Source organism: Equus quagga, chromosome 11, assembly GCF_021613505.1.
Source record: "Equus quagga isolate Etosha38 chromosome 11, UCLA_HA_Equagga_1.0, whole genome shotgun sequence".
Lineage (NCBI taxonomy): Eukaryota > Metazoa > Chordata > Mammalia > Perissodactyla > Equidae > Equus > Equus quagga.
The window spans coordinates 89958084-90217837 of NC_060277.1; the positions used below are offsets into that span (position 1 = coordinate 89958084).

A 259754-nucleotide genomic window follows, 5' to 3' on the forward strand; every position below is an offset into this window, starting at 1 on the left:
AGTCTGCTCCCTTATTTACAGAAGTATATCCTAGGTTCTCCTTTTCTATAGCTTCTTGTCCAGAGGGTCATCTTGAGTCTGCTCCCTTATTTACAGAAGTATATCCTAAGTTAGAGGAACAACGTTTATTTAAGTTACCTCTTGCTCAAAGCTAGTCCAGCACAGAATTGTCGGGAAGCCAAGTTTATCTTCGGTTTCCTGTGTTTCCTTTTTGTGCCTTTTTCTTTCTTTTGGTGACGCTTCATTCTTTTCTCTTTTTCCTCTCTTCTAAAACTGCTTTTCTGAGAAGATCTAGAAGAGTGGTTCTCATTTCTCAGCAGGCAACAAAATCCCCTGGAGAACTTAAAAAAATGCTGGTGACCAGGCTTCTTACCCCGGTATTCTGATTCAGTCCATCTGGGTTGGGGCCCTAGTGTTGACATTCTTTTGTGTCTCCAGGTGGTTCTGATCACTAGTTAGGTACAGAGGAAGACAAGAATTTGAGTCAGTCATATCTAACTGTGAGACCTTGAATGTAGGTGCCTGGGACATGGCAGCCTTCATAACTGTTTTAAATTCTTTGGGCTTAAGATTTTAAACTGTGTTGAAATGCGCATCACAATTTAAGTTACAGCTTTACGTAAGTAGATTCTGGATCAGTGGTTCTTAACCATCGAAGTACTTGAGAATCACCTGGAGACTCAAAAGAATGTCTCTTGTGTGCGATGAAGATGAAGTACCCAGTGAGTAGGTCATACTTCGTTCAGGAAGTTCTTAGTTGATGCTTGCCATGCTAGGTTTGTTTGGACTCTAAAAAGCTTACAGTCTCGTAGAGCAAGGTGAGATGTATAAAAATAAGTTTAATGCAAGATTCACTGGGACTTAAGAAGGGTGCAAAGTACTGTTGGATTGCAGATAAAGGAGAGAGCACATCTCTCAGAGGAGGCCGGGAAGGCTCTATAGTGGACAGAATATTTGAAAACATCTTGAAGGATGGGAAGAATGAGGCCCAGCAGAGATGCAGGAGGAAACTGTGCCATGGGAAGAGAATGTGCACAAAAGCATCAAGATAGGAAAGTACAGGCCACGTTTAGGATGACAGGTAGTTCACATGCAGTACACATCACACCCGTTGGATTGGCTATTCTAGGCAAGGCTTTCTGTTTATAAGGAACAGAAACACACTAAAGTTAGCTCTAGGATGGTTCCACAGTGGGCAGTCTCACAGACATGCGAGGACACAGATGAGAACTGGAAAGACATAAACCCAGTGTTAGTCTCTCCACCTCTCAGGGGCCTCTTTGTCCCATCTCATCTCTACTCTGAGTCTGTGCCACTTTTCCTTTACTCTTTCTCAATTGTGTCTTGCTCACTCACTCAGTCTGCACATGGTGGGCCCTAGCCCTATTCTGTATCACAGCCTTTCAGTTCCAGGTCCAACCCATGGCTTGACAACAGTCTCTGTGTCTGTTCATTCTAATTACTGAGAGAGAATCTAAATAGCTGACCCTAGTCTTTAGCTTGGTCCCCTGAAGGTTAGCTACCTTGGTCCAGTCAGTTCTTTTTAGAAAGGGAGAAAGGACTGCCACGTGAGTGGGTGCAGTCCTTTCCAGAGGTCTTAGGCAAAGCTGTTAAGCTTGAAGAGAAAGTTACTGTACATATCCAATAGAGTAGAAATAAGTAGGAGAAAGGAACTTGCGGGCAGATACTGAAAGATAATGTGGAACAGGTAGTGCAGGTTTTGAATGCTTGGTCAGGCCCTCTGAGCTTTCTTGGTTAAACAAGGTAAGTTGGTAAAGGTTTCTGGCATGAACAGAGGTCCTACCCAGGGAAGGTTAAACTGTGTAAGAGAGAGATGTCCATAGAGGAAGGCCAAAAGGAATGGTATCAAACAAGATAGTGGGGACAGAGTTAATGGCAAGGACCAAGGGACTGGATGTTTAGGAGAAGTTGTAGGACCTGGTGATTCATTACCTTTGAAGGAATAAGAGAAGCAGTTGTTGGTTTGACGCCCTGTACTATAATATGTTCAGCCTGCAGGTAGAATGCAGGCTCGGGACACTGGAAGGGAGACAAACTCCTGATAAAACTTGAAAAATTGTTGGCATAGGATTGATTATTGAAGCCCTGGATGGATGACATCACCAGACAGAAAGAAAAGGCCAAAATCAGAAACTTAAGGTTGGCAGTGAAAGGGCAGCCACCAAAATAAATGTGTAAGCAATGATCAGAGAGGTGAGCAGATTGATCACTAGGCTGTAATGTAATGAGAATCAGGAGAAGATGTTTCCAGAAGTTAAGAATAGTCAACAGATACCGGATACTGCAGGGAAGCTGGAGTTTGAAGAGGGGAAATGTTGGGAAAAAGACACCAGATGTGACAAACTGGGAGATCATTGGCAAATTTAGCAGTTCAATGGTAAGGACAGAAATCCGACTGCAAGGAGTTACATAGTATACAACTTGAATTGCGTCTCCGGGTGAGCTGTATGTAGGAGTTCATTGTACTGTTCTTGTACCTTTCCTGTAAGTGTGAACTGTTTCAAATAGAATACTTTTAAGTATTGTTGATATAATAGAAATTGGGAGACATTGGAGTACAAGAGATGGTGTTTTTGAAGCAAGGTACCAGTGGTAATAGGACGACAGAGAAGTTTGTCGTGGGTGTGGGGGAGGCACAGGAAAAGGACTACTTTTTACAGCAATCTAAGGTGTGAAGGAAGGAATGTGAGGACCCTAACATAGCTTCTGTCGTGGAGGAGCATGGTTATCTCTATAATGAGACAGGTAAAGTTGAAGCTTGAAGAAGGTGGAAAAGGTTTGGGAAAAATACTCTATGTGATAAATGAGAAGGAAAGAAGTGAAGTTACTACTGAGCAGGATTTAGAGCCTCGCTAAGGCTAGATAGTGAAATTATAAAAGAGCAGAGCACTCAGCCCAATTTCCTGAAGCCACAGCAGCAGGCAGCCGGCAGCCTTAGCTGTGGGCACAGGCACTCGTTCCTAGACCTCTGCAGTGGCTTCTCTGTAACCCTGCTTTTGTTTCTTGTACACACTAGAATTTACTAATTTAATAGATTTTTTGTTTTAATTTCCATTATTTAAAATAATTCGATAAAGAAGCATTTTTCACTTTTAAGAGACCTTTATGTAATAGATTTTCCTTTCTTTTAGAACGTCAACTTAAAGGATCATTTTTATAATAGCGATGTCTAATTTCAAATACTTGGAATTCTCTTAATTTAAAAGGTGCTGGCTGATGGATTCCTGATGATTGGGATCGATGGCTCAGAAGCAGCAGATGGATCTGACTGGTTCTGTTATCATGCAACCTCTCCTTCTATTTTCCCTGTTGGTTTCTGTGAAATTAACATGATTGAACTTACTCCACCCAGAGGTACTTCATCCTAATGTATATATATACTGGGTTTTCATCCTTGTTTTCTTTTTACATGGTATCTGTTTACAACATTTAACAAAGCCCTAGATTTCTTGTTGGTGTGGATATATATGTGTCTATATGTATATATAAACATACCCATTTATGTGTATATAAACATATGTTCTAAAAACATAGAGCACTGTATTTCAGCTAGCCTTAATAAACTACATTTGTATAGAATTTTTCCTAAGCATCTGTGCATTTTATAATATGAATTGGTATTTTTAAGCTCTTTCGAAATGATGGCGTAGGCTTAATGAGCTGTTGCATACATAAACTTTTTGTAAAAACAGATATTTTAGCCTTTGAGGGGAAAGCAAGTTTACATCTTCAGATTACCATGTGGCTTTTTAAAAGAAGGCATACCCTTAAATAGCTCTCATGGCTTAACCTGTGACTTTCCTAATTTCAATATCTCAGCCTTGAGTTTTTCTCTTAAGAAAAGAATGGGGAGAAGCTAAAAGGTCTATAAAAATAGTATTTGCCCAGCCAGTTTTCTTTCATGCAAAGAAGAAAAATATCACTGCAAAATGTAAAATACTAGACTATTCTAAACCAGGGGTTGGAAAAAGAAAGTCTATCATTCTTGTGGTAGACAGAGGAGAGGAGAGTCGCTTATGCATTAGGACTAGTTGGTACACCTGTGTCTGTCTAAAAATGGGAAATCCTTATAACATCGAGAAGTTATTGCACTCAACGGTACTAGAGCTTGAGTTAAAAGTTTATCATATAACCTAAAATCTGAGATTTCGTCTGTACTCACTTTTTTTAACCTACATTTTAATTTTATGCTAATTTTAAGTGAACTGCTACTTAAACCAGTTGTGTGTTCCAGGTTATACAAAACTTCCTTTTAAATGGTTTGACTACCTCAGGGAAACTGGCTCCATTGCAGCACCAGTAAAACTATTTAATAAGGTAAATTTAAATTATATCATAATAATCATATGGAATTTTTTTTGATGCCTCACAAAGGCAAATTGTTGATCAAAATGTCTTTGTCTTATATTAGAATTTCTTAATGGACATTAATATAAGCAAATATATAGTAATAAAGCAATGTAAGTATTTACCTAGGAATTGAAGCTTGTTTTCACACTTTGTTTCCTTTTTAATCTGAGTAAAATAGAAATGAATACATTTCCTAACTAGTTTTTAAGTGCTTCACCTTATATGTTTCAGTTATTAAAGAATTATTTGGTATTTTTTGGTTTGTTACATAATTTAGTTACATTGCTTATTTTTTTCTTTCTTAGTGATAGTGGAGATATGCATTCTTCTTTTCACCGTTGCTAATGTTTTGCTTCTCCATGTCAGGATGTTCCAAATCACGGATTTCGTGTAGGAATGAAACTAGAAGCAGTAGATCTCATGGAGCCACGATTAATATGTGTAGCCACAGTAACTCGAATTATTCACCGTCTCTTGAGGATACATTTTGATGGATGGGAAGAAGAGTATGATCAGTGGGTAGACTGTGAGTCCCCTGACCTCTATCCTGTAGGGTGGTGTCAATTAACTGGATATCAGCTACAGCCTCCAGCATCACAGTGTAAGTTGGTATACAGAAAAGGTGTCCTTTTGTAAAAATCAGCAATTCTCCAGAGGACTGTCTCACATAAATCATCTTGTGAGCTCACAGGACAAGAATATACCTATGTCTGATTGGTTGCCAGGTAAGATCTTAAGACTCAACAACAATATCACAGAATGAGACCCTGTGTACCATGGCAGTGTGAACTCAATAGTCAGTTACATAATGACTATAGAAACACAACAGTAAGAGCACTCACCAAATTAGACTTATTTTAATGAGCTTAAAATTAAAGGCTAAAAATGTATTGGTATATAAGTACTTATGAATCAATAGTGCATTCTGTCTGGTACTGAGGTGTATGGTTTTGCAGGAGCAAGTACCCTTGTTTTCACAGTATCATGTACTTCTGTAAGCATAGTGGTCTTGGTAAAAATAGCTCATCTAAGTTGTGTCTAGAGTTGTAAGCAGTTATCTGGTACCAATTTTCCCTTTTATTTTTCAGCATCAAGAGAAAGCCAGTCAGGTTCATCAAAACAGAAGAAAAAGGCTAAGTCCCAGCAGTACAAAGGACATAAGAAAAGTGGGTCACCACGTGGTGTTTAATACATTTCCTAAGTTGCTAACCGATTGGGGTCACGGTATTCTCGCACAGAAAATGATATCCCTTGTGAGAGCTGATGACTGTGCGTTAGGTATTATGCTTAAAGGTGCAGTATGCCATAAAAGGCAAACCTTTTCAGTAATGAGAAATGCTTATATTCTGATTGACAGGAAAAATGATCACCATAATATTTAACACATACGGTAAAGAACAGTCTATAAATGATTCTCAAGGTAATATGTAAAAGAATATGTAAATTCTTTTTTTAAAACCTTTTTTATTAAACAAATTTAAAAAGCAGATGCTTGATGCTTACAGTAGACTCAGAGCCTAATAACCCTATCCTTCTTATATATAAAAACTCTCTAGAATGTTACTTCTAAGAAATTCAAGTTGATGGCTAACAAAGTCAGGCTCAGAAAACTTTTCTAAATATGCTTTCTATATTATATTTTACCTTACAATGAATGATTATTGGCATTAATAGCTAAAATAACATTAAATATATTGACAGCTCTATTTGATTCTTTAAAATCTTTTTTCCTTACCATCAAAAGCCACAGTTTTTTCTCTTAGGAAACTTAGGGAATATTTCCTTCTGAGATAAGATTATTTTTATATGAAGATTTTTTCAAAGTAAACAGTGCATTTGAGAACTAAAACAGATTTTTCCGGCTGATTTGCCATATGTTCAAATAAGTGCTAATCTCTCATTAACAACCAAGAGATGGAAGCAGCACACAGAATTAAATATCCCCTTGCCTTTCTGAATATAGTTATCTGTTGATCATTTTCTCACTGGGGAACTGAAAACCTCTCCCAGCCCCTGTGCTGGTGCTTTAGTTTCCTCCGAGTGGGAAACCCAAGTCAGCCTCACAACAGTGATACCCTTCGGGCCGGTCTCGCACCCCCTTTCATGTTATGGGCCTAAGCCTCTCATAGGCTCAGAATGATTTTTCCTACTAGCTGCTTGCCAGGTTTGATAGTCACCTAAAAGAACTGTGGAGAGCATTGCCAGACCAGGCAGATCAAAGCGAGTTCCCATTTATCTGAAATGATTAGGAGAATTCACATGGGAACTTGGTCACTGACTAATCTTAGCAGACATGATGACTAAGCTTTCTGTAAGGTTGACTAGCATAGGCTGCTTTAGCCTGTCTTCTCACTTTCTGTTGGACAAGACTTTGAGATTTCAGGGTTTTCTTTCCAAGATAGTGAATTATGAATGTATTTTATTAGTGGCTATATGATGTATACATTTTGGAACTAATTTCTGAGTATTGAATATTCACATGCTTCCCTTAGTGTGACTCTTGCAGGGTTTGTTTCTGGCTTATGGGGTCTAATGATTCTAAATTAATGTGCTAGGGACAAGGGAAGAAATATGAAATTAATGAAGTGATAATATCAGTACCCTTAGTTTTTAGTGATGTTTAACATTACCAGATTTCTGGATTACCTGGAAAAATGAATTTAGCTATAAATGTAATGTGTTCTTTAATAGTACCATTGTAATAGCTCTTAATATAATGACATCATCTCTTTAAATTGTCCTTTGGACATAGAAAGGAAGAGAACTATGGACCCACAGTCCCTTATTAAAAACCACTGGGGCCAGATGTGTTCAGAATTAGAATTTTTCAGATTTCAGAAAAGAAGTACAATCCGTGTAGCATATATTATGGAACACCCCTCGAAGACTCTGGAGCATTTTCTGAAGCGAACTATATATAAATATTTACATTGAATGGGTCAAATAAAGATTATAAATAGTATCACCAAGTGAGGTCTGGTTTTGCTGAAGTTTCCCAAAAGTCTTTGAATTTTGGAATTGAGAATAAGGAATTATAGTGGTTGAAGAAGAAGCAGTCTTCATTGTAGGGGTACTGTCTACTCCGTTTATTTTTTTATATATTACTCAGCTGATGGTTTATTAGGTAGACATTTTTCCCACAAAACTTACCCAAATATGAAAGAATTTGGGGTCCAGAAACCTAAGTCATTGCTTGCAGATTTATATCAATGGCAGATAGGCCACCAAACCTTTATCTGTTTTTAAGTTTGCCTACAGGGGATTACATGCTGGCCCTGTTGTTTCATCTTATAGCTCTTTGGTCTTTTTGTGCCGAAAGTCATCCGTCAGTGTGTTCTTTGGTATACTCCTTTCTTACAGACGTAGACGGTTGATTGGCTTCATTGTTTTAGCTTGTTTTCCGCTGAGCTGTGTTCATGCTGTAAAGGCATAGTGAGTGCTTTTGAAAAGTAAAAGGAATGTTCTGCCAAGAGGATGATATAGACTGTTGTGTGCATGTGATCTGTCCAATTTCGAAAGCCTTTTTTCTCAAGGATTAGTCATTTTAGAGCAGAAATTTCTAGAACAGGAAAGCCAGCACTAATTTCCGTACCATCTTCAGGGGCTATTTTAGTGAGTACTAGAGAAGTCGAGATTCTCCTTGCATTTTTACTTCTCAGTGTATAGTACATTAGAAAAAGTCTCAGTGATTGCTACACATGATTTTGGTCTCGCAGTTGAGAGTTGAATATGTACTCACTAGTAGCTTGGTTTCCAGATTGTTTTACATAGGAATACTGTCTGACTTAGATTTATCTTTTAGTCCTGTTTTTGCAAAGCATAATTTCTGATTGCTCTTGCCTGGGTCATTTGTCTACTCTGGAAGAAAAGAGATGTAATTTATAGTCCAAGGATATGTAAGTATCCTTCAGCTTTCAACCTGATTCATGCAGTATGCTTGGTGGTTCATATTTGCAAAGTTTGGAGTATTCTTTTTCTTGGTGCTGAAAGCATTGTATTTCTTCAAAGGCTTCTGTTTGCTTATGAACTATAACAAGAGGGTGTTTCAAAAGACGTTAGATTAAGAACTTGCAGGCAACAAGCTTTAAATTTTAAAAATGCTTTTCAGAATAAGAATTATAAGTGCTTTCTAAAGGAGTGGATTATAAAACTAAAGTTAGGGGAGCACATTTCCTATCAGTACCTGTCACCCAGGTAATACATTTATTAAACTGATTTCTCCCTGAAGGCCAGTGTTTGGCTTTATATGGGCAATGAAATGCTACCTACAAGTAGGGTTTTAAAACCCTCTCTCTCTTCCATTGGATTTTCAACCTTCCTGAAGCTAAAATTTTCTTGAAGGAAATTAGCCAGCTATTCTATTCTCCGCACTAAATGCTCTCTGTAGTTCATTTTGCTTTGTTTTGTTTTAAATTTATTTGAGAGTCAGGACCTAGGATTACCAGACTCGGGGACTAGAAATAATCTTCCCCATCATCCACTCCTGCACACACACCCAAACACACAGTCACTCACCCCTGTCTTTCAGAAATACAAACCTTGCATAGTTGGTTCTCTTCTCAGAGTATCCTATGCAACACAACCTCTCCTACTTTAGATAATGCACTTTTCTTACCACGCATGTAAGTAAAAGCTTACTTTAGTTTGACTTGATATTTAGAGAGGAAGATGCCAATTGGGAAGAAGCCTGTCAGTTTGTCAAGCCTGCCCATGACAGGTGGGGTGCGGAGGAGCTTCTCTGGTGACGAAGAGTTGACTCCTCCTCCATATCGAACCCTTCCAGCACAGACAGCCCCGGAGGCCTTCCCACCTCCCAGCACTAGCCGAGAGTTCAGTCCCAGCCTCAAAACAGGTAATTAGTCCCATCAGCACCTCAGGTACCACAGAGGGTGAAGGTCTGGACAGGGTGGTGGGAGACAAAGCATGGTCTGTCATGACAGACGCTGACTCATTAAATTTTCTTTTTCTTTCAACTAAAAAATTCATTTTCACTAGTCCTTGGTAATCACTTCACTAGGATGAATCATGAGGGAAGGATTTTATATTGTTAGAAACCAATTGTGAGCTTCAAAATATGGTAAAGCTATAATTTCAGTTGATAGAGTTGTGAAACAACTTGTATTATTTCATGGTTTCATTAAAATAGTTGAACATTTTTCATTGCAGAATTCTTTGTAACTTGACTGGGGGAGAAACGCGCCATTAGGGATCAACTTGATTAATCAGATCCAAAGATGAAGCTTTGTTCATAGCATTCCAGAGTGTCTCATTCATTAAAAAGGATGTGTTTTGTGTTCCAGTGTAATTTTGGTTCTGGTAGTAACATTTACCACAATCTTAGTTGAGTAATATCAACTTGAATAATAGGAGTTGGAAATAAAATACCTGTATAATTCTGTTGTTGAATTTGAATGAAATTTCCATAATTTCATGTTTATGTGTGTACAGTGATTAATTAGGTTAATGACATTTAATTTGAGTTTGATTGGTTAGGCCAAGCTAGTAGATTGTAAGGAAGACTGCAAATGGTTTTGCCCTTTGTAATTGTTAAGAAGAAACGTATTAGTATAGGACGTCAGAAAGTTTCACTTGCGCATGATGAACTATAGACGTGAGTGCAGATCGGATAGCTTCAAAGTCAAAGTTGTACCTTCCTTAACATATATTTTGCCGTATCCTAACTATTGCTTTTAAACTAAATTGTTTTTATCTAAGCAGCATTCTTTAAAATGTCTTCTGTTTGTTGAAAACCCTGATGGGACTTAGTGCCTACCTAGCTCTGTTTCTTCTCATTTGACTGTTTGCTAATATTTTTGCACCTGAAGTTATCATCGGCCCTTTTTGGTTTTTTGGGGTTTTGTGCCATTTTTGGATGTGTTCTTTAACTTTGCCTCCCTAATAGTGTATTGGTCATCTTGACCCTTCCCAGTCGCTTTCTCTGAAGATCACTCTGATATCCTTATATCCAGAGGAAATCACAGTACTTCTTTTGTGTAAAAGATTAGGACTGCAAATCCAAGTTTCTCTGCTCTTTAATGGAAAAACCTTCAAATCTATCTAAAGAGCATATCGGTTTCTTTTCTGGTTTGTCTCTTTTTTTCCCTTTTGTACTTGTTATTTATGAAATAGTCTGTGTCTTCTTGAACCTAAGTAATTAATTATGGCTATTGTGAGCTCTGAATCTATTTGAATTTTTATCAGATTTTAGATGTATTTTGTTTAAGCATTAGACTGATTTTGAAGGCATGTCCTGTTTTGTGAGAGGTTACTGATTGATGTAAAACAGAACTTGACTTCGAGGATGGAAACCACAGGCCGCCTAAGTGACTTCCTTCTCCCACCAGTATCTGGAGAGTTGTCTGAGCTGGGGGCACTGTTGTGAGACTTGGTGTGGTTTTACTCTGGTGAGACTCTGTAGGGACCACGTTGCTGTCTTAACTATCTGAAAGGTACAGTTTGATTAGCTATTGAGAGAGTTTCTTATTGATGGGCTTCTAGCTAGGAACCTGATTTCCGTTAGTTTATCTCCTGAAATGTTAGTGATTCGAGTCAGCAAAGTGACTTCCTTAAGTGGAGCCAAGAAAATACATTTGCGTAGAAAGTGACATTCAGGCACAGGATCAATTTTATTTCATCCATCATTCATTGAGAATAAGGCCTGGTAAGGAGAGATGACTAGTGTGACGATATCATCTAGGTTTTATTTTAGGTTCCATGAAAACAGTGAAACTTTGCATTAAAACATTACGCATCTGAGTGAATGTTTCACCTTTTCTTGAGTTACTTTTTTTAATCACATTGTTTCCATATTTTAACACAAGTAGAAGCATAATCCAGAAATTGGTTGTTAACAGTAAATGCGAACGGCTTCAGGATGTGCTGTAGAATCTCAGCTTACCTTTCAAAAACGGAAAACAGGCATCCGTTTGAATGGAACATGTTTGGTCTTGAAGTAATTCTTTTCTCATTCGTTTAGCCATCTGGTCATCATATAACAAGATGTTGTTTTAATCAACCTTTTATTGTGGGTACTGCACCTTTAATGAAACTTGGGGTTTTTTTCTTTTCCATGGGTTTATTTTCATGGTATTGTTCAAATGTCCTTAACTATTAATGCATGTTGGTTGGATTTGAAGGATAACCATTCTATACTAGATGTCGTTCCCCATAAAAGCATTTTCCTTATACTCAGTGATTATTACAGGAAAGGAAGAACCGCACGGTCTTGTTGGCTTTACCTTTCAACCACCCGATTGGTTTGTTTTCTATTATTATAGGCGTAGTGTATTCGCCTTTCTGTCTTTGGGCTATTAAAGTTTTTTACCACCATTTACCAAAACAAGTACCAAGGTAAAATAAAATGAATTGGCATCTCTCAAAAGATTATTCTGTAAATTACTAAATAAGATGTCAAAGACCATTATTTTTGAAACTAATCTTTTATAACTAAAATCAAGACATGAAGCATTTCTCTGTGATTGCACTATTTGACTTTAAAGCTGTACCCATTTTAATATTGTTGCACTTGGTGACACTGTCGAGTTACTGCTTCAATGAAAACTTAATTGGTTTACCACTCATCTAAATACTTTGAGTCCTAATTCTCCTTGTAAATTGACATTTTTTTCTGTATGAGCAGTTCCCAATTTACATTCCACATATAATCATCCCTTGATATCCATGGGGGCTTGGTTCCAGGACCCCCCTTGGATACTAAAATTCAAGGATGCTCAAATCCCATAGTCAGCCCTTCTTATCTGCAGATGTGGAACCCGCGGATATGGAGGGCCAACTGTGTGCATCCTCTCACTAATTATAATGAAAAGATCCATCATGGAAGAAAAAACTCTTACCTTTTATTTGGAGCCAGTGTCTTCAGGAAGCAAGAGGGTTACCTCAGTGAGCGACACAACCAGCAAGAGTGTGAGTCACACCTTGTATGCACGTCCGTACCTACCTGTGGCCAGCACTGGCGGAAGGAGGCCTCAGGCTGCCCAGATAAAACATGTAGCAGCCAGTCCATTCCCACTGGTCACAGCCCTTCAAGAATGCTAGTCTCATGTGGCCAAGTCTCCCTACTTTTCAGTTTTTTATCTGAAATCTCTTGTTTCAAAATATCCCATCAAATTTTAAAAGAACCATAGGGCACAGGTGAGGGGGGAAGCAGAGTTTGTGACCTCTGCTTTAGCAGACCTGTGTGGGCTGAAAAGTTGGAGAAGAACGTCAGCACTTCTCACCGTGGGATTAGATTCCAGTGAGTGTGTTAGCATTCCAGATCACCCATTCTTTACATTATTTGAAACTTCACCAACTCAATTTTGGTTAAACAGTAACCAAACACATCTCTGAGAGGGTGGTAGTTAGTAAGCCCAGTTTTAAACACCTAGCTGAGATCATTTTCCTTAGAAGAGTAGTGATGAATTTTTTGGAGGAGCTCTGTAGGAGGTGGAGGGTAGGCTTCAGGGAAAGGATTTAGGGCCCTCTGAAGTTCCTGGGTAGTTGTGTTGAGGGGCAATAACAAGAGGGGTTTGTAAAAAGAGACAGAAAATCTCAGAATTAAACTAGGCCTAAAATTTTTGTCTAAGACCAGTGTTGAGCCTAGCAAAGAAAAAATTCTTCTTTCTCTTCATCTTTGCCCAGGTGTTAGAAAGGGCCCTCTGGTCACTAGGAATTCTGGCTTCTGTGACTTTAGTGGCTACACAGAAACCAAAACCCAACTGAAAATATTGGAAACTGAAAAACAGTTGTGTGTAGAAATAAAGACATTTGGGAACGTGACCTATTCATACATTGAGGACTGCTTATACTGTTGGTTTGTTTTCATTAAAAAGAAGTCATCAGGGCCAGCCCCAGTGGCCTAGTGGTTAAGTTCAGTGCACTCCACTTTGGTTCCTGGGCCCAAACCTACACCACTCATCAGAGGCCATACTGAGGTGGCAACCCACGTAAAAATAGAGGAAGATTGGCACAGATGTTAGCTCAGGGCGAATCTTCCTCAAGCAAAAAAGAGGAAGATTGGCAACAGATGTTAGCCCAAGGTGAATCTTCCTCAGCAAAATAAAAAATAAAAAGAAGTCATCAGATAAGAACTCAGGCAGTACCTCTGTTATGTGATCCCATTGGTAATATTAGCCATTTTGCACCAATGATTTCATGTTGATGATGTCAATAAATTTTTATTTTGCCTAAAGTGATTACTGAAGTTTTCCATGATTTTACTTTTAATATAGGTATTTATCTAATCTCAGATTTGTTATTTTTATAACTATATTAATTTATGTAAGTAATATTCATATTATAGATAACCTTTTATACTGTTTATAATATTTTAATATTATTTAATATCAGATTTATACCTTTTTCCTGCAGGGAGTCTTTTTAATAAAGGTACTCCTTGGAGATGATAATAGCATTATATTAAAGTCATATTTATGGCATTGTTACTTATTAAATATTATAATGCAGAACCATGCAAGAAATATGTCATTGTTTGTATAGACATTGACATAAAAGTGAATACTTGATCATAAGAACAATTCGAATTAGTCAGATTAGTGAGCACTGTTGCCTTGAGCATTTCATTGAAGATGTTCATCGTGCAGTGTCCAGGATGCAGTATTATTCCTTTTTGGGTCTTTCTTTGACTGCTGATATACTTTGAAAATTAAAATTAATTAAATGCTCATACTTCAGGGGGGTAATTTTAAGAGTTATTAAAGAAAAGAAGTCGTCTTATTAACTGTGAGGCTGGACGAATGTGAAGATTAAGAGCAATGTGAATATGCCAGCGAGGCTTATCAACTCTTTCTCTCTTCCACGCAGTGACCACATTGCAGCTGAAGGAGGAGTTGATAGACGGAGAGGATTATAATTTCCTGCAAGGAGCCTCTGATCAGGAAAGCAATGGCTCTGCCAACTTCTACATCAAGCAAGAGCCATGAGATGGCTCAGAACCTGCGGGCGGGAGGGGACGCCTTTTACACAGGACTGATTTCTAATCGATCCAGCTGTGCAGCGCGGCTACTCCACTGGGACATTTTGCTAAACATAGAAAATTTCAGTTCCAGATTTTTCAGGTGGGTGGGGAAACTATTTTAGTCGTGGGGGGAAATTTTTCAATTTATAAAGATGGACAATTTTTGTGTTGTATTTGAAGCTTTTGAAAGAATTTTGTAATATTTTCCAAGTTTGGATTTATGTGCATTGTTAACAAGAACTGAAATTCTAACTTTTTTGGTAAGATTAAAGTTTAGGTAGCAGGATTGAAGGAAATGATTTAAGAAGGATATAGTTGTAAATGCAAATGAACTGTCATTACAAATGAACCTTCTTGGTACCTGTTGGGAGATTTTGGGATTTTCAAAGTTAGGCCAGTCACATCTCCAGCTTCCTTTGCTGCAGAAATATGCAATGAACCCTCCTGCAGGGTTCTTCACCACAGAGGTCACGAAGGGGTAGTCACTTCTGCTTGTTCGCCTTTCTTGCAGCCCATTTTAAATGTTTGTACAGAAATGTTTTTCATTCTGTGAAAATGTATTTGGAGTTCTATATGAAACTGGAAGAACTCTGGATACTTTTATATGTTCTCTTTTAATTAAAAAAATGATTAAAATTATCCTAACACTAAAGTGTTAAACTGGAATGGTTGACAAGATACATAGGATCTCAGTCTACATAGTGAGGGGTTGGGGCAAAATGCAATATTGTCCTAAGTTTATTTTATTTTCCTTACCAAAAAATACCCCACAAACGGGATTCTGATCAGTTCTCTGCCATTTCCCTCAGACTGTGAGATAATACTTGATAGAACCACACCCCGAAACAGATGTTCTGTATTACCACAAGAATCAAATGAACAGTTGTTTAAAGGCAAAATAAGTTTCAATTTCAAAATCATTCCAGCTTTGCTTTTAACTATCCTGGATTTGTTAGAAAACTAATTTCAAAGAGAATTTAATTTTCTTAAAATTCCATATATATATATATATATGGAATACTATATATATATAGTATGAATTGTCTTTGATTGTATTCAGAATTAATTTTAACAGTAATAACCAATTTGGACCATTTTGAACATTCCCTATTTTGAAATTCACATGGCTTCCTTTAAAAACAAAGATAGAAGGATAAATTGGTGAAAGGTTTGTTCTCTGCATTTTCTAACTTTCTGAGTTGTGACTGAATGAGAGCTCTAGCGTTTACCAGTGAGGTTCATAAACTAAACTCTCAGGAATTAATTGCATCTGTTCTCGAAGTGCTTCTGGGTCTTAGCCTGGCCTCTTCAGAGTGGTAATATTGACCATCTCCTCTGGAATATAGGGAGGGCTAATTAGAAATTAATCAAAATGATTAACCTCTACAGTCCTTCAGCCTATGGAATGCTTTAAAAAATGTTCATGGAAAGCCCCAGGAGACCATTTTAGGTAAGATTTTTGTTTGAATTTTAAAATGCATAGAACGTTAAAAACCAGCAATTTATTTTCTAAAATATTGCTCTACTTTTGGGAATAATAGCATTGGTAATACGCACAGGTTTACCTCATTCTATGCAAGAGGGGTTAATAACATAAGGTTTTGTAGTTGCTACTGGAAGTAAAATTTGTTACTTTATAGTGTAAGAATGTATGGAATCGCATGTCAACATTTCTTAATACTGACTCTTTAGGGGCATAAATGCAGATTATATCAACGCCAAGTTGATTCTCATGTGTCAAATATATGTGAACTCAGCTGTTAAATTACTGGATATTTATCTTAAACAATATTACTGAGAGGGACCTACTGTAAATGTGACATCCTCACACTTCCCAAATCTTTAACTTGTAAGAATCTTCCCATAAACTTCAAGCCTAGAAGACTTCCAAAGCAAAGGTTACAACAATCTTTATTCTCAGGCTCATTGAACTAAACCCAGGACTCTGATTTCATGACATGGGCACAAGAAGCCAGTTGTATGGCGTGCCTACCAATGCTTTGGGCCGAAAGGCTCTCTGGGGAACTGAATAAACCAGGAGGGATTTGACTTGGAGCCTGGTAATTAGTTCTGTGAAATGCTCATTTGTAGCCAGGTTTTATAAGCTTCCAGTTCTGTAGCAAAACCAGGCTCTGAGAGTTTCCAGATTTCCCATCTGTTCATAGAGTGTTTCCTGTCTCGATCCCATGACCACCAGTTAAAGGTTGGTAAGGACTTCCTCCAGTCTAAACACAATCTGAAGCCCTCTTCATTGTTCAGACTCCAGCTCCTCCTGCTGCTGAACAGAACAGAAGTTACTGCAGAGGAGATGTACGTCTTAGCCATAACTCCAATTGTACAACTCAATAGCCCCCTGCTCTTCTCCGGTTCTAAGTGTACTGCTGACCTTGGGTTTGTTTTGATTTTTTTCCCGTTAGGATTATTTGGAGATTTTTCGTAGTTTAAACTCTTTAACCTTTTCCTTGCTGTGTATGAGGAAAGCTAAAGCTGTTATCAACAACTTCTTCTACGGATACTAACACGGGTTTTCAGTGTTTGTTTGTTTTTATTATTATTAATTTTGCGTGATGTGAATACCCTCTCCCATCAATATTTGTATTATGGTGCTATATATTTGGTAATGATCCTTTACTATTGGGAAGGGATTTTAAAAATACTGTGATTAAACTGGGTTTCTTCCTTTGATTTTCATATTTTAAATAAAGCCACAATCATTTGTACAAAAGAAAAGCATCTGTCCCTGGGCAAATCTTTTGAGGACAGAGGTCAAAGTAAACTGCATAAGGTTTTTACATCATTTCTGTATGTATTTGATATATAGATCAATATCTGTACAAATTTAATCTTTTATTTTCTTGGTAACTTGTGATCATTGAGAAAGTATTTGAAACTTTCTCATGAAGTGTATATAATGGCGTGAAAAATTCCTTCAGAGAACTTTATGTTCCTTTCATTTTTACCAAATGGCAAATTTTCAGCATGGATGTGAAAAGCATTAAAATTATAACTTTGTGTACAAGATGAAAATAATTCACTAAATTTGCCCTTTTTTACACAAAATAAAATGTTAAAGTTAAGTTGTATTTGAGCAATTCTTTAATATGCTTTGGTCTTTGAGGGGTTTCCTCTTTTATTCAAAATACTGAGTGCCTTTGATGAGCAATCAAAGGCCCCTGCGAAGGTCAGATCAGTTCCTTCCTCGAAGAGCATGTAATCAGGCAAAGGAGAGCAAGCATGTGAGCGAGGAAGAATTTACTAGCTGACAAGGGAGGAAGAGACTTTGGGTGGGTAGATGGACATGGTTGCATCTGAGGTAGGATTTCATGGACAGAGAGGGGAAAGGCACAACCCACAGCAGGGACAGAGGTGAGTGTGGACCACGTGTGGGGAAATTAAGTCCCTTTAGCTAGAACATGGTGTTTCAGGATTGGCACACTTGCTTGGGACTTTTTTTTTTTTTTAGCTCTGTTAACCTTAGCAGCAAAGTCCGTAGGATGTAAATAAATTATCCTAGCTAGCTCTTCCTGTTTAAGAGGGAATGCAAAGACACCCTTCTTTACCAACAGCTGATTCTTTGGAAACTTACTCAACTTTTACTGTAAAAGCAGTTTGTAGAGAATTTTACAGATATAAGATAGTAATGAGATAGATCGGGTTTCTTCAAGGGTTAATTTCATCACACTTTGGAAAAATGTAATGCATTCCAAGAGAAACAAAAATAAAACCTGGGGCTGGCCCCGTGGCCGAGTGGTTAAGTTCGCACGCTCCGCTGCAGGCGGCCCAGTGTTTCGTCGGTTCGAATCCTGGGCGCGGACATGGTACTGCTTGTCAGACCACGCTGAGGCAGCGTCCCACATGCCACAACTAGAGGAACCCACAACGAAGAATACACAACTATGTACCGGGGGGCTACACAACTATGTACCGGGGGGCTTTGGGGAGAAAAAGGAAAAAATAAAATCTTTAAAAAAAAATAAAAAAATAAAAAAATAAAGAATAGGCTTATAACAAAAAAAAAAAAAATAAAACCTAATTTCTGCCCTTTAAAAGGAAGATTGGCACAGATATTTGCTCAGTGACAATCTTCCTCACAAAAACAAAAACAAAAAACCTCCTTCCTTTTTACAAACTGAGAATTCCCAGCCTTACAAACAGGCCAAAATAGGACTTGCCTATCAACAACAAACAGTTATGTCAGAAGTAATGCATTTTAAATATTGAATTTACTATGTGTTCAAAGTCTTACTGAAAGCATAAAAGGTTCTGAATGAGTGAGTTGTGCACTTCCACACACCTCACTGGTGGAAAGGATTAGGTCCAAGACCCGACCTTCCTCCAGAGGGAGTAGTTTCACTCTCACCATCGTCTGCCCTTTCACGTTCATGTCTCCCTGAGGAAGTGATAACACTCGCATCCTTCTCAGCTCTCACGGCTCCAAATTTGACTTCTCTTAACCCTCCAAACTCAGGATTTTCTCATGTCATTTGGAAAACTGTATAAAGGCAGTAAAGCATCGTGGCTAAGAGCGTAGAGTCACGCGAACTGCTTGCATTGGAACGTGACTCCTTCCCTCGTTAGCTCTGTAACCTGGCTGTATGTAACCTGTTGTGAAATGGGAGTACTAATACCAACCTCCTAAGAGTTGTGAAGATGACGTGCATTCGTGAGGGTAATGTTCTTAGAACAGCCCTGGCACAGAGCGAGCCCATACTTAACTGCTGCTGCTAATCCAGTGTGCACAGGATCACCCCGGGGCACATTAAAATGCAAATCCCCAGGCCTGCTCCACAACCTGTCATTCTGATAATCAAACTTACTTCTACTTAATCTAGTGAAAGCATGTAGCATAAACCTGAGATTAAATGTGAAACTGAAAAACTTAGAAAATGTTAAATTTCTTGTCAATTGCTGACTTGAAACTAAATTCCTGACACATTTTTCTACCAGGCTGTCAGTCTGTTTATGTAATCTCCGATTTTTAAGTAATCTCCGATTTTTAAGCCAGACTCTGGGTGATAGTGACAGATTATTCATATTGATAGGTGCTCTTTGGCATCATTTTACAACTGCCAACCCAGCAAAATTAACCGTAAAAGGAGGCAATATGAATTCTGTAACCACGCACTGCCTCTAGCCCAGGAAACAGGTGGGAGCACACTCTCATCCCAGGGAAGAGAGTAGGAAGCGGGGGCAGGGTTGTGGGGAGTGCCTGTACCAGCTGTGGACCAGGGTTAAGTGTTTTATATCCGTTATCTCATTGAACCCTGCCTTGCAGTGGTAGTACCCTCATTTTACAGATGTCTGCAGGCTTGTTTCCTCATACGTAACTTGCCCAACAAAAATGTAAATCCAGACCCCTTCACTAATCTGTTTCACTCCGTCAAGTTTCAAAACTCTTTGTACAGAAACGCACATTTCTACATCAGCTAAAGCAGTTGGGATATTTATGATGTTCATTATTTTTAGTTTCCTTTGATGCACAACCAACGCCACACTTGTCCTCTTCAGCCTCACTGCTTCCCCTCCTAGAGTCTGGAAGTAGACTCAGGCGCTGAGAAGGATCAGATCGTTCTTCCATAGTAAGTAGGATTAATTAGTTCTGGATAATGCTACGATAGCCAGGGAACCAAGTCACTTCTTCCAGCTTAGTAGCAAGTAAGCACAGGAGGCTGCACCCAGTTTCCAAAGGCTTTATTGGTAAATACGCTTTAGAAAAGAAAGATGAATCCTATTGCTTCCAAGTGAGTGGAATGAAGAGCTGTGTCCAGGGACACATCAAGTGGTGCCAGAGGGCACTGATGCCCTCCCCATCTCATTCATAGATCCAGTCAAAAGCACAAGACTTGTAGTCAACCAATTCTTCAGGCTTAAACCAGAGGCTGATTTCTTTCTCAGCACTTTTTACTGAATCACTGCCATGAATGATGTTCCTAAGAAAGAGAACAATTACTAGTTACATTTTAAAGTGCAAAAGTCTGTTTAATGGATAAAACAAAGGACAGCCACTGCAGACCTTTTGAGCCAAAATGCCACTTGAAGCAGAAGACTACCCCCAGGGTATTTCCTCTTAAAAGCAGGTATAAAACTCTGCAGTACTTGCTCAAAAGTATTCCTTGGTTGAACTTTATTATGCTTCCAAGTTTTCAAAATAGTGCTTGTACCCCAAGATTTGTGCCACAAAACATTCCTTCTCAAATTTGAAAAAAATACAGGAACAGCCAGACCAAACCCAGAACTAGATGAGATCTATCCATTATCAAGGGCCATTTCTGCTGCATTTTCTTAGAATAATTTGCAAAGCCCAACCAAGACATGCTTATTGACAATGCCTTTATTCCATTTGAATCTCAAAGCTCTGTAAAGTTCTTGTACAGGTGAAGGAACCAGAGGGTTAAGTGACACACTCGTGGACGTAGCGCCACCAAGGGCAGAGCTGAGGCTAGAACTCCTATTTTCCCCACATTCTGCGCTTGCTGTTGTGTCACAGAACCTACCACATGCAGCTCCCTTGTGCAACGCGTTAGTTAAAATTTGCAACAGCCTAGGGAAGTAACTATTTAAGAAAGCTTTCATCCAATGATAATTACCACCTAATTTAAAAGTTCAAATTTTTTCTAAAATTGGGATATGCCAAAAATGTCTGTTTTAATACCCCATTTGAGTGGCTCTGAGGAAGAGTCATCGGCACCGCTCAGGACTTACCTGCCAACTTGAATGCAGAAGTCCCCGCGAATGGTGCCTGGCTTGGAATCTGCTGGATTGGTCTCTCCGAGCATCACTCGCCCTGTCTTCACCACATTCAGCCCCTCCCAGACCTTGACAGTAGGAAAAGGAATTGCATGGGATCTGCCATTCAGGACCGGCAGGAACAAACACTTATCCCTACCTTCAACAAGCACTTACCATGGCCACGATGGGGCCAGAGTGCATGTACTTCACCAGCCCGGGGAAGAATGGGCGGTCTTTCAGGTCAACGTAGTGCTGCTTCAGGAGGTCCTCAGAGGCCTGGCATCGAAGAGGAGGTGCCAGTTAGGAAGTAAACTGGAAAGGCTGGGATATGCCTCCATCCCAACCTCAGAACCCCCATTACCAGGGTAGGTCCTCCGAAAGCCCTGTTCCGTATTTTAGCCCACATCCCTAAGGTGCATATAAAACAAAATGCCATCCAAACCACGAAACTGACGGTATTTTAGCAGAAAGATTGTTCTAATCATGAAGAACCCCTGAGAATGTCAGTGACTTATGGAGGTCATAATCCTGAAACGTAGGTGGTTTGAAGATCTAGATTTAGGGGGGCCGGCCGGTGGCGCAGCGGTTAAGTGTGCCCGTTCTGCTTTCGCATCCTGGGGTCCGCAATTCGGATCCCTGGTGCGGACACGGCACCGCTCATCAAGCCATGCTGTGGCAGGCGTCCCACATATAAAAGTAGAGGCAGATGGGCATGCATGTTAGCTCATGGCCAGTCTTCCTCAGCAAAAAGAGGATTGGCAGATGCTAGCTCAGGGCTGACCTTCCTCAAAAGAAAAATCTAGATTTATGGAGTTAAGTGTTGGCTGCAATTGAAGGAAATAAATATGCCAGACAGAGGTCATATCAAACTCCTCTGGCCCATGCACAATGCCCTTTTAAACACTTCAGATGTTAACCCAGAACGTTCTCCTCTTCACTGACGAGATTGATTAAAATTTCCGTCTGTACTTACTTACTTATCCCTGGGGGTCCAAATCTGTGCCCCAAATTTAATGTGGAAAATACAGTAACTGCCCTTCGCCAGAGAGTCGGCAGAGGAAGGGTCACCCCACCGAAATCCTCAGTCATCTCAGAGCTGCAAGCTCACGCACAAAGGACTCCAGGCCTCCATTCGGCACAAGGAGCCCCGCATGGGGCAGGGGAAGGGGGCCGGGGAGCAGGCTCTCCTCACTCCCTGCTGCCCCGCTGCGACGCCGGGGCAGGCGGCAGCCCACGGGCCGCAGCCACGGGAAGGAAGCCAGCCCCGAGCAGGAGTCACGTTACCTCCGCTTAACCTTCCCAAGGGCGTCTGTCCCCCGGGCCTCGGGAGAGGGTCACTGGGCCAGAGGGCTCAGGGGAGAGGGCAAAGGCCAAAGGGATTCTCGCGGGGGCGACATCAGCAAAGTGGGACCCCGACTCGGAAAAGAGACGCGACGAGCCCCTGCCGGGAAGGAAAAACACCCGCGACCCTGCTACTGAGGGGGCCGGGGAGAGGGGGCGCGTCACCTGGAGTAACTTCATTGCCACGAGGCGGAATCCCTTCTGCTCGAAGCGCTTGATGATCTCGCCCACCAGGCTGCGCTGCACACCATCCGGCTTGATGGCGATGAAGGTGCGCTCCACGTTGGCCATGGTCCTGCGGGCGGGGAGTCGAGTCAGGGGCCGCAGCAACCCGGGCTGTGCGGGGTCCGGGACCCCCGGCCGCGAGGCCACGTGGGCCCCTCCCCACCCCCCGCGGCCGCGCCCGCCCCGCCTCCCCCTCCGCCCGCCGCAGGGACACGTGGCTTCCCGAGCGCCTCCGCCCTGCCGGCCTGGGGCCGCCGCCCCTCGGCAGTCCCCGGACGCCCGCGGGGGGACGCGACAGGGCTCCCGGGCCAGCGCAGAGCTCAGGGACCTCGGGGGGCGGGGGGCGGCTGCGGGCGGGGAATCCGCCGACGCGGCGCGGGGTGAGGGCCCCGGGGGGGAGAGGGCAGGGTCCCACCCTACCGAGAGCTGGCGGGGCGGTGCGAGCGCGCTGCAGAGCTGAAGCCGGAGCCGGAGCAGGAGCCGGGAGCCGGGCGACCACCGGAGGCGAGGCCGCGGCGGAGGAGGGGCGCGCGGCGGCCACACCCCGGAGGGCCTGCCGCCCAACCCGCGGGGCCGACGCGGCCGGAGCACGCTGTCCACGCCCCGGCTTTGCACTGAGCGGGCGCGGCTCCGGGGGCAGGAAGTGATTTCTGCTCCTCCTCGCCTGTCTCCTACCGGTCTCGCCAGTAAGACTGCGCACGTCCGAACCCACCTCCTCCCTTCAGTGCCACCCGCCGCACGCGCGCGCGCACGAAAACCTGCTCTTGCTCTTGAGTTCTTCTCCCCGGTCAGTACGACCTGCTTTCCCCAGCCACCCGAGCACCCAGAGTTAAGCTTTCTTCTTCCTGCGCCCAGAAGTCCTGATCCTTCCACCGAGGAAATCGTTTTCCTTTTCCCTCCCCTCTGCCCGAGTCCTGGTTCAACCTCCCTCATTCAAACTGGTAGCCTCCGCAGGAGCCTCCACCTCCCCTCTGCCTGCACGGAGCCCCCTCCCACCCCTATCGGACCCCCGTCCCGCTTTGAGGACTCCCCGCTCCCTGGAGGAGGGCATTCCGGCGTTGCGATGCCTGAGCGAGCTGCCCCAAGCTGTCCGCAGTGCGCCTGCTCCCTCCCTGCCGGCCTCCCCACCCAGCAGGGCTGTGGTCAGGTCAGATTATCCAGTTCGGTCTGAGACACACCCTTGACGAGATTCTAGATCCTCTCAGACAAATCAGGCCTGTCATCCGTTTGCAGACAATTCCCACCTCCACTCCCACGGTTTGGTGGTGTCCAGCTTCCCCAGGGCAGTCAGCGAGCCCCTCCCTCAGCACTTACTGACCCCTGCCCATCAGTGCTTATCTCGGGGAGGGTCAGAGCCCCTGTGTCTGTCTCTCTTCAGGACGGTGAGCCGGCCGCGGGAACCACGTGTCATCAGCCTCCTGGTCCTGACAGCCCAGGCCTCTGTTACACCTCGTTGGCTTTGCAGACTTCTAGTTGCTGAGCATTAAACCACAGCACGTTGGCAGTCCTCGTTCTGGAGCAGGAACACCCGGTGTTGCCTTTGGCCTCAGTCTGAAGCACACTCTTATTTGGGCTTCATTTTCAGTTACCAAGCGTCGAGTGTGGAAAGGAATCTGGGGATTTCACTGGACATTTCTCTGGAGAGCTGTTTGCCTCCTGGCAGTGCCGTCAGTTCCAGCCCTGGGCCCTGCACCTCTCCTTTCCTTCCGGAAAGACTGTCATTGGGGAAGGTATGGCCCGCCCTGCCTCCTGACACACGTATTCATTCCCCAGAAGTCCTGGTACTCTCACCCGCCAAAGCAAACCACCTCTGTGTGAGACAGAAACTCATCGAGCCCTTCACTGCTGAAAACAAGGGAGCCCCCAATGGAGGGAATCCTTTCACCATGTAGTCATCACATCGCACACATTACATAGCTTACAGTTTTGTCAATTAGACCTCAATAAAGCTGGGGAAAAAGACAATAACCCCATCCCAACTGACCTCCTCTGCCTCCTCCTGAGAAATCACTTCCCCTCAGTTGCCTCTACCAAACCCAGGTGAACAGGGAAAGTACCAAGAAAGAAAACCTGCTAGTTTGTGGCAAAAATCAGTAGTTGTCCCACTATCTATCCCCACTTTCTTCCTTCTCATATTAGAACTCCTGAGTTTTATCTGGGTACAAAGTTACCCAAATAAAGATAGCATTTTCCAGTTGTGGTGGTTTCTTTTTTTTGGCTGAGGAAGACTAGCCCTGAGCTAACATCTCTGCCAGTCTTCCTCTCTTTTGTATGTGGGTGCCCACCACAGTGTGGCTGACGAGTCTTGTAGGTCCATGCCCAGGATGGAAGGCATAAACCCAGGCCACCAAAGCAGAGTGCATGGACTTAACCACTACACCCCGAGGCTGGTCCCTGTTGTTTTTCTTGTCACCAGATACAGCCACAGGACTAAGTTCTGGCTGGTGAGATGCAAGGGGAAGTGAAGGTGGTAAATTCAGAGTTGTGCCCTTAAAAGTAAGGGACACTCTTTCCACTTGCCTCCTCAACTTGCTGGAGGGCATAGGGGTGGTAACGGGTTTTGCAGTGGGTAGAGGGAACTGAGTCCCTGGACAACCCCAAGGATGAGCCCTACTATCACCACCCCTACTTACCAGCTTGGACTTTTTTTTTTCAGTTTTATTGGGATATAATTGACAAAATTTGTATGTGTTTAAGGTGTACAACTTGATGTGTTGATATACATATACATCGTGAAATGACCACCACAATCAAGCTAATTAACATATCCATCACTTAACAGTTACCATTTTCTTTCCTGTGTGCGTGTGTGTGCACATGGTGAGAACACCTAAGATCTACCCCCTCAGCAAATTTCAAGTATACAGTACAGGATTGTTAACTGTAATCACGGTGCTGTACCGAAGATCTTTAGCTTGGACTTTCAAATAAAAGACAAGTGGATTTCCATCTTGTACACATGACACTTGAAGCAACCAAATCAAGATCCTAACAAATCAAAGCTACTTACAAGATTTCTGTATCTTCTTTTGAGGTCATCCCAGGGACCCAGGCCCACTCTCGGCATAGCTCTTCTGTTTCGGAGTAGTTACAACTGAGTCCCTGAGAGCTTCTCAAGAGCAGGAAGGATATCTTTTATTTCTAGTGAATTCTCTGCATCCAGTACAGTCTTGGCCACCTAGCAGCTCCTCGACAGATGCCTGGTGACTGGCTGTGCCAAGAGTGGACGGGATGCAGGGGGCAAGAGAGGAACAGGCAAAGAACATGTGTGTGTGTGTGTGTGTGTGTGTGATCTCTCAGGCCAATATAAATAATTTCTATAGTATTTATTCTCTCTATTAGCTCTGGTTAGCCAGAGCACACGAAAAAGTCAAAAAGAATACAAAGCAATACAGCCAGACAAAGTAACTACGGGATGCAACATTTTAATCTGATGGTAGCACGTAACACTGTACAGGGAGCCCTCACAGCTCCAAGAGTTTCCCTCCAGATTACAAGGAAGTTCTCAGAAATAACTAGACTCACTGTAGCTTGGCCCCTGCCCGTGGGAGGGGAGGCGAGGGAGTGGGAAAGCACCGCGGTCTGCGGCCGCGTCACTCGTAGATCCAGCTCTGAGCACAGCTCTTGTAATCGACCAGTTCCTCAGGCTGAAACCACAAGGCGATCTCCTTCTCTGCGCTCTCCACGGAATCACTGCCATGGATGATGTTCCTGGATGGGGAAAGAGATGGCCGTGTGACCAAGACCAGAAGGATTAAACCACCCAGAAGCTCCCCTCACTCCCAGTGCCAGAAAGCCTACAGCGGCCGCAGCAGAAAAAGCCAGAGCTCCACGTACATCAGTCTGGGTCAGAAGAAAGAAACCAGGACTGCAGTTAACATAAGGATGAAGACACCCTCCCCACAGCCAGCCCTCCCAGGAACACTGATGCAAGCAGTGAAAGCCCTCTGGAAGGACGCTGGCCAGGAGAGCGTGTTGTACCAGAGTTTTTTATTGTCCACCCTCTCAAGAGACACAACCACAGCAATGTTGACAACCAAAGGCGAAGAGCCCGTGAAGCCGAACACCAACTTCAGAGGGAGAAATACTATGAACTCTGGTTAAAAATTGATCTGCATATGGTCTCATGTCCATCCTCAGGAACTCGAATTCTAACTTGGATCATGGGAAAGGGTAAAAAGCACCAACTCCCACCTGCCAACTTGGATGCAAAAATCCCCACGGATGGTCCCAGGCTTGGAGTCCGCAGGGTTGGTCTCCCCGAGCATCACTCGGCCTGTCTTCACAACATTCAGCCCCTCCCAGACCTCAAAGGACAAAGGAAGACATGGTCAAGGAAGAAAAGAAGTCTCAGCAGAAAACCCAAAAACTCTTAATTTAAAAAAAGAAAAAGCTCCCTTAAAATGACCTCCATTCATTGGGCAAATACTGACAGAGTATCCACTTGTTCCCACACTGGGAATGTTGGTCTCCCTGATCCCACTCTTGCCTTTCTACAATCCATTCTTTTTGTTTTTTCCCCTTGAGGAAGATTAGCCCTGAGCTAACATCTGCTGCCAATCCTCCTCTTTTTGCTAAGGAAGACTGGCCCTGAGCACAAATCTGTGCCCATTTTCTTCTACTTTATATGTGGGACGCCTACCACAGCATGGCTTGCCAAGCGGTGCCATGTCTGAACCTAGGACCCGAACCGGCAAACCCCAGGCTGCCAAAGCAGAACGTGCTCACTTAACTGCTGTGCCACCCGGCCAGCCCCTACAATGCATTCTTAACACATCAGCCAGAGTAGCCTTTTTAAAATGCCAAGTGTGAAACCTCTCATAACTGCCCAGGACTCATGAAGTCCATGGCCAAAATAGTCCAACATGAACTGGCCCCACCTGTGCCTCTTAACTTATCTCATTCAACCTTCTCTTCCACCCACCAGGCTTCAGACACGTCAACCTTCTTTCTGTACTTCAAAAAGTCCACACCCCGGGGCCTTTGCACATGCTGTTTTCTTAGTTGAGAAGGCTCTTTACTGTGAATTTGTGCAGAGCTGCCTTTCTTCTCATTCAGATCTCAGCTTGAAAATCATGCTCCTTGACCAGCCAATCTAAAGTGATCACTTGCTATCACATCATCCTATTTCATTTCTGTGCCTATCACTAATCAATAGCTGATACATATATTTTTTGGTTTCTTTATTATCTGCCCATCCTCCCCTTTCAAAATGTGTAGGCAAGGAAAGCTACAAAAACAGGTACCTGTTAGTCTCTCATTCACGATTGTATCCCCAGTGCCTGGAAAAGAGCCTGGCACAAAGATGACAACCTATACACACTTGGAGAAGAATTACTGTGGTAACCACGAGACCATCTCCCCCCACTCCGGGAGCTTCCAATAGGGCAAACCCCTCCTGACCTCTCCCAGCCGTGAGTCTTCAGTTCATCCTGTCTTTGGTGTGTCAGCGAGCTGACACATCCTAACTGTCTAACCCTCCCAGCCCCAGCTTGCTCCGCATCCATGAGGACCCGGCATGAGAAGCAGGAATCACAACACCCACCCTTCACTCCCAACTGAGCCATTCACAGTGACTTCCCACACGTGCACACTCACCATGGCAACCACTGGCCCCGAGTACATGTATTTCACCAGCCCGGCAAAGAATGGACGGTCCTTCAGGTCGTTGTAGTGTTCCTTGAGGAGGTCTTCAGAAGCCTACAGCGCAGGAGAGAGAATGAGAACTGGCCCTAAGACTATCTAAGAACCAGCAATCTAGTGACTTCCCACTCCCCCGCCCTGCCGTTTGAAACATGAGCTCTCAGCTCGTGGAGTCCGTTATAGCGATTCCTTCTCAACACTTGCAGAGGGGGCAGTGACGAGGCCAGAACTGTTTCAGCTTTGTGCCAGTTTCCCCCCTTGACTGATCAGAATAAACCACAGACCACTAGACTCGAATCCAGCCCCCTCATCGCAGACAAGAAAACTAACAGCATGATGAATTTCCATTCCCAGAGCAAGCCTCAACTAAAATGTTAGCGGGAGGTGAGGGAAGGGGTCTCAGCATTCGAGGAGAAGCAGACTGAGCCAGGCCATTTCTCAGGGACGCTTCACATCTGCTCGGAGGACAAAGGCCCGGTGTGGCGATCATGCAATCCCCACGGGGATCTGCAAACCACTCAAAAGCACGTGACATCTAGCAGTAAATCATTCTGCCGCAGAATGAATTAGAAGCTCTCACAATGTAAGGCGGGAATGTAGGAACGAATCAAGTTAGCCAGAGCGCGAACCATCTGCTTGGCAGTTCCAACTCGTTGCCACTGCGTCCTCTCTGTGCCACTGCACACACGGTTGTGAAGGGTCTAACGAGGCCCCTTAGTTTTCCAGTTCTGTGGTACCGCATTCTATGAGGCATGTTGCACACGTCAGTGATACCCACAAACGTGGAGATTTGCCGCCAAAAAGCAAATCCAGAATGTCCTACCGTTCAGCCCCCAGATAACCATGTGATCACTCATGTTAACCACCCACCTCCCCGCTTCCATCCACATGGAAGACCCACATTGGTAGACTCCCACACACTGACCTGGCCTTCCCTTACCAGAACACTCTTTTCATTCTTTTTTTTCTTTTAAAGATTGGCCCTGAGCTAACATCTGTTGCCCATCTTTTTTTTCTCCTTCTTCTTCTCCCCAAAGCCCCCCCAGTACATAGTTGTATATTCTAGCTGTAGGTCCTTCTGGTTGTGGCATGTGGGACGCCACCTCAACGTAGCCTGATGAGCAGTGCCATGTCCGCACCCAGGATCCGAACCAGTGAAACCCTGGGCCGCAGAAGCAGAGCGCATGAACTGAACCACTTCGTCACGGAGCCAGTCCCTGTTTTAATTCTATTAGTTGGCTCTGATTGTCTTTACTCTGCAAAACCAATCACAGGCTTTTTTGGGGTGCGGGGGGCCTCCAGTTTTCTCTTGCCTCCCTCCTCCACATCAGATGTAAATAACCCTGTAGACTCATGCCAGCTATCGCTCCTCCCAGTCTTCAGCAAGCCCACATCCTTGATAGGAAACTCAGCATCGAGGAGAAAATGTATGCACTTAGGGGTCAGAGAGACTCGAGTTAAAATCCCAGTTGCAGGCGCCGGCCCCATGGCCTAGTGGTTAAGTTGGGCATGCTCTGCTTTGGCGGCCCCAGTTAGTCCCCAGGTGTGGACCTACACCACTTGGTGGCAGCCATTCTGTGGCAGTGTCCCACATACAAAATAGAGCAAGACTGGCACAGATTTTAGCTCAGGGCAAATCTTCCTCAGCAAAAAAAGAAAATCCCAGTGGCATCAATGACTGTGTGCCTTCAGGCACACTACTTAACCTCTCCAAGCCTCAGGTTCCTCCCCACTGACAACCACGGGAAGAGGATTAAGCACCTCTCTGCACTGTTATGAAGGCTGGATGAGAAAATATGTGTGCCCAGTACATGGTAAATGCCTGATCAATAATACTTTCATTTCACTTTACCTTCAAAACCTAATCTAACATGCAAACACTCTGGACAGCAGTGCTTGTCCAACACTCTGCTCTAATCAATCCATCACTCTCCCCTCAGCGGTAACACCAGTCGACTCTCTCTTATATTAAGGAGGTTTTTCTAAAACATCACACAGGAACTAAATTGTAAATCAAACAATTTAAACTGCACTCGGATTGGGGCCAGCCCGGTGGCACAGTGGTTAAGTTCATACGTTCCACTACAGCGCCCTGGGCTTCACTGGTTTGGATCCAGGTGTGGACATGGCACCGCTTGTCAAGCCATGCTGTGGCGTTGTTCCACCTATAAAGCAGAGGAAGATGGGCATGGATGTGAGCTCAGGGCCAGTCTTCCTCAGCAAAAAGAGGAGGATTGGCAGTAGTTAGCTCAGGGCTAATCTTCCTCAAAAAAAAAAAAAAAGAAGGCTTCTTGGCCAATCAATCCTTTGCAGTTTTTGAAATATTGCTTTACAGATGTCTCCTCTCTGCTCTTTGAGATGGGCCTCCCCCAAGGGCAAAACAAGCTTTCCCCCTGCGCCCCGATGGTGCCTAATATATGCCAGACACTAAACGGGTGATAACTAAGGATGGAAAGAGTTTTCTTGCTAAAAAAATAAGCTGCCTCAAAGAGAAGAAAGGGAGCCAGCCCAGTGGCACAGCGGTTAAGTGCGCACGTTCTGCTTCCACGGCCCAGGGTTCACTGGTTCAGATCCCAGGTGCAGACATGGCAGGGTTGGCAAGCCATGCTGTGGCAGGCGTCCCACATATAGAGTCAGATGGGCACGGATGTTAGCTCAGGGCCAGTCTTCCTCAGCAAAAAGAGGAGGATTGGCAGCAGATGTTAGCTCAGGGCTACTCTTCCTCAAAAAAAAAAAAAAGGAGGAAGTTCTCTAAAATCATCTGCTCCGGAAGTTCAAGAGCAGAAACGCAAACACGCCTGGGGCTGTGAGTCAGAAATCGCAGCGCTGCAGTAACACACGGGCCGGGGTTGCTAAGGGAAAGGCGGGCTGTTCCCAAAAGTCTTAGATAACTTGGTTTGTTCCAAGACTTGGCCACGACGCTAGGCTGCAGAGGAGTTTCCAGGTTTCAGGACATTTGTGTCCACCCTACATGGAGAAGACTAAAAGGAGGGGCGGGAGAAAGAGAGAGGCTGACCCACGACATGCCCCCGACTACAGAAGAGCAGGAAGAGGAGCGGAGCCCACTCACGCGCATGAACTTCATGGCGACGAGCCGGAAGCCCTTCTGCTCGAAGCGCTTGATGATCTCGCCCACCAGGCTGCGCTGGACCCCGTCAGGCTTGATGGCGATGAAGGTGCGCTCGCTGTGGGCCATGGTCCTGCGGGCGGACGGGTGAGGGAAGGAAACAGCACTGAATACCCTGCCTGCACCACGATCCTTCCCAAGCAGATTAGCCCGTAAAGCTGGTTTAAGTCTGTCACGTCAGTGTGAGGTCTCTCTAGGAAAAACCCACTCCGCCCTCAGTCTCTTCATCGATGAGCTAACATCCCAGAGTGGGGAGGGGTCCAAGAGCAGGGGCTATAATTTCTATCCCATTTGATTCAATAAGCTTCTATTAAGCATCTGCTGTATACCCAATACTGTGGCAGAACTAAGGTATGGAATGTTAAAAAAAAAAAAAGAGACACTATTGGGGCCGGCCTGGTGGTGTAGTGATTAAGTCCACACGCTCCGCTTTGGCAGCCCAGGGGGTTGTGGGTTCAGATCCCAGGTGTGGACCCATGCACTGCTCACCAAGCCATGCCGTGGTGGTGTCCCACATACATAATAAAGGAAGACTGCCACCAATGTTAGCTAAGTGACAACCTTCCTCAGGCAAAAAGAGGAAGATTGGCCAGAGATGTTTGCTCAGGGCCAGTCTTCTTCACCAAAAAAAAAAAGAAAGAAAGAAAAAGAAAAAAGACTATCTTTCTCAGTTATCAAGATGAGGAAAACTACGCTGCTAATGTGAAAGTGACATCTGGGACAAGGCAGTATGAAATACAATTTGATCTACTGCCAGTCATGGTATTAGAACTAGAAGGGGTTTTAGAGATGACTTCCCCTTCCTTTCACAAACAAGGAAACAGATCTAGAACACCAGAATGAGGACCAAAATCCCTATTTCCCAGCCGTGTGAAATTTATGCTACATCATAAGGCGTAAGAAATAGTGTGACTAACTAATAAATGGAGGATTGTGGGAGAACTAGAGCCCTTAATAACATCTGATATGGGACATCGTGATGGAAGGAAGCCTAGAGAGCAACTATTCCAGACCTTTCCTTTTACAAAGAAGTCTGGTTCCCAACCTGCTTTGTCTCAAGATGAGAAAGGAGGAGGCCCGCACCTTGAAAGACAATCAATCCCCAGTGTGGACAGCAGCACCGGCGCCTGGCTCCACCTGCCTGGACTGTAGTTGTTAACCTCTTATTACCGCACCTTAAGGGTATATTAGAATTTTCTGTTTGTGTGTCTGTCTCCCCCCTGGTCTGCGGCCTGTATACAGCAGTCTCCCCTTATCTGCATACGTTCCAAGACCCCGCAGTGGATGCCTGAAAGCGAGGACAGCACCAAACACTATACAGGCAGACCTCGGAGACAGTGCAGGTTTGGCTCTAAGCCACTGCAGTAAAGCTAACCTTGCAATAAAGCGAGTCACATGAATTTTTTGGTTTCCCAGTGCAAATAAAAGTTATGTTTACACTACACTGTAGTCTATTAAGTATGCAATAGCATTGTCTAATAAAACAACGTTTTCTTGCCAAAACATGCTAACCACCATCGGAGCCTTCAGTGAGTTGTAATCTTTTTGCTCGTGGAGGGTCTTGTAAAAAAAACATAAATAAAGCGAAGTGCAATAAAACGAGGTATGCCTATATATACTATGCTTTTTCCTATGTATACATAGTTATGATAAAGTTTAACTAATAAATTACACATGGTAAGAGATTAACAACAATAACTAGTAAGAAAATGGAACAATGATAACGATATATTGTAATAAAAGCTACGTGGCTGTGTGTGTCTCTCTCTAAACATTTTATCGTACTGTACTGTACAGAAGAGCCCGGTTTCATCGCAATCCAAGACTTGCTTTGGCTGGTATCCTTTCTCCTTAATCAACTTCTTCAACTCTGCCGGAAATGTGGCAGCAGCTTCTTCGGCGGCAGGCACAGCCTCTCCAGTACTTTTTATATTTCTCAGTCCAAACCTATTCCTGAATCTGTGTAACCATCCCTTACTTGCAGTAAATGTCTTGGTGTCACTCGTTTCACGGGATCCCTTGCTGAAGTCTTCATATAGATTCAGTGCTTTCTGGCGCAACATGTTGCCATCAAGCGGAACGCATTTTCTGTTCATGTCTTCCACCCACAAACTTAATGCCTTTTCCATCTTAACTAAGCACTTATCCCGCACTGTGGCCGTAACTTTTGCAGTTAGAGGTGCGACAGCAAAACTAGCACGAATTTCTTTTTCCTTCTTCACAATTTCACGGATGGAAGATTCATTCTTACCGTAGATCTTAGCCACCTCAGCATACGATTTTTTTTCTTTCCTTATTAAGTCGAGAACTTTCACCTTTTCACTTAAAGGAAGCACTTTACGGCTTCTCTTTGGAATATTCGAACTGCCAGCATCGCTATTCTTGCGCTTTGGGGCCATCATTAAGTAAGATAAGGGTTACTTGAACTCAAGCACCCGATACTGCCTCAGTCGATCTGATAACCCAGAGGGCTACTAAGTGACTAACCGGGTAGCATATTACAGCGTGGATCCGCTGGACAAAAGAATGATCCACATCCCGGGCAGGACAGCGCGAGATTTCACCACGCTACTTAAAACGGCGGGCAATTTAAAACTTATGAATTATCTATTTCTGGAATTTTCCATTTAATATTTCCCGATAGAGGTTCACCGCGAGTAACTGAAACCTCGTAAAGCGAAACCGTGGGTAAGGGGAGACCACTGAACAGGAATGGTTTACTCCTGTGTCTGTCCTCGGTACCAAGCCACAGGGCCCAGAATTCAGTAAGAGCAACACAACAGTGTCTGAAACGGTCATGACCCTGCCCTTCCAAGAGAAAGAGAGAAAGACCCAGGTCTGGCGGAGAACTCCCAATGACAGCTGGAAACTAGCATGGATTCCCCAGGAGACGACGGGGCTAAGGAGCCAGGAACGGTCCCTATAGACGGCCCTCCACACCCACCGCGGCACCACGCCTGTCATTCACTAAGCACGCACTCACTGAGCGCCACCTGCGTGCCCAGCCCTGCACCGGACAGCGACAAACAGGGCACAATCCCCATCCTGGCGGCCTGATGGGAACGGCAGCCGCGGACAAAGTCGAGTCCACGTGGGGGGACGTGCGATGACAGGTGTCCCCCACAGCGGATCCACCTCTCACAGCGCAACCCATCCGCCCTCTTCACCTCCCCCAGCCCCGGCCACGCACTGCTCGCAGTCCTCTTCGAACCCGAACCCCTCTCACCCCTCCAGCTGCTCGAGATCCCACGGCGCCCGCTGCACCCGGCACCGGAAACCTCCCCCGGCCCACGTGGCTGCCGGCGCCCGCACGCGCGGAACGCTCCTGCGCAGCTCGGCTGCCGCCGAGCCCATTTTGCAGAGCACCACTCGCCCACGCTTCCTCCGGTGAGTCGGGCGTCATTCTGCGGAGCAACCTTCCGAGGTTTAACTTCCGGCACTGCGTCCTCGTGCCCTTCCGGCAAGCTCCGTTGATTTTTTTTTGCGATTCTGTGACTCACTTCCTTCGTTCGCGAGCCATTGGCTTCCCGAGAGGTGGCGCTCGCGAGCGCCTGACCCAGAAGGGGACTGTCGCTGTCGCTTTACATTGACTCGTTCCTTCCAGCCTGTCAAGCAGTAAGGTCTTTATTGAGTACCTACTGTGTGCCAGGCACTACTGCAGGGCCTGGGGCTACAGCAGTGGACTCCTTTGCAGCTTCTGATGGGGTTGGGGGAGGGGCAAACAATAAACAGATGAGCAAATTAATAGGCAATAGATTGCATGATGTAGGTCCTGTTAAGAAAACGCAGGGCAAGAAGGAAAGGTGGAAGGAGTAAACTCCTTTAAAAGGGTAGTTGGGGAAATCTCTCTGAGCGAGTGACGATGGAACAAACCTACATGAAGGGAGGGAGCAATCGGCTGACCATCCGGGCGAGGGTTGGAGCGGGCAGGGAGTGGCAGCAAGTGTGGTGGAGGGAAGTCGCTGGAGGGCTTTGAACATCATCTGATACACGTTTTTAAAAACTCGTTCTGACTGCTCTCTGAGGAATGTGTGGAATAAGGTACAAAAGTGGAATCAGAAGCCCTTTCAACAAATGGTGCTGCAGCAACTGGACATCCATAGGCCAAAAAAGTGAACATCTTCCTAAACCTCCTGCCTTAAACAAGAATCGCCCAGAATGGATCATAAATTTAAATGTAAAATGTAAAACTATAGGGGCCGGCCCGGTGGCGCAGCGGTTAAGTTCGCACGTTCCGCTTCTCGGCGGCCCGGGGTTCGCTGGTTCGGATCCCGGGTGCGGACATGGCACTGCTTGGCAGCCATGCTGTGGTAGGCGTCCCACGTATAAACTAGAGGAAGATGGGCACGGATGTTAGCTCAGAGCCAGGCTTCCTCAGCAAAAAGAGGAGGACTGGCAGTAGTTAGCTGAGGGCTAATCTTCCTCCAAAAAAAAAAAAAAAGTAAAACTATAAAACGTTTAGGAAAAAGGTTTAAAAATCTTAAGTACTGTATTGTATATTTGAAAGTTGCTAAAAGAGTAGATCTTAAAAGTTCTCATCACAAGAAAAAAATGTGTAACTATGTGCGGTGACGGATGGTAACTAGACATTGTGGTGATTGTTTAGCAATATGTACAAATATAGAATCATTATGTTGTACAACTGAAACTAATTTAATGTTATATGTCAATTATATCGCAATTAAAAAAAGAAAGAAAATATTTAGAACTGAGAGCTAGGCAAAGAGTTTTTACACTTGCCACCAAAAGCACAATCCATAAAAGGAAAAAGTTGATAAATTGGACCCTATTGAAAATGAAAGCTTTGGTTCTTTGAAAGACCCTGTGAAGAGGATGGAAAAACAAGCTACAGTGGTAGAAAATATTTACAGACCACATATCCAGCAAAAAAGGCTTGTATCTAGAATATATAAAGAACTCTCACAACCCAACAGTAAAAAAAAAAAAAAAAAACCAATTATAAAATAAGCAAAAGATAAGAATAGATATTTAACTGAAAAGGATATACAGATGATAAATAAGCACAAGAAAAGATGTTCCACATCATTAGCCATTAGGAAAATGCAAATTAAAGCCACACTGAGGGGCCAGCCCAGTGGCGCAGCAGTTAAGTTTGCACATTCCGTTTCAGGGCCCAGGGTTCACCGGTTCGGATCCCGGGTGCGGACATGGCACCGCTTGGCAAAAGCCATGCTGTGGTAGCCATCCCACATATAAAGTAGAGGAAGATGGGCATGGATGTTAGCTCAGGGCCAGTCTTCCTCAGCAAAAAGAGGAGGATCGGCAATAGTTAGCTCAGGGCTAATCTTCCTAAAACAAAAGACAAAAAAACATGAGATATCACTACACACCTGTCGTAATGGCTAAAATATAAACATAGTGACAACACCAGATGCTGTCAATGAGGAGGAGAAACTGGATCCAGTCATACATTGCTGGTGGGAACATAAAGTAGTACAGCCCCTCTGGAAAAGTTTGGCAGTTTCTTATAAAACTTAACATGCACTTACCATATGACCCAGCCATTGCACTCTTAGGTGTTTATCCCAGAGAAATTAAGGCTTATGTTCTTTTTTTTTCTTGAGAAAGATTAGCCCTGACTAACATCTACCGCCAATCCTCCTCTTTTTGCTGAGGAAGATTGGCCCTGAGCTAACTTCTGTGCCCATCTTCCTCTACTTTTTATATGTGGGATGCCTGCCACAGCATGGCTTGACAAGCGGTACATGAGTCCGAACCTGGGATCCGAACTAGCGAACCCCAGGCCACCGAAATGGAACATGCGAACTTAACCGCTCTGCAACCGAGCCAGCCCCTTTTTTCCTTTTTTAATTATTCTTCTCCCCAAAGCCTCCCAATACATAGTTTATACTCTAGTTGTAGGTCCTTCTCTGCTATATGGGATGCTACCTCAGCATGGCCTGATGAGCAGTGCCATGTCTGCGCCCAGGATCTGAACCAGCAAAACCCTGGGCCAGGGAAGCGGAGCCTGCCAACTTAGCCACTTGGCCATGGGGCCAGCCCCAAGATTTATGTTCTGTTCACACAAAAACCTGTGCACAAATGTTCAGAGCAGCTTTATTTGCAATGGCCAAAAACTGGAAAAAACCCGAATGTCCGTCAAGTAAATGCTTAAACGAACTATGGTCCATCCATACCATGGAACACTACTCAGCAATACAAAAGAAAAAACTATTGATACAGGCAACAACTTGGATAGATCTCAAGAGAATTATGCTGAGTGAAAAAAGCCAAGTGCAAGAAATTACATACTCGGGGCTGGCCCGTGGCCCAGTGGTTGAGTTCGACACTCCGCTTCGTCGGGCCAGGGTTTCACTGGTTCGAATCCTGGGCCTGGACATGGCACCACTCATCAGGCCATGCTGAGGTGGCGTCCCATATGCCACAACTAGAAGGACCCACAACTAAAATATATACAACTATGTACTGGGAGGCTTTGGGGAGAAAAAGGAAAAATAAAATGTTTAAAAGAAAAAGAAGTTACATACTATTGACATTTATATAAGATTCTTTTTTTTTTGTTGAGGAAGATTAGCCCTGAGCTAACATCTGCTGCCAATTCTCCTCTTTTTGCTGAGGAACACTGGCCCTGAGCTAACATCCATGCCCATCTTCCTCTACTTTATATGTGGGACACCTGCCACAGCATGGGTTGCCAAGCGGTGCCATGTCCACATCTGGGATCCGAACCAATGAACCCTGGGCCACCAAATCGGAACGTGTGCACTTAACTGCTACACCACAAGGCTGGCCCCTACAAAGCTCCTTTTTAGTGGTTGGAGTCCACCATACTAGTGTTTCTAAAACCTCTATGTACGAATGAATCACCTAGGGATTTGGGTTTTTTTGAGGAAGATTAGCTCTGAGCTGATATCTCCTGCCAATCCTCCACTTTTTTTTTTTTTTTTTTTTTTGTTAAGGAAGACTGGCCCTGAGCTGTCATCCATGCCCATCTTCCTTTACTTTAAGTGTGGGATGCCTGCCACAGCATGGCTTGACTAGCAGTGCAAAGGTCCACACCTGGGATCTGAACTGGCAAACCCCAGGCTGCCGAAGCGGAACTTAACCGATGCACCATGGGACTGGCCCCATGGGGATTTGTTAAAGTGCAAATGCTCACTCAGTTGGTCTGGGATGGAGCCTGAGAGTTTAATGATTCCAATGCTTTGATTGATAGGCTCTACAATACCATGTCCTAGAGCCAGGTTCTTTTAACATGATGATTTAAGCCTTATTAGGTGAGGAGCGTCTTGCCCAGGCAGATGCTGGAGAAGGGAGGTGGGCAGTACCAAACAGGAAGATCTCATCTCTTCCTGGAAGCCATCCTAATTACATGACTCACCCTAACCTTCCTTTCCCAAACCTACATACAACCACCAGGCTTCCACAGGTAAATTTTTCTGCAAACCAAATAAGCAAACAGTAAGAATTTAAAGCTAACAATAATGTTAATGAGCATATGGACCAATCTCTTCTCCAGAAATTCTAGCAAGGGGATTCAGTCTCTGCTTGAAGCCTCGAGAATGGGAATTTACTACCTCAGACATCAGGAGCACTGGCCTCCCACCTTCCCCTTGCTAAAAACAAATCCCTGCCAATCAAATATAGTACCCTTCAAAATAATAGGAGTAATGTTTAGTGAACTGCACTGAGAGAGAAAGAGCGGTCATGGGCTGCCCTGATAGAGTAGGGGGAGATTTCACATAGGAGGGAGGATTTGGATACACAAGAAGAAGATGGTAAATAGCTAAGTCCATAGATCCTGGGAGATCAGGAAAATAGCCAAGAGCAAAGGTTGCAAGCAGAAAAAAGTAGAAAATGTCTGAGCAACTGATTAGACACTCCTAATAGAGCTCTATAGAACAGTGAGGGGAGAGACCACCAGATTAGCAACAAGCCTTGAATGCGAGTCTAAGAAGCTGAGACCTTTGGCTGTAGTTAATGGAAAGTCACTGAAGCTTTGGAGATAGAACAGTGACATGAGAAACATCGCAAAATTCTAGAACTCAAAAAAACTGTCGAGGCCATCTTGTTCACTCACTTCACAGAGATACAAACAAACCAAAAGAGATGACTCTATTTACTTAAGATTCACTGGTATGTGGGAGAGCTATGTTTTAGACAGTAAAGAATCTAGCTGTAATCTGGATGGCAGATTGGGCAGGGAGAGGCCAGAAGCAAAGAGACCCATTAGGAAGATGTGACATCATCAGAAATCAAGGTATGAGGATAAAAGTGGTCAAAGGAATGTTTGTGATAGAATTCCTGGGATAAACTGACAAGATTTGGGAATTGATTAGCTATGATTAAAAAGAATAGAGAGGAATTATATCTTAGCAATGATAGCGCTTAAGGCGTGGGTCCATTTTCAAAAGATACAGGAATGATTCTTGACTCAGCCACTTACTGGTCGTGTGACCTTGGACAGGCTATTCAACATCACTAAGCCTCAGTTTCTATATTTGCTAAGTGGGAGTAATAATAGTCACTACCTCATAAGATTGTTGCGAGGCTTATACAAAGTAATCCAATAGAAATTTAACACAGTGTCTGGCACAGAGTAAATAATAAAGGTCAGCTGTTTGGGTTTTTTTTATAGCTACGAGTGACAAAATTTTACACCTAAGAAACTGTGACAATAAAGATATTAACAGAAATAAGGAAGACCAGAGGAAGCTAGCTAGAGGAAGAGGAGTTTGGTGTAACGTATCTGATGGAGGGTGACACAAGAGAGAAAATATGCAATCATCAATTGAGGACTTTTATCTCGGGTTCAGGAGGTGCTAGCCCTAAGGAGAGACTTGTAGGAACTATCTGCATAATAGTGATCTGCAGGTCTAAAAAGTGTTTTAAATGGAGCAATAATTACCATTCACGTGTTACACGGAAATAAATAATAATAGCCAACATTTATTGAAAGCCTGATCTGTACCAGGCACAAAGTGCTTTCCTTACAGTAACTTGTTTGATCCGCATAAACACTTAATGCGATAAATACTGCTATTATCCTCATTTTTTAGGTGAGGAAACTGAAGCTCAGGGAGGGTGAGTAACTTGCCCAAGTTTAAACAGCTAGAAGTGGTAGAACCAGGATTTAAGCCAATCTGTGCAGCGCCAGAGCTGGACCTCAACTACATGTGTGCTGTCTCAATCTGCACAAGGCTTTATCCCAGGTCTCACTTCCACGGGGGATCCTTATGGGGTGCAAAGAAATCATAATTCAACACCAACAAGATGGCTAGCTCCAAGACTGTGCAAAGAGCAGAACTGATTCAGGCTGTGCCTGTCCTGTTATTAATGATTTAAGGACTCAGAGCAACTAATGCATTATGCCCACGTGTGAGGAAGAGAAAGGCATCTTGGGATGCAGGGCAAAGAGAGAACATTCATAACGCTAATTGGGAACGAGCCCCCAGGGGATCTTCACCGCCCATAAGCAAGAATGAAGTATGAACCCTCCCACCTTTGACTCCAGAATCAAACTATAAATCAAACAGCAGGATCATTTGGTGAAGGTAATTGCCTCTGTTTCGCAAAAACTACAGGTCATCTGTCTGCTTCTGGCTCTAGAATATGCATAGGGATATTCAATGTTCTCACTCAATATACTGAGTGAAGCCTTGATCCTTGGGGGCGGGGGGTGAGCTTTTGGGAAACCTGCTTTATTTGCTAAGGGAGGAAGTAAATCCAGAGAGCCTCTTCACATAGTCTGGTGCAACAACCATGGGAGGTGAGCATGATTCTTTTTTTTTTTTTTTGAGGAAGATTAGCCCTAAGCTAACATCTGCTGCCAATCCTCCTGTTTTTGCTGAGGAAGACTGGCCCTGAGCTAACATCGGTGCCCATCTTCCTCTACTTTATATGTGGGATGCCTACCACAGCATGGTTTGACAAGCGGGACCATTTCCACACCCGGGTTCCGAACCAGCGAACCCTGGGCCACCGAAGCAGAACGTGTGAACTTAACTGCTGCACCACTGGGCTGGCCCCACAACTCTAATTCTTATTTACAGATGGGGAAAGTGAGGCATGGGGAGGTTAAGCAACTTACCCAAGGCCACAAGACTTCTAAGAGGCAGAGCCTGGCTGTGAATCTATCTTACTATCGCTCTAGAGCTCACGTGCTTAACTATCGTGCTATGCACCATAGATGATGACGTCCTCAGAAATCATAGACTTCCCTGGCCCACTGAGAACTTAAGGATCACAATCCAACCCAAATTACATCTGTCATCTTTTTTCTTTCTATTCAACTACATTGCCTTCCTTTGACATCTCTGCATTTTCTACTCTTGCCTATGAACGAGGACCCTGATACCACTGATCTTTCTACTTACACTCCTCAATCCCATTTATTTTTACATTCTCTTACAACCCTCCTCTTATCTCCACTTTCTAAACCTAGATATAATAAAGTCTTTAGCAAAAACATGGGCTCTTTGCCTGTAACAGTCTCTCCATTTGCCTTGGCCTGGTTAGTCTTTCAGGCTATGGCTCTCTGCGGGAAGGAGTATGTGGCTTAAGAGGCTCAACATGCAGAGCAGTGACTTAGCATCAATCCCCTCCCTGCTTTCATGTGGTTTGACTCTCCAGGACCCCTACTGGGAGCCTTTGACATGGGTCTGGTCTCTCGTCTTCACTGATGATGATTCTGATACTGGAGTGGTTCAGCGTGTCTTTCCTTCCTTCCTTCAGCCTCTTCAGATTGGGGCTGAATGCCACATAATCTGTGATTTCTTTAATACTATGATTGGAGTGCCTTTTGTATCAGTCAGGATAGGCTGGGTTGTGCTGCAGCAAAAAAAATCAATCCCCAAGTCTCAGTGGCTGAATGTCTTAGTCCATTCAGCTGCTGTAACAAAAATACCATTGGGGCCGGCCCGGTGGCGCAGCAGTTAAGTTTGCACATTCTGCTTCTCAGCAGCCTGGGGTTTGCCTGTTTGGATCCCAGGTGCGGACATGGCACCGCTTGGCAAGCCATGCTGTGGTAGGCGTCCCACATATAAAGTAGAGGAAGATGGGCACCGATGTTAGCTCAGGGCCAGACTTCCACAGCAAAAAGAGGAGGATTGGCGGCAGATGTTAGCTCAGGGCTAATCTTCCTCAAAAAAAAAAAAACCCATAGACTAGGCAGCTTATAAACAAGTCAAAGCGAACAAAATTTACCACCCCAAAATGTGTCTCTTTAACATGAGGATTATTTTTGAGAAACAAAAGACTCAAAAAGTTTTTCTTGTTACCTCCCCCTTAACTGCCTAAAAGAATTCAGATAAATGGCCTGTAATAGGAACAGAGCTATCACCAGAGATGTCTACAAAGAGCTAATTGAGTGGGGGAGACTAGGTGGGAGACCAGGGCCTAGAGACCCCCAGGTCCCATTGTCTCTGCGGGGCATGGCAAACATTTGTTTACCAAACATTTGCTTTTCCATCTCCATGTGAATTGCCTCCTTCCCTTTGAAGTCCCAAACCTCTACACCCAACATCCTTTTTTGTCTTCAGCTGAAGATGGTATTTAAGGTGATGGCTTTGGCCATTTTGGTGAGTTACTCAGTCTTTCTGGGTCTCTCTCATATACATGTTACTAAGTTTTGTTTGATTTTCTCCTGTTCATCTGTTTCCTGTCGATTTAATTCTTAGACCAGCCAGAAGAACCTAGAAGGGGACAGGAAAATTTCTTCCTCTTCTACACAACAAACATTTATTTCTCACAATTCTGGAGACTGGGAAGTGCAAGATCATGGTGCCAACAGATGGCATCTGCTGAGAATCCCCTTCCTCCTCGATAGCAGTCTTCTCATTGTAACCTCACACAGTAGAAGCAGCCAAGGATCTCTCCATGGTCTTGTTTATAAGAACGCTAATCCCGTTCATGAGGACTCCACACTCAAGACCTAATCACCTCCCAAAGGCCCTGCCTCCTAATACCATCACCTAGGGGGTTAAGATTTTCAACAGGGGGCCAGCCTGGTGGTGCAGCGATTAAGTTCGCACATTCCCCTTCGGTGGCCTGGGGCTCGCTGGTTCAGATCCTGGGTGTGGACCTATGCACCACTTGGTACACCATGCTGTGGCAGGCCTCCAACATATAAAGTAGAGGAAGATGGGCACGGATGTTAGCTTAGGGCCAGTCTTCCTCAGCAAAAAGAGCAGGATTGGCAGTAGATGTTAGCTGAGGACTAATCTTCCTCAAAAAATATTAATTAATTAATTAATTAATTAAGATTTTCAACATACGAATTTGGGGGGGACACAACATTCAGTCAATTGCATTGAATGAAACCAAACTTTCTCACTCACCCAAAGTCTGCTCCAAGGTAGCACCTCTGCAATTAGTTCCCCGCTGCCGTGACCCTAGGAGCCTGGCTCTTTTCAATGTGTGGCTCTGCCATCTCAAAACAAAGCCTTCCTGCTCTACAACAGGGCAGAGGGAGCTGGAGGGTCACACAGTAGCCTTTAAATGCTTAGTTTGGCCTGGAGGTGACACCTATCATGGCTCCTTCCAGCCCATTGACTAGAACTGGTCAAATGGCCCCCATAACTCTAAGAGGGCTAGGAAATGAGGACATGTCTTTGCCTTCTTCTCATTAATGCATTGTATGCTGCAATCTTGTCTCTCCTTTCTCAGTGTAGTCACAGTCCAGCCACTGTACCTTGGGCTTTCACCTCCTACCTCTAAATCCACAAATTATAGTTTAATCCAATTCTGGTTCTCTGGAGTGTTTCATCTCCTGCCAGATGACCCTGCCTCTGCCCTTTCCCTGGCATGCCTCACAGTTGGAATGTTTTCTCCTTGTCCCCATGCCTAGTTGTGCATCTAGTCCTTTTCTAGGAGCTACCCAGCTGAGAGTAGTCTGGAAAGACCCCCTAAACTTTCTGCAATTAAAATTGAAGTTATTGGGCAGGCCCAGTGGCATAGTGGTTAAGTTTGCGTGCTCAGCTTCAGTGACCTGGGGTTTGGTTGATGGGTTCGGATCCTGGGCACGGACCTACACACTGCTCATCAAGCCACACTGTGACAGCGTCCCACATACAAAATAGAGAAGGACTGGCACAGATGTTAGCTCAGTGACAATCTTCCTCAAGCAAAAAGAGGAAGATTGGCAACAGACATTAGCTAAGGGACAATCTTCCTCATGGAAAAAAAGAAATTGAAGTTACTAAGAGCAAGAAAAACTCTCTGGAGTTGGGTGAAGAAAGGGAGACAAGAGAAACACTGAAGGGATAAAAGCAGGTTGAACAAATCCTCTGGAAGCCCGGTCTAGGAACCAGACTTGGTCCACTATCTGCCTAGGACGGTTGAAGACAGGTCAGACAGGTCAGACAAAATGACCTCTGGGAAAGGGCTCCAGAGATCCCTGGTAGGAACAGGTCTTCCTTTTCCACAGTTTACTCATGTTCTGATCAGGATGAGCATGAGTGTTATGCTTTTGTTTTTAATGAGACACACTACAAAGGCAGTATTTAAGGAAATGTAAAAGAAAGAAAAATTAATCCTACCAGCCTAAAAATTATTATTTGCATACTTCTTTCCAGTCATATCTTTTCCTCTACCCATTTTGGGTTCTCCAGCTGGGACCCTATAAATTAGACTGGCCAAAGATAGATTAACAAAAGAAAAACAAACAGAAGTTTATTAATACGTGCATGATGCACGTACATATGGGAGCAGCCAGTGATAAGCAGCCTCAAGGAGTGGTTAGAATTTGGGCTCATATACCGTCTTAGACTAAACAAAGAAAAAGGGGTTTTGGGCTTCTGGGCAGAGGAGGCAAGTCTGGGCAGGTAAAGTCTGGTAAACACATGTTGTGTAGTGAGGTTTGTTATGCAGATTTAACTGGGTGACTTCTCTGTTAATCAGAGTTGTCAAGAGTCCTCCTCTTCCTGGTTAGGGGGAAGGAGATGCCTTTTACAAATGGAAATTTTGTTTATAAATGTAAATTTTCTTTACAAAAGGAAAACTTGTGCCCTGTTTTTAGAGCTTTTCTTGAGTCTACTGGTTTTTGTTTCTTTTTTTTGGTGAGGAAGACTGGTCCTGAGCTAACATCCGCTGCCAATCCTCCTCTTTTTGCTTGAGGGAGAGTGTCCCTGAGTGAACATCTGTGCCACTCTTCCTCTATTTTACATGTGGGATGCTGCCACAGCATGGCTTGATGAAAGGGATGTAGATCCAAACCTGTGAACCCTGGGCCACTGAAGTAGAGCACACAGACTTTAACTGCTATGCCACTGGGCTGGCCCCAGTCTGCATGGTCTCAATGGCCTTTAGCTCAAAATAAACCATAGGCCAAAGCAGTGCATTTTAGGGTGGCATATTCCAGTACCCTTCATAGTCTTTGTTTATCTTTATATACTTGTGATTATACCAAACACACGACTAGCAAACAAGTATTTCCTTTTAAAGGGATGTACCACTGAGAAGGGAACACATAAAGTGAATGACTTAGCCATTTACATTTTAGTAAGAATTAGCTTGGGGAGCCTTTTTAAATTTTTTCCTTTAACAGCTGGTTGGGATCAGGACACTAAAGGTTGGGTACAGAAGGAGGAGTAGAGAAGCTGGTGGGCCTGTGTGAGATACCGCAGTATAAGACTTTAGGTGGCCCATGGCAGCAAGTAGCAATGGAGGACCAATGGAGGTAGAATATTAGAATCAGAAAAAGTACCAGAAAAGGGGAGTAGTTGGCTCCAAAGGTAAATTTTGCCAGCCTAATAATTTTAAGATCACAAATCTAGTGAACAGCATCTTAAAACTCACCTATTTCTGGGCCAGCCCCAGTGGCCTAGTGGTTAAGTTCCGAGTGCTCCACTTGGGCGGCCTGCGTTCAGTTCCCGGGTGCAGACCTACACCACTTGTCTGTTAGCAGCCATGCTGTGGTGGTGGCTCACATAAAAATTTTTTTAAAAAAGGAAGATTGGCAAGAGATGTTAGCTCAGGGTGAATCTTCTTCAGCAAAAAAAAAAGTCAAAAAACAAAAATTCACCTATTCCAACTCCCATGTTGTGTTTCCCTGACTACCTCGCTGCCATGTGCTGCCTAAGCTGGGCTTAAACAACTCCACGGCTGGGGACTCCACTATTTCCCAAGATGCCCTCTAACCATTTTCAGACAACTCACACTGATTAAAAAAATTTTTTTAAATTTCAGCTTTATTGAGATAAAAAAAAGTTCTTATATTGAGAAAACATGCACCTCCTGATAGCTTTGCTTATAATCCTCCCTCTAGTCCTCCCCCTACATGACCTGCTCTTTGAAGATGGCTCACTGATCTCCTGGGAGGCTGCTCTTCAATAGCATAATCAGGTCCAGTTACTTCAAGCTTTCTTCTCATGTCAAGACTTTGAGTCCCATCTCCAGTGGGCCCCTTTCCTCAGAACATATCTGGTCTCTGTAGTTTTCAAGGGACAAAAAATCATCCTGCATAAGCATGAAGAAGAAAATGCAGGATCCCTCTGAGAGAAAGGAGACACTGCTAGAGACATGCTGGGTGTGATTTTGGTGAAAAACAGTGCCTTGTAGTAAGAAGAGATGCCCACAGGAAAGGGAGCTGGGCGTGGCTCCTGGCTAATAAATGTGCAGCAATTAATAATCTTAGCTGAGGTTTATTGAAAACTTACGTGCCAGGCACTATTGTGAGTGCTTTATGTGTATTACCTCATTGAACCTTCACAACAACCCTATGTGATGGGTTCTCTTATTCTCAGTCTCATTTTACAGATGAGGAAACTGAGGTACAGGGAGTAACTTGCCAAAGTCGTCACAGCTGGTAAGTGGCAGAAGCTCAATCAGACCCCAGCAGCTAACTCCAGACCCCTTGTACTCTCTCAATCACTGTTGTTTCTTGCTTCGTGTTTGGCTGATTTTAAATTTTAACTTTTTTATAAAGTAGTAAAGAATACATCCCTCTGAGTTTTTATTTCTCCTAATTTGGTAGTGAACAACAGAATGTTATTCCCTTATATGCAACATTTACATTACATTAGAATGGGACATCCGCCCAGGACATAGCTTCTTGTAGACCTATGGTTTTATATCAAATGTATGATATTATTTGGCTTTTGAAGGGAATTTGAAAAACAGGAGGTCGAATGGGGCACTGAGCTGAGAGTCTGGAGCTCTAGGTACTAGTTCCGACACAGCTGTAACTGTACACAGGACTGTGGATGATTCCTCACTGGGAAAATGAGGGAACTGGACTCCACTCCGCTGCCTGCAGGAACTTGTAATGCTGGAATCTCACGTCCAAAGAGTAACTCTCCCACAGGGAGTTTCCAGCACTGTGGCAGAAGGAAAGAGAAAGCACAAATACGTTCTTGAAAGACACAGACTCTCTGGTGCCCCTTGAGTCACACATATCAAATTGAAATGAACAAATGAGTATCTGTTCCCCGCTTCTGATGTGTGAGGCTGTCGACTGGCAGGGGTTACTATGCTTAGGTTTTCAACTGGCTCTGTTGCCTCCACTAAAAATAAGCCACCAGTATTAGGGCTGAGTCATTTTCATACATGAACATGTGGAGGAAAAAAGTGACAAAGGTCATAGAGACTCTGGATTATTTCCCTTCTGACCAGACACCACACCTTGTTCCCAACCAGCCCCTCTTTCTCTGTTTTATTTCAGATAAGCTGATTACCGTAAATAGAAAATATATTCAACAGTATGTTATTGTGTTTCAGTTTGTTCATATCCTGTTCTCTGCTTGAGGATTGGCCTTGTCCTTAGGGCTGGGTTTGTGTACTTTTCTGAGGAATAGCGGTTGGTGTTAACAATACTTGTAACTGCACTTTACAGTTTGCAAAGTGATTACGCGTATATAGTTTCTTTTTGAATAGTCAGCTCTCCTCTTGATGATGTGGCAACCTGAGGATAGGTTCCATACATTGTCTAGAAGTAGCAAAGTCTCATGGGACAGGACCCATCCTGCGCCAAATTGAAAGCAATTTTGCCTTATTTTACAGTGGTCTTTGTAATTAGTTTTTGGGGATTCTTTCCCACCTTCTGGGATCTCCATTCCCCACCCCTCCATCCCTGTGGCCAGTGCCCTCATTCTGCTTTCTACTCACAGCTTCTCACTCTTTATGCCTCAGTCTCCTTAGCTATAAAATGGGAGGAAAGTTGGGGGAAAAAACGCTAATGCTCTTTCTTTTTTTTTTTTCCGAGGAAGATTAGCCCTGAGCTAACATCTGCCAATCCTCCTCTTTTTGCTGAGGAAGACTGGCCCTGAGCTCACATCCATGCCCATCTTCCTCCACTTTATGTGTGGGACACCTGCCACAGCGTGGCTTGCTAAGCGGTGCCATGTCTGCACCCTGGATCTGAACTGGCGAACCCCGGGCCGCCGAAGCAGAACGTGCGCACTTTAACCGCTGCGCCACCGTGCCAGCCCCTAATGCTCTTTCTTAATCTAACTTCTTTTTCCCGTCTCCCTTCCTAAGAAGCAGTGATATAAACTCCAAAATTAGCTCAGGCTTCTTTCCTTTACCCAGTGAAATTGCCATTCCCTCAGGGTTGCTGATTTTAACTAGCTATTTGGTGGGAAACAGCTGACTAAACAAAACGTAAAGGGTGAATATTGGATCACGTGTTTCTTAAAGTAATTCTTCCTAGGTGTATTATCCACAAACAAGGCTTAACTGCGTTCATAAATTAATGAGTTTGAATGGTTTGTCCAACCACCATCTTTCTTTGTGATCTAGTCCAGAAGCACCTCACACCAAAAGTGTCTGAAGTGAACTTATTATTTTCAAAAGCTACTTTCCTTCCTGAATTGGCTCTCTTGATTGGTGGTACCACCATCTACCCATTTGCTCAAGCCAGAAATCTACGAGTCGCTTTCGGTCACCCTCTAAATCTACCAAGTTCTGACCATTGGATCTCTCAGATATTTCTCACACCCATACCATCGCCATCACCTACCCATGGGGGATGGGGAGGCAGGGGGGCAGATTAGACAGATAGAGATGGAATGCAAAGAGAAAGGTCTAAGTAAGATCAGCTTAAGCATATGCACCAAGACATCAGCTTGGCCAACCAAAGTTCCTGGTCCCTACCCACAGTGTTCTACCGCCTCCTGCCTCCCTGCCCCCCGCCCCGTACCCCCCACTTTTGGCAGATCAGTAGCCTAGCCTGCAGGGCTCCCAAGCTGGAGAGAAAATACCTCTGCTCACTGTTAAGATTTCACTGGGAGTTGAAGTTCAGATGCAGAAAGAACGTATGAGAAAAGGCCTCACTTTTCAGATGGGAAGATTGGTAGGATGGAGGCAAGAAGAACAGGAATGAAGAAAATAAAACTATCAGTGTACACTTTTTCGGAAGTCCAGGCTTTGTCCCAGAGAGTAGCAGGTGGATGAATAAATGAAAGTAACCCTGAGAGCCTTACCCTCCTCTCATCTGGGGCTCAGAAAGATGCTGCCCTGAAGACCACCCCATACCAACCTAGGGAACAAGCACAGCAAGCTGGCTGTGCTGTGGGGTTGGGCTGTGGGAGGCTCAGAGGTTCAGCCTTCCCAAGCCTAGCCAGGGAACTTAGGGTGGCAGCAGGTGGCTCTGAAGTGAGGGCTGCAGGGAAGGCTACTATCACAGGCAGACTTCAGAGACATCTCCCTAACATCGGCCAGCTTAGACAGGGAGCGATGCTAAAAGAATGGACCCTGAGTAGCAGCAGCTCAAAACTTCAACTTCGAAGGCCAGCTGGATATCCAGAGGCCAGGCAAGCAAGGAACATCACTTAGAGACCAGAAGACAGCGAGCAAAGGTCACTGCCTGGAGCCAAAGTCCCCATTCACCTTTATCCACTTGATGATGTGGCAGAAGAGGTACTTCTCCCCCATACTCTGAATACTCTTAAGGGGAGGAGCAGGAGGGAGAGAGATTAGCCCAAAGACTCAGCATTCTTATCCAAGAGAGACTGCATGTGACCTCAAGGGACTGTTTCAATAATCTCTTTAGACCAAGCTTCCTTTGAATGAGGTCTGTTCTGTGAGAGAGGTCTCAGGAAGTAGGCCAGATTAGATTTAAACAAAACAAATAAATCATATTTCTCTGTGAGTTAACCTCCAAAGAAGCCTCTGCCTAGATTACCTTCCCCTTTGCAAAATCCCCCAGGAGGTGTTTACCTAAATAACCTCCAGAAAGAGTTAACGATTCTTTCCTCTTTACCATCATTGCACCTTGTACATATTGAGATTGTTGCACTTGAATGTGATTTATGTTTCCCAGGCCTGCCTCCCTTACTAGACTGCTCATCTTGAGGGCAAGTGTTGTGCCTGATTCATCTCGGCCTTGGCCTAGCACCTTCACCTTGAGCCTAGCACAGGACTCGGCACTTAACAGGCAACAAGTGCTGGCTGAATTGCACCAACTTCTTAAAGATGGTAGACTTCAGGAGTGATATTTTGGGTCATTGAGATCTTCCCCCAAAATCATATACATAAACTAATTGGCATTTAGAAAAATTAGACAGTTTCTTCTCATCCTCTTTCCTTTCTCAGCGTAACTGTTAATAAGCATATCAAAATTATCTTCTAAACTACAATGGATTTGAAATGTCATCCTCAGTGAAATCTTTTAAAGACTTTGGGAAATGGGCTCCAGGTTTGTCTGATGTTTCCTAAAATTCTAATCTATACCTTTCTCATCTATTTACTTAGGAGACCCAAGTGAGGGAGTAGGGGGACAAAATTTAGATTGCTTGCTGGCAAGTTTCATGGGATACTTACTTGCTCCAGAGAAAGCAAGGCCTTTGCACTTGACTTCCTTCCCACAAAGGCAATGATGACTTCTTGGATCACCCTAGGATTGTTAAATGTTAACCATTAACCATGTCATATCTGGGAGATGGGATTATCTGAGTGATTTTAATTTTCCTCTCTGTGGTTTTCTGCATTTAGCAAGTTTTCTACAGTGAGTTGTATTTCTTTTTTTTTTTTTGAGGAAGATTAGCCCTGAGCTAACATCTGCTGCCAATCCTCCTCTTTTTGCTGAGGAAGACTGGCCCTGAGCTATCATCCGTCCCATCTTCCTCACTCTTTTTTTATGTGGGATGCCTACCACAGCATGGCTTGCCAAGCAGTGCCATGTCCATACCCGGGATCCGAACCAGCAAACCCTGGGCTGCCAAAGTGGGAATGTGTGCACTTAACCGCTGCACCACCCGGCCAGCCCCTGTATTTCATCTATAATAGGGGGGAAAATCCAACCAACTCACTGTTTTTTTTTGAAGATTGGCACCTGAGCCAACATCTGTTGCCAATCTTCTTTTTTCTTCTCCTTCTTCTTCCCCTTCTCCCCAAAGCTCCCCAGTACATAGTTGTATATTCTAGTTGTAGGTCCTTCCGGTTGTGCCATGTGGGTCACCACCTCAGTATGGCTTGAAGAGCAGTGCTAGGTCCACACCCAGGATCCAAACTGGCGAAACCCTCGGTGGCCACAGCACACCAACTTAAGCACTTGGCCACGGGGCTGCTCCTCAAACTCACTGTTTTCAAGACATATCTTTTACTCCCAGAGTGAACTTCTGCTCTATGTGTAAAAAGTATACTGAGAGTTGAGTGATGGGCTGCATGCTCTTCCACTTAACCCAAGTCAGATGGAAGTAGAGAGAAAATAGACCTGAGCACAAATATGACCAGTATACCCTGGACCCATCAAAAACAGCCCCAGATACTGGGATTCTTGCTTCAGCCATATGTTCAGCCTCCTCGTCTCAGAGGCAATTTCTGGTAGTCCAAAGTTCGGGGTGGGGGGGGAAGGGGGGAGGGGAGGAGGGTGTTACAAGAGAATTGCTTTCATCTAGAGGCCTGCTTGCAACCTGAACCTGGATGCATTTATCCATTGTATCCTGACACCTTAAAAAGGTTTTCAAAGGAAAAACTGAGGGTTCAGAAAAATCCTCTGGCACTTTTCAAGAATCGCGAGTTCCGTAGCTAGACTGCCTCACCAAGCCCGTTCTAGTTTGGATGGGGTGATGAATCACTTATCATTTCACACCACCATAAGTGGGGGGCCTTAGGCACTGGGAGCCTTCTTTTCTCTTCCTCTTTCAGCAACCCTCTCTCCCCATGGGGGGAAACGTAGTCTGTGAAACCAGAGAAATTGATTCACAGAGACATAACTGTAAAAGTTCCAGATGGCTAGACAAATAACAGGACTAGTAATTTCAGAGTTCCAGTGATTATAGTTATTGTGCTTAGGAAAAAACTCCTCCCTTCCTGCCCTCATCAACTCCTCCCCTCGGCTGCCCCATTACCATCCTTACTATTTCTGCAAGGCCAAAGAACCTCTCAAAATGGAATTTCCTTCCTTTTAGGAATCAAGAGTAAACACTTACCCTAAAGTCCACAACATGACCTGCTTTCCTGAATGACTCTTAGTCTTTAACAATAATCTTGGCCCTTGGAGTTAGAGATGGGTGCTGGGGGTTTATCTAGGCAGTTGAGCACAGGGGGTAGTATTACCGCCTACATAATTAGGAGTTGACTTACAGGACTCAGCCTCAAGGCCCTCTCTCCTGTCTTTTACTCCCACCTACAAACGAGAATCATAGGATTTTAGAATTGCAAGCAATCTTTACAGATTCTGTAACACACCTCTTCATTATACAGATGAAGAAGCTGAGGCTCACGGTCCTTATCACAGTGATTGGCATCCAGTAGGTACTCAGTAACTACTGACTTTTTTGTTTCTGGCCCAAGTTGTTCAAAATGTTGTTCATACTAGAATACAAGTTTCTCAATCTAAACAGTGCTTTCTTTCCACTCTATCACTCTGAGTTGGGTGCCTCCATTTGGGTTTACTATCAAGTCATCATAGCCATAAATTTTATTTATTTTTTTAACAGCTTTATTGAGATTCATTTCACATATCATACAATTCACCTATTTACAGTGTACAATTCAATGGCTTTTAGTATATTCAGAGTCTTGTATCTATCACCATAATCAATTTTAGAGCATTTTCATGACCCCCAAAAGAAACCCCATACCCATTAGCAGTCACTCTTATTTTCTCTCATTCCTCCAGCCAGCCCTAGGCAACCAGTGATTTTTCATATGTGGTCCTTTGTGACTGGTTTCTTTTACTTAGCATACTATATTCAAGGTTCATTCATGTTGTGGCATGTACTTCATTTCCTGTGTTGCTGAATAATAAATATTGGATTATATGCATATACCATATTTTATTTATCTTTTCAACAGTTGATGGATATTTGGCTGAATTCTATTTTAAACAATTAAATGTGATCTCTGATAGCTAGCAGAAGCTTAAATCAAGACATAAATATATATCTCACATCTATGTTGAATTTATACCTAAAGAAGCATACTTATTATGAAGACTTTAATATAATCTCATACCTGAAAATTAACAGACATTTTTTTCCATAAATTTTCTGATGTATATGATCATGTTGTGGAAAGACAAAGTAAAACCTTGCCCTAAGTTTTCCTGTTCCTCTGACTCCCAGGAAAATAAAGGCATATACAGAGGTAGGTTGCCTAAGTGACAGCCCTCAAGAAGAGAAAAAGAAAAGAGGAAACAAAGATCCAGAGCAAGACTCTTGTTTTGTGGTTTTCAAATGTGAGGTTTAGGAGAGAAAGGGCATTTGGGGCTCACACCCAACCAGCTGATCGGCATTCCTAACACCCGGACGTATACACAAACAATATGAAGGTGGATGTGGGGTGAGGGTGAGAAAGAGGGACAGTACAGGCTGCAAATACCGTCCCTTCTAACCTCATAAGGCTTAGTATGTTCATTTTCGTCTTTCTGAGTTTATAGGTAGGCCCTCACCCAACCTCCATACTGTTCTTGTGGGTTTCCAGGTGGGTTCAGATCGGGAGACTTTGGAGGACAAGCTAGTGCTTGGTAGGAAGAACATGAACTTGTAAACATCACTTTGAGGGTATTTATGATCCCAGGAGGTGCTCGATTCCCCCACTAAACCCTTGTTTATCCAAGTCCTGCCTTCGCTCCCCCTATTTTTAGAGAAGTCAGGGCCGAAGCACTCCTGAGTCACCTGCGGGGGAGAGAAGGGGCTTTTGGGAGTGTCTTCCGTCCCATTTGCGGAGGCTAGATGAGAACACGGGGAAGCCATGCTTGACTCAGCCCGCTTGAGGCTTGGGTGTTGTGTCATTCCCACACGTGATGCTCTCCCAGGCGGTGGATACCTCACATATCATGGGACTTATTCACCCCAGCGACTCCACCCCTTTCCTCCTCTACTCCCCAACCCCCTACTTCCCCGCTCCGCCCCTTTCAAGACTAGAGGAAAGGAGGGTGGCTGGAGCCAGGAAATGCCACTGTCCCAAGTTGGCCGGGAGAAGCAGAGAAACCCAGTGTATGCGAAAGTGCAAGATGTGGCGTTACAGTTAAACTCTTCTCCAGAATGCTCTGCATCTCCTGTTTTAGGCTATCCTTTCTCTCATTATCCCCAAATAGTTCTATCCTATTTGAGACCACCTTATCACTTAGGTAGACTGTTTTAGTTAAGCTTGCTTTCCCTCTCCCTCTGTTTCCAACTTCCCTCTGAGCCCCGAATTCTCAGTCAGAACTGGTTTGAGTCCCCGATCAGCCTCCTTCCCATTCTAGCTGTGTGACCTTGAGTGAACCACAACTTTTCTGGGCCTACTCTCCTTGTCTGGGAAACGGAGGCCAAACGTCTCCCGCACCACGCCTGTTGCGCGGAACAGATGAGAAAGCCCTTTATGAGCTGGAAAAAGCAACAGAAATGTTAGCTATGTTAATTCTGGACGGCTAGTCACTCTTCCAGAACCCTTCCCTTTCCTTTGGGACCCGCCCTGCAAATCCCGCCCGGCGCTGACAGTTCTCGCCACCCTCCTCTCGTAGTCTTTCTCATTGGCGAAGGCACCGTCCGCGAGGCGCCGGATGTTGACGTCACAGCTCCCTCCGCCGGCGCGCGATGACGCACTGGCTCCGCCCCCGGCCGCGCCTGGCCTCCCGCGGGGCCCCGCCCACCGGGCCGACGCGGCGCGAGTCCCGCCCCGCGGGTGACGTGTGGCGCGCGAGGCCCGGCCACCCCGGCAGTTGGTGCAGCGGCGGTTGGGCTGAGGGCGCTCTCCGCACCCCTCCCCTCCTCCGGCCCGGGCCCCCACCCCGCCGGGCCCAGCCCCAGCCCCAGCCCCAGCCCCAGCTCCAGCCTCAGCCCCAGCCCCAGCGCCAGCCGGGCCCGTCCCGTGCGGGCCCGTGCCGCCCCCTCAGCCGGCGACGCCCCGCGCCGCCCGCCCGCCACCATGGAGCTGGAGGACGGTGTGGTGTACCAGGAGGAGCCCGGCGGCTCCGGGGCTGTGATGTCGGAGCGGGTGTCCGGCCTGGCTGGCTCCATCTACCGCGAGTTCGAGCGGCTCATCGGGCGCTACGACGAGGAGGTCGTCAAGGAGCTGATGCCACTGGTGGTGGCCGTGCTGGAGAACCTGGACTCGGTGTTCGCGCAGGACCAGGAGCACCAGGTGGAGCTGGAGCTGCTGCGGGACGACAACGAGCAGCTCATCACCCAGTACGAGCGGGAGAAGGCGCTGCGCAAGCACGCCGAGGAGGTGAGGGCCGGCGGGGAGGGCGGGGGCCGGGCCCGAGGGCGGGCCGGGGGCTGGGGGTCGCGGCCGGGCGCGGGAGGGGAGGCGCGCCGGGCCTCCTGGGGGCGGGACCGAGTCCGGAGGCCGAGAGGTCCCCGGGACCCCCGGCCCGCGTCGGAAGCCGAGGCAGGCAAGTGAGTGTCCTGGAGAAGGGAGTGAGATGGAGGAGGCAAGGCCCGGGGAGGAAGCCACAGCCTGGCATGAGGGCAGCTGGGGTTGGCTGAGGACAGAGATTTTCGGGTGTCTCGTTGCCTCTTGTAGTTTAGGGAAGTTTCCGACCACCGTGGGATAGTCAGACGGCGGTTCAAACTTTTACCACGGCGGGCTGGAGGGGGGTGGCATTTAAACACTTCTGTCCTGCATATCTGCATATGTAACTTCCGCTGGTTCCAGTACCTTTCCAGGGGGGTGCTGCTTTGGGAAGTTAGAGATCTCCCTCTTTCGGTCAGTTTCTTTTTGATGTTTTAACCCTGTTGAGAAAGAGGTTTTATTTTATGTTTTATATGCCTTGGTTGACACTTTGTCAACACTTAGATGTTGTATGGCAATGCTCTGTAAATATAGGGAGTATACAATTTTATTTTATTGGTATCCCACACCAAAGCATGCCTCTATGTCAGGTGGTAACCTTGGACAGTTCCCTTTAAAAACCCTCTATTCGTAAAGGACGGGGCGGCGGAGGGTGGGGGAGTGGTTTGAGGAAGTTGTAGGTGACTGCTGGCAGCCCTTTTCAGACTGCAGTTTACAGGTGCACTTGGCCGGCTGTTACCTCTGGCACCTCAGCAGTGACCTCGGCGCCCTCACCTCGAGTCTGTGAGCCTTTTGGAGCTCTCGAGTGCAACTGATAGGTCTTTGACTTCTGGAGACAGGCAAGGATTTTAGCTTTCAGGGTGTGGTGGCATTATTTCTGTAGAACTTACCTAATGTGGGCGAGGTGTCCCATTCATCTTTGTTTCCTGAGCATCTAGCACACCTGGTGGCTAAAGACATGGTGATTGAAGGGAGCTAAATAATTAGTGAAGGAACGACATGTTATCTTTCAAAAATACTTGAAAAGTTTTTAGAATGTGAGATTTGTTTCGCAGCTCATTTCCTAACACTAAATGGTACCACCATTTAAACTTTTTGTTTTGTCACATATACCTTTGTACCAGGTCAAGGAGTTCTTTTTCAAGCTTGACTGTAGTGAGGATTTTTACTTCTGGTTTTGTGATTCATTTGACTCAAAGGAATACCATTATGTTTGCCAAACAAAATTGACTGTATTTCAAGACTTTATTTCAAGACTATTTCCAAGGATCTAGGGAAGGAGGGGTTTAAAACATATAAGGATGGGATCACAATTTTCCACCAGTTTGTTAGCACTGTTTATAGGACAGACGTCATGTACTCCTTCTGAGATGGCAGGCAATATCTTCGTGCTCACACAGGCCCTAGCCATTGTGTGGATGGACATGACAGAGACTCCGAAATTATCCACAGGTGCACACAGCTGAGGAGCAGGCCCAGCATGACCTATCACCTGGGATAAAAGAAATGCTCCCTCCGGCCTTAGACTCCTGTCAGTCCATGTAAACATGGGCAAGCTGCCAAGGTCACACGTGCCAAGAAAACCATCTGCCACAGGTTGCAGAATCAGAAAATAAAACTAACTGCTAGGCTCTGGATTATATAATAATTTCTTAAGTAAATGACTTTTTAAAAATAGGTTATCCAGTGACTTCCTTTGTGATTTATACTTTTTCAAACGTGTCTATAAATTCTCTGTAATGAAACCTTTGGGCAAAGGGCCATGACCTGAGAATAGAGAACATTGATGAAATACTAGATGAGCCAGCTCCCAGACCACAAACATAAAACCACCTTGTTATCAGTCTTCATGTGAGATCATAAATCAAGTTTTACCCAGTACCCAGAAGTGCAGTCTCTCCTTGGCCAATATGCAGAAGTGGATTCTGTGTTTAATTTTCTGTGAGTGCTTTGTTTGTGGCCTTTAATAGGAGACTAAGAGTCTGCTATTAGAGCAAAAGCACCTCAGGGTATTTACAGCAAAAGTATTTGAGAGCATGGAAATTGTCCATCACCAGAAAGTGTCAAGTAAATTCTGAGCACCTTTGTGGAAATTTAGGAGGGTATGTGAATGAGGAGAATGTTTTAGGAGGTGTGAAGTGCTATAATCTCTTGCTTGTGGGAATTCTCAGCAAGGAATCAGAAACTTAATCTTTATTATAATGCTCTTACTTAATTTGAATACCTTCTGTCGTTTTCTTTGCTTTTATTTGAATTTTTTGTGTGGAGTTAGCTGCTGTTTTTGTGAGTCTTTAAAAACAACCTAAAGGAAGTCTGATTTTAGCTACGTTGTGACCAGTTTCAAATGCTAATCAGGAAACTTCATCCTATTGCTTACCACTCTTCTTTTTGGGCTCCCTCCAGCCATATGTCTTTCTGTTCCTTAACCAAGTCCTGTCTGATGCCTTCGCCCATGCTGCTCCTTTGGCCTACAGTGCTTTTTCCTCAGAGCTTCACCCTGTCTAGCTTCTCACTTTTGGCTCAGCTTAAATTTCACTTCTTTGGCTAGACCTTGCCTGTCTACTCTATCCAGAGTAAGCCCTGTGAATCTGTAAATAATTTATTTGTAAATCAGTGATTTTTAAAAATGAAAATCTGGATAGAAAGTGACCTGGATAGAGATGTCATTCTTGGGAAGAATATGTTAATGGTTTTTATGTTTTGTTTGTGCAGGGTCTTTTAAAATAGACATGATTTGCTTTGAGTAATTAAAAAAAAAAAGAAAAGAAAACTTCCCTGATAAGTAGGCAAATGAGTTAAGGAATCTTTTTCTTAGGAATTTAGTTCCAGGTGAGTCTTTGGGCTTTCTTTCTTACGACCATTATTCTCAAAGTGAGCGCTTATTTAGTGTGATTCAGTGGAGGGAGATGGCACAGAAAAATGAAGACGTACCTTCTTCATCCTCCCTTCGCTCCCTCCTTGCATGATAGAAGCATATGTGAAGAGAAGGGGCTGAAGAGAGACTATCTTTGCTGGGAAGATGTTAGGATTGTGTGATTTTGTGACTACTTTTCTGTAGCTTTTTGCCTGGAAAAATTGGGGTGATTAAATGCAGAGGTGAGAGACACTACGGAGAATTTTCTAATGAAAATTTGAAAAGACTTTAATCAAATCTTCATATAAAACATACACTTTGGAAGTGTATCAACATGGGCAGGAAATCAGACATTGATAGTCAGTGTTCTTTTTATTGATGTTATAGTTCTCATTCATTTATAAAGAATATTTTAATCAAAACTGTTGAGGAAGTTAATGTTGGTTTGTTTGCAGAATAGTTTACATTGACAGTTAAGTTCATCTCTTTAATAAACACTTAAAAAGGAAAACTTGAAGTCTTTTCATTGAGTTTTGTGACTTTTTATCAAGTGACAGGAGTGAAGAGTAATTTTGCGTAGAGTTTAAATTTGTTGATGATGGCTTTTCTGGGGAACTTGGGAAGTTAAAAAGTGGAAATTCCACTTTTGCTTCACCATTAAGTTTATTTTAGGGGCCAGGCCCATGGCGGAATGGTTAAATTCGTGTGCTCTGCTTCTGTGACCTGTGGTTTCACTGGTTCGGATCCTGGGTGCGGACATGGCACTGTTCATCAGGCCGTGCTGAGGCGGCATCCCACATGCCACAGCCAGAAGGACCCACAACTAAAATATACAGCTATGTACTGGGGGGCTTTGGGGAGAAAAAGCAGAAAAAAAAAGATTGGCAACAGTTGTTAGCTCAGGTGCCAACCTTCAAAAAAATAAATAAATAAAATTTGTTAGGACGCTAGAGTTGCTAGAATGAACTTTGCTATTATGTGGATTTTATTTCCCTGAAGTGGAGCAGCAGGGGAAAGTGATTTGGTTACCTGCACAGATGATGTGTCAGTACAGGAGAACAAGTTGCTGGTCAGTGGGGTGTTAACATTTGACATCTTACATGCTTGAATCTACGTGTTATTTATTAAAGTTTTCAAGCTCCTTTTAAAAGTGAAGGACCTCTGTGGTACCTGTCCAGTAGTTTTTGAAACCAATATCTTGTGGTGTTCTCAGTGAACTAAAGATTTTTGGTCCAAGAATTGGCTCAGGTGTTGACTTAATTTCTCTATTGGTTCAGATGGAGCAAGGGTCAGCAGTCTTTTGGAATGTTATGTTATATCTTAATTTATTCATTAAACCTAGGTTTTAGAATGCTCAAAATACATTTTAGGGGCCGGCCCAGTGGCCCAGCAGTTAAGTTCACATGTTCCACTTTGGTAGCCTGGGGTTCGCCAGTTCGGATTCCAGGTGCAGACCTACGCACCACTTGTCAAGCCATGCTGTGGCAGGCATCCCACGTGGAAAGTAGAGGAAGATGGGCATGGATGTTAGCTCAGGGCTAATCTTCCTCCAAAAAAAAAAAAGAAACATTTTGGTGCCTCAATGATTTCTATATTACCTAAATTATTTTTATTTTTTACAGGGGAAGATTCACCCTAAGCTAACATCTGTTGCTAATCTTTCTCCTTTCCTGCTGCCCCCACCCCCCTGAGCCCCAGTGTGTAGTTGTGTATAATTGTGAGTTCTTCTGCTTCTTCTATGTGAGCCACTGCGACAGCATGGCTGCTGACAGACGAGTGGTGTAGTTCCACGCCCAGGAACTGAACCTGGGCTGCCAAAGCGGAGTGCGTAGAACTTTAGCTGCAAGGCCGTCAGGGCTGGCTATACCTAAATTATTTTATATGTAAAACTAATACGTTTAAAAACACACTTTTTAAAAAACACGTATTTTCATATTTTAAAAGATACCATTGTTTTTTCCTCTGAACCATTTAAATAAACTTCACACTGCCCCTAGTCAGAGTAGATATGTCCTTGTTCCTAGTCAATCCGTACTTCAAGACACTTTCTGAAATGAACAGTCTGTTTGTTCTCTAGAGGAGTGTGTGTCTGTGGTGATGGTGGTGGGGTTGTTGCCTTTTGAAATGGTAATCAGTTGGGTAACCATTGTTTAGCTCTTAAGGCAGATCTTACCCTTTCTTTACCTTCAGAGCTTTCTGATTGTATCTAAAATACCATTATGTGTCCTTGCTATAGTGCCGTTCACATTTTTACCTAGTTAAAATCACAGAAGAGAATATCAAAATGGGTAATGTACCTAACTGGACAGGGTACGTGTAATCCCAGGATGGACTAGTAGAGTAAGGACTGCTCACTAGATTATTGTGGTATGTGCAGTAGGTAGTTGATCCAACTCTGTGCTTAATTTTGCTTCTCATTTCTTGACTCCTTAGCTTGCCTTTAACTACATGCGGCATACTTAAATCATATGGAACCTTTGATTCCCAGGAGGGCTAGTGTTAGAATCTAGCCAAACGTGTGTTCTTTTGTTCCATTGACTAATGGCTGAGTTATTTTAAACACAGCTTTTTTGGGGCCGGCCCGGTGGCACAGCGGTTAAGTGCGCATGTTCGGCTTCGGCGGTGCGGGGTTCACGGGTTTGGATCCTGGGTGCGGACATGGCACTGCTTGGCACACCATGCTGTGGCAGGCGTCCCACATATAAAGTAGAGACAGATGGGCATGGATGTTAGCTCAGGGCCAGTCTTCCTCAGCGAAAAGAGAAGGATTGGCAGCAGTTAGCTCAGGGCTAATCTTCCTCAAGAAAATAAAAACACCTTTTTCACTGAGCTAAGCATTCATAATGAATACAGCTGTTACCTAGATAAATTATTAGGTTGAGATAAAAAAAATCATGATAGACCCAGTTTAATAATATATGTAATGTGTCTATTCAAAAGCTGATATTTAGAAATATATGTGTGTGAACTCTATATATTTTGAAACCTTGGCCCATGATATTTAGTTGTTAGTTTGGATGCAAGATTGTTTCATTCAGTCAGGAATTCTAGTGTCTAGTAGTTTGGCATAATAGGTGCCCCCCAAAATGTTTAAACTGAACCATGGGAATTTACATATTAATCAATACAACAGAGCAGTTTCCAAGTTGAGGATATAGAATTATTAGTAGGAAATTCGAAATACTGTTTTTATTTCTTTTTAGGGTCAGTAAACTTTTTCAATAAATTTTCCCCACAGCTTTTTATTAGGAAAATCTTCAAACATACAGACAAATTAAAAGTACATTGGTCATTTGTATATCCATTGCCTAGATTCAGTAGTTTTATTTATCTACATATGTACATACATGTTTTTAAATTGCTGAACCATTTCAAAGTAAATTGCAGATGCTATGTCACTTCACCCTACAGTACCAAGTACTTATCTCCTAAAAAATGAGAGCATTCTACCATATATCCACAATATTATGTACATTTGAGAGTATTTTCTAATATTATCTTTTTTTTTTTGAGGAAGATTAGCCCTGAGCTAACATCTGCCCATCCTCCTCTTGTTGCTGAGGAAGACTGGCCCTGAGCTAATATCCGTGCCCATCTTCCTCTGCTTTATATATGGGACTCCTACCACAGCATGGCTCACCAAGCCAGTGCCATGACCGCACCGAGATCCGAACCGGTGAACCCTGGGCCACCAAAGTGGAATGTGCACTCTTAACCACTGTGCCACCGGGCTGGCCCCTCTAATATTATCTAATATTCCAATTGAATTAATTTTTAAGTATATGTCAGTTATAGAGATGAGTGAGTTGTTAATATTTTTATAGTATACTAATGTCACTTGTCTGGGAAGAAATGATTGTTTGCAGTTTAGATAGTTTTCTATAAGAAATTTAAATCTGAGATCTATAAAACTGAATTAAATTAGTTAAAATTTTTTATTTAAAATTACAGCATAAAAATATCTTGTATTATTTTTCCCCTTTGAAACATCAAGATACGGAAATTGAGAAACTGATCCTACGTTTAATGTTTTCTCTAGTAACTTTTTCTTTTGTAGTCTTATCATATATTTTCCAGGATATCTTGTTTCCGACTGCTTATCTGCTCCACTATGGTTATAGAGCCTCAGAAGAATTTTTTACTTGTAATTTGATTGGATTCCCTACAGGGAATAGGCCTAGGGTTTTTGTGATTCTGGATTCCATTATTGTCCTTTAAAGTGTATTTTTACTTGTTCTTATGTAGTTATATTTTAAGGGCTAGGAGGAAACTCCGTGGTCTTCTAGTTCTACCCTGTCCCAGTCCCATAGGTAGACAGAAAGATAAACAGACACAGCTGATCAGAAAGAACAGATATTTATTGAGCCAGGAACAGTTCTGGGCCCTGAGAATTAGTCACAAACAAACCAGACAAGGAAGGTAGCCCGTGCCTTCTTGGAGTTTATATTGTAATAAAGAATAAACAGACCAATTAATTACAGATTGTGATAGATGCTACACAGGAAATAAAAAAAGTGTTGTGATAAAGAGTAAAGAAGCAGGCACTTTAGATGGAACAAATAAGTTTCTAAACAGGTAAGCTGCCCATGCAGGAAATAAGTCATCTCGTAAGAGTAATTATTTAGATCTGAAACTTTAGGCATATGTATAAGTCAGAGTTTCTCCTACCCCTTATTCTTGAAAATTCCGAAAAGTAAGTAGCTCTCATAAATGTGTTTCCTTTGCTTTCTGTCTTATTCCTTCTCATGCTTGACTTCTCAGCAATGTTTGACTTTTCTGGTCACTCCTTCTTTAAGAAACATTATATTTTGGTTCTGTGGCTTTGACATCTCTTGGTTTGCACCTTACTTATCTGACCACTCTGTGCATTCCTCTTACATTAGTTTTGTGTTTGGTGTTCTTTCTGAGGTCCTCATTAGTTCTCACTCTGCAGACTGCCTCGCTGATATTATCCATTCCCATGCGTCAGTTACTATTCATTGACTATTCCAAAGTGTATATCTCATTCATTCATGTAACAGATATTTATTGAGTGTCAACCGTATGCCTGGTACTGTGTCCAGAGGATATAGGGTGAGTAAAACAGACAAGATTCTTCCCTCATGGAGCTGACAGCCTATTAGGAACTTTAAGGCCACATCTCTCTCTGGAGTTTCAGATTTGTGTGACTGTTGTTTATTGGACATGAATGTCTCCTGACAAGTCCAAAACTGAACTTATTTCCCAAGCCTGCTCCTCCTGAATCCCCTGTCTTTGTGAGGGATACCACTGTCCACATACCTGGTCACCATCCTTAAACCTTCTCTCTCCTGCATCCCCATTACTACCTTCTTTTGTTTCCAACTTTTAAGTATTTCTGGAATCTCTTTACTTCTTTCCAAATCCATTTCTAAAACTCTGTTACAGGCCACCAACATCTCTTGCCTTGCCTTGAATCCAAACTCCATGGAGCTGGAACTTTGCATCATTCACACTGTATACTAGTGTCTGGTACATAGGAAGTACCCAATGAATATTTCTTTTTTTTAATTTTGTTCTTATTTTTATGATTTTTATTACGGTAACATTGGTTTATATTGTTATATAAATGCCAATGAATATTTCTGAATAAATGAATGATGACTGAAACTGTCCCATAACTGATCTGTCTGCTTCCAGTAGTGCCAACCTATAAACTGTCAATCCCATTGTACCCAGATCTCTCCCAAATGGAGATCTGGTCAGATCATTTCTGTACTTAAAAGCCTTTCGTGACTCTGTCTGAAGTTCTGGAAGTGACTAAAGTTCGTAACATACATACAAAGCCTTGTAATCTGGCTGCTGCTTGTCTTACCAGCCTCTTCTTTTCCTTTTTGAGCCATACTGAACACTTTGAGTTTGTTTTGTGAAAAATGTTCTCTTCAAGCCTTCTTAAAAGCTGCTGCCTTGCTTGGCACTCTCTTTTTCTTCTATTGCCTGGCTAACATTATTCATCTTTCTGGTGTCAATTCTGGGATGTCTTTTATGAACACCCAAGTATGGATTGTGCCCATCTTAAATCTTCCCACAGCATACTGTCCTTCGCCTCCCGTAGCACTTCCAATGTTATATCAGACCTGTTGCTTTAATTCCCCCACTAAACTACTGGGATGCAGGAAGTATTTAATAGATGTTTATTGGTTGGTTGGGTGGATGGATGAATATGCTAAAGGTCAAATTGCTAAGCCTAACTATTTAAAGTTCTCTTTTGTGCATTCAAGTTATTGTCCTTACTGTTGGTGCCAAGTTATGCTAAAATTCAGAAAATTCTTCAATAAGTCCTTTGACTTTGGCATATACAGAGAAACCATGACTTCTCCTGAGTATAGTTACTGCAGATGCTGCCTACATTTCCTATACATAGTCGATACTCTAGAAATATTTATGCATTTTCAAAATTGAAGTATTAAGATCGTTGGAACTACTGTCAAAAGCATTGTAGGGATTACTTCTGCATTTGCAAAGGTTGGGCTGGGTGATCTTAGAAGTCGTGTTAGCACCATGATTCTCTGGTTATTTTAAACTTAATAGTGGCTTTCTGTTGTATTTTTATTCATTTTAGCCACAAATAATTTTTTCTAAGTTACTGGTTGAGAAATAAGTTGGTCTGTCTGAATAAATTTTCTACACAAATGAAGGTTTAAGTGCCAAAACTTAATTTTAACTGTTGCCTTAGAATCTTTTGGTAGACATTTTTAATTAGGATACAGCAGTAGTACCCTACAGTAACAAATAAAGTGGTTAGTAAAACATTTTCTATTTTTGAAGAAAAATTCATTCTGAAGAATAGTAAGCACTTATTTCTTGGGCATTGAAATCTGTATTGGTTAAAAGCATCTGCTAGGCTATTGTGGTATGGATCAGATTTCTAATTTTAATTATCAAATCCTCAATTTGAATTTTCTTTCAGTTACCTGTTGTCCTAGCCTCATTTTTTGTTACTGCTACCTATTCAAAAGCAGATACCTTTTAAAAAGTTAAACAGATTGCACAGAAGTGTGGAATCAAATAAATAGGCTTTTGTAAAACCAGAAAGGTAACTTTTTAAGAAGAGTTTTGTTTGTCTATGGTTCTTTGAAAATAGTCTACTTGAACCTGTTTGATGTGATTTGGGAAACTTTTGATGGAAATTACCCATTAATTTGTGACTTGTTTAGTTTTTACTCTTTAAAGAATATTTTTATGCTGGGATAGAAATGCAGCCAGTAATTTACTCAGTTTTAAACATCTGTAACCTAGCTGAGGGCTAGGAAGTGAAAAAAGAAGATTTCTGAATAGCTAAAATGAATGTCTCAAACTCTGTCTAGTAGAGTTTATATCTTTGGCCTACTGAAGAAACATTTAAAGGCAAAGTGTTTATTTACCCTTATGTTAAATAAAATAGTTTATTAGCCCTCAACAGGTTATAGACAAATTAAGGTTATAAGCAAATTAAGAGGGTATCTATTAGAGAAAAGTACTTATAACAAATGGTAGGTGTCTCTGAAGCAGGACTGAAAATTAAAAGAAGTAATATAGCGCAGTGGCCAAGGACAAGGGCAATAGGTCAGATTGCCTTGGGTCAAATCCTGGCTCTGTTACTTCCTAGCGATGTAATCACAGACAGGTTTCTTAATGCCAAGCCTCAATTACTTAATCTGTGAATAGGGGTAATAATAGTAACAAGCTCCTAGAATTGTTGTGAGGATTATACGAGGAAAATGAGCTTTTCAAAGCTCCAGACATTTGGTTAACATATGCTAAATGTTACCTATATGTCTGATATCTACGTACCTGTCTATCCATCCCATTTATTCACTTATAAAACAGATGTTAATTAAACACTTTGTGCCCAGAGTTAGGGGTGCAAGAATGAAAAATCTAGGATCCTGTCCTTGAGGAGCTCATAGTCTGGTGGGGAGGCTAAAGTAAATGACTAGAGCAGCCTTATGTAAGCATTCTAAACAAGTACAGTATGTGCGAGGTGCTAAAAGCCTAACTCAACCTGAGGCACAGCTTCTCAGAGACAGGGTGGCATTTCACTGGGTTGTGTGTCACACAGCCAAAGTATGAGAGATTTGAAAGTGTGTGATGTGTTCAGAAAACTGCAAAAACATGACTTTTTTTGATATGTTTAAATAGTAAATATTGGATTTCCGTATGTTCTTTAAAAATATATACTAGTACTTCTGCCACATAGGGGAGTGGCAAGAATTGAGGTCGAATAGATAATCAGAGGTAAGAAAGTAAAGGGCTATGTTGTCAATTTTGGATTTTTATCTTGAAGGCATCACACACTATAATGAAGTATGGTTTATAATCATGATTCACAGTGATTTGGAATGACTGTTACCAACAAAAGGTTACATTTTATTTGATATCCTCCATTTTAAGGAGATAGGTGTGTATGAAATTCTAGAAACATTTTTCATTAAAATGGATATGATAAAAATGTTTTGGGGGGCCGGCCCCATGGCCAAATGGTTAAGTTCTCGCACTCTGCTTCGGTGGCCCAGGGTTTCGCTGGTTCGGATCCTGGGCTAGGACATGGCACTGCTTGTCAGGCCGTGCTGAGGCAACATCCCACATGCCACAACTAGAAGGACCCACAACTAAAATATACAACTATGCACTGGGAGGATTTTGGGGAGAAAAAGCAGAAAAAAAAAATAAGAAGATTGGCAACAGTTAGTTCAGGTGCCAGTCTTTAAAAAAAAAAAGATGTTTTGGTGCTTTAGTTTATCTTAAAAATATGATTATGAAGAATACTTCATTTCTTTGTGATACTAGTCAACTGATAGCATTAATATTGTTGACTTAGAAAATTTTCATCCCCCTAGCAGACTGCTTTTTTTTTTTTTAAAGATTTTCTTTTTCCTTTTTCTCCCCAAAGCCCCCCGGTATATAGTTGTATATTTTTAGTTGTGTGTCCTTCTAGTTGTGGCATGTGGGATGCTGCCTCAGCTGGCTTGATGAGCAGTGCCATGTCCATGCCCAGGATCCAAACCAGTGAAACCCTGGGCCGCCAAAGCGGACGCAGAGCGCAAACTTAACCACTCTGCCACAGGGCTGGCCCCTGCATTTTTAAAATATAGACTAACTTGATTTTTTCTTCCTGTGAAAATTTCACTTTATATAGTTACCACCATATTGTTTCTTAAAATTGTTTTTATTGTGGTAAAATATATATAACATGAAATTTACCATTTTAACCATTTTTAAGTGTACAGTTCAGTGGTGTTAAGAACGCTCATGAGCCAATCCTGATGACCTAGTAGTTAAAGTTTGTCGTGCTCTGTTTTCTTGGCCCAGTTCACTTCCTGGATGCTGAACCACACCACTGGTCTGTCAGTGACCATGCTGTGGCCGAGGCTCACACAGAAGAACTAGAAGGACTTGCAACTAGAATATAGAACTATGTACTGGGGCTTTGGGGAAGGGGAAAGAGAAAAAGGGAACACTCACTCTGTTGTGCAGCCATCACCACCCTCCATCTCCAGAGCTTATTCCTCATCCCAAACTGAAACTCCATAGACATGAAACACTAACTCCAGTTTTCCCCTTCTCCTAGCCCCTGGAAACCACCGTCCTACTTTCTTTCCCTATGAATTTGACTGCTCTACATACCCCGTATAAGTGGAATCATACAATATTTTCCCTTTTGTGTCTGACTTACTTCATTTAGCATGTTTTCAGGGCTCTCCGTTTTTGTAGGATGTATGATAATTTCATTCCTTTTTAAGGCTGAATACTATTCCATTATAAGTATATACAAGTCTCTTATCAGATATATGATTTGCTAATATTTTTCCCATTATGTAGGTTGTGTTTTTACTTTGATGATGTCCTTTGAAGCAGAAAAGTTTTTAATTTTGATGAAGTCCAATTTATCTATTTTTTTCTTTGATTACCTGTGCTCTTGGTGTATGTATAAGAAACTATTGCCTAGTCCAAGGTCACAAATATTTTACACCTCTGTTTTCTTCTAAGAGTGTTATAGTTTTAGCTCTTACATATAGGTGTTCGATCCATTTTGAGTTATTTCTGTACATGGAGTCCAAATTAATTCCTTTTCATATTGTCCCAGCAGCATTTGTTGATGAGACTATTCTTTCCCCATTGAATTGTCTTGATATCCTTATGCTAGTATCATCCTGTTGTGATTACTGTAGTTTTGTAATAAGTTTTGAAATTGAGCAGCATCTTCTCCAACTTTGTTCTTCTTTTTCAAGATTGTTTTGGTTATTCTGGGCCCCTGGAATTTCCATATGAATTTTAGGATCTGCTTGTCAATTTTTGCAGAAAAGCTAGCTGGGATTTTCATAGGGATTTTGTTGAATTTGTAGATCCATTTGGGGAGTGTTGCCATCTTAACAATATTAAGTCTCTTGATCCACGAACATGGGACGTCTTTCCATTTATTTGGATTTTTAATTTTTTTCAAAAGTGCTTCGTAGTTGTCAGAGTATAAGTTTTGTACTTCTTTTGTTAGTTTTATTTCTAAGTATTTTGTTCTTTTTGATACTATTGTAAATGGAATTGTTTCCTTAATTTCATTTTCTGCTTGTTCATTGCAAGTGTTTAGAAATACACTTGATTTTTATATATTGATCTCATATCCTGTAACATGGCTGAACTCATTTATTAGTGCTAATAGGTTCTTTTGTGGATTCCTTAAGATTTTTTATATACAACATCATGTCATCTGCAAATAGAGGTAGTTTTACTTCTCTCTTTCCAATCTAGATGCCTTTTATTTCATTTTCTTGTGTAATTGCCCTCACTAGAACTTCCAGTACAATATTGAATAGAACTGGCAAAAGTGAAATTTTTGTCTTGTTTCTGATCTTAGAGGAAAAGCATTCAATCTTTAACCATTAAGGATGATATTGTGGAGTTTTTGTAGATGCTCTTTGTCAGATTGAGGGAGTTTCCTTCTATTCCTAGATTGCAGAATGTTTTTGTTATGAAGGGATGTTGAATTTTGTCAAATGCTTTTTCTGAAACTATTCAGATAAGCCAGTGCTGTTCAGATACATTTTTAGGTGTTTTTTTTTTTTTTAACATCCAGAAATATTTTGCTTTTGACAAGCCGAAAGTTAAATTTTATAACTCAAATTTGAGTAGTATAAAATTAATCCTTAAAAAATATGTATGTGTGCACCTGAAAATTAAATTATACATGAAGAGCTAAAATAATTTCCCCCTTTGATAGGATGGTCAGGGAAGGCCTCTGGGGATGTAGCATTTCAGTTGTGACATGAAGGATGAGGAGGAGACCATTAGGGGACAGTTCTGGACAAAGGAAATGAGGCTCTAAAGTAGGCAACAGTTTAAAATTAGGAGTCAACCCGTCTAGAGGAAAGGGAGGAGACAGGAGATACAAGAGGCATGGAGAGCTGATCACTAAGTGGGCCTTGTGGACCAAGGTAGAGTTTGGGTTGTAGTCTAAGATTGTATTCTAGTAGGAAGCCATTGGTGATCTTCAGTCAAAGCAATAAAATGGTCATGTGTAATATATATAATTTTTTAAGTATGTTTAATACATACTGAAGTATTTATACTGAACTTATATGATATTGAGATTTCTTGGGGGAAAAGACACAGAATACAGGTAAAACAAGATTTGCCATATGCTGATAATTGTTGAAATTGGGTGATGGTACATAGGGATTTATTATACTATTCTCTACACTTTTATGCATGTTTGAAAATTCCCATTAAACATTAAAAAAAAAACAGAAAAACAACTGGACAGAAATGGTTATCTACCATTTTTTTATTTATAGACATTTTCTAAATTTTCTTCAATAATATATTACTTTTTTTCAGGATAACATTTTCAGATTTTGTTTTGGTAATAGAAGAATGTTTACGTAAGAGAGTCAAGTGTTGAAATAAACAGTAGTGTCAAGCTTTAAGATCTGTAAATTAAAGTCAGAGATGTAAAATATTGACCACATACCTATGGAAGCACAAAACTGTGTAACAAAGTCAGTAAAGCATTACTTGGCTGTTGTAGCAAACTTCAGCACCACACTTTTTTAGGCTTTATCAGTGTGGTAATCAATTTCTGCTCGATAGCCTCTGTCATAGGCCAGTGAGTTTTTCTTCCTTCTTGTGTTTTTGGGTAAGACAGTAGAAAATGAATGTTCTCTATTTGCTGCGGTGATTAGTCACAAGGACTATAAGGAATATAAAATATACACATGCAAGAATAGTGAAGCTCATGTTGAATAAATGGTCATGGCTGGTTATATACAATTATGGATGATACTTTGGGCAGTGAGTAAATTCTTTCACACGTGTAGTACTTGTTTGGCTATTATTTCCTTTAGTCATCTTGTTTACCTATTTTTCCTGTTTACAGACAAAATACATGCTCTTTCTAAAAAACAAAACCAAACCAAGACATTACAGAAATACTTCTAGAACCTTGCCTGTTAGAGAGACCTCACTGTTAATAGGTTGATATACATTCTTTCAGATGCCTTTTCATATATGAGTATAGTTTAAATTAATGAGATCATAATGTGTGTAATATGTTGTAACTTTATTTTTTTGATGAGGAAGACTGGCCCGGAGCTATCTGCTGCCAATCTTCCTCTTTTTGCTTGAGGAAGATTGTCTCTGAGCTAATATCTGTACCAGTCTTCCTCTATTTTGTATATGGGACACTGCCACAGCATGGCTTGATGAGTGATGTGTAGCTCTGCAACTGGGCTCCAAACCCACGAACCCCAGGCTGCTGAAACAGAGCGTGTGAACTTAACCCCTATGCCACCGGGCTGGCGCCGTTGATTTTATTAACTCATGTCTTGGACATCTTTCTTTGTTTATACTAAGTGGTTGGATCATAACCACCCACAGGAATTGATTGAGGCCTCAAGGGGAGTTTGAAAGTCAGGACCCATCCTGGGTTCAGCTGCCATTGCTCACTGCTCGTTACAGTAGCAGGTACCTCCAACCACCTGAAGGAAGGTTTTCAAAATACAGGCATACTGCAGAGATATTGTGGATTTGGTTTCAGACCATCACAATAAAGCAACTATTGCAATAAAGAGAATGTTGCAATAAAGCGAATCACATGATTTTTTTGGTTTCCCAGTACATATAAAAGTTATTTTACATTATATTATAGTCTATTAAGTGTGCAGTAGCATTATGTCTAAAAAATGTACATATCTTAATTAAAAATACTTTTTTTGGGGGGAAGATTAGCTCTGAACTAACATCTGTTGCCAATCTTCCTCCTTTCTTCTTTTTTTTTTTTCTCCCCAAAGCCTCAGTACATAGCTGTATGTCCTAGTTGTAAGTCCTTCTGGTTCTTCTATGTGGGACACTGCCACAGCATGGCTTGATGAGGGGTGTGTAGGTGCATGCTCAGGATCTGAACCAGCGAATCCTGGGCTGCCGAAGCAGAGTGCACGAACTTAACTACTATGCCGCCGGGCTGGCCCCCCAAAAGTACTTTATTGCTAAAAAATGCTAACCATCATTCTGAGCCTTCAGTGACTCATAATCTTTTAGTTGGTGGAGGGTCTTGCCTCGATGTTGATGGCTGCTGACTGATGGGGGTGGTCATTGCTGAAGGCTGAGGTGGCTGTGGCAATTTCTTAAAATAAGACACCAGCGAAGTTTGCTGCATTGATTTGTCTGTCCCAAATGATTTGTCTGTAGCTTTTGATACTGTTTGATGGCATTTTACCCACAGTAGAACTTCTTTCAAAATTGGAGTCAGTCCTCTCAAACCTTGTCACTGCTTTATCAACTAAGTTTAAGTAATATTCTAAATCCTTTGATGTCATTTCAACAGTCTTCACAGCATCTTCACCACGAGTAGATTTCATCTCAAGAAACCACTTTCTTTGCTCATCCATCAGAAGCAACTCCTCATCCTTTAAAAGTTTTATCATGAGATGGCAGCAATTCAGTCACATCTTCAGGCTCCACTTCTAATTCTAGTTCTCTTGCTGTTTCTATCACATCTGCAATTACTTCCTCCACTGAAGTCTTGAACCCCTCAAAGTCATCTGTGAAGGCTTGGAATCAACTTCTTCCAAATTCCCATTAATGGTTATATTTTGATCTCTTCCCATGAATCATGAATGTTCTTAGTGGCATCTAAAATGATAAATCCTTCCCAGAAGGTTTTCAATTTATTTTGCCCAGATCCATTAGTGGGATCACTATCTATGGGAGCTATAGCCTTACAAAATGTATTTCTTAAATAATAAGGCTTGAAATTTGAAATTACTCCTTGATCTGTGGGCTGCAGAATGGATATTGTGTTAGTAGAGGTGAAAACAACATTAATCTCATTGTACATCTCCATCAGAGCTTTCAGGTGACCAGGTGCATTGTCAATGAGCAGTAATATTTTGAAAGGAATCGTTTTTTTTTTCCCCGAGTAATAGGTCTCAACAGTGGGCTTAAAATATTCAGTAACCATGTTGTAAACAGATGTGCTGTCATCCAGGCTGTGTTGTTCCATTTATAGAGCACAGGCAGAGTGTATTTAGCATAATTCTTAAGGGCCCTAGGATTTTTGGAATGGTAGATGACCATTGGGTGAAAAGGACTGGGCAATCTCTAGTTTAAAAGAGACCTAAGAGCTACATCATCCAAGTGTAACGTATAGACTTTGTTTGGATCCTGACTGTAAAAGCATTTATAAGACAACCAGGAAAATCTGAATAGTGACTGGATATTCCCTATTATTTCATTAAAGAATGGGGAATGGTGCTATTCTAACTCATTATTCCTTTAGCATTTATTAGCTAAATTTTTTTATAAAGGAGAACTTCCCCCTCATCAACTGTTTGGTTACCCTAAGGTATGGTTTGTACAAGAAAGACAAGATGAGTGCTAGATTCTTCAATTCATACTTTTATAATTTCCCAGAGCTCTTCTTTGTTCTTTCTCTCTCCCTACCCCCACCTCTTTTTAAAAATAGCATACTGTTCTGGTTTCATGGATGCAATGACTTTTCTTTGGTCTCTGAGTGTATTAATTATAGTTTTCATTTGTTCTCTGCTTTGTTTCCTCAGAGTCCCATTTTTTTCCTGATAGTTTTGGTCTCTCTTCTTTCAGATTGGAGTTTCAAGTGCCTAATAACCCTTAATTATCCCTTCATGTTTTAAGGGTGAGGCACTAAAAAAGGAGGGCCAGAAGCTGTGTGTGCCTGGATGCAGTTTACTGCCTATTGGGAACCCAGATTTCAATCTCCCATGGTCTTTTCTCAGAGACATTTGAGTTTTTCCAAAGAAAGATAATCTCTTTGTGGGTGGGGAGAGTGGAGTGGTAAGTAAGCCTAGTTATTATGGGAATTGGGGTGAGGGCAGGAATGGAAAGGGGGCTTGTCAGAATTACTGTTTGGTATATAGATTTTCACTTAATTCTTTTCATTTGACACCTGACTATGCCTGGTGTCCCCGAGTCTAGAATCTCTCTTACTGAGTTTATTCAGAACACAAACTTCCTATCTTCTGAGAGAGTGGGCAAGGAAGCCTCCTGGCCGCTCTGGGATGGTGCTGGGGAGCTACTGAGGATATTACTAACCAGTGCTTTTAGGCTTACCTTCTTACCCCCGGGTTTCAGCCCCACTGCCACCCGAGTTCTCTAATTACATAGTTTCTACAATATGGATCTATTGTAACGTATCCACCATCTATTGATGGACATGTAAGTCATCTTCCAGTTTTGAGCTGTTTCAAATAGCACTTCAATGAATATCCTTCTGCATGCCCATTGTGCATATTTATTTGGTTTTTAACGACAGGAAGCTCTTATTACAGAACGTTGTCATATTAACTTAAATGCCACTAATAATTCTATTCCAAGTTATTTCTTTATTAACTGTTTATTACAGAAATATCCAAATACTAAAGTAGAGAAAATAGTATAATGAACTCCCATGTACCCATCACTCAACTTTTTAACAGTTATCAACATCAAGCCAATATTGTCTCTTCTGTCCCTCCCTACTTCCCCCTCAGCATCTACAGCATAATTTTAAAGCAAATCAAAGATTACATATCAGTGAATCTCTAAAAGATAGAGTTAAAAGAAAATTATCACACCTAAAAGTTATAAACGATTATTCATTAATAATATTTAATACTTAATCAGTGTTCACATTTCCCTAATTATCTCATAAATGTAGTTTCATATTTGGTTATTTCAATCAGAATTGAAACAAGATGGTCCACGTATTTACACTTGGTTTAATATGTCCCTTAAGTTTCTCTTAATCTGTAACAGTCCTCCTTTTCTTCCCCCGGTCCCCTTCCTATTTAGTTTTGAAGAAGGGGGATCATATCCCTTGGGCGTTACTTACTATGGTCTATCTTCTTATTTCTTAAAAGATACTACATTGAATAACAATTAGATTTAACTGAACAATAATTATTTAATAGAATGGAAGTATTTTCCTTCCCCTACTCTGCAAAGTAAATGAGGGGAAGATAATATCTTGTTGGATACTTAGCAATAAGTCAGCTTTTTATTTACTGGTGTTATTTTTTACACAACTACTGTAGTCAAAGTTACTATCGTAAAGGGCTTCTTTTTTTTTTTGTCTCTTGCATCTTTACTCCAACAAGTAACAATCTCTAGGGATTTTTTTTTTTTTTTTTTAACTTCAGGAGCTTGCCTTTTCAAAGTATTCATTTGTTTTTCTCCAGAACAGTGGGGCAAAACAGCCCCTATAAGCCATCTGGACTTGAAAGCCTTTCGGTTTGTCACAAAGCGTATTCTTTTTAGATCCTGACATAAGTCTGTATTGTCTACTGTCTTTCTTTCTTTGAACAGTGTCTAGTTGCTCCCAGGAGAGTTCTGTCTGAAGTTACATCAATGTTATTGCTGACCAATTAGTTATTAAGAGGGGAAAGGGGTATCTGGTGAAGATATGTTTATCAGACATGCTAAAAAAAAGCCCATTCATGGGTTCTTGTCCTACCCCTCAACACTTTCTCTAAACAGTGTGTGTGAGAGAGACATAAAGACAGAGACAGAGAGTGGGAGTGGAGGAGATGTGCACTCTACACCAGCACACCTGTGGGATCTGACACACTATCCTGTGCTGAGGGGTAGTAAGCAGAATTTTCCAGGGATAAGCTGGTTTTAAAGTTTGAAAAACTGCCCCTCTCCCGCCTTGATTTTGATATTGCCTTAACCCCATAATTTGCCAAATGTGGTGGAGGGTGACCAACTTTATAAAGTTATGCCACTGGCAAGAAGTTAAATCACATTAAGTCAATTATGAATGCTCTAGGCTGCTGCTGCTTTTTTTTTTTCCTATTAGGACAAAATGTTTTATTTATTTATTTATTAATTATTGCGGTAACATTGGTTCATAACATCCCATAGGCTTCTTACGAAAATTCATTTACTTTTTTTTCTCCTTCAAAATGTCTCTGGCTAGGGTAAAGCCTCTGAAATCCTGTTTACTATGTTTAAAAATACTGTGTTATATGCAAATTATAGTAATAAAAGGAAACCTAGTAATATTGGGAACTCTTTATTGTAAATACCTTTAAAATATAGGAAAGAATGAAGTCTATAAAATGGATCTATTTTGTGCAGTCTTTCTATAGACTTTTTGGAATGCATCTACACTTCTGTATCCTAGTTCTGAAATACATCACTCTTGTATTTTAGCTTTCGACATCAACAAATCTAATGTACTGTCATGGCATATAGCATGAATTGTATACAGTTGTGCACCACATAACAACATTCCATTCGATGACGGACCACATATACAAAGGTAATCCCGTAAGATTATAATGGAGGTGAAAGACTCCTATTGCCTAATGATGTTGTAGCCGTTGTAATGTTGTAGCACAACGCATTATCACATGTTTGTGATGATGCTGGTGTAAACAAACCTACTGTGCTGTCAGTGGTGTAAAAGTATAGCACATACAATTATGGACAGTACTTAATACTTGGTAATGATAATAAACGACTATGTTACTGGGTTATGTATTTACTATCCTTATTGTTATTTTATAGTGTACTCTTTCTATTTATAAAAAAAACAGTTTACTGTAAAAGAGTATGCTGTGTTGTGCCGGCAGCAGCCTCATACATCTCATGTTTACGTGTCTCTTGATTACATCTTCCCTTGTGCTTGATTTAATCTCATGTTGTTTTGTTTGTTATGGCCCCTAAGTATACAAAATCCACTGATGATGTTGCCAGTATGAGGCCAGTCGAGTGATTGACCTTGAAATGAAATTAAAAGTGATTTAAAGACTGTGAAGGTGGAAAATCAGTGACAGTTATTGCTCGTCAGTCAGGCATGTCCCATTCCACCATATCTCCGATCTTGAAGAACAAGAACAAAGTGACGGAAGCTGTTAAAGGATCTGCTTTATTGAAGGCAGTGAGACTAACAGGAATTTGAGAAGGGCCTGTATCAGACATGGAGAAACTTCTGATGACCTGGATTGAAGACCAGACACAGGAGCAATCCCTCTGAGCACCATGACAGTCACGGCCAAAGCAAAAAGTTTGTTTGCTATGTTGAAAGAAAAGGCTAGGCCTGACTACACTGTTGAATTTACTGCTAGCTCTGGCTGGTTTAAACAGCTCAAGAGTTGTTATTCATGACATAATGTAAAAGTGAGTGGTGAGTCTTCGAGTGCTGATGTGAAGGCAGTTGAAGAATTTTTGGAAACTCAGTAAGCTGATAGTGGAGGAAAATTACTTGCCAGAGCAAATATTCAGTATGGATGAGACCTCCCTATTCTGGAAATGGATGCCTGAAAGGACTTTTATCAAAAGGAGACCAAGGCAATGCCAGGTTTCAAGGCTTTTAAAGGACAGGATAACAGTTGTGCCTGGGGGCAATGTTGTAGGCCGTGAATTGAAACCATTTGTGATCTGGCACAGTGAGAACTCCAGGGCCATTAAGCATATCAGTAAGCACATATTGCCAGTGTACTACATGAGCAATAAGGAGTCATGGATGATCCAATGATGCCCTCCTAAATTGCTCTGCCAATAAAATGGAGAAGTACCGTTTGAAGAATACCATACATTTCAAGATTTTGCTTATTGTTGGTAATGCTCCCAGACATCCTCCTTTTATTGGTAATCTTCTTCCCAATATCAAAGTGGTGTTTCTCCCTCCAGACACCACCTCTTTGATCCAACCAGTGGACTACTACCTGAGAAGGACATTTCCCTGGGCTATTGCTGCAACTGATGAAGACACTGATATAATTCTGGAAATGTAACAGCATCTATGACTGCATCAAGAACCTTGCTTGGGTTTGGGGTGATGTCACCAAGGAGTATATGTATGGCATCTGGAAGAAGACACTCAAGACGTTCGTCCATGATGTCAAAGGATTTGCCAAGGATGAAGAGATTGCAAAAATCAACAAGGCTATCGTTGAGATGGCAAACAACTTTAACCTGTGTGTGCGTGGGGATGACACTGAGGAACTCCTAGAAGTGGTTCTTTTTCTTTTGCTGAGAAAGATTGGCCATGACCTAACATTTGTTGCCATTCTTCCTCTTTTTGCTTGAGGAAGATTGTTGCTGAGCTAACATCTGTGCCAATTCTCTTCAATTTTGTATCCGGGACACTGCCACAGCATGGCTTGATGAGCGGTGCATAGGTCCATGCCTGGAATCCAGGCCTGTGAACCGTGGGCTGTGGAAGTGGAGTGCATGAACTTAACTACTGTACCACCAGGCCGGCCCCTAGAGGTGGTTCTTGAGGAACTGACTAATGAGTAGTTGTTGGGACTGGAACATGAATGCTTAGCTGAAGAAGAGACAGAGAAAAGGAAACTGCAGGAGAAGAAAAAGAAGAACCTCCAAGAAAATTCACAATGAAGTGTTTAGCAGAAACCTTTGCAGACCTCAACAAGCTTGTTAAATAGTTTGAAAACATGAACCCCAACATTGAAAGGTTTTCATTAATAGAGAGGAATGTTCATGGTGTATTATTTACTTACAAGTAAATCTATGATGAGAAAAAGAAACAAACCAAGCAAACCATCATGGACATATTTCTGAAAAGAGTGACACCTCCTCAAGAAGAACCTCAGGCAGGTCCTTCAGGAGGTATTCCAGAAGAAGGCACTGTTATCATAGGAGATGACAGCTCTATGCTTATTACTGTCCCTGAAAACCTTCCAGTGGGACAAGAAGTGGAGGTGGAAGACAGTGATATTGATGATCCTGACCCTGTGTAGGCCTCGGCTAATATGTGTGTTTATGTCTTAGTGTTTAACAAAGAAGTTTAAAAAGTAAAGGAAAAAAAAGGTTTTTTCTTTTAAATAGAGAAAAGCTTATAGAATAAGCATATAAGGAAATAAAATGTTTCTGTACAGCTGCACAATGTGTTTGTGTTTAAGCTGTTATTACAAAAGAGTCAAAAAGTTTAAAAAATTAAAATGCTTATAAAGTAGAAAAGTTACAGTAAACTAAGGTTAATTTGTTATTGAAGACAAAAAAGATTTTTTTAGAAATTTATTGTAGCCTAAGTGTACAGTGTTTCTAAAGTCTACAGTGTGTACAGTAACGCCCTACACCTTCGCACTCACTCTCCACTCACTCACCAGAGCAACTTCCTGTCCTGCAAGCTCCGCTCGTGGTAAGTGCCCTATACAGATGGACCATTTTTTATCTTTTATACCATATTTTACCCTGCCTTTTCTATGTTTAGATACACAAATGCTTACCATTGTGTTACAGTTGCCTACAGTATTCAGTACAGTAACATGCTATACAAGTTTATAGCCTAGGAGCAGTAGGCTATACTGTATAGCCTAGGTGTGTAGTAGGCTATGCCATCTAGGTTTGTGTAAGCGCACTCTGTAATCACACAATGACGAATCGCCTAATGACACATTTCTCGGAACATATCCCTGTCATTAAGCGACACGTGACTGTATCATTAAAATGGAATTATCCCTTCACATTGATTTCCCTCTCCCTCAGTATTCCATTTCAGAGTTTGATTTTGATTAACTACATTTAGAAAAATGCCCATTATCATTTTTGGTCAGATAAACGGTAGTATTAATACTTGATAGGTCAAGCATTTCTAAGCAGAAATGCACATGAATTAAGGTTCATGTTGAGCTTTTCGGCCACCACTGAAGAGGTATAGTCCTATATTTTGCATTTCCCCCTTTTCCTTTATTGTTTTAAAATATGTAAATAATCCATGTTTATTGTTAAAAACCCCCAAAAAACCAAAAACCCCAAAACAGCAACTTTAGACTATGTAAGGATAGGCTATTAAAAAAAGATAAAATCACCCTAAGTCTCACCACTGATAAACAGCGATGGTCAGCATGTTGATATATGGCTGGAAACCTTTTCTTTTGCCTATTTATTCCTCCGGTTTATAAAAGTAGGATCATACTATATGTAACATTTTGTATCAAAGCCCTTCAGAATGTAAGGGCTTTGATCCACATTGCTAACCTCCACGCAGGTTGTACCAGTTACACTCGAAATAATGAGATACCTTATTTACAAATAAATATTCCATATGTGTTCTTGAATACCTCACAGATAGCTCACCTTGATATTAAAAATCAATTTTATTATATTACCCGTACTTCCCCCATCTCTTTACCCTAGATAATCGATACTACCTTCCCCACCAGTGGTCAAACCAGAAATCTAAATTGTTTCCTGACCTTTCCTTCTCTCTTCTCCTTTGCATTCATCCAGTCACCAATCTTGTTTATTTTACCTCCAAAATACCTTAAATTCATCCTCGTCTCTCCATCTTCACTGCCACTCTTGTAATTATCTTTCATCTGGACTACTGTGGTAACCTTTAGTCTCCCTTCAAATACTCCTATTCCCTTCTCAAACTCCCCTTGACCCCCATCGTGTTCCCCATATCTTCGCAGACTGGACTTTTCAGAGTATGAGTGGAGTTCAACATGCTTAATATGATCCAGTATCCTGCAAGGCCCTGTGTGATTTGGTTGTTGTCTGTTTTCCAGCCTCATGTCAGGCCATTCCCTCTCCCATGTCTCTTAAGCTTGGCCATTCTGGATTTCCTTGGTTTCTTTCAGCCCCTCTTTGCTTGATGAACCTTTATTTATCCTTCAGCTCTCAGTTTAAATGTCTCAAGAATGTCTTCCTTGAGTCTCTCATATCCAGTCAGTTCCCCACTGTACACTTTTCTGATTATCTTGTACTTTTGTGTCACATGTGATTATAGTGTGGTTGCATTGCATGCACACTTGAACTCTGTGATTTTTAAGTCTTATTTCATATTCATAGTTTGAAATGTTGATTGTCTTGTAACCCACTACGTTCCAAGCACCTTAGAACACTTAGATTCTGATAGGGACTCAAGTTGTGTGTTGAAAGGATGGATGGATGAATGGAAGCTTATTTTCCCACTAATTCCCTTTGTGAATCAGAGGACAGATTCCAAACTTATTCTTTGGCTAAGAATAAGCCACTCAAATTTCAATCCCGAATTGTATTTCCCTGCGCATGCCATGATCTTTATGCCTTTGCTTGTACTGTTATCTCTGCCTGGAATGTCTTTACCCCACTTCGTCAGGTAAACTGTTCCTTTTAGAGTCAGCTGAAATGGCTTCTCTTTTTTTAAAGAAGATTTAGTCACTTATTTCTTTTGCCCCTTATACTTGCTTTCACTATGGTACTTAGAATGTTATATTCTTCGTTTACTGTTTCTTTGATGCTTTCATGAAGTGAGTGCTTGGATTGGATGGATGGATAAGGAGTTTTAGTTTTATATTTAATATGTTATTTAATTTAAGAGTAAATCTTATGAATGATGTTACTTACTAGTTGGTAGTAAATATCTTTATACTGCCTAACTGCCTTTTCGGTACTTCTGCTGACATCTGGAAAACAGTCATTGTAAATAGGTGTATGGCTTTATTGTGACAAGAATTTTTTTTTTTAGTGAGAAAGATTGTCGCTGAGCTAACATCTGTGCCACTCTTCCTCTACTTTGTATGTGGGATGCCATCACATCATGGCTTGATGAGCAGTGTGCAGGTCCACGCCCGGCATCTGAACCTGTGAACCCTGGGCCACTGAAGCAGAACATGCAAACTTAACCACTATGCCACTGGACCGCCCTGACGACAAATTTTTCTTTGACTAGAAAGTGACAGAATCGGATATGTTCCTATTTTTATGTTATCTCAATTAGTTTGTTATATCAAAGTTAACAGGAGTAGAAAGCAGATATGCTTCTTTGAAGTAAATTAAGAAGACTAGGGCCCGCCCCAGGGCCTACTGGTTAAGTTCGGTGGGCTTTGCTTTGGTGACCTGGGTTTGGTTCCCAGGCACCAACCTATACCACTTGCCGGCAGCCATGCTATGGCGAGGACCGACAGGCAAAACAGAGGAAGATCGGCACAGATATTGGCTTAGGGTGAATCTCTCTCAGCAAAAAAAAAGAGAGAAGACTTTAAAACAAGAATCAGCCAGGTTTGTAGTCTACAAAGCTAGTAAGGAGGTTCAGCAGTACTCACGTGCTACTAGCGCACCTAGGATCTCTCAGTGTAGAAGAGATGTGAAAAGCCTTGTTGGAGGACTTGCTTTTTAGTGTAGCCCATGTCACCTGTTGCGTGAGGATTTTCTCTGTAGTAGAGAAGATTAAGTATAGAAAAAAAGAAACAGTTCTCATTACCTCCCTTATAATCTACCTCCAACCCCAACGCAGGGAAAAGGAGTCCCCTATTAGGGCCGTGCACCAAACCTTTTTCTGCTAAGAGCTTTATTTTGGCATTTGATTGAATTTTATGAAACTTTTCTATTTCTACTCCAATTTTCTTTTTCTTATATTCTTATATCAATATTTCTTACTTTCACATGATTGCTAAGTGCCATATAGAGAGCTTGGCTATCTTCTGAAGTCTTTTGTAGTTATCATCAGTATTCTGTTTCCTGAGCTACTCTACACAATACCAACTTCTGTTCCCAAGGTTATCTGTATTTTCAGGGATATTTCACAAAACAGTGGCCCCAAACTAGTCCATTTGACAGATGTTTTTCTTGGGTAACAATTTAGAAAATTTCAGTCATTTGTTACTTTCTATTTTTACTCTTTAAAGGCTTTTAAGAAGTGTTTATCCTACTAGGCTTTCACTGCCCTGTATGTATTAACATGCCTTATCAGACCTGAGGAGTATTTTTATTTTTGTTGTGTAACAGTGATTAACATTTTAAATGAGGATGGCAGCTTTACATTTCCAAGCCAAGATGTAATACACATTTAAAATTGGGATTTTCAAGAGCAGAGAGAATTTCTTAAAATTATTTTTAAAAAATCAAGATTTACAATTTTCGTAAATGGGGAAAATCATTCTTGATTTCTTGTAGAACTCGAAGATGCACTGAAATTGAACGCACAGTTTTGTGTTTCATATATTTATCTTCCTGGGAGAAAGGATCTATTTTCGTAAGATTCTCGAAGGAGTTCATGATTACAAAATGCTTAAGATCTACTGTTTAGAACAAGAAAGGAAAAAACATATACACTCTTGTGAGAAACGGCAGCTCACTTTTGTAGTCTCTAAATTTATCTGTATTAATTTGCCTGAAAGAAAGGCCTGGGATTGTGTATTTGCTTTGGAATATTTTCATTATCTCCAGTCCTTTCCTGTAAAGGGAAACTGGAGAAACAGGAGATTTCCATTTGGAGATAAATAGCTCTGCCAGGCCAAGAACTGTCACATCATTTTGCAAAAAAACCAAAAAACTTTCTTCCTTTCATCATATTTACTTAAGGTGATATGAAGCCTCAGTGGTCGTAATAAAAGGTGGAAAATTCTGAAGCTTGAATCATCTAGGTAGGTCTAAGTCATGCTTGTAGAATAAGCAGGTAGTAGTGACTGCTAAACAGTTATGGATTATTCATGCCCTTCTGTAGCCAAACTGGGTCGCTAAGAAACGAAGCAGACATGCAGCTCTGTATCCGTGATGATGTTTCTTCTATCAGTCAGAAAGAAGTACTGAAGAGGCTGAATAGGGGTAAAGTTGGGTTTTTTACCAGCTTTATTGAGAAATAATTGACATGTAATGTTATGTAAGTTTAAAGTGTACAATGTAATGATTTGATACATGTATATATTGCAAAATGATTACCACAATAATGTTAGGTAACATATCCATCGCTTCACATAGTTAAAATTTTTTTTTCGGTGAGAACTTTTAAAATCTACTCTCTTAGCAAATTTCAAATATACAATACGGTGGTATTGTTAACTGTGGTTAACCATGCTCTACCTTATACCCCAGAACTTATTCATCTTATAACTGGGAGTTTGTAACCTTCAACCACCTTCACCCATTTCCCCCACCCCCAGCCCTGACCCTGGCAGCCACCAATCTGTTAGTGGTAAAGTTTTTTGTTAGGAGTTTATTAGCACAGCATTTTAAGTGTCACTTGGTAAACATCTGCTGTATGTTCTTTAAAACAGCATTTTATCCATAGCATATAAGAAGCCTCCAATAAGAATTTCTGAACACCTACCCAGATATAGCAGTTCACTTAGCCAAAGGAGCATCATTTTCAAAGCAGGCCAAAAAATAATTACATTTTCTTATTAATTCTTAGTCTTTGCTTATATCCCCAGGCAAAATGCTGAAATAACTCATTCAGACTTCATCAGCAACATCCTGTTACATAGTTGCTGCTTTTCTGTTCAATGTAACCTTTATATCACCTGCCTGCATTTGATCTGTAGCCAGTGACTGCCCTTGGAAGGCACGGATAGTATGGTACTGTCATGTTCCATGTGCCTGGCACATAGTAAGTAGTCAGTAGACATTTCTTGAATGAATGATTTGTCAAGTTTGCCTCTTTTCTTATATTTACTATAACCTTTACTCCTTCTATGTCTAGACATCTTTAGATTAATATTCTGGAAAAATAAACAATGGCTGTTTGAGACTTCCCAGAAGCCTCACAAATATGGAATATCTCCATAGAAAATATAGGGCAGGGGTGCTAAATGTGGGGTTTGTGGAAGGAATTAAGGAGTCTCTGAGCCCTGAGAAAAATAGGCGGAATTTGGGGTAAGGGCATTTTTTCTGGGGAAACATGTTTTATGGATGTATCAAATACCCAGAAGTGTCCGCGGACCCCCAAATGATTAAGAACCAATGTTTCAGAGGTTGTAGCTTTCAAGAGTCAAAGATAAGGAAAACATTGGCTAATAATATAAGGAAGTCAGATGGCTCTTGAGGGGAAAGTAGATGACTATATTAGGATGCTTTCAGTTTCTTGTGATAGAAACCAACTCAAACAAGCTTATGTAATATAGGAATTTATTGGTTTATGTAACTGAAAAAATAAAAAACACTGGGGAATACCAGCTCCAGGAACTACTGAATCTAGAACTCAAATAGTACCTTTAATTAGGGTTTTCTTCCTCCTTGCTCTTTGTCTTCTTTGTATTGGCTTTATTCTCAAGAATACGCTTTCCATGTGTTGGAAAAAGATGCCCGTCTGCAGCTTAAGTCCGCTAGATTCTTAGAGTTTGTGATTCCAGAGGAAGAGAGGTAGTATTCTTCCTAATAACTAGCAGATGTCCTGGAGAGGACCCTGATCAGTCTGGTTCAAGTCATATGCCCATCCCTAGGGAGATGGAGTCTTCACCAATCGAATTACATGGACTGCATAGAATTAGCATGAAACTAGGGAGAAGTTCCTCGAAGGAAGGCAGTGTGTTCAAACGAAAAACAGAGTCCACTACAGTGATTGAAAAGTTTCAGGACAGATAAAGTAGGTAATGGACAAAAAAATTTCATATTAAAGCTATGGTGTATTTAGTGATGTCTAGGTTTTTTGTGAACTATACACTTTTCTGTATGGGTTTCAGTTTTAATTACTTCATAATTCTTCAGTTCTCCGTTTGTTGTACATGTTATGTATAAAATTATGTAAAAAACTCTCTTGAACTCAGATAAATATGCCAGTATGCTGTTAAAGGATTTATATGTTTGGAATATGATACATGTATTTCCTCTGGAATGCCCATTGTATGAAGTGGGAACACTCTCATAAACAAATTATTTTCTCACCTTTTTCCTTCTATACTTGGAGGTTTTAAAAATTAATTTTTATAGAAAACTAAAGTTATAGAGAAACTAAGTTCAGAATTCTGAGATCTTTTTGAGTAGTTAATGTCTAATTACCTAATTGTCTCGTGTCTTGATACCAAGAAACACAGGAGTTGATAATGTTAAAAAAAATTTTCATTTCTCTTGTGAAAATAATATATTTTTCTTCTTTATTAGAAATTCATTGAATTTGAAGACTCTCAAGAACAGGAAAAAAAGGATTTACAGACCCGAGTGGAATCTTTAGAATCTCAAACAAGACAGCTTGAACTCAAAGCAAAAAACTATGCTGACCAGAGTAAGTAAAAATACTTCCCCTCATCAGTACACATGAAAGAGTGGGCTGTAACGGTGCAGTGACTCATCCTGACATTTGACTAGGGTTTCAGCTACGTGCTTGGAATTGTCATCCTAGACTCGAGAGTGGGACCCGGGAACTAGGTTCAGTTCTTTTTTGTTCACATTCTCACGTGGTGCCTATGTCTGGAGAAATGACTAAATCGAAGATACCTATAAGACTCTCTTCTTCAATTTAGCTCTCAGCCTTTGTTTGCAGTTAACAATGTGCTTTATCCATTGTGCTGGATTCTGGGGTGTGTGTATGTGGATCATTCTTTCCGATTTTGACCAGGTACACAAAGTTGCATTGGTTCCTGTATTGCTCTGAAATTTAAAAATGTGAGAAAAACTCTAGCTTTGAAGTATATATAAAAAATTACTGAAATCTCTTTTCCTTTTCTGGTGGAAAACTGGGGGCATTTAGAGGAACAGAATGTCATTTTTCAGGATCATATCATTTTTAATATAATTTCATATATTATTCTTGATGTAAAAATAATTATGGTTTCAGACCCCAAGGATGATTTCCTCTTTTTGGCTAATGAAAGCGGACTTAATTAAGTCAAAATTAGAAACAGAAATGGGGAGAAACTTCATGGCCTGTTTTCATGTTTGACTCAGGCAGGCAGAGAGCGCTCCAGTTCTCCCCCACCCCCCGCATTGTGAACTTTCAGCACCGTGGGGAGCAAGAGATGGCCAACAGTTACTCCTCTCACATCACCCGTTCAGGCTACGCAGTGACGCCTGTTATTAAGGGACTGGCATTCATGGTGTATAGTCTTCACTACCAGGCTTGGAGTGTGTGAGATACCTTACTGCTCCATCCAGGACTCTGGAAGAACCTAATAGAGCTAACCTACTACCACTGGGAATCTGGAGTTCAAGCCTTCTAGAATTCAAGGAGAACTCACAGGGCTATTAAGCAGATGTTGTAGAAGGGAACCAATGGATGTTGGTAACAGAAGCCAACTAGAGTGAGACAAAATGAGCCACGTGGTCGTGTCTTTGTACTTTTTAGGCTTGTAGATACCTACAGTGCTGTACCCTTCCTTTGTTAACGTTGAATACATCTGGTGGCTTCTGTGATTCTATTATAGAAATTTGAGGTCTTAGAGAGCTGTATGATGAAGTCCACAGTGCATATACTAACAAATAAATTACTGGAGTCACATTGCAATGAGTACCACTCATCTAGAGAAACAGTCTTGTGGCAATTGCAAGCTTTTGGTAGATTTCAAGGGTTACCATTCTTGGGGCTGGCCCTGTAGCGTCGTGGTTAAGTTTGGCGTGCTCTGCTTCAATGGCCTGGGTTGTGAGTTCAGATCCCAGGTGTGGACCTACACGACTTGTCAGACAAGCTGTGGTGACTACCCACATATAAAGTGGACGAAGATTGGCACAGATGTTAGCTCAGGGCGAATCTTCCTCAGCAAAAAATTAAAATAAAATAAAAATTAGTATTCTCTATTCAAAAAAGAAGAAAAATTGGCTATTAGAGATAATATTTTAATCCTAACTTGACTTTTTTTTTTTTTTATTTTTGCTGAGGAAGATTCACCATGAGCTAACATCTGTTGCCAATCTTCCTCTTTTTGTATGTGAGCCACTGCCACTATAGCATGGCTGCTAACCATCGAGTGTTGTAGGTCCATGCCCAGGAGCTGAACCTAGGCCACCAAAGTGGAGTGTGTCAAACTTAACCACTAGGGTACTGGGGCTGGCCCTTGACTGTGTTTTTATATCAGGGCTTATATAGTATTTTAGAACCAAATACTAAAGGCACAGTTGACAGAACTGACTTCTCATTGTTTTACCTATTAAATTTTTCTTCTGATTTCTGAAGAGTACCAAGTTTTAGATAAGGAAATTTTCTTTTAACTTAGAAAGGAACTCATTGTCTAGAATCCTTTTATGCATTAAGCAATCTGCTTCTGTGATAAGGGAGATATGAAAGGAAGAATTACCTTGTACTTAAAATTGTGTCTTTGATATCAAAGTACCTTAAAATACCTCTTTCCTTCAGAGGAGATACTGCTGATTTTTTCACAAAAGTAACTAAATGGGATGAATTACTAATTTTTTCATATACACTTTATCCTTTTTATTACTGAAATTCAAAGAACCTGCACCCTGTTCGTTTCTAGTAAATGTAAACAAAATATAGTAGTCTCTTAATTTGTCATCCAGTCCAGTGAGTCATAGCCATCTCTTTTGGAATTGGCATATTCTTTTTTGGAATTGTCATTTTCTGTTTAGTGGTTCTTGGTACATAATAGCGTTTGGTCATTTTTAATGTGAACAGAATTGAAGTAAGAAGTATTATCCATCCTCATATTCCTTTCTCAGAAGTACTGATTACTATGTTTTCCATCTTTTTTTTCTTCTTCTTCTTCTTCTCCCCAAAGCCCCCTAGTACATAGTTGTGTATTCTAGTTGTAGGTCCTTCTGGCTCTGCTGTGTGGGACTCTGCCGCCTCAGCATGACTTGATGAGCGGTGCTAGGTCCATGCCCAGGATCCGAACTTGCAAAACCCTGGGCCACCAAAGCAGAGTGCACAAACTTAACCACTCGGCCACAGGGCCGGCCCCCTATGTTTTCCATCTTAATTCAAAGTAATTTTTAAAAATAAAGTATTATTTAAAAATAATGATAATTCTTTAGGGACAGGATGAGGAAATTCTTCACCAAGTGTTGGATATGATCTTGAGCTAAATTTGACCTGAAAACTTTATTTTTTGTTATTAGTATAATATCCCTCCAAGAACTTCTCCTCCTAGGAGTCTGCTATCCCATTTTGAAGTAAATCTTCATGTCTAAATCTTGTTAAAGAACTTACAGCTGTGATTAATCAAAATCGACTATTCAGATGCACAAAGCTGATAACACTAATTCTCTTGGTCCATGATAAATCTTCTTTTATTAATGCTTTGGAACTTAACTCCTTCTCCTTTGATACTTTGGAGTATTTTTCTCTTTGCCATCTAATTGTTTTCCTCTCTCTTCCTTCTGTTTTTCTCTAAGCCTTAATTGAGTATGATATGAAGTCTATCTTAAAATTTTCTTCCAAGTCTTTATCTTACCACATTTAAACATCTGAAAAAAATTTTGGAGGGAAAAAGAGTTTGACTCTTTTTTCACTTTACTCTCTTAGCTCCCCCCCAACCCCTCAAATCTCCAATATGAATCAAAGTCCTTTATTTTTTAAAAAGGTGGTGGTAGGAAGTAATCCTCAAGTATCATCAATGCCCTATCTTATTGGAAAACCAGGACTGGGAATATGTTTTTTAAAAGATGAAAGCCAATGTAAATGGATGTATGTCAGAGTATATTAATTCTTTCTTGTATAGTAGGAAACAGAATATCTTGACTATTTAATCTTAATTCTACTATTTAAAGAATATGCAGTGATTTTTATTACAGTTACTGTAACCTAACATCTATTTTTATTTTTTAAACTTTTTAAATGTTTTAAATGTATTTTTTAGTGTTATTAACATCTGTTTTAAATAAGCACTTATTTAAGGCCACAGAAATTACCAATGATGGATACCTATTGTAGAGGAGGGATGGGTATAGTTTTTTCTGTTTAGTGCTGTGTTTTTGAATGCCATAATGATAACAGTATCTTGTCCAATTTCCATGTTTATATTTAGTATGTTTAGTATTTAATTTTGAAAGACTGTCAATTCTGATTGACATGTTTTAGAGCACATATCCCTTTTAAAAAGTAGCCACAAAAAAAGTCCAGCTTCTGCTTTAAAGACTACTTCCTATGTTAAAAGGGGAAATTTTGGTTGTAGTTGCTTGCTATTTGAGAAGCAAGAAAATGTCAAGAAATAGGAACTGAATTAAAGGAGACACTTCACAGCTTTTGATAGTATGAATCTCTCAGGTTGTGGTATGATTTTACAATTGAGAAGTTCAGTCTATAAAAATTTTGTTACGGTTTTGTGGTCATGTTTGATTTTAGAAATTTCTGGTTGCTCTCTTTTCAATATTTGAACTATATAAGAAGTATCTTTGGTTTTGCAACATGAATAAAACATTTTTTAACATGCTGTATGTTATTCCTTATTTGGAAGTAACAATAACACTTCTTGGTAGTTAACACCTTGTGAGTCTTAAGGAAGAAGCTGAAATATATGTGGAGAGGAATAAGGAAGTTGTGGATTGAGAAAGGCTGTTGGTGCTTTTCAACTGTGTAAGGAGTCTACAATCAACCTTGCTACTCAAGGTGTGGCAGTAATGGGTTCTTCGTCGGAAAATACTTTATATTCATTAGCTCTGTTGTATATCGAGTATTTCCATCTTGTAAGCCATTAAGCCAAATATTATCTTAAATAAGTCAAGTAACTATGGTCAGCTTTAAATATTAAAAATATTAAACTACTACTGTATGCCTGGCATTCAGCCTAGGTATGGTTGTGGTACAGAAGAGTATGATATGGTCATTGCAGTCAAAGAAATCATAGTTCTGTGGGGGGAAAAGGTTATGTATGACCTTCTAGTCTTTTTTCCATGTGTACCGTGTTCTTATATCACTGCAGTTAGAATGTACATATAATTTTGTTTCTTTTCCTTAACATTATCATACGTATTTTCCTTGTATAATCTTTAATTATTATTTGTTAAATATCTGTCTACACCTGTCATTCAGAAGGTATGCTGTCTACGAACAATTCTTGTTTTCTCTGAGAAACTATGCTTTCCCCTTTGTCTAATGAGAATTATTTAATGGCCACTTTGTTTTTTCACCTTGGTTACTCAGTGTGACCATAATTAGTTTGGACCCTACTTGATTGGCATATTTAAATTGTTTTTTTCCTTGGTCCACATTTTATACATATATAATTAATTGTTAAGATGTATTCTTGTAAGCTATCTCCAATCCTTCGTGGCAAAAATAAATATAGGAAAATTATTTTTTTCAGATTTTATTTATTTATTTTTTTGAGGAAGATTAGCCCTGAGCTAACATCTGGTGCCAGTCCTCCTCTTTTTGCTGAGGAGACTGGCCCTGAGCTCACATCCGTGCCCATCTTCCTCTACTTTATATGTGGGACACCTACCACAGCATGGCTTGTCAAGCGGGCCCGTACCCAGGATCCAAACTGGCAAACCCCAGGCCACCAAATCGGAACGTGTGAACTTAACCGCTGCGCCACTGGGCTGGCCCCATAGATAAATTTTTTAAAAACCAGGGGCTAGCCCCATGGCTCAGTGGTTAAGTTCGAGAACTCTGCTTCGGCAGCCTGGAGTTTTGCCAGTTCAAAGATCCTGGGCGCGGACCTAGTATAGCTCATCAGGCCATGCTGAAGTGGCGTCCCATGTAGCAGAGCCAGAAGGACCTACAACTAGAATATACAACTATGTCCTGGGGGCGGGGGGGGGGGGGGTTGGGAGAGGAAGAAAAGTAAGGATTGGCAACAGATGTTAACCCAGGTGCCAATCAAAAAAAAACAAAAACAAAAACACTTCTCCTGTTGATTGGTTGGACATTTTTTCTAGTATTTTTCACATTACAGTGAATATTTTTTCACACATATAGATTTCCCTCTCTTTGGATAATTTTCTTAGAATATATTTGGGGAAGTAGGTCAAGGAATATGAACATTTTAGTGATTCTTGGTATCTAATAGTGTTTGGTCATTTTTAATGTGAACAGAATTGGAGAAGTAAGATTTAGTATCATATTTCATTTTGTTTATCAAAACTTATGAATTTGAATCATTATTTACAACATAGTAGCATGCAGAGCTGATATAGAACCATTTATTATTTGATTCTCTCGGGAGACTTCTCTGGCCCTCAAATTCCTTGGGTTTATGATGGATGACTTTCCCCTTGAATTGTGGAGATGGCAGGAGATTTAGATGGCGATAATTTTAAGCACTTAAAGACTCTTCTCTGATTCTTCCCTTCATTTCTTTGAATGAAAATCCATTTTTTTAAGTTAAATGGAAAAATGATACTGACAACTGATAACATTTGTGGTAGAGCCATGTTCTCTGACCTTTCTGCCATTTCCATCCCCCATGTAACATTCATTTGCTTTTTAGATTTCTTATCAAGATTTTAGTCTAATAAAATATCTTCAAGCCTTTACCTTAAAACATTTATGGTTAGTGGAAAGAAAATATTCCTTATTTCTTGATCAAAAGAATTAGCACACCACTGTATGGCAAGTATGGGGAAGTAGTATAATCATTAACATATTTTTTATTTTAAAGGAATAAGTGGCTTAAAACAGACTTTAAATTTGGAAATTATTTACAAGCAAAGTCTCTCTGTTAATGATGTGGTTGAGAAATTGAGAATTTTCACAACACAGAAGAAAAACCGTTTTTAAGTAACTAGGTCTAGTTTCATACCAAAGTTAATAGTTGAAAGGGCCTAAATATTTTTGTTCACTATTTTCAAATCACTTAAAAAAAATTTCAGGTGGATAAAAAGTTTTTTTCATTCGCTTCATGGTACTTTGCAATTGGCAATGAATGTTAATATTCTGAAAATTTGAATAATATTGTAATAAGTCACTTTTTCCATTTTAATTTTATCTTGTCAGTAGATAATCCCTCTACATTATTTTCAGAATGATGAAAGTAGATAACTGATGATTTGTATTTTTCTTGAATGCACAGTTTTGTTTTTTTAGTGAGGAAGATTGACCCTGAGGTAAAATCTATTGCCAATTTTCCTCTGTTTTTTTTTTTCCTCCTCAAAGCCCCATTGCATAGTTGTATATCCTAGTTGTAGGTCATTCCAGTTCTTCTATGTGGGATGCCACCACAGTGTGACTTGATGAGCAGTGTGTAAGTCTGTGCGCAGGATTCAAACCAGCAAACCCTGGGCTGCTGAAGTGGAGTGCACAAACTTAACCACTCGGCCACGGGGCTCACCCCCTGAAAGCACATTTTTTAATAAGGCAGCTTTTGGAGTTTCAGATTTATATCTCCTGATTTTAGAAAAAGACAAAATGAAATTCATTATATAGAAAGTTACTTTTTTAGTCCATTTTACTCGAATCTAGTTCTTTGCAATATTAAGGATATCCATATACTTAATAAACTGTACTTAAGGGCTGTTTCTTTTATTTTTTTGAGGAAGATTAGCCCTGAGCTAACTGCTGCCAATCCTCCTCTTTTTGCTGAGGAAGACTGGCCCTGAACTCACATCCATGCCCATCTTCCTCTACTTTATACGTGGGATGCCTACCACAGCATGGCTTGCCAGGTGGTGCCATGTCCGCCCCCGGGGTCTGAACTGGGGAACCCTGGCCCACTGAAGTGGAACGTGCGCACTTAACCTCTGCATCATCAGGCCGGCCCCAAGGCTGTTTCTTTTTTACGGCCTCAATATGAGAGGGAAAAGCAGAAAATTAGGCACAAGATAATTTATGCAAACATTTTACTACTTCTGCTTCAGTAGATAATATACTGTGTGATCTTCAGATCTGTTTTATTATGTTTTATTTTTTATACTTAGACTCTTTCATTTCTGTAGTCTGATGTTGTCTGTTGAGAACCTTAAGGTTGTAGTTTATATTTAATATCTAGAACTAAAGGTTTCATGGAAAATTAATTTTGTAAGAGTTAAAGGATTTGTGGTGATTTAGTTTAGAGAACAGAATAAATGTGAATGATTTGATTACTCCTTCAAGCATATAAAGAGATGGATAAGGAAGATACCAAGTTGTTTTTCTGAGAAAATTAAAGAAAATGAATTTATTGGTTTTGGTTGATCATGAGGAAGTGTCTCTTGACCGTGAAGGTGGACATAGGAATATGTGCTAAGGGAAAGCATGGACTCTCCCTACGCAGAGACGTTAGTGGGAACATAGTGCATTTTCTGCTGTGATGGCTTGGGAGCATCTTCGAGGCAGTGACTAGGTCAGATCTCTAGAAGCCCCTACCACTGGGATTCTTTGTAGTTATCCTACTGTGTTTTAGGGATATGGTCATTGATTCATGGGAATCCTTAAGCATTTCACACTGTGTCACTGATTACTACCATTTATCTGTCTGAAAATCTTTTGAAGTTTTTTGACATAGTGAAGGACTTAGTTGGCAGAGGACGGGTTTTTATTACTGTATTGATGTGGTTGTCTGAGATTCGTTTGCTCCGAAGTCAGCATTTGATTCTTTCTTACCTGTTGAGATTCTTGATACTAAATTGTTCAAAGAAAAGCATCTGAAAGAATAATGTCAATCTTCTGAGGCCAAGCACCAGTCAGATTATCTGCCTTCCGTGAATAGTAAGAACTGATGATTCCTTTTGAGAAGGCAAATAATGAGTTGGATATGGCGTTCTAGCGGGTCTGTTTCTCTTTCTTCCCCCCATAGGCCTATCAGCAGTCTGATGGGGCAGAAGACAACAGAGATGGAAGGTGTTCCAAACTTGGCAAAGGCCATCAATCTAAGGAGGTAAGCTCTGATTTTGAGCAGGCAGAGCAGGTGGCTCTTCCTGCCTTAATCATATCCTCTTGCTCTTTGGAAAGATAGATAGAAAGAAAGAGCATTCAAAATGAGGCTGAACTATATCTCCATTAGCTATTATAAGGGCAAAATTTTGGATTAGTCTTTGATTCTTTTTTCTTGCCCCTGCCCCCCTTTTCCTTTTTAGATGCATTGATTTGTTTGATTTTTTTTCCTCCCCAGAATATTAGTAGTTAATAAGAAAATGGCAGATGAGTTATCTGTTGTTTCAGGATAGGAACGGTGAACAGAATCTTGTTTATTTCCAGTTAATCTCAGGTTGTGGCTAGTTTGCTGAGTAAAATGGTAAGCTTTTTGGATTTTTCCTGAGATCATTTTGAGGTTTGGGTTCACATGGGAACTGTTAAACAAGAAATGATCTTTCACTACACTTCAGCTCTAATGCAACAATATGGGCATAGGTTGTTGACTTTATGGTACTTGGGGCTTTGGGGGATGTATGTCTACCATCCTTGCCCAGTTGGGCCTTTCTTTGCCACTTTCCCCTTCCCTTCTTCTTCTCTTTTCTTTTCCCTTTTCTGATTACTTAGTGGCATTTAGGACTTTAAAGAGATGGCTCTTCCCAGCATTTGAAGGTACTTCTCAGTTAAACACTAAACCAGCTCATGTGACTTAGGCCTTGAGAAAACTGAGTCCGTTGACTATATTGTTGTCTTGAGTGTTGTTAAGTATCTTCAGAAAGAATGAGAGGTTCTGAATTTGTATTTATATGACCTTGGTGGTTAACTCATATACCTGGAAAGATAATACTAATATTTAGAATCACAGTACAGGTAAAGAAAACATGAAATACGGAAAGTCATAGACGGTTTCAGTCAAGGTACTTGCTGGAGGTGTTAGGTTGGAGAAATTAATCTCCAGAATAACCTTCAGAAAATCGTTCAGAATAACAAAGACATTACCTGTTTTTAAATCACCATGGAGTGACATACTTTTGATGATTTAGAATGCCTTTTAAGAAGATTTAATGCATGTTTATAAGCTAATATGAGTTAAAATAAACTTTAGTTGCTGTAGCAAACAAGCCACAAAAAACACATATAATGACTTAAATGTTATATGTTACTTCTTGTTTATGTGAAGTTTAAAATGGATGTTTTTGGTAGGTAGGTCACCGCTTTGATGACGTAGGCCCTCTCCATTTAGAGCTCCAAGTTCGTCATATTCACCTGCATTAAGTTGGAGGAAGGGGAAAGGGAATGGACAACTGATTGTCTGTGGAAGGTTTTTATTGGGCCAGGCCTAGGAGTGGCGCACAGAGCTTTTGCTTCTACCTCATTGCTATAACTCAGTCAGAAACTAAATACAGAGGCTGGCATATGTGGTCTAGCTATATGTCCAAGAGAAAAAGGAATTCTTTCGTTAATATCTGGCCGGTCTTTGCCTCAGCTTAACAGCCTTGGTAGATGGTACAAGATTTTGCTGAAGTGTTGAGGTATGGGAGTGCGTGTTCCTACAGCTTAGCAACCATCTGCCTATTCTTTCTACTGTGAATTATCTGAGGAAGAAAAGATGAGGGAATTTTAATGAAAATGAGTATTTATGATTTGTGCTCTCATATAATCTGATTTTTAAATAACTTCAGGGTTACTTTGGCTTAATGTCTGTTATCACTTTAAAACTCTTCACTGCATATTCATTCATATATTCAACAAGTATTTACTAGATGTTGAGATTTTCTTTTTGTTCTCCTATGATTTTACTTCCCACCTTTTCCTTTAAAAAATAGGTTACTATTAAATTAAGATGTAATTTTCTGATGCTTGTTTTAAGGATAGATTTTGAATGACCCTCCTACCCCCTCTTTAAAAAATATAATTCACTTACCATAAAATCCGCCATTTTATTTTATTTTATTATTTATTTTTTTTGAGGAAGATTAGCCCTGAGCTAACTGTTCCAATCCTCCTCTTTTTGCTGAGGAAGACTGGCCCCGAGCGCACATCTGTGCCCATCTTCCTCTACCTTACACGTGGAATGCCTACCACAGCATGGCTTGCCAAGCAGTGCCATGTCCGCACCTGGGATCTGAACCACTGAACCCTGGGCAGCCGAATTGGAACGTGCACGCTTAACCGCTGCACCACTGGGCCGGCCCCAAAGCCCACCATTTTAGAGTGTACAATTTAGTGGGTTTTAGTATATTCACAAGGTTGTGCAACTACTATGTCTGTCTAATTCCAGAACATTTTCATCACTCCAAAAAGAAACCCCATACCTGTTAGTACTCAGTCCTCGTTCTCTGCATCCCCTCAGCCCCTGACAACCACTAATCTATTTTCTGTCTCTATAGATCTGCCTATTCTGGACATTTCATATAAATGGAATAATACAACATATGATCCTTTGTAACTGGCTTCTTTCACTTAGCATAGGTTCATCCATGTTGTAGAACGTATCAGTACTTCATTCCTTTTTAGGGCTGAATAATATTCCCTCCTATGGATATACTACGTTTTGTGATTCCCCCACCCCCTTGTATTATTTTTACTTTTTGAGATTGGCACTTGAGCTAACGTCTGTTGCCAATCTTTTTTTTTTTCTTTTCCTTCTTCTTCTCCCCAAAGTCCCCCCAGTACATAGTTGTTTACTCTGGTTGCAGGTCCTTCTGGCTCTGCTGTGTGGGATGCTGCCTCAGCATGGCCTGATGAGTGGTGCCGTGTCTGTGTCCAGGATCCAAACAGGCAAAACTTTGGGCCACCAAAGCGGAGCGTGTGAACTTAACCCCTATGCCCTGGAGCCGGCCCTCCAACCCCTTTTAAGTAGCTGTATCCTGCTGGTGTCAGAACTTGAAATAACCTAACTTGGCTATCTGGAAGCCTGTATAGTTTTGCAGAGTTGAATAATAGTAAACAACCACTTTGGGAAGATATCCCTTGGGTTTCTCCTTGCCATCCTGACTTGTTTAGTTCTGAATTCATAAGTGGGGAAGTAGATAACTTAATGTTTGAACCATCTTTGTAATGCTTTGATTGTATACTAGTAATAGGTAATGTATTAGCGTTCTAGTTTTGCTTTGTAGAATTAGTTATCAATGATACATCTGGATATAACTATACAAAATAGCAAACCTTCTGTTTAATCTTAAATAGAGAAATAATCATTTAAGGGCCTCAAGTAAGTAGACTGAGGTGAATAGGCTATAATTTATTCTTTTATGGGAGTGGAGAGGAAGATGGAAGTGGATAATACTTAGGCTAGAGGAGCTGATTATCATTCCTATAGATATAAATCTAATTTATGTAGACATTTTAACCAAGAGATAATTTGTCCACTTTTATTTTAAAATTAGAGGTAGATAGAATGTTTTAGGAGCCATGACTGGTGAATTATGGGGTAACACCCAGGGTTGATTATTTAAAATAGCCCCTAAGATCACATGAACAAAAAATATGAAAAGTTTTAAGAAAGTGATTAATATAAAGATGTTGAAACTTCCTTTTTAGAAGGAACTTTGATTTTCTGATTCAGTGGTTAGGTTTTGCTAACAAAATACATGTTTTATGGGGTACAAATCTTTTCTTGCCCAAGGAAAATTTACAATGTGAATGCGGAATTGAATACATTATAAATTTTGGAGAGAGGTTTTTTGCCACCCAGATCTTATGAGTAAATGAAGTATATTATTCTAGGAAAAACCTCTGGACTTGACTGAATAGTAAAAGCCTATAGCTCTGTAATAAGGATAGAAAATATTCCTTAAATACACTTGTTTCAAATTTCATTTTCTGTATTGATGAGATACATTCTCAAGTTAATTAGTGAATTTTATCATCCCCTATTATACAATAAGGTAAGTTTTAAAATTATCTTCTCTAGAGGGGCTGGCCCAGTGGCACAGCAGTTAAGTTCGCATGTTCCACTTTGGCAGCCCAGGGTTTGCTGGTTCGGATCCCAGGTGTGGACCTATGCACTACTTGACAAGCCATGCAGTGGCAGACGTCCCACATAGAAAGTAGAGGAAGATGGGCACAGATGTTAGCTCAGGGCCAGTCTCCCTCAGCAAAAAGAGGAGGATTGGCAGCAGATGTTAACTCAGGGCTAATCTTCCTCAAAAAAAAAAAATTCTCTAGGGATGTAAAATAGTGAAAATGAATATGAAAAAAGAATAAATAAACTATACATTATTGTGTCTCACTTTTATAAAATAGTATATTGTCCTAGGAGATACCTTATACAAAGTTATATTAGTTGTTTGTTTTGTTAGTTTTCAGATTTTCAGTTTCCCCTTCCTTATTTCTGTCTCTTTCTGCTTTACCAGCCTATTGTAATTATATTTAAAACATTTGGCACTAAAAGGAAATATTTGGAGGCATATAGAATGGAAAATGGTCTAACTCTAGAGACTTTTCTGTTTTGGTTTTAGAGACAAATAGGTGGAAGAAGAGTTTATTTTAGTTTTGTCTTTTTGTGAATTATATCACTTAAGAATGTTTTTCAGTATTGTTAGGGTAGTTGATGTATTTGTGAAATTTGAAAAACCATTATTTATTTTCAAGTAATTGGAGATTTTACTTGGGTCTTAAAAAACGTAGTTATGGATGGGAGATAAAATCAGAATACAGTAATGATGCATCAGGCTAATAAAAATTATAGGCTGTAGTAAATTACAGTTCCATCAGTGTTGTCAATTTGTATTTTGAGATGAATATGTTCTACTTATAGTCTGGATTTTTTGCTGCCTGAAAAAATAAAATTAGTAGTGTTAAGTAGTGTAACAGGTAAAATATATTTATATAACAAACTGAGATAGAGCTTGGTTTAAGCACACTTGTCATTAATTTTGCTTCAAAAACATAGGGAAAAGGTGGAAATCTCTGTCAACATACAAGCCTGTAATATGCAACAATATTAATGAAATATCTTAAAATACCACTGTTTGTGGGTGAAGAAAATTAACTTTAGTGCTTAGAAGAGATCATGAGCATTTAAGGCTTGTATTTTATGACTGTATGTCTTAGGAAAATAACGGATAGGTATAAACTGTGGTACATCCATACCATGTAATATTATTCGTTGCTAAAAAGAAATAAGTGATCAAGACATGGAGGAACCTTAAATGCAAGTACTAAGTGAAAGAATCCAGTCTGAAAAAGTCTACGTATTGTCTGATTCCAACTATTTGGCATTCTGGAAAAGGTAAAACTATGGAGACAGTAAAAAGATGAGTGGTTGCCAGGTTAAGGGGGAGGGGAGGGGGATGACTAGGTGGAGCACAGAAGATTTTTAAGGCGGTGAAACTACTCTGTATGAAACTATAATGGTGGATGCATGTCATTATACGTTTGTCCGAATCTATAGAATATTCAACACCAAGAGTGAATCCTAATGTAAACTGTAGACTTGGGGTGATAATGGTGTGTCAGTGTAGGTTCGTTGATTATTAACAAATGTGCCACTCTGGTGCAGGATGTAGATAGTGGGGGAGGATGTGGGTGTGTGGGGGCAGGGGATATATGGGAACTCTGTACTTTTAGCTCAGTTTTGCTGTGAACCTAAAACTTCTCTAAAAAATAAAGCCTATTAAAAAAATAATAACAGACAGGGTAAGGGACAAGTCATGTGTAACCATATGTAGTTTGCATGTGCTAAGTGCCCTTTCTTGTGTGCTGTATGCTTGCTAAGAAATAATACAGATACAGATCATCTCTATGAGATTAGTAAATATATTTTGAAAGAGGTGGTTAGTGAATGGGTTGATTATCAAATGTTGTTTTTGAGGCAAAAGTAAGAATATGATGCCAAATGGAAATCAATTAAACAGAAAGTCTAATGGGTTGGAAAGCTTAAGGAGTTATAAATAGGGATAAGCCAGAATGCTTAAAGGGAACAAAGTGATTAATAGAACTTCAAGAAATTTTTGCAGATAAAGTTAAGCCAGTTAGAACAATGGTCATGTTCCTTTAGGTAAATATAGGAAATCTCTGGCAGTTAGTGATATATTGAGGCTTTATGTCTCCTTCTCCACAATCTTGCTATTAAGTGATACATTACAACAAAGCTACACAAACCAACAGTGATTAGCAAACTGCCATAGAATCAGTCAGGACCTGTTTCTATAGGTTATAAGCCAGCTCTCTGTCCAAGTCACATGATAAACCCCTTGTATAAAAGCTTGTCTCCAAGGTTAACTTAATGGCATTTAGTTCCTGTATGAGTCTCCTAGGGCTCCCATAACAGAATGCCACAGAGTAGGTGGCTTACATAACAGAAATTTATTTTCTCAGTTATGGAGGCTGGAAGTCCAAGATCAAGATGCTGACAGGTTTGGTTTCTTCTGAGATCTTTCTCCTTGGCCTGTAGGCAGTGGCCTTCTCTCTGGTTCTGATGTGACCTTTTCTCTGTGCATGTGTGGGGAAAAAGAGCCCTGGTGGCCCCCCTCCTTTTTTTTTTTTCCAGCTGAGGAAGATTCTCCCTGAGCTAGCATCTGTGCCAGTCTTCCTCTATTTTGTGTGTGGGTCACTGTGACACAGGGCTGCTGACGAGTGGTATAGGTCCATGCCTGGGGACTGAACCCAGGCTGCCAAAGCGGAGCACATTAACTTAACCACTAGACCACAGGGCTGGCCCCTCTCTTCCTCTTCTTATAAGGACACCAGTCCTGTTGGATTAGAACTCCACTCTTATGACCTCACTTAACCTTAATTACCTCCTTCAAGGCCCTGTCTGCAAATATTGTCACATTGGAGGTTAGGGCTTCATCATATGAATTTGGAGAGGACACAGTTGAGTCCATAACATTTGGGTCAGGAGACAAAAGTTCTCCAGAGGAGCAAAGAGCAGTGGGGCATGACACATCGGATCCTGAAAGATGTTGTAGACCGTTGTAAGTTGTTTTTTTTTTTTTTTAATGTGACAGGAAGCCACTGAAGGATTTTGAGCAGTCAGTCACTATCTGACTCTACCCAGGCTACTATTTTAAGAATACAGGGGAACAAAGGCTAGAGCAGAGACACTAGTCAGGAGATAGTTGTAGTAATCCAGACAAGAGATGATGTCTTACACCAAGGTGGGAGTGACGGAGTTGGTAAAAGTAGTCAGATTCTAGATTTATTTTGAAGGTAAAATGGACAGAATTTGCTTATAGATTGGATATGCACTGTGAGGGAAAGAGGAGAGCGAAAGGATAGGTGAAAGATTTTTGCCTGAGTAAGAAGATTATGGGAAAGAGCAGGTTTTGGGGAGACAGTCAGTTCAGTTTTGGCTTTGTAGGCATCTTAGTGGCATCATATTATACTGGGTTTTGCATTTTTTATTTTCAGATATAGCAGTATGTATTCAGTATCCTTCCATTCACTTCTAGGCACCATCCCATGCTAGTACATATAGATATACTGTGTTTCTTTTAACTGTACCTTTATTTGTTGTATTTGAAAAACACATGTGTGCCAGGTACTGTTCTATACCTTTTACGAATAAATATTAACTCACTTAATTCTAATATCAACTCTGATATACTACCATTATTCCTCAATTATAAATAAGGAAACTGAGGCCCAGAGAAGTTAATATACCCTAGATAACATAACTTGCATGTAGCAAAGCCACTGCATTGTAGTCCATTGTATGACTATCATAATTCACTTCACCTAATGACAAATTTAGGGGTGGTTCCAATTTGGGAGTTATTATAAGATATGTTGCATAGAACATCCATTTTCATGTCCTTGGGTATTGGTATATTTCTGTAGGGTAAATAAACTGAGTAATACTGGGTCAAAGGATCTACACATTGCTTATTTTAATAGATATCACCAACATGACCTTAAAAAGACTGATTCCAATTCATCCTTCTGTGATGCCCATGTTTTTTTCTTTGTTTTTGTAATTCTCCAGTCTGGTAACGTTTTTGCTTCTTACCTTCTAAATTTTAATGGCAGATCAGTATAACTTGTTTGTAATGGTTCTGAACAGTCTGTTTAAATCCCGTGCTAGATGTTGAACTCATAGCAGTTGTTGGAAAACATAAAGAATAATGAGTATTCAAGTCAAGGCAAGTGCCTACGTGTGTAGGTACACATTGTGTTCAGACTAGGGTGGGATGGGCTGCACACACAGGAAATTCGTCAGGTTGCTAACTCCTGCCCCAAGGTAACCATTATTCTGACTTTTAACACTTTAGTTTTAGATTAGTTCCGTATGTCTTTGAACTTTGTATTCTTTTACTTCTGCTTCTTTCCCTCAATATCTTGTTTGTGAGATTTGTCCATGGTGTTGTGTGTAGCAATAATTTGTTCATTCTCATTGTTATTTAGTATTACAGTACATAAATATTTATCCATCCTGCTGTTGATGGACATTTCGGTTGTTTCCAAATGCTGCTTTGAGCATTGTTTTAAATGCATTTTGGTGGACGCGTATACACACTTCCTAGCAATGAACTTGTTTTGTCATAAGGTTGGCAAATATTCAACTTTATTAAACCTTGCCAGTTTTCAAGTTGCATATACCCGTTTTTATATTCCTACCAGCAGTTTATGAGAGTTCCAGTCGCTCCACATTCCTACCAGCACTTGGTGTGTTGTCTTTTTAATTTTAGCTATTCTCACGGGTATGTTGTGGTATTACATTTTGGTTGTAACATGATGATTAATAAGTTGGGTATATATTTTACTTGGCAGTTTGATACCTTTGATTTGAAGTATCTGTGACTAGATTCCTTCCATAAGAAGAGAGTTTTTTGTTTGAAGTAAAAAGGAGTACTCTGCTTTTTTCCCCCAAGTGAAATTTTAAAGTAGATTCCGATATATAAAACAGATTAAAAGGAGTCTTTCTTGAGAAGCAGTATAGCATGATAGTTAAAACAGATTCTGGACCCAGACTCCTCCATTAGGAATCCTACTTTTGCCATTTACTACCTGTGTGACTTTGGGCAAGTTACTTAACCTTCATTTGCTTCAGTTTCTCATCACTAAAGTGAATGTAATCGTACTGTCATCATAAGGTTAATGCTGACACAAGTTAGTTTATATAAAGTATGCAGGACAGTACATGGTGCATAATAAGCACCATATAATGTTAGCTGTTGTTAGTAGTGATGGTGACGGTGATATAAATTTTATTTTATAAATTCATATCAAGTTAGCTGATGAGAATAATGAGGCTCTACTGTTGAGCACAAATTTGAAATTGAGGGTTATGGGTAGTAGTTGCGATTTTATTTTAGCTTCAGCCTCCAATTTTTTGTTTTGGTTGCATAATGCCAAGAAAATCCTGATTTACACAATTGAGAGCAATTAAAAATAGATAAGGTTCACCCAGTAGTCTCAGGATTGATTAAGCTTTTAGATCAGTTTCACAGAAAGTAGTATAAAATGTTTATTTTGAAATTGTTACTAAATATCTATAATTTGCTTGAATTTCCTGTTTTTAAATAAAAATCACAGAAGCAGCACTAAAAATTGTTATGGTTTCAATATCTATTGTGTTATCAAAACACATCTGCATTACAAGTTTGCCTGTTGTTACTTTCAGCCCCAGGATAAGATGAGCAGTACATGTGCTCAACCCTTGCCTAGCATGGTAAAGCGTGCTCCATGGGTACTGTAGTGTGTGTTTACAGTGGTACAAAGTTATTGAGCCAACATATAGACTAGATTAGAAACAAAAGTCAGAGCTACGGTTTTCCTAATTAGTGACATATTTTCAAGATATTCAAACAAAGATGGCAAGTAAAGCTATACAAACCAAAGATGAGTTTACTGGCATCACAAGTGATGTATTGTTTGGTGTCTGGTGTGTTAACAGTAGGCATATGAGAACGTGTGTGTGCTGTTATAGTTCATAGCAGTAGTTACTCCTCAGCCATCTGACACAGTCACAGGCTTTCGCTTACAAGCAGCCTTGCACATTTGCAGCTAGCTGACCCTTATATCAAGAGAACATTTCCAGCTAACCTCAGGCTTTCAAATAGACTTAAATGAGTATCTTGACAATCTCCTCCAGCACCAGCTTTCTGTGTCCCCACCACACTGTCTCCCCCTGCTTCTTAGCCAGTGTGGGCTCCTCTAGGCAGGCCAGTCTCCCCTCTACCTCACCACTAGTCTGGTTGTGTGTTCTCTTCTCTCTGCTAATAGTGCCTAGTATACTCTCACCACCATCTTGAGTACCGTAATTTCTTCATGGTCCTGCTTGAACTCCACCTTCTCTCAGAATCATTCCTCTCTAACATCGTTTTTTCCTATGAAATCCTGTCCTAACATTCTGTATCTCAGCATCTAAAGCCTTTTTTTTTTAATCTCATAAAGTTGTACTCTGTGAGCACTACTACAAATCGGTGCCACTCACAGACTCCATCAGCAGAGGGAGCTAAATAAAAGAAGATGAGTCCCTGAAATTAAGACCTGAAGCAGAAAAAGTACTTACAAACAGTGACATTTTCACATACTGCTCAGTAATGAAAAAGACCTTGAATAATGTTAGAAATCAATGATTTGGGCCCTAATCCTAGGTTAAAACTTCTATGAAGTAATTTGTAAAGTATTTTTGAAAGAGATCATTCTATATCGTATTAAAAGCCTGTTTAGGGGGATAACCTGATAAACATATGCATATTTTTAGGAGAAGCACTCTGATGTTTAGTTTTTTTCTTTTAATCCAGTTTGTTCCCCCCACTGAAAGTTTTATTAATTAAGGATGATGAAATGAAGTCACTAGCTTTGTAAAGAGTTTCATATGGAGCACTGAGTCCTAAAGCTGCTAAGGATTATGGATAATCCAGTCTAAGTTTTAAAGATGGAATTTTCAAGTAAATTTCTTATATTTTGTTTTGATTAAGTATATGTATCTTAATTTCAGTTAGCAGACTCGAAGAGAGAGAAGCAGAACTGAAGAAGGAATATAATGCATTACATCAAAGACACACTGAGGTGGGTTTCTGGGTTCTTACCATGCAAATATTGAAACAAAGACATTAACTTTAGAGATTATGTCTTAATTTTTCTTTGAAAATCAGCTAGTGTAATTCTTGGGGGATCATATCCAGAAAACATTAAATTTCATGTAGCATTTACCTAGTTACCAAATGTTGACTTTCATTGTTTTTTATCTAAAATTAACTTTTCATGTGTTGAATTAGTAGGCTGTAGAATAATGTAATTATTAAGGCAGTGCCAATAATTCTTTCTTTGGCTAGCTAAGTAAAAACTTCTGTGTGCATAATAAAAAGTATACATGATGCTAATATGACAGAATTGATTTAATTTATGTTGTTACCAGTTGGGAAATGATGGATTGGTAAATTATTAGTGAGAGTCTCTGCATTTATAATCCAGTATGAAGGATTTGCATTAAGTTTATAACAAGTAACATAAACACAAATTATAATGTGTTAAATCAAAATGACTCTAAAACAGGTTTTCTGCATGAAATTTCAGTATTTTAAATTAACAGCTTTAGCACATGATGTCCCCAAAGCAAATTAGAAAATGTGCTTGAAGGTTTTCTGTGACTCTCTTCTTTTTATGATTTCTCTGTCGGCCTTTCATATGTTGCCTGTGTTTCTATCTCCTTAATGTGAAAAGTGTTTTTGGGTATCATGGTCAATCTAGGGTTCACATACCTAAATAAATAGAATTTTCATAGACTCATGTACTATTTGTTACATGAAAAAAGTAATTTCTCTCTTTTTCCCTTTCTAGTCCAGTCTCTCCTATGGTACAGATGGTTCCAGTCTTCAGCTTCCATTTTTCTTTCACTAGTTTGTGTGATCTCTTACCCTGCCTCTGGTAGAGACCTCTATTAATTGCTTTTAAGGAAGATAAAACCCCACTGCACTCAGTTTCATTTGGTTTGGAATAATGTGCTTAACAGCATCTTGGGGAGGGGTTGGAATTTCTTCCTGACAAATGATTACTATGTTAGCTTATGTAGACGTACATGAAACATGAAGTGTCACAGAATTGATATTCAGTGGTAGAGGGAAAAGATTGGCCACAGTGGGCTGGAACCGTAGAGCTCTGGAAAGACACAGGAACTGCTTACGCAGCAGCCTTTTAAGTATGTAAAAAAATACCCACATTTTAATAAGATGGCATTTGGTGGATATTAAGACTGTTAAAAAACAATTGATTTTTAAAGACCTATTGTTGGTTCTTTTTACACAATTTATTTCAGGGCCTGAACAATGCCCTGTATTGGGAGTGCTTATCAGTGCTGATAATTTTAAATATGTTTGGGGGAATATATTTATGTGCCATAAATAATTGATAGTGATGAATAATGAATAATTATTTTGTTTTTCATTGAACTTCTAACCTTTGTGATAATTGAGTATTGTTAAAGTATGTATAAAATATATGCATTCTTGAAAAATCACTGTAGAATGCAATTTCTATTTTTCTCATATAATTATTTAATAAAAGTGAATATATGTTCCTAAAGAAAAAGCAAACTGATGTGTTAATTTCAAATGAAAAAATATGATTTTTCTATTTATTTCTGTTCCTTCAGAGAAGGACAGTGCAGAAAGAAAAAGCGATCTCATGAAAATCTTAAATACCATGTCAGAGAGTTGGACCTGTCCAGTAACCAAATCGATTTTGCATGTAGCACCACAGCTCTTTCCATGGGATCCGCTCCCTCAGTCATAAGCGGCTCCTATCCTCTGCCCTGATAAGATCCCTTTATTTTTTGCTCTGCCTCAAGGAAAGCTTATGTAACACAGATATAGCTGCTCTGAAATGTGGGTCTCTTCTACTCTAACCCACATTTTTCTGTGTTTATACATCTGTACTGGAAATGCCATTCAGTTAGCAATTATAAATAGATATCCAATGCTAAAGAACCAGGTGTCCTTTAAAGGTGAATTCTGGAAACCTTCAGGGAAAGGAAGTCTGAAGGATTTAACCTTAGTCTTTTCACTATTACTTCCAACTAAGGTAACCGTTTTTACAGGCATACAAAAAAGTTATTTAAATAGCACTGTTGGGGCCGGCCTCGTGGCGCAGCGGTTAAGTTTGCATGTTCTGCTTCTCGGCGGCCCGGGGTTCGCTGGTTCAGATCCCAGGTGCGGACATGGCACTGCTTGGCAAAAGCCATGCTGTGGTCAGTGTCCCAGGTGTAAAGCAGAGGAAGATGGGCATGGATGTTAGCTCGGGACCAGTCTTCCTCAGCAAAAACAGGAGGATTGGCAGTAGTTAGCTCAGGGCTAATCTTCCTCAAAAAAAAAAAAAGCACTGTCATTAAACACATTGCTTGCTGCTTAAGGGAAATCTGCTATGGCTCTTTTTGTAATGTGAATAACTGTTTTCTAATCAAATCTAAAATTTTGTCCATGTTACTGAATTTGCTTAAAAGAAGACATGCCTTGAAGAGGGCAGTGGAGGAAATAAAAACATCAAGTTAATTGTAAGGCACTTGGGCCAGATGGGTACATACTCTTATATTAATCACCAAAAACTTGACCCCTGGGTGTTACATCAGGGAGTGTTTAAATGTATTCTCACTTCATCCTCTGACCAAACTCTTATCATCCATCCCCATTTTACAGATTGAAATTATGAATTGACTTGTCCTAAATTCCATGCTAGTGTGTGACTAAATTTGAACCTAGGTCTGTCTGATTCTCTTGCCTAAATTTTCAGTAACTTTTAGGTTATGGAACACATGGATGTTAAATGCACTAGAAATTTTCCTGTGCCTCTTTGCTTTATGACATCTCAACAACTTTAAGACTAGCGGCTTGGCAGATATAGCTGGATGGTTCTTGGGCTGCATATGGAAAGATTCAAGGCCAACATGATGAAAGGGATCCATGCCACTTGTCTCCAAAGCCTCACTGTTGGCTTTGCTTTTCAGTTTGAGCCAGAGCTGCCAGTCAGCCTTGCTGTGAAGATTTCTTTAGGCGGAAGAGGAGTTGGCATTTTCCAGACAGTGTGCTTGGGATCCTTCTTCATGGTTCCAGCTCTTTGCTGAATTGGCTCCTGAATATGTGTGAATTAACATGCATACCTGAGAAAATTGAGAATTGTTGTTCTGAGATCAGCAGGGATGGGACTGGCGGACCTGATAGTGGATTATCTAAAGCATGCCCTGTTTTACACTCTTCTGTCCAGCAGCACTGATCCAGCCGTCCCACTCACTTTTTGTGAAAACCAGAGCTACATTGTGAAGACCTGTAATTAAAATTTAAATTTTTATATGCAGTTTATTTTTTCTACTTTTTTGTGCTTTTATAGAGTATAGTGCATATTTTATTTCAGACGTCAGGAAATGCTTTAGGGTGTGGGATTTTCTTGTGGGTGTGAGGAAGAAAGGACAATGAGCTTATTGCCTGCCTAGAAAATTGACTAAAAGGGCAGATACAGCATGAGTCCTATACTGCTGAACTGCTCAGATGATGAAGTCAGGGGGACCTGAGTTCTGGCCCCAAAGCCAACCAGCTAATGGCACGTAGAAGACAGTTGATCATTAACTAACTGGTCAAATTGGGCAAGCTATTTTAACCTCCTTAAGCTGGAGTTTATCTATAAAATCGTAATATTATTGTAAGGATTAAATGAAACAATGACTGTAAATGCACTGGCTGACTTGTATTTGGTGCTCAATAAATGTTAGCTGCCATTTTGTTGTTACTCTTCTCTCCTATTAAGTGCTAGTTTAGTTGGCTTGGAACCAATTTCCTCACAGTCATGCATTGCTTAACGACCGGGATACATTCAAGAAATGCATCATTAGGCAATTTTGTCATTGTGTGAACATCATAGAGTGCACTTACACAAACCTGGATGGTATGGCCTACTACATACCTAGGCTATATGGAATAGCCTACTTCCTGCTCCTAGGCAACAAACGTGTATAGCATCTTACTGTGCTGAATACTGTAGGCAGTTGTAACACAATGGCATAAAAGTATTTGTGTATCTAAACATATCTAAACATAGGAAAGGCAGAGTAAAAATGCAGTATAAAAGATAAAAAATGGTCCACCTGTATAGGGCACTTACCAGGAATGGAGCTTGTAGGACTGGAAGTTGCTCTGGGTAAGTCAGTGAGTGAGTGGTGAGTGAATGTGAAGCCTAGGATGTTACTGGACACTACTGTGGAGTTTATGAACACTGGATACTTAGGCTACACTAAATTTATAAAAAAATATTTTTCTTCAATAATAAATTAACCTTAGCCTACTGTAACTTTTTTACTTTATAAACTTTTAAATTATTTTTAAACTTTTTGACTCTTTTGTAATCACGCTTAGCTTAAAACACAAGCACATTGTACAGCTGTACAAAATATTTTCTTTCTTTAAATCCTTATTCTATAAGCTTTTTTCATATTAGATTTGTTTTTTCTTTTTAAACTTCTTTGTTAAAAACTAAGACACAGGGGTCGGCCCTGTGGCCGAGTGGTTAAGTTCCTGCGCTCCGCTTCAGTGGTCCAGGCTTTCTCCAGTTTGGATCCTGGGCGCAGACATGGCACCACTCATCAGGCCATGCTGAGGCGGCGTCCCACATAGCACAGCCAGAGGCACTCACAACTAGAATCCACAACTATGTACTGGGGAGAAGAATAAAAAAAAGAAGAAGAAGGTTGGCAACTGTTGTCAGCTTAGGCGCCAATCTTTTTTAAAAAAAAAAAACAAACCTCAGGCACACACATTAGCCTAAGCCTACACAGGGTCAGGATCATCAATATCACTGTCTTCCACCTCCACATCTTGTCCCACTGGAAGGTCTTCAAGGACAAATAATATGCATGGAGCTGTCATCTCCTATGATAATACTGCCTTCTTCTGGAATACCTCCTGAAGGACCTGCCTGAGGCTCTTCTTGGGGAGGTGTCACTCTCAGAACTATGTCCATGAGGTTTGTTTCTATGATCAAAAACGTCATAGATTTACTTGTAAGCAGGTAATGCACCATGAACATTCCTCTTTATTAATGAAAACCTACAATGTTACAACATCACTACGCGGTAGGAATTTTTCAGCTACATTATAATCTTATGGGACCACCATCATATGTGCTGTCCATGTTGACCAAAATATCTTTATGTGGCGCATGACTGTATCTAGACCATTTTGGAATGTCAGAATGCTATATCTGCAGTTACTTGGGATCAGTCATTTGAAGAAGTTTGACAATTTTTTTCTAAATTAAAACAATTTTAATTATTTAAGACAAGAATCAATCTATAGAATGGATTATTTTGGGGTAGAAATGATTCTGCCTTTGCATTTATTTAGAGTTCTTTTTATTTTTCTATATTGAATAAATAGATTACTATAAAAGCAATTCAAGGAAGGTTTCTATTTTCTTCATCTGAATGCTTAAAGAAACTTAGATTCTTCCAGTTGAACTAATCAATTTCATATGATTATCCAGTGTATAAGAATTCAACTTAGGTTTTCTAAAACTTTTTGAAAATTTAAATTCATACCATCTGTTTGGCCCAAACATCACTTTGTTCTATAAGTCTCTCTCTCTCTCTCTCTTTTTTTTTTTTGATGAGGAAGATTGGCCCTGAGCTAACATCTGTTGCCAATCCTCCTCTTTTTGCTTAAAGAAGATTGTTGCAAAGCTAACATCTGTGCCAGTCTTCCTCTGTTTTGTGTGTGGGACACTGCCACAGCATGGCTTGATGAGTGGTATGTAGGTCCACGCCCAGGATCCAAACCAGTGAACCCCGAACCGCCAAAGTGGGGTGCACCAACTTAACCACTACAGCACCAGGCTGGTCCCTATTAGTCTCATTTTAATTTTTTCCTTAAAGTTCTTCCTGATACAAGAAGAAAACAGCTCACTATTTATGGTTTGCAGACACAACAAAAATTGTATTTCTGCAAAACTGTTCTTTAATAGGCGATAAAGGGAAAATCTGTAATTTTAAAATAAAAAGTATATAAATTTAAAAGTTTTAAAAATGGTTTCACATGCCATATCCATGTGATTCTGTTTTCATTTTTCTGTGTCTGATACATTTCTTGTTTGGATTAGTCTTAATTGGGGAGCAGTTTGATTCTTTGATAATGTTTGAGTTGATAAAATTACTCATCTTATTCATGCATCAGAGTTCAGCTTTTTGTTTATTTGAAGTAAATACCACTTTCAAATTGATTTACATTTCTTAATTTTTGTACATTCATGCATGTTGTAAAATTTTCATAGAAGCATACTTTAAAAAAAGAAATTTAAAAAATTTGTTTAAAATTTTGTTTCTTTCAATAGTTATCCTTCCAATATGCTACAATGCATATTTTAGGTTATATTGAGATTGAAACCTGTCTTCATAAATTATAGAAACTTCTAAAGCTATTCTATGCTACAGTTTTAAGAATTCAAGGAATAGTCCCAAGAAAGACTTCAACCTTTCTTGCCTACTCTTAATATTTACATTACTTTAAATTGCTAACATACCTTTTCTTATTTTTTAAAATTCACTTTTTTCTTATTCATATCATGTTAGTATCTAGTAAAGGCTTTTTAATTTTATGATTGAACTTTGTTGTATTTTACATTTTTTAATGCCAGATTTAGGCTTCTTAAAAGTGGAAGTGTGGATTATCAGGAATCAAATAGGACTGTAGAATTTCTTGGCAATTTATATACTTGATATTCTTGAAGTTTTCACTTCCATATCCAGCGTGTCTATTATATGATGCCCTATCCAAGACTCAAAATCAAAGTGCTCTGACTTTTCACTTGTTTTAATTTGCTATCGTTATTATAAATGATTGTATTAAGTAATGAGACCAGTAAATTTGCAGTCAAACAAAAGAGAAAGTATTTTAGCATTCTTTCAACTAAATCTGTAGACATAAGAAATAAACATCTTGATATTTAATTTAAATTAAATTTCTTAATTAAATTGAAAGTGATCTTTACTCTGTGAATCCTTTGTAAAATGGAAAAGATCACCACATAAGGGTTTGATTTCTTCTCAAGTTTTATGTTAATTTATTTGTTGTTTCCCATTTTAGTGAATGGATTTCTCAGATGCCCTGTTATTTTTAACTAGTAGCCTCTTATCACCTCTTCCCCAATGTCTGTATTTCGTTTGTATTATTTATGTCAAAATTATATCATTTAATAGCATCACATATTGTAAAAAACAGTTTTTTGCCATGCTGAGCAACATGTTGGCTACTTTTATGAACAACAGCATCCTTAAATGTATATTCCTTTGCCATTAAAAAAATTTCATTCTTAATATTCTTTTATATGCAACTGTAGGTAGTCTGATAAAAAATTTATACAAAAATGTTACCTTTGTTAAAACACTGTGTTTTTATTCCAGGTATTAGTCTTAAAGTTTTGTGTATTTTTTTCTTTCTTCAAAATAGATGATCCATAATTATATGGAACACTTAGAAAGAACAAAACTTCATCAGCTCTCAGGGAGCGATCAACTAGAGTCCACAGCTCACAGTAGAATTAGGTAAGCTTTGTTACACGTTTTGCCTTGAGACAAAGTGAAATAATCTGTCTGTTTCTGTTTCTCTCTGTTCTTTAATCCTGGAACAATAGATAGGCTGATTCAAAAAGCTCTCTACTGTGGTTGGAATGCTATAGGAGAGAACAGCATAGAAAAATACAAACAGCCTTCACTATTGAAGAGGTAAATTGTGAGCCATGCCATAGAAGCAGCATATTTTGATTGTTTTCCAATACTTAATGGAGGTTACACTAGGTTTAAATTTTTCTGATTCGTGGGAATGCTGAATATTTTTCATTTCTCCTGTATAAGTGGTTTAAAGTCCTTTTTGTTACAGAGAAGCATGTTTGAAAGGGTTAGCTAGACTTCTGTTTGATGTAGGAGTGTGAATAAATTATGTAGATCTCCAAGCATTGTAGCCAATGAGCTAAGCCAAGACTCTTAGTGGAGAGGAAAATAGTTAATAGGCTGGCTGTCGCTCTGGATTGCTGCATAAATGCTGGGAGCAGCAGCCCTATGGTTATGAGGTGGGGAGAACGGGATGACGTCATCGCTCCGGAGCTGCTGCAGGATGGAGTGGAAAGCTGCTGCTGATGGCATTGTTTTTGTGGCAGCAGCTGAATGACAGATCCTCACTACAAAGATACCCGTTTGGCCCTCGTATAGGCCTCCTGGTTCGGGTGTTTCACCATGCCAGCACAGCGCCATGAGTCCTGGATGCATGCTGCTGTTTGTGTTTGGCTTTGTTGGCGGGGCGGTGGTCATTAATTCTGCTATCTTAGTCTCTCTCTCTGTTTTGCTGCTTGTGCACTTTTCTATTTCTACCGGTGTGCCAGCTCTGACGCAGAACCTACCAAGGATACTCAGGTACTCTAGTCTCTCTTAGAAGCCCCTGTTTAGTTGGCTTTTCTCAAATTTTTAGCTTCACGGGTCTGCTTTATAACCATTTCTGTTGCAGATTGAAACAATGGAAAATGGCCTGAAGCTAGGATTTCTATTCTTATTTATAGCAATTTATAGGCCATCACTTAGAGACACTGCTTTGTATTCGGAAACCACCGACTTAAGAAAAGGATTTTCATCTTGTACTTATACACAAGTACAAGGTCAGTGTGGTCTTGTTTTAAGCAGAGTGTTCCAGGAGTAAAGGGAGAGCAAGAGTAGAGCACGGGTCCAAGTGTTACAGCCTCTGCTGTCAGCATCTGAACATTTAGGGACAGATATCTTTATGCTGGGACCTGCAGTCGTTTAGACATAGGCCGTAGGTGTTTATTTTCTTCCAATTATCCTTTGACTGAGGGAAGTTCATGCATCATTTTTGCAATTTTTGATAGTAGCTCATGGGAATTGACAATTTAAATATTTTTCTCCTAAAACAAAATATATTTTAAAGGGAAAGGATTTAAACCGTTAGGGCAAGGAATGTATATTTTCTCCATTATTTACACATCAAAGTTGTGAAAGCTTTACAAGGCCCATTCACTATTGTTTGGTCAGATGTTGCCCTTTCTTTGGAGACTTGGGTGACAAATACCCATGCCTGCTCGCGGGGGTAGTCATTAATCTCCATGGCTTTTCTGCTGTTCGCTCTCCTTGCACCCTGTACGAACCAACTTCTACATTAGAGGATTAAGGTTTTGGATTCTTTTGTTTTCTAACTCGTCAAACTAAAACTATCTGACTTGTTCAGATTTCTGCTTTGTGCATGGTTTAAATGAAAGTTCATAGTGTATAGCTTTTATTATTTAAGTGTTTACTTAAAATACTCAACTCCTAATTGTGGATTTAGATAAATTAAGATGAATTAAAGTAGTAAATTCACTCAATGTGTTCTTTTTTATTCATAGATCAGTTCATGTCCAATATTTGTTTAAGGCCCCGAAATTAAATTGCATCTATGGTCTAAAACTAGATATTTGGTCATTTATTTTCTTTCCTGATTTGATAAAAACTGAGAGAAATCTCCTTACTTGTGTATATTTTAGTACATAAAACATGTCTAAATGTATATATAGGCTTTTAGGAGATTAAAAATACGTTAACTCAAGATTATGTAGAATGTTAAACTAAGACTGGTTTTAAAGGGCTGTCAGGTTTCGGTTTGTTGGAGAAAGCAGTGCCGGGCTGTGCTATGCAGCGCTGTGTGGGGGAAGAGGCTTTGGAGGTGGACTGCCTGGGAACACATGCTCTGCACGTGTGAGCTGGAGGACCTTTGGCAAGTTGCTTAATCTCTCTGTGCCTGAGTTTCCTCCTCTGAGTTTCTTACCCCACTGGGTGGTCTTAAAAATCAAGCGAGATGATTATTTTGTATTTAATCAGTTGCAAGATATATAGTAATTTAAACAAGTAAATAATTTTCATAGTTACCTTTATGTACCTTATTTTTAGCAGAGCTTTTTGAGCTCCAGCTATTTTATTGATAAAACAACTTATGATTAATTTCAAAAAGTTCCTTGACACAGAAGTTGCTGTTGATCTGACTGAGTAAAGATATCAGAGTGTTCAATATTAAGATTAAATTGTCAAGAAGTAAGTAGTTCCTTGGAGTCAAACAGGTCTTTGATTCTTGTCTCTGCCAATTACTAGCGCCTAAAGTCTGAGCATCACTTTTCCTAATCTGAGACCTGGGAAAACAATCCCTGTTTCCTTTCGAGGATTAAATGAGATATGCAAATAAGTTATCCATCTCAGTGCTTGCCAGATGGTGAGTGGTGGACAAATGTAACCCTTTTTACTGCCCTTTATATATATAATAGATTGTATTAATGATTATTTATTTTAAATGTGAATATAGCAAAAAACTGTTTCAAAACACTTTTGTGAAATTCTTTATACATGTAAGGCAACCTTTAAATAACCAACTGAAAATGGATATATGAAACTAAGACAGTTTTTAAAATAATATGACAAGGATTCTGATAGTTGATGATACTTTGTTTCTAGACAGTAAAGCGTATTGAAACAACTGAGGTTTAAATTCCCACTTAATGTTTTTCTACATGTACACCCTTCTTTTGTTTCTTCTGTGAGTTTTACTGAAACATTTAATAAATATTGTCCCAGCCATGCACACCAACACAGTAAAGGACTAATGTTTACCTTTTAGGGTTTCTTTTTGAAAGTAGGATTCTAATTGATTTCCATAATTACTTCTCCCTCCCCCAACTCTTATGTAACTTAGTAAAATAAGGAGAGAAGTGATGTATGTAGTAATATTATTTTTCCAGAGTTGGGACAATGTAACCCAGAGCGTAGTTGACCCTCTTGACAGACAGCTATCAGTCTCTGAAGAAAAGTTCCCTCCTGTAGAGCAGTTTCTGAATGATTCATAGAGCGATACAAAGTGGTGTGAATTCTACTTCTATTTTGGAGTGTAGATTTAGTTCACAGGTATAGGAAAGTAAGACTTGGATCCGCGGCAGACTCCTTCCCCCGAATAGTTTTACACTTTTTCAGTATTTGATCTGTGTGAAAATGAATGTGTTGTTATTCATATAGGAAGATAATTCTAGTGACTGACCTGTATTTTGATTTCTCTTAGCAGTGTGATGGATTTGCATGAAGTCTGTATTATCTGCCTGGTTCTCTTTGCATTTTGGGTTAGAGAGCTTTCCACTGAACTCTATCTGATTAAATTCCCAGTCACTTTTTTGCTTGAGTCATTAAGATATGTTAAAAAATAAATAAGTCATCTAGTAGCTCATAGACCCTTAGATTTTCACTTCCCAAAATATGTTCCCCCAAAACTGCGGGGTAAACATCTGTTAACAACTTTATTTTGTCAAGTATGGACATTAAAATAAAGTAACTTTCTAATCATTGTCAGCATCAGTTGGTGAAAGGGCATTTTAAAATCAGAGAAGCAGAAAAGATGTAGAAAAGGGTTAGTCATTCTCCAGAAAGAACAGGTTCTATGGTATGTGGATATGTGGAAATACATATGTGTACAATATGTACTATGTTATCCAATAAGGGTATAAAAAGTGATGCCTCTTTTGGCCGCGGACTTATGGAAACTTTATTGCTGAACCAGCATTTGGGAATAACTGGTATAAACAGAATAGTTGACTAGTTACTTTAATTTTTGTCATTTGGTTCTGGCAGCTTGTAGTCACAAACTTAGATTTGGTATTAAAATCTAGGCTTTTATTGTGCTGCCTACCTGCATTTGATTTTTCCTCCCAAATCAAATAGGAAAAGTACCCCAAGTGTGAAGAAGTGTTGAATAATTTACTCTCGCTGATAGAGAAAGTCCTGTGTTATTTCCTTGTGCATACAACTTTAATAAACTGCAGTCCCTCAACTCTTTTGCTTCACCTCACCTTTAAGAAGGTATTCTGACAGTTTTACGAATCCTTTCTGATTGTTGTTAGGAAAGACAGAGCATACCCTTTGTGTTAAATGAGGACACATTTCAAAAGTGGCTTAAGTTTCTTGGTATAAAAATGAGTTTACAGAACAAAAGACTTATTTAGCAGAACTGAATATTTTCCCACTTTTATTTATAACTTCAGTGTTTCTATTCTAACTTACATTCTTACCAGTAGAGATACGAGTTCCAGGAGCCCCCAAACCTTCAGTGTCTCGTTTCTCACCAGTTTCCCCATTTTGAGTTAATGACCCAGGATGACCTGTTAGTAGGCTTGTTCCACCCTCTAAAAGCCCTTTGATTTGGAATCTTCTATTCGTCAACAAGGGATGTCTTTCTTGTTGAAATTCTTTTATTATTAAAATTGTAACTCGAATTCATTGAAATTTCCCACAAAGCATTGGAAACTCTACAGTCTTTCATAGAATTTTTTGGCCTCCTTGTTTGGAAAAACTGACAATCGTTTTCTCATATGTACTGTGATTGAAACGAACTCATGTATATGGGTTCTATAGAAAAAATACAACTTTTCCTGCTTTTTGAGCAATTTTTAACATTTAATCAGTAGCCCTGATTTAGATCATATGATTTTCCTTTAGGCAGAAAAGGCGTACCTTGAAGAGGCTTGGGTAAACACCTAGGGATTAGTGTGAGGATTTGGGAAGTCTAGAAACAGGGATTGGGGTCACTTCCAGAGGAGGAGGTTGCAAGTTCCCCTAGGGCTAACCTAACCATGAGTGAAAACTTAGCAGCTCTTCTCATTGTGAAAGCCGATCAGAAACTGCTTCCTGGGCAAGGAACTCATCAGTAACTTACAAGATGTCCTAAACCATTACTTACTACTTTTTTCTTTTTTACTTTTTTTTTCGATGAGGATGATTTGCCCTGAGCTAACCTCTGTTGCCAATCTTCCTCTTTTTGCTTGAGGAAGATTGTTACTGAGCTAACATCTGTGGCTGTCTTCCTCTGTTTTGTATGTGGGATGCCACCACAGCGTGGCTTGATGAGCAGTGTGTAGGTCCCCGCCCAGGATCCAAATCTACGAACCCTGGGCTGCTGAATCAGAGTGCATGAACTTAACCACTACATGACTGGGCTGGCCCCTCTTACTACATTTTTTAGTTGATTTCTTGAGGCTAATTTAAACTTCTGAGACTCTGTCCTTTCTCTTTGGTAAGTCTCTTGTTCAGATAGGCAGATGATATTATTTAAGAATGATGTCTCTAAAGCAAAGACAGCACAAACTTTTTTTTTTTAAGATTTTATTTTTTTCCTTTTTCTCCCCAAAGGCCCCCAGTACATAGTTGTATATTTTTCGTTGTGGGTCCTTCTAGTTGTGGCATGTGGGACGCTGCCTCAGCGTAGTTTGATGAGCAATGCCATGTCTGCGCCCAGGATTCGAACCAACGAAACACTGGGCCGCCTGCAGTGGAGGAGCACGCGAACTTAACCGCTCGGCCCTGGGGCCAGCCCCGACAGCACAAACTTATCACTTACAGTCATGATGAATAAAAAATTAAAAATGAATAAATGCTTGGGCTGGTCCCTTGGCATAATGGTTGAGTTCAGTATCTTCCACTTTGGCAGCCTGGGTTCACAGGTTTGGATCCTGGGCGCAGACCTACACCACTCACCAGCCATGGTGTGGTGGCAACCCACATATAAAGTGGAGGAAAATTGGCCCAGATGTTAGCTCAGGACGAATCTTCCTCAGCAAAAAAAAAAGAAAGAAAGAAAGAAAATGAGTGAATGCTTTATTTTTTCTCCCCTCTCCAAATAGAAAAGAGCGCCCTATATCATTAGGGATTTTCCCATTACCTGCTGGAGATGGATTGCTTACACCTGACACTCAGAAAGGTGGAGAGACCCCTGGATCAGAGCAATGGAAATTTCAGGAATTAAGTCAACCACGTTCTCATACCAGCCTGAAGGTAAGCTTTATTCTGCTGAAATCTTTAATTTACATTTTATAAGTTTTCTTATCCAAATTGAAGTCTAGACAACCAAAACATAATGAAATGAAATAGTTTGTATACGTTTTAGTTTGTAAAACTTTTTTTTTAATTGGAAATCAGCTCTTCTCAAGGAGTTTTAGTTTTTTACTATTCTTTTCCACGTTATATCAGAAAAGAAAATGAAGCATTGTTACATCTTGATTAGTATACTGATGACACTAATGACCAAAATTTCTATTTGATTTAGCCTACATTATATGAATTTAGAGTGAGGTGATCGGTGAACTTGATTATATTTTTTAGAATTGAAAATCATTGCTACCTGAAATCGTTGGTTCACTGTTAGAAACGTCACAATTTAGTAAGGCTTCACTTAAGAAAGAAGTTCCTTCCTCAAAACTCTTCATAAAGCAGTAGTTAAAAGTACATTGTGTTTAGCTGAAAGGCCTGGTGTTGATTCATTATAGATTATATTCTTGACCAAGAACTTGTCATTAAATACATTATAAATATGACATATATATATATATATAATAGATATCTAAATAATATACTTGGAGTAGAGATATACTAATAATTAATTTTTAAATAATATTTAAAGTTATATTCTCTATCTTATTTATAAATGGAATATTTATAAATGGAATATTGAAATTCCCTTTATGTAGGAATGCCTTTATAAAAGAATCTTGTTACATTATAAAATCTACTCAATCATAAAACAAACAGGCCATGTACAATGAATACAAGTGAGTTACTTCACGTCTTATCCCCTTTTTCTGCTCTCTTTTTTCTCCAAAGTACTTACCATGGTCCAGTAGTGAAAGATAGCTCTTATGATGCTTCTAAAGTACTAAGTCATTTACTTATTTACTTTGTTTCTCTCCACTGAGAGAACATAAAATCCATGAAATTTATTTACTGCTCTATCCCTAGCACTTAGAAAGGTGCCTAGCACATAGTGGCCACTCAGAACATGTTTGTTGAGTGAATTATTTGTTTTAGATGTTAGAAAGACTCTTTTAGGATAACATAAATGGTCTGTCAGCTCTAGAAGGTGGGGGCATTTAGAATTATTTCACTGACCTTTGAAATGTACTCAAAACAGTAAGTAGTCAATAAATATTTGATAATTTTTCTCCCACTGAAAAGTAATTTTAACAGCAAGACTGACCTCACCTTTCTTCCTTTCTCTTTTTTCTTTTTTTTTTTCCCCACTGAGGAAGATTAGCCCTGGGCTAACATCTTTTGCCTGTCTTCCTCTTTTTTGCCTGTCGAAGATTGGCCCTGAGCTAACATCTGTGCCAGTCTTCCTCCACTTTATATGTGGGTCACCGTCACAGCGTGACTGACAGCGTTGTAGGTCTGCACCTGGGATCCAAACCCACAAACCTGGGCTGCCGAAGCAGAGCACACGAACTTAACCTCTATGCCACAGGGCCAACCTCTCTCTTTTTTTTTTTGTTGCTCAATTTATTAGAAGCTAATCACACAGCTGCTCACTCTCAGTCCACAGCAATGCCACTAGGAAACTCTCTCATTCTTTACTCTTATGGCTACACTGGCTTTTTAAGCCTGCCTGTGGGTTTAATAGATCTTCCAGAACACCCATCCCTCAGTTACCTGTTTGCCATTTCCCTTCCCCAAAACAAAATTAAGTAGGAAGGATACTTTTAGTACATGAAAAATATATACCATATGGTAACAGTATTTTAATTACTATCCAAAAAGATACCTTAAAAAGATTATTATAATTCTCTTATTTAATCCAGTGACACACTGTGACTGAACTTTATTGGCAAGTTATAAACTGATTAACAGGTTTTTAATATGGACTCAGGCATAGGTGTGTTCTGTGTCCTCCCTAGAGATACTGAAGCAAGTACTCCCCACTAGTTTCTAAACTAAAATACGGTCTCTCTTTACTCTGGACGTGGAGCCACTAAATGAGATAAAGTCTCAACAGATAGAGCTTTCCAGGAACAAAGTGGTGCATTACAAAATGGCAGAAGTCCAGTTTGTAAAGTATGCCTAATAATTAGGACATTTTATTATTCACCTAAGGCCTTGTTGTTAACCAGATGTCTGTCTCTAACTTTGCCCAAGGCTGGCAGTCGGGGGTTTGGAGTTCACTGGTGGACCGCATCACATGTACCCACTAGGCTTGGTTTCCATGTGTGATAGGAACTGGACTAGATTATCTCTAATTTAAAGTATTCTACAACTTTAATTTCTCTGAGAACTTTGGGAATGACCTAGCTTTATTTAGGGCATGCTTTGCCTTTGTTGTGAAAAATTGAAGATGAGAATTACAATCAGTATTAATTTTACTAGCACAATTTTTCTCTGAAGTAAGGTTAAGGTGAAAATGTTCTGTGAGAAAATCAGATGATGAGTTATAACCAAGGACATAGAACTATAGGAAGCTTTGTGGCAGAAGAATGACGGTAAAAGAGATTCGCCAGTTGTTGTAAAGTTATGGACCTTCTTTGTTGCTATATTGTGGATTTTTCACTGTGAGAGAGTTGTAGTCAATAAGGTTATATCTTCAGGTATTAGAAAATCTGCCAGGAATGATGCACCTAGAAATATGTACAAGTCCTTAAAAAGAAGTATTTGTACGTGTTATTCCTTTGGTTATTGTATTCTTGTGGGGGAAGTCAACAAACAAGTAAATGAAATAATAGAATAGTTGTTAAGTACTATTAAAAGAAAGTAAGGTAAGGGGAGAGAGAGTAATTAGCAGGGAGGGATGCTTATTTTAGGATGGTGAAGGAAGGCCTCTTAGAGGAGGTGACTTGCACCCTGACTTGAGGGATGTGCAGGTGCATGGAAAGGTCTGGAGGAATAACTGTTTCAGGACGATCAAACAGCATCTGTAAAGGCCCTGAGGTGGGGACAGACTTTGGCGTGCTTGAGGAACGATTGTCTTCTCTTCATCCTACCCCTCTGAGACTTTCAGTCCTACCTGTACACCAACACGCCTTTTCTCTGGGTTACCAAAATCATCCGTCTTTCCAAATCTAATGGAAAATTCTCAGTCTTCACACTACCATGTAGCAGCATTTGACACATTTGAGTACTTTCTGCTTCTTGAAATGCTTTTCTTTACTTTGCTCCCAGGGCACCACTCTTTCTCTCTCTCTCTCTCACTCACTGGTTTTCTTCACTGTTCCTCCATTGCTGGTTTTGGACCTCTAAATGTTGGAGTTCGCCAGGGTTTAAAGCTCAGCCCTCTTCTACTTAATCTGGGTAACTCAAGTTCCACGTCCGTAAATGCCATCCACCCATCGATGTTCACAAATTTGAATCTCCAGCCTTGACCTTTCCCTGCACTCCAGACCTGTGCATCCAGTTGCTTTTGTTGATAGTTGTCTCACGTATATGTTTTTGTCCTGCTTAGGCTACCACCAGTAGAAATGCCCTCTTTCAAGGCCATTCTAAATGCCAGAGCTTACACGAAACCTCACCTGACACACTGTTGGTGGTCTTCAAGCCTAGTTTAGAGATCAGCTCAAGGGAAAAAACAGAGGAGATTTATATTGCATCATTAACAGAAATTTCTTGCTGAGGGGCTTCTAGTGAAATTGGTAAAAAGCAACTTCTTATGGTAAGGTACCAAAGCTGTTTTGTTAAAAATGTGTTATAGAAGTGCTAAGGCTGGGAATGGTCAAAAATGTTAAGGTAGGGTTGTTCATCCAAGTGAATTATATTCATGAACAAGTTGCAAATAAAGAAGGAATTGGAGAACCAAAGGCCAGGAATAATCCAAGACAGTCCTGAAGAAGAACAATAAGAACAAGAATTTGCCCTACTAGATATCATGACTTACTGTAATGCTGTAATTTTTAAGATGATGTACTGTTGCATTATGTGCCTTTCTTGTTTCCTATTTGCAAAATTCAGTCCTAAAGCTACTGGGTAGGGCAGAACGAGGTAAGCAGCCACAGGGTGGGGTGGGGTGGGGGTGGGATAGGTATCACAACTGAGCAAAGTTGGGAGTGTATCCCTGTAGCGATAGTCTGGTGTGGAGAATCAGGGCCCCAGCAGTGTGAAGGACATCCCTACAGAGGGCCAGCCTGTCTTGGAGGTGTCAGATCCTGATCAAGGTGGTCAGGGCCTTCCCACGGAAAGGCCCCAGGCATAGGGTATCACAGCCTGAGCAGGTGAAGAAGGCAACATCCATATGAGGGGTAACCTGGAATGGAGAGGCAGAGATGCACAGGGAAAGAAGGGCATTGGTGGGGGCGAGACGGGGTGTAATGGTAGAGAGGAGTGACCATAAGAGACTATGGCTCTGGAAGTCAGGGGACAAGAGAGCCTTAGAATGGAAGGAGTTGTTAGCAGGGTCAGCTGCTAGGGAGAAAGAAAACAAGTAGGATGAGGACTGAATTTGTAAATTTGTAGGTGTAGGTTTGAACAGTTTGAGTTGCAGGGCCAATAACAGGAGTGAATGTGAATCATGAAAGGCGGAAATAGAAAGTGTAGATTAGATTACTCAAGAAAAGTGGTTGTAGTAGGAGGAGAGAAAAAGGATAACTTGAGTTGGCAGGATGGTGGGAAAAGTACTCTTAGAATGGGAGAAACTGAGTTGTTTGTGTGCTTGGAAGAAGAATCCAATAGAAAGAGAAACTGAAAACAAGAGTCAAGGAAGATAATTGATACATCATAGAGGAAGGGCAGGTAGAAAGGGATCACATAGCCCAACCGCAATTAAAGTCTACTTTATTGATGGTACACCTCAGTTTTTCCTAGTCTTTTGCGTTACAAACAATGCTGCGGTGAATAACCTTGTACATAATTTTGTACTTTTAGTTATACCTCCCGTAAGTGGGATTACTAGATCATAGCATGTATTTAAGATTTTGATAGATGCTGCCAGCTTGCCTGCCAAAGGGATTGTAGTCATTTGTACTCTCCCCAGCAATGCTGTATGAGTTCTTCATTGCTTTACAAGTTTAGAGTTTGAATATCCCTCCCTTATGCCCAAATATGGAAAGAGAGAGAATGTGATGTTTTAAATATCATTTTAAATATCCTGTACATAAAATCCTCATGCTGTTTTCTAGACCTTGGTTGGTATCAATTTGCAGTGATGTCACAGATTCCATCCAGCTTCACAGTTATGCATATGTATGTATGTATGTACACCTACAGATGTATATGCATCTGCACATGCCGAAACGCATGTGTGCCTGTGTAGATTAACTCCAAAAGAGTAGTATTGTTTTCCTTTGAAGGGTCTCCTAGGTCGTTGATTGTTAGTAGAATGTGACTTTTAGAACTGAGAAAAACAATTTTAACCAAAAAGCAATTAGATTGGTACCTCCTTGTGCAAATTTTAAAGAATTCTTTTAAAACCATATGACTTGAAATACTTTAGTAGAAGTGCTGTGAGAAGCTCTTGTTAGCAGGGTTTGGTATGTAAAGCCGGTGGTCAATGTGTGCTGCATTCTTCAGGGGATGTGCTTAGCATACAGAAGAGGAAATGTCTAAACAGAGCCAGCATTCTTGTTTAGAAGAATTTTCCATCCTCCTCCATCTGTGGTTAAGTTCTTAAATTGTTCCTATTCCTTTAATTTTCCCAAATTTGAATCTCTGTAGTAGTGGAATTCCTGTATCGTCTGTAACTAAAGATTCCTAACATAAAACGCATGTATAACTTTAAATTTCAAAACAGTTAAAGGTCTCAGGTTTTTTAATTTTTATTTTTTTAAAGATTGGCACCTGAGCTAACAACTGTTGCCAATCTTCTTTTTTTTTTTTTCCTGCTTTTTCTCCCCAAATCCCCCGAGTACATAGAAGCATATTTTAGTTGTGGATCCTTCTAGTTGTGGCATATGGGACACTGCCTCAGAATGGCCTGATGAGCGGTGCCATGTCCGCGCCCAGGATCTGAACCTGTGAAACCCTGGGCCGCCAAAGTGGAGCGCATGAACTTAACCACTTGGCTACAGGCCGGCCCCTGACTGTTTATTTTGAAATATTTTAGACTCACAGAAAAGTTGCAAAAATAGTACAGAGTTCCTGTATACTCATCTCCCAGCATCCACTAATGTTAACTAGCCATAGTAAAATTATCAAAACTAAGAAATTAACATTGATACAATACTATTAGCTAAATTACAGACTTGTGTTCGGATTTTGCCAGTTTTTCCACCGCTGTCCTTTCTCTGTTCCAGGATCCAATCCAGAATCTCACATTGCATTGAGTTATGTTTCCTCAGTCTCTCCCAGTGTGTGACAGTTCCTCAGTTTTACCCTGTCTTTCATGGCCTCGAGGCTTGAGAGTGCTGGTTAGTTATTTTGTAGAATATCTCAGTTTGGGCTTCTCTGATGATTTCTCATGATTAGATTGAGGTTATATTTTTGGCAAGAATACTGCAGAAGCAGTATGCCTTAGTGGTGAGGTTAACTTTGATCACTTGGTTCAGCTGGTGTGTTGGACTTCTCCACTATAAAGTTACTATTTTTCCCTTTATAATGAATAAACATCTTGGTGGATATACTTTGAGACTGTGCAAATATCCTGTTTTTCCTCAAACTTTCATCCACTGATTTTAGTATCCTTCAGTGAATCTTACCTACAGTTGTTACTGTGGTGTTCCAATGGTTGTTTTCTGTTTTCTTCATCCTACCTTTATTAACTGGAATTCTGGAAGGAAGAGCTACCCTTCCTTTCTTCCTTCTCTCCTTCCTTTCTTGTTTGAACTCATGGATGTTTATTTTATTCTGTACTTTATTCAGTGCTATCATTTGTTTTGTTGCCCAAATTGTTCCAGCTTTGGACATCAGGAGCTCTTTCAGGTTGACTCCCGTAACCTTTTGACATGCCCCATACTCTTTTATGTACTTCCTTCCTTCCTGGCACCATCATATGCTCCAGGGTCTTGTATTTTTCCTGCTCCAGCCCTGCAATCGACTGCTTCTCCATGGAGCCCTGGTTCCTTTTATTGGAGAATGGTATTTAGGAATCAAGATCTGGGCACTGAATGTGCTTATTGCTTGAAATATGATTGCTTCTAGGCCCTTTCTTTGACGCTAGTGTGGGTTTTTCCATTAGTTTATATTATATATTACCTTTTCTTGGATTTTTTTATTCATGTTTACAGGAGGGTAAAATAAAAATAGACTTTTGAGAAAAATGAATTGTACGTTATAATATTTCATGTTGTTTTTGCTTGTGATAGAAGATAAGGAATTTCTTCTATAACTTCATTTTTTTATTTATAAACTTTTCCCCTCACTTATAGCCTCATTTGATAACTTAAGGAACCATTCACAGCTGACTGTCGGGGTTTGAAGGGGAAAAGGGGCAAAGATTTACTCCTTTTAATCTTTTAGTACTTTCTTATTCACTCATTCATTCATCTATCTTTGTTGAGGTATAATTGACAAATAAAATTATAAGATATATACTTTCTCTCCTTTTAAATTCTTGCTTGGAGAAGGAGGAATAGAATTTGTTCTTTCTTAGTGGGTGTTTATAAATGAGATTTTTTTTTTCTTTTTAGTGTAGTTATTGGGTTGTGTGTTGACCAAAATGCTAATATATGTTGAGAATAAAAACTGGTGAAAGTCTAAATAAACAGCACTATTTAAAAATGATTGTTTAAAACTTACATTTCAAATGTGGCTTCTTTTGAAGTAGTTGGCACATAAGCATTTATTACGTACTTACTGAATGTTTAAACAAGCTTTTAGAATAGGAAAAATAGTTTCAAATATTTCCTGTTGAAGAAAATTTTTACCTTTTTGCATTAAAACATATTTATTGATACCCACTGTGTCCAGGCACAGTGCCACATGCTAGAAATATTAAGGTGCTCAGAGTCCACATATTGTATAAAACAGGTTTAATAATTTTTTTTAAAAAGTTATATTAATGCAGTTTCACAATTTTAAATAATATTAAAGAATCTACAGTAAATAGGTAATTTCTCCAACCCTAAATTCCCCTCCTTTTCCACAGTCATTGTGAATAGTTAGTGTATCCTTTAGACCTTTTTCTTTACATATGCACATAGATACTACATATTCATAATGTCTTTGTAAGATAAATGGATTTATGCTGTAAGTATTTTCCTGCAGCTTGCTTTTTGTTTTTCATCTAGAAATGTATGTTCACAATCTTTCCATTTGTATTATATACAGAGAGCCATCCAATTTTTTACCTTTCTTTTGATGAAGTGAATAGTTGAGAAGGGTTAAAGATGATAAGAATTCAGAATCAAAGATTATGTAAACAAACATTAAGGGAGAGGCAGTCTGGTTTTTATAAAGTGAATCATGCCTTGCTAATCTATGGTTTTTTGAAAGAGTTAACAGAGAGTTGCAGCTGTATTTTAGGCTTTCAAAAAGACTTTAATGAGTTTCCAGACCAAAAATATTTAAAATTTGAAGTTGCTTTGTGTTTAAGAGAAACACTTTTGTCTCCCAGAGGGCAAATGTACAAATAGAAATAAAAAAATGTGAGTAAATAGATGTTTTGTGAAAAAGGATTAGAATCTGGGTTTCCTTTTGATTATTAGTGATACTTAACAGTTTCAGAAATGATGTGGAGAAGGGAGAGAAAGGAGAGTGCTGTTAACATTTCCAAGTATGCTAAACTGGAATATTTGGTATGTTAAATATTCAAGATGATTAGAATACATTTCAGAAAGATTTCCTACAGTTGTGTGAGTAGAAAAAAGTTACATGATGAGCTACTTATTGATAAAGTAAGTGATCCAAGGGGTGACTTCTGAACCATGACATCACTTAAGTCAAAACAAAACCATTTTAACGTAGTAGATGATAGAGAGATGGATTTTGTTATCCTGAGAGGTAGTAGAAGCCAAAGATACTTAGAAATATGCTAACACCTAGTAAATGCATGATTTTTTTTCTCTTTTATAATCTCCCTCTTCCCAGGTCAACAGTAGTCCTGAATCTCTGAAGGCTGTAGAACAGGAGGTGAGAATGGTGTTTCAAAACATTTTGCACAAAGTAACCTGAAATGATTAACTATTGGTTCACTTCCTCAACCGCTATTCTCAAGACCTCAGATGCTCAGTTTGGAAGACTGCTGATGTTATTCACTGAAATGCAAAAGAAAATTATTTCCTCCCTCTGCGGTGGTTGCCAGGGCTTTACTGTAATCTGTAATTTACTCCTCCCCCAAAGTCAGCATTTTGAAATAAAGGGGAGAAACTTTAAGTAAATCCTGTGGAAATTCAGCCTATTTCTTTTTATCCAGCTCTAGGTAAGAAAACTAGTATGCTTTGCATAGTGTCCCTTGCTTAGGGCAGAATGTACATAGCTTGCATGTCTCCTGGAGACAGCCATGTGTCATTTTACCATGGGCTGCCTCTCAAGTTGAACAGATTTCTTCAGCCCCAGTCAGGGTACTATTCAGCTTCATTCAGCAAACATCTGTTGAAAGCCTGCTTCATGTCAGGCTTGATATGCTGGGCCCTGGGGATGTAAAGACAAATAAGACTCTCCTGCCACTAGGTCAGGGTTAGCCCAGGTCCATGGAAGCCCTTCAGCAGGTTTGTGACAGTGAAATAGTTGTCCTCTTTCTTCAGAAATATCCTCAGGGTTAGAACATTCATCCCTCTCCTTTAATCATCTGAATTTTCTTGAACCTACAGTATAATTTACATCTAGATTTATTTCATGTGTGTCTAGAGTTATTGTTCTCTGTTACTTTGGGTCACAGACTCCTCTAGGAATCAAATCAAAGTTATGAAACTCTCCAGAAATTACGTGTACACACAAAGTTTTGTGATCCTGCTGTGCCATAGAGTTGTAAATCAAAAGAACTTAAGAACCACTGCTTTAGACATTTAACTTCGTCTTGGGGAGAAAAAAATGTAAACATAAAAGTTAAAATATAAGGTGATAAGTGTTAGAGTAGGGGATACATGGGACTAGTTGCCTTTTGTAATTTTGTCTTTACTTTCATTAGTCTTAAAATCTTTGAATCTGAAAGACAAAGTTATATAGCAGAGTTGCTTGCCCCTTTAGCTTATTTCAGATGAAGTCAGGCAGCCTACTTAGGAAAACACTACATTGGAACATTTCCAAGTTGTCCTTAATGGGATAATTTATTTTCTGTGGTTGTGAACTTAACTTCATAGTATCTCAGAACATAAATAATCATGGGGCAATGCCAGATAACACATGACATATGTACGCTATACAGCCGTGAGCACATGAGGCATTTGATGAATGAAACTACTGAAAATATTTTGTAAAAGTGTATAGACTTATAGCATGATATCTAAAACCAATAGCAAAATGGCACAAAGACCAGATTTTTACCACAGTATCTGAAGTGAAGTTAAAAGTAATGACACCTATTTTCTTTTTTTGTGTGGTAGAAAACATAACATACAATTTACCATCTTGATCATTTTTAAGTGCACAGTTCAGTAGTGTTAAGAATATCCATGGGGCTGGCCTGGTGGCACAGCGGTTAAGTGCACACGTTCTGCTTCAGCAGCCTGTGGTTTGCCGGTTCGGATCCTGGGTGTGGACATGGCACTGCTTGGCATGCCATGCTGTGGTAGGCGTCCCACATATAAAGTAGAGGAAGATGGGCACGGATGTTAGCTCAGGGCCAGTCTTCCTCAGCAAAAAGAGGAGGATTGGCAGCAGTTAGCTCAGGGCTAATCTTCCTAAAAAAAAAATAGAATATTCACATCAGGGGCTGGCCCCATGGCCAAGTGGTTGAGTTTGCGCGCTGCACTTCGGCGACCCAGGGCTTCACCGGTTCAAATCCTGGGCATGAACATGACACCACTTGTCAGGCCACATTGAGGCGGCGTCCCACATGCCACAACTAGAAAGACCCACAACTAAAATATACAACTGTGTACCAGGGGGCTTTGGAGAGAAAAAGAAAAAAAGAAAATCTTTAAAAAATAAAAATAAATTAATTAATTAAAAAGAATATTCACATCGTTGTGAAACAGATTTCTAGAACTTTTTCATCTTGTAATTCTGAAACTATACCCGTTATACAACAACTCTTCCCTCTCCCTCCCCCCTGCCCCAGTAACCACTATTCTACTTTCTGTCCCTATAGTTTTGTCTACCTCATTTAAGTGAAATCATGTAGTATTTGTCTTTCCGTAACTGCCTTATTTCACTTACGTAATGTCCTCAGGGTTCATCCATGTTGTAGCTTGTGACAGCATTTCCTTCCTTTTCAGGGTGGAATACTATTCCATTGTGTGTACACACCACATTTTATTTATCCGTTCATCCCTTGATGGACATTTGGTAGCTTCTGTCTCTTGGCTATTGTGAGTAGTGCTGTTATGAACACGGGTGTGCAAATATCTCTTCAAGACCCTGCTTTCAGTTCTTTTGGCTTACCCAGAAGGGGTATTGCTGGATCATATGGTAGTTTTATTTTTAATTTTATGAGGAAACTCCATACTGTTTTCAAACCATTTTACAGCCACACAAACAGTGTACAAGGGTTCTAATTTCTCCACATCTCACCAACACTTGTTATTTTCTGTGTTTTTTTTTTTATAGTAGCCATCCTAATGGGTGTGAGGTGATATCTCGTTGTGGTTTTGATTTGCATTTCTCTGATATTAGTGATGTTGGGCGTATTTTCATATGCTTGTTGCCTATTTGTATATCACCTTTGAATGACACCTATTCTTTTAAAACTTAAATATGCATAGGAGTGCCGTTCCTTTATGGTTACAGCTCTAGAATCCCAACTTAGGTCCCTGCTTTCTGTGGACATTCTCCAGTGACATGCACAGCCTACAATGTGAGAGTTCCTTAAAGACTGAAGTGGCGACGGGGTTACAAAATGAGGACATTTATCAGACAGCCATGTGAGTCTCCATGTTTAACACACACACGTGCCGATGAAGAGGATATCTTAATGATATCAGGCCACGGGAATTGATAGGCCAGCAGTCTTCAGATAAATAAGCAACATTTGTAGTCAAGATTATTAGCCAAAACAGCATAACCTGGCATATAATGGGCATAAAATAGCAATCGGAAGTCTTCAAAAGTCACAGGTTGAATGTGAAATAATAGCATGCAACTCCCCTGTCACTTTATACTGAATAATTCATATAAATGCTTCCAGTTTCCATTTAGGTCCTAGTAAGAATTTTCCCTCATTTTGCACATTATGTCTTATAAGCTTACTGTTGACCAAAAGTGATATATTTGATCTTTTAGCAGGTTAATATTTAGGCTTATCTTTCTGCATTTTATCTCTAGTTGGAGGCATTGTTAGTGACAGATTTCATAATTTCTTCCATAGGAGATACAGTATAAGAATATTATCCCCCCAGTCAAACACTGTAGCAGAGACTTCCCATCTCAGTGCTTTCCTGCTAATCTTAGGAGCTTTATGTCACCACTGCCTGAGACACCAAGGAGAAATACCTCTTTTGAAAACTGTCCCCTAAAATTCAGAACTTTTTCCTCCAGCTCTCGTGCTCTATCCCTGGGATCCAGTTGTCAGAAGTACAGCCCATACAATGAGCTATTTTAATGAGTGTAAAATATTTTTATGTGGTAAAAGTATAAAAGAGAAGCAAGTTACAGATAAATAAATGCCATCTTATTTAGATAGCCTAGGAAAAATTTAAAAGATCATTTTTCTTCCAAGCAGATCTTAATTTACCACTTCCTTGTAGTACTAAACCTTGAGATCCTCAGGGTGTCACAGTCCTTTTCCTATTTTGGGTTCAGCTCTCTCCTGCTTACTTTATTTTATACTCCCAGATCCACAAAGGAATTTGGAGAAGAGGGCTTTTCCAAACTGTTTATATTGTGAACTCTTTAATTACTAAGTAATTTTTTAAAGGTAGAAATAACTAGACCTTGGGGATAGACTGATAAGGAGGAAGAGGAAATAATTTCTCTCCTTGACTTTTGTTTGAGAGGTAAATGACAAGGACAAGATTGACCTCAAATTATTTATTTTTCAAATAGCTTCAACAGCGTATAGTTGTCTCAACGTAGATGAGCTTGAAATTCTCCAGATCTTTCTGAATCCATAGTCTTGGTGGGTTTAAGTGCTGTCCATCAACACTATTCATCAGGAACCTGGACTGTTTGTTCTTTTATTTTTATTTTTTTGGTGCAGATCAGCCCTAAGCTCTATTGCCAATCTTCCTCTTTTTTGCTTGAGAAAGATTGTTGCTGAGTTAACATCTGTGCCAGTTGTCATCTGTTTTTTATATGTGGGATGCTGCCACAGCATGGCTTGATGAGCAGTGTGTACATTCATGCCTGGGATCCGAACCTGTTAACCCTGGACTGCTGAAGCAGAACGCGTGAACCCAGCCACCATGCCATCAGGCCGGCCCCTGGACTGTTTATTTTGTATGAATTTTTTAAATATATTTTATATTTTAAACCTTTAAAGAGTAGGAATTCATGTATATGGTAACATAAATATGAATTAACTAAGCTGTTAAATTAACCAAAATAATACCTCTTTTATTTTTTTAATAGAGTATACCTCAAAGTACAGACCAAGGGAGTGGTACTCAGGGCAGCTTCTAGTTGTCTTCACTGTAGGCCTCTATGGCTCCAGAAATATTACTATCAGTTTTTCTGACTCAACTCCGAAATCTAATTTCTTTGACTTAGTATATATATATTTTTTCTTCTTCTTCTTCTCGCCAAAGCCCCCCCCAGTACATAGTTGTGTACTCCAGCCGTGAGTGCCTCCAGCTGTGCCATGTGGGACGCTGCCCCAGCATGGCCCAATGAGTGGTGCCATGTCTGCGCCCGGGATCCGAACCGGCGAAACCCTGGGCCACCAAAGCGGAGCGCACCAACTTAATCACTTGGCCATGGGACCAGCCCCCTGACTTAGTAAATTTTTATCAGATATTTCTATATTAGATGCCAGTCACCAGCAAGGAAATAGGCAGTAATTTTGTCTTTTAATGTTAAGAGGGAAGGAAGTGATAGAGAATTGAGCTATGTATTTCTTTGGTTTATTTTCCTTCCCATTGGAAATCAGCCCAGTGTTTGCGTTGCACAGAAGAAAATAGCTACTAAATTCAGCTAATTTTATTAGCATATAGTTAGTATTGCACTTCAGATAACAGATAATCAAAGTTATCTTAAACACAAGGCAATAATGAGTGGATAGCTCCCGATTCATAAATAGTATGAATGGGTTTTCTTTTTCTCAAAACTTTCAGATTGAAAGATAATTTCATCTAGCAATACTAGTTCAAATTTGTTTGGAACTTATTTACTTTTTTTCCTTATAAAAGTAGCACATGCCTATTGTTTAAAAATTTGAAAAAAGGAAAGTAGTATAAGCAAGGAAAAAATTTTTATGTACTATCTCTAGTCACTTTATATACTTAAAAAATAGTTTTTGAGACCATACTTCATATATAGATTTATGTTCTGATTTTTATAATTTTTTCTACTTCAAAAAATATGTATAAATAATGCTAATAAGGGCAAAGAAAAAGCAAAAATCACTCATTATCCAACTACCCAGTGGCAACCACTGTTAAAAATGTCATATATGTCCTAACAGCTTTTGCTAGCCATATTTTTTAATTGATCATGCTGTGCAGAACTGTTTTAATCCCCAATCTCTTTCCATTTTGAATATTTTCCATCTCAGTAAATATTCTTCTATTACATGGTTTTTAATTGCTGCATAATATTCTGTATCATGGATTCTGTATCTGTGCGTGGATATCTGTATCAGATATAATAATCTGTATCATCTGTGTCATTGTTTAATCTCCTATTTTGGAGCATTAAGTTGCTGGCAGTTTTTTGCTGTTATAAATGACATCGTGTATACATCTCTGATTGTTTCTTTAAAAGTATAGTATTTTTTTCAATTTAATATTTAAGCATTTTCCTATGTCACTGAAAATTCATTTTAAGTAAGTATTTTATGCTAACATAGATACACCATTTTATTTTTCTTTTGCTAGATTCAGAATCTCAGAGGATGTTTGTTTTTGGTAAATGGATCATTGTCTGTCTTGGATATATGTGTTTCTTAAAATGGTGATGAGCAATAATATAATCAGCTGACCAGCTATTGTACAAGTCCAAGTACAATATAAATTGTCAGAAATTGAGAATATCAAGGGATTTACTAGAATGAAGGTCTTCAGCAAACAGTTGTGTTTTATCCATGTCTTAGATAGAGCTCAAGCCCACCAGTAGAACTAAGATAGTCAAGACTCTTAGTGAGTAACTCCTTGCTGGGCCACATTCTGTGACTTTGTACGTTTCTCATCACTTAAGGGAGGAAAAAAACCCCTAAAGCCTGGGATAAGGATGAGCGGGGTTGGAGGAGCACTGTTGAAGGAGAAAGTGCTCTCAATTTGCCATAGCAAATATAATTCATTTTGCGTGACATATGTTCTCATCTGGTAATTAATTTTACGTTAGTTCAGCCACTCATGGTAGTGAAATTTGTGCCACATCAAAATGCGTCATAGTAAATTAATATTAAGAGACGATACTGAGGATGAAACATTTTAATGTTGTAAAACTAAGAGTTTTGGTGATGAAGTTAAGTTCTCCAAGTGTGGTTACTTTCATTGTAGTTGGTGTTCATCATAGCATGTACAGTTGACTGTATGTCTAAAAATGCTTTCTTGTACTTGAATAGCATTTTAAATTTGAATTTGAACTCCTTCTTACTTCTCAGCACCTAAAATAACCTAAATCTCTCAGATAGTGTATTGTAAAGCTGTGCAGTGGGTATGTAATTTTGATTGCTATGGTATTAGTTTTGTTTTTTTTTAAATTGCTTGGATTCTGTTCCATTATTTTTATAGCTATAATGTATTTTTAACAATGTTCTTCAAAAGTTCAAAAAGACAAAGTTTTAAAGAGGGAAATAAAAATCAGTAATAATCATCCCCCACCATAGCACAGCTTAATTTTTTTTTTTTTTGAGGAAGATTAGCCCTGAGCTAACTACTGCCAGTCCTCCTCTTTTTTGCTGAGGAAGCCTGGCCCTGAGCTAACATCCGTGCCCATCTTCCTCTACTTTATACATGGGATGCCTACCACAGCATGGCATGCCAAGTGGTGCGATATCCGCACCTGGGATCCAAACTGGTGACCCCTGGGCCGCTGAGAAGGGGAACGTGTGAACTTAACTGCTGCACCACTGGGCTGGCCCATAATATGTTTATATATATATTATTTTTTTGTTTTAGGCCAAAAGCATACATTTAAAAATTTTCAAAGGGGCTTGCCTGATGGTATAGTGGTTAAGTTTGCACACTCTGCTTCAGTGGCCCGGGGTTTGTGGATTCAGATCCTGGGCATGGACCCACAAACCGCTCATCAACTCATGCTGTGGCAGTGTCCCACATACAAAAAAATAGATGTAGATTGGCACAGATGTTAGCTCAGCGACAATCTTCCTCAAGCAGAAAGAGGAAGATTGGCAACAGATGTCAGCTCAGAGCCAATCTTCCTCACAAAAATAAATAAATAATAGAATTACAAAGTTGTGCATAATGCATTATTATAAATTGTAATAATAGCTAACATTTTAAATGCTTAGTATGTGTGAACACATTGCTAAGTCTCTATATAGAATACCCTATAGTAATCCTATGAAGTAGGTACCATTATCTCTATTTTACAGATCAGAAAACATGGGTCTAGAAAGAATACATAACCAACCTAAGGTCATATGTTTAGTGAAAGGTAACCTCACTAAATTTACCATAATCCTTATTATTATTATTATCATCATTGCTAGTAGTAAACTTTTTGTCAAGTTCTCTTTTTCTCAGACCTAGGTACTTTGCTCTAAAAGAACTGCCTCATTATTGGTAGCATTGGACAGTTGTTTTTCATTATTTTGGAATCACAAACCCCTTTGAAAATCTAATAAAATTTGTAGATTCTTTTCCCAGAAAAATGCATTGTACTCAAATTTTTGCATAAAATTTCAATCTGAGCATGTACCTCTTGAAGCCTACCTGTAGACCTAGAATAGTAGTTATGTTAATGAGTATATAAATCACCTGGTTGCTTGTTAAAATGCCTATTACCTGATCTCTAAGTGCTTCAAATGATCAGGATGCAGGATGTTTTAAGGACAGTGTTTACAGAACTATTGGACTCACTGCTGTTTTAGAGTAGCTACTACAGGGAACACACTGTGTTTTGAAGCAGTGTTTATTATCAGATGATTGTACAGTACCACAACTGCTGTTAAAAACTCCAATGATGGGGCCGGCCCGGTGGTGCAGCGGTTAAATTCGCGCTTTCCGTTTCTTGGTGGCCCAGGGTTTGCCCATTTGGATCCCTGGTATGGACATGGCACCGCTTGGCAAGCCATGCTGTGACAGGCATCCCACATATAAAGTTGAGGAAGATGGGCACGGATGTTAGCTCAGGGCCAGGCTTCCTCAGCAAAAAGAGGAGGACTGGCAGTAGTTAGCTCAGAGCTAATCTTCCTCAAAAAAAAAAATAAATAAAAAATTTTTAAAAAACTCCAATGATGATGTTAATTTATAATTTTGTTGTTAATACTGACAATCTACTTTTATCTTCAAAATTTCTATTTAGTAGAATCTCATGTATGGAAAAATATGATTTACTTAAATGTTCCCCAATTGTTTGAAAATAGTCTGCAGAGATTGTTTATTGGTTTCCTTTGGTAATCAGTGACTATTACTATTTTTTAATAGAATTTTCTCTCAGCAAGTTTATTTCTTAACCCATTTTTAAAATGCTTTAAAATAAAGTACTCATTTAAAAATTTTTCTGTAATTATTTTTATTTGTAGGATGAACTTTCTGATGTTAGCCAAGGAGGATCTAAAGCTACCACTCCAGCATCGACAGCTGCTTCAGACGTGGCAGCAATTCCTGCTGATACTCCCTTAAATGAAGATGGTGAAGGATTGGTGAAAGCTGTGGATACACCAGATAAGTCAGAGATAAGCAAACATATTGAAGTACAGGTAGCCCAGGAAACCAGACATGTATCCACAGGTGAGTGACCCTAGTTCTTTACTTACTGGCAAAGTATTCAGTAAATCCAGATGATGTGGGTATGAGAAAATACATCTTTGGGGTGTTACTGCTTGAGATTTATAAAATTGTACTTAATTGTAAATAAGCTTATAAGAGTTGATGATTAAATAAAGTTTTGGAGAGAAAAATTGAGAGGGCTGGGAGATTGGACAGCCTGAAAGTCAGGAGGACAGTCTTTTTCTGTCCCCTGCCTTAGATCATTCATTAGTCTTTGTCTTTAATTTCTCTATATTCCACCTCTTAAATTGGAATGAAAACAGGGAGTTCTGGCCTGGGATGCACTGCACTGTGTCCCAAGAATCACAAATGAAAACTTTCTTTGGTTATTTGTTAGTTTCTGATATTGACTGTTAATTAAATATGTAACATATTGTCTAACCCTGTGTTTCCTAGATTCCACTCTTTTAAATTTTTTTAATGATCAAATGATGTATTTGCAACCATAGAAGCAACAGGATTTTCATATCAGGAGAGTATGTGATATATGCATTATTTATGTCATCTTATCCTTTCCTAAGGCTCTGCTGAAAATGAAGAAAAGTCAGAAGTTCAAGCAATCATTGAATCCACTCCTGAGTTGGACATGGACAAAGATCTCAGTGGATTCAAAGGCTCAAGGTACTGTAAATGTCTATTCCATTCTCCAGTCTGGACTGTTGTCATGTTTGCTCTGGTCCTGGAATTTGCCCTCACTATCTTATCTTTTCACCTCTCTCTGTATCTTCTGTTTCCTGGATCCTATGTCATCTTGCTTCTTGATTTATGCCTTTGTTTTGACAGAACATATTCTTGCTAGCTTTCTGGGCAAAGTCTTCATGGGAGTAAATTTTTTGATAACTTGAATGTGACAAATATCATTTGAAGACATGATTGATAATTTGGCTGAATACAGAATTCTAGCTTGGAAAACCTTCAGAAGTTTTCCTTTAGAATTGTGAAAACATTGCATCATCGTGATGTTGAGTTTGAAGTGTTGCCATTTGGATTCTTGCTTTTTTGTATATTCTCTGCCAAAGCTTTTAGGATCTTCAGTTTATCGCTGTTTGGGTTTTTTTCCTCCTTTTTTTAGAATTCATGATGATGTGTTGATGTATCTTTTCTGTCTTCTTGTATGTAGTAAGTCCTTTCATCTGGAAATTCATATCTCCTAGTACTGAGAAATTTTCTCCTTATTCTTTGTATTGTTGTCTCTTCCTCTCTCTTTCTGGAACACCTATTAGGTGCATATTGAACATCCTGGACTATCCTCATAATTCCTTTTTTCCTTCTTCTCCAAATCTCTCCTATTCTTCGTCTAATTTCTGGATGACTTCTTCAACTTTATCTTTCAGTGCTCCTTGATTTTTTTTGTTTTTCTTGGATGGCTACTTTTTATAACATCTTGCTATTATTCTCTTATGGATGCAACATTTATTTTGGAAAAAATTAGGTTTTTCTTAATAAGTTTCTGCTGCTGCCTGCATTGTCTCCTTTTGCTCTGAGTGCCTCTGTCACAGTCCATTTGTTTGGGGCTTTTTATTTTATAATAGAGGCCTTCTTTAAATGTCTGGTGCTCTGTGCCTGTTTTGCTCATACTTGAGTAAATGACACTGATTCTCCAGTTTCCTGCCTATGACATTTAAACTTGGCTTCCATTATTCAGGGTGCAATACTGGGAGAAGGGAGGTCTCTCTGTTCTGGAGGATTGTATCTAGGTCTCATATTATTTCTTGTGCTGTCTTTCATCCCATCCTTCTGTTTTTATATCCGCCCTTACATGCTTCTCTCTGCTGATTGCTGGTTCCTTCAGTTCCTGGGCCTTTCAGGGCTTCTGGCAGCACACTGACTTCCTCCCTAAACCCCAGTGGCTTAGGTTTCAGTTTTCTTTGGTCTGTTAAATCAATTTCTGTTGTTTCCCTGTCCGTTTTCCATTTTACAGAATTTTGTTGACATTTCACCTGCTCTCGTTTCTTCTTCTATTCCCTATGTCCTTGTGGGTATATATACCTTTTTAGATTCTTTTTACTGTTGTTTTAGTTGAGTTTCTGAATTATTGGGTGATAAATGACTATCTTCAGTCCACTATGTTTAACTGGAAATCCTATGCAGACTTTTTTTTTATTAATACAACATTAATGCACAAACATACACGTTTCCCCTTTCCCCTCCACACCCCTGCAAAAAAGGGCTTATATATATGTTTTGCAACTTGGTTTTTAAAAACACCTTTATATGATGGGTTTCTTTAGTTTATAAAGCTCTATTTTAATGTTTTTAACTCTATAGTTAAAATTTTCAACTTTTATGTATATCCATAATTTATTTCATCTGTGCCCTATTAATGGTCTATTAGATTGCTTCAACTTTTTGACACTATAAAATTGCTGCTCTGACCATGCTTTTACATACATAATTGCCTTGTTGTGACAGGGCTTTTGTAGAACAATTTTGACATCGAATTCTTGGATCTGTGGTTATTTACATTTTAATTAATTAATTAATTTGGTGAGGGAGATTGGCCATGAGCGAACATCTATTGCCAATCTTCCTCTTTTTGCTTGAGAAAGATTCACCCTCAGCTAACATCTTTGCCAGTCTTCCTGTATTTTGTATGTGGGTTGCCACCATAGCATGGCTGCCAATGAGTGGTATAGGTCTGTGCCTGGGAATTGAACCCGGGCCACTGAAGTGGAGTGCACCAAACTTAACCACTGTGACACAGGGCTAGCTCCTCATTTTAAATTTTAATAGATACTGTCAAATTGCCCTTAAATGAAAAAGAAAATGACCATGCCAATTTATGACCAGGCAACATATAACATGGTAGTTAGGACCATGGATTCTGAAGCCTAACAGCCTAGGTTTGAATTCCACCTCTTCGTCTCATTTGCTGGATGATCTTGGCAAATTCCTTAACCTCTTTAGTTTCCTCATCTGTAAAATTGGCATAATGGCAGCACCTCCTTTGTAGTGTAGGTGTGAGGATTCAGTAAGATAGTTTGTGTAAAGCACTTAGACCAAGACCTGGTACAATGCAGAATGGTGCTCTCTGTTAGCTGCCATTTATTGTTCGTGTTTGCTGGGATCTCACCACAGAAACATTATTTTCTTTACCAATTCTCTCTGTGGAGTTTAATGGGAATTTCTTAGGAGACCTTTGAGAAATCTTTCAAAATTACATTTTGTGTTAAATGTAAATTACAGGTAAAAAATTCCTAGGTAACTTAGCTTTTGTATTCAATTTACACTGTTAAGAAAAAGTCTTTGTAATATTGATTTGTTTGGTTTTGTTGTTTTTGTTGCATAGCACTCCCACCAAAGGCATAGAGAACAAAGCTTTTGATCGCAATACAGAATCTCTCTTTGAAGAACTGTCTTCAGCTGGCTCAGGCCTAATTGGAGATGTGGATGAAGGAGCAGATTTACTAGGTATGATAGCTTATCTGAAGAAGTATCATACTGTTTTAAAAAAGATTTTTTAAGTGATTTAATTGAAATTCCTTTAAAATGTCCGTACTGCCCAGTGTTACAGTTATTGCACTTTTAGGTAATTAATAGGAATGTATTCTTTGAAATCATGAAAGTTTTAAATGAAAGCATCTTTGTATATGGATATGCCTACAATTGAATTGCATTTAAATTTGTATTTTGATTCATATAACACAATTTATTGAATTCCTGCTATATATTCCGAGAGCAGTATTACACATAAGGAACACAGTGCTGTATATATGGGTGTGTGGGTGTGGGTGTGTGTGAGTAGATGTGTAGATATATAGATTGATGGGTAGTTAGTTCCTGGCTTAAATAGATTTCATTAAATACTGTTGACCTTAATTAAATAAAAAATTATAACACTTGATTTTTCTGAGATTTCACAGAGTATTCTGTTTTAGCGCTATGGGAAATATAATCATTTTAGAGTTTGTGTTGGAGAACACCTGGTTTGGAAAGAATGCTGCCTTTGGCTCTTCCACTATTGTCTGGTGACCTTTGCTTGACCTCTCTGGGCCTTAGTTTCTTTGTGTATAAAATGAAGGAGCTGGACTCTAGTTCAGGGATTGGGCAAACTGTGGCTCAGGGGCCAAGTCCAGCTCACCTGCTATGTGTGTTAATCAAGTTTTACTGGAACACAGCCACACTCATTTGTTTACTTATTGTCTATAGTTGCTTTTGCACCACAACAGCAGAGTTAAGTCTGCAACAGAGATCATATGGCTTACAAAGCCTAAAACATTCACCATCTGGTCCTTTACAGAAAAAGTTTGCCAACTCCTGCTCTAGGTGATCTCTAAAGTTCTTTTCAACAATAATTACATGCTTCTGACTTGTGTCAATTGGCTTTGGTGTACCTTTCTTATAACTTAAGACTTTATAGAAATTGAAAACCTCACGGTATTAAAAACCATTGCCTTTGCAATAGATACTGGTCTCCAAAAAGTTTTTGTATGTATTAGTGTATTTATAATACAGACTATACTGTTCTCAAAAGGTGCTGTTTGTCAATTCTTCTAAATATAGAGTGGCCTTGCTTGCATTAATTGTATGTTAAGTTTATTGGTTATCAGTTATGTCCTTGATAGTTTAAAGTATTTTTTGAAGGAAACACAAATTCTGTCTAAACAGAGCTCACAGTATATCTAGTAAGAGAGATTGATAGTATGTAAGTAAAAGCGTTCTGAATTAGACATAGATTCCTACTGTTAAAGTCTGAGTAATTGGAAGCAATTGAATGAGCTTGGATTTCTCAAGGAGGGCTAAAAGAGCAATTCTTAAGAAACACTCTATTTTTACATTTGAGTTTACACTTTAACTTTACTTAACATTAAATTTTGCATAAAAAGTTCCTTTTTAGATTTGATTGGTTTAAAAAACTGACTTCCTGGCAAAATTGAGGGGCACATGCAAAAAATATTAGAAAGAAAAATTTGAAATGTTTAAAATTATATTCAAATTTATATACAGTAGAATTCACTCTTTCTGTTGAATTTTTTGAGTTTTGACAAACGCACAGTTGTGTAACTACTATCAGAGTCAAAATATATCACCCCCCTGCAAAATTCCTTGATGCTATCCCTCTGTATGTAACCAGAATGAAGTACTTTTTTTTTTTTTGAGGAAGATTAGCCCTAGCTAACTGCTGCCAATCCTCCTCTTTTTGCTGAGGAAGACTGGCCCTGAGCTAACATTCATGCCCATCTTCCTCTACTTTATATATGGGACGCCTACCACAGCATGGCTTGCCAAGCGGTGCCGTGTCTACACCCGGGATCCAAACTGGTGAACCCTGGGCCACTAAAGTGGAACATGCGCACTTAACTGCTGGGCCACCGGGCCGGCCCCCATGAAGTACTTTTTAATATAGTTTGTACACTCTACTGCCTCATAATCCAATATTGAATAATATAATTTTTGAGGTTAGTGGCCTCAAACTTTCTTTTTTGTAAGCCACATAGTACTTAGAAATAATTGTGGTCTTTTAAATCAAGTATTTTCTAAAAGCTTCCATTCTTTGTCAGAAAATTAAGCATAATAAATAGGGTAAATGTAAATTCCTGGTATTCTGGTTTCCTTTCCACTTTGAAAAGAAGAAATAGACTGTAAACTACTTCCCCCCCCCTTTTGAAGATATCAATATATTTACCTCTAGAATGTTCCACATTAGAAGATTTTAATATGTTATCTTAAGTGTAGTGACTTATGCCTACATAAATACTTTTTGGTCAAAGATGATAAGTGAAATTTCCAAGGCCCGTATTTGTTCTATGGCTTCTCTTCCGTACAATTCAGAATATAGTTAAACTAACAAAATTGTTTCCCCAAGTTCTTTAATTGACCTTGGGTTGATAAATAAGTACAAAGTCCATTTCTATGATTTCATTATTCATTTTTCTAATTACTATATTATTGTAAAACTCTTGTCTTGTTCAAAAATATAAATTTTTGCAGTTATTGTACATGCACTGAGTACTTTTTTCTAATTTCTTTTTTCTGATTTTAATAATTTAAAAGAGATAACCCCCCACATGCAGTTTATTCTGTATCTTGATTGGAGTCTCATCCCTTGACTTTCTTATTTTCATTGATCCCTTTCTCCATTTACTTTAGTCACTTCCCATGGCCACATTCTAGAACTTGGAAATCGCATTCATACACCCTATGAGTGGGATTTTGTTTCTCTTGATTATCTTCTATATTTTCAACTTCACTATCTTCACTAACTTCTTCCTATTATCGTTTAACACGTTCAGGTCTTTTCCATTTAAAAATAAAAATACTGGTCTCCTCTGACTCTATCTTCAGTACCTTTCCACTCTACTGCTCACCCTCCTCCCGTATCTAGTCACACTTTTATGCAGCAGTGTTGATGAGGTGTCTGTTATGTGCCTGGCACTATTCTAGATGCTTGTGATACATCAGTTAACAAAACAGACCCCTTGAAAGTATGGCTACTTTTACTGGCCAGGTTCCCCAGTCCCCCTGCACTTCATCAGACTGCAGTCTGGCATTCTGCCCCACACTCACCTTTCCTGAACAACCTTCTTTTTTGCTGTATCCAGTGGTTTGTTCTCAGTTATTTCACGTGACTTCTCAAATAACATTTGTCTTTCAAACTGTCTTTGCTGGGCTTCTGTGATATCAGACCTTCCTGCATTCTTTTCCTGCCTCTGACTATTCTTTTTCAGTTTTCTTTGCAGGATCCTCTTCCTCTGCCCATCTTTCAGATATCAGTGTTCCTGTCCAAGGCCTACTTCTTTGTTTGGGAAATCTTCTTTGCTCTTGTTTCTTAGCTTTCATGGCTAATTGCTCCAAAGTCTTTATCTCCATCCAAGATTTTTTTGTAGAGCCCTGGACTGTTACTTCCAAGCAGCCCACTAGATACCTCTAAGGTGATTTGGGGGGCTTTATACTTGATACATCTGAAGCTCGGTTCATCGCCATCTTTCTTGTCCTCTCTCCCAAGACTGTTCTTATACCGACATGTACTAACTCAGTAATAAATGTAAATGAATGAGCTCACCATCCACTCAGTTCTCCATCCTAGAGCTCTTTTTCTCCCCTCACAACCAATCATGAAGGCTTATTTGCTCCTTTTCTTAAAAAAAAAAAATCTATATATCTATCTCTATATGTATCTCCTTCTTGCCTCTGCTTAAATAGCACATCCTTCTCCAAGAATTCTGCTTTGATCCCCTCGTTAAAGCTTAGTTGTCCCTGAAATGTATGTTCTCATGGGACTGCGTTTTATTTATTATGCCACTCTTCATACTCTACTGTAATTTTTTATGTACCTGTCTCCCTGGATAGACTATAAGCTCGATGTGGCCAAGACAACTATGTCTTTTGCTCACTGTTGAGTCTGTAGCACACAACATAGCAAGTAAACGAATGGATCGTTAAATAGTTCTAACAGTTGTATTTCACCTCGAAATCTGTGATTCTTTACCTTTTGGAGTTAAAACTCTTTTACAGGAGAATTTGTAAGAGAGCAGTGTACTTTTGGAAAAATGCACATACAGAAATAGGTAAAATTGTGCATACTTTCTCAAGGGATTAACAGGTAATTCAGAAGCCCATTAATGAACTTAGCTTGAGAACCAATGCTAAAATCCGAATGAGACATCATTAATTTTAAAAACTGTCAGGCAGTTTTTTGCTTATTTTAATAGGTAAAGTTTCCAAATATGTTAGACCTAGATTTCTGCTTGGTTGAAGTCTTGAATAGAAACGGGGCCACTTCAAGTTATGTTTTTCTTATACTTATGAGTTAGTTTTTATTGATACATTTCAAAGTGAAAATTTTGGACAATCCTATTAATTATATATTAAATTTATATATTAGATTTTAAGAGAACTCATCATTGGGAATGTCTAAACTTTAAAAACTACATTATAGGATATGATTCCCATATAGTACATATTCCAAAATTTTTCCCTCTTTAGTATTTACACTTTATTGTATTTAGTTAATGGTTTTTCTACATCTTTTCAATTTTATTGTCTCCTCTCTCATTTTGAAATAAATGAGCATAGCTCTTGCTTTCTGAAAACAATCTAATTGAGATTCTCATTCATTTTTCTCTTGGGCTGCTCACCCAGGGGAATATTCTGGTGTGTATGCTTTTAAATACTTTAATGTTACTGCTTTTTAAGCTAGGCGTTTTTGGCTGCTGTTCTCATTTAATGCTTTCTCATCATTTTTTTCTGCTCAACTATTTTTTTTTTTTGCCCTGCATATATTTTCAGCTTTTGTGCTTATCTCCCTATATGTTTGAGAGTTTATAGCAGACATAGTCATTATGTAAGCTTTTTTCAACCAATCTAAACCCGATTTCTTCTGACTCTGTAGCTTTATTGAAAAGTTAACATTAGTATTTAAAGCAAATATTTCAACATATGTTGCCAAAATTCATTTTGGAATTGGAATTTAGAAACTTTTTTAGTTTGTCTTTGTTTGTAGTTTTTAGAGAATGCATGGATGATTCAGTAAGCTACTATTTCTGATATTTAATTCTTCATGGTAGAAGTACCCTGATCTTTGAGAATATTTGAGATAATTATAATACAGACAAAATATGAGTCCATATGTGAGTGTTGAATTTTTAGCATTCCTAGGTTGGTTTTGTTTTGAATTATCTTTAAGTCTTTTGAAATATTATCCTTTTTAAAATAAAGGGGCATATTAACTCTTTTACCTTATGTATTTTTCTTTAGAAATATTTCCTTCCTGTTTAGCTGGGTTATGAATATTACTTCTTCCATTGTATGTGATTTTCCAATATTAACTTAGGATAAGTGAGTGGTGGCTTTGCTTTTTTTGTTTTTGTAACTTTTTGAGATATATTCCTTAGTGTATTTGTATTGTTTTATTTCTTCACTTTCTTAAGAGTAGCAAATTAAATAGCTTTCTTCTCTCTAAAGATCACTACATTGGATCTTGCATTGAATGGTCTACCTGCCTGCCTTACAGTACTCATTAAATTATTAAACACGATTCTGTAAAGTGACAACTGAACATTATCATTTCAGAGATGGCACTTTGAAGGAAACTTAATATTATTGATCTGCGGTTTTCAATCTAATTATATTCGATTTTATTGTGCAAAAGAATTGATAAAGCATTTTTTTAGGTATAACATATTAGAGCATCCTTATGAAGGAAATCATCTTAATTTCTGTCTTTTGCACATCTTTATGCATTAAATCATAGCATTGTGATTCCAGATGTTTTTCATATCATGCATAAAACTTTACAGATTAATGATCTATTTTCATGCTGTTTCTTACGTAAAACATTTCTTGTTCTTTGTTTTTGCTTTACATGGAATGCATGGGCTTTAAGACCATAATTTCTTTGGTAAGGTTTCATCTGCATTGGGGTTCTGTCTTTCTTTGGCCTTGTTTCTGCCTGTTCTTTATTAATAAGGCCTAATCTTTAGGCAAAGGCCACAGTACCAGCTGTGATTTGGAAACAATTTCTGATCCATATATGCTATTCTTTTCTTCCCCCTAAATATTGCTACTTTTTAGAATATTTGGCAGAAAAGTCTTGATCCTTTTGAAATATTATCTATGAGAAACTAAATATAGACTAGCTAAGTTATAAAGAATTGACTAATAAAATCTTTAGCTTTATTTTTTGATGGATAATTATTTATAATTTTATAATCCACTCAAGTAGATACAGCAAATGAAATTATAGACAAAATGAGACTACTACAGGACAGATAAAATTTATGAAATAAAATTTGCAACTACAGCTTATTACAAGTTTATATAATTTTTGATAAATTCATTTTCAAAGTTTTTATCCTTTTTCTTTTGATAGGAATGGGTCGTGAAGTTGAGAATCTTATATTAGAAAATACACAACTGTTGGAAACCAAGTAAGTATGTACAAAATTTTAACAAGGATTAAAAGATTCTGAATTTTCTTCTTGTCCAAGTCAATGACGCTCCTTCAGTTTAACACAGCACTAATGCAGTCTCACTACCCCATCTCATTCCCCTTCTCTGCGTGTGGGTTTGTGCATGCACGCACATGCAAGCAAATAGGTAATGGGACAAATTTCACTGATGGATATGTTTCATGGCTTTGTTTTTTGCAGAAACAGATTTTCATCTCCTTTCTACTCTACACGTATCCATGCATTTCTCGTTATCTTCTGGGTGTGTCCTATGAGTTTTTTTGCTCCCTCGCCTGGGTTGTCTATTTTCTTATCTCTTCTCTTGGGGTTTATTTTATTTCTGCATAAATGTTTTGATCTATACCCAGCCTGCCTCTTCAGAGCTCTCCTCCATAGTTGTAGGTTCTCAGGTACAATTTGTGGGGTCTTAGGCCCTCAAACACATTTGAATCTTGTTTAGTGGGTAAGGTCCTGAGTCGTGTGGAAAAACAGATTGGACTGCTTTGTTAATTTGCTGTATATCCAAACAGAATGCAGCTATAATGAGGTCCTATGCCCACTAGACCCAAGAGGAACTAAGTCGTAGATTTTTTTTCAGTTTTTTTCCAGTTTAGATTTTGTTCTCATTAATTATTAAAGGTAAATTCAAGGATTAATTTTAGGTAATTAGTTAGGTAATATCTTTTTAGAATTTACTAACAACACTACCCTTATGGATGCTGTTTTTTAAAAGTTTAATCTTACTTAATTCTGACATTTTTATTTGTTGGTGGTCTGCCTTGCTTTACCTGTTTATTCTTCATTTGATAAGTGGGAAGAGTAAATACTTAGGCTGTTCCTCTCTATTTTTTTTTTTACCTTTGTCTGCAAACAACATCAGGTAGAATACCTCTAAAGTATTCAATTATTATTCAGCTTTATGATTATGTAGTTACTTTAGTCTACAAGAGAAAAAGCTGAAAGATGGCAAGGATATTTGTTTGTAATGATGCACTTGAAATATGTGTTTCTTAGAAATGCTTTGAATGTAGTGAAGAATGATTTGATAGCAAAAGTAGATGAACTGACCTGTGAGAAAGATGTGCTGCAAGGGGAGCTGGAGGCCGTGAAACAAGCCAAACTGAAGCTGGAGGAGAAGAACAGAGAGCTGGAGGAAGAGCTTAGGAAGTAAGTTTTCGTTATGTTGTTCTGAACCAAACTCTCTTTGCCAGGCTGCCACAAAGGGGTGTAGGGGTACCCTGGGACCCATGCCTTCTGCCCTCTCGAGCCAGGAAGGGCCAGGCGCTGCCTGGCATGGACTGAAGTGCCTGGCTGATTGCCTCTGCTGTGAGCAAGCCCCTCCACTTACTGACTTTTCTCATTTTGTGTATGTCATGATGTGAAAAAAGTTAGGACTGTTCCAATGTTGCTAATAAGGAAATTGGAAACATTCATTTTTTTCCTTCACCCAGCTTTCTGTTATACCTGTTTTTTTTCTGAGAACAGTGCTATGAGAATGTTCTCCTAAAAGAATACAGCTAAATCCTCTGTTTGGAAAAAGAAAAATAGTCATTTAATGGTGGTTAAAATTTTTGACCTACTCTTTCATTCTTTGAAAGGATGAACTCAACGCAAATAACGTGTCTTGGTTTTTTCCCCTCTAGAGCTCGTGCAGAAGCTGAAGATGCAAGGCAAAAGGCAAAAGATGATGATGATGTAGGTTTATAATTTTGGACTTTTTTTCTTACCTTACCACATTTTGGTATTTTGGGGAAATCTTGCTAATTAAGCTTTGAATATAACATTGTAAAGACAAAAAAGGAAGTCAGAAGACATGTTTATGGTCATGAATAGGATAGCTCATGCTTCCACATGGTATCCAGTGCTCAGCTTTCTAGCTACATGTGTTGTGCTCATTTTTCCTCTGTGACTCTGCTCTGACCTGGGTTTGCATGTTCAAGCTGAAGGACCAACTGGGATATTTTGGAGTTTTTTGTTGTTGTCTGCTTTCTTTCAGATTTTGACCTAGGAATTTGAAAGCTTTATTAATAAAAATGTTTAATAGTATTAAACATAAAAAGATGAATTCTAGAAGTTTAATACTAGGCAGTTAGCCCATATTGTTGTCAACATATATAAATATAAAAGAATAAATATGAGCTTCTTGCCAATATTGTTAGCGTACTAGTTATTCGTTCGTAACTAGGTTATCATTCCTGTAACAGATGTTTGCTGATCAAATGTCACACCTGAGAGAGATGGTGTCCTGGACAGAATGATTATTTGGTGCCACTTCAATCTCTTATTTGTATTTTTTTATGTAATATTTGATACATATAAAAAACATGTAACGTGTAAGCTGTGAATAATAACATTACATTACAATAAATGAACATTGTGAACCTACCACCCAACCTAAGAACTATAACATTATCAGACATTGAATTTACTCTGTGCTCTGCCCCTCCCAAGGAAACTACTATCTTATATTTCTCAGTTTCTTACCTTTAAAAAAAAAAATGTTATCATGTCACACACATACAAGGTATGGTTTAGTTTTCTTTTTTTTTGCATTTTATACTGTATTTAGTCTTGGTGTTACTGCACAAAAAGGGGTTTCTCTGCCTGACGCACATAAAAAGCCAATAATTACGCCACTGGCTGTTGAGAAAAGGAAAGGCTTTATTGCCAGGTTGACCAGCAAGGAGACAGGAGGCAAGCCTCTCAAATCTGTCTCCCCCATCCAGGACTTGGGGCACAGTCTAAGAGGTTAGGGGGAGCAGGCTGTTACGCAGAAGCGCTGATGGGGCAGGTTTTGATTGGAGGACTTTAAACATTTATGGTAAGATGTAGAAGGGGCATTAACACTGAATCTTCCTAGACAGCAGACCCCTTGTTTCTGATGAGTCCAGCTTTCAAGTTCCAGTCCTTTGCTTCCGTGGGGGGCAGAATCTTTGGTTGACAGTATTATTTCAGGTCAAGATTTTCTCCTCTGCGCACACTCTGGCTACATGGCTTGCAATTTTTGGCTCTGTACAGCTTTTAACACTCTGTTGATAAGATGGGGTCAGTTTGAACTAGTCCCGTGGTTACATTGGAGACTTGCTTCTTTTACTTAGTGTTATGTTTTTGATATCCACCTGTGTTGTAGTATAGTGCTGTAGTTCATTCATGTTCGCTGCTTTATAATACCCCATTATATGAATATATGACAGTTTTTGTATCTGTTTTCCTATTAATGTTTAGGTTGTTTTCAGCTTTTACAACCATAAACAATGTGATTGTTATGAACGTTATGGTACAGGTCTCCTGGTTTCTCCAGGTTATGTACCTGGTAGTGGGATTGCTATGTTGCAAACACAAAGTCCTTTAATCATTTGTTCTTTAACTTTTGTTTAAAGGAGAGGCCAAGTTCTGTGGCAGGAGGACAAAGGAAGAGACTGCTGAGGGCTAAGCTCAGTCTCTTTCTTACTGTCCCAAGCCTTTCAGCTTTGATCCAAAATGTGCATACTCCACTCAGCAAAATAAAAGCCCTACAGTTAAACCAACCTTCCTCTCAGAAGAGCCTTTAGAAACCAGCAAGAGAAGCAAGTTGACTGGAGCATGGCCTTCTGGGTTTTACCCTATTCACATTCCCTATTCTCCCTAAGAAGAATTCTGGTTAATAGAGTGGTCTCCATCTTAATTGTATTAATTAGAGTTGGGTACCTTGGTAGTAACTTTCCAGTAAGTTTACATTTTGCACTGTCCTTGGGTGTATATATGGATTGGTAGTTTGATAAATGAACCCCTTTTGGAACTAACTTGTAACTAATTTCTGAATAACTAGCATTTGTTATAGAACATGAATTTAAAATAATGTTGTTAGAGCAACATTTCCAGGTGACCGTTTTAAATCTATGTAGATAACAGTTAACTTTCTTCATTTTAGTTCAAAATCTGCACTATTCTTTGTATTTCCTTTATAATACATTCAAATATCTGTATTTATATTCAGAAATTAAATCGTCTACCTCTTTTCAGTCATAAGTAATTATTTAAATCTCTTTATTGATTTTATTTTTATAAAGCCATTTTTATTTAAGTGATTCATTAGTTTATAAATTAAAGAACGTTTAAAAGCTTAAAGATTTTGCTTAAGTCTGAGATAATGCCAAAACAGATAAAGGCTTCCGAGTGATCTATAGTCTTTTTTTCATTATAGAGTGATATTCCCACAGCCCAGAGGAAGCGGTTTACTAGAGTAGAAATGGCCCGAGTTCTAATGGAGAGAAACCAGTATAAAGAGAGATTGATGGAGCTCCAGGAAGCTGTTCGATGGACAGAGATGATTCGGTTCGTATGAGAAGTTCCTCTGATGTTTTCTACTGTTGTTTCCTAGGTTTGAATATTCCTTCATTCACAGCTAGAGTCCTTCTTGGGGATCCAAGGCCCTTGCTCTGTTAATAGGAGAGACTTTCTAAAGTTACACTTGAAATTAGTAACAAAATGCGATCAAAGTGGGTGTCTTTTGGGCCAGTAAGGGCTCTTGAAAAATGTTTAGAAGTCCCAGGACTTCTAAAAGGCAATTGTGATGAACTTAGGGATGATAGTCATTTTTCAAAAGAAAATTTTCATTTTTCAAAATAGAAATTGACACTACTTTTGCAGTAAAGTTAGGAAAAGATATAAATTTCATCCATCACATAGGAAACTAAATCATTTTTACTTAGTATCTTCCTACAAAATACTCTTGCTTGATTTTCCTCCCTTTCTGACTATTCATGCAAAATGCAACTTCTGTTGACACCTATGTCAATTGGATCTTAAGTCTCACCTAGTGCTGCCATCTAACGGTCATATTCTTAGTAACAGTATTCCTTACTTTAATTTAGAAAAAGCTTATGAAAAGTTTGTAAATTAGTTGCCACCTAATTTGCCCAGATTTTTTAGTTTGGATTGTCACATCAGATTTACCAGTAACGGTGCACAACTGACACATTGTTTTAAAGTTTATGAATGTATTTCCTAACCTCCAACTTTTACTTCCTTATGATTTTATCATTTATTTAACAATTTATATATCCTTTACCAGAGTCATATGAGAACAAAGTATTTCATATAGCACATTTACAGTTTTGAAAAATTGTAATTGCTTATAACTGCTAAGAAGGAAGGAGATCAATACTCTAATCTTTATTTATTGGACAAAGAAACTAATGTACTAAGAAGTGTGTTCTTAACTCCAGCATTTAATGGGTACTATAAATAATGAATAAATATTTTAAAAACTGAGGCATATAGGCAGGTTCCACTTCTCATAACTATTTTTAATTCTAGCAGCCAAGTGGTAGTCAGCAAGTGAAAAGAAATGGTAACTTACTTTTAACTTTTTCCATTGAATTACAAAATGTTTTTAAAACATTAAAAAAAAATTTTTTTAAATGGTGGAAAGGGGGCCCTGATAGTGGTGACAAGATTCTTACCCCCTTGCTAAATCAGCTTGGAATGCCTTATTTTCTGAAATTTTGTTGAATTACCTATCAATCCACTTTATCCCTTTCCCTGATCGTCTTTTCAGTGATGGAAGAGTTTTAGTCCTGTGAAAAATGACCCATCAGAACAGTCAAGTTACAAGCTGTTTTGTGAGAGCTGGGAGTTAAAGCGATAGAGACCTTTATGTGAAGACAGGGATTTACAAGGCAATATTTTGCTAAAAGGGAGAGTTGGAGGATATCGCTTCAATAAAAATTTTTTAATATTAACATTCAGGCATGTTGACTGTCCAGCACAGGTGACAGCCTTGTCTCTCTCCGTAGATGGAGCTCTCTGAGGAAGGGATGATATGTTGTTTACCTTTGTCGGACGAGCCTTAGCAGACCGCCTGACACGGGATGGGCCACTTACCATTTACTGAGTTTAGTTGTTGACTCTCCTCTGTGTATCCCATGAACTTCTTGGGTTGCTTGTTTTTCAGATAGAAAGCTAGAACATCTCACTGATAACACAATTTTTCTTTCTTTTTTTTCCTTTTTTAATGTAGAGCATCAAGAGAAAATCCAGCCATGCAGGAAAAAAAAAGGTCAAGCATTTGGCAGTTGTAAGTATCTAACAACACATAAAGACATTAGACAGCACTTTGAGGCAAGAAGATTACAGTCAAAACTTATTTGTAAGAATGATTTTGTGTCTTCTTTCTTTTGCAAATGTGGGGTATATAGCTAAACTGAACTTCTTCTTTTTGATACTTAGTGTGCCAGCTCGGTAAGGCTGTTCTTGAGGACAAAAAATAATGCTATCGTAAGCTGCATCATGTTGGTTATGCATTTGGTGGAATCCTCTGCTAAATTAAATAAAATAATGGGGAATTGTTCGTAGAGTTGATAATTACCTGGCTCCTCATTAAATAAGTTACTGATTCACTGGTTGTGTGATTGTAAGGAACAGGGTGAAGATTAGAAATTTAGTATTTGTGGGGTTTGAGTAGTGTGTGTTTATGTGTTTTGGACTTGAATTATGTTTGTGCCAGAAGTACTGTGCATTTACTTTGTTGAAAACTTACCCCTTTTTGGTAAATCTGCTACTTAATAGAAGTGTTGAATTTTTTTTTTTTGAGTGATGTGAAAATAGTTATTTAAATTGAGCTTAATAAGAGGGTATATAAGATGTATGTTAAAATGGTAATATGTGTTCTTGTACTTTATTATAACTATTTTAGAACTGGCATACCAAGCTTCTGCTCAAACCATGCAGCCATAACCTTGCTGTTTAACAACCAGTCTTACTTTGCACCAAGTTGGAGCTAGCTAAGAGTACCATCTTATTTTATTTCTTCATTACGAAAAGTTCCCTGTACTTAAGAGCTTCTTCCTTTCATTATGGGAATTGTTAATTAAAGAAGAGGAATCTGCTACTCTAAGCAATAGTTTCTCTTTCCTGAATGTCTGAGTTTGGCTGTGAGTTATTGCTAAGGCTGCAGTGTGTGATAACAAAAAATCTTTTTGCAGCTTCTAACCCATTGCCTTGTAAAAGCACTCTGGAATTTGTGGGAAATTATGGATTTTTCTTCACAGTGCATGTAATGCATACAGTTATGCACACAAACACACATAGACTTTTTTTCTTTTTAGTTTTAGCCGACTTTTCAGCTCCTCAAGTAATACTGCTAAGAAGCCCGAACCACCTGTTAATCTGAAGTACAATGCACCCACCTCTCATGTTACTCCTTCTGTCAAGAAAAGAAGCAGCACCTTATCTCAGCTCCCTGGGGATAAGTCCAAAGCCTTTGATTTCCTCAGTGAAGAGTAAGTACTTTCCAGACTAGTGGTTATGCCCTAAATAAGTTAACAGTTCAGAATATTCTTGCCCCTGATCAGATCAGCTATAAGGGTTCAGATAAATCTACAAAGAAACTATGTCTGTAACTTGGCTACCTTTAAGTAAATTACTCATAGTCGACACCTTTTATGAAAATTGCATTTCACAGTTTTCCAAAGAGAAGGATTTTTTTTAATGTCTCATTTTTGGTATGACAACAGTGGTTAATGTTAATAGAAATGTTAAAGGCCTGTATTAACCTTTATCCTAATGTTTGAATATTTTGTTTGGTGTCAATAAGACTTGGTTTTCCATCCTGACTCTGCTACTCATTAGGTACATGAACTTGGGCAAGTTAACCTCTCAGAGCCCCAGTTTCTTTGCCTATAAAATGAGTGTGATAACCTATCTCAGAGGTATTAGGATTAAATTATATCGTGTCTATGAAGTATCTGACACAAAGGTAATTTTTTGTTGTTGTTTTTGCTATTTTAGCAGGAGAGGGGAGATAAGCTGTTTTATATTCACTTAATTAAGAAAAGAAATTTCTTTTCCTTTTAGAACTGAAGCTAGTTTAGCCTCACGAAGAGAACAAAAGAGAGAACAGTATCGCCAGGTGAAGGCGCATGTTCAGAAGGAAGATGGTAGAGTGCAGGCTTTCGGCTGGAGTCTGCCTCAAAAGTACAAACAGGTGACGTGTGCCCGTGGGAAGAGTTTCTGGGGGAACATGCAGGGAGAGAAGAGTGTGCCTGTGCACGAAGAGATCGAAACACATACCCCAGACCTGCTCGGTTCAAGCTGCATAGGCTTGGCAAACATTTAGAGAAGTGTTGGGGGCAGTGCTTTTCAGGCTGTTTTAGAAAACAGCCCTAGAGCTCAGAAGAAATGCCTCTGAGTCTGTGAGAAGGGAGAGGGGTCGACGGGAGGTGGCCGAGTGCGTGGAACTTGAGGTATCCTGCTCTGTTGGAATATCTGAAGATTTTGTTTTTTAAAAAAACAGCATCTATTGTTTACAAGTTTTAAAAAGACATTGTCGTGGAGCCTTTCAAACTGTTGACTTAAAACTCAATTCAGGTCTTCAGGAACTTTACCCATCTATTCTGTATTCCCTACCTGTAAACGACTCGACACATGCGTACACACACGCACACTCACTCCCTCCCACACACACACGAATTAGTGTGTCTCTTCTGAGCTCCCATAGCATCTTGTTTATTTTCTCTAATTGCCACTTGATTTTTTCTTATTTTTCAAATAAGAGTGACAAAATTAACTTGAACTTGATTTCAAAGAATAAATATGTAACAGCAGCGCTTGCTCATGTCTCAATGTTTCTGTCAGTTCACTTTTGATGAGGCTCACCGATGGCCTTCTCTCCCCTTCCCAATTATTAGGTAACCAATGGTCAAGGGGAAAATAAGATGAAAAATTTACCTGTGCCTGTTTATCTCAGACCTCTAGATGAAAAAGATACATCGATGAAGGTAAATTAATTTTGAAGTTGAAGGAAATGTTTCGTAAACTCTGGGTGGATCTTTTTCCTAAACCAAAAGTGTTTAAGTTCTACTTCTATGGATGAAGTTATTGTTCATTTTGTAGTTTTAGACTGGAATACTTTGAATATTAAAGGCTATGTTTATAATCATTAGATTTTTTAAAGAAATGTGAAAAGTTCTAAACATTTTTAAAGAGAAAATTGCTTAATACCTTTTTTATTTTTTAACCCAAAAAGCTGTGGTGTGCTGTTGGAGTCAATTTATCAGGTGGGAAGACCAGAGATGGTGGTTCTGTTGTTGGAGCAAGTGTATTTTACAAGGATGTTGCTGGTTTGGATGCAGAAGGCAGTAAACAGCGCAGTGCATCTCAGAGTAGTTTAGACAAGTTAGATCAGGAACTTAAGGTGAGTGCGTGCACTAACGTTTGACCTCCTTGGTTCTGAGACTATTAGTTTAGCTCTTGGATCCAAAACTTACTTCTGGATCCAACTTCTAATTAGGATTACTCTGTCCTTGCTTACTCCTCACCCTCTCTCTCTTTTTAAAATCAGTTTTACTGAGATATATTTTACATACAATAAAGTATGTATTTGAAATGGGTACAGTTCAAAGAGTTTTGACAAATGTATACACTTAGGTGACAACCATCACAATCAAGATATAGAACATTTTTATCACTAATCTGCTTTAACTGCTAGTTTTTAGTCTAATTAATATAGAAAGATGGTGTATTTTCAGCTTTTCAAATAATCTGGAAATAAACTTGAAATATTATTGCCCTTTACTATAATGGCACAGCCTTATGAATATTTACATGTACATATCATTTTAAACATTCATTTTTCTTACTTTGCCTACACAGGAACAGCAGAAGGAGTTGAGAAATCAAGAAGAATTATCCAGTCTAGTCTGGATCTGCACCAGCACTCATTCAGCTACGAAAGTTATCATTATCGATGCTGTTCAACCGGGCAACGTCCTAGACAGTTTCACGGTTTGCAACTCTCACGTTCTGTGTATAGCTAGTGTGCCAGGTAAGAGTGAGTCGTGCACCTCTTCCCACCGTCCACACCTCCTTCCTGGCAGGAACTGAGTTGGTTACTGGAGATATAGTTATGAACCACTTTCATGGAATTTATGTTCTATTTGGGGAAGACCAAAAAAAAAGTGGAAACAAATGACTAAATAAGATATTTTGGGATGTTTTGAAGAAAATAAAACAATGGTAATATGGGAGGCAGAGGACAAGGAGCTGTTTAGATTGATTAGTAAGGGAAGGCCTTCCAAAGTTCGGGATTAAATATTACATCATGTGAAAACATTAGTTTAAAATTTAAAGAGCTTCCTGATACATCTACACAATGGAATATTGATAAGCCATAAAAAGACATGAAATTCTGATACATGCTACAGCGTGGATTAACCTTGGAAACATTATGCAAAGTAAAATAACCAAACACAAAGGGACAAATATTGTATGATTCCACTTATATGCGCCATCTAGACAAGGCAAATTCATAAAGACAGAAGCAGGTTAGAGATTGCTGGGGCCAGGAGACCTTGGGGAACAGGGAATTACTGTTTAATGGGTACAGATTTTCTATATAGGGCGATGGAAAAGTTTTAGGCATAGATAGTTGTGATGGCCTCACAACATTGTGAATGTGATGCCGCTGAGTTGTACACTTAAAAATGGTTAAAATGGCAAATTTTATGTTATATATATATGTATATTTTACTACAATAATATTTTTAATGTGGTATAAATAAAAACAGCTTTCTACATAAAGAAAACTGAAGAGATTCATCTTTATGTTGCAGATGCTTCATTTTTAAGTGTCTTACTAATATCTATGACACTGTGTACACCTAAGGGGATTAATTTTCATTTTTTTTTCCCTTTTTTTTTAAGATTTTATTTTTCCTTTTTCTCCCCAAAGCACCCCGGTACATAGTTGTGTATTTTTAGTTGTGGGTTCTTCTAGTTGTGGCATGTGGGATGCCACCTCAGCATGGCTTGATGAGCGGTGCCGTGTCCACACCCAGGACTCAAACTGGCAAAACCCTGGGCCGCTGAAGCAGAGCACGCGAACTTAACTACTCAGCCACAGGACCAGCCCCTAATTTTTTTTTTTTTTCAAAGATCTTATTTTTCCTTCTTCTCCCCAAAGCCCCCCAGTACATAGTTGTATATTTTAGTTGTGTGTCCTTCTAGTTGTGGTGTGTGGGACGCCACCCCAGCATGGCTTGATGAGCAGTGCTAGGTCCGTGCCCAGGATCCAAACTGGCAAAATCCTGGGCCACTGAAGCAGAGTGCATGAACTTACCCACTCAGCCACAGGGCCAGCCCCTGATTAATTTTTAAATAGTGGTGGAAGTCCATATTTCACATAGTAATCTTGATAGTTAAAAAAATTTTTTTGCTGCCTTGTCAGATATAATTAAATTTCATTGTTTTTAACCTCATGTTAGGTGACTGCTGAGGAGCTCGTGTTAAGAACAGAAGAGTCATTTCTGACATTTTCATGTTTACTTCTGCTTGCATTAATAGAAGTATTATCTTAATCTTTTAAGCTACTATCTCATTTTGTGAAGGTTAATTGAAATAATATTTAAAGTTGCCATCTTGGCAGTAGATTCAAATAGCTATTTGTCTCCCCTGCACACTCTTATTTCAGACCTATAGTTGCCTTAATGGAGAAAATGCTCTTTACAGGAGTTTACTTAGCTATTGAAAGAAGGTTGATCTTGTTTTTCAGGAGCGCGAGAAACAGACTACCCTGCAGGAGAAGAGCTGTCAGAATCAGGACAGGTTGACAAAGCGTCTTTATGTGGAAGCATGACAAGCACTAGCTCAGCAGAGACAGACAGCCTGTTGGGAGGCATCACGGTGGTTGGTTGTTCCACAGAAGGTGTGACAGCAGCTGCCACTTCCCCTAGTACCAATGGTGCTTCTCCGGTGATGGAAAAACCACCAGGTATCTCTGTCCTCCTTATGTACTATCTCTATAGGGTCCAAGCCTATCCCGGATGCCTCATGATGGACTTAGTTTAGATCTTAAAGTGACAAGGATGAAAGAGCTTGAAAGAAGATGCTGTCATTGACTGTTAAATGAAGTCAGGAATTCTCAATTTCATGATAAAGTGTGTGTAGAGGGGTAGGCAGAATGGAATTCGATAGCAGAGGTTTGTGTGGTGAAATTATTGGAAGAAAGCTCAAACTTGGAATAGTTAGCATGTTTTATTTATTCCATAGAAAAGGAAGCAGAAAATAGTGAAGTTGATGAAAATGTTCCAACAGCAGAAGAAGCAACTGAAGCCACAGAAGGCAATGCGGGGTCAGCTGAAGACACTGTGGACATCTCCCAAACTGGCGTGTACACAGAGCATGTCTTTACAGATCCTTTGGGAGTTCAAATACCTGAAGACCTCTCGCCAGTCTATCAGTCAAGGTACACAAATGGGTCAACAACTTAGGAAACCACATAAGGACACACATAAAAGGAAGCAAAATCATCTCAAGCAGCCAAAATATTCCCACTAATTGGCATTGTTCTGGCAGATTTAGATGCCATGACTTATTCCCACTATATCTTCATCTATTCCACTTGATTCTCTCTGGATATTTTTTTCCCATTTATTCTCTGTTCCTCCCAACTTAAAATGAAGTATCTTAATCAAAATCTTCGTGGTCACTTTCTCCTCAGTGTGATTTTTTTTTTCTTTTGAATTGTTGTACTCACTCTTCCATTCTGTCAATAACTTTGCCATTTTAATCCTCGTGCCTGCTTTCACTCCCACTCTAGTTATCAGCAGAAATTGGCCATTGTTTCAATTTGCCATTATTTCAGTTTCCCCTGGGGGCTTGAATGACCTTTTTGATTTTAGTTTTCTGGCAAACATTTTATTAAAAAACAATTTGTTTTAGGTTCTTCCTTTAAAAGACTGGTGAATCAGGCCCATTTAGTGAATTCTTTAATCTTCTTTCTTGCTTTCTCTAGGCCTGACAGAAAGGCGATGAGGGTCCATCTAAAATGGATCCTTTTTACAATTTAATATTCTTCCTCTTAGTGTATAGAGCAACCAAGTGCCTATTAACATTTAATTGTTAATTTAAGAATAAAGACTTTTTTTATAATTAGTAGGTTGATTTGTCTGTTTTGAATTTGATAACCCAGTTATACCTTTTTCTAAATGTGCTCTGAAAATCCAAAAGAAAGAAAGTTTTGGGGTAGAATACATGTATATTTCAACTTACTAATTTATTTTAGAAAATTCTTTATACTTCATCCCCCATCTGTGTGTGTGTGTGGTTTTAAAACAAACTGTCCCTCCCTCTTCTCTCTCCCCAGAAGAAATCCATAAAATTCAGAATAACTGTAAGGGAGAACCATCATTGTAGTCTGGATTAACTGCTGCAATTCATTACCATGTCTTAACTCTCTTATCTGCACCTTGGGCCTCCTAGTATATTAATGGTACTTCTGGTACACTTGTTGAAATATTTAATGTAAGCATTTAACTTTGGCTTTTCTGGAATTTTAGTGTTTGATCTGTTTTTTTTTAACTGTAAACTAAAGCATAAGAATGATCAATCTCTGAAAATTGTAGGTAAGCATACTCAGATTTTTTTCCTTTTGCCCCACCTTTCCCAGTAATGACTCAGATGTGTATAAAGATCAAATACCAGTATTGCCAAATGAACAAGACTTGGTGAGAGAGGAAGCCCAGAAAATGAGCAGCCTTTTACCAACTATGTGGCTTGGAGCCCAGAATGGCTGGTAGGTGCCAACTCTTTATATTAGCGTGCCTTTAGTCTTTTACTTTTGCTTTTGAAATCAGAAGATAAATAAGTAAACTGTGGTACATACAATGCAAACAACAAGTACATATTAAAGCAAACACTTATATATATACACATTTTGAGGTTATATTGCAACTACCTCATAAACTGGACTTGCATTGGTTTTAAATGGTAAACCATATGTTTCTTTGTCACAGAGCATTCCCTTTATATAATATTCTTAGAAGAAGAGGTAAATAAAACTTTAAAATCTGGGTGATCCAGAAATAGAAGATCCTGAACAGCATAGAGGCAGAGAATGATTTATGCATAGAAGGTTTATATAGGCTAGAGTGTGTTCAGGAAATACCGGAAATTAATTACTAATGTATCTGGCTGCAGAAAGGCCCAATTCCAAACATGACTTCTTAAGCAGTTCCTAGGAAAACCAGAACAAATCACAGTCTGAAATCTTAGGAGATGATAACTAATATTATGTGGTCTGTTCACTTTCTAGTAGTGTGGGGAGTCTTCCAAAATTGTGCTTTTCCAAAGGTTAAGCAAGCTCACTAGTGCGTGTTTTCCATAGGGGTCTAGTCCTACAAAATGAAGGGTTGGCAGGATTTTTCCATGAAGGGTCAGATAAGAAATATTTAGGCTTTGTGGCCATATGATCTCTGTAGCAACTTGTCAACTCTGTTGTGGTGCAAAAGCAGCCATTGTGTTAACAATACATGAGTGAATTAATGTGGCTATGCTCCAATAAAACTTTATTTTTGGACACTGAAGTTTGAATTTCATATAAATCTTGTATGTCTTCTTCTGACCTTTCCCAAACGTGTAAAAACTGCTTTTAGTTGCAGACTGTACTGAGACAGGTAGAGGGCTGGATTCGGCCGTGAGCCACAGTGTGCCACTCCCTGGAATAAACCGCTCTGTCATCAGAGAGTTACAGTTCAGCATAGTAGAAAAGTACGATCGTTTTTTTCTTTAAGTACAATAATTTTTAAAAAAAGATTTTAGCTAAGGGCTCTGAAGTATGGGGTAGCCTGAAACTAACTGACCATGAATTATTCTAGTTCTGACTTTTCACTTTTCATGTGTTTCTGTTGCTAAAGCAGCTTATTTCTCTGCCCTAGGCCTATGCTTACTCTCCTTGCTGTTTTTGCCCCAAATTTTTATGTTACTCGTCTTTCCTCCCGAGGGACCTTTGTGGTCATTAGTAGATATAAGGAATGACTTGATGTTCTCTATGCCTTACCAGTCTTGATTTTGTTCTTGCAGTTTGTATGTCCATTCATCTGTAGCCCAGTGGAGGAAATGTCTCCATTCTATTAAACTTAAAGATTCGATTCTCAGTATTGTGTAAGTTTTATTTTAGAAATTCTTCCTTTTAAAAATATGTGTTTTGGTACAAACTAGATTTTAAGACTATTAAAGCTAACGTGTACTTCTTGACTAAATCAGCATCCAGATTTTTTTTTACCCTCTTTATGGAATTAGATAAGTTGAGTGAGATTGAAACTCTAACTAGAAAGTAAAATAGAAAACTTTAAGTAGAAGAGAAAACTTGCCAGGTTGATTCCTCACCATGCGGTGAATTCTTTAATACTTTGAGGAGAGAACCAATTAATACCTGTTAATTTATATATGTTTTAGAATATTCTTTATATTTTGTGAATATGTTGGTTGGGGCATTCATTTACTTAGTCCTTTTCTATATGTTGACTATCAAAAATCAGACCGTTTGTCTGTTAAGTTCACAGAGCTGATGCTGTTAGTTCCACTCAAGGTGTGTGTCTCTGGTCTGTGGACCTTTTGTCAATAGTCTGCAATGAGGAGCTTGGACCAGAAAGTGAAACAACTGAGTCACCACACATGCTGTTTATTTAGTTCAGCGGACATTTTCATAGGAAGACGTCCTCAATGAAGAAAAGAGTGTGTTCATTTAGGTTCTGGCGTAGGCTCCTTATCTGTCACAGATTGGCCCTTGGAGAGCCTCTGAACTAGTTCAGTGGCATGTGGTCCCTTCCGTACTCCCGAATGGAAGTTCTGAAATCCCTTTCCCTGTTGCAGACATGTGAAAGGAATCGTGTTGGTGGCCCTGGCTGATGGTACCCTTGCCATCTTTCACAGAGGAGTCGGTAAGTTGTTATGAATGTATAACATCTACACCAATGTGTTGCTTTGCAAAAGCATTTTCAAGCAGATTGGCTTCTTATATTTAAAGAAATGATAGTTAATAGGAGAAGGAATAAAGGTTTAAACTGAATGGTAACAACATATGACATCAGTAAATATGTGAGTGCCTGCCTGGGGGCATATGTTAATAGTTTATATAACTCAGGGAAAATATGTTTACCATAACGAACAAGTCGCTTGTCATTTCATGGTACTCTTATATAATGTGACATGGAGACATTTATTTTTCATTCATATATTTATGAGGAAAATTTAGTGAGAGACTACCTTTTCTTTTGTTCAGTATTTTAAAAATAATTTGCATCCCTTACATCTGGAAAGTTCCTATAAAGAACTTTTAATTGGGTAAGGTTTAATCATTTTCATGTCATGTTATTTATATTCTTCCCCTTTAAAACCAGTGTTTCCATCATCTATAGATGAAAAGGTGGTGGTGTCAGAAAACCTGCACTGAGTTAATTAAGTTGAGGGAATTGAGCGTGTAACACTTCATAACTCCTTGGTATATGTATCAACCAAAACTGATAATTTATTTCTACCTACTAGATTGGTAGATCAAGGAAATATTATATAAACACAAATACACCGAATTCAGATTTTAGCAAAGCTTTCCCCAAAGTCTCATATCCTTTTGGGCTTGGAGAAATGTGGGGTAGATGGTACTTGGGTACCTTTGTAGCTGGCCATTGCCTAGAGATTGCTGGTTTATGACTCCATGTCTTCCAAGAGCGAGAGGGCTCTGTTTCACCTTATTCAGACCCTTTACAGACTTTCTCTGAGTTTAATCCTCTTAGCAAATTAAGGGAAAGGTTCTGATGTCATCCTCATTTTATAGATGAGAAAACTGAGGCACGGAATGTTTTAATCACTTGTTTGTGGTCACTCAGCTAATAAGTGGAAGAGCCTAGAAAAAATGGAATAATAAATGTTTTGGTAAACTGAATCCAAAATTATAGTGACAGAACAGACAAAATACATTTAATAAAGATAAATGTAGAGTCCTGCATTTGGGTTCAGAAGAGTAAGATGAAGGAGACATGTCTGAAGAGTGAGAATTACCTGAAGATTGACTACAAACTGAATACAAGTTAGTTAACATCTTAAGCCTCCTAGAAACTGGTGTCCAGAATAGGGCCAATGATAATACTGCTCCACTCTGGTAGGTAGACAACATATTAAATGGATGTGGACAAAGCAGAGTTAGGATGAAAGGTCTATAAACTGTAGTATGTACAAAATACATGCCAAGGATGCTTGGAAAGAAGCCATAGGGCAGTAACAAAGAAGCGGGACTGAATTTATTCTGTTTCCATTGGGCAAAATTGCAGACTAAAGGGCGATTACATACAAAGAGACAGACTTTAGCTAGGTACAGGGAATATTTTTCAGACAATTATAGCTTTCTGAAAATGGAACAGCTGCTTTGTGAGACAGTGCACTTTCTTTCACTGAAATTGTTCAAGCAAAGCTACAAGGAAAAGCAAGCTTCCAGTGGTTGGTTCTCATTTGTATTTCTGTCATCACTAAAATTATAGTTTGCATAATTCCTAAAGTGTTACCAGTGAGTTGCCTTTGAATTCAAGAAACTACATCAAAATGCAAGTGAGTGAGAGATTATCCAAAAAATAACCTTAAATCTATTCTAATTCTTAAAATATTATTATAAACTGATAACTTATAACTAGTTTATCGCATGACTGCTGTTGAGAGCATGACTGCTGTTGAGAACTAGGTGGCCAGATGACCTTTGCTTCCCCAACTTTGCAGTTTATAGAATAAGAGAACACAGTCTCTGCAAATAAAAGATACACTGAATACACGTATTTTGGGGTGCTTCATCAATAAATTTCCTTATACACCCAAATAGAATGTTTCTTGTGTTAAAATTGAGTAAAAAGTGTGTGCATTAGCTAATAATCATATTTCTTATTTTAAAGACGGGCAGTGGGATTTGTCAAACTATCATCTGTTAGACCTTGGACGGCCTCACCATTCCATCCGATGCATGACTGTGGTACATGACAAAGTCTGGTGTGGTTACAGGAACAAAATCTATGTGGTTCAACCAAAGGCCATGAAAATAGAGGCAAGTTAACCCATGTTTTCTGTACTTACTGAATTTGAATTATCTGAAGACTCATTCTTTTCAGCTTCTTTAGGAATTGTTTTCTGAGTCGTGTGTTTTAGGGCGCTTTGAGGATGCCTTGGATAGCATCTTAGCTTTCCGTGTTGCTTCACTGCTCTTGCCACTTTTGACTATGAGGGTGGGAAGTAGTTTTTTTAAAAAAGGAAGAATATTGACCCATGATTGTTTAAATGTGTGTCTGAATATCCATAGATGCCTACGTGTATTATTTGAATATGTGGTTGTTTTGTTTTGTTTTGACTTTTTGTTTTATTCTTTTTTTGAAAATTGGCACCTGAGCTAACATCTGTTGCCAATCCTTCTTCTTCTTCTTCTCCCCAAAGCCCCCCAGTACGTAGTTGTATATCCTTCTTTGGGACGCCACCTCAGCATGTCTTGAGCGGTACTATGTCTGCACCCAGGATCCGAACCAGTGAAACCCTGGGCCGCCAAAGCGGAGCATGTGAACGTAACCACTCGGCCACGGGGTCAGCCCCGTGAATATGTGGTTCTTGATCTGTTTAGTTATGTATGAATTGTTTGGGAGGAAGATTCCCAAGTCTCCACCACCCGCTGTGTATCTGGGCGAATCCATTTGTATGTCACAGACTGAGAAATAAGATAGCAGTGAGAATTTGTTGTAAAAAGAAAAACCTCTTAGCATTGCTTTCTTAAAAGTTTTGCTATCATATATAAATTCATTCTAATTGTTTAAAAAAAAGAAAAACTTACAGCAGGAAAATTTTAAGGTAAAAGTTCTCCTTCTCCCTTTGACCCAAAACCCATTCCCTTCCCTACAAGTCCCAAAGTAACCATTTGGTGTCTTTTTTCCAGATCTGTTCTGTAAATGTAAAAACACACATACACACACACACACACACACACACACACACACACGGAGCAATGTAGGTTCCTTTCTGTTTAATTATAAATAGAATCTTACTTTGTATATTGCTCTGCAACCATACAAAATCCTGAGATCAAATTCAGTCTTTTTGTTGAACACTGTTACATAGTATGGATGTGCCTGTGTTGCTTTCCTAAGTTGATATACTGTAAAATGCTGAAATCCAGCATCCTTTAGTTGTTTGTTCTTGATTTTGTTTTGCAGTTCAGGATAAAAGTAGTTGTGTCTGTATATAAGAGTAATCATATTTAAAGTGTAAACAACACTTAGACTCCTCTTTTCATATATAGTCTGCCAAATTGTTGTGCACCTTAGCACAGTTTTTAAACATGAACTCCTATGTAATAAAAGTAATATTGTGCCTGAACAATCTTTCCTAGAAATCATTTGATGCACACCCCAGGAAGGAGAGCCAAGTGCGGCAGCTTGCATGGGTGGGTGATGGCGTGTGGGTCTCCATTCGTTTGGATTCCACGCTCCGTCTCTATCATGCACACACTTATCAACATCTACAGGATGTGGACATTGAGCCTTATGTAAGCAAAATGTTAGGTAAGCTTCCACAGCATTTTATCTTTGTCAATCAAAGAAAATTCTTTTTGTTTTTGTGTGTGAGGAAGATTGGCCCTGAGCTAACATCTGTGCCAGTCTTCCTCTATTTTATGTGGGATGCTGCCACAGCATGGCTTGATGAGCAGTGCTAGGTCCGTTCCCAGGATCCAAACCTGGGAACCCTTGGCCACCAAAGTGGAATACACGAATGTAACCACTATGCCACTGGGCCAGCCCTGAAAATGATTTATTTTTAAATGGTCTCAAATGCTCAGTAGAACCAACGAATAAATTGCCTCAGGAATAGTGATCTCTTCTCACTGAAACTATCAGGCCAGATGCTCTATCTACCTTGTGGCTATTGACGGAAATTTAGGATCATTTTTGACTCCTCTCTTATTCCCCACATCTTGAATCAATCACCGGGAACTGTCAAGTCTGCCTCCAAAAATATCTTAAATCAAGTACTTCTTTATCTCTACCACTATCCCTGTAGGCCAGGCCATCATCCTTTCTCCGCTGGATAACCATGAACCTTGGAGCTGGTTCTCACTTCCACTCCAGTCTGTTCTCTGCATAGCAAACTATGTGCAAATATCACTGTGACATACTTCCACTTACATAGTGCCAGCCATTTTTAGAATATTCCTGCCTTTAAGTGAGGTGATGTTTTGTGACATGTCCAGAAGAACTTAAATGGCCTGGACCACTCTCCTCACTCACTCTGTTCTGCCCACACTGACCAAATTCAGCAAGTTCTTTCCCATTTCAGGGCCCTCACATGTTCTTTATCCTCTGCCTGAGATGTTCAAGAAGAACTTCTTGAAGGTCCCTTTTTACTTGGCTTTCAGGTCGTAGCTTACGTGTCACATCCAGAAGAGACCTTTCCTGATCTCCCAGTTTGACTTAGGTCCTCTCATACTTTTCCTTTATGGGCTTATCATTACTGTGGTTGTACCAGTATTATTTGATTCTTGTTTACTGGCTCTCTGCCCCACAGACCATAAGCCCCATGAAGGGCAGAGGCCATCTCTGGTTTGTTCCATGCTGTATTCTTAGCACCTAATAGTGCTATATGACTATTAGGGAGTCATAAAGGCTTCCTTTATGAAGAGAGGTTGAACTGTGTCAGTGGTTTTTAACCTTTTTAGGGTCATTGCCCTATGTACCCTCTGCCTAGAATCAGGGATATACTTTGACCATAGGTTAAAGATCTCTAGCTTAGGCTGAATAGTTGTTAAGGCTCCTTCTAACCCTGTGATTCCATGATCACCCTCAGTTCTTATAAGTAAAACTTATGAGTGACTAAACGCTGTTTGTCTTAAATGTTTAATGGTTTTGGCTCTCAAATCCCAGAAAATAAGATCAGTTGTAAAAATTCCCTTGAATTAAAAAAGTGGCGTTCATTCTCTCTAAATTATATGCCTACAGTGTCCTAAAATTTCTAAACTGCTTTAGAACGTAAATGTGTAAACAAGGAAAGAGTGTAGATTTTGTTAGCCAAAGTTTTTTATCTATGTAAAGAAATTTAAGGCAAACCAGAACTCTTTTAGCTTATAAAATCAAAAGACATTTGATTTCCCAGTCTAGTAAACTCTTATTTTTGTCGAGGATTTTTGTTTTGTTTTGTGGTTTGGTTTGGTTCGATTTTGCAGCTGCCTAATTAAATCCTGTGTCATATTTCCTGATCAACAGTACCTTCTTTCTGAATGATAATGTAATGCCAGCCACTTTTAGATTTTTCTTTTTCCATTAACCATTAATTGTCCGGTGATAAAGCCAAATGAGAATTTATTTTGATGTACACCTTCAGGAAACATCCAGCTAACTCTGTCACATTTGCTCTCTGTTATAATAATCCAGCTACTCTGAAGGACTTGGAACCTCGAATGTCATCTGCTCTGGTTTCTCAATAAAATATTTCCCCCCACTCTACAGGTACTGGAAAATTGGGCTTCTCCTTTGTGCGGATCACAGCTCTCATGGTGTCTTGTAATCGTTTGTGGGTGGGGACAGGAAACGGTGTCATCATCTCCATCCCATTGACAGAAAGTAAGTATAATTGTAGTTAACTGTTGTAGTGCAGACAGGAGAGTTGCAGAGAACAGTCATGTCCAGAATTCAGGCAGAAGGAGTTGTTTTGGTGTTGGCAAATCTGTAGTGATTCAGAAAATCAAGCTGGTGGCAAAGATGTAACCATCGTTCCTTTACTCTTTCTATGAAACTTAGAAACTCCGGTGAATAACAGTTTCTGTGTATCAGGGCCAATATTTATCATTAAAAGTTTTCATTGTGAGAAGCTGTTTTTCTCAATTCAGGAATCACAGTCCTATTTCAGCTTTTAAATAAAAGTGGAAGTCCATTTTTCTTTCAGCTTTATTATACCAGTATCCAGAAACACTACCCAACATTCATTCTCATTGTTCATATCTCCCTAGCAGTTAGTTTAGGATATTCCGTTTGGCATATTTGAGGTTTAGAAAAAGTTGTGGGAGAAGTTTCTCAGGAGGTCAGCAAGCCCTTCCTTATTCTGGAGACAAACCATCTCCCGTGTATTTGAAAAGAATGTGAACAAATTGTACATTGTATGTTTTCTATATTATGTTCTGTTATTATTATTTTTGTGAACAAAATGTACATTGTATGCTTTTCATATTCTGTTCCATTACATTGATCATTCATTAAATGAGTGTTTTTGTGTTGCAAAATTCACGAGCAGGAAATGGTTTGAAAACGAGTGCCATAAGTCCATAAAGTGGGTTAATAAACACCTCAGAATTGCCCCACGTTTTTTCAAGGGAAAGGGACAAGGACTGGAAGGCAGTATAGCTGGAGCCTATAAAGAGCCTAAATTCTTAATCCCAGCTGTTTTTTCTGCAATTACTTACCAATGTACATGTTTAGACCACTTCTTATTTCCTAAGAGATTCTAGGATCCCCAGAATTCATTTCAGTTCTTTTTATAAAGAACTTACTTTTTAAAGTTCCATCCATTTTAGCATAGTTGTATGAACAGGATTTCTTAAAGAAAAATGGGAAATATTAGTATTTAGGAAATGGTCTTTATTCACTGCTTATTCACTGAAATTGCTTTATAATTAAGAAAAGCAAAATCACAGTAAATCAAACTGTCCTTTTTGATCAGAGATATTCTGTGGAGGCTTTGTAAGAACTTTGTGTGTTACTTGGTGTTATACCAGTTAGACTTTGTTAATTTAGTTAGGAGCTTTGAACGCCAAGTTGCCAGATAGAAGACGCTGAGAGTGGTGGCTCGCAGTAATTCTTCTCCTCCCTGTCGTGCACCTCTCCATGTCCCCTTTCCTCCTCTCTCACTTTAGCCGTAATCCTCCACCAGGGACGTTTACTGGGGCTGAGGGGTAAGTGCAGATCCTGAACCAAACTCTTCTTCCTGGCTTGATAGCCACTGTGAGGCTGTTCTCACGTCTCTAGATGCCCTCTTGAATGTTCCTAAATGTCATCCACTTGCAGTCACTGCATCGCAGCAGGTGTTTTTTTGTTTTTGTTTTTTCAGTGTTTGTTACATGGCCACCAAACTACTGCTCAGCAGCTTAGTCTATTTATCATCTTTTGTTGCAGCTGAACTTTCTTTCAGACTTTGTTTTCCTTCCAATAAAAACACAAAACATCTCTTAAAACTGTCATTAATCTACATTGTTTACTCTTGTTACCAATCATGTTTCTTTCATTCACTTACTTGCCCATGGAAGGGGGATGTTTTGTGAGTCTGGTCATTCTAAAATAATCCAGCAAAAGCATCAGTCTGGTGTAAATAAAAGCTACTCTCTTGTAGTGGCTGGGTCCTTTTAAACACGTCTTTTTACCGCCGCCCTCAAGGAGATGTTCTTACCACAGGGGCAAAAAATCAGAAGATAAACTATAAAAATTTTATTCAAACTGTATGTAACTATTTTACTTTACTTTAAACTATGTAACTGGTTAGTTTTCTAAAGTGGGGTTAAAAAACAAAATAAAATAGGCATACCTAAGATGCAGATGTTTTATTTTGTTAACAAAAATGATTTTTCAAAAATTAGAAGATGTGTTTAAAAAGTAAGCTTAGTTATTGCTAGACTGGCAAAATCCCCTACTCCATTCACTGAGGTACTTAAAAATAACTAGCATGCTATATATCTTTTTTTCCAGCTTTGTCTTGAATTGGCATTGCGGCCCTTGTTTTATCTCAACTGGCTGTAGCTTTTAGATAATATCATAAGGATTAACCAGTAACCTCTTGCATCATTACTATTTTCCAGGGGAAAATATTTGGTATTTGGTTTTTCTCTTGCAGCAAATAAAACCTCAGGAGCACCAGGAAATCGTCCTGGAAGTGTAATCCGAGTATATGGTGATGAAAACAGTGATAAAGTGACTCCAGGGACCTTTATACCCTATTGTTCAATGGCACACGCACAGCTTTGCTTCCATGGGCACCGGGATGCTGTGAAATTCTTTGTGGCAGTCCCAGGTGAGTTAGACGATTCTATGGAGAAGTTGCATGTAATTAACTCTCTTCTGTCTCTTGGTTCCACTATGTAGTCTAATGCTAAGTACTGGAATTTCAGATAATTCCAGTATGATATATGAAAAGTTCAGTAATGGAGGTATTGATAAAGTGCTATAGGGATATTTGAATGAAGTTGTTTTGGAATCTCTCCTCTCCTCCCGGAAGCAAACTTCTTGATTTTTTTTCCGATACTTGCTTACTTTTGGAAAGCAGTGATATTATTTTGTCACCACAGAATACCAAAAATGGTCTTGGCCTAGTAAAGGAGATGGCTAGAAAGAAGCCCCTTTCGTCAAGGCTGCATGCCTTTGATGTAGACGATGGCTCTGGCTCCTCTATCAGTGCTGTGGAGGGAGCAGTGGAGTAGGAGTCTGCGGGTGTGGGCCTTCCACCTCGCCATTTGCCGTGTTATCTTGAGCAAGTCACTTAACCTCTAAGACTCATTTCCTCTTTTGCTAAGTGGACGTGATTACTCTCTGCTCTGCCAACCCCATTTGTTGTGAAAATTAATGAAAACGCTTTAGAAACTATAAAGCACCATCCAGATGAAAAGTGGCAGTGTTGAGGTCTAGTGAAAAATGTTCTGTCTCAAGACTACTAAGACGTTACTGACCATCTGTAAGCAGGATTCATGTTTTAAATATTTTTTTTGCCCATAAGAGGCAAATTTGGGAGTTAGAGAAAGTTCAAATCTGACTTTACCACACCAACTGTGTGATGTTGGACGTGGTAGTGTCTCAGTGTATTAGTCAGGGTTCTTCAGAGAAGCAGAACCCATAGAGGGTGTGTGTGAGGGAGAAAGAGGGAGAGGGAGGGAGGGAGGGAGAGATTTAATTTAAGGAATTGGTTTATGTGATTATGGGGGCTGGGAAGTCAGAAATCTGCAAGGCAGGCTGGCAGGCCTGAGATCTAGGAAAGAGTTGATGTTGCAGCTGGAGTCCAAAGGCTGTCTGGAGGCAGAATTCCCTCTTCCTTGAGGGACCTATCTTTTTCTCTTAAGACCTTCAACTGATTGGATGAGGCCCACCCATATCATAGAGAATAATCAGCTTTACTCAAAGTCCACTGATTTAAATGTTAATCATATCTAAAAAATAACTTTCACAGTAATATCTAGACTGGAGTTTGACCAAATATCTGGGCACCATAGCCTAGCCAAGTTGATATGTAAAATTAACCATCACACTCATTTTCCCAAGATTTTCCCAAAGATTAAATGATTAAATGTGCATGGTGCAGGACTTCCCTGTGGTACCCTAACCAGTTAGCAGCATGGTGATGAGCTTCCTGAAACACAGATCATGTATGTTTGTATAGTTATTTCCTTAGGATAAATTCCTAGCAATGGAATTGCTAGTAATAGTGTTTTCTTGCTTTTTTTAAAAAAGAAATAAAATGTCATAGAGTCTCCTTTGAGTCTCCCTTATATCCCTCTGATCCTGCCATTTCCCCTTTCCCCTCCCTCTAACCGCTCTCCTAAAGTTGATATATATCCTCCTGCCTATGTTTTTATGTTTTTACTACATTGAACATATCTATAAACAATCTACAGTATTTTTTGGTTTTGAACTTAAATGTTTTGTTGTGTATATATTCTTCTGCAACTTGCCTCTCATTTTTTGAGATTTATGAATGCTTATATATAAAAATCTAGTTCATTCATTTAACTATAGTATTCTAATATCTGAATAAACCTGCTACATTTTATTGTTCTTCTGTTGATGGACGTCTAGGTTTTCCCCCACTATTAAAAGCAGTACTGCAGAAGACCTTCTTGTGCACGTGGGAAAGACTTTTCTGTTGGGTGTAAACCTGGAAGCGGAATTGGCGACGTTGTTGTTTGTTGACTCATTGGCCTTAAGGATTAAGCCCTTCATTTGGCCTTATTATCATACCTTTGTGTTCTTGCTTCTGAGGCAGAACTAACTAGTCTGCTAACAGAAGTTATCTCTGGCTGACTTGCTTTCTTCCAGAGTGTAATTGAGTGATGCGAGAATGACGCACTGTGGGAAAAATTCAAACTGTCTTATCCACTTCCAATAGAAATTAATTTTTTAAAGTGTGTCACATCATAGGACTGTGTCCTGCTATCTCCTAGAGGAATGATCTGTGTAGTTTGACCAAAAGACAGCAAATTCTGGCGAGAAAAAATACCCCACAGTCAAAGCTTTCTAAGAGGGATGTCATGGAGATTATAATGTGAATTAAAGGTTTCTCTCTTTCTGCCATTTCATGCTCAAGGATTCTACCTTAAAACTTAAACTTCAGAACAAATGGCACATTTCTAGTAATTTTATTTGCATAATCTAAATTAAAAATAAGATGTACTTTTTTTAAATATGAGAGGAAAACAATAGATTTGAAATAAATGTAAATATTAGTTATGAATATTCAAACTCAGCAGGCTCAAGTTGCAGACTTTTCTCAGTCTTTTCCATAAATGCACCCTCTCAGGGAAGAGGCCTCTCCACTCTCCCTGAGATAAAAAAATGTAGCTTATAATATCTGAAGCAGGCAGCTAAGACTAGCCTGGCCATACACAGATAGTGGATTTTGGACCTATTCCTGCTTTGGTACAAAACGGCTTTACTTAGATTTTCAAACTGGGCTCCTATGACCTTTGTAGATGTTTTCTGATTGTGCAGAGGCTTCTAATGTACTCAGTACTTTGGTTATATTAGAATATACTTACCTTGTGGTTCAAATTTCTGAAAATTTTCAGAAAAAAATGAGTCTCCTCTACCCCAATCTGTGATAAATAGTATTCACTTCTGTTCCTGTATAAATAGGTCAAGTTGTCAGCCCACAAAGTGGCAGTAGTGGCACAGATCTAACAGGTGACAAAGCAGGGCCATCTGCACAGGAGCCTGGCAGCCAGACGCCCTTGAAGTCTATGCTTGTCATCAGTGGAGGAGAGGGTTACATTGACTTCCGGATGGGTAAGTCCTTGGCTCTGGGAGCTCAGTTTCCAGTGTGACTTGGATTTTCACCCACAGTAAATAAGAAACCACTCTGATAAGTGATTTCTAAGAGCTTTTCTTTGAATTCTGTATTTGGAAAAGGAATTTGTATTTCTTTTTTCTTTCTCTCTCTCTCTTTTTTTTTTCTTATACCAAAGTACCTTTGTTTGAAGAAGCATTAGAAAATAGCAGTGCTTGGTCATATGTTGAGGTATATGTGAAGAGCGTTAGATACGGAGTCAGAAGGCCTTGGGCAAATCATTCAACCTCCCAGAACCTCAGTTTCCTCACTTGCAAAATGGAGAAATAAAAATACTTCATAAAATGTTGTTTGTATCAAAATTGGTTTCGTTTATTCATTCTCTCACCTTATAAACATTAATTATCTACTTTGTGCCTGTCAGCTTTAAGCTTGAGATACAGAAACAGATCAGACAGAGCTTCCCTCCAGTAGCTTATAGAACAGAGTGGAGATAGAAACATGTTAATAAATCACGGTCTTCCAGATGCCCTGACAGGGAGCAGCCAGTTCTTCGTAGGGGCAGGGAGAGAGGGAAGGAGGAAACGAAGCTTGAGATGACTCAACACCAAATGGTGTTAGTCTAAAGAATTGGGTTGCAGTGGGGATGGGAACGGCTGGGGGATTGGCATTCCAAGGTGAGAGAATAGCCTGACCAAGGGTTAGAAAGGTAAAACCACTTTAACTGAAGAAAAACTATCTTCAAATGACTGGAGCATGGAGTAGAAGCAAGTACAAATTTGACCAGAAGTAAGAAAAGGAGGGGCTAGATTATGGAAGGTCTTTATATACCAAATTAACAAGTTTCATTTTTATCTTTTTTTTTTTAAGGTATGCTTTTTGTTTAGGAAGATTGGCCCTGAGCTAACATCTGTTGCCAATCTTCCTCTTTCTTTCTTCTCCCCAAAGCCCCAGTGCACAGTTGTATATCCTAGTTGTAAGTGATTCTAGTTCTTCTGTGTGGGATGCCACCACAGCATGGCTTGTTGAGTGGTGTGTAGCTCTGCGCCCAGGATCCAAACTGGTGAACCCTGGGCCGCTGAAGCAGAGCGTGTGAACTTAACCACAAAGCCATGGGGCTGGCCCCTGCATTTCTATCTTTAAAGCAAAGGAAAACTATTGGAGGACTTTAAATAGAATAGCAATATGATTAGATTCGTGTGGAAGGTGGATTAGAGGTAAAAGACTAGATAGAGATAGGGAAATGAGTTAGGAAAAGAGTAACTGAGTAAGATAGTAACAGTAGGAGTAGATGAGCAGCATGATGGGGAATTGGTAACTAACAGGATGTGGAGAAAGAGGGAATGATCCTTTACTTAGAGATTAGGACTGTCAACAGAAGAAGATCTAGAGGGAGCGAAAGAGGAGTTGAGTGTTGGACATGTTGACCTTGAAGAGCATGGGAGTGGGAATTATCCAGGTGGAAGATGTCCACTGGGCTTTTGAGTCTCAGGGTTTTATATCTCAGGAGGGAGGGATTTGGGGGCTCTTGGCATGCAGTGGTACTAAAAGCCACAAGGGTTGATGAGTTCACCCAAGGAGAGTATGTAGGGTCTAAAAGAAGAGGTTCTAGGATAGAACCTGTATTAATACTCCATTTAAAGAATCATTAGAGCTTATGAAGGGATCCAAGAGGAATGGCCGGAGAGGCACAAAGAAAACACAGAGAACTGGTGTTTGTGAAAGTGTAGTGCTCTGTAAACTATAAAGCACTACACTATAAAACTATTTATTTGCTATAAACGAAGGGATCCTTTGGACTGGCCTAATATCACCGAGATTTAAAAAGTTCCTAAACATAAGGCTTTACAGAATATAACGTAGATCGGTGACACTTATTTTAGTTATAAATTCTGTAAAAAAAAAAAAAAAAAAAAAGGAGTATAATTGGGGCTGGCCTGGTGGTATAGTAAAGTTCGCGCACTCCACTTCAGCGGCCCGGGGTTCACAGGTTCAGATCCCGGGCGCAGACCTGGCACCGCTCGTCAGGCCATGCTGTGGAGGAGGATTGGCACAGATGTTAGCTCAGGGCCAGTCTTCCTCACTCACACACACACAAAGTTTAAAATTTAAGGTCATAAATGACAGTGTGCCACATGTAATTAGTGTAAACTAGAATATCTGATGCAAGGGCTTACTGACACTTTTTTAAGGGAAGTATTAACATTAAGTTTAGGAATTGATTGATTCTGGTGATGTCAGAAGGAATGGAGTCATTTCAAAGTGTTTTCAATAATTGACTGCTGGTGGAGAATCCTTTATAGAGAGCAACTTTACTTGGCTGGGCTGATTTTTAGAGGTTTTTCTTGGAGTACAACATGGCAATTGGAACCATACTAAGGAGAACGTTAGTAAAATCTTTGTGGTTTTTCCATTTCCACTAAAAATTCCTTCCATTGTGGATCCTGAAAATAGCATAAAAATTGCTTAACCAGGTTTGTCAGTAAACTCTAATTAATCCAGCCTGAAAAACGGACTTGTCTTAAAGCAAGGGTTAATTTTGATAGTATACATGCCTTTTTAAAAAATTGAATTTGATTTTTTCTTCCATTTCCTTTTTCATTTCCTGTTATGTTTTAGCAATGAAAAATTGATCCCAACAGTCCCATATTTTTAATGGTTTAATTAAGTAGGATTTAGAGACCCTAGGAAATGGTAGTTTTTAAAAATAGAACCTTCAAAACAAAACAACTCAAAAAACAAATGCCAACAACCTTTTGTCTCAGCCAATTAATTTGTCGTTATCATTGTAATTTTTTTAAATTTAAAAACCAAATTTAACTTTTTACATTGTATTGTATTTCAGCTCAGAAAGTGGATTTTGTCTTGAGCCTTTTAAAGCATGCTCCTGTCCACAGTTTGACATCCTGGTGGAAAGGCCCCTAGGGGTTGGGTAAGGGAGAGTTTGGCCTGCAGAGAAAAATGCAAAGTTTTAGGATTTTTTCTCTTCTACTGTTTCTAGTTAACAGTATCAGTGTTTTCTTTTGCCAGCTGAAATTCAGATGAGACACTACCAAATTCTAGTAGATCAGCGTTATATCTTCGTCCCTTGTTATGTAAGTTTGTAGAATTCTACTGAAGAAACTATCCTGCTGGATGAGTTGTCACTGGTTTGTGCTGGAATCACCCCAGCCAAGTGAAGTCCCTCTCTATAACGGAATTCTCCACCAATAGTCACTTATTTAAAGCACTTTGAAATGATTCTGTTCCTACCAGAATAACCCTGCTTTGCAACAACGAAACCAGTTACTTTGCATTTGCAGAGAGGAGAATGGTCTGCTAGCACTGGGCCTTCCAGAGCAGTGTCTTTGATCAGGACCTCATTTGTCGAATTCACTCAGCTACTCCCAGAAGAACCTGTAACCTATCTGTAGCACTGCCTCATTTCTTCATCTGCACCATACGCTGTTAGTTCATAACCACCCCTAAACTTGAAGATCATGGAAGGCAAACCCCAAGTGGTGATGGAGCTGCTGTCTCACAGTGCTGCAGGGAGACAGTTCCATTTCCGTGCACTTGCATCAGTTACCTTAGAGTGGAGAACTTCACTGTGACTGACGAGAAGCCGGAGTTGTTTGGGTTTAGTTCGTTTGTGGGCTCTATCCCCATGCTTTCGCATGTATAGTACTGTGTAGTCTCAATTCTTAGTTTGAAAAAACAAGATTAGACTGTCCATTTTGGATGAACACAGAATTGGACAGCTTTGCCTTCTTAGCTTCCCATTTCTGTTAACTTCCGTATGCAGACATATTGGGATGTGTTTCCAACGTAGTATGGTGAACTCACTTTGATAAATGTAGTCTGAAAAATGAATTAACCTTTTCGGAAGTCAGGCAGCGAAGATTCTGACTCATGGCATTTCTTTTACTGTGTTCTCTGCAATGGGGGTCAGACAAGTTTTGTGCATACTGTTCAGCACTAACCACGAGCGTGTGTCGGATGTACATGGGCCTGCATATTTCATCTCGACCTAACTTGAGTCTCCATATCATCCACCAGGTGATGAAGGTGGAGAATCAGAACTTCTTGGAGAGGATCTTCCACTTGAACCTTCTGTCGCCAAAGCAGAAAGGAGTCACTTGATAGTGTGGCAAGTGATGTATGGCAGTGAGTGAGCCATAGGAAACGGGTGGAGACGGGGAAGCCGTCTCTTCTGCATGGTTTATTTTCCCTTTTCCCCTTTATTTAATGCTCTCTTTGTGAAATAAGTTTCACCACATAATGTGCGAGCATTTTTTTTCCTGTTAACTTTATACTACAAAATCTGTCCTACCGTCACAATACAGGAACTAGCTGTTTTACTGCGCCAGTGTTATAGGCATTTTCAGGATATTGTGAACAAATCAAGAATGTTTACTTTCTGCAAACTGGTGAATTATAGAAAGCAATCCAGATGTGGTTTACTCTGCCACAGTTAATGTCACTCATTTAGTTTGATGGGGTCACTTTTTAGCTGTCACTAATAATGGAAATAGTGGAAACACTTGATAAATGAAACTGTACCATTAAGTACAATAGTAAAGTTTCCCCCAGTGTATTATAAAATTGACACAAGCTAACTTCAGGTGGATTATCAGGATTTATCTAAATGTCCCAAGAGGGCTAAAAGCTAACTGTAAATTACTTTAACTTTCACTTTCAAATCTGACAAATCTTGTTTATATGGTATATAAAACTTTGTTTTCATCAGATTTTGGGGGGGTTTTATATTAAAGAAATTAAGACTACACTATTTAAATAAAAGTTTCCTGTTTCTGACTTATTAGAGCTCTAAAGTTTATGAGGCCTGCTTCTCTGAATATTCTGAATTTTTTTTTTGAGACTAGTCTTGCTCATTTTCATACTGACATGTCTGAAAAGTTTATTATTTATAATGCTTAGAAGATACACTTCAGCAACGGGAGAGTTTTTTTTAAGGAAATTGTGTTGGATTCCTTGTACCAGCAGGCGGTGGTGGTTGGTTGAGTTTTTTCCATGTAAAAAAATTCACCTGTTTACCAGTTGTTCTTGGACTGCCCTTAGCAGTTAATAAGAGTAAAGCTGTACTGGTGATGGATAGCAGCCTGACGAACTGAATGAGGGATTTGATTAGAAATGGTGTTGTTTTTTGTTCTGTATAAAACTACAGAACAGCTAGCACTGGATATTTTGTATGTAAATGACACATTATTTAAGCTCTTGTGCCCTTTTGAGATTAAAATGCCGTCTTCAAAGAAGAAAACTAGGAAGGGGAACAAGACAAAGCCAAGATACCGTAAAGTGAAAGTTGACATTACATATTTTCACTCTCAGTGCCCGTTTAAAAAATAGTCTAACTGACATTCTTGTTTAATAAGTTTTTAAAAACCATTATGCTGCAGTTTTTTTCCCTCAACCTTCTTGAAAGTGTGTGATTTATGATCTCTTATCCATTACTTTAAGCAAAGCTAAAAATAAAGTTAAGTGCTATTTTAAAACTGTAAACCTATTGGATAAATGCCCCCCAATCATCAGGACTGCTTCAAGGAGGAGAAAGCAAACACAGGCCTCAGACTGTCTAAGCATTCTTACGTACCAGGGACTTTTTTTCCTGAACTGTCATGCAAAGATATTTGTAAAAAGTACCCCAGTGACTTTTAAGCATATACATGATGACTAGATTATAAAATACATGGGATTTAATGAGCCAGAGGAGGCCTTTGGATCCATTTGGCCACATGTGTCTATAAGCACATTGTGTACAAAGTAAAATTGTGGCCACTTTAGACGGCTGGATGAAAAAAACTCTTTTGGTAACAGCTGTATTAAAAGGATAATTTTTTGCTTGATATACTTAGTCACTTTTCTTCAGGGCACCAAAATTTAGGCCACTTTTCCGTAGCTCGTAAGCTATGTTTTTATTTTATTTTACATCTGAACCATTTTTGGCAATACCTTTAAAAAACCCACATATTAAATATTTTGGGAGGATATTGTATAAATTCATTAAAAAAAGAGACACCAAAGTGTTTGGGAATTTTAATCCCAAGAAGTAAATATCCCAGAGTCAGACCCTGTTGCTCTTCAGTCTTTTACATGTTTATACAACTGAATGTCACGTGGGAAATCAGGAGTTAGAGATGAAAAAACACAAACATGTTACAATGGTTCTAATTGCTCTTTTTCAATTTACTGGCTTTAACTTAAGGAATATAGGTATGTAGTTATTTTATCTAAAGCTGTCAGATTATCTGTGGCCCTGTTAGTTAACTTCAGGGATTAGAGAGAGTACAAGAACGTCTGTACAATTCGTTTTAAGGGCTTGTCCTTATGTTCGTAATTTCAGTTAAATATTTTCTACAGATTGCTTTACTTCCCCCCTTTCCCCAAGAATAGGTTTATATTCTTGTAATATTCACTTTGGTCAAGGAGATAACCTTTGGAAGAAAATGCCAAAATGTCAGCTTGCAAGCAGCAAGGTGGAAGGTGGAAGCTGCCTGTGGCTGCCACGCCAGGGGCAGAGAAGAGGCTCGAGTGCCTCAGGTCGGTCTCTCCCTGAGAAAACGTTTACCCTGTTGGAAGAAATAAGGGATACTGAGAACTGTCTCGTTTCATCACGCTTGGGCTGTGTGTGAGGTTGAACCATGTGAAATTGCCAACGTTTGACCGTTGCTGATCTACAGAGATGGCAGTATCGTATACGTTGACCTAGTGCTTTCTGTTAAATGCAGGGTAAAATCCCTGTGAGGCAAAGGGAGGGTATTCTCTAGGACTTCAGTTTTGAGAGTGTTTTTCTCTAACTTGTGTGGATCTAAATTTTTAAAATAGGAATGAATATCTTAATAGCTGCAGCTTGTTGAGAGTGTAAAATGTTTTGAGCACAAACTATGCAGCACATAACTTTTCAGATTAAGTGTGTTGGCATAGAAAGGTTAAAGTACATTCTCTCAGTTGATGTATTGTTCATTTCTTGTAAAGGTCTTCCTACATTTGAGAATAGACCCTTTAACATAGGCTGCCTTAGTAACAAAACAAAGCAAAACAATTGTCTCATAATATTAACTGTCCTGAAGAACGTGTGTCTTGCAAATGCTGTGGAACTGAATATTTATTTCCTTGTGAGTATTATGACCGTTACCAAAGGACTCAACAAGATTTAGGCTCTTCTTAATTGATCATGTTGACAAAGGGACTCACTTGGTCCCAGTTTGTAACATGGGAAGAGTAGAGAAGAGAGAATTAAATGTGGAAATCATAAATGCTTTTCTAACAGGGTTATGCTGTTTTGTAACACTAAATGTCTTTTTCTTTCTCTTAAAAAAATTAAGTTTTTATTATTAATTTTGTCGTACATTTCACAATGTTTGAATATATTTTAACCATATTATGTTCTGAATTTGTTTTTTGTTCTAGACATTTTATCCAGAATTTTACTCGCCTCTATAATCTGAAAACTGGGTTCTAGAGTGTCCCACTTGCTGTCTCTTAGAGGCTGAGGCTTCATTTCTATGAGCCAAAAGCTCATTTAGCAATGTAGTTATTTCAGTATTTATTTCTATCATGGAATCCCTGGGGTTCGGAATGTAACTTTGTACATGAAATATATATAAATATGTATATGAAACATGTGAGGTCCAGTGTATTTTGTTTTGTTTTTGCCTTTCCTTGGGGTTTTGAACTTGGTTTTCATTTGAGGGTCCAATAATCTTACCCCATCAAACATGCCATATCTGAGGGACTGTCACTGTTTGGCACTGGCTCAAGGTAAGCAGTGGGGAATACATGAAGAACATGTCTGCTTGGCTCACGTGTTCAAATGAGATATGAGTAATAGACCATAGGGCTTTCTAGAAGTGTCGGTGTGCTGAGTAACAGCCCACACATGAGACTACCATTTGCCAGCTTACTCAGTAATAAGAGGCAGACTAATGTCGATGGTAATAATATGGTGTGCCTATTTGTGATCCCTTTGCTTGGGAGAGACTCTGCAAGGAAGGATGATTATGAAACTAATCATGTGGTAGCACAAGGTGAATCCATATTCAGTGCAGTGGTATTTAGTCAAATCCAGGGTATTTTGTTTACAAGAAATATGGGGCTCTGACGTGATAGTATAAGTAGCCCTGACTGGCATGTTAATAGGACAGTTCACTAGATGAAGGCACAGCCGTTTATCCAGTGAGGTTGGATGCTCTGAATATAATTCACAGCCTGGCTCATTCCTGCTGTACCGGACCTTACCTAACTGCCCTTTAGTCGTCTGGGGCTTGCCAAGTCATTGTTTTGGAAACCGATTAATTCCTTTCACCCTCATTCCGTCATCTTCCTGATCCAGCCAGTTTCCGGTGAAAAGCTGGAGTAGCAGCACAGGACAGGAGACATTCATTGTAGGTTTGATGGGGGAACAGGACAGGAGCGCTGTCTTTCTAACTGGAATGGTAGCCTGCAGTCCTACCCAGTGGGGAAACTTTCTTTCAAACCTTGGTGAGGAGATGCTGCTTAGGCCCCAAGCTCTTCCTCATCCAACCCCAGCCTCTCACATTCCCGGTAGGTGTGAGAGCCCTCGTGTAGTTAGGGGACTTCTCAGAATACCTTAAATATTCGGTAATTAACACAGTTCAGTTTAAACTCATTTCCTTTAGAGGCAGAGTGGTAGAGTGGGAAAGAAGGCTGTAGACCTGTCCAGACTCTGCCCCTACAGTGACCCCAGGCAGGTCCCTTTAACGGCACCCCAGAGTCACCCATAAAGGCATAAAACTCCACCCGAGACCTGCTGAATCAGACTCTTGTGGGGTCTGGACCCAGGTGTCTGTGAAGTGTCCTAGGTAAGTGTGCTATGTGGCTTAGGTTGAGGAATGTCGCATTAACATCTTTGGACCTTAGTTCTCTGGTATGTTAAAGGAGAGTGGTTTCTCCAGGTGCTCTGAACAAAATACCAACCCTAATGCCCTCTGGTTCAGTGACCCTGGCTCTCATTTGCCTCAGTGTGTTGTCTGTACAGATACCAACCATACCTGCTTGCAGACCAGGGTTGCCCAATCCCCCATGAGGCCAAGCTCTCTGGTGAGTGGGATTTGATTACTTAGAGTTTCCAGTTTATCAGAACCACACTGTACAAAAGGAGGCGCATAGCTTAGCTCCTTGCTTTTATGTCCAAGTAGAACATTGGGTCTCACCCACAGTCAAAAAGTAGTTATGATTTGATTTAAGGCCTCAAAGGAGAGGTAGACCAATGATCCCCAGCTCAGGGAGGCCCACAGCTTCATGTAAAAGTCGCAGCTCTCACAGGCCAGGAGAGGGTGTGTGGCCAGAATCACCCCAGGGCTAGTTCCAGAATGAAATTATTCCTTCTTCCTCTCACCTCAGGAGTACCACACTGTACTGGTATATTTGGAAAAACAGTTACCCAGGTGATTCCGATCCTTCCATTGGGAACAGCTGCTTAAGAGGCACTCAAGCAGCCCAGCTGGATTCACAAACATCTGTTTTCCAGGAGCACAAAGCTTCATTCATTCTTAGCCGGTTATTACCAGCACATGGTGACCTGCCAGCAGGCTCACCCCAGGCTCAACCCAATGCTGTTTTTGATTCATGGGTAATTGAAGCTTAGGGTACTTTGAACTTATTGCTACGTTAAAAGCTTAAAGGAAATATTTCATCTCCCATTCACTTGATAAGGCTATTGTTTAATGGAGAAAAGCCATAACCCTTTAGTTGTTATCATGACTAGCTTGCATTTGCATAACATCTACTAGTTTTGTCAAAGTATTTACTCCATACATTCAAAGGTGATTGGCACAGCAACGCTTTGGAGTGGATTGTGGTCCTCAGGGGATCCAGAGGCCTGGCTTAGGAGGGCCTTGCTCCTTAGTAAGCAGGCAGCAGAGAGCAGGAAAGGCTCATGGCCCTTACGGGGGATAACCAGGTGAGCTCCACGCTGGAGGCCACCGCAGGTGTGCTGGGGAAAGTCCTGGATCTCGGGTCAGGAGCCCTGGGTTTGAAGCCTGGGTCTACTGTTTGCTAATTTTGTGACCCTTCACTAGTCACTTAACTATTCCATTTCCTTACTATAAAAGGGGAGTGACCCCCAAAGGGTGGTTGTGCTGGCTGAGTGAAGTAATGCAGCCAGCACGCCACCTGCCCCTACAAGGCACTCAACAGCAGGCTTCAGAGCTGCATCGCTGCCAGCTCTGTGCGGATGAGTAAGACGCCGTCAGGGAGGTTAGGACAAGAGAGGGAAGTGGACACGGAACTGGCAAAGTGTCATCTAGTATTGTTGCTGGATGTTAGAAGCATTAGTTAAATGATATTGGTATGGTACCTGCTTTGGCTATTTTATAATGTGATGAAAACGAGAGAAAAACTGTCTTCAATGCTTATTTAATGCACAGTATTCTTATTTCCAGTCTATTTATCAGTGTCCTAGACCTGGTCTGTCCTAAAATAATTGTGTTAGGAAGCAGAGGCCTTAGGCCTGTTGGACCTTTCAAGGAATACCTTTCTATGTCGCCCCACCCTCCCCAATTTAGGTAAAAAGAGTGTTTCGTGAAAATTAAACACAGGAGGAGACCCATATTCCCTTTTGCATCTAAGAATTAATTTCATTCCTATCCAGGCACACTGAGGGACATATTGAAGCATGAAAATAGTGGTAAGTTTGACATTTTAGATGCCATCAAAACATATTTATTCAGTATCTGTTGCTCATAATGCTTTATGACAAGAATTAAACTTCCAGTCACTGCATATAAGCGGGTAGAGAGCAGACGTACAGAACTAAATCAAATATTAACATGAGATGCACGGCAGAGTCTAGAATGGTGGCAGGGAGGGTCATATGCTTTCTGCATGATTAAAAAGCTTAGCATTGCTCTGCCCGAGTGAGAAAGCAAACCTCCATCTGTTAAGATTTTTTAGGACATCTCACGCCCAAAGAGAGTGGAGCGGTCTTTCAAAAATGAATTTCTTCATCAGGAGTATTGTAGAATGCTATCTTCCGCACAGGATTGTTGGGAAGATTAAATGAGATCATGTACAGTGCTACTCACCAGTAAACAAATATTTGTATCCTCCCCCCTCGGAGGCCTCGATGTCTTTTCCTGTTGTCTTTTCTCGTCCAGCTGACTTTGCCTGACCTTTGGCTAGCCCAGACAAGTGACAAATCCTGGGGTGAATTTTCAGCGGCTCACCTTTTGCTGCATTTCAGCCTGTTAGGCTTCTGTGGAAACGGGCTTTTATTTTGTAGCCAGTCTACATTTCTATCGTGGAGAATTTACCTGGGGCTGTAAGGAAGGAACTAGGAGCAAAAGTTTAGCATGTTCTTCACCAAAAAAGACTCCAGTACTGATTCTTAGAGGCATCTCAAGCATTTTTCCTTCCTGGAGGAGCCTGGGTGGAGAGGAGCCGACAGTGGGCAGATGCCTGTGGGCAGATGCCTCTCGGCAGCTTTGGCTGATTTAGAGCCCCAGTCCTGGGCTTTGCCCAACTGCGGGTTTATCAGACCATCCTCCCCCGTGTTAAGGCCATGTTTCTGGGGCCCCAAGATGACAGCCCTTTCTTCCAAAGACTCCTCTGGTGTGATATGATGTGAACCAGATATCAGCATCTCAAAAACCAAGTCACGATAAGGAATCATAGGTGTAGCCCCTCCCTGCCACTGATGCATCCAAAGTTGTCATCTCTCTCTGGACTCAGTTTCCTTATCAGTAAAAGCCAGGGCTTGGCTCAGATGAGCTCGAAGGCTACTTCTAAGGTGACATTCTTTGAGGGGGGGATCATCGGTGCCGTGTACAGTTTGGGTTGTATGGACTAACAGCCTTCATGCCCAGCCAGATCCTTATGGAGGGAATTCACGCAGCCTGTACCACTTGGTACAAACCAGCTACTTTGTTTGATGCACCAGTTTGTCCCTGAGGCATCAAGGCATCACTTCCATGAATGGGAGGAATATGTCTTAATTAGGAAGAGAGACACTGTTAAGTTCTCTGGGTCTTCCACTCCCTTGGACAGGTATCCATCTTTTCCTTCTCAAACCTGGGAAGAGGTCTCCAAAAGTCTACTTTAGGACGGCAGCTGAGCCTTCAGAGAGCTTCTCCCTAGGCCCCCTTTGGCATCACTTTGGAGAAAGAGAGAAGGGCTGAGAGGTTACACTTAATTAGGGAGGATCCTTGGCTTCTCAGTACCACCCCCTCCCAGAGCAGGAAAGGTGGGGTGGGGGGAATGGGAAATGAACTTGCTTGGAAAGCTGCCTTGCTAGAGAGGCTGGGCTCTGCTCCCTTTTGAACGCAAGGTGGCGCCATGTTAGTACTAGGCTTCCACGTGTTAGCACTGAAGGCTGCCAGCCCCTCATCTGTCCCCTTCATCCTCACTGGGCTGGCCACCCCAGCAAGGCAGGCCAAACCAGACCAAGGAGGGTGCCTGCTGGGAGTCAAATTGTACAGATAAGGTAAACTAGTTCACTTTACTAACAAGCAAGCTGAGGCCCAGTGTGGCTGTTATTCAACAGCAGAGATCAGACTAAAAATCTTGACTCTTGGGTTAGTGCTCTTTCTACTAGGCTGCCTCTAGATTCTCATAGCCCTGGGTTCTCACTCCTTTCTTTCACCTTTTCTCAGTCAGCCTATAGCCCAGGGACCCAAAGGGAAGGCAGGAGGTCCAGAGCCTGGGACCACTGCCGAGGTGAACAGGGGCTGATGTGGGTGAAACACTGGCCCGAAGGATTAAAGAAGGGAATTTTTGAAAGCATCCACACCACCAATTTCTGGTCTTTGAAGTTGCAGAGGAATTTCTGCCACAGCCACCTCTGAACAAGGCTAAAGGAAATGTCACGGAATCGGCTTAGTGAGTTGCTTCAATGGAAACTTCATCCAAGGCTGATAATAAATAGGAGTTACATAACTCGGCAGGTCACAGCACTAAGCCCTTTATAGGCCATCAATCCACATTTATTTCCTGGATTTTATAACTGCTGCCGAAAAGGAAAAAGGAGGGGGTGAGGATTAGAGGGAGAGCATCTGTGACTGGAATAAATCCCCAAGTCCACTCTGCAGTCTGCTCTCCCCCGCACCACCGTGGGGCGACTCCCGAGGGGCCTGCTGAGTTACAGGGCACCCAGACACCAGGCCTCGTCCCAGGAAGCTCAGACCGCCGTCCCAGGCTGCTCTGAGTAGCCACCAGCTTTAGGCTGTCATTTTCTCTGTGACCCTCAGTTTTCTATTCTGTAAAATGACAAGGTTGGGCCACATGAGTTCTAGGATCCCATTCCACCATATGATTCTAAACATTAGGAGTGAAAAATGGAGATTAGGGCTTGCTACCCATCCCCTCACCACCCTCCCCACCAAAGTTAGTTGCAAGAAGCTGTTGGATCTTGATGGGGAAGGGGAGAGTGAGACATTACCGCATTAATGAGGGCAGACAACCCCCCCACACACAAGGCCAGCCAGCACTTGGGAGGGGTTGAGGCCAGTCTGGGTGGGATGGGGAGCCAGGGAGTGCACAGGGTAAAGGACCCTGGCTGCCTCCCCCATGGCCTCCAGGTGCTGTAGACCAGAGGCGGCCCCAGTCAGGACATGCAGACAGAGCCAGCCTGGGCTACACTCTCTCCCTCTCTCTCTCTCTCTCTGTCTCTCTCTGTCTCTCTGTGTCTCTCTGTCTCTGTCTCTGTCTGTCTCTCTCTCTCTCTCTCTCTCTCTCTCTCTCTCTCTCTCGCTCTCTCTCGCTCTATCGCTCTCTCTCTCTCTCACACACACACACACACACACACACACACACACACACACACGCTCGCGCCTGGAGGAGAGGGGCGTCTCAGCAGCATTTGCCATCCTCAATCCCCGGGATTTCAATGCCTGAGAGGTTTCAGGGCTGCCCCAGGGCGCTCAGGTGGATATGAATGCCCCAAATTCCAGCAGACAGGCCCCATACACACCTCCTGGCCCTCATCCCGCTGGGGTCAGGGAGACAGCGCCCACCACCCACACACCATTTGGAGCTTCTGCATGCTCCTCCCGCCTCCTGTGCAAAGCCACAGGCCAGATGCCCCCAGCTGGGATTGCCCAGGGTAAAGCTGGCTGAGGAAGGGCAGGGCCTAGGGGAGAAGCGTGGTGGGGAAGGGAGGGCGTCAGAAGATTTGTGGCATCGGGAGATGAGGAGAAAGCTGGAGGGACCAGAGGGATGAGGGTGCTTGGGAGGAACCCCTCCTTAGGGGCCTAGGCCCAGAACTTTCACAACGGGATCATACCTTGGGCAGGAAGCCAGACAGGCCCAGGTGCCCCTCCCCCAGCTTTGGCGTCCCTGCAGGGGAGGACCAGCATAAGGCAAGATGCCCTGCAGCCTCTGAGCATCCCTGGGAAGGAACAGAGTATTGGAGGGGAGGGGACTTCGGGGGAGGTGGGCAGCCTCAGCCTGGCAGCAGAGCCAAGCTCTAGAAGAAGAGGTGAAGGTCACATGTCACACGTCAGGAAGAAATTTCCAATCAAGACAAAAACGTTTCCCCAGAGAAGACTCCCATGGCAGGAGGCAGCTCCCACCTGGAGACGCAGTGCAGACCCTTTGGTTAGGCCCTGTTAACTGTACACATCAGTCTGGTGTCCGGGGGTCTCCTCTCTGCCCCCAGCCTCGGCGCTTGGCGCTTCCCCCACCGCTGCGGCTTCTGTTTCAGAAACAGCTGCGTGTCTGGGCTTGTCGTGAAGTCAGCTGGGCTTCCAGACGCAGACAGAAGCCCCACCCCCACACAGCCTGACACCGAAGGTTTGGAAGGTGGTGTGCCCCATTAAACACGTGCCTGAAATTGAGACCCAAGGGGAGAGGGTGTGATTGCAATGCCCCAATCCCCCAGACCCCACAAATGAGCAGTGTCAGAAAGGGGTCTAAGAGTCCCGTCGCTGTCGATCGACCTGACCCACCCACTCCGACCGTAATCCGATAATCCATTTTACTTGAATTGGGTAAACCAGCAAAGCGGAGCTCAGGGGCCAGGGTGTGGGGGTTCTGATGGGGCTACACCACCCCATCCCAGGGAAGAAGGCGGTGGCTTATCTGGGACCAGCTTCTGTAGAGCAGACACTTGACCCCACAGCTGCTGAGGCTGAAGGAGAACCAGCTGCCTGCTGAGGTGAGTGGCAGGAGGGCTTGCCAGCTCCTTGACTCAGCTTCACACACCTTCGAAGGTGCCCTGGAGCCGTCCCCTGCCTCTGTGCAGGGCTGCCGCTAGCACATCCTCCTCCCTGCGCGGCCTTGGCGGGTCTGAGGAGAGCTCAGAGGAGGGCTTCTGCCCCATCCTCTCCCCTCTCTCCCTCACAAATGCAAGTGAGAGGGGTGGGTGATGGGTCACGGGGAGGCCTGCTGGAGGTGGCAGGGTGAGCAGCCCGAGGGTGGGCCGCTCCTTCCAGGGCCTGCTTTGTCCTTGTTGAAAGGGTTCATGAGTGAGCCCCAGACTCTTCTAGAAACTCTGCCCCAGGCTGGGTGTGGCAGAAACACCAAGATCATTTCTCAGAATTCTCATGTGAGTATATGCCCACTCCACCTCTGCCCACTGGCTTGGGTGTCCAGGCTGAGAGACGGCCTTAGAAAAGAAAGGTCCCTTGCCAACACAGAGCATGAGCCAGGCCCAGTCCCGGGTTCTTCACAGGCACGGCCTCCCTTCCTCCTCGAGGCCGCTGTACTACTGACACGGGGGCTGGAATGTTCTTCGTTGTGTGTCTGTGCTGTGTGCATTGTAGGATATTTAGCAACACCCTTGGCCTCTCCCCACTAGATGCCAGTAGGTCATGCACACCCTCCCTCCCAGTATAACAACCAAACATGTCTCCAGGCATTGCCAGGTGTCCCCAGGAGCAAAACCTGTTTGAGAACCTCTGGCTTAGACAGGAGGTGTCCTAGGACTCTAGGACAGGCCCATGTTTGAACCTGGATCATCTGCTCTTGCTGCTCTTGATCATCTTCTCTGGGTGGAGAGAAGTCCCCTTTGAGAACCTGTCCCCAGAACAGGGCTCCCACCTTCAGTTTCAAGGAGCGTATGGCCCCCAGGTGCTCATTCACGAGGGACTGTTCAGAACGTCCGCCTGGAATATCTGGACGGGAGGCAGCCTGCCCTGCCCCCACGGACCCCCACGCGAAGGCCTGGGCACTGGAGGGGGTGAGTGGGAGCTGGGGGAGGAGTGTGAGGGCGGGTTGTTGCGGGAGGAGGTGCCCACCCTATTTGGATGTCTGACGTCTGGCACGACCCCTGCATGCCCAGCACCCCTGCGGCCTGAGTGCCCAGCCTCACTCGTCACCTTGCAGATGGGTCTCCCTGACTCACAGCCGCTGGACGTCACCTGTAGTTGTCTCATCCCAGAAGGTATTTGCGACCTCAGCACTCACCCAAGCATGCCTGCCCCTGAAGGCAGGAGGGTGTGCCCCGTGAACTCAGCAGGGGGCCTTTGGATCTGGGTTCCAGATCGCGATGATGCGGGCAGTGGTGGAGGAGCTTCAAGACTCCAGGAACTTCCACTCCCCCTGCTCTGTAGCAAGTTTTATTTTTATTTTATTCTATTTTTGAGGAAGATTAGCCCTGGCTAACATCTGCCACCAATCCGCCTCATTTTGCTGAGGAAGACTGGCCCTGAGCTAACATCCATGCCCATCTTCCTCTACTTTATATGTGGGATGCCTACCACAGTATGGTGTGTAGGCCCACACCCAGGATCTGAACCGGCAAACCCCAGGCCACCGAAGCAGAACGTGTGAACTTAACCACTGTGCCACCCGGCTGGACCCCTGTAGCAAGTTGTAAAGACACCATGCCAGATGTTAGCTCTCCTTCCAGCTCTCTGAGCCTCAGTTTCCTTGTTTGTAAAATGGAAGAGTTGGATTGGATGGATGATCTCTAATAATTCACAGTCACTGAGCATTTCCTATGTGTCAGGGTCTTCACATACATCACAATTCATGCAGTGCTCTATGAGGTAGGGACTGTAATTATTATCCTCATTTTACAGCTGAGGAAGTTGAGCTCAGAGAAGTTAAGTAGCTTGCCCAAGGTCACACAGCCAGTAAGTGGAAGGGACCGGTCACATAGCCAGGTCTGACCCAGTGGCATTGTCGAGGATGACAGTAGCTCAGGTGAGAGGTCCATTGACTGGGGCAGTGGCCATGAGTATCGGGGGAGGGGTGGAAGAATGACCTGCACGGTGAGGAGGGGCAGGACCGGTCAGCCAGCCCAGTGTGGGGAGATGTGGACAATGACACGGAGGTTTGGAGCCTGAGGGACTGGGAGGGTAGTGGTGCTATTAATAGAAATAGGGAAGTCAGGAGGAAGAGCCGGTAGGGGCTCAGTGATGATGCGCCTCTTAGACATGTTGAGGCTGACTGGCTCACAGTGGGACACAGGCTGAGATCCAGCCACAGGGCGATTAGGAAAATTCAGCACAGAGAAAAACACCTCCGAACGCCAACACCTCCCTTCCAAGATCAAATCTCCAAACCTGGCGCCCCCGGGGTTTCCCAGCCCCTGGCCTGGCGGAGGCTTCAGTGCTGGGTCCAAGGTCAAGTCCCACACTGACCGCTGGGGGTCACCACTGGTGCACAGACCACGGTGCAGCTGCCCACGGTGTGCCGGCCCTGGGACGACCTAGGGGACACAGCAGGTGTTAGCGAGCCACGCGCCCCCGTCGGCAGAAGTTTCCTCCCCCTTGTTGGCGGGGGAGGCGGGGAAGGCCCACAGGACTCGAGCTGCTGCCTCTCCGCGTCAGCAGGCGTCCGGCAACGCCGTTGCACGGGGATTTCTGATGAACCTCCAATCGAGTTCTGTTGACCTTAGAACCAGGAGGAGGGAGAGGGAGCCGAGCCCCCTTCCCTGCTGCGCCTGGGGAACGGGGGCCTCTCGGGGCCCAGCCTGGGGGACGCCGGATCCAGGGCGCTGGGGGCGGCGACCTTGGGCGGCGGGCCGGGGAGCAGGATCCCAGCTGTTCCACACCGCGTGTCTCCCTTGACATTTGCGTCAGCAGCTCTGCCCTTTGACTTTTAATTCCCGGGAGTGGCGGGTGGAGGCCACCTCGGCAATCAGGACTCATTATTTGCAGTTCGATTCCACCGGGAGTTCACTCGGGTTAGACCTGGCCGCCTGCCCGCCCCCCGCCTCCCACGCCTCCCACGCCGCAGGTTTACGGCCTGGTCTCCTTCCCGAGCTGGGAGGAACAGAGGCAGGAGCCGGCCCCCCGGAGACACCGGGTCCTCTTGGCCTCCTGATCTCGGCAGCAGCCTGTGGGAAGTGACGCTTATAAAAGTGCTTTGAGACCCCCAGATGGAGGGGTGTCCCCACGCCCAGGCCCAGCCCAGGCTCAGCACCCCGTCGGGCCAGCCTCCAGCTCGGCTCTGGGCTTGCTGGGACATGTCCTGGCTGGGTGGGCCTGGCCAGGAGGGGCTGGCCTCCGGAGCACGGGTTGGGGGTGCAGGGCTGGGAAGGGATGAGGGTGGGGGAGGCCCTGCGACGCCGGCCGGGCTCCCCAGGCCCTGGGTGGCCCAGCGGTGTCTGGTGTCCCTCTATATTTGGCCTTGGGCATTACCGACATGCCCTCTCTGAGGGCAGGCAGCCAGTCTGACCCATGACGTCTCCTCCGGGGCCTGGGCTATTTTGGATCCAGCCTTGGGGGGCTGGGGGAGGCAGGGCTGAGGTTGGAGGGTACATTCCCTCTGGCTGGGGGTCAGAGAAGAGGCTGAGGGGGTGCAGCACGGAGAATCAGCCCGAGGCCTTTCTCAGAATTCCCTGTGCAGTGACTCTAATGTTCCCTCTGCTCAGGTTTCCTGGGGATCCAGGGCTGAGGGGCTGAGTCCAGGCAGGAACCCCAACCTCTCCTCCCCCAGGGTTTTTCCAGCTGTTCAGAGATCATCCCTGAATTCAAAAACAAGTCCTCCGTGCCAGGGCTCGCCGAATCAGGGCCAGCTCCGTGATTCCCAGGCATTCGGATTCCTTAGTCACTAACATTTCCAAAAAGCCGATTTAGGATCTGACATGGTCACTAGTCTTTTATTTTGCTCAGTTAAGGACATTAAAGAAAATGTCAAAGAAAAGGTCCTTTTTAAACACACACATGCACAGACCCTGAAAATACACAGCTCCAGGGAAAGGGCCGTACTTCAGATCGAGTAGGTCTAGCTTTAGGAAAACTTCACTGTATTGTCCTATTTTTCTCGTTTTGCCACAAGCAGATGGCAACAGCTGGCACTGGGCACCCCGGCGATGGGCTCGTGTTCCAGGAACTTCTGGTCCCTTCCATGCATCTGCGGGGCCCAAGGCCAAGGCGGCGGGGGACCCCTCCCCAGTACTCTCTCCAGCTCCCTCACTCAGCAGTCACTTCTGCTTCTTTGTGTCCCCCCCCCCCAACACACAATATTTGCAGGAGGTGAGGGTGGGGAGGGGTCTTCACCCAGCTCCCAGATGATGAGAGCAGATTGTCTGGTCACTGCTGGCAGACTGAGATAGGCCGGCCCCTCCAGAAGCCACCGCACTCCTCTGAGAAGGCTGCCCCGTGGAAGGAAGGAGCCGGGTCTGACCCGGGGCTCGGGAATGCTGGCGTGAGGGCCACTGCTGGCCTTCTGATCTGAGGCCATTCCCAGAACCTCCCTCCCTGAACTCCAGTTTCTGTTTCCATAAAATGGGCATATTAACTCCTCATCACAAGGCTGATGTGAGGAGTAAATGAAAGAGTGTTTGTGAAAGTACTTTGTGAACTACAAAGCTCAGCAGGGGTAGTTATTATTATCATGGGAAACCAGTAAATGACTGAAGAAAGAGCAGCCCAAAAGCTGATCTCAGCTTCTGGGTGCAGAGACGGTGCTCACACCCACTCCGGGGTCTGTGATCTCGGGGCCCCTCCAGCCCACAAAGGAGCAACGCGAGCCTGAGTCCTGTGAGTCAAGGCGGCCGGGCCCGGACCAAGGCCTTCTGCTGGAAACAGGGCCAGCCTCTGCCTTGTGCTTGGAGAGAGGGCCCGACAGCTGTCAAGGCTTCTGTTTACTTGTGGTGGCCCTACTGCAGTTTTTAAAGGGCTACCTCTGCCAACTCCCCACCCCCACCCCCACCATGTCGCTGTGGGATGGAGGGAAAACACACCAACCCATGTTCCCAGGCCAGTTCCACCACTTGCTCCAGCTGTGTGGCTTTCGACACATCCCTTTGCCTCTCTGCGCCTCGGTTTCCTCATCTGCAAAATAGAGATAAGAGCCCTTAGCTCGTGGGGTTGCCGTGAGCTTATATGGCATTGCGTGGGGAAGCCCCTGGAGAGTGCTCAGTCCTCGAGAGCCCCCCACCTCCCCGGGCACCTGGCATAACCACAGCCCCCACAAAGGGAACCAAGGGGTCCCCAGGAAGCGTGAGCTGTGGCTGGGCTGCCTCCCTGCCCAGCGTGGATCCCCAGGCCCCGGCTCCCTGCCCCCTCCCCCAGCAGCTCGGCAGCCAGTTGTCATGAAGTCATTGCCACCTTCCCCGGGCTGCCCCCCACCCCCGCCCCTGTGCTGACATCCCATTTGGCAAAGAGGTTGGAAAAGCCGCTGACTCTTCCAGACCCTGAGTTCATTGACTGGTCAGTGCCCATCGGCCACAGCTGACCATGTGGTCAGAGGGGTCTGCGGAGTGAGGGAGGGGTCCCTCCAGGCTTTCACTCCCAGGCTCAAGCCAGCCCCGGCCCTGAAGACACTCCTCCAACATGCGCGCGCACACCATACATATACATACCTGAAACCTACACATGTGTGACCCCACAGACACACTTGTACACACACTGTCCTCTTGATCCCCACATAAACACACACCAAGACACACACTCCTTCCCGTGTACATAATGTTTTATACAACCGCCTACCCACAAAGGCACACTCCTACACACACGTGGCTACAGCACGTCCTACATGCTCACACAGGCACACATAAGTGTACTCGGCACTTCCTCACACACTGAAAGGGGTTGTTGGCCACCCAGCTACCCACAGCTGCGGCAACTCCTGACTCCACCCCCGGCCTGTGCCCTTGGCCTTCACTGGGCCAAGGGGAACACTCACAGCTGAGCCAGACTTGAGTGGGAGGGTCTCTGAGTCCCTAGACAAGAACCCCAGGCAGCCAGAGCTGAAACTGCTCATCCCAGCTGACCCCTTCACTTTTATTTGTGGGAACTGTGGCCCAGAGAGGGCAAGGGGATGGGCAAGTCACACAGCCAAAGTTTTCCAAGTGCTTCAAAGTGTCTGAGAGCGTGGCCAAAAAGGAAGGAAGCATCCAGGCCCCCTCCTCCCTAACGGCTGCCCTCCTCAAACCTCCTGACTCAGTTCCTCCCATACTGGGCAGAACCAGCCCCTTGGCTGGGCCCAGTCCATGGCTTCCTCCAGGATGACTGCCAAGATTGGGCACTGTGTGGGACTTTCACCCTCCGCTCTGGGTGCAAGGTCATCTGAAGGCGTGCAGGGGAGGGCGCCCACTGTTGAGACAAAGCCCTCGTGGCTTGGGATGTTGACACTCACTTGGCTTTGGCTGGCCGGCCGCACCAAATACTCAGCCCAAGGCTGCAGGCCCACACCCACCCTCCCTCTGCCCAGCCCTCACTCCCTGACTCAGTCTCCCTCGCTGGGACTCAAGACCCTCAGCAGCTGCCTGGAATGGGACTCCATCAAGGGACCGCAGGCTCCAGGTCCCTCCAGGTCCCCAGACTATCAGCCCCACAAGGGTGAGGATTTCTGCCTGGAATGGTGCCTGGCGCCCAGTGAGTGACCAACAAAAACGTGTTGAATGAATGGGCCGTCTCCCTATCCCCAGCCTCCTTTTACAGTGGCTCCTCCAGGTCATAATCAGGAGTTCTGATCCAGCTGCTTCCCATCAGCCAGGAGCTGGGGAATCTGCCATGGGTGGCTGTGTGACGTTGGACCAGTCGCTTCCCTCTCTGAGCTTCAGCTAAGAAGGCAGGGCTGCTGCTGGGGAGAGCACAGTTGTCCTGTGTGATTCCAGGGACCACGCCTGTGAGGGGGGAGGGGGTGTCCAGTCACCAGTGCTGCGTCCTTCCTGCTGGCTTTGAAGAGGGCACCCCTTTGGGCAGACCCAGGCTGGGGAGCCCCACATTGTAAATAAAACTGCCGCCCAGAATAGACCAACATTTTCAACCTGGGAACCAAGGGAACAAGAGTAGTTCTAAGTCTTTCTCGCACCTTTCTCCCACCGCACCCACCTCCCCCCAACTCACACGTGGCTGGGTCCACCCTAGGGAGCGAGGGGGCGCCGATTCCGGGTCAGCATCCTGCTTCCTGCAGGGCTGCAGCGAGGCCTGCCCAGGGTGCACACAGAGGACTGTTTGTTCGCAGTGGGCGGCGAGGAGATGCTAATGCCTGCAGATCGCTGGGCTCCGGCTGAAGGTCAGGAGGTAAGGCGACCCGCGGTTATAAATAACCCTGCCGGGCAGCGGGCACAGGAGGGCTGCTCTGGATCGGCGCCCCTGGCCTGGCGGGGCCCAGATTGATTACTGCCTTCCCCCGGTCCCCGACTGCGGGAACCTGAGCCCCTAGAGCACCGTGCAGTGACCTTTAGGAGCGAAGCGCAAGGTCAGAGGAGGCCCCCGGGGTTTCCTCACCCAGGACTGGCGGAGAAGCAGGTGCCCCTGCTCCCTGGCCTCCACTGGGGGGCAGGGTGAGGAGGCACTGAACTGTGGACAGCCCCATCTGCCAGCCCACCCACCCCACCGGCTGGGGGTGCACAGAGCTGTCAGGACACAACCCAGGGACCAGGCAGCCTGTGCCTCTGCACGCTGACCTCCTACACCAAGCCTGCCCCCGCCCCCAGACCCCAGCCCTGGACACAACTGGTGGCAGGGAAGTCCCAAGTAACCCAGCCGGGGAGGGACAGCATTCAGCCCCAGAGCCCCGCTTCCAGGGCCTAAACTGTAGTGGTGGGATTGACCCCACAGATCCACATCCCCTAGGCTCGATGGAGGCAGCCTCCCCAAGCCTGAGGCTTCACGAGTCTCAGAGACTAGGAGGGACTCCGGTGGCACAGGGGAGGGGCAGGCACACGGGGGAAGCCGGGCACCTGTGCTCACCTCCCTTTGGACAGAAAAGGAGGTGCATTTAACCTGCTCCAGGATGCTTTTTTTTTCCTTAACTTTTTTGCTGGAGTTAAATATACATAGAGAAAATTGCATAAATCAGATGTGTATGGCTGGGTGAATCTGTACGAGCTGAGCATGGCAACGGAACCAGCACCCAGGTCGAGAAACAGCACCTCGCCAGCACCCAGAGCCCCTCACGACAGCAGAGTTCACCACCCTCCTGACTCCTCAGCCTACGGGCTCTCTCAGCCGGCTTCCAGGCTGGACGCAAATGGAGCCGGACACTACAGCTCGTTGGTGTCTGGTTTCTTTTACCCAATGCTGTGTTTGTGCGATTCACCCATAGGCGGGGCTCACTGCCACCGTGTGCCTCTATCGTAACATTTCCACCCATTCTACCATCAATGGACCTTTGGGTGGGTTCCGGTTCCTGGCTGTCGGGAACTGTGCCGCTGTGAACATTCTAGCTCCCGTCCATGGTGGATATGTGGACATGCTTCTGTTGGGTTCGTACCTGCGAGAGGCCTTGCGGGGCCCGGGGTGTGCATCTGTTCCACTTTGGAAGATACAGGAAGTGTTGCTTTTTCATCAATGTTTTAATAAGAATGACTTGTCAAAGTAAGTTTTTCTTTTTCACTCTAAAAAAATGAGAGATGCACATTATTTTTAAAAACTGGAAAATACAGAAATGTAGAAAAGAAAAAAACTACTTAAGAGTCAGCCATTCAACCAAACAGTCAATGGGTGTCTCCTAAGGGCCTCTTTTGTGTCAGGCCCTGGATGAGAGGTGGGACCCAAGGCCTCCCTCGTGGGGTCTGCGGCCAGGCCAGCAGCGGTGGCGCTGGGGGCTAGACCGGGAGCCTCAGCACTGCCCACGATCTCCACCGGCCACATCTCAGGCCCCCGCAGCCGCTCCCGATGCACATCTGAACAGGGCAGCAGGCTCTGCCGTCCAGCCAGGTCAACTCCGAGAACTGAGAGCGGGAACAGACAATGACAATGGAATGACACTGTTAACTGCAATCACCCAAGAAGGGGCAGTTGGGGTTGGGGGTGGGGGGAGGGTGGTGTTAGGACTCAATGATCTGACAGGAGCTCACGGAGGAAGGAACGCCTGAGAGGTGAGGCTGGCAAGGCTGGGGCCAGAGGCAGACCCATCTGGACTTTGGACTTTACCCTGAGGACCACTGAAGGGGTTTAGGCAGGGGAGGGAGCAGGTCAGATGTACTTGTCAGCAAGATCCCTCTGGATCCCTGGGGCAACTGGCTTGTGGTGAGACAAGAGCGAAGGCCAGAGACCTTCGGAGGCCTTGGGTTGATAAGGGGCAGCCTGTGGCGGAGAAGAGGGGGCCGAAGGAGGTGTCCTGGAAGAATCTGGAGCCTGGCTGGCCTGGGGTGGGGGAGGAGGAGCGTCAGGAAGGCGTGAGGTATGGCAGAGTCGCAGGGGGGGTGAGGGGCTCTGCTGAAGCCTTGGTGAATTTCCTTCCCGTCCCCAGCAGACTCTGCGTGGGTCTAAGAGCTTCTGGGTGGTTGGACCTGAGGAGGACAGGCTGAGCTGGTCCTAGGGGGTTCCAGGAGGTGGGGATGGTCACTCATTTATTTGACAAATAAAATTTATGGAGCACCTACCTGTCTGGGGGTTGTTCCAGGAACTGGGGATACACTGGTGGGCAAAACAGACCTAGCGGGGAAGACGTAAATAAATATATATAAAGTAATGATAAGTCTTAAGAAAAACTAAGCTGGGAAGCAAGTAGTAAGCGACGGTGGTGGAGGGGAGTCTGTTTCAGAGAGGGTGGTCAGGGAAGGCCTCTTTGAAGAGGTGAGTCCTGAATAAAATGAAGGAATTAGGCACCGAGATAGCTGGGGGAAAGTGGTCCAGGTGGAGGGCATAGCAAGTGCCAAGGCCCTGAGGCAGGCATGTGCTTGGTGTGTCAGAGGAGCAGCAGGAGGCCAGTGTGCAAGGACTGGAGTGAGGACTGGAGAGTGGAGGGAAGGCTGAGCGGGGCCAAGAGGAGGCCTTTCCATGCTAGGGCTGGAAGCCTGGGATCTGGGAAGGGATGGCCTGCTCTTGGCTTTGTTTTAGAAGGATCACTCTGGCTGCTCTGCGAGAACAGCCTGTGGGGGCAAAGCGGGAGGAGCCAGGGTGGAGGCAGTCAGTGGTGACAGGGTGTGTGTGTCCACCGTGAGGGTGGGGCCTGAGCACTTGCTGATGGGTAGACGTGGGTGTGAGATGTGGGGAGAGGCAGGGAGGGCTCCTGCTGATGGATCCGTTCACCACCCTGTCGGATCCCCACACGGACCCAGGGCTGCCAGCCGCCCCTCCCCTCCTCCCCTCTCTTTCTCCCCTCATGTCTAGGACCCTCCCTGCCTCCTCCTTCCATTTAGCTCCTATCCCCTCACCTCTCCTCCCTTCCCCCCTTCTCCCCCTTCTCCATCCCTCCTGTTTCAGGAGTCCAGTGACCTCATGCTGTCACCTCCCACAGGCCAGAGATGCTGCCCTCAGGAACATGTCCTTCATTCACTCAGCAGTCCCGATGACTGTGGCCAGGGGTCCAGAGGCTGGGAGCTGAGGAAAAAGTAGCTGTGGCCCCCGAGTCCCACCCTGGAGAGAAAGCCCAGCCCCCACTTGGGGCATCTCCAGGCCCTGAGCCCCAGATGTGTGTGGTCAAGCCTGGGCTAAAGCAAGCCCGGCGTCCTTTGGGAGCTGACCAAGCGGTCTCCAGGAGCTGGGGCCGGCCTTTCTCAAAGCCTCCTTCCTCCCCTCGTGCCCCCATGGTTGAGGGCTGGCTCCGTGGTCTTGGGTCCAGCTCAGGCTGTGGCATCAGCCGGCACAGCCGCGCGTGCTGGACAAGGGCTGGGCTGGAGGCCGGAGAGCTGGTCCTCGCCCCGGCCGGCCGTGGCTCATTTTGTAGCTCCAGCCCCCCTCCCCCTGAGGGCCAGGCTGGATGAATGACGGGCGTCTCAAAGGCATGTCCAAGGGAGCTTTTGAGACCCCCCAAACTGCCCCTCCCCTGGGCGTCCCCCAACGTGGCCACTCACAGCTGTTCCTTCCCGATGATCTGGCAAAACCTCAGCCTCATCCTTCTAGCTCGTGCCCAGCATCCAGTACGTCAGGAAGTGCTGTCAGCTCTGCCCTGGTATCTGAAGCCTTCGCCCCACTTCCTGCCTACGACCTGATCTAACCAACATCATTGCTCAGTGGATTCTTACAGTAGCCTCTGCGGTCGCCCCTTTCATTCTATTCCCAGCACAGCAGCCAGAGTGATTTTGTTAAGCAATAAGTTAGATCACATCACTTGTCTGCTCCCCTGTCAATCTGAGGAAAAGCCACAGTCCTTTATGACGGCCCCTGTACCATCTGCATCCCCCGCCCTCACCTCCCAGGACACGTTCGGCTCCAGTCACACTGGCCTCCTTGTTCTTTGCATACACAACACACATGCCTGCCTCAGGGCCTTTGCACTTGCAGTTCCTCTTCCTGGAATGCTCCCTTCCCCCCAATAGCTCCATGGTTTGCTCCTCGCCTTCTTCAGGTCTTCAATCACCTACTACTTCCTCAGACAAGCTTTCATTAACCACCATATTAAAAATTACAGGGCATACCAAGTGCCCAGACCTTGGTTTCTAATATCATTCTACAATAAAAGGAACCAGGGATTCTTAGAGAAATGGCTGATTCTAGGACTGGAGCAGGAAATACACAAGATGGGCCTGGAGCATCTTGTAGTGTCAGAGAGTAAGGAAGTGCTAAAAAAAACCCCCAAAAAATGGATGGGTCATGTCAAAGGGACACAGGAGCCACATGGCAGAGGTCCCAACAGGCAAAGGTGGGACAACTTGAGCAGGAAAATAAAGTATTATTGAACTATAACCCAAAGGTAAAACAAATATCCATGAGTCCATTATAAATAAGTGATGGGATAAATTAGTAAATGAGGGAGAGGAGACAAATCTCCCACGCAGAAGAATTTCAGAAATTTACGTCGATACTTCACCTGCTGTGAGGGGCATAACTCCCACCCCCTTGGTGTGGGCTGCACACGGCGCCTGCCTTCCCAGAGGGTGGTTTGGAAATTGAGGGGAAGGGAGAGTCACTTCCCAGTGGAGAAGCCGGGTGATCAAGGTCCATATGGACAGGCATACATCGTGCTGATGGTATGTCCCCTTGACACGAGATATGATGAAAATGGCACGTTACCTCTGTGCTCTTGAAACCCATGGTCCCATCGGATCATGAGAAAAACGTGAGGCAAATTCCAATACGCAGTACCTGACCAGTACCCCTCAAAACTCTCAAGCTCACCCCAAGCCAGGGAAGTCCGAGAAACCGTCACTGCCGAGAGGAGCCGAAGAAGACACCTGAGTAGACGGTGGGATCCTGGGGCAGAAAAAGGAAGTTAGGTAAACTAAGGAAATCCGAGTGAACGACAGACTAATGATGTATCAATACGGGTCCCTTAATGGTAACAAATGCACCATGATTGATGTAAAATGTCAATAAGGAGAAACTGAGTGGAGGGGGAGCGGCTTCGGGAACCTTCTGTGCTATCTTCTTAATTTTTCCGTAAATCTAAAACTGCTCTAAAAACATAAAATCTATTAAAAATAAAACCCCCTTAAAACTCCATCTCCCTCCTCCCTGCCCGTTGCCCACTCCACCGTTTGACTCGCTGCATTTGGGCCTCAGGGACTTCGTGACTCCGTTGCCTCTCATGAATGTTATATCCCTAAGGGCTTCGTCGGTTGGCTGTTATGACCCAGCACCTAGAAGAGTCCAACAAATAGTAGCTGCTCAATAAATATTTGCCGAATGATAAATTTCTAAAGATAGTCCCTGTTAGTTTTTCCAGTTTTTTCCTCGGCCCAAATTCGTTCCTTATTGGTCTAAAGTCAACACAAGGTCATAATGTTTTGCTTCTCTGCTATCTTCACTCGATAGCTCCTGGTTATTTTTCCCTGTCATTATTCTTTTAGGACACTGTTTTTTAGAAGGTGCTGCTGTGTGCAGGCCTAGCATGAAGCCAATAGATGTGATTCGAGAGGCAAGGGCTTTGGGGCCCCTGCTCTCGGCCGGCTCCGCCGCGCTGCCATGTGGGCAGGAAGGAGGGAGTGATGCCAGGGCCGCCCTCTGACATCAGATCCGTGGGCGCTAGATCCTGCTCGGTGGTGAAGCGGGTGTGTCAGAACCCGGGGATTAAAAAGCTTTCGAAATCCACCAGCTTGTCCGCAACCCGCCGGAGGGCCGGGGCGCAAGCCCAGACCTTCTGCCAGCTCAGGAACAGTGGAAAACACCATCCGGGCGCACGTCTGGGGGAACTTGGGAGCGGCTTCCCCCCCGTTGGCCACAGCCCAGGCCCACGGCTGACGGTCCTGACCCACAGTGTTGGGAGAGCCGAGCTCCTGAGATGGGCTGGGGCCCCAAGATGGGGGCTGGGGAACCCGCGCTGCCGGCTGTTTTCCTGGCAGGAGGGGGGCCGCCCAGGCAGGCTTCTGGGGAACCTAATCTGTTGGGGGAGGGAATGTGGGGTGGGGCAGAAGAGCCAGGGGTGTCCTTCCTCTGCACTCAGAGGCCACCTGCTTTACAATCCAGCCACTTGTCCTCCTGCCTGGTAGCAATACGGAGCCACCCAGACTCTGCTAGACACGGGTGTTAAAGATAAAAATACTCGAAGGACATATGCCTTCTGTGAACTGCTTTGCGAAATGTGCTTTCGGAGTCCTTCAGCCTCCCCAAAACTACAATTCCACTCCACCCCCAGCAGCCCCACTTGCACGGAGAAGCGGGAAACCCGTGTGTGTGAGCGCACGAGTGCTTGGATCAGGCGTGTTCTCTGAGTGCACGCCTACCCGTGTGGGCGCCAGCAGGCCAACATCTGTGTTCACCTGCATGCACACCCCAGTGTGTGTACACGAGTGGGTGTTGGGGTGTGGGGTGCTGTGCTCCCGAGGGTGTGCACGTGTGCCTCTGTGCTTTGGCATCTTGTGTGTGCTTGTCTCCTTGTGTGTGAGCTCCTGTGGGTGTGCCTGGGCACGGGGGTTTGTGTGGGTATGTACCTGTGTGTACATGGACATGTGCTCCTCTGCTTATGTGTGGTGAGCCCGTGGTGAGCTTGTATGTGCACTGGTGTGTGTGAGTGTGCACACGAGTGGATGTGCTCGCGTGAGGGGCTGTGTGTATGCTCTTGCGGGTGTACCTGTGTGCATGCTGTGTGAGTACATGCTCATATGTGAGCTTGTGCACGTGCCAGGGGTCAAGCTCTGAGAATAGAGATGGACGCTGGCCCTACAGCTGCTGGCGGCCATGCCCTGTCTCCCCACACCTCCTACTGGCAGGGCTGTTTGCTTTACTCTCTCACAGATGAGGCCGCCTCTATTTTTCTCACACCTCCTTATATTTAATCATCCTTGTCTCAGGTTTCCCCAACTTGCCTGGAACGTTCCTTCACCCTCCACACCTCGCTCCCACCTTCCCTAGCTCCTGGGTTTGTAGCTGTGTAGGCCCGTGAGGGGCTCTGGGAGGGAAGGGCTCCTGAGTCACATATTTTTGGTAGAAGCTGTCTTCAGTATGCCCTCTCGGAGAGTCTCCATGTGTCTGAGCGCAGTGAAGGCCAGAGAAGTCCTGGAGTAAAGAGACCTGGTGAAGTTAGTTCCACACAGGGTTTCTGGAATCATTTGGAACCTGATTTGAGATGATAACACCTGCTGGGGTCAGCACACACTTGGGGATGCCTGCGGTGTATGGGCAGCCTCCTTGCTGCTTCTCCAGCGGCTGTGTGGACGCCTCCAAATGTCCAGTGGATTGGTACTGTGCAGGCGCAGGCTGGGCTGGTCTCGGGAGGGGGCCCAGGCTTGGGAAACACATCCCTGGCCCTCTGCTGCTGGGGCTGCAGGGAGCCCTGGCCTTGCCCAGAGAAGCCAAGTCAGGGGGCACTTCTCCCGAAGGGGCTGAGGCCTCGCACTCGCTCCAGGACTCAGAGCTGGTGCTGAGCAGCGGCACCTCCGTCCGACTGGCCCTGGCCCTGCCATCAGGGCAGAAGGTGCCAGAGCAGTGGGCATGAGGGACATCCGGCCATCAGAGCCAGCGCTCCAGGACTAAAAGCCGAATTTCTGACTCCCAGTCCAGTGCTCCGCCCCTCAGGACTCGCCCTGCCAGGCCAGGTGCCCATTCCTTCCTTGGTCCCAAGACTTCCCCCAGCCAAGACCTGGAGGCACAGAGGTCAGACATCTTGAAGCCCCAGCCCAGCAGCCGGCGGAGAACAGATGCCTTCCAGCCAGTCCCACTCCTGATCTGACCACTGCTTCCAGAGAGAAAGATAGACTCAAGGAGGCTCCCATGCTCCTCTCCCCCTCCCCCACAACACTGAAAGTGAATATTGAAACTTATGCAAGTAATACAGGAATACACCCTCTTTGCACAATTCAAACACTGCAGAAGGAGAGTAAACCCCAAAAGTCTCTCTCACCCATCCTCACCTCCCAATCCTGGTCCCCATCCCAGAGGTGACCTTGTTAACAGCTGGGTGTATCCTTCCATTTCCACACTGTTGGATTTAAAAGAACACAAGTGGAACCACACTGTGTATTTTTCTGTGACTTGCTTTTTTTTTTTCCAATTTAGCAATCCACATCCATACATCTTGATCTCCCCCGTTAATTTGTTATCAGACGGTTGACGCTCCCCTCATTTATTTGATCGCTCCCCATTGACAGACGTGTTCTTCCTAATTTTTCGCTATTTCAGAATAAACAATGGAGCAACTAAACATCTTTCAACAGATCTCTGGGATGGGGGACACATACGGGAAGAATGGATTCCTGCGCCTGGCACACAAGAATCAGAGCCGGAGAATAAAAGACCAGTGAGGAGGCTGAGGTTCCGAGAGGACCCCAGGTGGCTGCCACCAGAGCGTCCCTGGGCACCCCAGGCCCGCCTTTGTCGCGCCCCCTCCTTCCACCCAGCTCTGTGGCCTTTGCTCCGGGGTACCAGCCCGGGCCCTCCCGGCTCTGGGCGGGTCCAGCCCAGCCCCCGCGGCTGCTGAGCGGCCCGCGCCTCGCGGGAACCAAAAAAAGCCGGCGCGTGGTGCGCGCGCGAGCGGCGCGGGGCGCGGCGCTGCCGTTTTTAGCGTGCCAGGAGCCCGGAATATAGACTTAATCACCCCCAGGAAACGCGGCCATAATATTTTTGGTTGCATAAGCAAACTAAATTAGAAATCTGGAGCGCGTTCAAGACCTTTCGATGCGAGCGTGGGGGACCAGGGGAGAGACAGATGGGGATTAGGCGAGCTGAGCATCAGGAGAATAATTTCCTCTTTTAATTTGGGTCCCATCGCAAAGAAAGCAGCCTTAGCGGCCCGGTTACGTAACTGGCGCCAGGCCCGGCTGCGTTGCCGATCGGCCCTCGGGCTCCACGCCCGCCGCCCCGGGGAGGGGGCGCTGTTGTTAGCCTGCCTTACAAGGGACTTAGAGGGCTCAAGCGAGTCGTCCCAGGCCACGCAGCTCGGAACCTGCACCCAGGGTTTGAATTGGGTCTGACTGGAAAGCGGCTTTCTCTCCATGTCGTCGCGCACAAGTGGGCTGTTCCGAAGCCCAGCAAGCCCGGGAGCGCGGAGCGCAGCCTGGGGACGTGCATTGCGGGATTGCACGGAACAACAGAAGCTGGAAACTACCAGAACATTTGACAGTGAGGAGAATGGGCAGGTGAACGGCGGAGCGTGCATACCGTGGCATATTCTAGGGCAGTACAAAAAGACTGGGGCGATCTCTCCGTTCAGAGACGGAAAGATGTCCCTGACACGGAATTAAGTGAAAAAGAGCACGTTGCAGAAAAACCTGAACAGTATGGTCTCGTTTATGTCAAAAGGAAAAACAAACCACCGCTCCCCAGCAAACTTGTCTCTTTCTGCATCTGCCACGTACATGAAAGCAGATGCCTTTCAAAGAGCCACCCAGGCGGCCACTGCTCTGATGGCAGCGGCCCCTTTGGAGGGAGGCAGGGCTGAAAGGAAGGCCCCGGGGAAGTTCACATTTTACTCTGTATATCTCTGTACTATTCGAATTTCTCACACCAGAATGTACTGTGTGTGCTTGTGTCATTAGGAAACAGAACCTCAAAGAGATGAAGGTTGGGGGCAGCCTTGCAGAGAGAGGCTGGCCTCCGCCTCCAGCTGCCTTTTCAGAAAGCAAGAAGGAAGGTCCGGACGTGCCTAAAATTAGAGCAGAGAGGGTCTTAGATAAGATCTGGCCCAGCATCCTATTATCTGAACAGGGAAACTGAAGCCCAGGACCAGAGAGGGCCCGGCCGCAGCGTCTCCCACGAGCTGGCAGTGGGCATGTGGAGACAGGAGCCGTGGGTTGTTAGCTTGTGGCTCTTCCACCACTGGCTGCTCTGCATTGCCGATTCTCAAATATGCTGGGGTCATGGTGGTGCAGGAGAAGGAGGCGGAAAGAAAGAACTAGGTACTCGTGGGGCGGGATAGGTGGGGAGCGGTTTGGCATCCATCCATCCAACCATCCATCCAACAAATGCTTTGAGGGCTATGGTGCATTGAAAGCATGTCTGCAAACTCTTTGAGTCTCTTCCCGTTGGGAAGTGAGTCTCTGTCCCCTCCCCTTGAATCTGGGCTGATCTTAGCGACTCAGTTGGAACCCAGAGAACGTAGTGGAAGTGACACTGCCTGACTTCCAAATCTGGATCAGAAAAGGCCATGCAGCTTTCTTCTGGCTCTTTTGGGATGCTCACTCAGCGGGGAGCCAGGCTATGTAAGAAGTCTGACAACCCTGAAACTGCCATGCTGGAGAGGCCATGTGTAGCACTTGAGTCGAAAGCCCAGCCGAGCCCCCCAGCCAGCCGCCAGCATCAGCTGCAGCTGTGTGCATGCACCGCCTTGTGCACCCAGCCCAGGTGAGCCTTCAGATGACTGAAGCCCATGGCAGACCCCTCACTGAGACCTTCCCAAATTGCAGACCCGCAAAGCCATGAGCAAAATAAAATAGTAATTTTAACTCACTAAATTATAGGATGATTTGTTACAAAGCAGTAATATCTGAAAAGGGGATTACTGTATGCCAGGCACCATGCACAGAGGAGGAGAGAGATGAATAAGTCTGGTCGGTGCCCCCAATAAACTGACAATTTAATGACGAAGCCAGACACATAAGCAGATAATTATAAAATAATGTGGTAATCACCATGAGGGAGTCATACACAAGTAATATGGGAGCAGAGCTGGAGTCTGTAATCTAGGCTAGGTGGGGTCTGAAAAGTTTTCCTGGAGGAGGTGACATTGAACTGGCTTTGAAAGGTAATAAGGGTTGTCCAGGTGAGGGATGAAGTGAGGAAGGAAAGGTGGTCCAGGCAGAAGAGTAGCAGGAGTAAGCCCCGGAGTGAGAAACAGAATGGGGGTCACCTGGGGGCACCTTATGAAGTAGGAGACAGAGAGGGAAGGAGATGAGACTGGGCAGGTGGCAGGGACCCCAAATCATGGGAGCCTTGAAGGACAGGAGAGCCATTGGGAGGCATTGAAGGTGGGGCAGGAGATGGAGCCTGTGGGGGCACAGCCAGGAGGAGGGAGAAGAAGACTGGGAGACGGGAAGTGGACAGACCGGTGAGAAGGCAAAGACGTAGGAATGAGAACTTGGCGATCCCAGAGCTGGAAAGGCTGGGAGGCTGAGATGTGAGAAACACTAATGAGGTTAGTTGTCAGACCCGGGTGCCTGGCTGGGAGTGTCTTGGGCAGCTCCTGGGTTTCTAGCTTGCTGGCTGGGCGGGCAGTGGCCTCAGCACTTTAGAGAACCCTGGAGGAGAAGTGGATATGAGACGAGGAGGGTCTGATCTGGCTTTTTTGTGGCGTTGTGGCAGGTCCACGTGAAGATGTCCATCAACTCATCAGATGTGCAATGGGAAACTTGGGGAGAGGTCCAGGGAGGAGGTATAGAGACAGCAGACAGCCCCTAAAATGTGTTGCATGGATGAATGAATGTGCACCAGGTGGTGGTCGTTGAATCCATTAGGTTAGATGCGGTGGCAAGGCTATGAGGGACGGGCCCTGGGGACTGGCTCTACTGCTGAAATTGGCCCGGGAGGCATAGGTGGGAGCTGAGTGTGGTAACCAAGCACCTAGTGATCCTAGTGACCTAGGGCAGATTTCCTGGGGTGTGTCCCGACAGGTGGACCACACAAGAGGCAAGGAGGAAAATACAGAAGTCCGGGGAGTCAGGTAGGGTCAGATCCATTAATTCAGCACCGACTATGCGCCTGGTACTGCGTTCCACATATATTATTTAATTCTTAGGCCAACCCATTCATTGACTCAACAAATATTTGTTGAGCACCCCCTATGCGCCAGGCACTGGACTGGGTTCTGGGGATATACTGGTGAATAAAACGAACGCTGCTGCTGCCCTCGTGGAACTGAGTGGAGATTATTATCCCCATCAGTAACTTGCCCAAGATCACACTGCTGCTAAGGGGTGAGCTGCCTCACTCCGTGTCCAGGATGCTTCAGGGCACCGAGGCACGGCAGCTGGGAGAGGAGACAGCAGGGCTGTCTGATTCCGGGGGCCCAGGTCTGCAGGGAAGCTAAGGCACCGTCTGGGTGAAGTTGGGCTGGGCCGGAACTCCATTTCCAGGAACTTAGGCTCCGTAGGAACGGAAGAGGACAGTGGATCCCTGTTACCCGGAGATGCATCTTGGGGCTGGGGCTGAGATTTCAGGGGATAAACAGGGCCCAGGGTGCACTTGAGTATCTCCTTTTATAATGAAGATGATGGTGACCTCAAGTGTCTACCCCACACAGGGCTCTGTGCTAAACGCTTTCCATGCTTTGGCTGTTTGACCCTCACAGCAATGCATTACTAGTCCATTTTACACATGAGATCCTGGAGACTCCGTGAGGTTAGGGACCTGCCTGAGGCCTCACAGCCAGGGAGGTGGCAAAGCCACACGAGTGGACCATCCGGCTACCCACTGTGCCTCACACTGGAGTTGGTATAGGGATTGGGTGGGCCTGAGCCTACGGTGGGGACCCAGAGAGCCCAGCTTGGGGGCACTGGGGACGGCACAGGCCTGGGGTGAGACCAGGCACAAGGCGTGACTCCGCCCAGCCTGCAGCCTGGGCCCAGCCATCCCCCTCACCTCCTCCTCCCCCCCCTCCTCCCCCGCACCCCCTGGACCCTCTTCTCTCCAGCTCCTAGAATGGGAAGGACCCAGGAAGTGAGCAGGCCTTACCCTTCCTTGCAGGTGAGGACACTGAGGCACAGGGAGAGCGTGATAGTTTCTAAAGTCACCCTGCAAATTAGTGACAGGCTGGGATTCACGCCGGGTCTCCTGAGTTTCAGTCTAGAACCCGCCCCTCAACTTTCCAGACTAAGAGCAGGGCCTAACCTCACTCCCCGACACCCAACACACACACACACACACACACACACACACACACTCGCTGTCCTTTCCCCCGGTCTCCTGTCTTCAGTTGGAGGTATCAGTCTGAGCTCCCACTTCCAGATCTGCTGTCCTCCCGCACCTGCCCACCCACAGGGGCTGGGTGGAAACAGCCCTGGGCAGCTAAAATCAATGGGCGTCTCAGGCCAAGAGGAGATCGTACACCAGGAAGTGATGGGAACTGCGGCGAGCTGGTAAGGGTGCGCCCATCTGAAGGGGTGGCCACGCCCGGTCCTAGCCGGCCACGGCCACGTGCTCAGATGCCCGCCCAGAGGAACCACAAGGCTTGGTTTTATGACATCTGATTTAAATGTTGGTAATAGGCTTACACAGTTTTTCCAGCATTAGCAAACAGTTTAGTTGGTTTCAAAGATACAGGTATGGAAGTATGGCTTGCATAGGTCAGCTTCCCTCTGACCCTCAGAGACCCACACGTGGCAGGCCCCAATTGGGAAAAAGTGAAGAGATTGTCCACAAAATCCAAGGAACCCTCCAGACCAGGGGAACCTTAATCATGTCTGCTGGCTTTTCCCATAAACCCCAGGGTTCTCAGGCTTGTCAGTACGTTGGAATCACGTGGGAGCTTTGACGGTCCTGATGCCCTGGCTGTACCCAGACCAGTTAAATCAGGGTCCTGGGGGAGAGCCCAGGCATCAGCATTTTTAAAAGCTCCTCGGTAATCCTCATGCGGACCAGCAGCACCAGCACTCCAAGTAGCTTGTTAGAAATGCCCATTCTCAAACCCCACCCTAGACCAACTGAATCAGCACCTCTGGGATGGGGCCCAGCAATCTGTGGTCTGACCAACCCTCCAGGTGATTCCGGCTCTTGATAAACTTTGAGCTTCATCATTTCAGACTGAGGACGCATGTGCACAGGTGGTACCCGCCAGTGGTCGACCCATCTGAAGACAACCAGTTTAACAAGACATGTTCAATTGAAAGACACTTTGGGGGAAAAAAAAAATCATAATCTAGTTTAGGATTTAATTAATGTTAATTCCCTAGGGTCAGGGAACATGACAAGTTGGGCTCTTCTCCCTTATTCAATTGGAAACCTTCCCCACTCTGACCGAGGAATTGTTACCCGCTCCTTTATAGTCCGGGGCCAGAACCCGCCTCATTCCTCTGATTCCCCAACACAAGGCTGGCACACAGTAGGTCAGTAGGTGCTTGCTAAAGGGCGATTTCTTTCCTTCCCTTTTCTCCTTGGAATTTACAGAGCAGTGACTGACGTGCGTTCTCCTGCTGTTTTGATTTATATTAAAATTCGTTGCATTGCCCAAGAGCCCTGCGTGGGGTGGCCAGCTGGCCGGGGATTAGGAAATACTGGGGCTGCTTGTCCTTGCTGGAAAATCTCTGTCAAGGCTGAGGGATCTAAAGAGAAGTGAGTGGAGTGGGAGGCAAATCACATTGATGATTTTATCACATCTCCACGAAATGACCTATCCTATTTCCTTGATTCTGTGACACCAGAGAGTTACCAAGAGCTTTTTTTGGTGGAAAAAAAAAAATACAGGCACATTGTGCGTATATACCAATTATAAAATGCACTTGTATTTTAGAAATGTGAAAAATATATATCCCAGAGGCAATGAAATAGGATTTTCCTAGGAACAATGATCTGAAGGAAACATACAGAAATACAGCAGAAGGATGCTTGCGGGTTACGGGACATCTTTTGACCTTTCGGGGTTCTTGTCATGGGTATTAACATACAGTTTGGGTAATGATTACAAAATAGAAGTTACAAAGGGAGAGAAGTCCCGCTAGCTGTAATAGCCACTGAGTCTCCTGGGGAGATGTGACAAGAAAGACATGGCCTTTGGGGAATCTGCTACAATGTGGTCCTAGCTCTTAGGGCTTGAATTTAGTCTCTGTGTGGCCTCTGGCAAGTCACTCATTGGGCCTTAATTTCGTCACTTGCAGTGGGGATCATGACCGTGGCTGCCTGGCCTGGTTCATGGTTGGTTGGAGAATCAAATGCGAGGATTATTGAAAGAAAGAGCAGGTGGAAACCCTAATCTGCTCCGTCTGGGGAGGGGAGTGTTCCTAGGACCACCCCCCGAGAATCCCCAGCCCACAGCTTTGTAGCAGATCCGTTTTCTGCAAGTGCAGGGCACAGCTGGCACCCTCTGCTTCCAGAGAGGCCTCCACCTTATTTTCTGGCAGAAACTCAAGGCCTTAGACTGCTGCCAAAACCCCAAGTCCACTGGTGCCTGAAAATGCACTGAGGGGGAGGTAGGGTCAGTGAGCACGGACACATAGAGGACTCAAGATTCCCCCACTATGATCTTCGCCTCGGAGGCCAACATTCCCCAGAAAGACCCCCGTAAGATGCAAAGGCGTTATTTTAACAAGATCAACGCTAACATTTAGAACATAGACAGTAGCCCACGGATGGACTTCTTTTGGCCTTCATGGGGTTTTTTAAACGTTTGAATTTCCTACAAACCAGCCATCATCCTTTTCATTCCTGTGGCCACTGCTTGGGATGTGGTGGGACTGGACGTGGCAGATCCAACAGGGCTGCCTGGGCCCCAGGGCACTGGGAGAAATTCCAGAGAGTGGGACCTACTGCTGCTGCAGCCTGTGCTGGGGGATTGGAGGAGTAGAGAGGGTTCTCCCTCAAATTATAAAGAAGAGGATGCTTTACAATGACCAAGTCAGAGTGGGAGGGTTGCCCACCCAGGAAGGGAGGACAGCCAGATCGTGCATGCACCCACTTACCCTGCAGGGTTTCCTGAGTACCTACTATGTAACAAGTACCCTCTAGAGCCCGTGGGCATTTACCTCATTTAATTCCCCCAGAGCCAGGGCAAGAGGTATTATTGTCCCCATTTACAGACGACTAAACTGAGGCTGGGAGAGGCCGAGTCGCATCGGTAGCCCTCCCCTTCGGGGAAGCTGTAACCCCGTTTCTCCCCTCTGCTCCCCGGGCTGGCAGGCCCAGGAAGGAGGGTAAAAGGGCTGTGGTGGAGCTGACACTCAGTGTCCGCTGGAACCTTGCTTGTTCTGTGCCCTTTGACTGGGGTCAGTCTCCAGGCGCCCTCTGGGCTGGGCTCTTGGTCCAGGCAGCCTCACCCATGTGGCAGAGGTGGCACTGGGGAACCTTATCAACTTGTCTGGGCATGTCCCTGTCCCGAGAAGGGATGGACCAGCTGACCTCCACCCCTTCCTCCAGCCCAGAGTCTGTTAATGGCGCCTTAAGAGGATCCCAAGGAACTCTCATGTTTACTGGGGCAACTCTGCTTACAAAACTTACACCTTAGGGGCCGGCCCCATGGCTGAATGGTTCAGTTCATGCACTCTGCTTCTGCGGCCCAGGGTTTCACCGGTTCGGATCCTGGGTGCAGACATGACACTGCTCATGAGGCCATGTTGAGGCGGCATCCCACACGCCACAACTAGAAGGATCCACAAGTAAGATATACAACTATGTACTGGGGGAATTTGGGGAAAAAAAGAATACTGGGAACAGATGTTAGCTCAGGCAATCTCAAAAAAAACCCTTACGTCTTATAGAGTAGAAAGTTTGCAAATATGACACAGGCATTTAAAAGTCACCCATGATGCCGCCAGTTAGAGATGGCCACTGTTGGTATTGGGAGGTATCTTTCCTTTCTGTCTCTAAGTGATGTTAAACGTGAATTATAACTGGATTGTACTCTTCTTTGGGGGAGGGATCACAGGTATTTCTTCTCCTTCTTTTTTTTTTAAATCTCCCTCCAACCTTTTTTGGCTTGTTTAGAGACTTTTTTTAAAAAAATCCTTTTGGGGGCTGGCCCAGTGGTGCAGTGGTTAAGTGTGCATGTTCTGCCTCGGTGACCCAAGGTTCACCGGTTCAGATCCTGGGTAGAGACATGGCACTGCTTGGCAAGCCATGCTGTGGTAGGCATCCCACATATAAAGTAGAGGAAGATGGGCATCGATGTTAGCTCAGGGCCGGTCTTACTCAGCAAAAAGAGGAGGATTGGCGACAGATGTTAGCTCAGGGCTAATCTTCCTCAAAAAAAAAAAATCCTTCCTAGTACATAGCACAGATTTCAGGAAATACTTGTTCAATGCAGGAATGACAGGCAGAGCCCGGGAACAGTTGGGGCTGGAACGCTGTTGGCTCTAGGCATGCCCAGCACAGGGTTCAGGATCCCCATCCCCGTTCAGCATGCAACCATGGCTAGCATCCGTGGCGTGCGCTGAGCCCTCATCTGACATCACCCGTGTTTGTCAACCTTTACTACAGGAGATGCAGGCGGAGGGGAGGCGCCCGACTCAGGGCTGTGGTGTCTGCCAGGGTCAGCCTCCTCCCAGACTGACAGGCAGACCAGAACCCAGGGACTAAAGGGCAGGGCTCCTCCCCTGGGAACCCCCTGAGAGGTTAAGAAAAAGGGAGACAGCACTAGAGGAGACAATCTTGAAAGAAAGCAGGAGGGGTGGAGGTTGGACACAGGCAGGCTGTCAGCTGTAAGCGGAGGTTCCGTGATGCCAGCAAAGGTCGCGGAGTTTCTCTTCCTGGAGACTTCCAAGGGCGGGGGAGAGGCATCTCTGTGGACTGGGTCAATAGCCGCTTCCTCCCAGGCAGGGGGAAGGACCAGGGACTTCAGGAGTCCTTCAAGTGAGCAAGGAGGCCTGGTCAGACCGTGGGACAGAGGGGGGTGGGGGAGGGCCGAGGTGGGGTCGAAGGACATGGTTTTCCTTACTAGGCAGGGCAGGCTTTCTGAGCCTCCACAGGCTGCCATGCCTGCGGGGAGGGGCCTGGCTCTGTGGTTCTCCGTTGGCTCAGGCCCCTCTTAGATCTGGGAGCTTGTGGGAGGCTTCAGACAGAGCTGGCCCACTCCACAAAGGTACTTTAGGATTCTTCCTGGAAAACCAGCAGGAGGAGGAAGCTAACGATGCCAGGCTGCCGGCCTGTGCCCTTGGCCCCTGGCAATGGGAAGGCCACAGAGTAGAGTCTCCGTTCCCTGGATTTGAATCCAGATTCTGCCACGTCCAAGCTGAGTGACCATGGGCAAGCCAAGGATTTAACCTTTCTGAGTTATAGTGTCTTCCACTGTGAAATGGGGATTAAAAACAAACCGCAAACCTCTTTCCTCTATTTACCTTCCCCTTTCAGGGTTGGCAAAGGATTATGCAAGATAAATTAGGCAAAAGGGCCTGACATATCTATGTGCTCCATAAACCTCATTCTTCCCTAAATGGTAGTTCTCAGAACTGACTGCACATCCGAATCACCTGGGCGGTTTGGTTGACGTCCCCCAGGCGGAAGGCCCCTCCACGCCCTGCCAAGCAGGTCTGCAGGGGGCCCTAGATTTGCCTTTTTCGCAGGACCCCAGCCCAGGTGATTCTGTGGTGGCAGGACCCCAACCGAGCACTAAAGATACTAAAAGGCTATTGCCAGGCAGGGGTCTTGAGCAGGTGTGCAGGGTCTCCCTCCCACCCTCATGACCTGGCCTGCAGCCCCTCCTTCCCGAGGGTGCTGTGGGCCGTGTTGTGAGCTGATGGTTGCTGGGATGCAGTGTAGGTTTCGTCTGCCTTCCCCACCCCATGCCAACCCGCCCAGCAGGCCCCACTGCCTTGGCAACGCACAGCAAAGTCCACACAAAGGGAAACTGCGCCGGGAGGCTGGTCCTGCCCACCAGAGGAAGGGTTTCCATGGCAACTCTGACATCACCAGGCTCAGCGTCTGCATGGCCAGGCCCTGAATGGAGACGCCTGGGAGTTCACGCTGCAGCCCCAGGGAGGAGGGCGGCCTGCTGGAGTGGGCCTTCCCCGGTCCCAGGCCCCATGCAGATCCGGGTTCAAAGCCCAGCCCTGCCCCTGACTTGCCAGGTGACTCTGAGGAAATCAGGGGCCTGAGACTCAGTCTCCTAATCTATGAAATAGAGCTAACAGTATCTCCTCTGCAGTGAGGGTGAAACGAAATCGTGGATGATAGACAGGTGCGTGGTAAATTGTAAAGACCTATTCCAATAGGAGCCCCCTGACCACCAGGCCCCTTGATGTGGAATCCCACAGAGGAGCCTGGGAATTGAGGAGGAGAAAGCACAGTTATCCATCTACTCCTTCCAGGGGACGGGGCACTGAGCGGGTGGTATCTGGTGCGGAAAGTCATGGAATGGAGAGACTGTAGGGTCTGGATGGTGGCTCAGGGGTGTTCTGGTGTGTGTGTGTTCTGGTCTCACACCCTCGGTTGGCAGATGAGGATTCAGAGGTCCAGGAAGTAGGGGTGACCAGAGCTGGGATGTCGGCAAGGGTCCCCTGTGCCCGGTGGGTGGGCCCTGGGAGGGAAGCCGCTCTGTTCCTCACAGTGTGGGAGTAAGGCTGCCTGCCCTGCGGGAAACCAGTAGTCAGAGGCAGGCGGCCGTGGCGAGGGTGTGACCTTCGAGATCAGTGGAGCTGTGGGTGGGTGTCCACCCCAAGGGCCAGGCAGCGGGGGCTGAGAAAGGCCGCACCGGCTTCCTCTTTGCTGCCTCCTCCTTGGGAGGCCGGGCAGCACGTTCAGAAGTTTCCCTTGGACATTTCCATCTCCAAGCTCAGGCCAGGGGGCCCAGTCTGTTCTCTACCAGTGCCCCCCACCCTGCCTGCTGCACCCCCCCACCCCTGTCCCAGCACACATGGGAGGGCAGTTCTGGGATGAGGCCTCAGCCCCGCAGAGCTTGCTGCCCTCCCAGCTCACCCCCCCACCATCAGCTCTTCCCCTCCCAGCCTGTTCCCTGTTGGGTTGGTCCAGCCCCCCATTCTGCCAGACTTTGCTCAGCCTCCACCCAGACGCCCGCACCCAGGCCTCCCTCTGGTCCAGGGGCCCTCCCGGGGCTCCCAGCTCCCTTTGGGAGAGGGCAGACCTTCCAGGGCGCCGGGGGTCCCTCGTCGACCTCTCAGGAGGCTTCTGTGAGTTTGAGACAGCCGTTCGGACCTACATGCTCCCCCCTCACGTTAGGAAGGCCGAAGCCCCCCTCTCTGTGTCTCCTTCCTCTCTCACCTCCCAGGGCGAGGGCACCAGCCTGCTGCCGGGGAGAGGAGGGTATATTGCACCGCAGCTGCGAGAGGGTCACAGGAGGAGACGGGAGCCCTGAGGTCACCTTGCTGGGCCCGTGCAGCCCAGGGGAGGGCGGGAGGAGGCCACGGTACACACGCCGCGGTCTGCCCCGTGGTCCCTGTGGACCCCCCGCCCATCGCGGCCTTGGACTGACTCATGTTCACCCCGCCGTAGCCTCTGCTCGGCTGGACTGCGATGCACCACTGTTTGGCTTCAAACCGGTTCTGTGAGGGCGGCCCCCGTCCAGTGTCCTTGGGGTGGCAATCACCCATGGGGTGCCCTGGAGGAGGCAGGCATCTGGGAGCAGGAGGCAGGGAAGGCACTGGGAGAAGGAACGCCCTTTCTCAGATAGAGGCCTGAGGACCCCCTGGAGGAGGAATTGGTGCCCACCTTGGGACACAGTCTCTCAGAAGAAGAGAGCCCCAGTATAATCGGCAGCTGTCTGACCCCATCAAAGGATAGTGGCTGGACCTGGGTGCCTGGGACACCAGCCATGCCCTTTCCCAGTCCGGCTATCCCTCAGGGAGGGAAGAATTGGGTCAAAGGTTGGAAGCACCTGTCAGGAGGACGGCTCCACCCTCAGCAGAGAATGAGCTTTCCGAGGAGGCTGCATCCTTTGGCCTTCCCACAGGAGGGTGGGCCCCAGGCCTAGCGTCCATCCCTCTCTCCAAACACATCTGGGGAAGAGCTCAGCTCTTCCGGCCACTTTTTCTGGCCTTAGCAGGCTCCCAGAGCTGGCTAAATGATGATCTGTGCTGGCCCAGGCCTTGGGACACCCTGGGGGGCTCCATTCTTGACTTTGACTTGAGTGCGCTCAACCCAGCACCGATTTACATAACATGGTTTTGCAGAAGAAAAACAGATCAGCCTTCGGTGTGGGGAGGGCCCCAGCAGCAGCCTGCTGTGGGCAGCTGTCCTCCGCCTGCCCTCCCCATGACCGTGGCTCCCGCCTCCCACTGACCTCTGCAGATTTCTCAGTAAAGAACCTCCGGCCCCAGCATGGTATCGAGTGGCCTCCATGGAGCAGGGGCCAGCTGCTAGGATGAGGACGCCATGCTCCCTCCTGGGGGAATCCTGGGGCCTCCTGCTCCTCTGAGGCTGAAATCGTGCCAGAGATGCCCAGAGAGCCATGAGTGCGGGACCCTGCATGAGGCTCTTTCATGCGAGTTACGTCGCTGGGCCTTCACGAGACCTGCCGAGGAAGGTAGTACCTTTTCCAGGGCACCAAGAAGGAAAGGGAGTCACAGCTCACACTCCTTGGAGCCAGGGTGACCCAGGCCTGTCTTGTGTGGCACACAGTCTCTGACTAGGGCTCACACAGACAGTCTGGGCTCCCGCCTCCCCAAGATCTCCAAAAGCTGGCAAGAACTCCCTCTGCCCCCTGGGATTGTGGCTGGGGGTGGGGGTCCTCCTCCTTCCTTCTTCTCACTAGAGTGTTGACATCAAGAGAGCAGACGGGGACAGGTGAAACCCTGCTGGAGAAACAGTCCAGCTAACAGTATACACAGTGGCACTGACGCCCTGGTACTGAGCACACAGATGTCTCAGGGCCGGGCTGGCCAACCCAGCTGGAAGGGGGAAATGAAGGGCTGGTATGAAGCTTTGCTCTCAGAGTGATTGTCCTTCCCAAGACAAACATCTGCAGGTCCTTAGACCAGAATCATTCTGTCCGGGGGCTCCTTTTCTGGAGGCAGGGCTGGCATGGCACAAGTCCAGGAGCCACAGACAAGCCTGTGTCCCAGGCTGACATCCTGAGACCTGGGACATCGGTCACATCAGACCGACCAGCTGGGATGCTTTGAACAAAGGCCCTAATCTCGCTGACTCTGTCTCCTTGTCTGTAAACCTAGCCCTGCCTAAGAAGAAGGTTGCTGTGGGGGCGATGAGATCCGGGTGCCCAGCTCTGTAATCAGGCAGGCGCTGAACAAAAGGAGGAGGGAGGCCCCCACCCTCTGACCACACAATTGAGGAGATCCAAGGCCAAAAAAAACATTTGACTCTGTTGGAAGAACCAGAGATTGTAAGGTGAAGCCCCCGCCCCCGCCCCGGCCTGCTCTGCTCTTAGGCTCAGCCATATTTAGCCAGGTCTGAGTCAGGCCAGGATGGCCAGTGACTCATAGTGACCTGAGTTTTCTGGGCCTCTGTGGTTCCCCCTATAAAATGGGCACAGCGGCTCTTGGTTAAGCAATCTCCCAATGACAGGCCTTCGATGGCTGTGGGACTCTGTTATTACCATCACCACTCCTCCTTGCTCTTACTCATCTGGCTGGGAAAATGTGTGAAAGAGGGAGATTCCAGAAAAGAACAAAAAAGAAAGAAAATAAGCTTCATTCACAGTCCAGTGCCCAGAGCTAGCTGAGCCTCACATGGCTCCCTCCTCAGAGCTGGTGGCCCCTTCCCTGTCACTTTTCCACAAACGACCAAAGACAAGTTACCATTTAACCAGCCCATGGGAATTGGGGCCAAACTCTCCAAATGGCAAACCAGCAGGACCTGTTTGCTGGGATGAAATAACCCCACTGGACCTGGTGCATGGCTGCCCTCCCACACGTCTCCACCTCCCGACATGCCCAGCCTGGCAAGGTGACCTTGGCAAGTCTCCCAACCTTTCATGGGCAGACAAGGGGGGAGGGGCCACTGGGAGGAGCCGAGGCAGGGCTTAGGGGAGAACACGCAGGCAGACAAGAGGTGAGCCAGCAGTGTCCCCCAGACTTGTCTAGACACGTCCAGAGCAAACCACAGTGCACTGGAGAGGCAGGCTGGGATGGGAGGGGAGCTTCAGTGAGAACTGAAGGGGAGGGGCCTCCCCAAAGTCTACAGACTGGGGAGTGTGGGAGCCAGGGAGGGGGCAGAGCCCACGGCCAGGTCAGCCATGGGAGGTCTCCCCTCTTAGGTTCTTCTTGAAGCAGTGTCGGGTTTTAACCCCCCAGGGGCCCCCACCTGTCTGATACCCGTGGGTGCCATCAACGCTTATTGAATCTCTGCTTGGGTCTAGCCCTTCTGCCCATGATCCTCAGCCCTCAGCCAGTTCAGCACCTGGATTCCTGGACTATCAGGGCCCGGGGTGGGGGTGGGGAGGGGGTTGGGGGGGGGGTGATCTTAGGGATAATGGGAACAGGGCGGGAGGGAACTTACACTTTACTATTTCACAAAAAAGTGTTTGCCTAAAGTAACATCAAATTATATATTTTTACCCTTCTTGAGGTTTTAAATAAATTTAAATTATAAAATATTTCGAACACACAGGGAAGTACCAGAAAGCCACACAGCCACGGCTAAGCCTGAACAGATGTTCACATTTTGCTTTATTTTCTTGAGGTCTCCTTTGGTCAACAACTTAAACGCTGGCAATAGAACCAGAGTGCTGTCCCCAGCCTGTCGTCTTCCTCCCTCTTCAGGGGGGCCACGAACTGGAATTAAGGCCTTTTGCCATGTGTGTGTTTTCATACCTTTACTATAGATGTGGGTCCATAAGCAACCTCCGGGGGAGTTTTGAGTGTTTATAAAACGATGTGTGAAAATGTGAGTTGTGGATGGATGCTCGGTGCAGTGTTGTCCTTCTCAGTGCTCTGGGGCCTGGCCGATGAGTTACCTCCAAGTGGGGGCTGGAGGAGGCAGGGCCCAAGCCCCTTACCCTCTTCAAACACACAGAGCAGCAACTCTCTCCTCTAATTTATACATTGGCCTTCTGCATGAGGTTTCCTTTGAAAAACAGATTCTACTGCTTGAAAGTCACAGGTCTAATGGAAACCCCTCACCTGACAGAGGATGAGACTAGGGCCCAGAGAGGGGAGGTGACTCACTCTAGGTCACACAGCAGGCTGAGTGGCTGGGCCTTCTGATGCCCCATCCAGGACTCTCAGCTTCCCCACCAGCCTCCTTTGTAGACAAAGGAAAGATAAAAGTGCCCCCAGACCTGGGCCAGCCCGGTGGCGCAGCGGTTAAGTTCGCACGTTCCGCTTCTCGGCGGCCCGGGGTTCGCTGGTTCGGATCCCGGGTGCGGACACGGCACTGCTTGGCAGCCATGCTGTGGTAGGCGTCCCACGTATAAACTAGAGGAAGATGGGCACGGATGTTAGCTCAGGGCCAGGCTTCCTCAGCAAAAAGAGGAGGACTGGCAGTAGTTAGTTCAGGGCTAATCTTCCTAAAAAAAAAAAAAAAAAAAGTGCCCCCAGACCCAAAGGCTGATTTGATTCCGTGTCAGGGAAAAGCAAAGGGGTCTGGACCTGGGGACTCTGAGGAGGCCAAACGACGGCCCCTTTGGGGAGTGGCAGAGCACAAGGAAAGCCCTAGATCTGTGCTGCCCAATATGGCAGCTGAGAGCCACCTGTGGCTGTTGAGTCCTGGCAATGGGGCTGGTCCAAGCTGAGAGGCGCTGCAGGAGCGAACTACACCCCGGAATTTGAAGACTCGGTACAAAAACACAATGCAAAAGACCTCGTTACAGGGCTGGCCAGTGGCCGAGTGGTTAAGTTCGCACGCTCTGCTTTGGTGGCCCAGGGTTTCACTGGTTCAGATCCTGGGCATGGACGTGGCACCGCTCATCAAGCCACGCTGAGGCAGCGTCCCATATGCCACAAGTAGAAGGACCCACAACTAAAAATACACAACGACGTACGGGGGGGGGGGGGGGGGGGGGCGCTTTGGGGAGATAGAAGGAAAAATTAAATCTTAAAAGAAAAGATCTCATTACTTTTTATATTGATTACGTATTGATAGTATTCTGGATATGCTGGGTTAAGCAAAATATATTCCAAAAATTAATTTTATCTGTTTCTTTTGCACTTTTTAAAAATGTGGCTATTGAAAAATTTTAAATTCTATTTCTGCTGGGCAGTGCTGCCCTAGGCCTGACGCTTGGCAGCGAAAGGCAAAGCAGCTAGAGCCCAGAGAGGGGGGCTGGGGCCGGAGGAGGAGGATGGTCGGCAGGAGCCCTGAGCTGGGGGCACTCTTCACAGGCCCCATCTGGGCGCTGGGTTCTGATCAGGAGAGGACGGAATAAGTAAGTCTCCCCTCTGCCATTGTCAGGGTCTCCTCTCTCTGAGGTCCTCCCACCTGGCCCCTCCAGGATCCAAGCTTGCCCTGTCTCTGTCCTTGAGAGCCAAGCTTGAATCAGAGTAGGCCATCTCCACCTGGCATGCCGTCCTTCCCCTGCAGGCCCGGGGTCTGCACAGACCCTGGGGAGGCAGGACAGTGCGAGGACCCTCTCCCACATCTCTGGCCTCCCCTTTCTGTAATGACGACAAGGGTCTTTGCTGCCCCTGCCCCATCTGCCCCTCCATGTCAGAGTTGAGTGCTGGGGCTGGCCTCCTCCTCTTGAACTTCTCCACCACTTGACCTCGAGGAGAGGGTCCTTGGGATCCAGTGTGGACTGCAGAGACTCTCCCACACATAGGGCTCCTGGGGGTGAGAGGGGCCACCGAAGGGCCTGGACCTCTGGACACAATGCCTCTAGTCTGGCATCATGGGAGTTGCCCAGCCCACCCTGGGGGACCTCCCACCGGCTCTGTCCTCTCTTGCACATTACCCGGGTCTGTGCTTCCAGCCAATTATTCTGTCTTCCCCGGAGTTGGCAAAGCATGACACGTCCCTATTGGAAATTCTCAGCTATCTCCCCGTGCAGCTGGGAGCTGTCAGCCAGCAGCTTTTCTCTGTCAAGGTAGCGGGGAAGCAGAGGGGGAGGGGGCTGCACTGCCTATCAGAAAATGAGAACAATGTCAGGCGCTTAAGTGCATATGACAGATAGCAACCTTTTTTCCCCGTGGGGGAAATAGAATCCAGGATGGAAGGACTCTGGAGTTTGCAACGCATCAGGGAAAAACACCCCAGCCCCTTCCACTACTACAAGATAATACAAAGGCACGTAGTAAAATATTCAAATAACCCAAAAGCCCCAAGTTTTTAAAAGTCTGACACACAATTTGCCTTTCATCACCGGCCTTTGCAAATCCGAAGGTGGGCACTGAGACTCCCTCCACCCTCTCCACCCTGCTTTGGGGAATCAAAATAACTGACTTTTACGAGACACCTCCCTGGAAATATGCTTTCTAATTTAGAAAAAGTTGTCAACAGAAGACCGTGCTCCAGAAACCACAGACTATGAAGAATGAGCATCCGTGTTGAGAGTTCACTGTTTTAATCAAATAAAACCTACAACAAAGTTAATCTGACACATAGTTAATGAGATAATCATTGTTGCGCTGCATGGGAATTAGGCATTAATGGGAAGCAGTTTTTATAAATGATGGTAATTATACTGTTGCCTTTACTCAGCCAAAATTGTAAAGGTTTTTCTTCTTGTTTTGTTCCTTCCCTTGCCTCGGCCGGCCGTCTGTGATGAAGTTTCCTGTGGGTTTCTGCGAATTTCACCACCGTCGCGGCCCTGCCCTGCCCCCACCCAGGTCCCAGGCAGACACAAGGTTTTCTTGAGCATCTACCATGTGCCGCTATGCAAAGCACTCAGCTCGGATTATCTCGTTTAATCCTCGCAAGAATCCCCAGAAATAGGTATTTTTAGCTCATGGTTCGCAAAAGAGAAAACTGAGGTTCAGGTTGGCTATGCTGCCCATGGTCACAGAAGCAGGAATGAGCCAACCCTGGCGGTGTGACCCTGCCTCTGGGTGAAACCACAGTGCTGGACGGCCCCTGTCCCTCCTCCCTGGCTGGCCTCTGCTCCCTGGGGACCCCCGTGCTGGACAGACGAGGGTAGCAGAGGCGTGAGGCTGCGTGCCTGCCCAGGGGATCCAGCCTGATCTCCAGGCTGCAGGGAGTGGAGAGGAAGATGAAGGTAGCATGACGGGCTTCGCAGCCACACGGACCAAAGTTCACATCCCAGCAGCTCACCCACTCACCATGTGATCGGAGCCACTCTGAGCCTCGGTGCCTTGGCCATCAAGTGGGGAGGAGAGTTCAGGGCTCTTGTGATGGTTGGGTGAGCCGATGTCTGTGAAGCCTGGTGCAGGCCTGGCACACGCGAAAGGGCGGACGTGAACAGACCCCATCCCGGGGGGCACAGGGGTGGTGGAAGGGACGGGAGGTTGTGCAGCCCCCGTATCTGGGAGCCTTGGCACAGGGACTCGGATCCAGCGAGGGAAAGAAGCAAGAGAGTGTAGTTTCCCACCGGGCTTTGTGATGGGGGCACCAAGGGGCTTTCGCACAGGCTCTCGTTGGGACTTGCTGTAGGTCGGTCCAGGCCTCAGGAGCAAGGAAAACCCCCACCTTCATTCCAAATCTCTCCAAAAAGCCTGAAGTTCCCTTTGCAGCCCCTTCAGGCCACTCTCGGTTATCGATGGGTTAAACCCCAGCTTCCAGCCACAGCCTGGGGAGGGGGTCACCAGCAGGAAATCCCACGTGGAAAGGGAACAGAACAGAGAGGTTGCAAAACCCGTCCAAGACAAACTTCTGCCACCTTCCCATTTTGCCCTGGGCCTGCCCTATTTGCCGTCACCAGCGGGGGACAAAGAGAGGTTGTGTGCAGAGGTACTTTATGTTCCTGTGGCCAGGGGCCAGCAGGGAACTCTTGTCACCTGGCCTGACTGGGGATTCCAGGGCCAGTCTAAACCAATGGGGTTGTCTGCAAAGCAGGCCGGAGTGGAGCCTGTGGTGACACCTGGAGGGGCCTCTGCCCTCAGGCCCTGGACCACAGGGGTCACCAAGGCTACAAGGGCCATCTGGGGTAGGCAGAGTCCTGGGGCCCTGAGCAGCTTCTCAGCTGGCCCAGGCGACTGCATCCTGGCTGCAGACAGAGCACAGAGATCACAGGACTCCATCAAGTCTTTAGAATCAGCTACACTTGGTGCTGAGTTCCCACTGGGCCGGCTTCCAGCAGTGAGACCTGGGGCCAGCCATGTTTCCTGAGTCCCAGTTTCCCCACCTGTGAAATGGGCTGAATCGTTGGGGTGTTGTGAAGATGCGTGTGCTCTGACTTGCATGCTGAGCCCAGTGGCTGACTCAAATGAGGGTTCTGTCAACGCCAACCATTCATAACGACAATAAATATAATGATACTTCTTTCCAGAAATACCTGTTGAGCACCTGCAACAGCCAGGCACTGTGCAGGGTGCTCTTGGAGATTTGAAGGTGAGTAACATGAGTCCCGCCCCTACTAGGGGGTTTGCACAGGAATCATTCAACCAAAGTCTGAGTGCTGGGTGACATGAAGAGAGGCGTGCCAGGACAGGCATTCAGGAATGGCTTCCTGGAGGAGGCAGCATTTCAGCTGCGCTTGGGCAGTTGGCTAACTGTGGAGTTGGGGGAAGAGAGGAAGGGCATGACTGCATGAGGAAGGAAGCAGAGGTGTGAAAGCATGTGCAAGTTTAGGGCACACGGAAGTTCCGTGTGGCTGCAGCATAGTGTCCAAGGGAGGAGGGTGTATGGCGGAGCCGTCAGCTTGCCTGGTGCGAGACAGCGTTACTGTGCCCAAAACATGCAGTCTGCCTCTGCTTTGCTGGGTGACCTTGAACCAGTCTCTTCCCGTCTGAGTCTGATGAATCGTTCCCCATCTTTCCCTCCTAGGACTTGTTACCCTTTCATTTCTTCCCATTCTGCCTCCCACACGTGCCAAGTCTCCGTATGACGAAGTCACTGAAGGTTTGACCGAGGTGTGAGTGCTCAATCACGGGCAAAGTGAAAAAGTCCCTCTAGCTCCGGTGTGGGGTGAGCTGGAGGATGGAGGGCTGCCACCGTGGTCCAGGAGGGCTGGGATGAGGCCTGGGCTGAGGCAGAGGAAGAGAAAGTGGGCAGGTGCAGAGAGCTGACGAGAAAACACTGTTTGCACCTGGAGCCCTGGCTGGAGGTCCTGAAGAGGGGCCGGGAGGAGGGGGGTTCAGAGGTGATGGCTTCCCTGGGTGGCTGGTGGCTAGGTACAAAGCTGGACAACCCAGCCTGAGGGGCACCTCCCCTGCCAGGGGGAAAGATGGGCTGTATTGAGCAGGATGAATTGGAGGTACCTACAAGACATCCATGGCGACTGTCCTGTAAGGAATGGGTTAGGAGCAGAGGTATAGGTCTGGAAGTCACTAGATGGGGCCGAGACGAGAAACCCAGGCTGTCCCATCCAGCTCAGAGTCGTCGACCTACTCCTTGGAGACCTGGAGTGCAGGGATGGGTGGAAAACAGAGAGACAGACAGAAAAAGAGAATGACAGGGCAGTGACACTCCTGGGCCTCGGTTTCCCCTTCTGTGGAATAAGAGGAGGTCTTGGGGACCAGCTCTCCTCAAACTTTGCTTTAAACCCTGCGAGATAGGCTGGAAATGGCCTCTGTTCCCAAGTACAGTCTCCTTGCCAAGACACCTGGACCCGTTCCCTTGGGAAAATCCTGAGGTGCCCCCAACCACAGCCCCTTCCTGTTTCCGTTGTCACTCACTCGTAATTCTGGCATTAATTGTGGGTTGGGCTGGCAGGTGAGGAGCAGAGGGGTTTGTGCTGGGGTGGGTCTTGGGGCCCAGACCCTGTCCTGCGGGCCATTTTCTTTGTCATCTGAGGGGAGGCCAGGCATTGGTAGGCGGGACCAATGACACTGGTGCCTAGTGAGTGACTGATGTGCTAGCCAATGGGACACACCCGAGCCTGCTAACCCAGCAATACAAGGCTCTTAAAGACCGCCTGTGCCGGCTCCCCACCCCCACCCCAGACCAGGCAAGAGTCAGGAGCAAGAGACCAGGAGCTGACTTGTGATCTTTGAAACGCTAGCAGAAATAGAACACTTATCTGTGTGAAGGCTACACAGGCCTAACCAAAATGTCAAGTTTCTTTGCTGGAATTATAATGAAGAACATGATAAATGTACATTTATTCAGTGATTACTAAGTTAGGATCCTGCTCTATATGAAATGAAACCACCACGTGCTACTCAGAAGCTCTAGTCAGTTTTGTTTCACACAATTGCATCTGGATTTAATAATTACTGAATAAATGTAATTTGGTAACCCTAAACTTTTGAAATATGGAGTGAGTGTGTGTGTGTGTGTGTGTGTTGGGGGTGGGGTGCAGAGCTGGGTTAATAAAAAGGTAAGATGCTCTCATTTTACGCATGAGGAAACTGAGGTGCCGGGGCAAGTGCCCAGCTCAAGGGCACACCATGTGGCAGGGGCCGCACAGCAGGGAGGGCCAGACCCCAGACCCCAGACCCCCTGAGCCCCTAACCTGGGGCTCTCCTTGGCGCTTTGCCGCTGATGGTTCAGTGGGAGGGCATGGGTAGGAGGAGAGGAAGAGTTAACTAATTCTGAAGCTCGAACCTCGAGGCCGAGGCCGGGGCCAACAGCTGTGTGGAAGATAAGGGGAGGGGACCCTGGGAAGGAACAGCCTGTGGACTGGAGAGATTGAGCAAGGCAGGAGAAACAGGTGCAGGTGACAAGAGAGAATGGGGGAGGGGAGACAAAGAGAGAGAAAGACAGAGAAGCAGAGACAGAGAGAGATAGAGGGAACCAGACAGAGCAGGGGAGGGGTGGGAGTGGGTGGGGGGATGCTCCTGGACCCTTGGGGATCGAGTGTGGTCCAGAAGGTCAGATCCCACGGTGAGCAGATTCTAGTCCCAGGCCCACCCTTACTATGATCTCATGGAGGGTTAACTGGGCCCCAAAGGGCCCCGAACTGCATGATCAGAGCATCTGAAGGGAGCACCTTGGCCTCAGGCACTGAGCAAAGGCGATGGGCACACCTAGGGCTCAGGGTTGCCCTTTGATGAGCCAGCAGCAGCGGCAGACCCCGCCTTCCCAAGGGCAGCCCAGACGCTGCTGCAGACGGTCCCTTTGTTTCATAGGCCCTGCCCTGGAGAACTCTTGCTCAGAACCAGCCCTGCTGAAAAACCCTCCCCCAGCAAGTAACTGGGAGCCCAGTCTGGTGTGGGGGAAAGGGCACTGAGCTAAGAGTTTGAAGTCCACGGCTCCAGGCCCTGTCTTGTCACGGACTCCCTGCCTGTCTCAGGGGCTGTTAAACCCTCCCCACTCCGAGTAAAGGTCTCAGGTGGCTCTCTGGCTCCCCAGCCCAGAGCGTGGCTGGGGGAGCCAGGCGGGAGAAGGGGAGTTGCTTTCTTCCCCTACGAGCTGGCTTTGCAGGCAGAGGCCCTGCCAGCCACGGGCGGTGGGGGCAGAGGATGGGCTGGGCAGTGGTGGACTCCCTCCGCTCCCCCCAGCAGAAGCCCTGCGGGGCCCTCGGGTCCCGTGCTTGGGCAGCAAGCCGGCACCTGCTCGAGGGGTGGCTGGGCATACCGCCCGGAGCTGCGGAGAAGACGCCCGGGGACCAGGGCCCAGGCCTTCCCGTTCAGCCAGAAATTCCAGCCTTTTAAGGATCAAGGGCCAGAGAAGGGCCTTTTCCAGGCCATGAGCGAGCTGTTCTTCCAGCTTGGCGGTATGGCTGGGCCTTGACAGAGACTTCCCTGATCACTGTTAGGGTTTTCTGGAAAGGTGTTTGCCTGCACCTCCTAGGACGAGCCGGCAGGCCTGTGGCTGTTTCTGACAAGACGGAGACTCCAGCCCCCTCACCCAGGCCCTTGGGAAGGAATGATTTCTTCAGTCGATTTTATTGAGGTCTAATTTACATAATTGAAAACCCTATGAATAGCAGCAGAGCATTGTCTGATAAAGCGCAGCAAGGTGAGAGGATGGAGCAAAAAGACCCGGCAGGGTTCCGCTCTGCTGTCCACAGGGTCACCGGGAGTCAGAACCCACTCAATGGTACTAACAACCAGAAAATTTTCATACAATGAAATGTACTCATTTTAGATCACTGTTCACTGAGTTATAAATGCATGTGCTTGTGTACATATCCCAATAATCAAGGTATAGAACATTTCCATCACCCTGGAAGGTTCCCTCACCTCCCCTTCCCAGTCAGTCTCTACCCCGGCCCCAGGCATCCACTGATCCACTTCTGTCCATACGGATTAGATTTGCCTGTTTCATATATATCACCACCCAGTTTGTACTCTTGTGTCTCACTTTTTTCATTCAGCATAATGATTTTGAGATTCATCCATGTCATTGTGTCTGTGGGCAGTCCTTCCCTTTGTATTGCTGAATAATGTTCCGTGATCTGGATTATATCGTAGGTCGTTGATTCATTCCCTTGTTTTGGACATTTGGGTGGTTTCCAGTTTGTGGCTATCATGAATAAAGTTGCTGTGAACGTATGTATATGTCTTTACATGGACATATGCTTTCACTGCTCTTAGCACCTAGAAATGGGGTTGCTGGCGTGTGTGATAAGGGTACGTTTAACTCTTTAACAAACCGCCAACATGTTTCCCAAGTGGTTGTACCATTTTACGATGTCTGGGTAGGATGGGATTTTGGGTGCAGTCCTCCTCGGTTCTGCACCTTGGCCTTTCTCTTCCCCAGGGGCTGAGAAGGTTGGGTAGGGCGGTTTGGCGCTTCACGGAGGCGGAAGGGCCCCCTTGCCTCACCAAGAAGCATCCCCCTTCCCCCCCCCCCAAGCGGCTGCTGGAGGCTGAGATTAGAGCGGCTGTGCTGAGGAGAGGAGGGCTTAAGGATCTATTTATACCTGAATTTAAGCAGATGTATTGTTGGCTAAAACACTGTAATTATTTTCCTTTTGCTAGTTCTTACCATCCCGTGAGAGTGTTTTTGAACAGGGCTGCCACCACACTGGCAGCCTCACCCCAATTCCCCTGCCTGCCACCCCCCCAAGCTAAAACCATTGCTTCCCGAGACCAGGAGGAGTTGGTGCTTCTGTTCTGAGTCCTCCCTTTCCACCTGCGCAGGCTGATAACTGGAGGAGGCGGTGTGTGTAGCTGGAGAACTTTACTCTTTGGCTGTCAGTGTCCCACCTCAGCTCTCACCTCCCGGTCACATTGTTCCACCTTGCCGTCAGCCATCAGTCACCAGAGAGTTTTGGGCTCCTCTGACTTCAAAGGATGCAGCTGCCCCGAGGGAAAAGATGTAGCTTTCTTTTTGGGTTCAGACACCTTGCTAATTGCTGGGAGGCGGGAAAGTGCGGGCAGAAGAAAGGATCTTCCACCGGAGCAAGAGTTAAGGAAACCAAGGAGCCTGGCACTGCCCATCGGCCGAGCTGGGCCTATTCTTGCCCCTGTTCTGAAGCTTTTAGGCCTGAGCCAACAAGCGGCTGCTTCAGGATAAATTAAGACCTTCATTATAAGACTCTTGGGCTGCAATCTCTCTCAGACCTCTGGATACCTGAGAAACCCTTCTCCCCTGCTTGGGAAAATACCATTACATCTTCCAGGAGAAGCTCATTTAGCTGTTTTCATGCTCTCACCCTTCAGAAGGCACGTACCGGTAGCATCCCAGAAGGTTTTAAGCAAGTCCACCGATGATAGAGCCCCGGACCATCAAAAGTTTGACTGTGGGGCACTGTTTACAATAGCCAAGACGTGGAAGCAACCTAAGTGTCCAGCAACAGACGAATGGATAAAGAAGATGTGGTACATATATACAATGGAATACTACTCAGCTGCAAAACAGAACAAAATCATTCCATTTGCAATAACATGGATGGACCTTGAGAGAATTATGTTGAGTGAAATAAGCCAGCGAGAGAAGGATAATCTGTGTATGACTCCACTCATATGAGGAATTTAAAATTATGGACTAAGAACAGTTTAGTAGATGCCAGGGGAGAGGTGGGGTGGGGGGTGGGCACAAAGGGTGAAGTGGTGCACCTACAACATGACTGACAAACATTAATGTACAACTGAAATTTCACAAGATTGTAACCTATCAATAACTCAATAAAAAAAAAAAAAGTTTGACTGTGGGGATCATCTTGTGATTCTACCCCAGCGTGAGCTCTCAAAATAACATTCAGGGGCCGGCCCCGTGGCCGAGTGGTTAAGTTTGTGCGCTCCACTTCGGCGGCCTAGGATTTTGCCGCTTCGGATCCTGGGCACAAACATGGCACCACTCATCAGGCCACGCTGGGACAGCGTCCCACATAGCAGAGCCAGGAGGACCTGAAACTGGAATATACAATTATCTACTGAGGGGCGTTTGGGAAGAGGAGGAGGAGAAGAAGAAGAAAGGAGAAGGAAGAGGAGGAGAAAGAGAAGAAGAAGATTGGCAACAGATGTTAGCTCAGGTCCCAATCTTTAAAAAAAATAAAATAACATTTACCCCCTTATTGTTATTACTGGTAGCATTTCTTTTGTTCAAAGATTGTAATATAGCTGTGAGGTGCTGAATTTGATAAAGGCAGGTGTTTCTTTAGGCTAATTTTTATTCTAAATTGGCTTAATCCAAACCTGTGCTGTCCACTGTGGTAGCCACTGCCGCATGGGGTTATTTAAATTTAAACTGATTAAGTGAAATTAAACAAAATTAAAATTTTAGTTCCTTGAGGCACCAATCACATTTCTTGTGCTCAACAGCCACACATGGTTTGCTGGCTGCCACGTTGGACAAGGCAGATGTAATCATTTCCAGGGCCGCAGAAAGTGCTATCAGACGGCCCTGGTGTAAACAGTTAGCCGTGTGTTCAGCAGCAGCTTCGTCACCTAGAACATTTTCTGCATCATCTACCTAGGGCCCTTGTCTGGGCTGGGCCTTAAAGAAAAAAAATCTCAGAGATATGATCCCTGCACAAAAGGCACTTGCAATTCCGGAAAGAGGCAATGACACAGGATTTAAGACAGCAGAGGACAAATATTAGGCCAAGCAATGATGGTCGTATAAGGGCAAGAGAGACGACAATTAGAGAAGAGAGAGTCAAGTCCCGTGGGGGCTTGGAGGAGGGGTGGCTGTTGGAAGGAGGCAGACGAGACTCGTTTGAGGAAGAGGTACTTGGACTGGGCCTTGAAGGGTGGATAGAAGTTTTTCACGTGAAGAAGACAGAAGGAGAGTCAAAGAAAAGGGAATTACCTGTGCAAAGGTTCAGAGGTGTGAGGGGCTGGCCGTGTTTGGAATCATCTGGAGTGGTATGGCCAGAGGTTGGGGGCCAGATGGGTCTGATTATGGAGGTCTGTGCACCAGCAAAGGAGGACCTGAGCTGTCCGGAAGGCTTACATGCAGGGACATGGCAGGGAGAAATTTGCAGTTTAGGAAGATCACTTTAGATAAAGTGAGCTGGATAACATGGGGACCCCAGCCAGGAGGACAGTGGAATAATCCAGGTGAAAACTGAGGTGTCCGAAACTCAAGCCTGGACGGTGGGCATGGAGAGAAGGGGGTGGATCTGAGGGGCTTCCGGGTCCAGCGTGGACGAGGAAGAAGGAAAGGAATATATACCATGCCTGGGAAGGTTTCACGTAGGAGACATGACTTCTGGAATTGGCTTAACGCCGTGGGCTCTAAATTCAAAAGGCTCCTACAGCAAATACTCAAGCTCACTGGTCCCTAGGTTTCCAACCTTGATTCCTTCCCGACGGTGAAGTGTGAGGATTCTCTGAGACCTCAGCTTTCCATTTGAGCCAGTGAAGCAACAAACCTATTGTGGGAAAATGGGTTCTCCTGGGGGGGGGGGGGGGGCGGTGGCCTGGGCTCATCACAGCACAGAAAGCACAGCCGTTGGTCGTCCAAACTCTCTGCTTGGCTTTATTTATAATTCTAATTACACCCTCCAGGAAGAACAATTGCTGATTAACCCAGTTACAAATTAAAGTTAATAAAATGAAGAGACAGCGGGGAATGATCGATGCAAATTCTGCCAAATGCACCATCAACCACACAGGAGCCTGCAGCGACCACGGGGCTCCAGTTGCTGGGTCTGCTCCCCACGCCCCTCCGCCCCACCATGTGGCCTGCCTTCCCTCCGAGGCTCAGTTGACCTGTTGTCATCTCCCGTCGGGTGCTGTGGGGCTTCAAGTTCCCCCACTGGGTCCCCCACTCAGCCCTGGCCCCTCCACTGCTGCCTTGTCAAAGGGGCCACATTGTTTGGAACGCGGCTGCGGCAAGCAGAGCTGTAAGAACTGGACAGGAAACCAGGCCTTGACTTCTCCCCTCCTTCCCCAACCTCTTTTGTTCTCCTTTCCTGTTCACGGTGTCTCTCATTTCCCACTATCTTCTCTACCCACCTCCTTCGCCCGGTGGCTGACCCTGTCCACTTGCCCTGCATGTTCTCAGCGGGGCCTGGATTCTGTGGGTGTCTCCCGGAGTTGAGCAGGCGCTGTCCGCTCTGCTCAGCAGCTCAGGCAGCTGAAACAGTCTCCAGCTTTTGCTGACCCTGTTCATTCCTTTTTCTTTGTAAAGACAGGGAAGCGGAGAGGGCAAGTTGGGAACAACCTTCTCCTCACAGGCCCTGTTGGGCTCCTCTCCCTTCCTGCCTTCATCTCCTGCAACTTGCATCCTGCTGGCACAATTAGAGACAGGAAATCTTCGTTCCTTGCAATCCACAGCACACTGGGATGAACTGGCGAGGGTTACCTGACAGGCCGAGGAGAAGCGTATGGGGACTGGGACATTTCTCTGTGGCAGGCAGGAAAGCCACACTGGTTGGCGTCCTACCTCTGACCCTTTGGCCAGCCCCAGAACCCCTGCGTCGTATGCACACCAGCCCATCAAGAAAACAGCACATCCCCCCGGGTTTGTGGCAATCATTGCCTGCTCTGGTTCATTCTGGCCTCATAGATGCCCAGCTCCATACTCTTGACTATGCCCCCTCAGCCCTGGCCCTTTGGACTCGGGTTTTCTATCCAGTCCCACCGGCATTCGGCTCTTGGATTTCCTGGATGGACATTGCGTGGCTCACACACTGGGATGCCCAGTTTCTACACTGCCTTCACAGGAGCTGTGTCCTGGCTCCAGCCCTGCCAACCCCAAATATCCACACCAGACTCTTGGCCTCTGCCCTGGGGAAGCCAAGCTGGACAGTCCATGTGAGGGGGAGGTAAAGGGACCAGCAAAGGGGCAGAGGACACTAGCGCTGCCTCCAGAGTAGTTTGTGCCAGTGAGGGCTGACAGCAAGATGTCACCATCAGACTCCAAGGACTCAACTCTGTGGGTGGCCCACCCACTACTTTGTATGGTAATCAGTCTGTTTACTTGTCTGGCTCGCCCACTAGACTGTAGGCTCTCTGAGGGCAGGCTCATGTCTGATTGGCTGCTGGGTCCCCACTCCCTGGTGCAGGTCCTGGCTCTCTGACCAAGTGTCTGCTGAACAAAGAAACAGATGAATGATGAGCCCTCCCTCCTTTACTCCCTGCCATGGTTAATGTCAGTCTGTTTACACGAGGCCCAAGTGAGAAGCTTTAGGGTCATCGAGTCCTGTTGATGCTACTTCTTAAAACACTTCTCCCATGAATGCCTCCTTTGGGGAACTGTGTGTTTCCTGCCTGGTTAATTCCAACCAGGAATCGGTTGACTGATCCCCTGTCTTCCTTTTTTTTGACTCTCTCCTCTACCTGTCTATCTTCTCCATTGCTCATGCACATAACACAAATCCAATCATGATACTCCATTGTTAATACCGTCAGAAACTCTCCATTTTTCACAAAATCAAGTACAATCCTTTAGCCCCGCCGTGATTTGGCCCGACCTCCTTCTCCAGCGCATTCTCGCTGCGTTCCCCTGTGGGCCGGGAGCCAAGCCCTCGGAGCTTCTCGCTGTTCTTCGAGCGAGTCGTTCTTCCACCTCCACACTCTGCGTCCTCTATCCCCTCTGCAAAGGTGGCTCTCCACGACAAACCCCACCCTCTCCAACCTCCTGAACTCACCCTAGTCCTTCAAGACCCAACTGAAATGTCGCCTCTCTGTGACTCCCCTGATGTCATCAGCTAGCCCTCAAACAGCCCTTTCGGATGCCTCTTTTCATCTTGCACGCGTCTCTAGCACAGTGGACGATCAGAGAGTATTGTAGTTCTTTCCCCCACGTCTCTTTTGCATATGCACATAAGTCCCCTGCGGCCAGGGCCTGTGTCATAGTCACTGCCATATATCCAAAGCTGGCAGAGAGCCTTGTGCATGGTAGGAGAGGCAGTATACCAGAGGCTGTGTGACCTTGGGCAAGTTAATTACCCTCTCTGTCTCAGTTTGCTTGTTTATAAAACTGCCATAATAGTAATTCCTCCCCGAGGGACTCCTCAACAGTGAGGATTAAATGAGTTACTACTTGTGAGGCATGTAGAGCAGTGGCTATCATGTATTAAGCCCTCAATAAATGTTAGCGACTGCTATTAACTGTGATCACTAGCCCCTCTGTGAATGTATTTTGAATGAAGGCGTGAATGAGAGCCTACAGGGTCCAACAAGGCGCTTTCCTACCCATAAAGAACCTTCAGTGTCAGAGTCCTTCTGGTAAGATCTTAAAGACAGGTCAAGGTACCAACAGGGTGACCTGGATTGGCAGCATCTTGTTTGTGGGTAACGATCCGCTGCTTCTTCAAGTGGAACAGAGGATTTGGGTGAGGAAAGACGACTGGAGAAAGTTTATCATCCCTGTGAGAGGAAGGACAGGAAAGGACAGGGCCTGAGCAACCTGGGGACAGCGGTGGTACCGAAAGTCAGCAGGAAAGCAGTGCCAGAGTCGCCCACCCTCCCATGATCGAATCACAAGGTCCCTAATTACCTTTGAGAAGGATGTGAACCCGTGATTACCCAGCTGCTAAATTACAGGGAACCGGATGGACAAATTTCTGCATCCCGAAAACTGGACAGTGGAATCCCAATCACTTCTTCAGAAAATGATCGTTATGTTGACCTTGGTTCAAATTCTGATCCTATTGTTTAGTATTTGTAAGATGCTGATATATCCTAAATCTTGCTGATTTGTAACGTGGAAGTAATTCCCATCTCACACGGCTGTTGTGAGGTTGAAATGAGATTAAATGGGATAATTTACATAACGGAAAGCATTGCGATCGTAAGTGTGTACCAACTTAGCATCTGAATCTATTTTGCAATGTACACTGTACCAGGATCTAATAAAAATGCTCACCTCCTAAGCAAGAATAACATCGGGCAGCTACAGGTATAGTTCCCATTCTTACCTTCTAGGCAGCCAAAAAAAATTTTTTGAACTACTGTGGGTCAGACATTTTGTTAGTGGTTAAAAAACAGAGTTAAAAAACACAGTCCTGCCCTCATGTAGCTCATAGTCTAGGGAGGGAGATAGACAGGACATGGGTCACGCAAGTCAGCTTCCATAGGTAACATGGTGTGTCCTCCCAGAGAGGAGGCACTGAACTGAGAGGGGACGAGACTGGAGGTGAGGTGGTTAAAGAAGGCTTCTGCAAGAGGAGATGCTAGAACTAAGTCTTGAAGGAAGAGTCGAAATTAGCCAAACAAAGAAGGGGGAAGGGAAGCTCATTCCAGGCAAAGGCAGCAGCAGAGACAAAGAACTCGAGGTGCAAAGAGCAGTCTCATTCTAGGAAGAGCAAACTCCCTGACAAGGGTTGAGAGTAAACACCCTCAGTGAGGAGGTAAGTGAAGAGGTGGGAAAAGCAAGCCAGTCTCATATCATGAAGAGCCACCGACACCAGGCTAAGGAGTCCTGATTCTCTCCCGAAGGTGATGGAAAGCCATTGAAGGTTGCAGCAAAAGCATGAGCTGATGGCGTTAGGGTCTTGGTCTGCTCACTCTGGAGGCCACATGGAGGACAGGCCGGGGGACAGGAGACGAGACCAGGAGGGGGCTAGTCCGGTAACTCAGGCAAGACATTCCTGCCTGGAGCTACACAGGGGCCACAAGGAAGATGACTCCAAGATCTGGATCCACATACAAGTTGAAAATATAACCTATCCTGTAGTAGATGCTTATTAAGAAATGGCATCTGCATACATCCGACTCCGTCTATCAGATGTGCCCCAGCAGGGAAGGGCACAGAGGTAAACTTCGGAACGTGGGGAGGTAGACCCGAGAGGACATCCCCTCACAATGTTTATGGAGATTATTTCTGGGTGGCAGGATTATGGGTGATTTGTATTTCTTTTATACAATAAATTTATTTATGTATTTTTTAAAAGAATTAATGTAAAAACAATCAGCCATGGAACTTTGGATCAAAAGGGAATTGGAAGATCCAGGACATTCATTAGGCATCAGAAGAGGGAGAATTCAGAGGTCTAGAGCCAGTTTGGAGCTGGGGAGGGTGAGAAGATTTAGGAGGGAGAGAGAACAAAATCTGCCCGCATGAGGGCTCAGGAGGGAGAACGAGTGCCTCCATTTTAGGGGGATCCTGGTGAGCAGAGTCGAGCTTGTCAAGAAGATGGTGAGCATCCCCGTCAAAGACAGGGGATGAAGTGCCGGGTGGGCATTTGGTAGAGGGATGCGGAGCGCGTGCTCAGTGCACAGACAGATTTTCAGTAGGTGGCTGAAAGACACGAGGGGAAAGATTGTGCAACCAAGTTGTGGGGAAGAATAGTGGCCTATTGTTGGGGACCCGATAAACAAATTGAGAACATTCATCTTGGGGGCGTGGGCCTGAAATCAGTTCCAAGACAGCTTAATGATCCATCACAGGTCCTCTCCCCGGATGAGTCACTGGAGGATTATATTAACCCAGTTCAGTCTTCATCGCCCCAGCGCCTGCAACAAAGCAACCGAGATACCGTGGCTCAGCTGCTCTCATGATAAAGCCTCCGGCCTATACCTCAGCGGAGATAAAACCAGCCAGCTCATCAGTCACCCCTGGGCAGGCCACACTCTCCCCTTCATTTCTTATGTTCAGGATTTGCATAATTAGGCACTTGATGGAGGTAGCTGCACCCCCCCCCCCCCCACAGTCGTATTCTGCACCATTCTATCGACGGGAGACAGGCGGACAGCTGCTGCCTGGGCTCAGGTCTGCTCTGCACAGCAGCAATGCCCGTCGGGGGGAGCCTGACTTTCGCAGGAGTGGATTAGAGAGGTTGGAAACCGGTGGCCTGGGAATCAGAGCAACCGCCATCTCGTGAGCAATGGAAATAAGAAACCACTGGAAGAAACGGAGGAGCCGGCGTGTTTTCCACCAGAGGCTGTGGATTTCAATGCTGGGTCCGCTCCGTGAAAGCCGTGTGATATTGAGCAAATCATTCAACCTCTTGGAGTCTCAGTTTCCTTGACTGCGAAACGGGGGTGACATACCAGTTCTCCTACCCAGAGACTAATCACAGCGTACACTGATGACGAGCTCCCTGTGTGTGGCCGGCACTGTTCCGAGGGCTTTACGTACATATATTAACTCTATAGTTAGAACAACCCTACACAAGGTAGCTATTATTACTATTATTATCATGAGATAACTAAGGCAGGGGGCAGTTAAGAAACTTGCCCCCGGTCACACACTATTGCGGAGTCCGGACTTAAACCCGGGCAGCAGGGTCAGACTCAGGGCATTAGACCCCCGCACTTGCCTCCTCCATCGGCGGCAGAATGCTCTACCAGTAGAAGCGGGTTTATTCCTCCAGGTTGTGACGGATGTTTCCAGAGCGCCCAATTGAACACCTTACACCCCACTCAAGACATGCCTGTGGTTGCTGGGGTTTTAACACAGGAAAGGGCGGGGGTGATGATGGTGTCCACTGTGTGCCGAGAGCCTCGGTTGATTCTCACAAAACCGTGCAAGATGTGGGAGCGGAGACTTGGAGAGCAAGTGACTTTCCACAGTCGTGGAGAGCTCCATAACCATGAACCGTGGAACCGTGGTCTGATTCCAAACTTTCCAGTGCAGGATTTCTCAGACTTTAAGGCAAAGCCAGGCAAGGTGGTAGTTAAGGGTTGGGTTTCTAGAACCTGGGTTCAAAGCCCTTTTCTGCCACTTCCTAGCTATGTGACCTTGGGCAAATGACTTTACCTCTCTGGGCTTTGGTTTGCTCATCTGTCAAATGGAGATGACAATAGTATCTACCTCCTATGGTCATGGTGAGGTGCACACGAGTTAATACACTTAGAGCATAGAAGAGTTGCATGTGGGACGCTCTCAGTGGTTCTTAAAAGTAAGAGCTCCAGGCCTGGGACAAGCGTATGTATTTGCCTCAAGGTTTGCTTTGCTTAGAGGAGGTCTGATAAGGGCTGTTCCCAGAAACCAGAAGACCACGCAGTCGTGGGGGGTTGTTCAGGGAAGATTTTCACAGGAAGCAAGCAGTAAAATCAGGCTGCTGGGAGGGCGTACTGGAGGCCCGGGAGAGTCAGATGGAGGAATATGAGGAAGGGTCCAATTGGATGGGGGGGTCCTTCTGGGGCCCCGGTGCTCAGAGTTCGGAGAGTCTGGCAGAACGCCCAGCCAGGCAGTCAGTGTAATTGTCTGGTGAGGACCTGGCAGCAGGGAGTGAAGACACAGCTACTGGCCTGGAATTTGGAGGCAGAATTCTACTTTCTGAGTGGCCGGAGGTCAGCGAAGAGATTACGAAACCTGTGGAGAGGAGCCATCAGAGCTGGGGTTCAGTTGACAGTGGGCTAGGTCAGAGTAGGAGGGCCAGACCCAGATATTAGCGAGATGGAGGTGGCAAGTGGTCAAAACAAGGAGAGGAGTTCATTAGCGTACGCAAGGATTTAGGATAGCGCTTGGCTCAGAGTGCAGGCTATGCAGTGTTGATGGTGATGGTGATTGCGATGGTGATGATGATGATGATGATGTTATTTTGGTAGCCAGGATCTGGGGTTCAAGGGAAAGATTTCAGATCCTTAGAGCAGAAGTAACCAGAGTGGGATTTGATGCTTTATAATTTTCCCCCATAAGTTTGGGGACCAATATTGTCAACTTTCTTATTTAGCCAAGGGAGGTCATTCAAACAACAAAAACCTTACCACCTACCATTACCATGACTTCATAAAAGCCGTCTTATCACCAAAAGTAAGACAGACATAATCTCAGAACAGACAGACATTAAATTGGAAAATTAACTTTACAAAATGCTCACTGACGATGTCTTTTGCTCAGCGTGCAGCTGATGGAGGGGACCCCTGTTGTGGAGCAGGGCTGGCTGGCAGGGCAGAGCTTAGCATTCGGTAGCGCCCAGGACTCCCCTTCCCAGGGCCCGGGCTACTGGGGGGTGAGGGGACTTGGTTGTGAGGAACATGACGAAGCCTCTGTGGTCACGTCCAAGGTGTCTGTCCTGGCCTGAGCCTGCATGCGGACAATCCAGGCCACTCCCTTCCGGCCCAGCCAGCCCCCACTCCATTCCAGGGCCACCCAGGTCCTCCCCCACTCACAGCCCTCCTCTTGCCCTTTGGACTTGACACCTGAACTTGCTTTCTCCCATTTGACCTTTGGCACTCTTTAAGGGCCCTGGCTGGAACTGGCCTTCTGGCTCTTCTTGCTCCTGCCCGTTTTCGAGTGGACAGCCTGCCCTTTCCCCAACCCTGGACCTCCGCCCTGGCCCTTGTCCTCTATTGCTGGGGACCCGCATGGGACGTTAGAGCTCAGATCAGCCCTTGAAGCCACGGCAGGAGGGACCCAGCACTTCTTCCACCCACGTTCTCCTGCTCTCCTGTGTTTGGGCTGGAGTGGCCCTGTGGGGGTGGGGGGCAGAGGGAGAAGACTGAGTCTCAAGTTTGTTCACAACCTGTAGAAATTAACAGACCCCAGCAAGAAGCTCTACGGGTAATTAACCCGTATCTGTGTCATAGTCCGTCTCTTAGATGTATCTGTAAGCCCTTTGAGGCAGGGATGTATCTTGACCATCTTTTGCTTCCTCCTTCATTTCCTACCCACTCCCAATTCCCATGCCCGTCCCTCCCCCAAAAACCAACCAGCAAAGTCCATCTGCAGGGTAAGTTTCCTTGAATCTGATTCCCTCGGTTGATACACATTTACTGATCACTTGCCAAGAAGGAGCTACTGTGATGGGCACCAGGAGGGATACCAAGACAAAGGAGATGCGGATGCCGCCCTCAAGGAGCCTTCAGCCTAAGGAGGAGCATGCACGCCACGAATTAGAAATAAGCTAGAAAGCACAAAACGTTTCCACAAGAGCCTGAAGGCTAGGCTGCACTGGTTTCACCTCCAAGTGCCCCAGTGGTTTGGCCCCTGCGGGTCAGCGCAGCCTGGAAGAGTCCTCTCCCCACCGGGGCTCCGACCAAGTCCCCTTCAGCCTTGAACCAGCTCGGAGCTGAGAGTCGGCATTGCAACCACTTCGTGCGTTTTCAGAGAGTTTTTTTCTTCATTCCCCACATGTCTTGTTTGCTGGTGCTCCTTTTCCCTGACCCTCCTCCCACACTCATCCCAAACAAGACGAGACCTTTCCTTAAAAAACAACTGTCTCCTCCTCCCGTGGCGAGATAAGCGTGCCCTTTGTGTGTCGTTTTCATTAATTTATTGACGCTTGTTTTCATGCTGTGTTTGATTGGCCTTGTACTTACTTCGTTGAAGCCCGAAGGTTGTTTAAGCAAAAGGGCACAAGAAAGGGAAAAACAAATCAAAGAAACACTAAACTCGCCAAAAAAAAAAAAAGAATTTTCTACCGACCAATTTAGGACCAGGGGTGAAGTTTCCCGAGAAGAGAGCGCAGAGGTCGGGTGGGAGGAGCGTTCAGGCCAACAGTGCAGATCAGGGATTGCCACGGCCTGCTTCACTTCACCGACGAGTGACACTCGCAATGGCTCAGACTTCCTATGGGGCCGCGGGCTCTGTCCCCAAAGCGTTCTGTGCCGTTGCCCTTTGGTGGCCTGTCAAGCCTGGGAGCTACTCCCGGTGGCTGTCTTCCCTTCTGTGCCCTGTATCCCAGGGTAAGGAGTTCTCCGAACTGCCATAAGCTGTTGGTGGTAGAATTATCACTCTCTTCCCTCTTTGTCACCGAATTCTGAGAGGATTCTGGGTCAGAAGTTGGGTGACCTGGGTCCTAGTCTTGGCTGATCTTAGTCCTGACCAGGGCAAATTCCCTAACTTCTCTGAGATGATGTTTGCCTGAATCAAATAGTTGGTGAAGTTCAATGAGTCTATGTACACTTTTGTTGTTGTTAGTGCCATCAAGCCGATTCTGACTCCTAGTGACCCTGTGGGCAGCAGAGCGGAGCCCTGCCCGGTCTTTTTGCTCCATCCCCTCGCCTTCCAGGGCTGTATCAGACAGTGCTCTGCTGCTCTTCATAGGGCTCTCATGGTCAGTTTTCCTAGAAGTGGGTGGCCAGGTCCTTCTATACGCCTGTCTAGTTTTAATTATTTAGTTATAAATCAAATGCATGTTCGCTGTGAAAAAGTGAAGATGGTACAGAAACATATCAGACACGTCCCGCACCTCCACCCACCATCGCCTCCAAAAATAACCACTGTTAATGAGGTGAGTACCCTTCCAGAAATTGTCTGTGCCCACACAAAGATACCACAGGTGTGTTTAGATCTCACCTGGTTTCCACGGATGCCACAGCCTGCCTAATAGCTGTGGAATTCCCTGCCTTCCAAGACAAGACTCTGTCTTCTTAACACATTTTATTAGCTTGGCACCAAGAAAGGCTTATTTTTTTTTTTTATTAATGTATTCACTTTTTCTAGAAAATTCAAGAGATAAGGAAAACGTGTAGAGCTGGCTTGTGCAGGACCAAGAATCAATTATGCATATCTATTCCAAACTCGTCGTTAAGTGATGTCACATTGGTAGCTTGAAATTGGCCATGGTAGGAGTATTTACACCATAGAAACTGGCAAATGCTGCAAATCTGGGCTCCCCACATCCAGTTTTCCAGCACATCACTGGGTCTGGTGAAGAACATGCTTGAACAACTCAAGAGGATCAGCCAAATATCTCTACATAGTTTGATGAGCTCTATAGAGTCAGGTGAACTGGATTTGTAGGCTGTGTCCTTGTTGGTGAAAAATAACGGAACCCCCAGGCAGGGTCATGGAAACAGATGCCGGCAGAGAAGAGGGGACTCACGACTCCTCTACTCCTCCAGCCTGCTGTCCTGAAGTGGACACTTCTCATCTTTTAGATCTTGGTGGAAGATTGGTATAATCACGGCCCCAGTGAACCCCATCTTCTTGTGTCGATGTTCCTTTGCAATGTGATGTGGCCGCTCCCCCATCAAGAGGTCAAGTCTGTTTTTCCACCTCCTTGCATCTGGACTGGCCTCAGGCCTTTTTTTGACCAAGAGAATGTGGCAGAAATTGTGCAAATTCTAGAGCTTAGACCTAAAGGGTCCTCCAGTTCCTACTCACCCTCTCATCGCCTTGAGACCACCATACCTTGATGAAGTTTACCGAGTCTACTGGAGGATGAGAGGCCACTCGGAGGGTTGACAGCCAGCACCAACTGCCAGACATGCGAATGGGGCTGTGTTGGACCCTCTAGCCTGTCAGATCACGTGAGTGATCGCAAGTGAGACTGTCAGAATGGCCCAAGTAGCCAACCTACAGCATTGTGGGACATAATAAATCACTGTGGTAAGCCACTAGGTTTTGCTGTGGTTTGTTACACAGCAATAGCTGACTGAAACAACCACAAGATCTAGAGAATACAACAGGGCCTGGAAAGCTGGCTGCCCCTCCCTGCTGTAAAGAAATCCCCACTAGAGTTGGCAGGTGGGCAGGATTTACTTAAGGTGTCATTCCTCCCAGGGGCGCATGCACCTTCAGAGGAATAAAGTTCTCACAGAGGGATTGCAGGCCCTTATCAAGGGCATATCTATGGCCAGGGACCCTCCTCTCTGCTCTTCAGAGGCCTCATCCTGGGTGCTTCCTTCAGTGGCTCCCAGCCCACCTGTTATAGGTCTACCTTTCCCAGGGGAGGAGGGGATAGGCAGATCTAATTCAGAGGAGACTGAGCTGGTTGATAATGCAGAGGAAATTTTGAGACTCTTAGCCACATCTAACCTTCTTGATAGCCAAACAAAACAAAACAATCCCAAACCCCAAAAGAGTACAGGAGGAAAAAAATAAAATAAGGATTCTAAAGACGATAAAATGTTGGGTCACCCATCTAGGTCATGCATTATATATGGCGGTTACATAAAGACAGTAAAAAGTTGTGTGGACTCCAGAGAGTTTGACCTCTTCTGAGGTCTTTACATTGTTCTGAAAGTTTTTGTTTGTATCCATTTCCCTGACTAGACTGTAAGCCTCTTGAGAGCAGGAATCGTGAATCACTCATCTTTATGACTGAGAGCCTAGCGCGGGGCTTTGCACAGAGCAATGCATGCTGTTGAATTGAAGTACAAATTCAAGCCCCAAGAGCAGGGTGGGGAACACTGAAGCCAACAGGTCCCACGGTGTTGAAATGTTGAAGGGCTTGACACGTCTGCAGAGGAGCCGAGAGAGCAGGAGTCTGAGCCCATGGAAGCAGCTGCAGGCCTGGCCACGCGGGCACTTGCCTTCCCAACTCACCTTGGGCAAAAGGTCTCGCCCTCACCTGGGACACTGGTAACTTCAAGGTGAGGCTGCAAATCCTCGGACCGCGGTGGCACCTTGAGCTCCCTTACTCCCTGACCTCGACCTCCTTCAGAGAAAGGCGACTTCGCCTGGCTTTGGGCAAGGTGGAACCTGTTTGTGTCCCAGAGCAGGCGCCCTGGAGTTGTGGCTTTCAACCTCTCATTTGTCCTGAGGCAAAGCCGATAGTGCCAAAGAAACAATGGAAAGAGGTACATCCCAGGGACCCTCCCCAAGACGCTTGTCAACAGCTCCGGTCAACTTGTGATTCTCACTGATGGGCACCTGCCCTCTCACTCCTCCTTCTGGCCTCCACCCCTCGGGCTTGAGTGCTTCAGGGGCTCCCAGGCACCTCTCTGGGTGAATGTGGCAGCCCCAAGTGCCTCTCCCCCTTTCAACTACTCTATCTGTGCTATGTCTGGGGACAGAGCCAGGAAAAGGGATCCATTGAGCCCAATTGACCTGACAGCCCCTTGTCACTTCATTACCATCCCAAAGCTTACTGTCCAGCACTTGGGGACATTGTTCCCTGCCTCCAGAAGGAAGGAGAGCAGGGAAGGAGGGACAGAAACAGAAGGGAGTTGGGGAAAGATTGCCTAACAACCTTCCCAGCTTCCGCCATCACCTACAGAATAGAGTTCAAATTCTTTTTTGGTATGCAGAGCTCTTCCCAGGCTGGGCTCGCCCACAATTGCAGCCTTATCTCTGCCTCTCCCGACTCTGACCTGACAACCACAGGAGTTACATCAGGCGTCTGCAGCTTCTGAGTCTGGAATGTCCTTTCTCCTCCCTGCCCATGAAGCCATACCCACTCTTCAAGGCCTCCTTCTGCTCGAGATGCCTCCTCCACCACCCGGGGAAAGACAGTCCCACCATGCCCCAATGGCAGCTGCTGCCTTATCACCATCTGTCTGGTAACACAGCAGGATCACTCACTCACTCACTCATTACTCCATTCATTCATTCACTCAACAAGCATTCATTGAGTACGTGTATGAATCAAGCTCTGTGCTTGTTTCCAAGTGTACCACAGGGAACAAAATAGAGTTCCTACCCTTATGGATCTTACAGCTGTTGAGGATATAACTGCCTAGGAGTTATGGGAGTAAAGAGCAAGAGTTTGTTCCCCCAGGGTTGGGACAGCTTCTCCTGAAGAAGTGAAGTAACAGCTGAAAGCTAAGCAGAGGTTCATGAGGTCAAGGAGGCAGGTGAGAGGCCCCAAGCAGAAGGACTAGCAGGGAGCAAAACCTTCAAGTAGGAGGGGACCTGGCATATTTGAGGAAGTAAAAGACAGAGGATGAAGTTGTGCAAGCTCCGGGCTGTGGCTACATGGGCCTTGTAGACCACAACGAGGGTTTTGATCCTCCTGCTGAGAGAAATGGGAGGCGCTGATGGGTTTGCCCTGGTTGGGGTGGGGGGATGGGAACATGACTGATTTGCATTTTATAAAGATCCATCCCTCAGCTGTGGGGTGGAGAACGGGTTAGCAAGGGGGGCAGCAGTGAAGGCAGGAGAGCCAGCGGGGGGCTGGTGCAGTGGCCCAGGGAAGAGGTGTCTGTGGCCTGGATAGTGGTGGATGGACTAGATCAACAGGTACAAGGTCAGACTGATGTGCTCAGTAGCAAGTTGGAAATAGGGAGGAGGTGAGAAAAGGGGGCGTCCAAGATGGCTCCTCAGTTTCTGGTTTGGGAAGTGTCTGTTGCTTCCACTAGCCTGGGGCGCATTCAGTCTTACAAGCCCCTGCACCCAGCACAGCATCTTACAAAGAGCTGTGGAAGGGAAATCCAGATGCCGGGGACAAACAGGCAAACTCTCTCTATTAGGGAATATGTGAGGTGTTAAATTAAAGCCATTTTAGCCAGACCATTTACAGAATTCTTGTTACAAAAAGGTATTTGCATTTTAAGGCACCAAAATCAGATCTCTTCCAAAGTGATAAATTAATGCTTTTGGAATGTAGGCAGATAAGTGGGGTGTGAGCATTCTGTTCTCATTTTTACAAGATAAGTTTGAACGAAAGGAAGTTTCTGGAGGCAAACACTATGTAACCCCTTTTTCCTATGCGCCAAATTTTCTACTTTTAATAAAGATGAGATGATTCAATATTTTTGTGTGGCTTGCTTATCTTCTCAGTATGTCATAGTCAAATGGAAGCATGATTTAGGGTCTTGGTGAAGCCACAGTCTGCGGAGCCAGATCATCGGGGTTCCACTGCCAGCTCTGCCACTTACCAGCTGTGTGATCTTAGATGAATGACTTACCCCATTGTGCCTCAGTTCCCTCATCTGTGAAAGAGCACAAATTATGGTATCTTCCTCATGGGGTCTCTGTGAGGATTAAATAGATGTGAAGCTCGGAGAACAATGTCTGATACATATTATACTCATCAGTATGGACCCATCTCATCAACAGCTGAAAAGTACAAGATGTATCAAAATTACTCAACTATCCTTTATTGCTGGAAGTTGCTTCCATTTCTGTTGCAATTCTAAGCTCTAAGTATCTTTAAAGTATCTTTAAAGATATATCTTTCTGCACACATGTGGCCATTTTTGTCCTCACTACAAAATTGCATCAATGTTCACTCCCACCCTCATACTTAACCAGTTTGAATCCCTATTAGAGGGCCTTTCCCCCACTCTTTTATCAACGCTAACAATTAGCAATTTTTAGCAAGTTTTATCAAGCCAGCAGACAAAATAAAATATCTCATCACTTTCATTTTGTTTCTCATGTTATTAGTGAGATAGAGGGTCATTTTATGTGTTTATTAATAAATTGGTTTTTTTTTTCTTCAGTGAATTGATTCCATTTTACTGTTGGTCAGTTTCCATTGGGTTTACAGATCTTTCAGTTGTTGATTTGTAGAAATTCTTTACATATTATAGACATTAATCTTTTGTTCTTTGCTTAAGTTGTAAATAATTTCTCTTAGCTGGCCGCTTGTCTTTTAATGTTTATGATTTATTTACTTATACCAAAGATTTAAATGTTTATCTGTTAAACTGTTTATAAACAGATAAAACTTTATCTATAGTCTGTTAATCTTTTTTTTTTTTTTTTATAGCTTTTAGGATTAGGGCCTTCCTTAAAAAGGCCTACCCCAACTCAAGATTTAAAAAATATGTTTTTATATTTATCTCTTGTTGTAGGCCTTAAAATGCTTTGATCTTTAAGCCACTTGGAATTTTTGTGTATGTTGTGAGATAACTTCTTCCCCCTAAAATTGATAACCAGTTGTCCCGATGCCGTTATCCCCCATAAATTGTAATTGCCATGATTATTATAAACTAAATTCCTGTTTATATGGATGTACTTCAGGATCCTTTTCTGTTTCCTCACCCATTTGCTTATTCCTACATCAATTCCATGTTTTTTATTATTCTGTCTTTGATATCTTTGTTGTATGTCTTGACATATAGTAGGAGGTGTTTGTCTCATTCTTATTCTATTTCAAAATGTTCTTGGTTATTCTTGTATATTTGCTCTTCCAGATGAATTTTAGAATCAGCATATCCATAAAAAGTCCTGCTGGAATGTTGATAGAGATTAATTTGGAGGAGAATTAATATCTTTTTTTTTTTTTTTTTTTTTTAAAGATTTTATTTTTCCTTTTTCTCCCCAAAGCCCCCCAGTACATAGTTGTATATTCTTCGTTGTGGGTCCTTCTAGTTGTGGCATGTGGGACGCTGCCTCAGCGTGGTCTGATGAGCAGTGCCATGTCCGCGCCCAGGATTCGAACCAACGAAACACTGGGCCGCCTGCAGCGGAGCGCGCGAACTTAACCACTCGGCCACCGGGCCAGCCCCAGAGAATTAATATCTTTTTAATACTGAGTCTTTTCATCCAGGGATAAGCTGTTTCTCTGCATATTCAATATTTGGATGTCCTTCAGTAAAGTTTCATAGTTTTCTTCATAATAAATCCTCTATATTTTTTAATAATTTGCTCCTAAGTGCCTTATGGTTTTTATTATTAATGTAAATTATATTCTTGTTTCCATTATATTTCCTAATTGATTATCACTGTTGTATGGAAAAGCTATTGATTTTCTTTGTATGTTTATTTTCTAATTTATCACCTTGTTAAACTATTTCATAAGCCACAATCATTTTTTAAGGCGTTGGTTTTGGACGTTCTGTATGAATAGTCATATCATCTGTAAATAATGCCATTTGTCCCTTCTCTGTCGATGTATGCCTCTTACTTGCTTTTCACACTTTATTACAATGACTAGGTACTCCAGGCTTGTTGAATAATAACAATGGTATCAACTCTCTTTGTCTCAATCCTGCCATTAAAGAAAATGCTTCCAATACTTCACTATTAAGTATAACATTTGCTATAGGTTTCTGATGGAGATTTAATCAAGTTAAGGATGTTTCCTTCTCTACTTCACTTAAAAGATTTTGCAGGTTTTTCCAAATCTTAAAAGGGTATTGGATTTTATCAAATGCTTTTTTTTGTATCAATTGAAATGATCATTTTTCATACATCTTGGGTGTGTTAATGTAGCAAATTGTATTAACAAGTATCCTGATGTTGAACCATCCTTGCCCTACTTTTAATACGCTGATTCAGTTTGCTAAAATTTCATTTAGGATTTTTAAAATCTGTGTTTATAAGCAACTTTAGCCTTTGGGTTCCTTTTGTTGTTGTTGTTCTATGCTTGTCCACTTTGGCATCAGCATTATGCCAGCTTCACGGAACAAGTTTGTAAGGTCTTATCATAAAACCACTCTAGCCTCATTTCTTTTCTGCGGGTAGATCTTAAACTAATTTTTTTCCATTGTAGGAGATCTATTTAGGTTTAATACTATTTCTTAACTCAATTGAGATAATTTATACTTTCCCTGAGAGAAAATCGTAAATTTAATCCAGATCTAATCCACTTGTGCATAGTATTCTCTTAATTCTTAAATAACTTCTGTTTCTATAATCATGTTCTCTTCTTCTTTCTGAAATTGTCAGTTTGAGTCCTTTTCCCTTAATCTGACTTGTAAAAATGTTACCTGTTTTATTGGTCAATCATCAGCTTTTGCTTTTAGATATCTGATGTTATTCCAACAATTTCAGTTTTATTAGTTCCTTTTATATATATATATATTTGTGTGTGTGTGTGTGTGTGTGTGTGTGCAAGGAAGATTGGCCCTGAGCTAACATCTGTTGCCAATCTTCCTCTTTTTGCTTAAGGAAGATTGTCACTGAGCTAACATCTATGTTAATCTTCCTCTATTTTATGTGGGATGCAGCCAGAGTCTGGCTTGATGAGTGGTACTAGGTCTGTGCCTGGGATGGGAGCCTGCAGACCCTGGGCCACTGAAACGGAGTGTGCGAACTTAACCACTATGCCACCGGGCTGGACCGCATATCTTTATTAATTCTTATGTTCTACTTCATTTAGGTCTACTCGGCTTCTCTTTTTCTAGCATCCTGAGCTGACTGCTTATATAACTTAGCTTCAGTTTTTCTTATTTTCTAATAAATGTGTTTAAGGTAATAAATTTTCCTCCAATGATCCTTTTATCTGTCTTCTATAGAATTTGGAATATAGTGTCCACATTGTCATTATTCTAAAGTAATCTGGTGTTTCCGTTTTGATTTCCTATTTAACTACAAATTACATGAAATTTCAGTTTGATTTCCTCTTTAACGTAAGAACTATTTCAAAAAGTGCTTTAAAATTGCAAGTAAGTAGATTTTTTGTTATGTTTGTTGTTAATTTTTGGTGTTGAGGTTCTGTGGACAGTTTGGGTCATAAGGTTTCCGCTTTGGGGAATTTACAGAAATTTTCATTGTGATATATGACACAGGCAATTTTAAACTATTCCATGGACATTTAAAAAAAATTTCTATCTTTGGAAAGTCCTACAAGAACACAGATATCTATTCAAGCAAGCTTATTATCCAAATGTTTACTTTTCATCTAATTAATATATCAATTTTTTCCTGTGATTTAATTATTTCCTTCTGGTTGTTCTCTCCATTCTTAACTTCTGGCATTCCTGTTTTGCTCAATATCAAATCTCCTGGAGCTATTCTACATGTCATTTAACATTTTTTCCTATTAACCATATTGAGGAACGAAGGACAATGATTTAACTCTAGAATTCAAATGCCACCGAGCATGTGAAATCATCTGGTGATTCATTGTTTAAGTACTGCCTAAACGATAAAGTTCGACAGGTTAAAAAAAACAGTACATATTGGGAAAAGCACATTAGGATGCAAATTGTCAAGTCACAGAATGCTGAATTTTATAAAACTTGAACAGTCAATTCAGCCAAATATTTACTAAGCATTCTGTGAGTGGCACAGGCACAAGACGGCAGAAGCCTCTCATGGCACCACAGATCTCCTGGAGAGATGGGACGGACACCCATGTGATATAGTTAAGTAACAAAATAGGCAGCACAGCTTTCATGCCAAATGAATGGCCCAGGCAGTGAGTGCTACAGCGGTCCAGGGAGTGGGGAGATGAGGGGTGTGGACACAGGATCCTCTGTGTAGAAACCTAACCCCAACTGGCTTTAGCCAAAAAGGAACTTATTATTAGCTCATGAGTATTGATACCTCTCAGGCATCACTTCAGCTTCTCCTGGCCTCACCTCACCTTCCATCTGCTGCTGCTGTGACCGGATCTGCACAGGCCCCTACTAGCTTCACATGGGCATCATTTGACAGCTCTTCACCTCACACTGTCACTTGCCTCCTGCCTCAGGACTTCCCAGTTGACACTGAGGTGCAAGACCCCATTTGGCTTCCAACATCCAATACCCAGAAACTGGGAGAGTTAACATCCCATGATGTGAATCTTTTAATCAGTGGGAGACAAGAACCAGTCAATAAACTCTTCACCCTGCCTTTCCTCAGTTGGACTGTCCTGTGGTTTCTTGGAGGACTAGCCCATGGGGTCAAACAACTGTACTTCGAGTAGCCAGCTCAGTAATGCAAAATTGGATTGGTTCTCCCTCCTTCACTCTTTAATTCCCTTCATCCCTCGCTCCTGCTGTGGGGCTTTTACTCCTTATTAAAGTGGGAGCGCAGAGCCCTTGGCTCAGGTTCTGCTCTTTTGGGGACCCATGCTTAGACATCCTATAGCTGAAAGCCCGGTAGAGGTGATGCAGGGGCTCAAAGGATGTTTCTAGGACTTGTGTTTTCCCCATGTTTTGCCTGGGTTAGCTGCATTCTCCCACAGGCTCTCTCCCTGCGGTACTAAGATGGCCCTAGGAGCCTCAAAAATGGATGCTTCCAGGTTCATACGTCACAGGAAAGAGTCCTTACCCTCAAGGCCTCAAACAGAAGGAAGTCCCAGAATTGAAAGTTATTGGCTCTGATTGGCCTGCTTAGGTCCGTGGCCATCCCTGAGCCCATCAGAGTTGCCAGGAGAACGCCATGTTCTAGTTGTCCTCAGCCTGGACGTCGGGTCCCAAAGGAAGCACATGGATGGAGAGTGGGAGAGAGATGGATGCACAAACAAAAGTCAGGACTGTCGCTGGAGGAAAGGGGAATGGATATTGTCTAAAGTGACGACAAATACCCAGCACAGACAGAAAAGGTAGCGGTAGGAGAAAGCAACCTTCCTGGAGCCCCAGGAGAATTTCCCACAGAAAGTTTTTAGCTTTTCCAGAAATCAAAAGCTTTGGGTTTACGCCTTCCCATGGAATTGTTTCCTTTTCTTTTGTTCCAAGGTGAGTAGAAATATTGGTCTACAGGCAAGGTCTATTTCCTCCCTAAAAGACAGAGGATTTCATCTCCAAAATGACTGAACAATTGCAGAATGCTCTGCTGAGTGATAAAGGCAATTGAACACATTGACAGGGCAATTCCTGTGTGCCAAGCGCTGTACCAGGCTCTGGGGTTCAGAGCTAAAGAAACTATGTTCCAATCAGAGCTCCAACAATGTCATTTCCCTACTGAAAAATCACTCAACATCTTCCCATCTATTGAAGGCAAAATTCCCAGTTTCCTAACCTAAGGCCCTCAGCAATCCGGCTTCTGCCCACCCAGCCCACTCTCTAGAGTCTCACTTTAACCCCTAAACCAGCCACTCTGAACCACTTACCCTTTCTCGAATATTCTATGTTCTTTCATTGGATTAGGCAACTGCAGGGCAAAGCCATCAGTCTGTCAATGTTGACTGACTGCAAGACACTAGTGCAAAGATATAAAAAAGCATGAGACATAGTTCCTGCCCTAAATAGGCTTGGAATCAACCCAGTATAGGAAAGAGGACGTGAACACCTGGAAAGCCAGATAACCTAAGAATTAAATAACAATCTAAAACACCAAGGCATGAGATTCTGAGAAACATTTTGAAGGTGAGAATGACAGAGATGGGAACACTATATATGAGAGAAGAGAGTGTGTTAATAATACTTGTTTATAGTTTAAAAGCAATTTCACATATTTTCTTACTTGAGCTGAATCAAATTTGCGTTGGATATAGACAGCAAAGGAGGAGGAGGGGAAAGCAGAGCTTGGGAGAGGAGAGGGAAGGAGAGAAGGAGGGAGAAAGGAAGGAAGGAAGAAAATGTTAACATCTATGTAGGGTTTTACAGTTCGCAAAGCATTTTCACGGGCATTGTCTCATTTGATTCTCTACACGGCTGGGAGAGTAATTATTGCTTCTATTTGTTACATGAGGCCTGAGACCCAGCACAGCCATACCCAGCTAATATCTGGCAGAGCAGGACTCAAACACAAACCCTCTAATTTCCAGTCCATGATTTTTCTACTACGCTCAACTCCAGATGAGAAAGTTAGGAAATGGGAGCCACATTGGGTACATCTTAACATCAATGCAAGAATGTGCAAAGTCAAAAAGGAATGTTTCAAGTAGTTACCAGCAAAGAGTGCAAAATGGAGCAGAAAGACCAAGGAGAAAGATAACTGAGTAAAGATCATCAGAACTGTTTTGTTTTTGCCCCCCTCCCCTTTCTTTTTTAAGCATTCATTGATCACCTCTGAGTCATGCCGAATGTTAAAAAGTTAAACAATAGATCGGAAATCAAGGTTCTAGGCAGGGAAATCACATGTTTAAAAGTTCGGGAAAGTTCTAGAGTGAAACTTCAGATCGGACCAGTGTTCAGCCACCGATTTGGCAATCAATATGCAAGATGCTTACACAAATTGAAGACAAAAACGCAAAGACCTCTCATAGAAATGTGGAGAAAAGGCATTGATAGAAAATTCATTGAAAGGGTAATTCAAGGAGCTGATAAACACGTGAAAACATGTTCATCCTACATATAATCAAAGAAATGCAAGCTAAAACAACAGAGGCCATTTTACCTCACAAATTAGGCAAAGAATAAAAAAGCAGAAAAAGAGCAGAAAAAAAAAATCTTAGTGGGCAATGCTGGCTGGGATGTAGTCAGGCAGACATGATTATACCCTAGGAGTGTAAAATAGTATGATCTTTCTGGAAAGTGGATTGTCATTATACATTAAGGATCTTAATAAACATCCTTTCTGTTTGATCTGGTAAATTGACTTATGGAACTATCCCGAGGAAAAATCAGAGATGTAATTAAAGATACATGTAAAAATCTTTGTTAAACATGCTTGTGTTTAATACAGAAAAATTCTCAACAACCTACATGCCAAGTGATGATGAAGTAAATTATTCTAAATCACAGAATACAGTCATTAAAAATGATGATTATGACAATGCTTAGTGCCAGAGGAGAATAGGAACAATGTAATGCTAAGTGAACTGCAGGATACAGAAGTGCATATGCAGTAGAAACTCATTCAGAAAGAAACGGGGCAGGACGCTGACAACGGTTATCACTACGTGGAGAGATTAAAGATGATTGCTATTTTCTTCTTTATTTCTGTTTTCCAAATTTTCTACGATGAGCATTTCCAGGTTTTACAATGAGAAAGAAGCCCTGATATTTTAGACTAGAAAAATTTAATTTTGTTTTGTTAAGAATCAAGTTCAGATTTCCTTAAAAGATGTTAAATTGATGTTTTTGTTGAGAATACGTTCAGCTGTAAGTCTTGGAGCACTTACCATGGTTTAAAAAGCAGACTAGCCCTAGACACTTATTAACTTTGACAGAACCCTTATCTCTGTGATTGTCTTGCGCTCTCTTCATGATTATAAGAAGGCTGCTGCAGCTCCTGCCATCAGATCCATGTTAAAGCAGGAAAAATGTGGAAGTGTCCCAGTGGTGACCTTAAAAAACGATCCCAAAATCTTTGACATTCCTCCCTTGAGAGCTGGGAGTCTATGTGCTTTCCTCTTGAATCTAGGCAGGATTATGATTACTTTGACCCATAGAGTATGGCAGAAGTGGTGTTTTGTGACTTCTGAGGCTGGGTCATAAAAGGTCACGCAGCTTACAGGTGGCTCCCTTAGAGTGTTCATTCTCCAGAAACTCCTTCTTGGGTTGCTTCTCCTCAGAACCAGGTGCCATGCTATGGCTTGATGCTCAAGCCATAGGGAGAGTTCAGAGGCCATGTGTAGATGCTCCAATCAACAGTGCCGACTGAGCCCAGCTTTTGGGTCATCCCAGCCCAGGTGCTAGACATGTAAGTGAAGAAGCCTCCAGATCAATCCATGCTGTCCAATTCAGGAGCCACTGGCCACGTGTGGTTACCTAAATTTACATTTAATTAAAACTAAATAAAATAAAAACTTCAGTTCCTCTGTCACACTTGGCACCTCTCAAGTGCTCAATAGCCACATGTGGCTAGTGGCCATCATATTGGATAATACAGATACAGCCTGTTTCCATCATTGGAGAAAGTTCTATTAGACAAATCTGCTCCAGATGATTCGTGAGCCTTCCAGCTGAAGATCCAGACATTGTGGAGCAGAGACAAGCGAGCCATCCCCCCACCCCGTGCCCCGCTGAATTCCTGACCTACGGGATCCAAGAGCTTAAGAACAAGGGTGTTTTATGCCACTAAGTTTCAGACAGTTGTTATGCAGCAACCGGAACCAGAACAAGCTCCTTTGATAAGGCAAGCAAAGCTTTCTCAGAAACCATCCCAGCTGACTTCTGTTTATGTCTCATTGGCAGAACGGTGTCACAATGCCACCCCTACTGCAATGAAGGCAGGGAAAGTACATATTTAGCTCTTATAGCCTCTTTAGTTAGGAAGACGAGGGGAAGGGGATGGGGCATGGGAAATGGGTGAGCTAGCAACAGTGTCTGCTACAATTGGCAACACACATATTCTCTCTCTCCCTCTCTCTCTCTTTATATATAAATTCAGAACTGCTGGACCGTGTATCTCTGTTATAAAATAGAATTTTATATATGTAATTCTATTTTAGTAAGCAGAGCTGCATAATAACAGATGCAATCTATGCTTTAAATTTATGTGTCATTACAATAGAGCGGTTCCAATTTTCCTTAACATCGTGTGCAACGGATGAAACCTAGAATTCGTATATTTAAAGTACTCCAATAACACAGAGTACTTTAAATAAATGTTCTTTGCACTTAGAATGTGGTGAATACCGTATCACTCCTAGAACCTGCAACTGTAGTCTCTGGCCGAGATTGGAATCGCCATCCTTGGCTAATGGAAAGAAATTTCAAGATTTGGTTTGGATTTTCGTTCATCAAGATCGTAGGGAGTGAGCAAGTTATAAGGAGACATTGTCATCAGACCAAGTTGCTTCACTGGAATTTCCTGTTTCAAAGATAAAGGGGTTTGTTCAATGTTATCTAGCTATCTTTTCATTACAAATGTCCCCATCTCTTTGGGAGAATGTATGGCCTTCCTCTACTAACCCATAAGAAGCCACAGGAAGCCGCACTGAGGTTTCCTCAGTCATAGGAGTGTGCCTTCCTTTGAGAAATGTTTAGGAAAGAATTGGTTTACTTGGTTTTTACTAACTCAATGATTTGTTTATAACTACTCCTTCTTAACAATTTTTAAGATGTGCATGCTATGGTTTACGCTGCACAACTGTCTAAAAGAAAGGAACAACAATAACGATAAGAACAACACTACATTTGCATGTTGCCTAATTTTCAAATAAAGGTAAAAGGCTGATCCCCTAGAAGTGAAATGAGCCCTAGTAAGTACACATCCTGTGATGGTGTCTCTGCCATAATCCTCTCTCAGTTTGCAAGGAGACAGAATGAGAATTAGAAAGTTTAGGACACATTTCTCTCAGAAATCAAAGCAGGTTGTGTGCGTGTGTTTATATGTGTGAATGGCATAATAATTCAGGGCACTTTCAAGAACTGAATTTTACAATGATATGGGAACTTATTCGTTTACCAAGCAATCATTCCCTTTATTGTAAGGCCCCTCTCTAGGAACTGTGTGGAATGCAAGGACGTGAAGGCAAGCGCCGGGAGCTCCGGTGGCTATGGGTTAGCAGAGAGAGGAACACCTGTTGATTGGGATACCACCTGGAGTGTAATCTCAAGTTCTTCTCTTTTCCCCTCCCTAAATCGAAATAATCATTTAGCAGTCCACTCCCCTGAGCAATTACAAAATCAGTGTTAAATAGTTAAATAAGCCACATGAGGGGGTCCTTTAAAGTTTAAAACTCAGATGAAGGGAATTTTAGACCTTGTGACTGGCAATGTTGGAAGGCTATGAATCTGGTTTCCCTTTTATTTGCAATCTATATTTGAAAAAGAACTACATTATTTACTTTAGAGACATTGAATGTTCAATGTGGAATTTTTTTAATTGAAAGAGATGTTAGAGATTATTTAATCCAACACTTTTTTACAGATGAGAGAACTAAAAGTTGATAGAAATGGGTAAAATTCAGATCTCCCAACACCTTCTTTTCAGTGCTTTTTCCAGCGTGCATGGGGCCTCAGTGTGTGTGTGTTTATATTTACATTTGGTCTGAAACCCTCTCCTACCCTTGGGCTGAGTGGCAACAAATCATAAATTTTTGATATCTAAGTTTCTCATTTAAAAATTCTACTTACTGCTATTGATATTTAATCAGTACCTATCAGATGATTGCTCTCGAATTTTAAACCTGGGATTATAGATTGGGGATATTCAGTAAAGAGAATTTGTGCCTTCCCTTTAGAGAATTTTTGAAAAGTATAGATCAGCTTGATAAAATTATAATTCATCTATCTTTAGTTAGACATCTTAATCTCAGCCAAGCCTAATACGCTTCTCTAATTATAGTGATATATTTTCCAAATTACAAGTCAAGACTCGTGGCCCGACACACACTCCTAGGATTCTGGATGTTTGGTACAGCAATATTATTTGCCTAATGGTAAGAGAAATTCTGCTCTGGAGCACATGAAAAATCAAGTGTTTCTCTCATAAGCCATTCCCAAAATATTCTACCCAGTTTCTTGCAATTTCTGTGCTCAAGTGATTATAAAATTAAAAACAACTCATTTTTTATGACAAATGGAATTAATGTTCATTACATAAAAAATACAAATGAGCAAGAAGAAAATACCGAACGAATAATATAAATTTTTTTGATGCAGAGGAAGGGGCGTTTCAATTTAAAATTCTTCCATACTTAGACAATCAAATCCCATTCTTCCTTGTTTATAACTAGAAAACCCAAACACTAGAAAATCAGCATTTTAAGAGTCATTGAATAAAACTTCCGTGTTCTTAAAAAAACGCGGCCCGAGTTTTAGGAATCTGTACAATAAACATGAAATCAGTCCCCTGCTCACTCCCACCCTCAGCCCATTCCACAAACCCATCTTCCCTCCCTCTCTCACACACATTGGGACTTTACAAATACCCTTTTTCAATTCCGTTCCTTCTAAAAGGGGAGTGGGGGAGAGGGCACGAGAGTCAACTTGGAGGAAAAAGGCTACAACCAGATTTTGCGTCTATTAAGCTCAAAGCCTCTAGGCCTAACACGTAAAGCGGGTTTGTGCCGGAGGAGCACAGCTGGTGTACACAGCCGGCTCCGCAGATACCCCACTCCTCAGTGAGTTGCGGCTTAACTTCCTTCTAGCAGGTGCAGAGTGCAGACCCCTCAGTTTGGAGGGGAAGGCGGAGCCCCAACTGGTGTTTTTCCAGGAAGCGCTCCTGGAGTGCAGAGGAAAGGGGAGAGGGGAAGGCCGGCAATGGGCGTTTCATTCATTGCTCCTCTTTCCCCTCCTCCCCGCTTCCCTCCGCCTAGACTTTCTCTCCCCTTTTCCCAGCGCGAGTTTGACGTCGGTCTCCTGGATACCAGACAGCCAATCGCCTGATTGCTAAGGGAGAAGCGTAGCCAATCAGGCGTCGTTGCTACCTGTCAGTAATATTTTTAGCCGAGAGGGACGCTTGGTTCCACTCCCAGGGTAACTTCGTGTATTTCTCTGCTGCAGGTTGTGAAAAGGGGCGCTCACCCACACCCTTGAGTCCCTCTCTTTCCCGGGCTCCCTGCTTACCCACCCATATTTCAACCATCAATTATCTTAAATGCACATTACAGGAAGGCACCGTGTTTATTATGTGTATTTATGTTAAAGTAGGCACTTGAAATACACGCATGCATAGGTATACTTAGATACGTACGCAATTTGGCACGGAGATCTGGGTTGGGACATTTGGAATAAAATGTGATTCTCCTTACGGTCTCAAGCCACCCCCACGTCCGAGTTGCTGCTAGGTCGCACGGGGAGGTCTGATGTGCGATACGGAGGCAGTTAAACTGTCACCTGGGCGGGAGGTGTGGCCAGGTGATCTCTCTCTTCCCCACCCCCAGCCTGGCGCCGAAGCTTTGGGTTCTGCAGTTGCCACTCTCTGGGTGGCAGTTGGCCTAGGCCCCTGAGGTGATTAATATTCAATTAATCGGGTGCACGAGTGCCTGTCACAGCTTGCCCTTTCTCTAGGCTCTCCCGGGTGCACTGGAGGCCGACTTGGTAGCTCGTCCACGAGTGGGATTCACCTCGGCCACAGTCCCACTCGGGTGGGGCATTTTTCGTAAACTCTCTCCTCCCTCTCGAGGCCTTGGGCTCTCCTCCCCTGCCGCTTTGCCACCTGCTTCGCTCCCCTCCCCCCTTCTCTCCAGCTCTCTCCGCCTGGACAGAGCGTCAGCCACCCCACCCCATCTCTGTCGCCCTCACTGACACGTCTCTCCCCCAATCCCTTTCCAAGTTTTCTCTTAGTCCCGCCCACAGTGGCTCCAGGCGTCGACTCATTGGCCATCCTGGAGCCAGGGGGCGTGGCCTTTCCCGCCCCGGCCCCCCCCGCAGCCGGTCCGGACGTGGGCAGGCGGGACTCGGCCAATGGCGTCGGGGGGCAGGGCAGGGGCGGAGCCGGCCGGCGAGGGCCGGGCGCGGGCTGGGCGGGAGGGGAATGGTTACACCACCCGCAGCTGTGTGACGCGGGGCGGGCGCGCGCGCACCCCGACGGGCGGGGAGGAGGCTATAAAACGAGAGGCGGGGCGCGCGCCGCGGCAGAAGGAGCGAAGCTCTGGCCCGGCGCGGAGTGGGCGCTTTACGGGGACGCTGGGCCGGGCTCCGGGCTGTGTGGAGAAGTGAGCGCGCTCGCCTGCCCCCGTCCCCGCCACCCCGAGCCAGAAGGGCCGAGGCCCCGTCCTCCACGGCCCCGCCCGGCCGCGTCGCGCACTCGGTCCGCTCGCCGCTGCCGACTCTCGTGCCCCCGCCCTGCCGCCCCCTCGCCCCCGCCCAGCGGCCGGGTCTGTGGCGGACGCAGCCCCGAAGCAGCCCGTAAGTATCGAGGGGCGGCGGGCGGGCGCGGTCCGGAGGAGGAGGGGCTGCAGCGGCGGCGAGCCCCGGGCCCTCCGCGCTCCTCCGGGGCTCCTCGGGGCGGCGGCGGCGGCGCGGAGGGGAGCGGCGCCGGGGG

At 43.1% G+C, this 259754-nt stretch overlaps 4 protein-coding genes across 27 annotated transcripts in view; 3 read left to right on the forward strand and 1 right to left on the reverse strand.

Annotated features, from left to right (window-relative positions):
* The window catches only part of MBTD1 (mbt domain containing 1), a 69229-nt gene extending 51809 nt beyond the window's left edge, over nucleotides 1-17420 (forward strand). For 11 of the 12 annotated variants that reach the window (XM_046677239.1, XM_046677240.1, XM_046677237.1 and 8 more), the window contains 5 exons: nucleotides 3228-3375; nucleotides 4256-4338; nucleotides 4738-4972; nucleotides 5460-5537; nucleotides 14194-17420. In XM_046677239.1, the coding sequence (XP_046533195.1) occupies nucleotides 3228-3375; nucleotides 4256-4338; nucleotides 4738-4972; nucleotides 5460-5537; nucleotides 14194-14312 (663 nt within the window). In that variant the 3' untranslated portion in view covers nucleotides 14313-17420. Of the gene's footprint in view, nucleotides 1-3227; nucleotides 3376-4255; nucleotides 4339-4737; nucleotides 5097-5459; nucleotides 5538-14193 lie in introns of all 12 variants that reach the window. The other variant, XR_006890791.1, reaches the window with a different exon arrangement.
* A 2602-nt stretch (nucleotides 17421-20022) lies between these two features.
* LOC124247670 (thioredoxin domain-containing protein 6-like) lies at nucleotides 20023-33852 on the reverse strand. The gene is made up of 8 exons (XM_046677186.1): nucleotides 33198-33852; nucleotides 31356-31485; nucleotides 28241-28342; nucleotides 26837-26949; nucleotides 22583-22712; nucleotides 21251-21352; nucleotides 21050-21162; nucleotides 20023-20277 (listed from the first exon to the last, which is right to left on the reverse strand). Exons 1-8 carry the CDS (start codon nucleotides 33812-33814, stop codon nucleotides 20160-20162), a joined length of 1425 nt encoding a protein of 474 aa, XP_046533142.1. The 5' UTR covers nucleotides 33815-33852; the 3' UTR covers nucleotides 20023-20159.
* Nucleotides 33853-55421: 21569 nt separating this feature from the next.
* SPAG9 (sperm associated antigen 9) lies at nucleotides 55422-181888 on the forward strand. Of its 13 annotated transcripts, XM_046674592.1 has the most exons (32): nucleotides 55422-55988; nucleotides 86185-86305; nucleotides 105639-105709; nucleotides 113122-113216; nucleotides 119363-119513; nucleotides 128451-128492; nucleotides 137326-137533; nucleotides 138094-138193; nucleotides 140862-140983; nucleotides 147384-147441; nucleotides 148477-148629; nucleotides 149106-149157; nucleotides 151646-151776; nucleotides 153464-153520; nucleotides 153673-153684; nucleotides 154551-154724; nucleotides 155299-155428; nucleotides 156132-156221; nucleotides 156470-156637; nucleotides 157096-157267; nucleotides 158993-159211; nucleotides 159490-159685; nucleotides 160889-161014; nucleotides 162301-162381; nucleotides 163093-163160; nucleotides 165156-165304; nucleotides 166631-166802; nucleotides 168741-168854; nucleotides 170141-170179; nucleotides 171112-171288; nucleotides 174117-174266; nucleotides 178306-181888. In XM_046674592.1, exons 1-32 carry the CDS (start codon nucleotides 55686-55688, stop codon nucleotides 178419-178421), a joined length of 4017 nt encoding a protein of 1338 aa, XP_046530548.1. In that variant the 5' UTR covers nucleotides 55422-55685; the 3' UTR covers nucleotides 178422-181888. The 13 variants fall into 13 exon arrangements, with proteins under 13 accessions (XP_046530548.1, XP_046530550.1, XP_046530549.1 ...); XM_046674594.1 differs by lacking the exon at nucleotides 170141-170179; XM_046674593.1 differs by lacking the exon at nucleotides 153673-153684.
* Nucleotides 181889-259340: 77452 nt separating this feature from the next.
* TOB1 (transducer of ERBB2, 1) overlaps nucleotides 259341-259754 on the forward strand; it is a 4079-nt gene continuing 3665 nt past the window's right edge. Inside the window, exon 1 of the mRNA XM_046677135.1 lies at nucleotides 259341-259618. The gene's annotated coding sequence lies outside the window, so the exon portion shown is untranslated. The remainder of the gene's footprint in view (nucleotides 259619-259754) is intronic.

Bases quoted from the DNA above. Each gene is read 5' to 3' on its own strand.
- LOC124247670 (XM_046677186.1), bottom strand. From the start codon at position 33,814: ATGATGGCCCCAAAGCGCAAGAATAGCGATGCTGGCAGTTCGAATATT. The intron at 28,343-31,355 runs GTGAGTGGGCTC...CCTGCGCTGTAG, and splicing joins TCGCCATGAAGTTCATGCGC to GCTTCTGAAGACCTCCTCAA. The intron at 21,163-21,250 runs GTAAGTGCTTGT...CCTACTGTCAAG, and splicing joins CTGGCCCCATCGTGGCCATG to GTCTGGGAGGGGCTGAATGT.
- SPAG9 (XM_046674592.1), top strand. From the start codon at position 55,686: ATGGAGCTGGAGGACGGTGTGGTGTACCAGGAGGAGCCCGGCGGCTCC. The intron at 154,725-155,298 runs GTAAGTACTTTC...TTTTCCTTTTAG, and splicing joins TTTGATTTCCTCAGTGAAGA to AACTGAAGCTAGTTTAGCCT. The intron at 165,305-166,630 runs GCAAGTTAACCC...AATCTTTCCTAG, and splicing joins CAAAGGCCATGAAAATAGAG to AAATCATTTGATGCACACCC.